A 288,358-nucleotide genomic window follows, 5' to 3' on the forward strand; every position below is an offset into this window, starting at 1 on the left:
TTTGGTTATTTCTTTTTACATAGTTAATTCATTAATTTCTCATGATTGTGTAATCAATGCTTGGTTCAGCTGGGACACAGGGACCCCTGAGTGGGGTTTCTCTCTCTCTCCATGTAGTTTCAGGGCCTCATCCTCTCTACATGGCCTTTTAATTAATTAATTAATTAATTTTTGATTTTTATTTTATATTGGAGTATAGTTGATTACATTGTATTAGTTTCAGGTGTACAGCAAAGTGATTCAGCTATACCCATACAAGTATCCATTCTCTTTCAAATTCTTTTCCCATTTAGGTTATTACAGAATATTGAGCTGAGTTGCCTGTGCTATACAGTAGGTCCTTGTTGGTTATCTATTTTAAATATATCTACATGGCCTCTTTATATGGCTTCTTTCCATGTGGTCTCTGCAGCAGAGTAGCCAGACTTCTTAACAAGGTGATTCAAGACTCCCAATAACACAAAATGGAAGCTCCTAGGCCTCTTTAAAGCTGAGGCCTGGAACTGGCATGGTGTCACTTTTGCTACATACTATCAGTTGAAGCAAGTCACAGGCTTAGTCCAGATTTAAGGGACAGGAACTATACAGGTGTGTGAACACTGAAAGATGCCATTCAGGAGGGGCCATAATGCAACAGATTAATAGGGAAAATAAGGGAAGAAAAAATAAGATAAAGCTGGGGATGTTGGGAGCAGGAATGTGTAAGGTTAGGATATAACATGCATACCACAAGGCATGTTCACTTTTCATAGGTGAACTACAAATTGGGCCCTGAGTTTCCCAGCAGCCAAGACCAGTTAGAATTAAATGAGTTAATAATGATTATTATATTACTATTAATATAATAAATCAAAATAATAGTTATTATTATTGCAATAGTCTAAGTGATAATAGAAATAGGAATAATACAGATGTGAATAAGATGCCTAAAAAAATTGGAGACAGATTTGGCTTCTAATTAGATGTGGAAAGTAAGAGAGAGGATTATCATCAATCTTATTAAGTATAGAATGGCAGTGGAATTAGGCAGAAAGCTGTCATTTTTTTTATAGATGTATACTGAAGTATTAAGGATTTGCCCTCATGATATCTATAACCTACTTGAAGTGCTTAGGAAAAAAATGTAGAACAAACAAATATGGAAAAATACTAATAATGGTTAAATCCAAAAGACTGATAATTGTTGGTTTATAATACTGTCTTTTCTGTTTTTTAATGCTTGAGATACTAATAAAAAGTAAACAAACAAATAAACCTCAAATGTATGAATTGTCTTCTATATTCTAGGTTCTGTCTTATGGGCTTGTGAACATCAGCAAACAGAATAGACCAAAATCACTGTCCTCAAGGAGCTTACACTATAGCAGAGGGAGACAGACAATAAATAATAAAGAAAATAAATAAGAGGAGCAAAGTACCATGGAAAACTGGAACAGGATTAGGAAGATGGGGAGTGCAAAAATGGTGAGCAGGGCTTCCCTGGTGGCACAGTGGTTGGGAGTCCGCCTGCCGATGCAGGGGACGCGGGTTCGTGCCCCGGTCCGGGAGGATACCGCGTGCCACGGAGTGGCTGGGCCCGTGAGCCATGGCCACTGAGCCTGCGAGTCCGGAGCCTGTGCTCCGCAACGGGAGAGGCCACAACAGTGAGAGGCCCGCGTACCAAAAAAAAAAAAAAAGGATGGAGAGCAAGTACAATTTTAAACATGGTGGCCAAGGTCAGCATCATGGAGAAGAAGACAAATGAAGAAAGACTTAAAGGATGTGAGGGAATTTTTCATATGTATAACAGAAAAGAGCATTTGAGGCTGAGGAAGCAAGTGCCAGTGCATCTGAGGTGTTCACGTTCTATGAACAGCAAGGAGGCCAGTGAGACTGAAGCAGGGTGAACCAGCAGGGGAGCAGTGAAGATAATCAGAAAAGTCCCAAAGGGGCCAGATCACATAGGACCTGGTGGGCCACTGTGAAGAATCTGGCTTTCACTGTGAATGAAATGGGGAGTTGCCAGCGTTTTCAAACAGAGGAATGACTGAGCTGAATTCTGTTTTTAAAGGGTCACTGTGGCTGCCGGCTTGAGAAGGGACCATAGGGAGAACAAGGATGGAAGCAAGGAGACAAGTTAAGCAGCAGCTGCAGTAATCCAAGGGACTGATGATGGTCTTTTGAATCAGCATTGTAAAGCTAAATATGAAAACCAATGTCCTAAGAGAAAACAGGGGAAAAACGACAGTGCCTTGGCACAGACAAAGCTTTCTTAGACAGGACACGTAAGTAATTGTCCATAAATGAAAAATCTGATAAGCTTTACTTTTTCAAAATTTAAGATTTTAGCTCATTAAAATATGTCATTAAGAAAGTAAAAAAGAAAGCCATAAACCAGGAGAAAATATTCATAGTACATATATCTTACAAAGGAGTCATATTCAGAGTCCTACAACTCAACAATAAGTTTAACAGAATTATAAATATAGGCAAAAAATTTAAACCATTATTTCATAAAGAAGATATTCGAATGGTCTTGCTCAACATCACCTGTCACCAGAAAAATTCAAATTAAAACCACAATGAGACACCACTATACACCCACCAGAATGACTAATATGTGAATGACTGGCTCCATAACTCCCTTTGAAAGTTGTCCAGTCCTTCAGTGCAGTAGTTCACAGGGAGACTGAGGGGACAAGCTGGTGGAGCAGAGGAAGGCCTGGCCCTCTCCATTAATATGCTGTGGCCAGAATGTGGAACGGCTGGAACTCCTGCACGGTGCTGGTGGGAGTGTAAAGTGGCTCAACTGCTTTGGAAAACTGTTTGGCAGTTTTTTATAAAGTTAAACATACACCTACCTTATGACCCAGCAATTCCACTTCCAGACACCCAAAAGAAAAGCATATGTCAGCAAAAAGGCAAATGTTAACAGTAGCTTTATTTATAGTAGCCCAAATCAGGAAGCAACCTACTTGTCCATCAACAGAGTGAGGAAACAACTGCAGTATGTTCATACAGTGGCATACCACTCGGCAATAAAAAAGAACACACTACTGGTACGTGCAACAACATGGACGGATCTAAAAACCATGTGGGTGAAAGAAACACATGACAAAAATAGTATACACTGCATTACTCCCTTTATATGAAATTCAAGAATAGGCAAAACTCATCTTTGATGATAGAAAGTAGAAAAATGGTTGCCTTTGGGTTGAGGTGACTGGAAAGGGGCACAAAGGAACTTTCTGAGGTGATATATCTTGATCTGAGTGTTAGTTACACTGGTATATATGCCTGTTAAAAGTCAGGTTTGTGCATCTTCCTGTTTACAAATTATACCTTAATAAAGTACTGAAAGCATAAAAGGAATGATTCCATAACTCCCTTTTAAAGTCGTCCAACACTTCAATCTGTGGTTTGCACGTACCTTTTGATCTGGCATAGTTTCCTTAAGGAAATGGAGGGGACAGAGGGATGCCACCCCTCTCTCATCTAGAAAAGAAGACCAAGAGGGTGTAGTGTCTCTGAAGCCAAGTGAAGAAAACATTTCAAGGAGCAGGGAGTAGGCAACAATGTGAAATGCTGCTGGTAGGTCAAGTAAAGGAGGACTGAGGATTGACCACTGGATTCGACAACGGAGACATCAGTTACTGGTGACCAGGACAAAACCAGAGTCAGAGGGATAGTGTAGAGAAAAGCTTTATGACAGTAGGTTTAAAAGAGAAAACGAGGAGAAGAATTAGATATGGTGAATACAGACAACTGTTTTCAATTGTCTGTTTAATGCTGTGTGCTCAGTGCCTAGCATAATGCCTGGCATATATTTAAGAGGTGTTCAAAAATATATTATTTTGAATGGTTTGATTACAGAAAAACATGAATCGGAAGTTCCCTGGCGGTCCAGTGGTTAGGACTCAGCACTTTCACTGCCATGGCCCAGGTTCAATCCCTGGTTGGGAAACAGATCCTACAAGTTGCGTGGAGCAGCAAAAAAAAAAAACAACTATGAATCCACCTTATTTATTTATTTATTTATATTTCTGGCTGTCTTGGGTCTTCATTGCTGCGCATGGGCTTTCTCTAGTTGCAGCGAGCAGGGGCTACTCCTCGTTGTGGTGGCTTCTCTTGTTGTGGAGCACGGGCTCTAGGTGTGTGGGCTTCAGTAGCTGTGGCATGTGGGCTCAGTAGTTGTGGCTTGCGGGCTCTAGTGCACTGGCTCAGTAGTTGTGGCGCACAGGCTTAGCTGCCCCACGGCATGTGGGATCTTCCCAGACCAGGGCTCGAACCTGTGTCCCCTGCATTGGCAGGCAGATTCTTAACCACTGCACCACCAGGGAAGCCCTGAGCCATCTTTTCAGAAGGCTTTAAGACCTACTCAATGGAAAGTTGGGATGGGCCTTGGTTTGTTAAATTTATGGGCAGAAGTTAGAGCCCAGGTTAGGTCTGCATTTGGGCCTCAGAGCTCCAGAGTTAGCTCCCAGTGGGCGTTGCTGCTCAGACTCTAGTCCTTTTATTTAGAGGCACTCAGACCTGCCCTGTGGAACTAAGTGGGACCAGTTTGTATAAGCCCCAATCACTCATGCTCTTAATTGAAGGTTAACTCAAGTATAGGATGATCCCTTTTAGCCTCAGAAGTTTCTGTATTGGAATGATCCTAATAACTGGACTGATGACCAAATTTTGACACATCATCAGGGTATCCTCAACAAACATTGAGAGAAAAGTTACTCAGATGCCATATTTAGGAGGCATAGTTTTGGAGTTTTTTTCCAGTTTTAAAAAATTGAAGTATAGTCAATGTGTAGTATTATATAAGTTATAGGTATACAATTTAGTGATTCACAATTTTTAAAGGTTATACTCTATTTATAGTTATAAAATATTGGCTATATTCCCCACGTTGTACAACATATCGTTGTAGCTTATTTTATACATAACAGGTTTTTGTTTTTTTTTTTACATAACAGTTTTTAACTCTTAATCCCCTACCCTTATTTTGCCCCTCCTCCCTTCCCTCTGCCCACTGGTAACCACTAGGTTTTTTTTGTTACATTCACTAGTTTGTTATATTTTTTATATTCCATATATAAGTGATAACATACAGTATTTGTCTTTCTCTGACTTATTTCACTAAGCATAATACCCTCCAAGTTCATCCATGTTCCTGGAAATGGCAAAATTTCATTCCTTTTTATAGTCAAGTAGTATTCCATTTTATGTATATACCACATCTTCTTCATCCATTCATCTGTTGATGGACACTTAGGTTACTTCCATGTCTTGGCAATTGTAAATAATGTTGCTATGAACATTGGGGTGTATGTATCTTTTTGAATTAGTATTTTGGGTTTTTTTAAAATATACACCCAGGAGCATAATTGCCGGGTCATATGTTAGTTCTATTTTTAGTTTTTTGAGAAATCTCCATACTGTTTTCCACAGTGGCTGCACCAACTTACATTCCCACCAGCAGTGTACAAGTGTTCCCTTCTCTCCATATCCTCATAGGAGGCATAGTTTTAAATGGCCACTCTGTCCATAGCTCCTGCTTATAGGCACTAGATTGCACCACCCCTTAACTCTCACTTCACCTCTGCCATTATTGATTGCACCCGGGTTAACACCGGCCCTAAGCCGGGCCCATCAGATTCCCTCTCCCTGGAATATGGAATTGGTGGCGGGGAAATCTCTGAGGACAGGGCACAAATTGAGTGCATTGTCTTTGGGGATAAGCAATTTTTTTTTTTACTGGAGTATAGTAGATTTACAATGTTGTGTTAGTTTCTGCTGTACAGCAAAGTGAATAAGTTATACATATACATATATCCACTCTTTAGATTCTTTTCCCATATAGGTCATTACAGAGTATTAAGTAGAGTTCCCTGTGCTATACAGTAGGTCCTTATTAGTTACCTATTTTATATATAGTAGTGTATATATGTCAATCCCAATCTTTCAATTTGTCCCTCCCCCTCTTTCCCCCCTGGTAACTATAAGTTTTTCTACATCTGTGACTCTATTGATAAGAAATGTTCTAAGCACTTTATGGAAGCTATCAATAATTTTCCATCTGAGATGAAATGCTTTTTTTATATCATAAAGTGACATAGATTTAGGATACTTATAGGCTATTCTTCAATTCTTCAGATAATTAGCTCAACTGTGAAATATAGTAAATGCAATTATTTGCGGTTTACTTGAGCCACAGAAGGAAGAATGAAAAAATAATCTTTCTTTGGGATAAAATTTGAGACATTCCAAAGAGGAGGATCCATTAGGATGGTCATTTCAAACTTTTTCGACCATTACTTACAGTAAGAAATATATTTTACATTGCAACAGATACAATTGAAACAAAAGTTTCACAAAACTATATTAATCCTTAATATATATGATACATCCTGATATTTTCAATTCTTTTTTGTGTTTTTAGAATGCTGGTCACAACATACCAAATTGATTTCACAACTCACTAATGAGTCGTGTCCTTGAGTTTGAATAACACTGCTCTAAGTATATGTCTTAGTCTTTTTGGGCTGCTGTAACAAAATAGCATACACTGGGTGGCTTATAAACAATAAAAATTTGTTTCTTACAGTTTTGGTGGCTGGGAAGTCCAAGATCAAGGCACTGGCAGATTCAGTGTCTGGTGAGGGGGCCACCTTCTATAGACAGTCCTCTTTTCACTGTACCCATACATGGCAGAAGGGTAAAGGGGTCGTTCTTATAAGAGCACTAACCCCATTCATGAGTGCTCTGCCCTCATGACCTCCCAAAGACCCCATCTCCTAATACCATCACCTTAGGGATTAGGATTTCAACATATGAATTGGGAGGAGGAAATAAACATTCAGTCTATTGTAGTGTAATAGGCAGGATACTAGTTCAGCAGATCTGTCCCCCCAAAATTTAAGCTACAAAAAGAGAGGCATCCAGAAGATTAAGCAAAATGAAAGAAATTAACCCAACGTCATTGAAAAAATTTTGCAACTCCAAAGAGAAGTAACAAAGCAATAAAAGCCTGGAGGAAATATCTACAACAGGGGAAATTAAGACACCCCCAAACCACAGACAGAGTAGATGGATCATGTCTAGTTTGAAAGAGGTAAATGTCATATTGAAGCTCTCAAACGCTATGATCACAAGGCTGTGGCACTCTGGTAAATGCTGAATGAGCTAAAAATAATAGTGAAAACTACCCAGTATTTAACAAGACTTACAGAATCCATGATGCCAGTAAAGCGAAAACATAGTGGAGATAAAACAGGATATTGAATACCACCACTGACACCACCACCCCACCCATGGAGCAGGAGACCTGAGACCCTGCTGGACATGTCCTGATTAGGAGTGGGGTTTTGGCTTCTGAGCCACAATCCTATGGTTATGAGCAAAGGCTTTGAAGGGAGCTGGCCCTACCACATACCAGCCATGTGACTTTCATAAACATCTCTACACTCTTTTCACTCTTTTCCTTGTGTGAAAAATGTGGATAATAACAGTCACTGCATTATGACTATGCTGTGGCTGTCACAATTAAATAAGATAATGTATTAAAAGGTTTAGCAAAGTTTCTGGCCCATAGTATTATTATGTTCTGTTGTTTCTGAATCAGTCAAAAAACAGACACTGAAGGGTCTGGTAACCACGTACAAATGTGGCGGGAAGAGAAGGGAGAGCTGAGCTAGGAAATCAAGAGGGTCCAGGACACATGGAGTCAGTGCCTAATGTTTGGCAGCTTCCATGAGAATCACAGTTTGAGGGAGCACTTCCCACAAGAATAGGGGTTGCTGTTATGGAAAAAAACAACAACAAATGTCCACAGCACCTAAGAAGCAGTGAACACAATAAATGAATCCATGTTCCTCTGGGTCTAAAGTTTGTGTCCTCAATTACTGTATTATCCTATCTTAAGATTTTAATTGGGACATTGAACACACAATAAAGTGTGTAAAGAGAACTAAAAAATAGATTTGTGAAATCATTCCATAGTTAAATACTATATGTGATTATGTTTCAAACAGTTTTCAGTCTAACAAAACTTGCCCTCTATTAGATCCTTTCTAAAAACAACAAGAAGCTCACATCCTGTTCTTTTACCTGCTCTGTTATTTCTCCTTCAAAAGAGAACTGCATCTTATTCACCTTAGAATCCACAGGCACATAGGAGAGGCTCAATAAACATTTATTTCGTAAACCCAAGATGTCTTCCAGAAAATCATATTTCAGGCTTTAATACCTCAAAATGTAGTTAGCACAGAAAGATATAAATGAATAAATATAGTGCAGTCATATAGTGAAATACTACTCAGCAATAAAAAAGAACAAACTACTGATGCATTATCAAAAACTCAAAGGGATATATACTATATTATTCCATTTTGGAAAAGACAAAACTACAGGAACAGAAAACAAATCAGTGGTAGACAAGGGATGGGGGAAGGTAATAGATTACAAAGACGCATGAGGAAAGTTTGAGATGATGGAAGTGTTCTATATCTTGATTGTGGAGGTGGTTACATGACTGTATATCATCGTCAAAATTCATAGAACTGAATTTACTATATATAAATTATTCCTCAGTAAACCTGACTGAAAAATAAAGGAAGACCTAAAGATCATAATATATGACACTCTTTGATAATTTTCTTAAAATACATTTAATAATTTTGAGGTGACTATCAGAGTATTTCACAGAAATCTTGAAAGCAACTGTCCTACAATTAAAGTCCAAAACATCATTTAACTATAGCATATCAAAGATACAAATAATCCTAACTATTCATTTGCTGTTGTTTTTTTTTTTTTTTTTTTTTTTTTTTTGCGGTACGCGGGCCTCTCACTGTTGTGGCCTCTCCCGTTGCGGAGCACAGGCTCCGGACGCGCAGGCTCAGCGGCCATGGCTCACGGGCCCAGCCGCTCGGCGGCATGTGGGATCTTCCCGGACCGGGGCACGAACCCGTATCCCCTGCATCGGCAGGCGGACTCTCAACCACTGCGCCACCAGGGAAGCCCTTGCTGTTGTTTTTGTGAAGAATATGTTGTATAAGCCTGAAAAGGGGGTGAGAAATGAGATACGAGCCTAAATTTGGAAGAATCAAATGGAGCTGAAAAGTGGAAAGGGGTGTTTTCCTGTATGAAAAGTGTTAGTTTAGCTATCTTTAAATATTCAAGATCTGAATATACAATGAAGAAAAGACAGTCTCTTCAATAAATGGTGCTGGGAAAACTGGACAGCTACTTGTACAAAAGTAAAATTAGAACATTCTCTAACACCATATACAAAAATAAACTCAAAGTGAATTAAAGACCTAAATGTAAGACCAGATACTATAAAACTCCTAGAGGAAAACATAGGTGGAACACTTTTCAATATAATCGTAGCAATTTTTTTTTTTGATCCATCTCCTAAAGCAAAGGAAACAAAAGCAAAAATAAAAATGGGACCTAATTAAACTTAAAAGCTTTTGCACAGCAAAGGAAACCATCAATAAAACAAAAAGGCAACCTACTGAATGGGGGAAGATATTTGCAAATGATATGACTGATAGGGGGTTAATATCCAACATATATAAACAGTTCATACAACTCAACATCAAAAAAACCAAACAACCCTATTTAAAAATGGGCAGAAGGATTGAATAGACATATTTCCAAAGAGGAAACACAGATGGCCAACAGGCACATGAAAATATGCTCAGCATCACTAATCATCAGGGAAATGAAAATTAAAACCACAATGAAATATCACCTCACACCTGTCAGAATGGCTATCATCAAAAAGAACACAAATAACAAATGTTGGTGAGAATGTGGAGGAAAGGGAACACTGTTGGTGGGAATGTAAATCTGGGGCAGCCACTGTAGAAAACAGTATGGAGACGTCCCAAAAAACTAAAAATAGAACTAACATATGACCCAGCAATTCCACTCCTGGGTATATATCTGAAAAAAACCCAGAAATACTAATTTGAAAAGATACATGCACCCCAAGGTTCATAGCGGTATTATTTACAATTGCCAAGGTATGGATGCAACCTAAGTGTACATCAACAGGTGAATGGATAAAGAAGATGTGAGATACACACACACACACACACACACACACACACACACAATGGAATACTACCCAGCTATAAAGAAGAATGAAATTTTGCCATTTGCAGCAACATGGATGGACTTGGAGGGCATTATACTAAGTGAAATAAGTCAGACAGAGAAAGACAAATACTATATATCACTTATATGTTGAATCTAAAAAATATGACAAACTAATGAATAAAACAAAAAAGAAGCAGACTCACAGATATAGAGAACAAATTAGATGTTTACCAGTGGGGAGAGGGAAGGGGGGAGGGGCAATAAAGGGGTCGGGGACTCAAAAAATGGGTTATTATGGGATTATATAAAATCATGTGTGAAACTTTTGAAAATTATAAAGTACTATAGAACTTGAATCTTTCATTCAATAAAAAAAGAGTTTTAAAAAAGATCTGAATAATAAAAATACAAGCTTACATTTTCAAGGTATATAAAAACTATCTAGCAATTAGATAGCTACTTATCTTCATGGATCATTTCCTTGGTTGGTCATCTCTGTCACAGTTCATATCACTGAAGGTTGTTATATGCTGGCTTTCCTGTCTTCCCATTCATTAATTCCATTTTTCGTTCACTTAATAATTGTTTATTAAGCATCTCTATATGCCAGACACTGGGGATGCAGGGGTGAGTAAAACACATGAGAGCCATTCCTTTTGCCTTACATTCTGGTGAGAAGAGAAACCAAAAATGTGGACAAATAAATACTTTCAGGTAATGGTAAGTCTTATGAAAAAATAACACAGGGTGATGGGGTATACAATAATTTTGGGGGTAGGCAGTGGGTGGGCAGAGTACTTTGGATAGAGTAGAGAGGAGACAACATTTGCATGGATAACTCTGGGAAGTGAATGGTGAGGAGTCAGCCACGGGAAGAGCTCTGTGGGAAGAGTGTTCTAGGCATAGGGAACAATAAGAGCTAAAGCTTGAGACAGAAATGCATTTGGCATTAATGAGGACTATAAAGCAAGCCCATGTGGTCAGAATGCAGTGAACAAGGTAGGAGTGTAACGGATGAGTCCAGAAAGCTCTGCAGGTCTCAGAAGCCTTGGAGAGGAACTTCCAAGGCTAGTAAGACTTGCTGATGGATTGGACATGGGGTGGTGAGAAGAAGCACTGGGTGAGTGAGGATGCTTCATCCAAGATGGAAAAGACTGTGATAGGAAAAAACTCTGAAGGGAGACCAATAATTCTGTTTTGGTCTTGTTCTAGTTCAGATACACTAAGAGACATAAATGGAGATGTAAGAAGGCAGCTGGATATTCAGGAGTGGAGATCTAGGGAGAGAACAGAGTTAGACACATAATTCTGTAATTCATCAGCATATAAATTGTGTTTAAAGCAACGAGACTAGATATAATGACTTATGGAGTGAGTTTAAATGCAGAAGAAAAGAGGCTCTAGAATTGAGACCCAGGGCACTTTAATATTTAGAGATGGAATAAAGGAAGAAGTGACCCAGAAGCAACTCCAGTGATATAGGAGGAAAACTGAGAGCATGTGGTTGAAGCTAATGGTAGAATGTGTTTCAAATAGGAGGAAATGGTCATCTCTGCCAAATCCCACAGAGAGGTCAAATTAGAGAGGATTGAGAACTGATACTGAATTTGGTAAGGCGAAGTCACTGGTGACAGATTTGACAACAGTCATTTCCACAAATGCAATGAAAATATAATTGGAGTGGGTTGAACAGAGAAAGAGAATTGAGGAAGTGGAGAGAGCAAGTACAATATAAGCAATTATTGGTAAGGTTCACTGTGAAAGGAAGGGCATAAGTTGGCAAGAATGTGGACTCTAGGGAGCGTTTAGGCATGACGCAGAACAGAGGTCAGATAATGGCAGGAGTGAATCTTCAACTAGGCAGGCATGCAATCCAGTGCCCTAGAGAGGACAGGGTATGCTTCTTCATCGTGAAAGGAGGGAGTACAAGTATTTGGTGGTGAGAAGATGTAGTAATTATTGCCTGATGGCTTCTGTTCCTTCAATGAAGTGTAAAGTGAGATCACCAGTTGAAAGTGAGGGAAGATGAAGTGCTGGAGGTTTAAGGAGAGAGGAGATGTAAAATAAACAACTTGAAGAGTCAGAGGCAATGTCATATTCATATTTGTATCCTAGCACAGTGCCTGGTACATTGTAGGCATATTGAAAAATGACTGAAGTTTAGAATCAGAAAAGAAAGGAAGAACTCTTACATGCATTAAAAACTTACATCTCAAAAATAAAAGTGATGTATTTGTAGTGTACTTTTGTTGACAAAGAGTCTGCTTGGATTTATTCTATAAATTCTAGAATATTAGACGAAGAAAGCATCCTTGCAAAAGGTGATTTAGGACAAGATTACTACTTTACACTTTATTTATTAGGGTATCTTTCTCACTATGATAATCTTTTCAAGCATGAGGGGATTCTGTCTTGTCATCTTTGTATTCTCAAGACATATATAAAACAGTGCCTGCCATGAAGTAAGTGCACAGTAATGCTTTTTTAAAATAAATAAATGACTAGTAACATAAGGAGCTTCTAATCCCAAGAGGATTTATAAACTGAAATGGAAGACTAGCCAAAAGAATTTAAATACTTCAGGGATGAACAATTGTAGTGGATTATAAAGACAAACATGCTTTAGGGACATTTTGAGGGAGTCACAATATGAAACTTTTCTACCTTCCCACAAAACTTTCTTTGTGACATTATTTCAAGCATGAAAACTGATCTAAATGGATTTTGGGTCTCACCAATGTGGCAGCTCTTATATTTGCTTGAGTTTACAGACTCTTTGATCTTTCCTCCATAATGATCATGGATTTTCTTATTTAGCTAACTCTGTGTGTTATTGTGAACCACATTCCCAGATGCTTCAGAGCCACCCATCTTGCTTACTCTTCTCCTCTATAAAGACTTGGAGAGATATCTTTTCTGTCTGGATGATGAGGTACCACATTCACCCTCGCCTGCTATGGAAGACCAGCCCCAAAGGAGGTTTATAGCAAGCAGGCAGATTCTGGTTCCACCTCATTCCTACGTTAAGGCTGTTCTTACTCCTAGAGTTTTGTATACCATGACCTTCCCATTTCTTGTAACATTGCTTTCAGGAGTAAAATATTTGAAAAATTAAAAAATAATCAGGAAAATATACTTGGGAATATATGATGGAAGGAGAGGGAAGATAGAAAAACAGAAACAGAGAAAGGTGGAAAAAGAAATTTGACCACTTTAAAGTCAATTAACATAATTACAGCCATTCAGTTGAGCAATACAAGAATATGATAAACTTCACAGCTGAGGGGGAAAAACATGGCAGAGGGGCATGCAAAGAAAAGCTGAGAAAGAAATCTAACTCTGAACTGGTCATTCTGCCCTGTAGTGAAGGGCATAGAAGCAATTTTTATGCTGGGGAGAAGTATGTGTGGCCATAACTATCTCTGCCTTCATGCTTGTATAGCAGTACAAATCACAAACGACAGAGAATATAAACATACTAACTGAGGCTTTTACCAAGAAGACTTGACTTTTCTGATTTAGAAACAGTTCAGAACAGGGAAGGAGGGGACCCGTTACTCAGTCATTGTGTAAGTGGCTGGCGCCCTCTAGTGGCTTCTTAATTCACTGCATGCGGGTCCTAAAATGCACTTTTGAGGAAAAGACCTTTTAGGAAAAAAATAACTAAACATTTTAGGAAAAAACAAAAACACCCCGTTTCAATGTCCTGACATAGAAGTTTTTCAGGGTGTTCTGTCAACAAAGCTAAAATTGGGGAAGATACAATATTTGTCTGTAAAACAATTAAATTATTGAAAATAATCTCTGGTGACCGAAATGGGAAGGAAATCAAAAAGAGGGGATATATGTATACATATAACTGATTCACTTTGCTGTACAGCAGAAACTGTTGCTTTACAATGTTGTAAAGCAACTATACTCCAATAAAAATTAATACAAAATAAAGAAATAAATTATTGAAAATAAGCTAAGTCTTTGACAAAATGAAATGCCCGTGAACAAAACAATAGCAATTAGACCTTTCCAGGGAAGGTTTCTACACATCTATAAATGAAGCCAAGAGAATGGATGAGGCATTCAGATAAGCATATCAGAAAGAAAAGAAAAGGTTCAAGGAAGTCAACAACATCTAAACCTGTTAGGGAGCCCAAGATAAGAATTATCAAAGAAATAGGAGGACCTTAGACACTGGTATTTGAAAAGATCAGAGAGGAGAGACCATCAAGCCATGGTAGTGGACAGTGTCAAATGGGGGAGAAAAGTAAAGCAGACTCTGATTAAAAACCAGCCAATATGGGGGGTGTGGCTGAAATGTCACAGTAGGATGACCCTGAACTCACCTTCTCCCATGGGCACACCAACATTACAACTACTTACAGAGTAACTATCTATGAGAACGACATGAAGACTACCAGAAGAGATTAACACAACTAAAGATATTAATAAGGAACAACAAGATGGGTAAGAGGGGCACAGACATAGTATAGTCAGGACCCACACTCCCAGGTCAGTAATTCACAAACTGGAGGAATTTCACAATCATAGAGGTTCTCCCCAAGGAGCGAGAAGTCCCAACCCCACTTCAGGCTCCCCAACATGGGGGTCAAGTACTAGGAAGATGAGCCCTCAGAATGCCTGGCTTTGAAAACCGGGCGAGGGAAACAAGAGCAAAAACAAACAAATGGAACTAAATAAAACTAAAAATCTTTTGCACAGAAAAGGAAACTATCAACAAAGCAAAAAGATATTTGCAAATGATGTATCTGATAAGGGACTATTGAAAATATATATTGAAAAAATATATATTGAAAACATACAAAGAACTCATACAACTCAACATCAAAAAAACAAACAACCTGATTTAAAAGTAGGCAGAGGACCTGAATAGACATTTTTCCAAAGAAGGTGGCCAATAGACACATAAAAAGATGCCAACATCACTAATCGTCAGAGAAATGCAAATCAAAACACAGTGAGAGGGCTTCCCTGGTGGCGCAGTGGTTAAGAATCCGCCTGCTAATGCAGGGAACACGGGTTCAAAAGCCCTGGTCCGGGAAGATCCCACATACCGCGGAGCATCTAAGCCCGCGAGCCTAGAGCCCGTGCTCCGCAGCAAGAGAAGCCACCGCAATGAGAAGCCCGCGCACCGCAACGAAGGGCAGCCCCCGCCTGCAGCAACTAGAGAAAGCCTGCGCACAGCAACGAAGACACAACACAGCCAAATATTAAATAAATTTATATATAAAAAAAAAAACACAGTGAAATATCACCTCACACCTGTCAGAATGGCTATCATCAAAAAGACAATAAATAACAAGTGTTAGCTATGATGTGGGAAAAGGGAACCCTGGGTACTGTTAGTGGGATTGTAAATTAGTGCAATCAATATGGAAAACCGTATGGAGGTTTCTCAAAAAGTAAAAAATAGAATTGCTGTATGACCCAGGAATTTCACTTCTGGATTTTTACCCAAACAAAAACACTTATTAGAAAAACATATGCACCCCAATATTCACTGCAGCACTTTTTACAATAGCCAAAATATGAAAACAACCTACGTGTCCACTGATAGATGAATGCATAAAGAATATGTGGTATATATAATATTATATACATATATCTCCTGTATACAATGAAATATAACTCAGCCAAACCAAAAAAAGAATGAAATTTTGCCATTTTCGATAACAGGGATGGATATAGAGGGTACTATGCTAAATAAAATAAGGCAGAGGAAGACAAATACCCTATGTCCTCACATATATATGTGAGAATCTAAAAAACAAAGCAGACAAACAAACAAAACAAAGTGAAAACAGACTTATAGATACAGAGAATAATGGGTGGTAGGCCAGGGGTGGGCAGGTGGGGGAAAACTGGTGAATTACAAACCTCCAGTTATAAAATAAATAAGCCACAGGAATGTAATATACAGCATAAGGAATATGGTCAATAACATTGCAATAACTTTGGTGACAGATGGTTACTAGATTTATTGTGGTGATCATTCCATATGTATGCAAGTGTCAAATCACTATGTAGTATACCTGAAACTAACATAATATTGTACATCAACTATATTTCAGTAACTTTTAAAAATCTCTATGCTCAAAAAAGATTAGAAGGATAAAAAACAACATATTAAAAGTGATCTTTTGGTGATTAAAAAACCCAGCCATTGTGCAATGGATTCAAAGGTTAAAACAGGTACCATTCAAAAACAGGCAAACAATATTGATCAGGGTAATAAAATTATAGTTAAAATGAAACCTAAAAGTGTGTCAAATTTTTCCACTGTACTAGAATTTAGATATATCAAATACTGTTTGCATGGGCTCATTATACACACACACACGCACACTTTTCTAGTAACAAAATTTGATCTGTATTCTCAGTAAACAGCTTTTATTTCAACATGAGGAAATGGCTTATTGAGCTCTCTATTCAAGGGGAAATGAGTTGAACTAAAAGCTTTCTGTCTTCCTAACTACTTTAGACAGTGTCTGTTGTAAAACGCTGAGGCTATTAACTTCTCAAATGAATCACAATATATGAAGATGTCCAAATTTAATGAGGTAAATGGAAGTATGCCCAGACTACAAAATTATTATTGAGAAATGCATTTAAAGCACTAAACATTTCCCTAATTTGGTTATTAGGCTAGAATGATTCTGCTGTTGTACCACTTCTATCTAGTCCATTTAAAGAAGAGAGAATTAGCATGTTATACAGGAAGCTCCTGAAATGCTTCCACTGCAATAATACTGTTGGTATCTAGAGATTTGGCTCAGGTTTTAGATCTCAGTTAGGTAAGTTTTGTTTTGTAGGTTTTCATCACCTTCCTCCCAAATTTACTGACGCCTTAAGACAGAAGAATTATTTTACTCACTGAAAAGAGGTTTTTTTAACTGTTCAGCTATGACTTAACTGTCATTACTGACAAGTGAATAAACCCAGTCAATGTGCTGGGTTTACTTTAAAAAATGAAATTGAACAGAATAATTTTGAAGAGTTGGCTAAACTCAGATGATACAATTGAAACAGTATTTTAAGACAAATTCTACACAAAACCTCATTCTATACAAACACTTTATATTAATAGCACACAACTAGATTATATATTCCTTGAAGCTGGTTGACTGTACATTTAAAATCTTCAGGTCCCAGCACAGTGCCATGAGAATACACTGCTCAATTATTGAAATATTTCTTGACATGGATGACAACTGTGATAGGCAGGATTCTAAAGATACCCCCTTCCATAAGATTCCTGCCCCTTGGTTATTCAGTCAAACAATACTCTAAGTACTGCAGAAATGGGACTTTGCAGATGCAATTAAGGTTATTAGTTGACCTTATGAAAGGGAAATTACCTAAGTGGATCTAACCTAATCATACAAACCCTTAAAGGCAGAGAATATTCTCCAGATGCTGCAGAAAAAAAGGTAGGCAAAAGAGGAAGTCACTTTGAAGCACCACCAGGATTTGACTCCCAGTTGCTGACCTGAAGATGGAGGGAGACACAGGTCAAGAAAACAGAGATTCAGTCCTAGACCCACAGGGAACTAAATTCTGACAACTGAAGAAGCCTGGGAAGTAAATTCTTCCCCAAAGCCTCCAGAAAGGATCATAGCCCTACCAACACCAGGATTTTGGCCTCATAAGATCCTGAGCAGAGAACCTTACCACTGCTTGTCAGACTTCTGACGTGTAGAAATGTGAGATAATAAATGGGTATGGTTTTAAACCTCTAAATTTGTGATAGTTTGTGGCAATAGAAAAGTAATGCAAAAATCAAATAAACATGAAATTTTTTGCTATGTAAAAATTTTTTACTAGGTAGGATCTTAAAATTGGGTCCTACATATAATCAGATTCACAATGGTGCCCCTTATAGTCAAACAATTCTCTTTGGGGAAAGAATCTAGAATTTAAATTTACAAGTCTGGTGCAAACCCGAGCATTGCTTCAATTCACGCAGTTCCTTTCATTGTCTTTTCAAATAGGATGCTATATTATTTGGACAGAGGATTTGGTTTTGGAATTTCTCATTTCAATTTGTAATGCTATTTCCTCCAGGAAATCCTTGATCTCTCTTTCTTCTCTGAATTACCTAGTTGTATCATGTTAATGTGTCCCTATCTTAAGCCTCCTTAAATTCTGTTTACATGCCTTATATTCCTTTAATTTGAAGACTTTTGAGAAACATAACTTTTTTTTTTTTAGTAGGCTGGGATTCATAGTGTAATGCAAAATTATATGGAAACTTTCATGTGCAGTTTAAGGGATAATAAAGTGAATAATTTGTCTACCCACCATCCAGGTCATTCTATATCCCAGAAGTTCTCTGTATGCTCCTCCTTAGTTGAATTCCCTCACTACTTCCAGAGATAACAACTATCCTGATTTTTGTGTTAAGCATTCTCTTGTTTTTCTTTATAGTTATTGCCTATGTTTACCTAAACAACATATTGTTTAGCTTTCCTTGTTTTGAACATAAAGTTTGTGAATTTCCACCAAAAGAAAAAATCCTGCTGTGATTTTGATTGGGATTGTCATCCCTTCTAATCTGGAAGCTCTTATTTTATTTTTCCCCCATATTACACTGGCTGAAACTTCCATTAAAAGTTGGAAAGAAATGGTGAGAGTGGATATCCTTACCTTGTTTCTAATCTTAGGAGGATATCATTCAGTCTTTCATCATCAAGTATGGTATCAGTTATAGGTTTTTCATAGATGTCCTTTATCAGATTAAGGAAGTTAATCTTCTATTCCTAAATTGCTGGGAGTTTGTTTTTTATTGTGATAAGATATATATAACAAAACATTTTTCCCATTTTAGCCATTTTGAAGTGTACAGCTCAGTAGCATTAGGTACATTCACATTGTTGTGCAGCCATAGCCACTATCCATCTCCAGAATTTTTCATCATCCCAAAATAAAACTCTGTAGCTATTAAACAATAAATCTCCATTCCCTTCTTCCAGCTCATGGTAACCATCATTTCTATGAATTTGCCTATTCTAAGTAACTCATATAAGTGAAATCATACAATATTTGTCCTTTCATATCTGGCTTATTTCACTTAGCATAAAGATTTCTAGGTTCATCCAAGTTGTAGCACAAATCAGAATTTCCTTCTTTATTAAGGCTGAATAATATTCCATTATTGTATGCATATACCACATTTTGTTTATCCATTCATCCATCAGTGGACACATGGGTTGCTCCCATCTTTTTTGCTATTGTGAATAATGCTGCTAGGAACATTGGTGTACAAATATCTGTTCAAATCCCTGCTTTCAGTTCTTTTCAATATATACTCACAAGTGGAATTGCTGGGTAATATAATAATTCTAGTTTTAATTTTTCGAGGAACTGCCATACTGTTTTCCATAATGGCTAAATCTTTTACATTCTCTTCAGTAATGCACAAGGGTTCTAAATTCTTCACATCCTCACTAAAACTTATTTTCTGTTGTTTGTTTTAAGTAATAACTATCCTAATGGATGTGAATTGGTATCTCATTGTGGCTTTGATTTGCATTTCTCTAATGATTAGTTAGCATCTTTTCATCTGCTTATTGGCCATCTGTATATCTTCTTTGGAGAAATAGCTATTCAAGTCCTTTGCCCATTTTTAAATTGTGTTGTTACTACTGTTGTTGCTGTTGTTGAGTTTGTTTTTTTTTTTTTTTTTTTTTTTGTGGTACGCGGGCCTCTCACTGTTGTGGCCTCTCCCGTTACGGAGCACAGGCTACAGATGCGCAGGCTCAGCGGCCATGGCTCACGGGCCCAGACGCTCCACGGCATATGGGATCTTCCCGGAACGGGCACGAACCCGTGTCCCCTGCATCGGCAGGCGGACTCTCAACCACTGAGCCACCAGGGAAGCCCTGTTGTTGAGTTTTAAGAGTTCTTTCTATATTCTGGATATTAATCTCTTGTCAAATATATGATTTGAAAATATTTTCTCCTAGAGTTTTTTTCTAATCAAGAATGGATGTTGGGGACTTCCCTGGTGGCACAGTGGTTAAGAATCTGCCTGCCAATGCAGGCGACACGGGCTCGAGCCCTGGTCCGGGAAGATCCCACATGCTACGGAGAAGCGAAGCCCGTGCACCACAACTACTGAGCCTGCGCTCTAGAGCCCACAAGCCACAACTACTGAAGCCTGCGTGCCTAGAGCCCGTGCTCCACAATGAGAAGCCACCGCAATGAGAAGCCCCCCCACCACAACAAAAAGTAGCCCCCACTCGCCGCAACTACAGAAAGTCCGCGCACAGCAACAAAGACCCAATGCAGCCCAAAAACAACAAAAAAAAGAATGGATGTTGGATTTTGTCAAAAGCTTTTTCAGCATCTATTGATGATGTTTTCAAAATTTTTACTTTGTTAATATGATGAATTTCTCTGACTGCTTTTTAAAAAACACTTTATTGAGACATAATTCATAGCCCATAAAATTCACCCATTTAAAGTATATAATTAAATGGTTTATAGCATCCACAGAATTATACGATCACCACAATCGCTTTTAGAACATTTCATTACTCCAAAAAGAAACCCTGTATCTAATAGTAGTCACTCCCATTTCCATCTGTATTATTCAGCTGTCATATTAATTAAGGCTGCCAAAAAAAAATACCACAGACTTGGTGGCTTAAACAATAGAAATTTATTTCTATTCTGGAGAACAGAATTTATTTAATTCTGGAGGCTGGAAGTCCAGATGGCTGTCTTTGTGCAGTATCCTCAGATGGCCTTTTTTCTGTTTGTGTGTACTCCTGGTATCTCTTCCTCTTCTTTTTTTAAAATAAATTTATTTATTTATTTTTGTCTGCATTGGGTCTTCGTTGCTGCATGCGGGCTTTCTCTAGTTGTGGCGAATGGGGGCTACTCTTTGTTGTGATGCGTGGGCTTCTCATTGCAGCGGCTTCTCTTGTTGTGGAGCACAGGCTCTAGGAGTGCGGGCTTCAGTAGTTGTGGCATGCAGGCTCAGTAGTTGTGGCTCGCAGGCTCTAGAGTGCAAGCTCAGTGGTTGTGGCACATGGGCTTAGCTGCTCCGCGGCATGTGGGATCTTCCCAGACCAGGGATGGAACCAGGGTCCCCTACATTGGCAGGCAGATTCTTAACCACTGTGCCACCAGGGAAGTCCCTCCTGTCCCTTTTTTATTCAATTCCCCACCCTTGAGAGACAAGCACTGTTTTGATTTCTATTATATATCAGTTTTGTTTGTTCTTAAAATTCATATAAATGGAGTCATATAGTATTTTTATGTATAGCTTTTTTCATTCAGCATATTTTTGATATGTATCCACTTATTCTGTATAACAGTTTATTCTTTTTTATAGTACTTAACTGTATGAATGTATCAAGTTGCCTATTCATTCTTATACTCATGGACATTTGAGTTTTTCTAGTTTTTGGCTATAAATGAGATATGGTACTATGAACATTAATGTACAAGTTTTTTGGTGGATGTATATTTTCATTTCTTTTGGCTAAATACCTAGGAGTGGTATTGCTGGATCATATAATAGCTGTATGTAGAAATTAAAAGGAACTGCCAAAGAATTTTCCAAAGTGATTCTAGATGTTCCACATCATTTGGTGTTACCAGTTATTTTAATATTAGCTATTCTTTTTTTTTGTTTATTTGTTAATATTAGCTATTCTCACGGGTAGCCTATTGTGGTTTTATTTTTATTTTCTTAATGACTAAAGATGTTGAACACTTTTAAATGTGCACATGACCACTCACATATATTATTCTGTGAAGTATCTGTTTAAGTCTTTTACCTTTTTTTTTGTTTTTTGGCCATGCTGTGCAGCATGCAGGATCTTAGTTCCCCAACCAGGGATTGAACCCAGGCCCCCTTCATTGGGAGCATGGAGTCTTAACCACTGGACAGCCAGGGAAGTCCCTTTACCAATTTTTAAATTGGGATTACAAATTTTTTTTAATTTATAGTGAGTTGTTTTACAAATTTTGAATGCAGGTTTTCTGTCTCATATATTTATAGCTCTCTCTCTGTAGCATGCATTTTCATTTTCTTAATGCTGAGAGATTTAAGAGAAGCTTTTCATTTTGATCAAGTCACTTATTTACTTTTATAACTAGTGCTTTTTGGGTCCTAAGAAATCTCTACATACTCCAAAGTCATGAAGTTATTCTCCTATGTTTCTTCCAGAATCTTTAAAGTTTTAGCTTTTACATTTAGGTTTATAATCCACCCTGACTTAATTTTAAAATATAATATGAGGTAGAAATTAGACTATTTTTTCCCCCTTAAGTTTCTCCAACAGTTCCATCATTATTTGTTGAGGGCTTTCCTTTCAACATTGAATTACTTTGGTGCCTTGCTGAAAATCAGTTAAATATATACCTTTACATATTATATATATATATAAATATATATTAAATCATATAAATATATAAATACATAATTCGCTATGTTCCACTGATATATTTATGAACTCTTTTTAGTTCTATTGAATTTTAACTTTATAATAATTCTTAAAATCAGGTAGTATAGTGTAAGTCCTCCAACTTTGTTCTTTTTCAAGATTATCTGTCTACTCTAGGTCCTTGACATTTCCACTTAACTGTCAGAATCAGCTTGTTGAAGTCTTTAAAAAAATCTATTGGAATTTTGTTTGGGTCTGCATTGAATCTATACATCAATTTGAGACAGAACTGACATCTTAGCAATATTGAACATCATGAATGTGTTATATATTCTCTATCTCTTTATTTTTTTATTTTATTTTTTTTTTTGCGGTACGCGGGCCTCTCACTGCTGTGGCCTCTCCCACTGTGGAGCACAGGCTCCGGATGCGCAGGCCCAGCGGCCATGGCTCACGGGCCCAGCTGCCCCGTGGCACGTGGGATCCACCCGGACCAGGGCACGAACCCGCATCAGCAGGCAGACTCCCAACCACTGTGCCACCAGGGAAGCCCTCTCTATCTCTTTAAATCTTTGTCTTGGCAGTGTTTTGAACTTTTTAATATACAGGTCTTCATGTCTTACATTAAATTTTTTCCTAGGTACTTTATGTTGCTTATTGTTGATATGAAAAAGGTTTTAGTGATTTGAATAGAAGATAAAAACAGTCACAACAGTCCCTTAAGCCAAAGCATAATCAAGGCCCTAATTCTCTTCAATTCGGTGGAGGCTGAGAGGTGAGGAAGCTGCAGAAGAAAAGTATGAAGCTAGCAGAGGCTGGTTCATGAGGTTTAAGGAAAGACACCATCTCCCAACATCAAAGTACAAGGTGAAGCAGCAAGAGCTGATGCAGAAGCTGCAAGTTATCCAGAAGATCTAGCTAAGATAATTAATGAAGGTGGCTACACTAAACAATAGACTTTCAGCGTAGACTAAACAGCCTTCTATTGGAAGAAGATGCCATCAGGACTTTCATAGCTAGAGAGGAGAAGTCAATACCTGGTTTCAAAGCTTCAAAGACAGGCTGACTTTCTTGTCAGGGGCTAACATAGCTGGTGACTTGAAGTTGAAGCCAATGCTCATTTACCATTCTGAAAATCCTATGGCACTTAAGAATTATGCTAAATCTACTCTGCCTGCACTCTGTAAATGCAACAATAAATCCTGGATGACAGTAAATCTGTCTACAACATGGTTTACTGAATATTTGAATCCCACTGTTGAGACCTACTGCTCAGAAGAAAAGATTCCTTTCAAAATATTACTGCTCATTTACAACACACCTGGTCACCAAGAGCTTGGATGGAGATGTACAATGAGATTAATGTTGTCCTCATGCCTGCTTAACACAACATCCCTTCTGCAGCCCATGGACCAAGGAGCAATTTCCACTTTCAAGTGTTATTATTTGAGAAATAAATTGTAAGGCTATAGCTGCAATAGTGAGTGATTCCTCTGATTGATCTGTGCAAAGTAAACTTAAAACCTGCTGGAAAGGATTCACCATGCTAAATACCATTAAGAACATCTGTGATTCATGGGAAGTCAAACTATTAACACTCATAGGAATTTGGAAGAAGTTAATCCCAAATCTCCTGGATGACTTGGAGGGGTTTAAGACTTTAGTGGAGGAAGCAGCAAGAGAACTAGAATCAGAAGTGGAGCCTGAAGTTTTGACTGAAGTGTCACAATCTCATGATAAAACTTGAATGAATGAGGGGTTACTTCTTATGGATGAGCAAAGAGAGTGGTTCCTTGGGATGGAATCTACTCCTCGTGAAGATGCTGTAAAGACTGTTGAAGTGACAACAAAAGATTTAGAATATTATATCAACTTAGGTGATAAAGCAGGATTTGAGAGGATTGACTCCAATTCTGAAAGAAGTCCTACTGTGGGTAAAATGCTGTCAAACAGCACTGCATGCTACAGGGAATTGTTTGTTAAAGGAAGGGTCCATCTGTGCGGCAATCTTCATTGTTGTCTTATGTTAATAAATTGCCACAGACACCCCAGCCTCAGCCACCACCAAGACAGGAAAGATCCTCCACCAGAAAAAAGAATATGAATGCTGAAGGCTCAGATAATGCTTAGTATTTGTTAGCAATAAAGCATTTTAAAATTAAGGCATGTACATTGATTTTTTTTAGACATAATGCTACACAGACTAACATACATAGTTATATAAACATAACTTTGATTATGCTTGATTTGTTTACTGTGTATTTGCTTTATTGCAGTGGTCTGGAACTGCACTAGCAATAAAGCATTTTAAAATTAAGGCATGTACAAGACTGTCATGTGGATTAAATGAGTTATCAAATATAAAATGCCTAAAATAGTGCTTGATAAATGGTAAACATTCAACAAAAGCTAGCCATTATTAGTACAATTATGAACCAGTGGCAGAATGAGCTCTAAATTCATATTACTTGTTTTAAAAATAAAGTATCACTAGAAAAATAAGCAAATAATATGGTAGTCTGAATGTACTTATTATGCATTTTAACGATTTCTACATAAAAAATAAAGAAAAGGAAAGTAGCAAGTTTAAACCAAAACAATAAATAAAGTGAATTAATTTTCACAAAAAGTATAAGTAAGCTTTAGAAGAAAGAACTTTCTTTAAAAACCTTAAAATTTATTCAAAAGCAATAAAATAACAGTTTCTATGAAGTATGAACTGTATATAATAAGTAAACACAGCACAGTACCCAAAATTCCATTTTTCATCACATCAACGTCTTCTTTTAATTACAAATTTTCTCCCTGGAATAATGCAAATTAATAGATTATTATTTGAAATACTGATTTAGCATTAAAAGTCCACTATAATAATGAGGGGCATAATTTAAAGCAAGAGTGGAAAATATTTAGTCAGTTGAAAAACATGAATCAGAATGTCAGTAATGGACCACATCGATAGAAAAAGCAAATAAATCTGGTTGGGGGATTAGGAGGGAGTGCAAAATTAAATTAAATTGATTTTAAAAGCAAAAACAGGTGACAATAAAAATAAGATATTTAGACATTGGTGTCACTTTATGGTTCAACTGAAGGCACAGTAAGATAGATGAAGGGCTACATGAAAAAAGTCAATGAAAAAGAGAGAAGAGAGAAAAAAACAGAGCAGGAAAGGAAAAAGACAAGAGAGAAATGTTGCACAAAGAAGTAGCACAACATACAAAAGTAGAAAAATAGAGGGAAAAGTCTCAGGAGATTCTAATACTATAGGTCAAATATTCTTGTCGTATTTTGGTCTTTGCTTGGGCCAGGAATTTGAAAATATTATCATGTCTCTAGGTACTTACCTGTACTCCTACTTCATCTTGGTTTTTTTTTCCACTTTTAATTGTTACCCAATCACTGATTTTATCAATTCTCATTTTTCATCTTATTGCACAGTATACAGGACCATATTTTGTAAACTACTTTTCTTTTTGAAAGTAAGAGGGATAAATAATACTCCTTTCAACTTCCTAATAAACTGTGAATTAGCTAATTAATTCACAACACTTCTACTGCTCTAATCTAAAACAGGAGTTCTTAACTTGAAGTCTGTGAACTCTTTGAAATTGTGTTCAAAATTGTGTGCATGTGTAACTTTTTGTGAGTTTTGAAGCTTTTGTCAGAGTTTGAAAGCAAAATACTACTGTGGTAGAGGCTTTACTGTGAATGGAATTGCCAACATAGTTAACCATTAAGAAAATCAGTATCGGGGCTGATCTTCTTGTTCCAAGAAAGGAAGCTAACACTTATTTAACATTTCTCACATACCAATTTCTATGTTCTTTCTGCTGCACCAGTGGACTTTAAGATTGCACTCTTTGGAGCAGGGCTAATGTACATCCTAAGCACAGTCCAATAGTGATGCCCCCAGCCCTTCCATTGCTTAAAATAAAGAGCTTTATTTTACACCTTTACACATATTAACTGATGAGTTAAATGCTATCAGGACTTAGCCTGCTGGTTTTTACTCTCTACAGAAGTGAAACTCACACCATGAATTAGAAACAAATGTAAATATCTGACAACACCTTCAAACCAAACTTTAAAACTTTAGTCATTCACCATACCAAAGAAAGATTTTTTTAACAGTGTAGATTAAATTGGAATATGGCGGATAAAGACAATAACAAAGAAGTCTACTATAGTCAAGTGTGGCAGTGAAAGGGTTAAGGGCATGATAGCTGGGGCAAAAAACTCTGTGGTGCTCCCCTTCCCTTGGTGCCCTAAGCTTGTACTTATTTTCCTTAAAAGTTAATCCAAGGCTGCTCTGTAGTTTTTGCATGAGCAGCCATGAAAGAGGTGAGCAAGTAATTGGGTAAAGCTCAGAAACAATTCACCCTCAATCAGATAAACTATCTTTGTATCTGATTGACATATTTGTGTTTCTTTATAACATTTCATTTAAACAACACTCCTTAGCATTTTAAAAGAGCTTAAAAAGTCTGCTTTTAAATCGGAGACCAATCCAATGTCTACTTTAGTGATGGGTGAAACAAGCTGAGGACCAGAACTAGCCTGTACATCAAGGTTCTACACCCCAATTTAAAATACTTCATGTCAAATTTTACAAAGTGGTACACAGTTATTAATGCAATGCACATGTAAATGACCATGAAGGTAGTTAAAGAGTAAAACCATAGCAAGTCAAAGTTTCTTTCAATAGTAGCTGTCCTAGCTCTGAATTTTCTTACTTTCCATTAGAAAAAAACAGTGAAATTAGAAAAGAAAAAAATGGAGGTCCTACAGAAAAAAGCATTGAGAAGACATCTTCAGCCACCTTTTCCTCAACATTAGGTATAATCAGTAAGTAATGACCATTAGAGAATTGAAAAAAACCCACAGATGAGCATTTATCAAGCATCAGTCCTAGCACAGGTTCCAAAGGACACCGAATATAGTTCTCAGCAACCAAAAGAGCCAGTCCTTTCTGCCCAAGACAAAATTAAGCCAACACAGAGGCTCATGAGTTATAAGAGTCCCAAGTGAGCCTCAAGTCATGATGAGTATTGACAGTGAAACCGAGCAGGACCCTGTGTGGCTCCTGGGCACAGAAGCCTTTCTGTGTTCCCCGTTTATTGTTTGTAGAAAATAGGCTTCAGCCTCCATGACCTTCCCTGAATTCCAAAGGGCAGGTTCAAACCGTTGCTAATCAGAGAAGGGAGGGGACACAGAGACAGACAAAGGAGGAACAGTCCAAAAACAATAGCGCAGGGAAGGCGGAAGATGGCGGAAGAGTAAGACGCGGAGATCACCTTCCTCCCGACAGATACACCAGAAATACATCTACACGTGGAACAACTCCTACAGAACACCTACTGAAGGCTGGCAGAAGACCTCAGACCTCCCAAAAGGCAAGAAACTCCCCACGTACCTGGGTAGGGCAAAAGAAAAAAACAGAGACAAAAGAATAGGGACGGCACCTGCACCAGTGGGAGGGAGCTGTGAAGGAGGAAAAGTTTCCACACTCTAGGAAGCCCCTTCGCGGGCGGAGACTGCGGGAGGCGGAGGGGGGAGCTTCGAAGCTGCGGAGTGCACAGCAACGGGTGCGGAGGGCAAAGCGGGGAGATTCCCGCACAGAGGATCGGTGCCGACCGGCACTCACCAGCCCGAGAGGCTTGTCTGCTCACCCGCCGGGGCGGGCGGGGCTGAGAGCTGAGGCCGGAGCGCAGGGAGAGGACTGGGGTTGGCGGCTTGAACATAGCCTGAAGGGGTTAGTGCACCACAGCTAGCCGGGAGGGAGTCCGGGGAAAAGCCTGCACCAGCAGAAGAGGCAGGAGACTTTTCCTTCCCTCTTTGTTTCCTGGGGCGTGAGGAGAGGGGTTTAAGAACGCTGCTTAAAGGAACTCCAGAGACGGGCGCGAGCCGCGGCTAAAAGCGCGAACCCCAGAGACGGGCGCGAGCCGCGGCTGAAAGCGCGGAATCCAGAGACGGGCGCGAGCCGCGGCTGAAAGCGCGGAATCCAGAGACGGGCGCGAGCCGCGGCTGAAAGCGCGGAATCCAGAGACGGGCGCGAGCCGTGGCTGAGGGCGCGGACTCCAGAGACGGGCGCAAGCCGCGGCTAAAAGCGCGGACCCCAGAGGCGGGCGGGAGACGTTAAGGCTGCTGCTGCCGCCACCAAGGGGCCTGTGTGCGAGCACAGGTCACTCTCCACACCCCTCTTCCGCGGAGCCTGTGCAGCCCGCCACTGCCGGGTTCCCGGGATCCAGGGACAACTTCCCCGGGAGAGCGCACAGCGCGCCTCAGGCTGGTGCAAAGTCACGCCGGCCTTTGCCACCGCAGGCCCGCCCCGCACTCTGTGCCCCTCCGTCCCCGCCGGCCTGAGTGCGCCAGAGCCCCCAATCAGCGGCTCTTTTAACCCCATCCTGTCTGAGCAAAAAACAGACGCCCTCCAGCGATCTACACGCAGTGGCAGGGCCAAATCCAAAGCTTAGCCCTGGGAGCTCTGAGAACAAAGAAGAGAAAGGGAAATCCCTCCCAGCAGCCTCAGAAACAGCGGATTAAAGCTCCACAATCAACTTGATGTACCCTGCATCTGTGGAATACCTGAATAGACAACCAATCGTCCCAAATTAAGGAAGTGGACTTTAGGAGCAAGATCTATGATTTTTTTTCCCCTTTCCTCTTTTTGTGAATGTGTATGTGTATGCTTCTGTGTGAGATCTTGTCTGTATAGTCTTGCTTCCACCATTTGTCCTAGGGTTCTATCCGTCCATGTTTTTTTTTTTAATTTTTTTTCTTAATAATTAATTTTAATAACCTTATTATACTTTACCTTCGTTCTTTCTTTCTTTCTTTCCGTCCTTCCTTCCCTCCTTTAGACAACGAATCATCCCAAATTGAGGAGGTGGTATCTGACAGCAAGATTTAGGATTTTTCCCCATTTACCTCTTTTAGTGAGGGTGTATGTGTATGCTTCTGTGTAAGATTTTGTCTGTATAGCTTTGCTTCCAACATTTGTCCTAGGTTCTTTCCGTCCCTTTTTTTTTTTTTTTCTTCTAAATAAGAAGTTTGTAATTCAATACTTTATTATACTGTATTTTATTTTTACTGTATCTTCTTTCTTTCTGTCTTTTTTCCTTCTTTCCCTCCTTCCTTCCTTCCTCCCTCCCTCCCTCCCTCCTTTCTTTCCTTCTTGCCTTCTTTCCTTCTTTGCTTCTTTCTTTCTTTCTTCCTTCCTTCCTACCCTCCTTTCCTTCTTTCTTTCCTCATACTTCTACTAATTCCCTCTACTTTTTCTCCCTTTTATCCTGAGCCTGTGGATGAAAAGCTTTTGGTGCTCCAGCCAGGAGGCAGGGCTCTGCCTCTGAGGTAGGACAGCCAACTGCAGGACACTGATCAACAAGAGACCTCCCAGCACCACATAATATCAAACGGCGAAAATCTCCCAGAGACCTCCATCTTAACACCAGCACCCAGCTTCACTCAACGACCAGCAAGCCACAGTGCTGGAAAACCTATGCCAAACAACTAGCAAAACAGGAACACAACCCCACCCATTAGCAGAGAGGCTGCCTAAAATCATAATAAGGCCACAGACACCCCCAAACACACCACCAGACGTGAACCTGCCCACTAGAGAGACAAGATCCAGCCTCATCCACCACAACACAGGCACTAGCCCCCTCCACCAGGAAGCCTACACAACCCACTGAACCAACCTTAGCCACTAGAGACAGACATCAAAAACAGGAGGAACCACAAACCTGCAGCCTGCAAAAAGGAGACCCCAAACACAGTAAGATAAGCAAAATGAGAAGACAGAAAAACACACAGCAGATAAAGGAGCAAGATAAAAATGCACCAGACCTAACAAATGAAGAGGAAATAGGCAGTCTACCTGAAAGAGAATTCAGAATAATGATAGTAAGGTTGATCCGAAATCTTGGAGATAGAATGGACAATAGATTGGACAAAATGCAAGAATCAGTTAACAAGGACCTAGAAGAACTAAAGATGAAACAAGCAACGATGAACAACACAATAAATGAAATTAAAAGTACTCTAGATGGGATCAATAGCAGAATAACTGAGGCAGAAGAACGGATAAGTGACCTGGAAGATAAAATAGTGGAAATAACTACTGCAGAGCAGAATAAAGAAAAAAGAATGAAAAGAACTGAGGACAGTCTCAGAGACCTCTGGGACAACATTAAACGCACCAACATTCGAATTATAGGGGTTCCAGAAGAAGAAGAGAAAAAGAAAGGGACTGAGAAGATATTTGAAGAGATTATAGTTGAAAACTTCCCTAATATGGGAAAGGAAATAGTTAATCAAGTCCAGGAAGCACAGAGAGTCCCATACAGGATAAATACAAGGAGAAATACGCCAAGACACATATTAATCAAACTGTCAAAAATTAAATACAAAGAAAGCATATTAAAAGCAGCAAGGGAAAAACAACAAATAACACATAAGGGAATCCCCATAAGGTTAACAGCTGATCTCTCAGCAGAAACCCTACAAGCCAGAAGGGAGTGGCAGGACATACTGAAAGTGATGAAGGAGAAAAACATGCAGCCAAGACTACTCTACCCAGCAAGGATCTCATTCAGATTTGATGGAGAAATTAAAACCTTTACAGACAAGCAAAAGCTGAGAGAGTTCAGCACCACCAAACCAGCTTTACAACAAATGCTAAAGGATCTTCTCTAGGCAAGAAACACAAGAGAAGGAAAAGACCTATAATAACGAACCCAAAACAATTTAGAAAATGAGAATAGGAACATACATATCGATAATTACCTTAAATGTAAATGGACTAAATGCTCCCACCAAAAGACACAGATTAGCTGAATGGATACAAAAACAAAACCCTTATATATGCTGTCTACAAGAGACCCACTTCAGACCTAGAGACACATACAGACTGAAAGTAAGGGGATGGAAAAAGATATTCCATGCAAATGGAAGCCAAAAGAAAGCTGGAGTAGCAATTCTCATATCAGACAAAATAGACTTTAAAATAAGGACTATTAAAAGAGACAAAGAAGGACACTACATAATGATCAAGGGATCGATCCAAGAAGAAGATATAACAATTGTAAATATTTATGCACCCAACATAGGAGCACCTCAATACATAAGGCAAATACTAACAGCCATAAAAGGGGAAATCGACAGTAACACATTCATAGTAGGGGACTTAAACACCCCACTTTCACCCATGGACAGATCATCTAAAATGAAAATAAATAAGGAAACACAAGCTTTAAATGATACATTAAACAAGATGGACTTAATTGATATTTATAGGACACTCCATCCAAAAACAACAGAATACACATTTTTCTCAAGTGCTCATGGAACATTCTCCAGGATAGATCATATCTTAGGTCACAAATCAAGCCTTGGTAAATTTAAGAAAATTGAAATTGTATCAAGTATCTTTTCTGACCACAACGCCATGAGACTAGATATCAATTACAGGAAAAGATCTGTAAAAAATACAAACACATGGAGGCTAAACAATACACTACTTAATAATGAAGAGATCACTGAAGAAATCAAAGAGGAAATCAAAAAATACCTAGAAACAAATGACAATGGAGACACAACGACCCAAAACCTGTGGGATGCAGCAAAAGCAGTTCTAAGGGGGAAGTTTATAGCAATACAAGCCCACCTTAAGAAGCAGGAAACATCTCGAATAAACAACCTAACCTTGCACCTCAAGCAATTAGAGAAAGAAGAACAAAAAAACCCCAAAGCTAGCAGAAGGAAAGAAATCATAAAAATCAGATCAGAAATAAATGAAAAAGAAATGAAGGAAACAATAGCAAAGATCAATAAAACTAAAAGCTGGTTCTTTGAGAAGATAAACAAAATAGATAAACCACTAGCCAGACTCATCAAGAAAAAAAGGGAGAAGACTCAAATCAATAGAATTAGAAATGAAAAAGGAGAGGTAACAACTGACACTGCAGAGATAAAAGAGATCATGAGAGATTACTACAAGCAACTCTATGCCAATAAAATGGACAATCTGGAAGAAATGGACAAATTCTTAGAAATGCACAACCTGCCAAGACTGAATCAGGAAGAAATAGAAAATATGAACAGACCAATCACAAGCACTGAAATTGAAACTGTGATTAAAAATCTTCCAACAAAGAAAAGCCCAGGACCAGATGGCTTCACAGGCGAATTCTATCAAACATTTAGAGAAGAGCTAACACCTATCCTTCTCAAACTCTTCCAAAATATAGCAGAGGGAGGACCACTCCCTAACTCCTTCTACGAGGCCACCATCACCTTGATACCAAAACCAGACAAGGATGTCACAAAGAAAGAAAACTACAGGCCAATATCACTGATGAACATAGATGCAAAAATCCTCAACAAAATACTAGCAAACAGAATCCAACAGCACATTAAAAGGATCATACACCATGATCAAGTGGGGTTCATTCCAGGAATGCAAGGATTCTTCAATATACGCAAATCTATCAATGTGATACACCATATTAACAAATTGAAGGAGAAAAACCATATGATCATCTCAATAGATGCAGAGAAAGCTTTTGACAAAATTCAACACCCATTTATGATAAAAACCCTGCAGAAAGTAGGCATAGAGGGAACTTTCCTCAACATAATAAAGGCCATATATGACAAGCCCACAGCAAACATCATCCTCAATGGTGAAAAACTGAAAGCATTTCCACTAAGATCAGGAACAAGACAAGGTTGCCCACTCTCACCACTATTATTCAACATTGTTTTGGAAGTTTTAGCCACAGCAATCAGAGAAGAAAAGGAAATAAAAGGAATCCAAATTGGAAAAGAAGAAGTAAAGCTGTCACTGTTTGCAGATGACATGATCCTATACATAGAGAACCCTAAAGATGCTACCAGAAAACTACTAGAGCTAATCAATGAATTTGGTAAAGTGGCAGGATACAAAATTAATGCACAGAAATCTCTGGCATTCCTATATACTAATGATGAAAAATCTGAAAGTGAAATCAAGAAAACACTCCCATTTACCATTGCAACAAAAAGAATAAAATATCTAGGAATAAACCTACCTAAGGAGACAAAAGACCTGTATGCAGAAAATTATAAGACACTGATGAAAGAAATTAAAGATGATATAAATAGATGGAGAGATATACCATGTTCTTGGATTGGAAGAATCAACATCGTGAAAATGACTCTACTACCCAAAGCAATCTATAGATTCAATGCAATCCCTATCAAACTACCACTGGCATTTTTCACAGAACTAGAACAAAAACTTTCACAATTTGTATGGAAACACAAAAGACCCCGAATAGCCAAAGCAATCTTGAGAACGAAAGAAGGAACTGGAGGAATCAGGCTCCCTGACTTCAGACTATACTACAAAGCTACAGTCATCAAGACGGTATGGTACTGGCACAAAAACAGAAAGATAGATCAATGGAACAGGATAGAAAGCCCAGAGATAAACCCATGCACATATGGACACCTTATCTTTGATAAAGGTGGCAGTAATGTACAATGGAGAAAGGACACCCTCTTCAATAAGTGGTGCTGGGAAAACTGGACAGGTACATGTAAAAGTATGAGATTAGATCACTCCCTAACACCATACACAAAAATAAGCTCAAAATGGATTAAAGACCTAAATGTAAGGCCAGAAACTATCAAACTCTTAGAGGAAAACATAGGCAGAACACTCTATGACATAAATCAAAGCAAGATCCTTTCTGACCCACCTCCTAGAGTAATGGAAATAAAAACAAAAATAAACAAATGGGACCTAATGAAACTTAAAAGCTTTTGCACAGCAAAGGAAACCGTAAACAAGACCAAAAGACAACCCTCAGAATGGGAGAAAATATTTGCAAATGAAGCAACCGACAAAGGATTAATCTCCAAAATTTACAAGCAGCTTATGCAGCTCAATAACAAGAAAACAAACAACCCAATCCAAAAATGGGCAGAAGATCTAAATAGACATTTCTCCAAAGAAGATATACAGACTGCCAACAAACACATGAAAGAATGCTCAACATCATTAATCATTAGAGAAATGCAAATCAAAACTACAATGAGATATCATCTCACACCAGTCAGAATGGCCATCATCAAAAAATCTAGAAACAATAAATGCTGGAGAGGGTGTGGAGAAAAGGGAACACTCTTGCACTGCTGGTGGGAATGTGAATTGGTTCAGCCACTATGGAGAACAGTATGGAGGTTCCTTAAAAAACTACAAATAGAACTACCATATGACCCAGCGGTCCCACTACTGGGCATATACCCTGAGAGAACCAAAATTCAAAAAGAGTCATGTACCAAAATGTTCATTGCAGCTCTATTTACAATAGCCCGGAGATGGAAACAACCTAAGTGCCCGTCATCGGATGAATGGATAAAGAAGATGTGGCACATATATACAATGGAATATTACTCAGCCATAAAAAGAAACGAAATTGAGCTATTTGTAATGAGGTGGATAGACCTAGAGTCTGTCATACAGAGTGAAGTAAGTCAGAAAGAAAAGGACAAATACCGTATGCTAACACATATATATGGAATTTAAGAAAAAAATGTCATGAAGAACCTAGGGGTAAAGCAGGAATAAAGACACAGACCTCTTAGAGAACGGACTTGAGGTTATGGGGAAGGGGAAGGGTGAGCTGTGACAGGGCGAGAGAGAGTCATGGGCATATACACACTAACAAACGCAGTAAGGTAGATAGCTAGTGGGAAGCAGCCGCATGGCACAGGGATATTGGCTCGGTGCTTTGTGACAGCCTGGAGGGGTGGGATGGGGAGGGTGGGAGGGAGGGAGACGCAACAGGGAAGACATATGGGAACATATGTTTATGTATGACTGATTCACTTTGTTATAAAGCAGAAACTAACACACCATTGTAAAGCAATTATACCCCAATAAAGATGTTAAAAAAAAAAAAAAAAAAAAAACAATAGCGCAGCCTTGGGGCAGGGTCCTGGTTCTGCCTCAAGGGATACACATAACAATATCTTTGAGCTCTTCTGCAGAACTAAAACTCCCAACAAATGGAAGATGTTAACTACTTGAAGCATTCTTCATTCCAGAGAGAAAGTCACAGTTTGATAACCTCAAGAACCACAGAAGCTCATCAGGAAACCACCTGAGGACAGATTAAAGGAATACAGGCCCTGCACATACCCTGATCCTTATCAGCAACCCTGCCCTTGAACCATTGCTATAAAATTCCTCACCAAACTCCCTGGGTTTTGAGGCTACGAGCCTGCTGTATCCCCCTTTGCCTGGCAAAGCAATAAAGCTCTCCTTTTCTACTTCACCCAAAACTCTGTCTCTGAAATTCAGTTCGGCACCAGTGCACAGAGGCCAAGTTTTTGGCATTAACAGTGGTTAATGCATTTAAAACTCAGCAGAGTATCACTAGTGTTAAAAAACAAAATACAACCAAGTATATTTGAAGATCTAATTGGCTTTATGAATAATGCATGAATCAGATAGCATTTCATCTAGTAAACAGGAGAGGTGCTCAGAGTGTTAGGGGAAACACTGACTGAAACCGATGCCCTAGCCAGGCACCATAGTAACCACTTGCATGAATTACCTTAAACAGGAGGTCCTGGGAAGGAATGCAGAATTAACAAGCTACCACCAACCGGAGTAATTCAGGGAAGGTCAAAAGGAGAGAGGAGACACCAGTCCATATGTCCTAGCACCCTCCCAGAATTCTCGCTGGAATCCATCTTGGCTGAGTGATGTGTGCGCCACCAGGAAGGACCCTGAGTCAAAATGATTGGCCAGAGACAACCTGGAAACTAATCCCATCACCGTCAAACCCGAGACTGAAAGCCAGTGGCAGAGCAGTCCTCCTGGGTTCCCTTACCCTCCTGCTCTCCACCCAGGTGCCCCTTCCCAATAGTCTCTTGCTTTGTCAGCACATGTGTCTCCTCGGACAATTCATTTCTGAGTGTTAGAGAAGAGTCCACTCTCAGGCCCTGGAAGGGGTCCCCCTTCCTGCAACAAAAGGAGCTGTACAATATGGAAGGCTTTAATAGGCAGAATCTGGGCAGGATAAGACAGTTATTAGCAAAAGAAAAGAAAGGATTGTTTCAGTCAAGGTCACCTTTCTTTGGGGGAAGGGTGGCAGGGGTCTTATCAGGCAGATTACCCCGCTAATGCTGATCAGAAAATTCCAATGATTGACTTAAAATTCCACTCCTAGGAGAGGCTGCAATTAGGTCTTGGTTTGCTGTCCTAGGGGCAAGTGACTCCACTTTGTGCTCCACCTTTTTGTTTTTTTAACACTAGCAATAAATAAAACTATATGTGTACAGAATTTAACTTTGGCTAGATTTTCTTAAGAACTGACTAAAGTATTTTGCACTGAGTTTCCATGATAATAGAATAGGTAAATTGATTTGAAATATTCAAATCCATCCATCTTTCCCAATGAGCTTTAGAGTGAGAAATATTCTATCAGCTGTGTAGTAATTTTAAGTCCCACAACCTTAATCTCTAATTGACTAAGTAGTTGCAAGACCAAACTATATAATTAGACAGTACTGAAGAAAAGATAAGTACAATTATGTAAATAGTATTATCAATAGTGGTTAAGAACAGAGACTCAGCTTCCTCATCTATATAGTGAGAATAATAATAATAGCCACTAAAATAGAAGATTTGGTATTATTAGGATAATAATAGTACCTATCACAAGGTTGTTAGTAAAGATTAAATGAGTTAATCTATGTAAAGCATTTAGAATAGTAAATCTATCACAAACTTATCCTGTATAAATTCTATTTTACCAGAAATAAGACTCTTGTATATCCATGACTGTAAGGGCCATTGGAATATAGCAGAGGTTCTTAAAGGGAGCAGTACTCTCCCCTAGGGAACATTCTGGAAATCTGTAAGAGTACTTGTTGGTTGTCACTATGATGGGGAAAAAGGGACATCCTGTTGCTGGCACAGAATAGACAGGGACAAAAGACACCAGATGTCTTATGGTTTGCATGGCAGTTCTACACAACAAAACTGTCTCCTTGGCAATCCTACTAGACTTCCCTAGTCCATTTATATTTTCCCACTCTACAAGATAACTGTTTCATATACCTCCCCTCTTCTTAAACCTCTAATACCCTACCCTGCCTTAGCTGATAACCCTGTTTCTTATTTCACTAAGAAAACAAAGGCAATTAATAATGGAATTCCTCCCCTCCCACCATGTGTTTCTTCCACTCCATGTATTTCTGTACCCTTATATTCTGCCTTCCTTCCCAGTACAGTGGATAAACTGCCCCTTCTTTTATTCAAGGCCAATTCTACTTCTCTTCTGGATCCTGTCCCCTTCAGCCTACCTTAAGGATTTTACTCCTTCCACTCTGTCTTGCATTATCAGTTTCCTCATCTACTGGATCATTCCTACCAACATACAAAATGCTGTTTTATCTCTTATCCTAAAAAACAAAATAAAAAACTCTCCCTTGACATCACATTCCCCTCATTTCTCTGCTCTACTGTATATCAAGAGTTGTTTATTCTTGGTGTTTGCATTTCTTCTCCTCCCATTCTTTGCTGATTCCACTCTAATCAGGCTTTTATCCTCACTATTACTCTGAAGCCATTCTTAAAAATGTCATTAACAGCTTCCACATTACCAAATATGATATCAATTATCAATCCTCACTTTATTTAGCAACATTTGACACAGTTGATCTCACCCTCCTTCTTGAAGCACATTTTTACTTGGCTTATGGAATATTATTATACTCTCCTATTTTTCTCCTATCTCACTGTTTACTTCTCAGTTAGCTTTAATTTAAATTATCAATACTCACATGCTAAAAGTAATTTAGCCTTACTAAATTAGGCTTAGTTTTTGGACTTTTTTCTTTTTTTAACCTCCATTAATTTCCTTGATTTAATCCATCATTATGGCTATAACTACCATCTATATGCTGATGATATCTAAATTTATAATTTGTCTCATAAATGCAACAATTTATCATCTTCATCTGGACATCTAATAGAACTCTCAAATTTATTATATCTAAAATCAAACCCTTGATTCTCTCCATGCCTCCAAATCTGCTCATCTCCTAGTATTCCTCATCTCAGTAAATGCTCAGTTACTCTGGCTAAACTCTTTGGAGTCTTTCATGACTTCTATGTCACTCAAAACCTACATCAAACACTGTTTGCTCTACCTGCAAAATATATCCAGAAATTGAACCATTCTCAACACCTTCACATCTATCCTCCTGCCTATCCAAAATCATATCCTGCCTGGATTTTTACAAGTAGCCTCCTATATGTTCTCTGTTCTTGTCCCTTTATCATCCATTCTTCATAAAGCAATCAGAGTGATCCTTTAAAAACATAAATCAGATCATGTCACTTTCTTAAGCATAACCCTCTGATGTCTTCCCATCACACTTCAAAAGGAGCTACAAGATCACTATGGCACCCCCACCTCCACTACCCCACCCTTGGCATTATCTCTTATCACATCTCCTCCCTCTTATTTACACCAAATCATCCATACACCTCCTAGCAGTTTTTTGAACATACCAGGCATGCTACCACCTCAGGACGATAACACTTGTTTCCATTCCTCCAATGCTCTTCCTTCAGATACTGAAGTAGTTTAATTCCTTACTTCCTATAGGACTCTGATCAAACGTCATCTTCTCATGAGACCTTCCCTGATCACCAGATCTAAAACAGTATACCTGAGTCACATCATATCCTCTTACCAGCTTTTCTTCATGACACTTATTTCCACCTGGCATTAGAGCATATGTTTATTTACTTGTTTATTGATGATCTCCCCACTAAAATGTAAGCTCTGTTTGGACAGGGTCTTGATCATTTTTGTTTTGTTTATTTCTATAATCCCAGTGCCTGGTACATAGTAGATGCTCAATAAATCCTAAATGAATTAAATGGCTAAATAAATGATATACAATAAACACAACTGTAGTTTTAAAGGCTAGATGAAAATTAATTTTATCAGGCTTTATAGAAGTTTGCCTTGTTTATTTTATCATCTTGTTTGCTATACACTTGAAATTTCATAACGTGTAAATTTTGTTTTTACCAATACCATTATTATTTCTAGTCTTCTGCTTATAAATAATAAATTAAGCTTTTTCTTTTTTTTGGCTGTGCCATGTGACTTGCAGAATCTCAGTTCCCCACCAGGGACTGAACCTGAGCCAGGGCAGTGAAAGTCCACAATCCTAACCACTAGGCTATCAGGGAACTCCCCAGATTAAGCTCTTTTTAATGTAAGGAAGGACGTGGAGAAATGAATAGAAGCTCCAACAGTCTTTGTCTTGGATCCATTCTAAAAACACTTTTTAAACTTTTTAGGCCACCAAACCTATTTTGATATGTTTGAAATGAGGCAAATGGGCATTTGAAAAAAGCTAAAATTACCTGGAAGAGATTCTTTATTTCTCTGTGCAAACTATAGATTAACTGCTTATAAACAATGTCGAGTGTCTGTAAGGTATGTGTAGCAGGGACAAAGTTGCCTCTTCAGTATGATATGCTCAGGAATAATGGGAGCAGAAAAATCATGTGAATGAGATATTCTGAGCCACTATGGAAATTCTATGACCAAAACAAAGACTACCTTAATAATCTTTACTAGAATGGTTTCCAGGAAGTCTAGGAACACAACTAATTTTGGAACTCCAAAAAACATTCTCTAATACTCTGGAGTTCAAAATACTTTCCCAGTATGAGGTAGAATTAGTCTTCAGTCAAATATAGGGATTATATTTAATCAAATATATAGGCTACTTTAACAAAAGGTAATTTTCAAAGCTTAATTTTCAACTCTACTTATCTAGGGTAAAAGCATTCTAAACTCACAATGAAGTTTTTCATACTTTCAATATTTGTGTACATCACCTAATGGCATGAGTGCTTCATTTAAACGTATGGGTTTCTTTCTTACAGAAAATAAAATGATACTAATTGGAGACAAATTATTATAACTTCTAATGTATGAAATACATACCTGAGTTGAACCAGCACCTGTTTGCATAGAAGATTTTTTTAATAGTCTCACTTCTTTGTTTATATATTTTAGCATTCCACTAAGTGTACTGAAGTCATTATTCTCAGAACTATCATCTTCTAGGTCATATGGGAGAGGTTTAAATGAGTCTGACTGGGTATAAGTCAGATCCTTCTGGCTTTCTTCTAATGTTGAAGGTTGTTTCAATTGCATTTTTTTTAAGTCCTGCAGTAATTCTTCAGAAAGATCTTCATCACTACGAGTTCTGAAACTAAGGTCACTGGCACTAATAGAGCGACGTAGTTTTCTACACTTGAAGAAAGCTGTGTGAGAATGCTTAGCAAATTTTGAATCTTGAATATCAGGCTCAATTTCTACTGGAGATGTAAATGGGGCTGGTAGAAACTTGATGTCTTCTGCCCTTTCATGTCCAGAAATTTTGGCTTGCAATCTGGTTAATTCTGATTCCTGTAGAAAAATTGGTACATAGTAGGTGCTGATTACATATTTCTTAAATGAATGAATCACTTAGAAAATCAGACTCTTAGAAGTCATCTAAGTTAAACTTCATCCTAGTACAGAAATTCTTTTTATAAGAACTCTTGAGTTTTCCAAGCTCTGTTAAAACCCTTCATTGTGGGAAAATTATCTATATTCACTAGAAATATGTTTAAACTATACTAAAGAATTCCACTGAAAATTACATTTTCCTTATAGAACTTTTTCTTTCTTAGCATTGATGACAATATGAATTTCTATTCAAGACTGAAATCTTACATCTAAAAAATTTTCTGCAAAAGTATAAAAAGGTATACAGTCATTTGTTAATCTAACATACATACATACAAAAAACAATGCCCTGCAGAGTTTTCTAATAGGAAATAAATGTCTATTAGCTACTCTGCTTTATATGTCATCATCACAAGAAATCTTTACTAGAAAATTTTCAAAGAAAAGCCTTTAAATGATTAATAATATTTAATAAATTAATCCTTATTAAATAAACTTTTCATTTCTGTTTTTCCGTGTCCTTCATTTGGGTCCTCTGACCCAACTTTGGGATCCTAAGAATAAGATTGCATACACTGAAAAGCGATAAAGCCAAAAAAAAAAAAAGGGAAGACATTTTAATTTCAAAAGTTAAACATACGTAGTAGTTTCCTGTTGAAATACATTCTCCTTTTCTTACAAGTATCCATAAGATGCATATTTCTAAACCAGTCACTTTTAAACTGATAGTTTCTATTCTTTCTAAAAATACTGTACTTAAAACTAAAACTGTCATAACCACAGTGTACATTGCAAAATGAAAGTTTAACATGCATATTTCAGTCTTTTGATGTCTTTACAGTACTTTATCTAGATAAACTTGATTTATAAGTGGCAGAAGTGCGAATTTTTTTTAGTAAGTCTTGTATTCACATTTTTATAATCATAATTAATGAAGTAATTATAAAGTTGACACATATAAGGTCGTGTGCAGTTTAAGTTTTTTTTTAAACTTCTGTGTGTTATCTAGCCAAACTGAGAAATGTGGTATCTCAGATAAGCAGGATTCCATTTAACTTACAGTTCAACACCTAACTTTTACAAAGAAATGTAGTATATTGAATATATTAAACATAATTCAACTTTTTCTTAAGACTCAGAGAAGTTCACTTCTGTGATCATTATTGTAGTGTGCAATAATACAGTGATGTCTTCAGGGCTTTCAGAAAATGGACTTAGCTTTGCTCTTACTTCCTCAAATATGAGGGTACTTGTTAGGGTACCAAAAGAGGTGAATTGGAAACAGTGCCTCAAACAGTGTTCTTCTCTTCTCCCTCACTTCTGTTTCTGTTCTCTGTCATTTACTGCTGCTGTCAATGAATTGCTTTCCATTATTTATAGTTACTTCTAATTGTTACATTTATGCCAGCTTCTGCTCTTCTATTAGCTTTTCTTCTTTCTTTCTCTCTTATCCTCCTTAACTTCTCTCCAATCTAGACTCTGGAGCCAGCTGTGGTTGCCTTACTTTCTACTGTCAGAAAACAAAGAAATTCTACCTCTGTCTGGTATACTGGCTAATCATAGTACATGTTCTAAGATCTCTGTATGTATGGTTCATTTAAGAATTGCTGCTATTTTGACAATATTTTCACAACTTCCTAAGTATTTGAACTTAAAAACTTCTGAATAATTGATAAGTGCAATACAATTTTATTTATCTCATTGGTAATATCTAACAAGTGAGCAGACATTATTACTGTGACAAGGGATATACAATGCAGAATCTTTAAAATTTTTAGTCAATTTTTTGCAATGAAGTTTTATTATTTTGCGTAAATGTTGTAAATCCCCAGAACACTAACTATATTACTATTTCATAGAGTGTTCAACTGAAACTTAATTTTAGATTCTGTCTATTCATCTTTCCTCTAGTACTATGAATATAAAGTATTTTATAAGAGGAATTTAAGTGCTCAGGTTAATAATTACAAATATTTCTAAGGTATTAATTGACTGAGTTCTTTTGGTTTTCAATAACTTCCATTTTGCTATAAAATCATTTATTGCTTCAAAACTATCAGTGAGGTTGGTCTTTTTTTAAGGTCTTAGCTGACAGTGTTAATCATACTTATTGGCAGTTTGAACTAATATTAAATTTTTTATCTCTATGCATCAATACTGAGATTAATTCAAATTCCAGAGTAAACTGTCATGATCAATAGGGGTGAATAAGTAGCAAGAGGTTATTTGAAAAATGACATATGTACTCAAAAACCAGTAAAAAAATTTTTTAACAGAATCTTGTACTTTCTACTTTATGATTTTTAGAGGAACTTGCCTGATTTCGAAAAATACTCCTATTTTTTCTTTTTTATATATATCTTTATTGGAGTATAATTGCTTTACAATGTTCTGTTAGTTTCTGCTGTACAACAAAGTGAATCAGCTATATGCATACACATATCCCCTCCTTCTTGAACCTTCCTCCCACCCTCCCTATCCCACCACTCTAGGTCGTCACAAAGCATCGAGCTGATCTCCCTGTGCTATGCGGCAGCTTCCCACTAATGCTCCTCCTTTTATTTTTTTATTATTATTATTATTATTTTTTTCTGCGGTACGCAGGCCTCTCACTGTTGTGGCCTCTCCCGTTGCGGAGCATAGGCTCTGGATGCGCAGGCTCAGCGGCCATGGCTCACAGGCCCAGCTGCTCCGCGACATGTGGGATCTTCCCGGACCGGGGCACGAACCCATGTCGCCTGCATCGGCAGGCGGACTCTCAACCACTGTGCCATCAGGGAAGCCCTGCTTCTCCTTTTAAAGTACTTCAAGTATAAAACCCTCTGAAGTAAACATTATGATTAAGTTGGTATTTGCACAAGTTCCAGGCCAAGATGGCGATATAGGCTCCTCTCATATCTCCTCCCACACACAAAACACCAAATCTACAGCTACATAAGGAACAATTCCCTTCAAAAGAAACAAGCTGAGAAAAAAACATCTACACATTGGGTGGATAAGAAAATGCCCACACCAAAACTAGTAGGAAAGCTGAGACTCACTTTTGCCATAAACCCCACGTCAAGCACAGGGCCATACAATGGGAGGGAACACCTGACTTCCAGTTTCTTCCTTAGAAGCAAACGGCTTGGATCCCACATCTAGTGCTCCAACTTTTAAGACTTCCACCTGAGTGATGGGCCCTCAAAACACTTAGCTGTGAAAGCCAACAGGGCTTGAGTCTGACACACAAGATTACAGCAGACAAAGAAGCAGTTCTTAACAGGCTTCCAAGGAGGTACTATGGCTATCCCCTTAGAACTCAGTACAGAAGGAGCAGTACAAGGGAACCCTGTAAGACTATCAGCAGAAATTGCAGGCCAGAAGGTAGTGGCATGATATATTCAAAGTGCTGAAAGAAAAGAACTGCCAACCAAGAACACTCTTCCTGGGACTTCCCTGGTGGTGCAGTGGTTAAGAATCCGCCCTGCCAATGCAGGGGACACAGGTTTGATCCCTGGTCCGGGAAGATCCCACATGCCATGGAGCAACTAAGCCTGTGCACCACAACCACTGAACCAGTGCTCTAGGGCCTACGTGCCACAACTACTGAGCCTGTGCGCTGCAACTACTGAAGTCCGCGCACCTAGAGCCCATCCGCAACAAGAGAAGCCACCACAATGAGAAGCCCCTGCTCGCTGCAGATAGAGAAAGCCCATGTGCAGCAACAAAGGCCCAACGCAGCCAAAATAAATAAATTAATTAATTAATTAAATAAATACTCTTTGAGTTAAAAAAAAAATAATACTCTTCCTGGCAGTTGTCCTTCAGATTTGAAAGAGAGATAAAGCATTTTCCAGAGAAGCAAAAGCTGAAAGAGCTCATCTCCACTAGACTAACCTTACAAGAAATGTTACAGGGACTTCTTCAAGCTGAAATAAAAGGATACTAATTATTAACAGGAAAACATGAAAATTTAAATCTCATTGATAAAGGTAAATATATAGTTAAATTCATAATACTCTAATGTTGTAATGGTGGTAAGTAAATTACTTATAACTACAGTATGAAAGTTCAAAGACAAAAGTATTAAAACTAAAACTACAATGATTTGTTAATGGGTACACTGATAAAAAGAAGTAAATTTTGACATCAAAAACAAAATAAAGGGGGGACAGAGTAAAAATGTAAAGCTTTAGTATACATTCAAAGTTAAGTTCTTATCAACTTAAAATAGACTGTTATACATGTAAGATGTTTTATGTAAGCCTCAAGAAAACTACAAAGCAAAACTTATCATAGATACACAAAGATAAGGGAAACTAAACATTCCACTATAGAAAATCATCAAATTATAAAGGCAGAGAGCAACAGAAGAAGAAAGGAACGAAGGAATTAAAAACAGCCAGAGAACAATGAACAAAATGGCAATAGTAGGTCCATACCTATCAATAATTAAATATAGATGGACTAAATTCTCTAATCAAATGACAAAGTGGTTTAATAAAAAAATAAGACCTAACTGTATACTGCCTAGAAAGACTCACTTCAGTTTTAAGGACACACATAGACTGAAAGTGAAGGGATGTAAAAATATATTCCATGTAAATGGAAACCAAAAGAAAGCTGAGATAACTACACTTATTTAAAAAAAAAAACAGACTTTAGGCCAAAAGTGTAACAAGAGACAAAGAGGGTCATTATATAATGATAAAGGGGTCAATCCAACAAAAGAATATAACATTTGTAAACATTTTGCACCTAAAAAACACAGGAGCACCTAAATATATAAAGCAAGCATTAACAGACAGCAACATATTAATGTAGGGGGCTTTAATATCCCAGTTTCATCAATGGATAGATCATCCAGACAGAAAATCAATACGAAAACATTGGACCTGAACTACAAGTTAGACCAAATGGACTTAACATTTACAGAACATTCCATCCAACACATGACAGGAGTGTACATATTCTTCTCAAGTGCATATGGAACATTCTCCAGGACAGATCATATGTTAGGTCACAAAACAAGTCTTAATAAATTTAAGAAGATTAAAATCATATCAAGCATCTTCCAACTACAGTGGTATAAAAGTAGAAATCAATTATAAGAAGAAAACTGGAAAATTCACCATTACTTGGAGATTAAACAACATGCTACATAACAACCAATGTGTCAAAGAATAAATCAACAGAGAAATTAAAATTATCTTAAGACAAATTAAAATGGAAATATAATACAACAAAGCTTATGGGATGCAGCAAAAGCAGACATAAGAGGGACGTTTATAGCGATAAACGCCTACATTAAGAAACAAGAAAGATACCAAATAAAACAACCTAAATTTCTACCTTAGGAAATAAAAAAGGAAGAACAAACTAAGCCCAAAGTTAGTAGAAGGAAGGAAATGAATATCAGAGTGGAAATAAATTAAACAGTGACTAAAAAGACATAGAAAATATCAATGAAACTAAGAGCTGAGTTTTTAAAAAGATAAACACAATAGACAAACCTTTAGCAAGGCTTAACAAGAAAAAAAGAGAGAGAACTTAAATAAATAAAATCAGAAATGAAAGAGGAAATGTTACAACTTGACACCAAAAAAATACTAAGGATCAAAAGGCACTACTATGAACAATTATACACTAACAAATTGGTCAGCAAAGAAAAAAATAGGTAAAATCCTAGAAACATACAACTCAAGACTGAATCATGAAGAAAATATAAAATGAGATCTCAATAGACCAATTACTAGTAAGGAGATTGAATCAGTAATAATAATAATAAAAAAAAAATCTCCCAACAACAAAAGTCCAGAACCAAATGGCTTTATTGGTGAATTCTAACAAACATTTAAGAATTAATACCAATCCTCCTCAAACTAGTCTAAAGAAAAGAGATGGGAACATTTCCAAACTCATTTTACCAGGCCAGCATTCCCCTGATACCAAAACCAGACAAGGATGCCACAAGAAAAGAAAATTACAGGTCAACATCACTGATGAACATAGACACGAAAATCTTCAAAAAATATTAGCAAACTGAATGGCCAGCATCAAAAAATCTACAAACAATAAATGCTGGAGATGGTGTGGAGAAAAGGGAACCCTCCTACACTGTTGGTGGGAATATAAATTGGTACAGCCACGATGGAGGTTCCTTAAAAAACTAAAAATAGAGCTACCATACAATTCAGCAATCCCACTCCTGAGCATATATCTGGAGGAAACCAAAATTTGAAAGGATGCATCCACCCTGATGTTCATTGCAGCACTATTTACATCAGCCAAGACATGGAAGCAACCTAAATGTCCATCAACAGAGGAATGCATAAAGAAGATGTGGTACATATATACAATGGACTATTACTCAGCCACAAAAAGGAACGAAATAATGCCATCTGCAGTGACATGGATGGACCTAGAGACTGTCATACAGAGTGAAGTAAGTCAGAAAGAGAAAGACAAATATCATATAATATCACTTACATGTGGAATCTAGAAAAATGGTACAGATGAACTTATTTGCAAAGCAGAAACAGAGTCACAGATATAGAAAAAAACTTATGGTTACCAAGGGGGGAAGGCAGGCAGATGGGATGAACTGGAAGATGGGGATTGACATATATACACTACTATAAATAAAATAGATGACAAATGAGAACCTACTGTCTAGCACAGGGAGCTCTACTCAGGGCTCTGTGGTGACCTAGATGGGAAGGGAATCTAAAAAAGAGTGGATGTATGTATATGTATAACTGATTCACTTTGCTGTACAGCAGAAACTAACACAACATTGTAAATCAACTATACTCCAATATCACTTAATAAAAAAAAGTATTTTAAAATAAATAAATATTTTTAAAAAATATTAGCAAACTGAATTCAACAATGCATTAAAAGAATCATATACCATGATCAAGTGGGATTAGGTCCAGGGACATAAGGATGGTTCAACATCTGCAAATCAATGAGATACCACATTAACAAAATGAAGGATAAAAGTCATATGATCATCTCAAAAGATGCAGAAAAAGCACCTGACAAAGTTCAATATCCATTCATGATGAAAATGCACAACACGTGGTTATAGGGGGAATGTACTCCAACATAATAAAGGTCATATATGACAAACCTACAGTTAACATATTACACAACTGTGAAAAACTGAAAGCATTTCCTTTAAAATCAGGAACAAGACAAGGATGCCAACTCTCACCACTTCTATTCAATACAGAATTGGGAGTCCTAGCCAGAGAAATTAGGGGGAAAAAAAAGGAATAGAAGGAATCCAAATTGGAAAGGAAGAAGTAAAACTGTAACTGTTTGTAAATGACATGATATTATATATAGAAAACCCTAAAGATGCCATCAAAAAACTGTTAGAACTAGTAAATGAATTCAGTAAACAGCAGGATACAAAATCAGTATATAAAAATCTGTTGTACATCTATATATTAATAATGAATTATCAGAAAGAGAAATTAGTAAAATAATCTCATTTATAATTTCATCAAAAAGAATAAAACGCCTAGAAATACATTTATCCAAGGAGATGAAAAACCTGTACACTGAAAACTGTAAGACACTGATGAAAGAAACTGAAGAAGATACAAATAAATGGAAAGATATTCTTTGCTCATGAACTGGAATAATTAATATTGTGAAAATGTCCTTACTATCCTAAGTGATCTACAGATTCAATTCAACCCCCATCAAAATTCCAATGGCATTTTTCACAGAAATAGAACAAGGTATCCTAAAATTTGTATGCAACCACAAAAGACCCCAAATAGCCAAAGCAATCTTGAAGAAGAACAAAGCTGGAAGCATCACACTTCCTGATTGCAAACCATGTTACAAAGCTATAGTATAGTACATATTAGCATAGAAATGGACACATAGATCAATGGAACAGAATAGATGGCCCAGAAATAAACCCATGCATGTATAGCCAATTAATTTATGACAAAGGAGCTAAGAATATACAATACAATGGAAAGAACAGTATCTTCAATGAATGGTGCTGGCAAAACTGGAGAGCCAGATGTAAAAAAATGAAACTGGACCCCGATCCTATACTATACACAAAAATCAACTCAAACTGTATTCAAAATTTAAATTTATGACCTGAAACCATAAAACTCTTATAAGAAAAAACACGGGGTAAGCACCTTGATATCAGGCGTGGTGATGATTTTTTGGATTTGACACTAAAAGCAAAGGCAACAAAAGCAAAAATAAAAAAGAGGGACTCTATAAACTAAAAAGCTTCTGCACAGCAATGGAAACCAATAAAATGAAAAGGCAACCTACAGAATGGGAAAAAATATTTGCAAATCATTTACTGATAAGGAGTTAATATCCAAAATACCTGAAGAACTCATACAACTCAAAAGCAAAGAAACAATCTAATTAAAAAATGGGCAGAGGAAATGAATATACATTTTTTTCAAAGAAGATATACAAAGAGCCAATAGGTACATGAAAAGGTACTCAATATCACTAACCATCTGGGAAATGCATATCAAAATCAAATGAGATATCACCTTATACTGTTAGAATGGCTATCATCAAAAAGACATCAAAAAGAGATGAGTGTTGGCAAGGGTGTGGAAAAAAGGGAGCCCCTGTGCACTGTTGGTGGGCATGTAAACTGGTACAGCCATTAAGGAAAACAGCATGAAGCTTCCCCCCAAAATTAAAAATAGAACTATCATTCGATCCAGCAATACCACTTCTGGGTATATATTCAAAGGGAATGAAAACAGGTTATCAGAGATATCTGTACTCCTATGTTCATTGCAGCATTATTCACAATAGCTCAGATAAGGAAAAAACCTAAGTGCCCATCAACGGATGAATGGATAAAGAAGATGTGGTACTACCAAACGTAAAATAGATAGCTAGTGGGAAGCAGCCACATAGCACAGGGAGATCAGCTCGGTGTTTTGTGACCACCTAGAGAGGTGGGATAGGGAGGGTGGGAGGGAGGGAGACACAAGAGGAAAGAGATATGGGGACATATGTATATTTATAACTGATTCACTTTGTTATAAAGCAGAAACTAACACACCATTGTAAAGCAGTTATACTCTAACAAAGATGTTAAAAAAAAAAAGATGTGGTAAATATACATACAATGGAATATACAATATGCCCTTTGGAACAACATGAATGGACCTTGAGGGCATTATGCTAAGTGAAATAAAACAGAGAAAGACAAATACTGCATGATATCACTTATATGTGGAATCTTAAAAAAAAAAAAAGTCAAACTCATAGAAACAGTGAGCAGGAAAGTGGTTGCCAGAGGCTGGGTGGTGGGGGAAATAGGAGAGGTTGCTAACAGGGTACAACCTTTCAGGTATAAGATGACTAAAGTCTGAGGGATCTAATATATAACATGATGACTACAGTTGGTAACACTAGTTGTATAATTGAAATTTGCTGAAAGATTAGAACTTGAATGTTCTCACACACACACAAAAAATTTTTTTTAAGTTCATGGTTGAACGTAAATTATTTCTCCTGTGGTAATATGATACATATCAAATTAATAATGTCCAAATTCAGTGTCTTCTAAATAAAGTGCATTTTATTCAAATAGGTCAATTTTTGGTTATTTAGTCCTCTACAAACTACAAGGATGGGAAAATAAGTCATAAATTTACTTCATTATAGTTCTGCTTTATGTACTTTTATATGTTTACTTACTTTAATAAGTAATGCTTCGTTTATAGCTTCAATTACTTTATTCCTGTCTTGGACTTGCTGATGCAAATTGCTTATAGTGTCCTGAGCTTCTTTTAATTCTAGTTTTGTTTTCTCTAACTGTTCATTTAGTTGCTGAACAGAAGTCTTTTGAGAATCAGCAGTAATCTTCCACTTTGCATGCTTCTCCTGATGTGAAATCATCTACATAGCCCCAAAATTGAAAAGGAAAGGAAGAAAGAAAACAAGGTGAAGTTGGTTTCAACAACATTCTAATACTTTCCATTTCCACTTAAATGAAAGTAAATTCTGTTTGTAGTTACAAACATGATTTCTCAACAAATAACATACTAGAGGGAAAAAGGGGAGAAGGAACCCATAGTTTTAAATTTACTTAAGAACAGTTAACGAAATACCATGGACTGCTTTTGGATCCTGATTTGAACAAATCAGCTATAAAGACATTTTTGTGATAACTGAGGAAATCTGAACAATGATTGGATGTATGATGATATTAAGGAATTAAAGTCAATTTTTAGGTGTAATAATAGCATTGTGGTTATGTTTTTTTAAAATAGCCCTCATCCGACTTCCCTGATGGCACAGTGGTTAAGAATCCACCTGCCAATGCAGGGACACGGGTTCGAACCCTGGTCCGGGAAGATCCCACATGTCTCAGAGCAACTAAGCCCGTGCACCACAACTACTGAACCTGCACTCTAGAGCCTGCGAGCCACAACTACTGAAGCCCGCGTGCCTAGAGCCTGTGCTCTGCAACAAGAGAAGCCACCGCAATGAGAAGCCTGCACACCGCAATGAAGACCCAACGCAGCCAAAAATAAAAATAAATAAATAAATTTATTAAAATAGTCCGTATCTTTTAGAAATGTTTACTGATGAAACAATCATGTTTGGGATTTGCTTCAAAACAATATGTGATATGTGGGGGAATGTGGGGAAGGGAAGAAAGGGAAGTGAGTGAGGTTAAAGATATGGTGACCATACTTCCCAGTTTGCCTACAGCTGTCTAGGTTTTTATGCCTGGTATCCTGGTGTAGTTACTAATAGCACCCTTTTTCATTCTCAAAAGTATTTCCTTTTAGATAAAAGAGATGGTCGACATACTTATAGATCAAATCAAATTGGCCATGAGTTGATAATTACTGAAGTTGAACAATATATAGGAAGAGTTATACTATTCTACTTTTGAATATGTTTAAAATTTTCCATAATAAAGTTTAAAAAAATCTCATTTTCATTGAAAAAAATCAGGAGTTTTGCAATTAAATAACTTTTCTGACAACTCTGAAACCTGTATTTTAAAAATTACAGTTAAAAATTATTGATCTCCTTTCCTATTACTTTAATGACATATCCTCTCATTTTTATATTCAACCAACATACACACTTTAAAAAAATCTTTGTTAAGAACAACAACAAAAAAACCTATATATATATTTTTTAACCTGTAAGTATTTATTTTAATTACTCCTATTTGAAGGTCCTTATTTTTGGAAAATAGCAAGGCATTTTATTATCCACTCTTTCCATTCCTTAAAGGCTTCTACAGGTTTTGGCAAATTCACATTATCCTCATGACTATGTTTTGGAGGGAGGTGTGTCAGCAGATTCATCTTCAATCCACCTCACCAGCGCTTTGTACCCTTCCACAGTGCTACAACCAATAGCATGCTGTAACTTGTGTAAACAGATAGGGTAAAAGTTTAGGGGGCACTGGTCAGCTTTTCCCAAATCTTTGGAACCTTGCATTAGATGTTCAAGCCACTGGCAGTGTTAAAGTCCAAATCTGTGTCCAACCTCATGGGTTAAAGTCTTATAGGATCAAAGTGGCAAAACACTAGTCATTTCAGGAATGTAATAGTTATCAAAAATTGAATAGTCGTTTGAAGGTGTTCTCTGCAGCTTCTTTACCTTGCCTTCATAAGATAAACTATTAAAAAAACGCCATACCTGACAAGGCTGAATATCTCCATACCATCTGTTAAAGAGGCCTGTCCAAAGGCAAAATTCCAGGGAATCTCTTGGGTAATGCTCAGTGTTATTCCCACAACACAGAAGGCATCTTTAGGCTTCTAATTTTTTAGAACTTCAGGGTATGCCCTGCATGAATTTGTAGGTTTTGGATGTTATCACTGACTCTAAAAGAACACCTTGCAGAGACAGGAACTGGTTCTAGGAGCTTTACTGTCAAGCCACAGAAAAATGCTTCACAGTAGCCCTTGAGTCATTTAATATATTCTTGACTGATAACTCTGGTGTTTCCTAGAGATCCAAAGCACTGTATATAAATACTGCATTTCTCTGGAGAGGGTGTCTTTCTGTAAGGATCACTGAAAAACTTTTCAAAAGTCTTGGGGAGCCTCAGGATGGGAGGTATCCAATCTGATCACGAATGCAAGATGGGTCCAAAGGTATCACCCTCTGGCTGGAAGTCTTCATTTATCAAAAGCTGTTCCACCAGCACCTAACTTTTACTGTGACACAAGTGCTGGGTTCTTAAGATGAGAGCTGTTTTTAGTGTCTGTTTAGAGTTCCATACTGTTTGCATAATGAAAGGTCTCTTCCATTCACATCGTGTTCCTATGTAGAGCTTTCATTTTTCTGTCTGAATGGGTTAAACAGCTGTTTCACCACGAGGCTTAAAAGGACCAGCATGTCTGGGGCCTGACTGGAAAAGCATTGTGCTGGGTGCCTTCATCCCCGACAGGCCTCCAAGACACCAGCTGCAGCCCCTGTGCGAGTATCCATATTAGGTGTTTTTATATGATGCATATAAAATATTAATACCAGATATTAAACAGCAATACTAGAACCAATTTTTACAATTCATTTTATGTACTATTGCTTATAAATAATTTCAGGATGCTTATAAAACTAAAAGTAAAAAATTGGATGATTAAAATAAAAGTAGAAATTCAGACCATGTAATAAAAGCATACTGAGTAGTTCCTGGCAAATACTTGAGATGGACCAATTATTACTGATGGTCACTAAGTTGACCAGCTAATATCAAATAATTATGCTGAACTCATCAGCATTCACATTTGTCTCTAAAGACCAAAGGTTGTAATCTCTTGGCCTGAGGACTGGATTCAGCTTGCAAATGTGTTTTGTTTGGCAGACAATGTTTTCAAAGAGATTTGACTCTAAATGCATTTAAACAAGACATGGTGACCACAAACCCAACTTATCCCTCACAAAGATGTTACCAAACTCCCTAGAAATGAGTTTAATATAAATATATTTGCAACCATTGCCATACGGAAAAATGCTTTATTAGAACTTCATAAGTAATTTATTCAGATCTTAAACATAAATTCTGGATATCTTCAAATATAGTTTTTAAAAAGACAAGAAATGCTATTCTAATGGGTGACACTGCCCATTTCTATAAAGGCTCAGGACACATGGATAGATAAAAAGTATTGTACTGCCTCTCTAACTTACTATCAGAGCAAATGTTGAAAATTACAACACATTAATAGATCTACATCACATGAAACAGCTTATATTGGTTATTAAATACCTCCAGTTAGTTTTGGCAAGCGCTATTTTATAACCAATGATACAATGATAATGATGTGCCAGGCTCTGGTGTAAGAACTTTAACTACACTAATTCATTTAATCCTCAGCACAGTTTTATGAAATAGATAGCATTATTATATCCATTTTAGTTAAAGATGTTAAGTTAGTTGCCCAAGGTTACATAAGTGTCAAGTAATGAGCTGAGATTTAGAATCAGGATGCCTGGCTAAAGAATTCAACCTCTTAACCCCACAGAATATTAGTTCACTGGATATGAAGCAAAAGTTATACGTTTAGGATACCAGAAATGGAAGACCACATGTATTACTCTATAATGAACATTTAAGAGCTAGACTTATACTTTGTTCAGATAGATCAACACACTTTAGCAGGGGGTAATAGAACAAATTAAATTTTTATTTACCTCTAGATGATAAGCTTCTTTGACAGATTCTACTTCTGCTGACAATTTCTTGATTTCTGCTTGCATTCTTACTTCTAACTGAGCTTCACGTACTTGAGAAGCCCCCAACTCTTCAGCTAAATGTTTTCCATGAGCTTCCTTAAAATGACATATTAAGTAAAGGTTACATTACTTGTTTATTTGGCTATTATAGCTAAACAACTCACCACATTTATAGAAGTATCTTAATCTTTTATAATACTATGTACTCATACACAGTTACCATATTAAATGTACACTTTAAAAAATGTATTAATCTAGATTTTAACCTAGATCTTTAAGAGAGTACTAATGGGAAAGTATCAGTATATTGTTTGTTATCATAATATAATAGAAGTTCACTAACCAATGCATTTTGTAAAATAAACTAATAACCACAGAACACTGAACTTTGGCAGATAATAGTCTGCTCTTAGGTATGGGTATGCATTTTTGCTCACCAGATGTGCTGTTTGCTTATCTACAGTCAGTTGTGTATTTATCCAGACCTATTTATGCTAGTTGTGTTTGTGACTACAATTATGTAGTTTTATTATACATTATGAACATTGATGAAATATGCATGTAAAATGAATGTTTTTATATGAAAACTAAGTTATATGCTTTGAGACAATTCAATGAGTGAGTCACAAACATTTGCTACCCAATTAGAACCAGTCAGGATAGTTGTAAAATATTGTGTGAAATCCCATAAAAAATACGAGATGCTATCCTCTGATTCACAAATGTCTTTCAATTCTTTTTCCATTTTAAGAAACTAAAATTGGAAACTATAGATGATGGAATATGAGTATGGTTTATGCAAGAAAGACTAGGTGGAATTTTAATCAAGTGACCCTACCATACACCAAAAACCAAGATTTGGTCCCACATTAAAAGATTAACGCATGAATGTAAACTTAGATTTTTGGGTTAAAATATAATACTTAAAGTGTCATTTTTTAAAAATAAATGTATTTATTTTGTTTATTTATTATTTTTGGCTGCATTGGGTCTTCGTTGCTGCACGGGCTTTCTCTAGTTGCGGCAAGCGGGGGCTACTCTTCGTTGTGGTGAGCGGGCTTCTCACTGTGGTGGCTTCTCTTGTTGCGAAGCACGGGCTCTAGTCACGCGGGCTTCAGTAGTTGAGGCACGGGGGCTCAGGAGTTGTGGCGCATGGGCCTAGTTGCTCTGCAGCACGTGGGATATTCCTGGACCAGGGCTTGAATCTGTGTCCCCTGCGTTGGCAGGTGGATTCTTAACCACTGTGCCACCAGGGAAGCCCTAAAGTGTCATTTTTTTTTAAAATGTTTATTTATTTATTTATCTTTTGCTGCGTTGGGGCTGCAGTGGGTCTTCATTTTTTCTTTTTTTTTTTATGCGGTACGCGGGCCTCTCACTGTTGTGGCCTCTCCCGTTGCGGAGCACAGGCTCCAGATGCACAGGCTCAGCGGCCATGGCTCACGGGCCCCGCCGCTCTGCAGCACGTGGGATCTTCCCGGACTGGGGCACGAACCCGTGTCCCCTGCATCGGCAGGCGGACTCTCAACCACTGTGCCACCAGGGAAGCCCTGGGTCTTCGTTTTTGCGTGCGGGCTGTCTTTAGCTGCGTCAAGCATGGGCTACTCTTGGTTGCTACTCTTGGTGTTTCTCATTGTGGTGGCTTTTCTTGTGGAGCACTGGCTCTAGGTGCGTGGGCTTCAGTAGTTATGGCACATGGGCTTCAGTAGTTGTGGCTTGTAGGCTCTAGAGAGCAGGCTCAGTAGTTGTGATGCACGCGCTTAGTTGCTCTGCAGCATGTGGGATCTTCCAGGACCAGGGCTCGAACCCATGTCACCTGCATCAGCAGGCAGATTCTTAACCACTGCGCCACCAGGGAAGGCCTAAAATGTCATTTTTAATAATTCCCCACATTCACTTACTTATTTGATTAACTGAGCTTAGTTTATCAGATAAAATCAATTATACTACATTTAGATACTATTGATAAGGACAGAAATGAGATAAAAGATAGCCTCCCTTTTCCTAGTAGACTCCCACGTGCCTGACATTCTAGTAAAAATTCCCTGTATATTTATTATTAGTCTAACCACCCAGAAATGTGAATAAAAATGTCATTAGGTTAACCAAGGCTAAATGTAAAAACATTTTCAGTCAATTCCCATACTGAATTAGTAACCATAATAGAAAGCAGAAAAATCACAAGAACTTTTCTAGAATACCAATAAATACATTTTTTTCGAAGTCTAAGTAATTAACTCACATATATCAATCTAAATATTTTTAAGCCAAGTTGTTAACTTTCTATCTAATACTAGGGAAATACAATCTATATTAGTGCTCTTGCTATTTAAAAGCTCTTTTCCTCCCCAAGGGTTCTGGACTGCAGGTTTCTAACAGTTATAAATTTAGATAGTCAGTTTTCATATATGAATGGCTACAAATGTAAAAAGTTTTTACTAAAAAAGATTTATTAGAGACTTCCCTGGTGGTCCAGTGGTAAAGAATCCGCCTTACAATGCAGGGGACGCGGGTTCGATTCCTGGTCAGGGAACTAAGAGCACACATGCTGCGGGGCAACTAAGCCAGTGTGCCACAATTACTGAGCTCGCGTGCCTCAACTAGAGCCCGCGTGCCGCAAGCTACAGAACCCATGCGCCCTGGAGCCCAAGCGCCACAACTACCGAGCCCACGCACCCTGGAGCCTGCATGCCACAACTAGAGAGAAGCCAACGTGCCACAACGAAGAGCCTGTGTGCTGCAATGAAAGATCCCACATGCCTCAATGAAGATCCCGTGTGCTGCAACTAAGACACAATGCAGCCAAAAATAAATTATATTAAATAAATAAATAATGAATAAATCTTTTAAAAAAGATTTATTAGATTTATTTTTTTTGTTTGAGTGATAGCTCAAATTCACTTGAAAGTCTGAAAGTGCTTTATAACTCATTTTATTGAAAACTAATTAGTTTGACTAATACTCAGTTCTGAGAGACTTCCAAGTTACACTACAATGCTGTGCTAAATATAACAGTTTTTTAAAAAATTTGGGTAAAATACACATAACATAAAATTTACCACCTTAATCATTTTTAAGTGTAAAATTTGGTGGTATTAAATACATTCACATTGTTGTGGAACACAATTAACTTTTGTAAGAACTATATTCTATAGTCGAAAAAGTAAAGGTTAAAAATTTTAGTATTTTCAGTAAGGTAAAATTAGAATAGGGATTACTTTCTCTTTAGAGAGTTGCTTTATTTCCTCCAGTTCACTTGACAGCCTTTCTACTTCTCTCTGTGCTTGCACTTGTTGACGATGAGCCTCCACCAATTCTGTATGAGAGTTCTGCAAATGCTCCCGAGATAGCCTCAATTCTTGCTCCAAATCTATGGCCTCCTTGTACTGAGTTGCAATGTACTGTTCCTGCTCTTTCATAACCTGAAATGCACAAGATATTTGTAGGTTTCAAAATAAAATGATACAGATAACCTATTCTTACTCTGATTTCTCTTTTAATAAATGACTTAACCCCTCCCAACTAAACCTCTATATAATTTAACATATAATGAATATCATCCACTGTGAAACTAACATTCGAAAATGTTTTCTTTTTTAATGATAAAAAAATGACAAAAGTACTGTAATAAATCTGGGACTCACTGGTATATTTTACATGACTTTAATATGCAAGCTGCATAATCCTTTAACATTATGATGCAACATCACAGAATATATAATAATATAAAGAGAAGAAAGACGTTAATATTTCATTATCCATGTCAAAGATGGAGAATATACTGGCGTGAATAATCAAAACCTACCACTAACCCACACAGCTTGGTTAAGGATGATCTTATTCACTGCAAAAGGGAAATTTGTTATTGGGACTACTACTCCTTCTGAAAACCTTTTACATTCCTCAGTTAAATCTCTAGTAAAGTATTATTTCTTAGAGAAAAAGAAATCAGTAAAAAGTAAATTAGTTCTAAATTGGCTCAGTGAGGTAGATTAGATGGTAGATAATGACGCTTGACTTTAGGGCTGATAAGAAGGAAAGAAACCAGTACAAATCACTAGGACCCTAATGTCTAGAATGGGGGCCTAAGGTCCAACAGTGTTGTATATCAGTATAAATCTCATGTAAATATTTTTAGCCAGCCCTTGTTAAGGAACATGAAATGATTGAGCCAGTAACCTTTCTTTTTTCTCACTGGGGCCCAAACTTGGTCTCAGAGACCCTGCTTAATTTATGTATTGATATATAATCCAACAAATATTTATTCATGCTTACTATGTGATATGTACTATTCTAGGTGTTGAGGATAAAGGAGTGAACAGAGGAGACAAAGTGGCTACCCTTGTGGAGTTTATATTCAACTGGAAGAGACAGATAATCAATTAATCAAACACAATAAAGAGCTATATATTGATATTAAGTTTTAAAGTTGAGTATAGTATTTAAAAACAAAAAAAAGTTACATCCATGAGAGCTCTTAGAAACAAATTCACTTTTAAAAAAAGGCAAGTGGGTGGAATGAGTTCAGTAGTCAACACACATGCAAACTGATGATATGAAGTCATCAAACTTTATCTGGCAACTCAATGTACTTGGCCTCAATAAAATACAACTATCTGTTAATTCATTCTCTGGATAGAGTCCCTCAAGGACAAAGGAGTGCATCCTATTAATATCTGATCTTCAGTTCTATCACATAGTAGGTTCTCAATTAAAACATACATATATTTATTGATCAAGTGAGCATATATCATGGATTTACTATGTGAGAGATATGCAAATACCTATAAGGAATATAAAGACAAATAAGATGATAACCTCACCTATAATCAGAACATCAGAATAAAGTAATTAATAAGATAAGGAAAATAGTAGGTATCTGGCACAAATAATTAGCCTAAAAATACTTATGGCACAGTTTCTGTGCATACTAAATACCAATCACATACTAAAACCAATCAGTTTAAAATATAAAGATTTTAGACGAGGCGAAGATGGCGGAAGAGTAAGACGCGGAGATCACCTTCCTCCCCACAGATACACCAGAAATACATCTACACGTGGAACAACTCCTACAGAACACCTACTGAACGCTGGCAGAAGACCTCGGCCCTCCCAAAAGGCAAGAAACTCCCCACGTACCTGGGTAGGGCAAAAGAAACAACAGAGACAAAAGAATAGGGACGGGACCTGCACCAGGGGGAGGGAGCTGTGAAGGAGGAAAGGTTTCCACACACTAGGAAGCCCCTACGCAGGTGGAGACTGCCGGTGGCGGAGGGGGAAAGCTTCGGAGCCGCGGAGGAGAGCGCAGCAACAGGGGTGCGGAGGGCAAAGCGGCGAGATTCCCGCACAGAGGATCCGTGCCGACCGGCACTCACCAGCCCGAGAGGCTTGTCTGCTCACCCGCCGGGGCGGGCGGGGCTGCGAGCTGTGGCTCGGGTTTCGGTCGGAGCGCAGGGAGAGGACTGGGGTTGGCGGCTTGAACATAGCCTGAAGGGGTTAGTGCACCACGGCTAGCCGGGAGGGAGTCCGGGGAAAAGTCTGGACCTACCGAAGAGGCAAGAGACTTTTTCTTCCGTCTTTGTTTCCTGGTGTGCGATGAGAGGGGATTAAGAGCGCTGCTAAAAGGAGCTCCAGAGACGGGCTCGAGCCACAGCTAAAAGCGCGGACCCCAGAGACCTGCATGAGACGCTAAGGCTGCTGCTGCCGCCACCAAGAAGGCTGTCAGCGAGCACAGGTCACTATCCACACCCTCCTTCCGAAGAGCCTGTGCAGCCTGCCACTGCCAGGGTCCCGGGATCCAGAAACAACTTCCCCGGGAGAACGCACGGCACGCCTCAGGCTGGTGCAACACCACGCCGGCCTCTGCCACCGCAGGCCCGCCCCACACTCCGTGCCCCTTCCTCCCTCTGGCCTGAGTGAGCCAGAGCCCCCGACTCAGCGGCTCCTTTAACCCTGTCCTGTCTGAGCGAAGAACAGATGCACTCTTGTGACCTACATGCGGGGGGGGGGGGGGGCGCAAATCCAAAACTGAGCCCCTGGGAGCTGTGAGAACAAAGAAGAGAAAGGGAAATCTCTCCCAGCAGCCTCAGAAGCAGCGGATTAAAGCTCCACAATCAACTTGATGTACCCTGCATCTGTGAATACATGAATAGAAAACAAATCATCCCATTTTGAGGAGGTGGACTTTGAGAGCAAGATTTATGATTTTTCCCCCTTTCCTCTTTTTGTGAATGTGTATGTGTATGCTTCTGTGTGACATTTTGTCTGTATAGCTTTGCTTCCACCATTTGTCCTAGGGTTCTATCCGTCTGTTTTTTTTCTTTTTAATTTTTTTTCTTAATAATTATTTTTTATTTTAATAACTGTATTTAATTTTATGTTATCTTCTTTCTTTCTTTCCTTCCCTCCCTCCTTTAGACAATGAATCATCCCAAATTGAGGAGATGGACTTTGAGAGCAAGATTTATGATTTTTTCCCCTTTTCCACTTTTTGTGAGTGTGTATGTGTATACTTCTGTGTGAGATTCTGTCTGTAGAGCTTTGCTTCCACCATTTGTCCTAGGGTTCTACCCATCCTTTTTTTTTTAATAATTATTTTTTATTTTAATAACTTTATTATATTTTATCTTACTTTATTTTATTTTACTTTATCTTCTTTCTTTTTCTTCTTCCTTCCCTCCTTCCTTCCTTCCTCCCTCCCTCCTTTCTTTCTTTCTTTCCTTCTTTCTTTCTACTTCTACTAATTTTTTCTTTCTACTTTTTCTCCCTTTTATTCTGAGCCGTGTGGATGAAAGGCTCTTGGTGCTGCAGCCAGGAGTCAGTGCTGTGCCTCTGAGATGGGAGAGCCAACTTTAGCACACTGGTCCACAAGAGACCTCCCAGCTCCACATAATATCAAATGGCGAAAATCTCCCAATGATCTCCATCTCAACACCAGCACCCAGCTTCACTCAACAACCAGCAAGTTACAGTGCTGGACACCCTATACCAAACAACTAGCAAGACAAGAACACAACCCCACCCATTAGCAGAGAGGCTGCCTAAAATCATAAGTCTACAGACACCCCAAAACACACCACCAGACGTGGACCTGCCCACCAGAAAGACAAGATCCAGCCTCATCCACCAGAACACAGGCACTAGTCCCCTCCACCAGGAAGCCTACACAACCCACTGAACCAACCTTAGCCATTGGGGACAGACACCAAAAACAAAGGGAACTACGAACCAGCAGCCTGCAAAAAGGAGACTCCAAACTCAGTAAGATAAGCAAAATGAGAAGACAGAAAAACACACAGCAGATGAAGGAGCAAGATAAAAACCCACCAGACCTAACAAATGAAGAGGAAATAGGCAGTCTACCTGAAAAAGAATTCAGAATAATGATAGTAAAGATGATCCAAAATCTTGGAAATAGAAGAGACAAAATGCAAGAAACATTTAACAAGGACCTTGAAGAACTAAAGATGAAACAAACAATGATGAACAACACAATAAATGAAATGAAAAATACTCTAGATGGGATCAATAGCAGAATAACTGAGGCAGAAGAACAGATAAGTGACCTGGAAGATCAAATAGTGGAAATAACTACTGCAGAGCAGAATAAAGAAAAAAGAATGAAAAGAACTGAGGACAGTCTCAGAGACCTCTGGGACAACATTAAACACACCAACATTCGAATTATAGGGGTCCCAGAAGAAGAAGAGAAAAAGAAAGGGACTGAGAAAATATTTGAAGAGATTATAGATGAAAACTTCCCTAATATGGGAAAGGAAATAGTTAATCAAGTCCAGGAAGCACAGAGAGTCCCATACAGGATAAATCCAAGGAGAAATATGCCAAGACACATATTAATCAAACTGTCAAAAATTAAATACAAAGAAAACATATTAAAAGCAACAAGGGAAAAACAACAAATAACACATAAAGGAATCCCCATAAGGTTAACAGCTGATCTTTCAGCAGAAACTCTGCAAGCCAGAAGGGACTGGCAGGACATATTTAAAGTGATGAAGGAGAAAAATCTGCAACCAAGATTACTCTACCCAGCAAGGATCTCATTCAGATTTGATGGAGAAATTAAAACCTTTACAGACAAGCAAAAGCTGAGAGAGTTCAGCACCACCAAACCAGCTTTACAACAAATGCTAAAGGAACTTCTCTAGGCAAGAAACACAAGAGAAGGAAAAGACCTACAATAATGAACCCAAAACAATTGAGAAAATGGGAATAGGAACATACATATCGATAATTACCTTAAATGTAAATGGACTAAATACTCCCACCAAAAGACACAGATTGGCTGAATGGATACAAAAACAAGACCCATATACATGCTGTCTACAAGACACCCACTTCAGACCTAGAGACACATACAGACTCAAAGTAAGGTGATGGAAAAAGATATTCCATGCAAATGGAAACCAAAAGAAACCTGGAGTAGCAATTCTCATATCAGACAAAATAGACTTTAAAATAAAGACTATTAGAAGAGACAAAGAAGGACACCACATAATGATCAAGGGATCAATCCAAGAAGAAGATATAACAATTGTAAATATTTATGCACGCAACATAGGAGCACCTCAATACATAAGGCAAATACTAACAGCCATAAAAGGGGAAATCGACCGTAACACATTCATAGTAAGGGGCTTTAATACCCCACTTTCACCAATGGACAGATCATCCAAAATGAAAATAAATAAGGAAACACAAGCTTTAAATGATACATTAAACAAGATGGACTTAATTGATATTTATAGGACATTCCATCCAAAAACAACAGAATACACATTTTTCTGAGGTGCTCATGGAACATTCTCCAGGATAGATCATATCTTGGGTCACAAATCAAGCCTTGGTAAAGTTAATAAATTTGAAATTGTATCAAGTATCTTTTCCGACCACAACGCTATGAGACTAGATATCAATTACAGGAAAAGATCTGTAAAAAATACAAACACATGGAGGCTAAACAATACACTACTTAATAACGAAGTGATCAGTGAAGAAATCAAAGAGGAAATAAAAAAATACCTAGAAACCAATGACAATGGAAACACGATGACCCACAACCTATGGGATGCAGCAAAAGCAGTTCTAAGAGGGAAGTTTATAGCAATACAATCCTACCTTAAGAAACAGGAAACATCTCAAATAAACAACCTAACCTTGCACCTAAAGCAATTAGAGAAAGAAGAACAAAAAAACCCTGAAGTTAGCAGAAGGAAAGAAATCATAAAAATGAGATCAGAAATAAATGGAAAAGAAATGAAGGAAACGATAGCAAAGATCAATAAAACTAAAAGCTGGTTCTTTGAGAAGATAAACAAAATTGATAAACCATTAGCCAGACTCATCAAGAAAAAAAGGGAGAAGACTCAAATCAATAGAATTAGAAATGAAAAAGGAGAATTAACAACTGACACTGCAGAAATACAAAAGATCATGAGAGATTACTACAAGCAACTCTATGCCAATAAAATGGACAACCTGGAAGAAATAGACAAATTCTTAGAAAGGCACAACCTGCCAAGACTGAATCAGGAAGAAATAGAAAATATGAGCAGACCAATCACAAGCACTGAAATTGAAAATGTGATTAAAAATCTTCCAACAAACAAAAGCCCAGGACCAGATGGCTTCACAGGCAAATTCTATCAAACATTTAGAGAAGAGCTAACATCTATCCTTCTCAAACTCTTCCAAAATATAGCAGAGGGAGGAACACTCCCAAACTCATTCTATGAGGCCACCATCACCTCGATACCAAAACCAGACAAGGATGTCACAAAGAAAGAAAACTACAGGCCAATATCACTGATGAACATAGATCAAAAATCCTCAACAAAATACTAGCAAACAGAATCCAATAGCACATTAAAAGGATCATACACCATGATCGAGTGGGTTTATTCCAGAAATGCAAGGATTCTTCAATATATGCAAATCAATCAATGTGATACACCATATTAACAAATTGAAGGAGAAAAACCATATGATCATCTCAATAGATGCAGAGGAAGCTTTCGACAAAATTCAACACCCATTTATGATAAAAACCCTGCAGAAAGTAGGCACAGAGGGAACTTTCCTCAACATAATAAAGGCCATATATGACAAACCCACAGCCAACATTGTCCTCAATGGTGAAAAACTGAAAGCATTTCCACTAAGATCAGGAACAAGACAAGGTTGCCCACTCTCACCATTCTTATTCAACATAGTTTTGGAAGTTTTAGCCACAGCAATCAGAGAAGAAAAGGAAATAAAAGGAATCCAAATCGGAAAAGAAGAAGTAAAGCTGTCACTGTTTGCAGATGACATGATACTATACATAGAGAATCCTAAAGATGCTACCAGAAAACTACTAGAGCTAATCAATGAATTTGGTAAAGTAGCAGGATACAAAATGCACAGAAATCTCTGGCATTTCTATACACTAATGATGAAAAATATGAAAGTGAAATCAAGAAAACACTCCCATTTACCATTGCAACAAAAAGAATAAAATATCTAGGAATAAACCTACCTAAGGAGACAAAAGACCTGTATTCAGAGAATTATAAGACGCTGATGAAAGAAATTAAAGATGATACAAATAGATGAAGAGATATACCATGTTCTTGGATTGGAAGAATCAACGTTGTGAAAATGACTCTACTACCCAAAGCAATCTACAGATTCAATGCAATCCCTATCAAACTACCACTGGCATTTTTCACAGAACTAGAACAAAAAATTTCACAATTTGTATGGAAACACAAAAGACCCTGAATAGCCAAAGCAATCTTGAGAACAAAAAACGGAGCTGCAAGAATTAGGCTCCCTAACTTCAGACTATACTACAAAGCTACAGTAATGAAGACAGTATGGTACTGGCACAAAAACAGAAAGATAGATCAATGGAACAGGACAGAAAGCCCAGAGATAAACCCATGCACATATGGTCACCTTATCTTTGATAAAGGAGGCAAGAATGTACAGTGGAGAAAGGACAGCCTCTTCAATAAGTGGTGCTGGGAAAACTGGACAGGTACATGTAAAAGTATGAGATTAGATCACTCCCTAACACCATACACAAAAATAAGCTCAAAATGGATTAAAGACCTAAATGTAAGGCCAGAAACTATCAAACTCTTAGAGGAAAACATAGGCAGAACACTCTATGACATAAATCACAGCAAGATCCTTTTTGACCCACCTCCTAGAGAAATGGAAATAAAAACAAAAATGAACAAATGGGACCAATGAAACTTCAAAGCTTTTGCACAGCAAAGGAAACCATAAACAAGACAAAAAGACAACGCTCAGAATGGAGAAAATATTTGCAAATGAAGCAACTGACGAAGGATTAATCTCCAAAATTTATAAGCAGCTCAATAACAAAAAAACAAACAACCCAATCCAAAAATGGGCAGAAGACCTAAATAGACATTTCTCCAAAGAAGATATACAGACTGCCAACAAACACATGAAAGAATGCTCAACATCATTAATCATTAGAGAAATGCAAATCAAAACTACAATGAGATATCATCTCACACCAGTCAGAATGGCCATCATCAAAAAATCTAGAAACAATAAATGCTGGAGAGGGTGTGGAGAAAAGGGAACACTCTTGCACTGCTGGTGGGAATGTGAATTGGTACAGCCACTATGGAGAACAGTATGGAGGTTCCTTAAAAAACTGCAAATAGAACTACTATATGACCCAGCAATCCCACTACTGGGCATATACCCTGAGAAAACCATCATTCAAAAAGAGTCATGTACCAAAATATTCATTGCAGCTCTATTTACAATAGCCAGGAGATGGAAACAATCTAAGTGTCCATCATCAGATGAATGGATAAAGAAGATGTGGCACATATATACAATGGAATATTACCCATAAAAAGAAATGAAATGGAGCTATTTGTAATGAGATGGATAGACCTAGAGTCTGTCATACAGAGTGAAGTAAGTTATAAAGAGAAAGACAAATTTTGCTAACATATATATATGGAATTTAAGGGAAAAAATGTCATGAAGAACCTAGGGGTAAGACAGGAATAAAGACACAGACCTACTAGAGAATGGACTTGAGGATATGGGGAGGGGGAAGGGTAAGCTGTGACAAAGCGAGAGAGAGGCATGGACATATATACACTACCAAACGTAAGGTAGATAGCTAGTGGGAAGCATCCGCATAGCACAGGGAGATCAGCTCGGTGCTTTGTGACCGCCTGGAGGGGTGGGATAGGGAGGGAGATGCAAGAGGGAAGAGATATGGGAGCATATGTATATGTATAACTGATTCACTTTGTTATAAAGCAGAAACTAACACACCATTGTAAAGCAATTATACTCTAATAAAGAGGCAGAAAAAAAAAAAAAGAAGCATAAGGACTTCCCTAGTGGCGCAGTGGTTAAGAATCCGCCTGCTAATGCAGGGGACACAGGTTCGATCCCTGGTCCGGGAAGATCCCACATGCCATGGAGCAACTAAGCCTATGCACCACAACTACTGAGCCTGTGCTCTAGAGCCTGCAAACCACAACTACTGAGCCTGCGCTCTAGAGCCCATGAGCCACGACTACTGAGCCCGCTTGTCACAACTACTGCAGCCCGTGTGCCTAGAGCCTGTGCTCTGCAACAAAGAGAAGCCACCGCAATGAGAAGCCCGCGCACCACAACGAAGACCCAACACAGCCAAAAAATAAATAAATTTATAAAAGATAAATATAAAGCATATTTAACACTAAAAAAACAAAAAAAAACAAAAACAAAACATAACGATTTATATCAATCTTGTTCCTTAGGAGGAAAATAATTTGCTTACAATTTCCATTTCTTTCATCTTTTCTTGTGTCCGTTCAGTTTCTTTTTTCAGTTGACTTATCTCCTGTTCATTTTGTAGTGTTATAAACTCTTTTTCTCGAAGTTGTTCTTTGGCATTTTGCAATTTTTCATTCAAACCTTCTATCTGAATTTTAAACAGAGCAATGTTAATGTAACTAAAGAAAAATAATTCTTCAGTCATAAATGAAATCCAAGTAAGTCAGGTTTTAAACATGTATATCTAAAATAGCAAAAATTTAAAAATGTTTTTCTTTTTCTTTTTTCTTTTAGAAGAGTGAGTTTATTAGAACAAAGATTCAAAAATATGTTTTTCTTAAAACAACCATAACTTTGACATAAGTATCAGAATTCTTGTGCCTAATAAAATGCTTATATGTATACCTAAAATATACTAAAAGAGATGACAGTCTCAACCACATTTGTATAAGAAAGGAAAATAAAGGTACGTTAAAACAACACACATTACGTGGCCTTAAAAATAATTTTACAGGTAATTATCTGCATGAGGTAAAAAATACAATTAGTGAAAACAAACTCCCCTTCTTTACTATGTTCCTTCCTTAGAGGCAACCACAGTTAATAGAATTACTTGCAAATCCTTCCAGAGATATTTTATACATATTCAGATATGCACACATTATAATAAATATGTGAACACGTTGACATACAAAAAAAATACATTTAAAATAACATTAAAAGGGTAAGCACCAGAAGCCGGGGAGTCAGAGAAAAGGAAAAATGTGGTGGAAGGGTACAAAGTTTCAGTTAGGCAGGATGAATAAATTCTGGAGATACAATGTATGGCACAGTGAATGACTGTAATTAGTAATACTATGTTGTATACTTGATAAGTGTTCTCATAAAAAAAAGTAACTATATGAGGTTGTAGATATGTTAATTAGTTTGATTACTGTAATTATGTCATAATGTATGTGTATATTAAAACTTCATGTTGTACATCTTAAATATATGCCATTTTTTGTCAATTATACCTCAATAAAGCTGGGGAAAAAATTGAGAAGAAAATGAATATAACATAGGATGTACAAGATAATTAAAATTATGCAGTATTGGGAATTCCCTGGCAGTCCTGTGGTTAGGACTCCATGCTGTCACTGCCAAGGGTCCAGGTTCAATCCCTGGTTGGGGAACTAAGATCCCACAAGCTACACAGCACAGTGAAAAAACAATAAATTAATAAATAAATAATAAAGTAAAATAATGCAGTATTTTTATTGTTTGTATTCTATTAAAAAGCTGTATTATGTGAATAACAGATGCTTACAGTTAAGGAGTTATTTTTTTTAAACAATTTAAGACGTAATTTTTAATAATTTACCTGTTTGTTGCTTTCTTTAAGTTCCAATTCTGATTTCTCCAGAGTACCCTCTAATTTAATTATTTTCTGTTCCATTTCTCCCCTGTACTCACGAATAGTCATATCCAAATGTGTAACCTAAGTACAAAAGCAACATTAAGCTGTCACTCAATTTTATTCTAACATGGAAAACTGTGTGCTTGCAATGTGATTTAGAATTGTTTATAGTGGGTATAACTAAAGAATAAATGCGTCTCCAATAAATTATTAAAAAGAATGAGATAGGGGCTTCCCTGATGGTGCAGTGGTTGACAGTCCGCCTGCCAATGCAGGGGACATGGGTTTGTGTCCCGGTCTGGGAGGATCCCACATGCCGCGGAGCGGCTGGGCCCATGGGCCATGGCTGCTGAGCCTGCACGTCCAGAGCCTGTGCTCCGCAACGAGAGAAGGCACGACAGTAAGAGGCCCGCGTACCGCAAAAAAAAAAAAAAAAAAAAAAAAAAAGAATGAGACAAATAATCATTGCTTAATAATACTGGATCTTGAGCCTGATATATGATTATGTTCACATAAGTGACAAATAAAATGATTCAAACTTCATTTTATGCTTGATAAAAGCTGCTAGGGCTTCCCTGGTGGTGCAGTGGTTAAGAATCCGCCTGCCAATACAGGCGACATGGGTTCTATCCCTGGTCCAGGAAGATCCCACATGCCGCGGAGCAACTAAGCCTGTCCACCACAACTACTGAGCCTGCACTCTAGAGCCCGTGTGCCAAAACTACTGAATCCACATGCTGCAACTACTGAAGCCCGCGCACCTAGAGCCCGTGCTCCACAACAAAGAGAAGCAACCGCAATAAGAAGCCCGCACACTGCAACCAAGAGTAGCTCCCGCTCACCGCAACTAGAGGAAGCCCACACACAGCAATAAAGACCAAATGCAGCCCCCCAAAATCAATAAAATTTAAGAAAAAAAAAGCTGCTAAATAACAATGCAACATGAAAATTGTGGGATGCAGCAAAAGCACTGCTTGGAGGAACATCTAAAAAATTGAATGCATATATTAGAAAAGAAGAAAGGGGCTTCCCTGGTGGTGCAGTGGTTGAGAGTCTGCCTGCCGATGCAGGGGACACAGGTCCGGGAAGATCCCACATGCCACGGAGCGGCTGGGCCCGTGAGCCATGGCTGCTGAGCCTGCGCGTCTGGAGCCTGTGCTCCTCAACGGGAGAGGCCACAACAGTGAGAGGCCCGCATACCGCAAAAGAAAAAAAAAAAAAAGAAGGCCTAAAATCAGTCATCTAAGCTTCCACCTTGGGTAACTAGAAAAAGAAGAGCAAATTAAATCCAAACTAAGCAGAAGAAAAAAATAATAAAAATTAGAGCAGAACTCAATGAAATTAAAATTGGGAAATCAATAGAGAAAATCAACAAAGCAAAAAGCTGGTTCTTTGAAAAGATCAATAATATAAATAAGTCTCCAGCCAGACTAACTTAAAAAAAAAAAGAGAGGATATAAATTGCTAATATGAGAAATGAAAGAGGAGATATTACTACAAATCTCAAGGACATTAAAAGGATAATAGAGAAATATTAAAAACAACTCTCTGCCCATGAATTTAATAAAACTAGATGAAATAGACGAGTTACTCGAAAGGCACAATCTGCCAAAACTCACACAAGAAGAGACAATCTGAATAAGCCTATATCTATTAAAGAAATTCAATCAATGATTAATAACTTTCCAAAACAGAAAGCACCAGACTCAGATGGATTCATTGCTGAATTCTACCAGACATTTAAGGAAGAAATTATACTAATTCTCTACACTCTCACTTAGTAGATAGAAGCAGAGGAAATACTAACTCATTCTCTGAGGCCAGCATTACCCTGATACCAAAACCAGACAGAGACATTATAAAGAAAGAAAATTACAGACCAGTATCTTTCATGGACATAGATATAAAAATTCTCAATAAAATATTATTGAATCATACCCAACGATGTATAAAAAGAACTATACACCACAACAAGCGGGATTTTTTCTAGGTATGAAAGGCTTTTTCAACATTTGAAAATTAATTAATGTAACTGATCACATCAATAGGCTAAAGAAGGAAATCACATGATCATATTAATAGATGCAGAAAAAAACATTTGACAAAATCCAACATCTATTCATGATAAAAGCTCTTGGTAAACTAGGAATAGAGAGTAACTACCTCAACTTGATAAAGAATATCTAAAAAAAACTAACAGCTAACATCACACTTAACAGTGAGAAACTCAAAGTTTTCCCATTAAGATCAGATACGAGGCAAAGATATTCCATCGTACCACTTCTTTTCAACATTGTACAGGATATCCTAGCTAATGCAGTAAGACAAGAAAAGGAAATAAAAGGTATACAGGTTGGGAACGAAGACATAAAACTGTCTTTGTTTGCAGATGACATGATGATTTAGGTAGAAAATCCAAAGGATTTGACAAAAAAATTCCTGGAACTAATAAGTGATTATAGCAGGTTGCAGGATACAAGGTTAATACACAAAAATCAATTGCTTTCCCATGTACCAGCAATGAACAAGAGAAATTTGAAGTTAAAAACAAAATTATCATTTATACTAGCATTCTCCAAAATGAAATAGTTATAAATCTAAACATATTCAAGATCTATATATGGAAAACTATAAAACTCCAATGAAAGAAATCAAAGAATTATATAAATGCAGAGAGAGTTCACGTTCATGGATAGGAAGACTTAATATTGTCAAGATGTCAGTTCTTCCCAACTTGATGTATAGATTCAAGGCAATGCCAATCAAAATCCCAGCAAGTTATTTTGTGGATATCAACAAACTGCTTCTAAAGTTTATAGGGAGAGGCAAAAAACCCAGAAGAGCCAACACAATTTTGAAAGAGAACAAAGTTGGAAAACTGACATTACTCAACTTCAAGACTTACTAAAAAGGTACAGTAATCAAGACAGTGTGGTACTGATGAAAGAATAGGTGAATAAATCAATGGAACAGAAGAGACCAGAAACAAACCCATGTAGATATAGTCGACTGATCTTTGACAAAGGAGCAAAGGCAATACAAGATATCCTTCAACAGGTGAATGGATAAATAAACCATAATATATCCAGGCAATGGAATACTATTCCATGCTAAAAAGAAATAAGCTTTGAAAAGACACGGAGGAAACTTAAATGCATATTACTAAGTGAAAGAAGCCAATCTGAAAAGGCTACAATACAATATGATTCCAACTGTATGACATTCTGGAAAAGGCAAAACTACAAAGACAGCAAAAAATCAGTGGTTGCCAGGGTTGGGATAAGAGGGAGAGGGATGAATAGGTGGGGCACAGAGGATTTTTAGGGCAGTGAAAATATTCTGAATGATACCATAATGATGGATAGCTGTCCAAACTCCTAGAATGTATAACACAAAAGTAAACTGTAATGTAAACTATGGACTTTGGGTGATTATGAAGTGTCAATGTATCAATAGGTTCATCAGCTTTAACAAATGTACCATTCTGGCAGGGAATGTTGATAATGGGGAAGGCTGCGCATCTGTGGGGGTGGGGCGTTTACAGGAAATCTCTCTACCTGCTGCTCAATTTTGCTGTGAACCTAAAACTGCTCTAAAAAATAAAGTCTTTTAAAAAAGATGTTGCTAAATAATGCCTTCTGAATATTTTTGTTCCTCTAATAAATACTAGCTGAGCAAGTAACTCCTTTAATCCCATTTTCTTCTGATATACAGTATTAAAAGAGATCAAAAGGTTCAGATACTAAGCTAAACTTCATTCCCGAAAATCCACCTGCTATAAAAATAGCAAGATAAAGAGAGACGACATATTTCTAATTTTAAAAATATTTATATGCACATAAAAAAGAAATACCTATAAAGGGACTTCCCTGGTGGCACAGTGGTTAAGAATCTGCCTGCCAATGCAGGGGACACGGGTTCGAGCCCTGGTCCAGGAAGATCCCACATGCTGCGCAGCAACTAAGCCCACGAACCACAACTACTGAGCCTGCGCTCTAGAGCCCGCGAGCCACAACTACTGAGCCCATGCACCACAACTGAAGCCCACATGCCTAGAGCCCGTGCTCTGCAACGAGAAGCCACCTCAATGAGAAGCGCACACACAGCAATGAAGAGTAGAGAAAGCCCGCTCATAGCAACAAAGACCTAACACACCAAAATAAATGAATTTTTTTAAAAAAGCTATAAAAATGTCTATTTTGCCAAAAAGAGGGGACCTCTGAAACCTTGTGCGATTGTATTTTAACAGAAAATTTCATTAAAATATAGTTAAAAAAAAATATATATATATATATAGTTAAGAAAACCAACTTGAGCTGCTCTTTGCTTTAGCTCCCAATTTCTCTCCTTAAGTGCCTGATCCATTTCAAGGAGTTCTTGCTTTTTGTCTTCAATCTCCATCTTGCATTCTCTGCAATTTAACAAAGTGAAAAAGATCTAAGCAAATAAATAGGAATATTATAGTTTCAAAAAAATTAAATCAAGTGGGTTACCTTTCCTGTAAGTTAAAAGTGACAGGATATATTCAACTATTTCAGATTGAGAGCTCACATTAAAGGAATAATGTATAAAGAAAATGACTGATATCAATGCAACTACTTTAACAGAGTGTTCTAAAAAGGCAAAAGTTAACTCAGATTCTACTATTGGAGACAATTTAAGCTAAATGTTAAAAGCACTACCAGGGAATAAGATTGAATCAGTATAAGAATTTTAAAAATATATCTATATTTTTTCATCTATAGATCAAAGGAGTGTTTGAAAGTCTTTTATATATAATAGCTGTGAGTTCACTATAACTGAACGAGGCATTTATCTCATGATTGATGTCCCTGATATCCAAAGCTCAGTAAACGACCACTGTATTTCTTATGGGAATTTTTGAAAACATCTTTATTGGAGTATAATTGCTTTACAATGGTGTGCTAGCTTCTGCTTTATAACAAAGTGACTCAGTTATACATATACATATGTTCCCATATCTCTTCACTCTTGCGTCTCCCTCCCTCCCACCCTCCCTATCCCACCCATCTAGGTGGTCACAAACCACAGAGCTGATATCCCTGTGCTATGCGGCTACTTCCCACTAGCTATCTATTTTACATTTGGTAGTGTATATATGTCCATGCCACTCTCTCACTTTGTCACAGCTTACCCTTCTCCCTCCCCATATCCTCAAGTCCATTCTGTAGTAGGTCTGTCTTTATTCCCGTCTTGCCCCTAGGTTCTTCATGACCTTTTTTTTCCCCTTAGATTCTATATATATGTGTATTTGTTTTTCTCTTTCTGACTTACTTCACTCTGCATGACAGACTCCAGGTCCATTCACCTCACTACAAATAACTCAATTTTGTTTCTTTTTATGGCTGAGTAATATTCCATTGTATATATGTGCCACATCTTCTTTATCCATTCATGTGTTGATGGACACTTAGGTTGCTTCCATGTCCTGGCTATTGTAAATAGAGCTGCAATGAACATTTTGGTACATGACTCTTTTTGAATGATGGTTTTCTCAGGGTATATGCCCAGTAGTGGGATTGCTGGGTCATATGGTAGTTCTATTTGCAGTTTTTTAAGGAACCTCCATACTCTTCTCCATAGTGGCTGTATCAATTTACATTCCCACCAACAGTGCAGGAGGGTTCCCTTTTTTCCACCCCCTCTCCAGCATTTATTGTTTACAGATTTTTTGATGATGGCCATTCTGAACCCATGTGAGATGATATTTCATTGTAATTTTGATTTGCATTTCTCTAATGATTAATGATGTTGAGCATTCTTTCATGTGTTTGCTGGCAATCTGTATATCTTCTTTGGAGAAATGTCTATTTAGGTCTTCTGCCCATTTTTGGATTGGGTTGTTTTTTTGATATTGAGCTGCATGAGCTGCTTGTAAATTTTGGAGATTAATCCTTTGTCAGTTGCTTCATTTGCAAGTATTTTCTCCCATTCTGAACGTTGTCTTTTTGTCTTGTTTATGGTTTCCTTTGCTGTGCAAAAGCTTTGAAGTTTCATTGGTCCCATTTGTTCATTTTTGTTTTTATTTCCATTTCTCTAGGAGGTGGGTCAAAAAGGATCTTGCTGTGATTTATGTCATAGAGTGTTCTGCCTATGTTTTCCTCTAAGAGTTTGATAGTGTCTGGCCTTACCATTTAGGTCTTTAATCCATTTTGAGTTTATTTTTGTGTATGGTGTTAGGGAGTGTTCTAATTTCATTCTTTTACATGTAGCTGTCCAGTTTTCCCAGCACCAGTTATTGAAGAGGCTGTCTTTTCTCCACTGTATATTCTTGCCTCCTTTATCAAAGATAAGGTGACATATATGCGTGGGTTTATCTCTGGCTTTCTCAGATTCTACTATTGGAGACAATTTAAGCTAAATGTTAAAAGCACTACCAGGGAATAAGATTGAATCAGTATAAGAATTTTTAAAATATATCTATACTTTTTCATCTATAGATCAAAGGAGTGTTTGCAAGTCTTTTTTTTTTTTTTTTTTGCGTTATGCGGGCCTCTCACAGTTGTGGCCTCTCCAATCGCGGAGCACAGGCTCCGGACGCGCAGGCCCAGCAGCCCAGCCGCTCCACATGTGGGATGCTCCCGGACCGGGGCACGAACCCGCGTCCCCTGCATTGGCAGGCGGACTCCCAACCACTGCGCCACCAGGGAAGCCCCTGCAAGTCTTTTATATATAATAGCTGTGAGTTCACTATAATTGAACGAGGCATTTATCTCATGATTGATGTCCCTGATATCCAAAGCTCAGTAAACGACCACTGTATTTCTTATGCAAATTTTACTCAAAATGACACCTTACATTTAGTGAAGTATTGAAGTCTAATATAGAAATATTTTAAATGTATTTTTTAATGTATTTTTATAAATTCTAGCCCTCTTAAAACACTAACTTATGAATAATTTTATATATAAAAATGCTTAAAATGATACAATTTTAATATTTATATCACTCTGAAGCCTCTGATCAGAGAATTTTAATTTCAAACTCTAAGTTCTGATATCACAAAGGATGAAAATGTTGTTGATCTTGAATCTTCATATGATTTTCCAATCTTAAATATGAAACAATATAATAAAGGTGCTGACTTTAAAAAGCAGATTCTGAACTTCCTTAATGAGATGTTTACTGTTCTCCTAAAAGCCTGAAGAGTTCATACAAGGCTAAACTTATGTTCTAAAAGTAATATGAAATGAATTCTAAAGATAGCTCTAATTGCTGTCTATATGAATAGCTGCGCTTCCAAAATTCAGCTACTAGCTAGAATTTTAAGTTTTGTTTTACTTCTTTTATCCATTCATTCCCTTAATCATTTAGCAAATATTTATTGGATGTTTCTTATATGTCAAGGTTCTATGTACAGTGGAATTAATAGGCAATAGGATAGATGTTGTTCATTACATAGAGCTTACATTCTACTAGGTCAAGAGATGGACTATAAATAATAAACAACTCAACATGAAAAATATAATATAAAGTGCTATGTTAGAACATTAAATACAGTGATGAGATCGTGACTGGGAGGCTATATTAGAATAGGTGGTCAGGGAAGGGCGCTTTGAGGTAATGTGAAGGGTATGAAGAAGCTGGCCACACAACCATTATTTCAGGCCGAAGAAACAGCTATGACAGAAGTTCTAAGGTGGGAAAAAACTTGGTAAACTTTAAGTACAATAAAAAAGCCAGGAGCAAGCAGAACAATATGAAATGAGGCCAGAGAAGTAGGCAGGAACCTTGGGCTTTGTATTACAGGAAAAGGAGCTTGTATTTTTTTTTCTTCGATTGTGGTAAAATACATATAACATAAGATCTACCATTTTAACCACTTTAAAGTGTACAATGCAGTTACACTAAGTACATTCACAATGTTGTGTAACCATTACCACTATTTCCAGTACTTTTTCATCATTCTGAAGGAAACCCCATATCCATTAGCAGTTTTTTCCATTCTCCCTTCCCCCAGTCCCTGGCAACAATTAATCTGCTTTCTATCTCTATGGATTTGCTAATTCTGGATATTTCATATAAATGGAATTATGCAACATATATGTGGTTTCTTTCATTTAGCATAATATTTTCAAGGTTCATCCATGTTGTAGCATGTTTCAGTACTCTATTCCTTTTCACGGCTGATTAATATTCCTTGTATGGATACACCATACTGTGTTTATCCATTTACAACTATCAGTGTACAGCTGGGTCGTTTCCACTTACTGGTTATTGGGAATAGCCGTACTATGAACATTTGTGCAAAAGTTTTGTTTGAACACCTGTTTTCAATTCTTTTGGGTACTTACCTAGGAGTGGAATTACTGAGTTATATGGTTAATGTATGTTTAAATTATTGAGGAACTGCCACACTGTTTTCCACAGAGGCTGTAACCTTTTTAGTTTACCATTTGTTATTTTCTGCTTGGATTTTTTTGTGTGTGTGTGGTATACGGGCCTCTCACTGTTGTGGCCTCTACCGTTGCGGAGCACAGGCCCTGGACGCGCAGGCTTAGCGGCCATGGCTCATGGGCCCAGCCGCTCCGTGGCATGTGGGATCTTCCCGGACCAGGGCACGGACAGGCGGACTCTCAACCACTGCGCCACCAGGGAAGCCCTTCTGCTTGGATTTTTTTTGTTTGTTTTTATTATGGCCATCTTAGTCGGATTGAAGTGGTATCTCATCGTGGTTTTGATTTACATTTCCCAAGGAGCTTGGTTATTATTCTGAATCTTTTGGGAAGCCATTAGAAGATTAAGTAGGCAAGCAATATGATCTGATTTATGTTTTGAATCATAAACTTAAATCAATTCTGTGGAGAATGAATTGTGGGGAAGGTCAAGAATTTAAGCTGGTAGACCAGGTGGGAAGCCAGAGCAACAGACCAGGTGAGAGATGATGATGGCTTGTGCTAAGGTGGTAGTAGAAAAAATAAGAAATCAATAAACTTCAGAATATGTTTTAGAAATAAAGTTGACATGACTTGCTAATAGACTGGATGAAAAAAGGGAGGGAAAGAGATAAAAATAATCTTATAGATTTCTGGTTTAAGCAACTCCATAATAATGAGATGGAGGAAGGGCAGGGTTATGAGTAAAAAAAATGAATTGTTTTAGCCACGTTTAAGATGCCTCTTTAAAATACGTCAGTGGAGATAACAAGTAGGTCATTAGATATGAGTCTGGAGTTTGGAGAAGAGGTCTTTCTAGAGATATGGGTTTGGAAGTCTCTGACACATAGTATTTAAAGCTATGTGAAATTTACCAAGAATGAATTTGTGGGTAGAAAAGAGAAGGGGTCCTGCTCTGAACCAAAGGTTACAATATCTAAGATTCTGGGTCACCTTGCTTCTCTCTATCCTGTTCTTTCATTACACATTTCACATCCTGGTCTGTTTTCCTTTTCAGAATCCATTTCCTACACTTTGGCTCCAGTCTGGCTCTCCACCCCTACTCACCACAGATGTGTACTGGAACAGCATTTTATGCTATTGCTGCTAATCTAAGAAACCAGACTTTAGAGTTGGACAGACTGTGTTTCACTCCCCTCTCTGGACCCTACTATCTGACTTTGGGCATTTTACTTAATTTTCTCAAGCCTCAGTTTTCTCAAGCATAAAAAGGTGATAATAAGCAACTCATAGGTTTGTTGTAAAGAAATGATTGAGATCATATATGAAGTCCCTGCCATAGTCCTGGCACAAAATTAGGGCTTAACACAAAGAACAACATTGTTATTGTTAATATTATTTTTCTATTAATCAGTGCTGTATGCTGGTCCAACCATTTTTTATCACTGTGGGATACAGGAGAGGGCCAATGTAAAATGGTCCAAAGAACAAGGATGGAAGTATTAGCCAACAGCAACAGCTATATTAGTGAGATGGAGCATGGGATGAACTGCCTAGGATGAGACACAGTGAGCTAAAGGCAGTTGAGAAGTTTGGACATCTAGAATTCAACAACAAACTCTATAGTATGACCCAAGGACTAAGGGTAATAAAATGAAGTACCTGTAACTGTGATATCATTTTTTAGTATTTAACTCACCTAAGTTCAGCTGTGAGATCCGTTATAGCAGTGTATTTTTCCTCTAATGATAACTGAGCCTTCTGTAGAACATCTCTCAATTCCTGGAGTTGTCTTAAAGTACTCTTTAATTCTCCATGAGCATTTTGTAGTTCAGTCTCTAGTACTTCCCGTTTCTGCAAGGCTTCTGTTAGTTCAGTTTCAGTGTGGTGCTGTAACTTTTCTAACTCCTTCACTGTTAAAAGCAGAGAATAATTTTAGAATTATATATATAAACTACTTGTTATTCAGAAATTTGTAAGCAATTATAATTAAGAATATCCAATTTTATTCATCTATAAGAGGCAAAATACCACTGATTGTCCCTTCCCCGTCATCTCAAATTCTCACTTTATTCCATTTCTTTAAATATACAAATGCAGGCAGCTAAGCTGAGCTAACCTGTTGCTTACCAGAGTTTGTTTTCTTATCTAGTTCTGTTTTTGTCTGTTCTAATATCATGTCTAACTGAGAGAGATGCATTGCTTTATTTTCTCCATCTCGTTTTAGGTGCTTTATTTCTTTTTCCATTTTATACAGTTCTTCTCTGTAGTGATCCATCTCAAGTTTTACTTGCCTAATGAAAAACAAAAAATAAAATAAATAATAATTTGGAAACTTAAAAATCAACTAACTTATCTCTGACTGAACAAAGTCTGCAAGTTATATAAAGACAAATATCAGCAAAATGTCTAGTCATCGTGGGATGAATTGGGAGATTGGGATTGGGACTGACATATATATACTATATATGACATATATATACTAATATGTATTAAATGGATAACTAATTAAAAACCTGCTGTATAAAAAAAATGTCTAGTCAAAATCTTAAATCACCTATTATATTGTTAAAAATGCTCCAACTAATAGATTGTAATTCTGTACCAATTACATGCCACTAAACACAACTATATGATGTATTTACCTAGTACACTACCTGGCACACAAAAGGTGCTCAATGTATTTGTTTTCTTTCTATTTGGAGATATTTTAATTTTTTTTTTAAGATTGTTGTTTTTGATGTGGACCATTTTTAAAGTCTTTATTGAATTTGTTACAATATTGCTTCTGTTTTATGTTTTGGCTTTTTGGCCGCGAGGCATGTGGGATCTTAGCTCCGTGACAAGGGATGAACCCGCACTCCCTGCACTGGAAGGCGAGGTCTTAACCACTGGACCACCAGGAAAATCCCTGAGATATTTTAATTTTAAAACAGATCCACAGAGATATATAACAGATATATTTTAACTCTAAACGCTTTTGGGAGAGAAAAACAGTTTTATAAATTATAGTTTCAGAAGTGAAAGAAGCAATAGTTGGAACAGAGAAAAACCCTGCTTCATGAAGAGAAGATCTTGGAACTAGATATATCTTCCTTATGAAGTTTATTCATCTAGTTCATAAGCTTCCTACTAGTAATTAAAACTTATTTTACCCACTGAATGTGCCTATTAGCTATAATTAAGAAGAGTTTTTGTCTAGAAGTCAAAGGGTGGGAGTAAGAAAAGAAAGAAGCAGTTATTTCAATTTTCTTAGTGAAACAAAAGCAAGATCATCAGTGAGAGCAAGGATTGGGGAGGGGTTGTTAGAGTTTTGAAAGAAAAGGCAAAGGTGTAAAAGAGTCCTCTACAAGAGTAAGTAACATTATGATTGCCAGACAGACAGCATTAAGAAAATGCCTAAGGTTTTGAAGTTATGGGTATAAAGTAAGACTGGTCAGTGTCATTATATTTTTCTCCAGCCTCTGTAAAGATGCAAGCATGAATTAGTCTGAGTTGGATTTTTAGTTCTGTGTACACAAAGTAAGAGAGAGGTAAAGGAGTTGTGGGTTTATGTAAATCAGTGATTTTAATGATTAATTAGAATTTAAGCTAGGTAAAGAGAGGAGAAAGGGCATTAGGGAATGAGACAGTGGTAGAACTGATAGATCAGAGGTCCTAGTTACATCAAAGAATTGTTGAATTGGGGATATTAAAGGGAATGAGGTAATAATATAGAGGTAGATGCATAGTATTCAGATTATGTTGAAATAATGGGGATATTAGAAACGATAAGATCTAGGATAAATAATGTGAGTGAGTGGCTGAGGATCAGCTAGATAGATGTATATTGAAATCCCCAAGAATAAAGACAGGAGTAGTGTTGGAAAGAGCTATGTAAGTCAGGTGGCCTGTAGCTGTCAGCAACAACGAGGGATGATATGATCTGATGACATGAGGTTCATGGTGTATGTCATACTATTTCCCATCTCAATCCTGTGGTACAAGAACTATGGGGAAAAGTTTTTACTTTAGAGAGCTGCAGGGGAAGAAGCAATGTCCTCAGGGGACAGTCACATTTCTGTTACAGCAAGAGAAAAGAAGAGATAGAGAATATAGGGAATGTCTTTCAGGATGGACTGTAAATTCCAGAGGATAAAGTGGAAATCTTTCACAAGTTCAGATGCGGTGGGAAAAGGAAAGAAAATACATGAGGAGGTTTTTGGGACTTAGTAAGAGAGATGAGGGTAAATCTAACGCCTGGAAATCTGATGCTTCTGGGGAATCTGGCACAAGCAAAGATAAAGTTACAATGTTGATTAGTTTTTGTGGAATTAAGGTACACACTGGTGGTGAGGCTGTGTTAGTGGATAGACAAATATCAATGGCAGAAAGAAGGTCTGAAGAACTGTGGTCTTAGTCTTAAACATAGGATATCTTCTTGACCCCACTGACAGAGTTGTGGATATCTGGGTAAGCAAGTTGCTACTCAAAGCACAAAGGCCCTACCTTTATTCCTGTCAGAGGCGGGGAGGGAGTCTGAGGATGTTGTGGTTTAAGTTCAAATGCATAAGTTAACTCTTATTCCTGTTGGTAGAATGGTGGGCTAATTAACAGTTTATTATTAATTATGTCAACTCTTGTCGACAAAGTAAAAGAGGTCTGGGGAAGCTAGGTATAACTTTCAGCTCATAATTCCCTTTCTTGACCAAATAACTATTGATTTCTTAGCACAGCCCAGCCACATTAAATCAGGATCTTTAGAGGTAGGACCTAGACATCAGTACTTTTTAAAGCTCCTTGGGTGATTTTAATGTTCAGTCAATGTTGAGACCACTGTTTTCTTCTATTAATTTACACCCTCCCATAAACAATTAGAATCCATGAAAAATTCCTCTATATGAGTACATCTTTGCCTGACACTTTCACAATTCAAGTTAATAAAACAGTTGCTGAGTGCCTATGAGGTACAAGGAACTATGCTGATTGTTGTGGGAGGACCCTTAAATTAAACCATATATTATCTTGGCCTTAAGGAACTACAATATAGTAGGAGAGAAAAGGATATTAACTTATAATACTAAAAGGCATGAGGGATATGAGGGAGGTGCAAACAATGCTATAGGAACACACACCGTAGAGAAATTAATTCCTCAAGCAAACACTTCACTGAACATTATCTGATAGTGAAACTCAAATATGACTGATGTTAAAGCAGGAAGACAAATATAAACTAACATATTCATTTTACCTGGCAGTACCAGTAAGTTCAATAACTTTTTGCCTTTTTAAATCTGCTTCATATGTGGCTGCTTCACATTTTTCCTCCATTTTTCTCAACTTTTCAGCTGAACTTTCCCTTTGTTTCTGAAGCTCTTGTTCAAGTTTTGATACCTTGTAAAGCAATTTTCACTTAAGTATTTTAAATTCAAACACAGTTCAACATTTTTCAGAAGAAAAATATTTATATAAATTTGTAGCCTAGCCTATCAGTTTCAAGATGTTATTACAAAAATCAAAGTATAGACCGAGAAACAACGTTTTGAAAATATGAAAGCAAAACAATTTTTAATAAGAAAGATATTTCATTCACACACATACTTATAGAAGTGACCACATCATAACACTAAAATAGGACTTAAAAGAATTGTACAGAATAATGGTAAATGTTCCTCTTTTCATCATCCTCATCTGAAATGCTCTTTCTTCTCTTGTCAAACTATGTTTCTCTCCTTCTTCACAAATTGGCTCATACCAATTCCTAGAATTCCCATCTGCCCTCAAACGTTACAACTTGCATTTGCTCCTATTCATTCCTCCTGTTTTACTACATTGCAGGAGGTATTCTTCCTCCTATGTAAGTCAAACTGCTTCATAGGCGTTCTGGATTCAACTCCAATCCACTTTTTAAGGAACCTCATACTACTACCTCTACTCTCTGCTATATCTTCAATCTCTCTTTCTTCTGGTTTCTTTATATTAGCATTTAAACATGTTCAAGACCTTCCTATCATAAAAAACTTTCCTCCACACCTCTACCTCCTTCCGACTACCACCATTTCTTTCCTCCTCTTTATAGCCCAACTTCTCAGATTTTTTCTATGCTTGTTGTATCATTTTTCTCACTTTCTCATTCATTCCTCAACCCATAGCAATCTAGACACTGTACAGAAACTACACTGTGTCACCAATGGCTTCCATGCAGCTAATTCCAATGGACATTTTTCAACTTTCAATTTACTTGACACTGATTGCAGCAGCCCATGACACCAATTATCATCCTTTAAGTCATGAAATACTTACTTTGGCTTCCAGGTACTGTATCCTTCAGAGCTCTGTCAAAGTCAGGCATCTCACCCCTCATTCTATGTTCTCTCCCTAGTTAACCTCAGTCACTTCATTTTTTTTTTTTCAATTTTTTTTTTTGGCTGCATTGGGTCTTCGTTGCTGCACGCAGGCTTTCTCTAATGGCAGCGAGCGGGGGCTACTCTTCGTTGCGGTGCACGGGCTTCTCATTGAAGTGGCTTCTCTTGTTGCGGAGCACGGGCTCTAGGCGTGCAGCCTTCAGTAGTTGCAGCATGTGGGCTCAGTAGTTGCAGCAGTGGGCCCTAGAGCACGCAAGCTTCAGTAGTTGCGGCACGTGGGCTCCTTGTTGCGGCGCGCAGGCTCTAGGGCACATAGGCATCAGCAGTTGTGGCTTGTGGGCTCTAGAGCACAGGATTGGTAGTTGTGGCGCACGGACTTAGTTGCTCTGTGGAATGTGGGATCTTCCCATACCAGGGATCGAAGCCATGTCCCCTGCATTGGCAGGTGGATTCTTAACCACTGTGCCACCAGGGAAGTCCCACTTCATATTTTCAATGAACATTTACATGACTGTGATCTCAAAGTTAATATCTGGCTAATGACTTTGATATCCTCCCTGCTCTTCTAAAACCTCTCATTGAAGAACTAAGTACAGATTATAAGTCATTAATATCCACACCCCCAACTTAAGTTCCAAATATAAAATTAAAATAGTACCCAGGTAAAAAGGAAAGGGAACTATGGAAAATCTACCCATTCTGTGTTTGATTAAATGGCACACTCATAAGCAGAAAGAATCTAAAGATAACAATCTGAATAAATCCAACACGGAACCTGTGCATAGTGGAACATGAATAAAAAGTAGAAAAAATATATGCTGGAAAATTTATTCCAAATACTGAAGGAATTTTTAGATATAAACTTTTTAGACCCTCAAATAAATTAAACAAGACATAAAAATCTCTTAAAACAAAGATCATGAAGAAATAAAATAACCAAATGAAAAATACAAAGGAATTGATAGACTTAAGGAAAAAAAAACTCAGAAGAAAACCGTAAGACCGTTATAGAAATGAAAACAATTTCAGAAAGAACAAGAATTATAATCAATCTTACAAAAACTGGAGTCACTGACAAGGGATTTAGAAAGTGGGAATCAAATAACAGATGAGATGAAGAAATGCCTCAGGATGAAGCTGTACAACAGGCATAGCAAACAGTAGGTCTAGACTTAAACAAAAGGGATGGAGAGCCACAGGACAGATGTCTCTAAAAAAGAAAATACAGAATACCTGCCTGATATATTTGAATGTGCAGAGAAGAGATTCTTTAGTTCCACTGGAGAGGCTGAGGATGAAGTTAGAATACATAGATTAAAAAGTCATACAAATGACAAAAAGTGAGGTGTAGTGAGGTTACTGGGAACTATCATTTTCTAATTTATACTTTTCTGTAAAGTGTGATGAGAGGAAAACAAAACAAAAAATGTGAAATATCTGTCAGAATAATTCAGATGAATTTGGTAATGAATGAAAGAGAAAAGATTCGATTCTAGAATAAAATTTCCTAGGATTCTTTCTTTGGAGTAATAACTTATTTTTTAAAATGAGTAGTTTCCTTTGGGATTTTTCTTTTAGTGCATTGCTTGGCATTTCTTTAGGGATTATCACACATCTCCTGATCCAAAATGAAGAAATTGAAAGCTATAATGATTCAGATAGGTATTATATTCAGGTCCAAAAAGGAAAAACTGAATAAAGAAGACTAAATTATAACTAAGTTGGATGGAGTGACAAAAATGTGCCCACGGTATTACACGATCACATTACATTGGAATAAAACTTTATACATTTTACAATGTTAATTTAGAATATTTCTTATAATATGGTATCTTTGAGGTTAAACAGCAATTTACATAACTAGCAAAAAAATCTATTATCAATTTAAAAAAATTTCTATTTCATAAAACCATTTTGCCCAATAATATATACCTGTTTTTCAAGTTTAGTTTGAATGTCTTCTAGCTCTCCATTTCTAAATGTCTCTTGTTGTAACATTTGCTGCTGTTGTTGAAGAGTATGCTGCAGAATAACATTTTGCTCAGTAGTCTCTTGAAGACTGTGATTTTTAATCTTCAGCTCTTTCTGTAAACAATATACCTAACAAATATACACATTTCTCATTATAATGACATATTTCAAATAAAAAGCAATAAAATGTCAATGTTGTCTACCTTATTAGATAATTACCCTCACTTGTCATATGGGACAATTGTATTCACAGCTATAATTTATTATGTGGAAGGGCAGGGCTCATTTTTCTGATGGGGAGGTATGTTAGAAGGGCCTGTTAATAGGGTTGGTTCTTGGATGATGTCTGGGAATGTGGCTTTTGAAATATTCCTTAAGTGATGAGACTGTTTTCCCTGGCTAGGGCACCAAATCATGCTTTCCTTCTAGGAGTTTGGAATTCTGATACTTATGGCTGTTCTTATGTGACCAGCCCCCAATAAAAAACCTTGAACTTTGAGTCATAAGCAGGCTTCCCTGGGCAGAAGTACTGCATAAATGTTGCCGCATTTCACTGCTACAAAAAGGAGCTTATTCTGCGTGACTTCTCCCAGAACGAGGGAGAAAATATAGGAAGCCATGGATTTCTTCACACTCCATTTGATGTATCTTTTTCTCTTATTGATAATAAACCATAACCATGAAAACACTGTATAAATGTTAGGTGCTATTTAGTACATCATTGTTGCTATTATTGCCATTGTTTGTAAAATAATATCCCAGCAAGCACTCTTGAATATTCACGCTCCAAAAAACATACAGGAAAACAATACCAACTAAGAAATTGCACTTATTCACTCCAAATATTTAGGACTTGAATATGCTGATCCCCCAAATTGCTTTAAATGAAACCTTTAGAGTTATCTGGGAGAACCTATTAAGAAGGAAAAAAAATGCCCTTTGTCCAAGAAATCCAAATACTAAAAAGTGCCAAATCATTTTAAAATTCTATAAATAATACAGCATAATTTCATATATATTTCATAATATTTGTTACCTGTTCCTAAAGTAAGGGGAAGGTTTACTAAATGATGATATATAAATCTGATTTTAAAAGATGCAACCATTTAGGGCTTCCCTGGTGCACAGTGATTGAGGGTCTGCCTGCCAATGTCAGGGATGCGGGTTCATGCCCCGGTCCAGGAGGATCCCACATGCCGTGGAGCAGCTTGGCCCATGAGCCATGGCCGCTAAGCCTGCACGTCCGGAGCCTGTGCTCCGCAATGGGAGAGGCCACAACAGTCAGAGGCCCGCGTACCGCAAAAAAAAAAAAAAAAGATGCAACCATTTAAGATCACAGTTTAGGGAGTTCAGTGGTGGCCTAGTGGCCCAGGTTCAATCCCTGGCTGGGGAACTGAGATCCTGCAAGCCACATGGCATGGCCAAAAAAAAAAAAAAAATCATAATTTAAAGGACAGTGACAAATAAATTTTACAAAATAAAGTGAAAAAAAAATCCCACATTTCATTAATATGAAAAACACTCAGGCAAATAGAAAAGTGAAAAGTATTAGAGAGTATTAGTATTAGAGTGAATTGTAAGTAAATCTTCTTCAAAAGATTTCTTATTGTTGCTTATGTAATAACTTTTTAAAATGAAGGAAAATAAACCCATCCCTTTAAAGCAAACAATCTTTCTAATAAATATCAACCCAGAAGAAAGTAATTTTAAACTCCTAAGAAACAGTGAAGAAGAATCCTGACTTGGTTTTTTCTAATTATACAGCAGTGGAATATTCAGCAGCATCATGAAAGGCTTAGGGGCCAAATAGCCTTTGCTTATGATAAGAAGCTCTTAAATTTCAAACTTCTTCATTATATGATGACACTGTAAACTTAGAGAACCTTACATATAAGAGGCAACTTATCCAATTTCTAATATTATTATAATTCTTTTTAATGCTAATCTATTTTACTTAATGTTGTCTGTATGAAAATAATTTATTTAGTGTAAATAGGTATCAGTGACACCTGTTTTGTTTTTCCTGCTAGCTCCTGAGAAAACTACAGATCACAGCTCTGCTGTAGTTTACTTTATATAGAACGGACTTGCCTATAAGTTTATATACTATTCTTTGTTTACTGGAACATGCTGTCTTATACTTACTTTCCTAATAAAAAAAAAAAATGGACAAAGTATTAAAATAAGACAAACTATTAGAAAAAAGATAAAGCCTAACCAAAACACTAAGAAAGTCATACCACATAAGAACAATTAAAAAATTTATTTTAGTAATCTAGTCACTAGCAAAATAATTTCCATTAAAAATACTGAAGTATCTAACATATTAGTTGTATCACAAATATTAATTCACAAAAATTAACCTACATCTATCTAATTTATACTGGCATTTCACTCTACTACCCTTTAACTTCCACTTGACTTTAAAAGTAAATATAAGACAAATAGTTTTGACATTATATTCTCTACTAAGTTATTATCATATTCAGAGAATAAACTTTTCCTAAAGAATTCATTATTTTATAATTAAAGTCAAGAAGAAAGTAGAATTTACATTATAATATCTACTTTACAATTAGCTTTATCTAATATTAATGTATATCCAAAAACGCTCTCATGATTATTACTAAAAAATAAAATATAACCCAGAAAAGTTACTGACACAATGCCAACTTTGCAAAATTTAAGTCCATCAATTTGAATAAAGGCATTTATCAATAAAATGACTGATCGTGCTGAATAAATGCTTTACGCAGAAAATGTTTTGGCTTATTCACATCTATTTTGTGTTTATTTTCTTCTGTCATGTTGACAATGTAATTCTGCATGAACACATACATTATCACTTTTTAAAGCATTTTAATACAAATTAAAATATTTTCAAAATAATTCAGGACCCCCAAGTCACTATTATTTTCATCATAAATTTATTTATTTCAACATATGGAAAAGAATATTTGCCTGAGGCAAAAACTCAGGGGCATATTTATTAGCTTTGTGTGGTGGACTATCAACATGTAGTTCTTTCAGCTGGCTTTCTATCTATATGCTCTGGGGCCATTTAATTATTCAGCTAGTATGTGATTCGGGACTGCCTACTGATTTGGTAAAATATCTTTATAACATCACGTATTACTAACAGAATGGATGCACTATGAATTAAATCATATTTTCTAAAACCTAGCTACATATGATGAAAATCTCATAACTCTGCTGTTATAAGATATTAATTTTATTAACCAGTGTTAGAAAGAGTTTTCTCTGTAAGATATTATAATTTGCTCTAAAGACAAATAAGCCAAAACTAAATAAGTGTATGGATTGGTACCTAAAAAAAAAAAAGGTAAAGAGTAATTGGATTTTTCTCCATGTTTCTTATCAACACACAAGAAGAAGTGAAAGATGATCTTTTAAGTAAGTAAGCCAATGCACATGCAGTTGAGCTAATAATTCATCAGCAATAAAAGGGCTGCAAATCTTTCTAATTTACTTACTTACTTTTTCTCTAGTATTGTTGTACAAACATGACTACCATTTCTGATTTCTAATTCAGTTCCAGCCTAGGTTTATACTTCCTGCTATTCTGAAAAAAGTTCTAAGTTCATTTTGGGTAAATGCCTCTTATTCACCCAAGTCTCTGATGCTATTTCTAAGAATACAAATTCTAAAACTCAACAAACTCTCTGATTACAAACACTGCCTGTCTCCAGATTCCATCTCTGCCAAGTCCATTTATGCTGGAGTGCAGTGAGGGCTATAGATTTTAAATGCCTAAATAGGGACTTTCCTGGCAGTCCAGTGGTTAAGACTCTGAGCTCCCACTGCAGGCGGCATCGGTTTGATCCCTGGTCAGGGAATTAAGATCCCGCATGCTGCAGGATGCGGCCAAAAAATAAGTAAATAAAAATTTAAAAATGCCTAAATAATGGTTTAAAGAAGATCCCGCTGGAAAAAAAAAATCACACTCCTATTCTAAAAAGTATAAGTATCTATAGTTTAGGTGGTTTAATTTCCATATATTGGAATACAGAAATATATGCCCACCTGTGAAAGATGCTATAAAAACCTTCATGAGGGGAAGTAGAAGGAAGAAGACAGGTCCATATAAAATACAAAGTTTTTGTTTTAACCTCTGAAGTTATATAATTATGTGATGCTTTTTTTTTTTTTTTTTTTTTGCGGTACGCGGGCCTCTCACCGTTGTGGCCTCTCCCGTTGCGGAGCACAGGCTCCGGACGCGCAGGCTCAGCGGCCATGGTTCACGGGCCTGGCCGCTCCGCGGCATGTGGGATCGTCCCAGACCAGGGCATGAACCCATGTCCCCTGCATCGGCAGGGGGACTCTCAACCACTGCGCCACCAGGGAAGCCCTGTGATGCATCTTTGATGAAGATTTGTTCACTATTTTTTTTTTTTTTAAAGAAACGTTTTTGGTTTTTTTTAAAATTTTATTTATTTTTTATCTTTGGTTGTGTTGGGTCTTTGTTGCTGTGCCCAGGCTTTCTCTAGTTCCAGCGAGCGAGGGCTACTCTTCGTTGCGGTGCACAAGCTTCTCATTGCGGTGGCTTCTCCTGTTGCGGAGCACAGGCTCTAAGTGTGTGGGCTTCAGTAGTTGTCGAACACAGGCTCAGTAGTTGTGATTCGCAGGCTCTAGAGCGCAGGCTCAGTAGTTGTGGCGCATGGGCTTAGCTGCTCTGTGGCATGTGGGATCTTCCTGGACTAGGGCTCGAACCCGTGTCCCCTGCATGGGCAGGCAGATTCTTAACCACTGTGCCACCAGGGAAGTCCGATTTGTTGATTATTTCTAAACATGAAGTGAAGGTTTAAATATATATATTATAAATTCTAACAAAGAAATAAAGGAATTCTTCATTAAGATTATTCCTTTCAGCAAATATTTAGTGACTACCTATTATGTTGAAAGCAAAGTGGTTGACAATGAGCATACAGAGATGAGTAAGATAATTCAAGAAAAGTCTTCTATCTAGTATCTGAGAAACTCTTCTCAATAAAGAAAGTTGAATTTATAAACCTAATTCTCAATCCTTCAAATAGAGGAAGAAAAAACAAAATGGAAAAATTTTGAAGAATTTTATACCTCTAAATCTAAAACAATATTCCAAGTGTTAATCATTTTATATTAGAATTACTCTGTGATCAACAATAATCTCCTGATTCCCTAAAAATAGGTAATAGAATTAGAATTTTAAGGTGTCATATTTTGTGTTTTATATGTCATATGATGTTTGTTTCTTAAAGTATATAAAATTGGGGACTTCCCTGGTGGCACAGTGGTTGGGAATCCGCCTGTGAATTCAGGGGACATGGGTTCGATCCCTGGTCTGGGAAGATCCCACATGCCGCAGAGCAGCTAAGCCCGTGCACCACAACTACTGAGCCTGCACTCTGGAGCCCGTGCACCACATCTACTGAGGCCGCATGCCACAACTGCTGAAGCCTGCACACCTAGAGCCCATGCTCTGCAACAAGAGAAGCCACTGCAATGAGAAGCCCGCGCACTGCAATGAAGAGTAGCCCCCACTCTCCTCAACTAGAGAAAGTCCATAAGCAGCAACGAAGACCCAACACAGCCATAAATAAATAAATAAATTTATTTTTTTAAAAAAGAATATAAAATTGGAGTTTACGTTTTACTGGAAAATTTTTTTTATATCAGCTATATAAAAATGTACTTTTAAAGTATCTTGAAAATAAACAATATCTCAAAAAGAAATCACTTGAAAAATATGCTATATTTAAAGGAAATGTTAATTTACTTCTTCAGATTTCTTCTTTAGCTGTTTTTCAAACTTTTCTTTATTTCCTTCCAATTGGTTCAAATGCAAAGCAAGTTCTTCCTTACAAATTTCCAATGCTGAATCTAGTTGTCTGACCTAAGCAGAAAAAAAGCAAAAAAGGAAAATCAACCAGTACTAATGAGTGCTTATTATATGCTCAATATTTTACAGCGTTATCTCCTAATGTTACCTCACTGCTTCAACCAGTGAATATACAGTCCAACTTAGAATATAAAATGCTATTAAAGAAGAGATTTATTTAGAAAACTAATTATTACTGCAAACTAGGAAACCAAAGAGGAAACCAGTGCCTGGAGTCCTGAAGAATAAATGGACATGAACAAGTGAAGAAGGGCATTCTAGGAAGAGGGGAGTACATTCAGAGACAAGGCACAGTGAAAAGGAATGGTAAGAAGTTGGCAGGAGCTTAGGGTACCAAAACCATGAATTTGTAAGAGATGGGTACTGGAAGGGTGGGATTAGCAAGATAGACTGGGGCCAATTGTCAAGGACCTGCAGGCCAGACACCCTGAAACATTTACCTAAAAAGGTAAGCAGTATTTAAACCTATTCCTTAAGTTCCCTTGATCAAGAAAAATAATAAAGTGAGTACAAACTGGAGTATTGTGTTAAAAATGCTATAGTGCGAATATTCTGAATACGCTGAAGTCACTAAGAAAATGAAATGTTTTTGTCGGCTAATGAAAAACAAACTTAGGTAAGACGGAGAAGGCTGCTTTTGCTCTGAATCAGTGAAAACATTTCCAGAAAGGCAGCAATGTAACTTGGTTCAAGTGTTCATAAAGCTGCAAATGCTTCACGCTACCTCAACATTAAAGAGCGAATGAGCAAAGAGCAACTCAAATTCAGTAAAATTTTTCAGAATTTGCACACATGCTCCACATCCCATCTGTTAATAAGATTCATTCTTGTCTTGTTCCTTTCTTTTCCTTATTGTATCTCTGAGCTTCTCGGGAGTATTTTTTTTCTTTCCTCAACGCTAATAGCATTCTAGTAAGTAGTCATGAAAGTGTGAAAGAAATTTCAACAAGATAAGGAGAAAAAGAAAAATGTTCCCTCTTCCAGATACTATTCTACATCATGAAATTATCTTTGCAACTCTTATTTCTAAAAAGAGACACAACTGAAAGACACAGTTTTCAAAGCCCGTCCCTATAGCCTGTGAATATAACCATTAACAGTTAAAAAGCTTATAATTTTGATTAATTATCTTTGTTAATAAACTGTTACCCTAATAATAATTTTTAAAGTCTTTTATGAGAGGTATAAATATTTACAGGTTTTCTTTATTAAGCATGAGAATAAGCATTGGTACTTGTATCATCTTCCACACACAGAAAAAAAAAAATCTATGACCGTCAGAACATCACATGTGATAAAAATTAACAACGTAAAAACTCAATCAGGCAAGATTCATCACTAGATGTTAAAACCATTGGTCATTAGTTTGTTGAGGGACAGGTCTTTGAACATGGCCTCAAAGAATCACCCTATGTATTGCTTATTAATTATAAAGGAAAAATTATGCCCTTAAAATAGGGAGATCTGGCAGTAACCACCTTAAATAATAGGTGTCAAGATAGGCAAAGCCAATAATGGGGTGATGTGAAATTATGTGCCTCCTGATGTGAAGCAGTGGGAAGGACACTGTATAACCCACAGTATAATCCACAGTTGTGGTGTGTGTGCTATTATGGTTGACCTAGACTTTTCCAAAGATTCAGTGTCGTGAACAATAGGAGACAGTGAGTTTAGGGGAATCTAAAAAGCCAAAAGCAAAACATGAATTATGACTGCATTCTAAATTGGGGAAAGAAAAGGAACAAGCTAAAGTAGTGTTTCTCACAATTTAATGTTCACACAGATCACCTGGACACCTTAATTCAGAACCAGAGCCAGGTCTAGGGTGAGACAAAGGAGGTTTTAGGGCTCAAAGTTTAAGGAGGTACTCACTCTCAGGATCATGCAAATGCCTACCCTTCACTTGTACAACCCGGAGAATAAATGTCTCCTTAAATTGTATGCCAGAGGCACTCCCTTGCTTCACTTTAGTCCCAGCTCTGTTCAGTAGGTCAGATATTCTGCAAGTCAAACAAGTTCCCGGGTGATAGTGATGCTGCTAGACCATGCTTTGAGTAGCAAGATTATTAAGAACATTTTTAAATAATTGGGAAATTTTCAGTATGGACAGTATGTTGAATAGTGTTACTGAATTAATGTTGACTTTCTGTGGTGTATAGAGATGGTGTAATCAGGTAGGAGAAAGTTTCTATACACATGAGACCCAAGTTTAAGTATTAAGGGTGTAAAGTATCATGACATCTGCAACCTTCTCACAGGTGGACTAGCAAAAAGGAAATGTGTGAGTGGCGGTGGGACTGGGTGGGTGCATGTGCAAGAAGGCATGTGCGTGTGTGTGCAGAGAGATGAAGTGAGTATGGTTAGAGTTTAAAAGACAGTAAATCTAAATGAAAGGACACAGCTGTTCTCTGTACTAGTCTTTCATTTTGTAGGTTTGAAAGTTTTCATAATAAAACTTAATTAAAAATAAATTAATTAAAACTAATAAATAATAAAAACCAAAACATCTACTACTCTGTTGGATTTCTCATTTGAACAAAGAGGTTGAGACTCTAAATCTCATACAAATAAACATCATTCACTGTGTACAAACCACTCATAAATATACATGTATATATATGTACATGAATGAATAGAATCAAAACAAAGACACTGCTCTGCTAAACCAAAGAACCTCCTCGGGGGCATATTCTGGAGGCAACCACATAGGGGCTCTACGCTACCTACTTTCAACAGAAGCACCTAAGCTAGTCTTTTTTATTTTTTTTTCTACTTATAACTTTAACTTTCTTTGGGGAAATAAAACACACACAAAAATCTAGAGTGGAAAATAAAACCAAAGCAAAACAAATAAAATAAACAAATGAAATTACTAATAAGTACATTCTCAATTTTCTATTTAATAGCAGCTAACATAATTGCTTTAATTTATTGGGTTTTTTGTTACCAGTTCATAAACTTCCCATCAGTCTTCCAGCTATCATTATCATACTTCTATAAGTGATATAAGTTTAAACTTATAGATCCTTATAACTCTCCTACAGATAGAAAATTTCAAAATTTTTATGCAAAGAACAAACTGAGGCATGCAAAAGGACATGGCCAAAAGTCAAGAAAGAAGGTGGTAATGACATAATCAAGAAAAGAGAAATATACTTCAAACTTCTATTTGATATGTTAGAATCATTTAGGGAATTCCCTGGCAGTCAACTGGTTAGGACTTGGTGCTTTCACTGCTGAGGGCCCAGGTTCCACCCCTGGCAGGGAACTAAGATCCCACAGACCGCACAGTGCATCTCAAAGAAAAAGAAAAAAAAAAAAAAGAAAAAGAAAGAAAGAAAAGAATCATTTAGTATAGCTTCAATGAAAGCAAATCTACTAAAGGTACCAAAGGAATAAAACCTAACATCATAATTCATTCTTTAGCTGATTTCCTTCCTGTCTCATATCTGATTATTAACAAATGAAAATAACTTACCAGATGACTGGCTAGATGTGTTAGGTAATTTAATGAAAAACAGGAGTTAAGTGGCAAGATGGATTTTTTTTAATGAAATTATATCATGCCTACAACCTTTGTACAATAATGATTTTTTAAATATTAATGATCTTAGAGGTTATTTTTACATGAGGAAATGAACTGACATGGCATTAAATGTTAAAAGTTCTGGAGAATACTATAGGAAAGTTATGGATAAACATATAATTGGGTTTACGAGGGTATACATGGTCACGAAATGGATGAAAAACAGAGTACTAGGCAAAAAGTAAATAACATTGGATTTTTTAAATATCCTTTAATTTAATCCATATATAACAGAATGAAGGTCACAGCATATTTGAAGCTATTTTTAGCACTAAAAATGCAAAGAAGAAAACACTGAATATATGGTAATTACTTAGCAAACTCGAGTAACTTAGTATGTGTTAAGTATTTTATGTACCTCATTTCATTTAATCCTCAAACCCAACCTCTTCTAGGGCATTGTGATCCCTATTTTACTGATGAAGAAATTAACGTTCAGAGTTTAAATAACCTAGCCAAGGTTACAGTTAATAAGTACACTGAAGCCAGAACTAAAACCTAAGTCAGTTTAGCTTCAAAGCCCATACTTTTAACCATAAGGTTATCCTGGCCACAAAACTGTATTTTACCCAAAAATTCTGGATTTATTCCCTATTTAATCATATAGCAGAACTAGTAAAAAGAAGCAAAACTGTATTGTTTGTAGTTTCATCTCTCTTCACTTCCTTTGTTAATTTTTTTACTGGTAATGTTAGTAAGTAGCTACAGTTTAAAAAACACATTTTTTGTTAAAAAAAATCTTTCTTAAGGTATTATAAAAAGAAAAGAAGTTAGATAATCTATAGACTAGATTATCAACTATCAATTAAGATCATAATTCACAATGAAAAATATACTACTTAAAGAAACTAAGTTCATTGACTTAGGTAAAATTTTTACCACTTTATTTTTATGTAAACTTTTTTTTACAATTTATAGAGAAAACTAAAAAGCCACAGGAATGTCTCCATTAAGAAAAAAAAAAAGAAAAAGAAAAAGAAAAAATTTTAAAGTATTAGCATACTAGCCTTGATTGTTTCTTCAGATACCTGGTTCTGTAATGTTTTCAAAGCTTCATCTTTCTTCATATTTTCCTTTTCCATTTCCTGAAAACATACAGATTGGTAGCAAAAATATACGTACGTGTATAAATATTTTAGCATTAGTAACAGGTTGTTAAACAATTGATTTGACTAGAATTAAAGGTATGTTAAAGAAACATAAACTTAAAATATTGGTCAGCTTTTAAACAGCACTTTTATAAAGATGATTTTACCCCTTTGCTTTCCGTCAAGAGTCTGTCTAGTGATTCAAGGTGATGTTGTTTACATATTATATCTTGCTGCAACATGGATATTGTCTTTTCTTGTTCTTTAAATTGTTGTTCTTTTTTCTCTAGTTGAGATTCAAGCTAAACACAGAAACAGGATTTATTAATTTTCATATTAATTTTTTAAAATTTGAAACATTTTAAATACAGTCGACCCTTGAACAAGACAGTTTTAAACTGAGTCCACTTATACATGGATTCTTTTCAATAAATATGTACTAAAGCACTACACCATCAGCGGTTGGCTGAATCCACAGATGGGAACTATGGAAAGGAAGGGTTGACTGTAAAGTTATATGTGGATTTTCAACTGCCCAGGGTTGGCACCCCTAACTCCCAAATTGTTCAAGGGTCAACTGTACACAGAAAAAACATAACACTCACAATTTAAATTACTACTGAAATTACATAGCTTATTGCATTTTGCCAAATTTCCTTCAGTTTCTCTCCTTTTAGAGAAGAAATGAAATCGCAAGTCCATATCTTATCCCTTCCCTCCCTCGCCAATACTATGTTCCCTCCCTCACCAATACTATGTTGAAATTGTTCTATATCATTCTCTGGTGTGTTTCATTCTCATACATGTTTTTTGTGCTTTTAACTATATATGTAGACCCATGAACAATATGTAACATAATTTTGTTTTGAAAATTCACACAGACAATATCAACACTTTTGCAAGTTTCAGCAACTTATTTTTTTCACTTAATATTGTTTTAAAAATTTATCCATGTATCCATGTGGATTCATATTTTTATGATAATACAGTATTCCACTGTAACAACAAACTAGTTTGTTCACTCTTCTACTCAGAAACAGTTAGATATTGCTTTTTCACTATTATGATGTTACAATAACATCCTTTGTACATGTCTCTTTATACACATGTATAGGGGTTTCTTTAGAACATACCACCTAGAAGTGGACTTCCTGGTTGTAGGATATGCACATTTCTAACTTCATTAGGTATTTCTCTTCAAAGTGCATCAAAATTTATACTTTCACTAGAAATGTGTAAGTCTCACTCCTTACAACTTCACCACTAATTGACTGGTGTTATCAAATGACCAAAAAACTTTTGTGAAGACAAAACATGAGTAAACTGATATGTTTATATGTATATTTGTGCATATTATATACACAAGTATATAAAAATTATACATATGTGATAATAGCAGCAACAGGTTAACTAGAAAATACTAAAACCAAAGAACTGTGAAATGAAAACACTCAAATGAAAATAAATTACACAGCAGAAATTAAAGGAACAGAAAGGAAAAAGATTGAAGAAAGTGAACAGAACATAAGGGACCTGTTGGACACCATCAAGCACACCAGTATGCACATCATGGAAGTCCCAGAAGGAAGGGAGAAAGAGAGAGACAATATTTGAAGAAATAATGACTGAAAATGTCCCAAATTCGATGAAATAATGATATAAACATCCAAGAATCTCAACAAAATTCAAGTAAGTTGAACTCAAAAAGACCCACAATGAGACACATTATAATCAAACTTTCAAAAGACAATGACAAGAACTTCCCTGGTGGTCTAGTGATTAAGACTCCAAGCTCCCAACATAGGGGGCACGGGTTTGATCCCTGGCCCCCTGGTCGGGGAACTAAGATCCCACATGCCACGTGGCACAGACAAAAAAAAAAGGAATAAGAAAAAGACAATGACAAAGAGAGAATCTTGAAGCAGCAAGAGATAAGCAAATCATCACATATAAGGGATCCTCAATAAGATTACATGCAGATTTCTCATCAGAAACTTTGAGGGTCAGGAGACAGTAGGCTGATAGTCAAAAGAAAAAAAATAACTGTCCATGAAGAATCCTCTATCTGGCAAAACTGTTCTGCAAAAGTGAGGGAGGAATTAAGACATTCTCAGGTAAAAGTTGAGGGAGGCTGTGACCATTAGACATGTCCCGCTAGAAATACTCAAGGGAATTCCGTAAGGTGAAATGAAAGAACACTAGATAGTAACCTGAAGTCATACGGAGAAATAAAAATCTTCATAAAAATAAATACATGGGCAATTGTAAAACCTAACATTATCGTAACAATGGATTGTAACTTCCACTTTTTGTTTTCTAAATGATTTAAGAGACTAATACAAATAAAGGAAAAAAAAGTTATTAGTCAAAAGTTAGTATTATTGTAACTTTAGTTTGTGACTCCAAATCTTGTTTTCTACAAAAGAGACTAATCCTTTTGAAGGAATTACCAGTTTGTTTTGGGGCACACAATGTACAAAGACGTAAGTTTGTGACAAAAGGTGTGGAGATAAAGCTATAAAGGAATAGAGTTTTTGTATGTTATTGAAATTAGAGTGGCATAAATTCAAATTAGAGTGTTATAACTTTAGGATGTTAAATGTAATCCCCATGGTAACCACAAAGAAAATAGCCATAAAATATAGACAAATGGAAATGCATTTTAAAATTTCAGTACAAAAAATTAACTAAATTCAAAAGAAGACAGTAATGTAGGAAAAGAGGGATAAAAAAGCTAGAAGGCATATAGAAAAAGAAAAGCAAGATGACAGAAGTCCCTCGTTATCAGTAATTACTTTAAATGTAAATGGATTAAACTCTCCAAGAGACACAGATTGGTAGAATGGAGAAAAGCACACATCCACCTATATGTTGTCTACAAGAGACTCATTTTATTTTATTTTTTTTGAATTTTATTTATTTTTTTATACAGCAGGTTCTTATTAGTCATTAATTTTATACACATCAGTGTATACATATCAATCCCAATAGCCCAATTCATCAAACCACCATCCCCATCCCCCTGCGGCTTTCCCCCCTTGATGTCCATACGTTTGTTCTCTACATTTGTGTCTCACCTTCTGTCCTGGAAACCGGTTCATCTGTACCATTTTTCTAGGTTCCACATACATGCGTTAATATACGATATTTGTTTTTCTCTTTCTGACTTCACTCTGTATGACAGTCTCTAGATCCATCCACGTCTCAACAAATGACCCAATTTCGTTCCTTTTTATGGCTGAGTAATATTCCATTGTATACATGTACCACATCTTCTTTATCCATTCGTGTGTGGATGGGCATTTAGGTTGCTTCTGTGACCTGGCTATTGTAAATAGTGCTGCAATGAACATTGGGGTGCATGTGTCTTTTTGAATTATGGTTTTCTCTGGGTATATGCGCAGTAGTGGGATTGCTGGGTCATATGGTAATTCTATTTTTAGTTTTTTAAGGAACCTCCATACTGATCTCCATAGTGGCTGTATCAATTTACATTCCCACCAACAGTGCAAAAGGGTTCCCTTTTCTCCACACCCTCTCCAGCATTTGTTGTTTGTAGATTTTCTGATGATGCCCATTCTAAATGGTGTGAGGTGATACCTCATTGTAGTTTTGATTTACATTTCTCTAATAATTAGTGATGTTGAGTAGCTTTTCATGTGCTTCTTGGCCATCTGTATGTCTTTTTTGGAGAAATGTCTATTTAGGTCTTCTGCGCATTTTTGGATTGGGTTGTTGCTTTCTTTAATGTTGAGCTGCATGAGCTGTTTATATATTTTGGAGATTCATCTTTTTTTTTTTTTTTTGCAGTATGTGGGCCTCTCACTGTTGTGGCCTCTCCCGTTGTGGAGCACAGGCTCTGGACGTGCAGGCTCAGCAGCCATGGCTCATGGGCCTAGCCGCTCCGCGGCATGTGGGATCTTCCCGGGCCGGGGCACGAACCCGTGTCCCCTGCATCGGCAGGCGGACTCTCAACCACTGCGCCACCAGGGAAGCCCTGGAGATTAATCCTTTGTCCGTTGATTCGTTTGCAAATATTTTCTCCCATTCTGAGGGTTGTCTTTTCGTCTTGTTTATGGTTTCCTTTGGTGTGAAAAAGCTTTTAAGTTTCATTAGGTCCCATTTGTTTATTTTTGTTTTTATTTCCATTACTCTAGGAGGTGGATCAAAAAGGATCTTGCTGTGATTTATGTCAAAGAGTGTTCTTCCTATGTTTTCCTCTAAGAGTTTCATAGTGTCCAGTCTTACATTTAGGTCTCGAATCCATTTTGAGTTTATTTTTGTGTATGGTGTTAGGGAGTGTTCTAATTTCATTCTTTTACATGTAGCTGTCCAGTTTTCCCAGCACCACTTATTGAAGAGACTGTCTTTTCTCCATTGTGTATCCTTGCCTCCTTTGTCATAGATTAGTTGACCACAGGTGCGCAGGTTTACCTCTGGGATTTCTATCTTGTTCCACTGATCTATGTTTCTGTTTTTGTGCCAATACCATATTGTCTTGATTACTGTAGCTTTGTAGTATAGTCTGAAGTCAGGGAGTCTGATTCCTCCAGCTCCGTTCTTTTCCCTCAAGACTGCTTTGGCTATTCGGGGTCTTTTGTGTCTCCATATAAATTTTAAGATTTTTTGTTCTAGTTCTGTAAAAAATGCCATTGGTAATTTGATAGGGATTGCATTGAACCTGTAGATTGCTTTGGATAGTATAGTCATTTTCACAATATTGATTCTTCCAATCCAAGAAAATGGTATATCTCTCCATCTGTTGGTATCATCTTTTTTTCATCAGTGTCTTATAGTTTTCTGCATACAGGTCTTTTGTCTCCCTAGGTAGGTTTATTCCTAGGTATTTTATTCTTTTTGTTGCAGTGGTAAATGGGAGTGTTTCCTTAATTTCTCTTTCAGATTTTTCATCATTAGTGTATAGGAATGCAAGAGATTTCTGTGCATTAATTTTGCATCCTGCAACTATACCAGATTCATTGATTAGCTCTAGTAGTTTTCTGGTGGCATCTTTAGGATTCTCTGTGTATAGTATCATGTCATCTGCAAACAGTGACAGTTTTACTTCTTCTTTTCCAACTTGTATCCCTTTTATTTCTTTTTCTTCTCCGATTGCCATGGCTAGGACTTCCAAAACTATGTTGAATAAGAGTGGTGAAAGTGGACATCCTTGTCCTGTTCCTGATCTTAGAGGAAATGCTTTCAGTTTTTCACCATTGAGAATGATGTTTGCTGTGAGTTTGTCATATATGGTCTTTATTATGTTGAGGTAGGTTCCCTCTATGTGCACTTTCTGGAGATAAAATAGACTTTAAAGAATGTTACAAGAGACAAGGAAGGACACTACATAATGATCAAGGGATCAATCCAAGAAGAAGATATAGCAATTATAAATATATATGCACCCAACATACGAGCACCTCAGTACATAAGGCAACTGCTAACAACTATAAAAGACGAAATTGACAGTAACACAATAATAGTGGGGGACTTTAACACCTCACTTACACCAATGGACAGATCATCCAAAATGAAAATAAGGAAACAGAAGCTTTAAAAGACACAATAGACCCGATAGATTTAATTGATATTATAGGACATTCCATCCAAAAACAGCAGATTACACTTTCTTCTCAAGTGCACATGAATGTTCTCCAGGATAGATCACATCCTGGGTCAAAAATCAAGCCTCAGTATATTTAAGAAAACTGAAATCATATCAAGCATCTGACCACAACGCTATGAGATTAGAAATGAACTACAGGGAAAGAAAATGTAAAAAATACAAATACATGGAGGCTAAACAATACGTTACTAAATAACCAAGAGATCACTGAAGAAATAAAAAAATACGTAGAGACAAATGACAATGAAAACACGACGATCCAGGACTTCCCTGGTGGCACAGTGGTTAAGAATCCGCCTGCCAATGCAGGGCACACGGGTTCGAGCCCTGGTCCGGGAAGATCCCACGTGCTGCAGAGCAACTAAGCCCGTGTGCCACAACTACTGAAGTCTGTGTGCCTAGAGCTTGTGCTCCGCAACAAGAGAAGCCCCCACATTGAGAAGCCCATGCACCAAAACAAAGAGTAGCCCCCGCTCGCCACAACTAGAGAAAGCCCACACACAGTAACGAACACCCAATGCAGCCAAAACTAAAACAAACAAACAAACAAACAAACACGACGATCCAAAACCTACGGGATGCATCAAAAGCAGTTCTAAGAGGGAAGTTTATAGCTATACAAGCCTACCTCAAGAAACAAGAAAAATCTCAAATAAACAATCTAACCTTACACCTAAAGGAACTAGAGAAAGAAGAACAAACAAAACCCAAAGTTAGCAGAAGGAAAGAACTCATAAAGATCAGAGGAGAAATAAATGGAATAGAAACAAAGAATACAATAGCAAAGATCAATAAAACTAAAAGCTGGTTCTTTGAGAAGATAAACAAAATTGATAAACCATTAGCCAGACTCATCAAGAAAAAGAGGGAGAGGACTCAAATCGAGAAAATTAGAAATGAAAAATGAGAAGTTACAACAGACAGCGGAGAAATACAAAGCATCCTAAGAGACTACTACCAGCAACTGTATGCCAATAAAATGGATAACCTGGAAGAAACGGACAAATTCTTAGAAAGGTATAACCTTCCAAGACTGAACCAGGAAGAAATAGAAAATATGAACAGACCAATCACAAGTAACGAAATTGAAACTGTGATTAAAAATCTTCCAACAAATAAAAGTCCAGGACCAGATGGCTTCAAAGGTGAATTCTATCAAACATTTAGAGATCAGCTAACACCCATCCTTCTCAAACTCTTCAAAAAAATTGCAGAGGAAGGAACACTCCCAAACTCATTCTATGAGGTCACCATCACCCTGATACCAAAAACAGAGACAAAGATACTACAAAAAAAGAAAATTACAGACACCCACCACAGGTGCATGGGTTTACCTCTGGGATTTCTATCTTGTTCCACTGATCTATGTTTCTGTTTTTGTGCCAATACCATATTGTCTTGATTATTGTAGCTTTGTAGTATAGTCTGAAGTCTAAAAATTGCAGAGGAAGGAACACTCTGCAATTTAGATACAAAAATCCTCAACAAAATACCAGCAAACAGAATCCAACAACACATTAAAAGGATCGTATACTATGATCAAGTGGGATTTATCCCAGGGATGCAAAAATTCTTCAATATACACAAATCAATCAATGTGATACACTATATTAACAAATTGAAGAATAAAAACCATATGATCATCTCAATAGATGCAGAAAAAGCTTTTGACAAAATTCAACACCGATTTATGATAAGAGACTCATTTTAGATCCAAACATACTAATAGATAAAAAATGAAAAGATGGGAAAAGATAGTCCATGCAAATGGTAACTAAAAGGGAGCAGGGATAGCTATAGTAATATCAGGCAAATCGTACTTTAAATTTAAAAAGATTATGAGACAAAGACAGATAATATATATTAATATAAGGTTATTACAATATAGCAATAAGATACAACAATTACAAACACTTATACACCAAAGACAGACTTTCAAAATATATGAAGCAAAAACAGACAGCGTTGAAGTGAAAAATAGACAGTTCTGCAACAGTACTTGAAGACTTCAATAGCCTATTCTCAATAATATGTAGAACAACCAGAGAGAATATAAGTAAGGAGAGGACTCAACACAATAAACAAATCATATTTAATAGACATACACAGCTCACTCAACCCCAAAACAATAGAATATACATTCTTCTCAAGTGCACATTGGATATTTTCCAGGATAGACAATATGTTAGGCTACAAATTTAAGTCTCAATAAATTTTACAAGACAGATATTATATAAAGTACATTCTCCAACCACAATGAGATGAAGTTAGAAATCAACAACAAAAGGAAAACTGGAAAATTCACAAAATTGTGATATTTATTAAACAATACATTTAAAAATAACCAATGAATCAAAGAAGAATTCACAAGGGAAATTAGAAACTACTTAGAAATGAATGAAAACAAAAACACAACTTACGAAAACTTACAGGACTCAGCAAAAACAATGTTTAGGGGGTAATTTATAGCTATAAATGCTTACATTAAAAAACAAGGAAGATCTCAAGTCAATAACCTAACTTTAAAACACAAGAAACAAGAAAAAGAAGAACAGAATAAACCCAAAGCTAGCAGAAGGAATAATAAAGATTACAGTAAAGATCAACAAAATAGAGAACAGAAAAACAATGAAGAATATCAATGAAATGAAAAATTGGTTCTTCAAAAACATAAACAAAATTGACAAATCTTTAGCTAGGTGGTCAAAAAAAGAGGACTCAGTATTACCAAAATCAGAAATGTAAGTGGGACTATTACTATCAATTCTACAGAAATAAAAAAAGATCATAAGAAAGTACAATGAATAATTATATACCAACAAGTTGGATAATCTAGATGAAATGGACAAATTCCTAGAAACACCTACAAAGACTCTATCATGAAGAAATAGATAATCTAAACAGACCTATAAATAGTAAGGAGATTGAATGGGAAATCAAAAATCTCCCAACTAAGAAAAGCCTTGAACCTGCTTGCTTTATTGATGAATTCTACCAAACACATAAAAAAGAACTAATACCAATCCTCCTCAAATGTTTCCAAAAAATTAAGGAGAGAATACTGCCTAATACTGTAAGACCTGCATTAACCTGATACGAAACCCAGACATTACAAGAAAAGAAAACTACAGACAAATATCTGTTATGAGCACTGATGCAAAAATCTTCAACACAATACTAACAATCCAAATTCAGCAGCATAGTAAAATGATTAAACACAGTGACCAAGGGGAATTTATTCCTGGAATGCAATGAAAATTGATCAATGTTACGTGCAATATCAACAGAATGAAAGAAAAAAATAACACATGAGCATCTCAATAGAAAAAAATAACACATGAGCATCTCAGTTGATGCAGAAAAAACATTTGACATAATTCAACACCCTATCATGATACCCTCTCAACAAATTAGGAACAGAAGGAAACTACCCTCTCAACAAATTAGGAACAGAAGGAAACTACCTTCACATAATAAAAGCCTTATATGAAAAACCTACAGCTAACATACTCAATGGTGAAAGATTGAAAGCTTTTCCTCTATGCTCAGAACAAGAAAAGGATGCCCCTCTCACCACTTCTATTCAACATAATACTGGAAGTTCAAGCCAGAGCAATTAGGCAAGAAAAAGAAATAAAAGACATCCAAGTTGGAAAGGAAGAAGTAAAATTATCTATTGGTAGATGATACGATCTTATACATAGAACACCCTAAAGATTTCACACAATAAAACTATTAGAACTGATAAATGAAATCAGAAAAGTAGAGGATGAAATTCAACACACAAAAGTCAGTTGCATTCCTATATGTGAACAATGAACAATCTGAAAAGAAAATTACAAAAACAATTTCATTTACAATAGTATCAAAAAGAATAAAATACTTAGGAATTAACCAAGGAGGTGAAAGACTTGTACAATTAAAATTACAAAACACTGATGAAAAGAATTGAAGAAAATGTAAATAAATAAAAACATATTACACGTTCATGGATTAGAAGACTTAATATTGTTAAAGTGTCAATATTACCCAATGCAATACAATCCCTAGCAAAATCCCAATGACATTTTTTGCTGAAACAGAAAAACCCACCCTAAAATTCATATGAAATCTCAAAGGACCCTGAACAGCCAAAACAATCTTGAAAATGAACAAAGTTGGAGGACCCTCATTTCCTGATTTCAAATCTATTACAAAGCTACAGTAATAAAAACTGTGATTTCGCATATGACATATAGACCAATGGAATAGAATCAAAAGCCCAGAAATAAATCCTCACATATATGGTCAAATGATTTTGACAAGGGTGCCAAGATCATTCAGTGGGGGGAAAGGACAGTCCTTTTAACAAATGGTGCTGAGAAAACTGGATATCCACATGCAAAAGAATGAAGTTGGACCCACAGCTAGCACCATATATAAAAATTAACTCAAAATGGACCAAAGACCTAAATTAAGACCTAAAAAAATAAAACTCTTAGAAGGAAACATAGAACAAAAGCTTCACAACATAGAACCAAAGCTTCACAACATTGGATTTGGTAATAATTTCTTAAATATGACACCAAATAATTTCTTAAATATGACACCAAAGGTATAGGCAACAAAAGAAAAAATAGACAAACTGGACTTCATGAAAATTCTAATAGTCTGTGCCTCCAAAGACACTCTCAACAGAGTAAAAAGGAAACCCACAGAATGGGAGAGAATATTTGCAAATCACATACCTTGATAAGGGATCAATATCCAGAATATATGGAAAAGTCCTAAAACTCAACAACTACATAAAAACAACCCTATTAAAAAATGGGTAAAGGAAATAACTAGACATTTCTCCAAAGAAGCTATATGACTAGACAACAAGCACATGAAAAGATTATCAGCATCACTGATCATTAGGGAAATGCAAATCAAAACTACAATGAGATACCACCTCATACTCATTAGGATGGCTACTGTTAAAAACCAGAAAACAAGTGTTTACAAGGATGTGGAGAAATTGGAACACTTGAGCACTGTTGGTGGGAATGTAATACGGTATAGCTGCTGTAGAAATCAGTATGGTTGGTCCTCAAAAAATTAAAAACAGAATTACCATATTATCAGCAATTCCACTTGTGCATGTATACTCAAAATAACTTAAAGCAGGGTCTCAAAGAGATATTTGTACACCCGCATGATCATAGCAGCATCATTCACAACAGCTAAAATGTGGAAACAAACCAAGTGGCCATCAACAGATGAATGGATAAGCAAAATGTGCTATGTACATACAATGGAATATTATTCAGCCTTACAAAGGAAGGAAATTCTGCAGTATGCTGCAACATGGATGAACCTTGAGGACATTATGCTAAGTGAAACAAACCAGTCATAAAAAGACAAATACTATATGATTTCACTTACATGAGGTACTTAGAGAAGGCAAATCACAGACACAGAAAGTAGAATAGTGATCGCCAAGAGTTGGGGGGAGAGGAGAATAGGGAGTTATTGTGTACTCTAATGAGTACAGAGATTCAGTTCTACAAGATGAGAAGAATTATGAGGATAAATGGTGGTGATGGTTGCACAACAATGTTAATGTATTTAATACCACTGTACACTTAAAAATAGTTAAGATAACATAAATTATAACACCAATAACACTAATACTGATAATACTAACCACAATAAAAAGTTTGAAAAATATTAAATAACTTTAGAATTTTTTCTTAAAACATGAATATATTAAAATTAATTTTATGAATAAACAAGACTAAATGATGTTATAACCATAGATTTTCATAGAAGCTGACCCATCAATTATCAAGTAGGCCCTTGGACAGACCTATCATGCCAATTCTCTGCAGCAATTCAGTATTTGAGATATCAAATATAATATCTTCCTAGAATTTCTGCCATTTTCAAATTAAACTTTGAAGGATTTATCAGGGATAAACTCATCTGAAAAATATTTTTTATCTCCTGAGTCAGTAGTTCCATTTTTGAGACTCTATTATAAAATAATATTCTAAAATAAGAAAAAAATAGCTTACAATAAAGTTTACTGAAAATTAATTATAATCCTAATAGAAAAGTCAAATAGCAATAATTCTGTAAAACGAAGCTATTAAAAATTGTTTACGTGTGTTTGTGTATATGTGTACTATAAACATGTAAGTATGCAAAGATGCAGAGAAACTGGTCTAAAAGACATAAACTAATATTGTAACAATGATTCTAGGGTGGGATACTTTTTAAAACTTCATTTACATTCATTTTTTGGGTGTATGAGTCTGAGGTTTTTTAATACATGCATAGATTCATAAAACTCCCATCACAATAAGGATACAGAATGATTCCTTCACTCTCAAGACCCCTCATGTTAATCCTTTACAGCAGCGGTCCCCAACCTTTTTGGCACCAGGGACTGGTTTCGTGGAAGACACTTTTTCCACGGATGGGGGTGGGGAGGATGGTTTCGGGATGATTCAAGCGCATTACATTTATTGTGCACTTTATTTCTATTATTATTACATTGTAATATATAATGCAATAATTATACAACTCACCATAATGCTGACAGGAGGTGCAGCTCAGGTGGTAATGCAAGCAATGGGGAGTGGCTGTAAATACAGATGAAGCTTTGCTCGCTCACCTGCCGCCCACCTCCTGCTGTGCAGCCTGGTTCCTAACAGGTACTGTTCCATGGCCCGGGGGTTGGGGACACTTGCTTTATAGTCAACTCTCCACCCTTCCCAACACCTGGCAATCAATAAAATGATCTTCATCCTATAGCTTTTGACTTTATTGAGAATGTCAAAGAAATAGAATTGTATACAACATTTTGCAATTGGCTTCTTTCCATTAGCATAAAGCCTTGTAGATTCACCCATGTTTTCTCCTGAATCAATAGATTATTCCTTGTTATTACTGAGTAGTATTCCATTGTATTGAGGTACCATAGTTTACCCATTTACTCATTGAAAGACACTGGGTAGTTTCCAGTTTTTGGCAATTATGAATAAACCTACTATAAACATTTGTAGTAGGTTTTAGTGTAAAGATAAGTTTTCATTTGTCTAGAACAAATATCTAAGACTGCTGGGTCATATGTTAAGTGTATAAGAAGATGTTAAGTTGTTTCAGTAGTTTTACTACTTTGCATTATCCCCAGCAATATATGAGAAAACCAGTTGTTTCACATCCTGGGTAGCATTTGCTATTGTCAGATCTTCCTTCCTCCCTTCCTTTCTACCTCTCTCTCTCAGTATTCTAACAAGAATGCAGTAGTATTTCACTGTGCATTTAATTTGCATTTTCCTAATGATGAATCAAGTTCAACATATTTTCATATGCTTATTTGCCATTTGTATATCTTTTCTGATGAAGTATCTATTCAAGTCTTTGTCCATTAAAAAAATGGGATTACTTTCTTATTGATGAATTTTGAGAATTCTTTATATATGCTGGGTAAAAGTTCTTTGCTGGATATGTGATTTACAATATTTTCTCCCAGTTTATAGCTTGTCTTTTCATTCTCTTAATAATGTCTTTCATTGAGCATACATTTTTAATTTTGATGAATTCCAATTTATCAATTTTTCCCTTATATTGTTTTGGTTTTATATCTAAGAACTCTTGCCTAACCTAAGGTCATGAAGATTTTCTCCCATGTTTTCTTCTGAGTTTTAATATCTTTTTATTTTATATTTAAATATATGATTCACTTTGAATTAATTTTTATATAGGTATATACTGCAGCTCCATCTTTTTGCATATGGATGTCCAATTGTTCCAGCATTACTCATTCAAAAACTATTCTTTCTCCATTCTGAATTGGTTTTGTACCTTTGTTAAAAATCAGTTGACCATATTTGCCAGGTCTATTTCTAGACCCTATATTTTGTTCCTTTCATCTATGTGTCTATTATTTTGTTAATACCTCACTGTCTTGATTACTATAGGTTTATAGTAAGTCTTAAGATACGGTAGCATAAATCCACTAACTTTGTTCTCTTTCAAACTTGTTTTGCCTATTCTAGTTTCTTTGCCTTTCTATTACAAAATTCAAAATCAGCTATCTATGCGCACAAAAAAATTTTTACTGGGATTTTGATTGGAAATGTATTAAATCGAGAGATCTGTTTAAGGTGAACTGACATCCTAAATATATTGAGACTTACAATCCACAGAAATGGTATTTCTTTCCATTTATTTAGGTCTTTCTTTAACATTTTGTAGTTTTCAGCATACAAATATTCCACATATTTTGTTTTATTTACATCTATGTCTTATCTCTTTGGAGCTTTGTAAATAGCAGTATTTTTAAAATTTTAGCTTCTAATTGTTCATTGCTAGTACAGTTGACCCTTGAACAACGTGAGGATTAGAGGCAACAACCCCTCCTTGAAGTCAAAAATCTGTGAATAACTTTGCAGTCTGCCCTTCATATCTGCAGTTCTGTATCCACCAATTCAACCAACCGCAGACTGTGTAGTATTACACAAACTAAAAAAAATGCGAGGATAAATGGACCCACACAGTTCAAACCAGTGTTGTTCAAGAGTCAACTATATATAGAAATACAACTGATGTGGATGTTAACCTTGCATCCTGTGACCTTGCTCGCTCATTAATTTTAAGATATTTTTGTAGATTCTTTGGGATTTCCTACATAGACAGGAAACAGGGATAGCTTTGTTTCCTCCTGATTGAAATGGGCTTTTTAGTATGATGTTAAATAGGAGTGATGACAGCAGATATTCTTGCTCTGTTCCCAATCTTACAGGAGAGAATTAAGTGTTTCACCATTAAGATATATTATCCATAGGATTTTTTGGGAAGATGCCCTTCATCAGGTTCATGAAGTTCCCTTCTATTTCTAGTTGGCTAAGAGTTTTCATCATGAGAAAATGTTGAATTTTATCAAAAGCTTTTTCTGCATCTATTGATATGATCATGTAGGTTTTTCTGGTTTTTGGTATGCTAATATGGTAGATTACAATGATTTTTTTTTTTCTGAATGTTGAACCAGCCTCCCATTCTCAGGATAAACCTCTCCTTTCCTTTATTAACCTTTAATATCTGTGAGGTGTCTAGTGATACACCCTTACTCACTCTTGATACAGGTTATCTGTGTTTTCTTTTTTTTTTTTACTTCATCAGACTGGCTAGAGGTTTATAAATTTTACTGATCTTTTCAAAGAACCAGATTTAGATTTCACTGATTTTCTCTACTAATATTCTCTTTTCAAATTCCAATTTCTTTCAATTATGCTTTTTATTATCTCCATCTTTCTGTTTCTTATGGGTTAATTTTGGTCTTCTTTTCCTAGTTTCTTAAGGTGGAAGTTTAGATTGCTGATTTTTTTTAAGTTTTCTTCTAATGTATGCATTTAATGCTATAAAGCTCTATGAACTGCTCTAGCTGCATTCCACAAATTCAGATATATTGTTTTCATTTTCATTGTTTAAAATATTTTAAATTTCCCTTGAGACTTACTCATTGATCCATGGATTATTTAAAAGTGTGTTGTTTACACAACATTGTAAAGCAATTATACTCCAATAAAGATATTTTTTTAAAAAGTGTGTTGTTTAACTTCCAAATATTTGGGGAATTTCCAGATATCTTTCCATTAATGGTTTCTAGTTTAATTCCATTATGGTCAGAAAACATACTACAGTTGACCCTTGAACAACATGGGTTTGAACAGTGCAGGTGCATTTATAGGCAGATTTTTTTCAATAAATACATACAGTACTAAACAATACGTGGTTGGTTAAATCCACTGATGTGGAACTGCAGTTATAGAGGGCCCACTATGGGACTTGAGCATCTGCAGATCTTCTACAGTGGGTCCTGGAACCAATCATCCATGGATACCAAGGGACAACTGTATACATGGTTTTAATTCTTTGAAATTTGATAAGGCTGATTTTATGACCTAGGGTATGGTATATCTTGGTGAATATTTCAGGTGTACTGAAGAAGAATGTATATTCTGTTGTTGGTCCAGTGGTTAAGACTCTGCAATTCCACTGCAGTGGGCAGAGGTTCCATCCCTGGTTGGGGAACTAAGATCCTACATGCCAAGTAGCACGGCCAAAATTTTTTAAAAAAGAGAAAAAAAAAAGTTCGTTGACAGTGCTGTTCAGGTGAGTTCTATATCCTTGCTGAATTTTTAATCTACTTATTCTATCAATTACAGAAAAGAGTAGTGTTGACATCTCCAACTATAATTTTGTATTAATTTCTTTCTCCTTTCAGACCTCTTCACTTTTGCTTCACATATTTTGAAATTAGTTTGTTAGGTACATATCACATTTAGGACTGTTATGTTTTCTTGGTGAATTGAGCCTTTTATCACTACACAATTTTCTATTTTATCCCTGGTAATTTTCTTTGTTCTAAAGTCTACTTTGATACTTATATTGCCACTCCAGCTTTCTTTTGATTATTGTTTACCTGGTACATCTTTTTCCATGCTTTTATACTTGACCTATCTACATCTTTATATTTAACATGGACTTCTTAAAGACAGTATATCTGCATCTTGTTTTTTTAAATTCAATCTCACAACTTCAATTTTTATTTGGTGTGTTTAGAACAGTTACATCTAAATTAATATCTGAGATGCCTGAATTTAAGCACATACCCCTTTATTAGTTTTCTCTTTGTCTCCTCTATTTTTCATTTGTTTCCCCTTTCCAGCCTTCTTTTAACTATATGAATATTTTCAGAATTCTATAATATTTTATTTGTTAGCATATTACTGTATCTGTATAGTTTTTTTAGTGGTTGTTCTAGGGATTATAATATACATACAGTAGTCCCCCCTTATCTGTAGTTTCGCTTTCCACAGTTTCAGTTACCCACACTCAACTGTAATATGAAAATATTAAATTCCACAAATAAACAATTCATAAGTTTTAAATACCATGCCATTCTGAGTAGCATGATTAAACCCTGAGGAAAACTCTTTCCTGCCCAGGATGTGAATCATCCCTTTGCCCAGCATATCCACACTGTATATGCTACCTGCCATTAGTCACTTAGCAGCCATCTCAGTTATCAGATTGACTGTCATGGTACAGCAGTGCTTGTGTACAAGTAACTCTTAATTTACTAAATAATGGCCCCAGAGTACAAGAGTAGTGAGGCTGGCCATTTGGATATTCTCTTACTGTGCCTAACTTATAAATTAAACTTCATCATAGGTATGTATGTATGTATAGAAAAAAACATAGTATTTATTGGGTTTGGTACTATCCACAGTTTCAGGAATCCAGTTGGGATCTTAGAACATATAATCTGTGGATAAAGGGGACCAACTGTTTTTAAATTTTCATAGTTTACTCAGAATTAGATTTTTCCACCTGAAGTGAAATGTACAAACTTTACAAGATTATACCATTCTTATTTTATATTGTAATCATCCAAGGTATTACATCAACATACAATGAAAACCTCACTAGACAATTCTATTCTTTCTTTCAACGGTCATAAATATTACAAAAATCTTAAAAGAATAAATATAGTCCATGGTATGTAACCAAATATTTACTGTTTTTGTTGCTCTTCATCCCTGAGGCTTAAATTTTCCCTCTTATTTCTCTTTTGCCTGAAGAACTTTATCATTTATTTTAGAACAAGTCTGCTCATGACAAGTTCTCTAAATTGCCCTTAATCTAAGAATGTCTTTATATATCCTAAAGAATATTATTGCTGGACATAAAATTCTATGTTGACAATTTTTCTCTTTCAGCACTTAAAAAAAAAACAGTTCTTCGGTCTTCTAACCTTCACAGTTTTTGATTTTCTGATGAGAAATCTGCAGTAAATTTTAATCTTTGTTCCTCTATATACAATGTGTTATTTATCTCTGGCTGCTTTCAAGATTTTATCCTCTTTAAGCTTGTTGAATTTGTAAATTTATTTCCTTCACAAATCTGCAAAGTTATCAGTCATAATTCCTTCAAATATTTTTTGTACCAGTCTCATTCTCCTCTTCTCTGGTACTCTGATGACATAAATGCTAGACTTTCTGATATTGTTCAACAGTTCTCTGAGGCTCTGTTCACTTTTTTCCAAATCTTTTTTTCTCTCTATTACTCAGACTGAATAATTTCTATTGCTCTACATTTGAAGTTTATATTTGTGTGTTAGCTACATTCTGCTATTAAACCCATCCAAACTATCTATTTTTTTATTTGGTCTTGTGCTTCTGGTCTCACAGTTTCTCCTTCACTTTTGTTTTTTGTTTTTTTTTACTCTTCACTTTTAACTCAAGATCAAGAGAGCATCTCCTCTTAACCAATCTTCAAGCAAATAATATCTCTAGTGGAAAAGAGTCTACAGAATCACTCTTAGCTTGATAATGTCAAAAAGTAATGATCAAAACTGAAATGGCAAGAGTACTAAAGGAGAGAGCATTGTAAAATGATCCAGAAGTAATGTGATTCTAATTATAGTATTTGCCACTAACTTTTCTATGTCTTTGTTTCCTCATCTATTAAAATAAAGAAAGCTGAGCTAGTAATGTTTAAGGTTCTTTTCAGCATTCATATTCTAAATATATATTATATTTACTTATAAAAACGTAATTAATATCTTACTCTTTCAATCTGCTTTTCCATTTCTTTATGCTGGTCAAGATGAATTTTCTTTGCCTTTTCAAAAGCTAAACAAATTTTCTCATGCTCTGTATTGATATTGGTTTCTAGACTTCTAACCTTTTCATTCTTTTCCTAGAAATACAAAAACACTTTAAAAGAACATAATTAAGAAAGAGTTTTACATAAAAGTACATTAGTAAAGCATAAAATTTATCATATTCTAGGCTTCAAAGAATCATAGTAGTTAATATGTCAACTTCAAAAATATTTAAATATTTATAAAAAAGAGAAAGTGTTTTTTAAAAAATTGTATCAAAATGATAGGATTGTTTAAAAATGCTACAAAGCATATCAAAGAACTACTACCATTTCCTTCAATTCTACTAAAATAAAAATGAGGAACTTTAGATAACAACTTGCCATATTAACTTAAAAATATATAACTTAAAAATATAGAAATGAAAATTGAATAATCTGAAGTTTGGTAGAATTTATATTTTCCTATATGGTACATTTTAGAATAATGATACTAAAACAAACATGCTGTTACAAATTAAGTTCCTTAAAGCCACAGTAAATCTGTATCAAAAAAAAGGTAATTTTTACCATAAGTTCCTGTTCTAGTTCCGCATTTTTTGCAGCAATAGAGGAATAAGCAACAATTTTTTCTTCTAGCTGTTTCTCTAGAGTTAAAAGTTGAGAACATTTCTTTGTCATCTGAAAACACATTGAAATAAATAAAAAATTATTTTTTAAAAATAAGTGACAATTCAGAAGAAAAACAGTGAAGGGAAGACCAGAAATATGACATAGCTTATTCCATCTGTGTAATACGTAAGTATTTATTTCAGATCCCTATGTTCAAATAGGATTGCCCCCGAACCCATTTCATAAAAGTAGCTATTAAAGACTGAAATTAGTACAATAAAATGTTAACAGTAGTAATTTCTTGTGGTAGAACTATCAATGTTTTATTTTCTTCTTTGTCCCTTTTTGTATTTTCAACGAGACTGTGCTAATATTTTAATTTTAAAAAAGTTGTTCATCTCAGTACTTGGCAATTTTCTAAGTAAGCTGATGGCTATAGTTATAGACTGACTAAATCTCCTTTCCATTACTTATTTAAGTTCCTATCCCACAGGTCTTTTCCCTAGTCTTGGCTACAGACTTTAAGATGAAAAATCAGACATTTAAAAAGTACCCTCAGATAGCTGCAGCCTCTGGTTTGAAGGGTGAGTAGAGCATATACACACGTGGACGTGGTCCACAATTACCTAATTCTGTTCTGTCCTCAGTGGAAATGACGATCAGATATTCATAAAACATACTTTATCCCCTTTTCAGAATGTAATCCATAAGATATCTGCATCAGATTCACATGTAATTGTTTAAAAATGCAGATTCCTTTGCATTACTCCATACGTACTAAATCAGAATCACTGGAATAGGACCCAAAACGTGCATGTTTAACAGGCTTTCCAGGTGGTTCTACTGTTTGCTAAAGTTTGAAATCCTCTACTACTACCCCTTTTTTCCAATTACATAATCCAAATTTTTTACTTGTAAATATGTATTTGCCATATTAACTTATACTTGGAAGAAATAATAGAATACAGTACAGTTTGTTTCACCAAATTTAGCCACTACAGTATTTTCCTGCTTTTAACATATATTAAAACCCAGAAGTTTCCAAATATAATTTTAAAAGAAGTTATAACTCATGAGGTACCATTAATTTTTTTTTAGTGTATAAATCTGGACTTTAACATACAAGTTTTACAAAAACCCTACAACACTTTTTTCTTCTCTCAAAATCCAGTACATATAAATAGCTAATTCAAGCTTACTTCACTTTCAAGTTTGCTAGAGTTTGAAGCTTTCTCTAGCAGCTCCTCTTGAATCAGCTGAAACTGACTAGTTCTGTGGGCCATGTTAACCTTCAAATCAGAATTCTCAGCTTCTATCTGCATCAACTTATCACGCAATTCTTCTATTCCAGAAGCAAGTCTTTGCCTTTCTCTTTCATATTGCTTGTTCACAGTATGTTGATTTTGATCTTTTATACGTTCTGTTAATAAACATAAAAGGAAAATTGTTCTGTATAAAACTTAAAGAATAAAAACCCATTTCAATGTTGAAAGATTTAATCATAAGTTTAGTTTCTGATCTAAAGAATACTAAAGTGGATGGAGAATAAAACATACATTAAGGAAAATATAATGAAGGAACATGGTAAGCAAGGTACTTCCTATTATTAAATACATAACAAAGTAGGAATAAGGTCTTCTGACTCACTCACTTTTCTTTTTTTCCACAAAGAGCCCGTCTCCATCTTTAAAAATCCCATTGTTTGGATATAAATAATTGTTTGAAAAAGAAAACCCAAAACACACAAACATTGTCCTGTCTCCTTAAACCAAAGTTTATCATAAATTTATTTGGATAACTTGAGATCATTAATAATATTTGCTACTGTATATAGATGTAGGTTCAAAAGCCAAAAACAGAGAATCCTTCTTATTCCAAACGAGCTGATGAGAACTCAGTAATGCTTTTTAAAAACACTGAAGGTTATCAGAGGTAGTTGTTTGAATATACCTTTTCTCCATTATAAATGTACACACCTATGCCCACTCAAAGGTAAACAAGCTTTCAGGAGTGCTTTAAAGTAGATGCATAGGGACTTCCCTGGTGGTGCAGTGGATAAGAATCCAACTGCTAATGCAGGGAACAGAGGTTCAATCCCTGGTCCAGGAAGATCCCATATGCCGTGGAGCAACTAAGCCCATGCGCCACAACTACTGAGCCTGTGCTCTAGAGCCCATGAGCCACAACTACTGAGCCCACATGCTGCAACTACTGAAGCCCATGTTCTGCAACAAGAGAAGCCACTGCAATGAGAAGCCCACGCACCGCAACGAAGACTAGACCCTGCTCAACACAACTAGAGAAAGCTCGCGCACAGCAACGAAGATCCAACAGTCATAAATAAATTAATTTAAAAAAATAAATAAAGTAGATGCATAATGTAGATGACTGCCTGAGAATACACAGATGTGGAAACAAGTACAGATGTACTATGCCTTCAAGGACTGAATAAGTAGCCATTTCCCATCAATTCTCCATATCCCTAATAATTCAATTTCTAAGTAATCTATCATTGTCTCTGTTTTTCTGTGACGTTAGAGAATATATGATATATACTATCACCACCTCTAATAACTAGAATTCCCTCTGCTGATCCCATCATTCTCTTCTGTATTCCCTCTAATTACTTAGATATCTAATTTTCTCTGCTGTCATTTCTGCTACTGGCAGCCCATTGTACTTGAAGATAGAGCATGATAAGTTAAAGATGCATATGTTAACCATTAGGGCAACCACTAAAAAAAAAGAGATATAATTAATTACTCAATTGAGGACATTAAAAAAATGGAATACTATAATTCATTCAAAAGAAGGCAAGAAAGATGAACAAAGGGCAATAGAATAGAAAGCAAACAAATACCAAGATGGTAGATTTAAACCCCAAAAGATCAATAATTACATTAAATGTAAGTAACCTAAACATTCCAGTAAAAGAGTAAAAATCACTGGTTATTAAAGCAAGAACCAATTATATGCTTTCTATTAGAAATTCCCTTATATATAAAGATACAGGTTTAAAAGGATGGAAAAAGTTTTACCAGGCAAACACTAATCAACAAAAAGCTGCAGTGATTAACTATCAGATTATGACAGTTGAAAGGAAAAAATAGCATTGTCTAGTGAGGTTTTCGGTGTATGCTGGTATAATACACTGGACAATTACAATATAAAATATGGATGGTAAAGAGACCTATAACCTTGTAAAGTTTCTACATTTCACTTCAAGTGGAAAAAATCTTAATTCTGAGTAAACTATAAACTATCAGAAAGAAATTTACTCCATCAGTCTGGAAGGACGTTGTTGTTGAGCTATCAAGAAAAACTACCCTGCCTTCCAGTTCTTTGACAAAACCTCAGATGTGTGGCCTTCTGGCCAAGCGCCTGCGATTTCATATTGTTGGAGCACTCACTGTCTCCCTAGGAGTTGCAACTTTCTGTAAGTTTGCTGTGGCTGAACCAAGAAAGAAGGCATATGCAGATTTCTATAGAAATTATGATTCCATAAAATATTTTGAAGAGATGTGAGGAAGGTTGGTATCTTTCAGAGTGCAAAGTGATTTGGGGATATAAAGAATTTCTTTGGGTTGAGTTCCATGGAAGTTTGTCACTTACCTGTGTTCCTGAACTATGAAACTATGAACTATGAATATCTGGGCTAAGGAATAGTTTCTCGTGATAAATAAACAATTAACCAATTAAAAAAAGAGAGAAATTTAGAGAACAACCCCATTTACAATTGAGTCAAAAAGAATAAAATACTTAGGAATAAATATAACCAAGTAGGTAAAAGATCTGTATACTGAAAACTACAAGATGTTGATGAAAGAAACTGAAGACACAAATAAATGGAAAGACATCTCATCCTCCTGGATTAGAAGAATTAACATTGTAAAACTGTCCATACTAACCCAAAGTGACCTACTGATTCAATTCAACCCCTATCAAAATTCCAATGGCATTTTTCACAGAAATTAACAAACAATCCTAAATATTTATATGGAACCACAAACGAGAAAGAAGAACAAAACTGGAGGCATTACACTTCCTGGTTTCAAACTATATTACAAAGTTATAGTAATCAGAAAAAGTATGGTACTGGCATAAAAACAGACACATAGATCAATGGAACAAAATAGAAAGACTATAAATAAATATATGGTCAATTAATTTACAACAAAGGAGTGAAGAGTATTCCATGGGGAAAGGATAGTCCCTTCAATAAATGGTGTCGGGAAAACTGGACAGCAACATACAAAAAAAATGAAACTGGACCATTATCTTACACCATACACAAAAATTAACTTAAAATGGATTAAAGACATGAACATAACACCTAAAGCCATAAAACTACTAGGGAAAAAAAAAACAAAAACAGACTGTAAGCTATTAGACATCAGTCTCAGCAATGATTTTTTTTTTTTTTGGATTTTACACCAAAAGCAAAAACAAATGTGTGGGACTACATCAAACTAAAAATCTCCTGTATAGCAAAAGAAACCATCAATAAAATGAAAAGTCAACCTATGGAATGGGAAAAAATATTTCTAAATCATGTATCTGATAAGAGGTTAATATTCAAAATATATTTAAAAATTCATATAACTCAACAGCAAAAAAAAAAAAAAAAAAAAGGGAAAAGGATCTGAATAGACATGTTTCCAGACAAGACACCAATGGCCAACAAGGTACATGAAAAGGTGCTTAACAACACGAATCATGGAAATCTAATCAAAACCACAATGAGATATCACCTCACACATGTTAGAAATGCTATTATCAAAAAGACAAGAAATAACAAGGGTTGACAAGAATGTGGAAAAAACGGAACCCTGGTGCCCTGCTAGCAGGAATGTAAACTGGTACAGCTACTGTGGAAAACAGTATGGGGGTTTCTCAAAAATTAAAAACAGAACTACCATATGACCCAGCAATTCCACTTCTGGTTATTTTTCTGAAGAAAACAAAATATTAATTAGAAAAGATATCTGCACTCCCATGTTCATTGCAGCATTATTTACAATAGCCAAAATATGGTAGCAACCTAAGTGCCCATCAATTGATAAATGGATAAAGAAGATGAATATGTAAACTGTATTTATACAATAGAATATTAGTCAGCCATGAAACAGAATGAAATCCTGCCATTTGAAACAACATTGATTGATCTAGATGGTATTATGCTAAGTGAAATAAGCTAAACAAAGACAAATACTGTATGATTTCATTTATATATGGAATCTAAAAAACAAAACAAATGAAGAAACGTAACAAAACAGAAACAGACATAGATACAGAGAACAAACTGGTGGTTGCAGTTGGGGAAGGGGAAGGAGGAGGAGATAAATAAAATAGGTGAGAGAGATTAAGAGGCACAAACTTTCAGTTACAAAATAAATGAGTCATGGGGATGAAAGGTACAGTATGGGGAATACAGTCAATAATATTGTAATAACATTGTATGGTGACAGATGGTAACTAGACTTATTGTGGTGATTTTGTAATGTCGAATCTTTATGTTGTGCACCTGGAACTAACAGTATTGTAGGTCAATTATACTTTAATGATAAAGAAAGAAAGAAAAAGAAAGGAAGAAAGGGAAATATTCAAATTTTTAAAAGCAACAAAGAAACAAATAAACAAAACCTAAAGAGTCTTAAAAAGACTACCTAATAACCTAGATAATCATATATAAAGTATTCAAGTGATTTGCTATTAGTACAAATACTGCAAGTTTTCTTCTACACGGTGGTTTCTTCATGTTAATTATTGGCTAAGAACTAAGTATATTAAAAGTAAAAGTGGATCCATAATGTACAACATGATGATAATAAGTTACACTGTTGTATAGTATATTTGAAATTTAAGAGAGTAGATCTTAAAACTTTTTTCCTTTTTTTTGGTATGTAAATGAGATGACAATGTTACCAAATTTACTGTGGAAATCATAACATATGTAAGTCAACTCATTACACTATACACAAACTTACATAATGCTGCATGTCAACTATATCTCAAAAGAAGTGCAAAAAAAAATTTCACCCAATAATTACAGAATACAGAATTTTTTCAAGTGAATCTGGAATATTCACCAAAATAGACCATATGCTGGCCAATAAACTGAGTCTCAAAATATTTAAAAAATTGAAATCGGGTACATTCATGAATTCATTTGTTTAATGAAACCAACCTAATGTCCACCACTAATAACACAGAGGTATCTGGAAAATGACTAAATATTTGGAAATAAACACACACAAGAGATATTATATTTTGAACTGAATAAAATAAAAGCATAACATATAAAATTAATGGGATTCAGCTAAAGCACTGACTAAAGGGAAGTTTGTACCTTTAAATACTTACATTTGAAAAGAAGAAAGATTTAAAGTCAATAATCTAAGCTTTCACTTTAAGAAAAATTTAAAAAGAAGAGAAAATTAAACCCAAAGTAACTGGGAAGGAGTATATGGATCCTGAGGGAAATGTTATACAGTAGTCCTCCCTTATCCTAGTTTTTGCATTCCATGGTTTCAGTTACCTGCTGTCAACTGAGGCTCGAAAATAATAAATGGAAAATTCCAGAAATAAACAATTCATAAGTTATAAACTGTGTGCCGTTCTGAGTAGTGTGATGAAGTCTCACACTGTCCCTTGCCGTCCAGCTCCGCCCTGCCTAGGATGTGAATAATAATCCCTTTGTCCATGTATCCCACCCGTTAGTCACTTAGTGGCCAACTAGGTTATCAAATCAACTGTTGCAGTACCGCAGTGCATGTGTTCAAGTAATCCTTATTTTACTTAATAATGGTCCCAAAGTGCAAGAGTAGTGATGCTAGCAATTCAAATATAAAAGAAGCCGTAACATGCTCCCTTTAAGCGAAAAGGTGAAAGTACTAAACTTAATAAGAAAAAAAGTTGTATGCTGAGGTTGCTAAGATCTACAGTAAGACTCTTCAATCCAGGAAATTGTAAAGAAAAAAGAAATTTGTGCTAGTTTTGTTATCACACGTCAAACTGCAAAAGTTATAGCCACAATGTGTGAAGATAGAAAAGGTATTAAATTTGTACAATAAGATATTTTGAGGGAGAGAGAGGCCACATTCACATAACTTTTATTATAGTATACTGTTATAATTGTTCTATTTTATTATTATTGTTGTTACTCTCTTACTGTGCCTAAGTTACAAATTAAACTTCATCACAGGCATGTATGTATAGGAAAAAACATAGTAGTACATAGGGTTTCATACTATCTGCAGCTTCAGGCATCCACCGGGGGTCCTGGAATGTATCCTGGGAGGATAGGCAGGGACTACTGTATGTCTTGATTGTGGTGATGGTAACAAGGGTATAACCATATGAAAAAAACCAACATCTGGACTTCCCTGGTGGTGCAGTGGTTAAGAATCCGCCTGGCAATGCAGGGGACACGGGTTCGAACCCTGGTCCGGGAAGATCCCACATGCCATGGAGCAACTAAGCCTGTGCGCCACAACTACTGAGCCTGCACTCTAGAGCCCGCGAGCCACAACTACTGAGCCTGCATGCCACAACTACTGAAGTCCATGAGCCTAGAGCCCATGCTCTGCAACAACATAAGCCACCACAATGAGAAGACCATGCACCACAACGAAGAGTAGTCCCCACTCACCGCAGCTAGAGAAAGCCCGTGTGCAGTAACAAAGACCCAAGGCAGCCAAAAATAAATAAATAAATTTATTTTTTAAAAAAATCTGACAAAAAGCATTGAACTTTTATTTTAAATGGATGCATCCTACTGTAAGTAAATTTTACTTCAAAAATATATTTTTAAAGAATGATGCAAAGTTCAAGAATTTTGAAATAATTTTTACTGTCTTAACACATAAGTAGTAATAACAGATTATCAAGTATGTTTGATAATAGTAACCAGTTGATAATCTGTTTCTTTAAAAAACTATCATAAAGAACTCTGATTACAATTTATAATAAGAATTGAATATAATATACTTACCTACTTGATTACCTCCTAGTTTTACAGGTTCTGTTTCTAAACTATTTAATTTGCCACTTTCTTGGTTGTCATTAGAAGCAATAAGATTGTGAGATAATTGATTAGCAGTCAGGTTTGCCTGAAGCTTTTGAATTTCTGCCTCTTTCATTGCAAGCTTAATCCTGGCACAAAAGAAAATAAACCAAAAATTATTAGAAAGATTCTATAAAAATACCACAAACCATTTTCCCCTTTCAAATTAATATAATTTTAATTAAAAAAAATTTTAAACTCTGATATTAGTCAACTATTGGCCAAGATACAGAAAGTCTTATATACAACTGATTACACTGTAAACTGGTTCAGCTACTTTAGAAACTTGATAGTATACAACCTATGACCCAGCAATTTTACTTCTAGAAATATCTGCTAGAGAAATTCTCGCATATTGTACAGGAAACGTGTAAGTATGGACTTTGCAGCATTATTTGTAATAGCGGAAAACTAGAAATAAGGCAACTATTGATAAAGGAACAGATAAATTGTGATGTAGTTGTAGGAGAGACTCTTATACAGCTATTAAAACTAAACTAACCACACTAGTCCATCCATTGATCAACGATTCTACCTACCTACCTCGACACGAATTTTAAAAATGATGCTGAGTGAAAAAGCAAAATTACAAAACATATAAAAACAGTATATTTATATGTGTGAGTATAAACAAACACAAATGAATTGAAGGATAGATATCCATCTCATGATGGTAGATACTTAGGAGGAGAATGGGACTAGTGTTAAGGATCAAAGGGCATTATCTATCCTGTAATGTTTTATTTTTTATTTAAAGAAACAGATTTAAAAAAATATCAAAAAATGTTAAGAATCAGCTCTTAGTTGTGGAAATATGGATATTTGTTATAATACTCTCTAGACTTTTCTGTATATTTCTCAACTTCTCAACTAAAGATCTTAATTACCAATTTTCAAAACACATTGTATGTGCTAAAACTTCAGCATCTGAAAACCGTACCTCAATTCCAAAATCACCATTTTATTTGTCTCACAGCAGCCAATGTAACTGTCTTCCTTGTTTGACAAAATACTCATCTGGTGCTTAGACAGAGATGATTTAAAACCAAACATTTCTCTTTTTAACTGCAAGTTTAAAAACAAACATATATAAACTTACAATATCTATGATACAATTTATTTATTTATTTATTTATGGCTGCGTTGGGTCTTCATTGCTGCACGCGGGCTTTCTCTAGTTGTATTGAGCAGGGGCTACTCTTTGTTGAGGTGAGGGGGCTTCTCATTTGTGGTGGCTTCCCTTGTTGCGGAGCATGGGCTCTAGGCATATGGGCTTCAGTAGTTGTGGTGTGCGGGCTCAGCAGTTGTGGCTCGCAGGCTCTAGAGCCCAGGCTCAGTAGTTGTGGCGCACAGGGTTAGTTGCTCCACGGCATGTGGGATCTTCCCGGGCCAGGGATCAAACCTGTGTCCCCTGCACTGGCAGGCAGATTCTTAACCTCTGTGCCACCAGGGAAGTCCGATACAATTATTTTTTATGTAAGTTTGAAAAACTGTGTGAATTTAATAGAAACAATCTAACAGCCATCAACAGAATGTATAAATTCATTATGAAATATTAACATAATGGGAAAACTACAATAGTTAAAATAAATCTGCATTATATAAATCATTATGGAGACATCACATGACACTGAGTGAAAAACAACAGAGGCACATATTGTACTTTCAAAAATGCACTGAACTATATATATATATTTTTCCGGATACATCTGTATGTGGCAATATTTAAAATATGGGCAAGAAGGATACATATGAATTTCAAAATAGTGGCTACCTCTGAGGAGAGAGGGAGAGAATGGGGATCTAATGAAGTACATACTGAGGCTTTATTTCCGTATAAATTTTTATTCTAAAAATGTCTGAAGTAGATATCACAATATGTTTCCCAGATTTAGCAAATGTGCTATATTGGTCTCTTTATGTATTCTGTATGTTCTGAATAATAATTTTAAAAATTAGTTGTGAAAAGGGGCAAGGTAAGCACTTAATGACTACTACCTTCAAACTATAACAAAATCACACTTTTTAGAAATAGACAAATTCACATTTCTAAACCATGTTATATGGGATCAAGCATATATTATCACACCACTTTCAGAATCACATATCAAGTAATTCTTGATACTGAGTCAAAGGAAGTATCAATTTAAAATGAATGCTACCTGCATTTGATTACTATCAAATTTCAAAAGCAAACAGTACATTAGAAATCTAAGCAAACAGGGACTTCCCTGGTGGTCCAGTGGTTAAGACTCCACATTTCCACTGTAGTGGGCACGGGTTTGATCCCTGGCCTGGGAACAAAGATCCCACGTGCCATGTGGCCAAAAAAAAAAAAAAAAAAAATTAAAAAAAACAATCTAAGCAAATAATCAGCATCCCAGGAAAGTAGATATTGCAGGGGGATGGGAACCAAGAATGGTATGTTCTGCTTTTAACTCTGCCACTAGCTAGCTGGACAAATTATTTACTTCCTTGGGTACACTTCTTCACCAATTCAATAAAATGATAATACTGAATTAGATGATTACTAAGGTCCCTTTCAGCTTCATAATTCCATGATAGTTTAAAATTGGTAAAAGTCTACCAGCCATCCATATGTGAAACCAATCATGACACATTTATCTTATCTTTATCTTATCTCCTGATTTCACCTTTACTTTGCACCTATGAATAACAAATTTCTGACACAAGTATACTTACTTTCTTCCTAATCTCACTTATAAATATGGTCATATATATAACTCATAGAGAAAAGGTGGCCAGATGCTACCATAAAAACAATTTAATATTCTGTACCATTCTAAGAGTATATGAAAAATTGCTCAACATGGTCAACAGGAAAATGGAAATTAAAACCACAATGTGATACCAGGTAATACTCATTAAGATGGCTACAATCAAAAAGACAGACAATAACAATTGTTGGCTAAGATGTAGAGAAACAGAAATCCTCACATTTTGCTGGTGAGAATGTAAAATGGTACAGCCACTTTGCAAAAGTTTGGCATAAATTTACCACATGACTCAGCAATTCTACTTCTAGGTATCTACTCAAGAGAAATGTGTGGACAGAGACTTGTAAGCAAATATTCATAACAGCATCATTCATAATAGTTCAAAAGTGGAAACAACCGAAATATACATCTACTGGTGAATGAATAAATAAAATGTGGCATATCCATACAAAGGAATAATATTAAACAATAGAAAGAAATGAAATACTGATATATATCACAATGAAAGATCCTCAAAAACATTAAGAAAACGTAAGACCATATATTGTACAATTCATTTATATGAAATGTCCAGAAAAGACAAATCTCCATAGGCAGAAAGTAGATTAGTGATTCCCTAGGAGTGGGGATGGGTACAGGGACTGATTATAAATGGGCACAAGGGACCTTTGGGGGATAGAAGTGTTTGAAAACTGGATTGTGGTGATTGTTCCAGAATCTGTAAATTTACTAAAAATCATTGAACAGTACACTTAAAATGGGTGAACGCTGTGGTATATAAATGTTCCTTTAAAACTGTTGTTTTAAAAAATTCTGTGCCATTCTTATACATGGCATCTGAGAGATTGAGAAAGGATGGAATAGTAGAAAGGTAAGTTCAGAAAAAAGGATTAGATAGAAAAGAACTGATGACTGAAAGCAGACGTGAGGAAAAAAATAGAAGGTAATAAAGCAACTATGAAATTATGATCTCTTATAAAGTACTTGGGTAAAATTTTCCTTGTCACACATACTTACTGGCAACTGGGACATAATTTTTTCCAAACTTCTCAGTTCCACCCTTGAACTTTCTATTTCTTGCTGACACAAATCCAGTCTCTCATTCTGTGTTGCAATACGAACTTTTAATTCTCGGTTTTCATTCATCAGAGAAAATTTTTCTCTAAGTATTTCGTCTTTATCCTCTAACTCACTCTCTAGCTTAAGAATACTTTGTCTAGATTCAGTTAGTTGTGCCATGACTTCTGAATTTTTCACTGCCATGATCCTTAATTTTTCTTTTCCATTATTATTTTCTTCTTTTAACTGCCTATGAAGAAAAAAGCATAAAAATGAAAATAAAACATACATTTACTTTCAATAATCATATTTAGTTAATCTCGCTTTTTAAATATTTTAAAGCTTAATTCTGAAATAATAATACTTGCTCACATTTACTGAGTGCCTACCTTCTGCATGCTAGGCACTCACAACTTTAAGTGGCTAGCACTATTGTTACTCCCTGCTTACGGATGGAGGAAAACAAGGCAACGAAAGGTTATGAAACTTGCCCAGTGTCTCACAGTAAGTAGTTGAGCAGAATAATCCCATTACCTTGGAGGTATTTCTGCTCCCTTTTAAAAAGTGTATGACAGGAGAGTTAGCTCCAAAATCCTGACACAATGTTTTGCAGCATCAAGAAAGTTTTAGATAGTATAAGGAAAAAAATCACAAACTATTTATTAGCCACAACTCTAAAAGATAAAATCTAATTAACCATTAACAGATTACTATGCAGCGTTTTTAAACCTATATGTGTATACCTATAAAAACATGTCAAACATTAGAACAATCTACTGTTTAGAACTGTTATTGTATTTCATCAGTTCCCTTTATCACATTTTTAACATCTCTGAAATGAGGTTACACTAGGTGATGCTTCATGATTTGAAGAATACATATTTTACTAGCTAATGTGGTCACACTACAAGGACACTACATCTGTGTTAATTTTTTCTAACTATATTCAAAGCAAATATGTTGATCACATTACTCTATATTTACAAGTATACTAACATCAACACATGTTTTATTCATTTAAAATCCTAAATTTACAAGTAGAAAACAATTTCAGTCATGGACGCCTATCTTTCTACATTATTTAAGCCCATAATTACAGAATTCAAAATATTCTATTTTTAAATGTTTCAGTTTTTTCTCTATTTCCACACAAAAATCCTTTTTTTACAATAGGATACTGTACCTTAATTTCTCCTTCAGAATTTCAAGTTCACTTTTATATAGACCACACTCTTCCTGTAGCCTTTTATTTTCTTTTTCACAGTTAATCAGATTTTTCTCTAATATTGCTTCTTCAGCTTGAACCTAAAACAATAATTTGTTTTCAGTGGATGCACTAATGTGGTCATAAGTTTTAGGTATTTCAAATTAAAATGTAGTGATTTCGGAAATAAGCAGGAGAGTGGAGTAAGTACTCCACAAGTTTAAGTCCCCAGCCTTGTAGTGAAAGGAGCAAAATGAACTTCCAGCAACAAAGAACAGGGAGGGGGGAATGCTACCACCTGTCCAGAAATGGTTAAGAGCCTACAAGAAAGGAACAACAGCATGATTACCTGAAAGCAGAATTGTTCTGCTCTATGTAGACAAGGCAAGCAACTCATGTAGAGATGCTGCATCAAGTTACTAAAGGCTAACTTTAGTGTAAATGTTCCAGAGAAGTAATTTTTGAAATTTTAGCCACAGAATACTCCCAAGGAAATCACAGCCCCAAATTTAAAACAGATAAAAGTCAAGCATCCAGGTTTGAGCAGTGGAAATGGAGGACTGGACAGATCTGCCCCACTTCCTTTGTTATATCTATCTAACTATAGGGCTCTGCTGAGCAGTTTGAAATTTATAATCCTAAGTTAGGAGTATGAAAAAAATCATCTCTTACATTTTCCTCTCTTTCCTCTATAAAGTCCTCCCTCTCTAGGAGGATATTCTCCCTACTAAGTATTCTACCTCCCAGTCCAGATTACCTTATTAAAAATCCCTTCTACAATATTTCTTTCTCACGGGGACCTTTACCAAGGCTTTCAAAACAGTGATCTTATTAATTCACACTTAAGACGTCAGTATCTAATGGGATCTTAAATTTTTCTTATTTTTAATATTTCTTCTATCCTTCTACCTTTCTTCGAACAGAATTTGTAAATATTAAGGATATAAAGAATTTATATTAATTAAGGATATAAAGAATTTATCTTAAGGTCCAACATGTGGCCTCCCTCCAAACAGGTTTATTATCATGTGGTATTACTTGAAGATATTCAATGAATGTAATTAAGCCACTATATTACTATGTAGAACCTATTCAAGGAACCTTCCCTCTGAAAGGCAGAAGTGAGTCTCTCTCAGGGTGTTATGTCTAAGGAGACCAATTAAAGGCTACATAATCTACTCTGCCTTCATTTTCACTGAGGTGATAGGAACAAATTTCCTGCTTTTACTTCTATAGCTCTAAACTGCTCACTCACCCCATCTTTCTCTACATTTTGTCCCTTGTCTCCACTCTTTTCCTTCTCTGGATAAGAAAGTTTCTGCTCATTATAAGAAGATGGTAAATATTATACTTAACTAATAATTATAAATTCTTTATTTCAATGATTTTATTATGAATGAGATCATAAAAATTACTCCCCACTTTAACCATATATAAAGATATTCTATTTATGTCTATATTTTCAGAATGTGAATGGTAATACAAAACACTGAATTTGCAAAACTGCCTCTTACCTTTTCCAGTTTTTCAGCCATCTTTTCTTCATAATGTTGGAAAGCTTTACTTAGCTCTTCAGCATTATATAGTGCTTCATTCCTTTGTTGTTCAGCTCTAGAATTTAACGAGATAATTAATAAAAGAATGCTCTGTACTTGTGTATGTAAGTTCCAAAATAACCTATATTTAATTATAAGGAATAACTAGAGAGAAGCAGATTTTTCGGTGTTAAAAAAGAGTATAAGCCTTAAAATGGCAAAATGAAAAATGAAGACTAGACTACAATAATTTCCTATGATATCTATATGAAAAATAATATAGAACATAAAATACTTATAAACTTTGAAACATACAGACATTCTTATGTGTTGGCAATTTTTTCTCTGTCTGGAAAAGACAGATTAGGGAAGTTGCCTGAGGCTATATGATAAATTTTCAAAGATCAGGTATTACAGAATCAATCCACTGTCTAGTATACTAAAAATACTCAGTAGGGCTTCCCTGGTGGCGCAGTGGTTGAGAGTCTGCCTGCCGATGCAGGGGACACGGGTTTGTGCCCCGGTCCGGAAAGATCCCACATGCCGCGGAGTGGCTGGGCCCGTGAGCCATGGCCGCTGAGCCTGTGCGTCCGGAGCCTGCTCCGCAATGGGAGAGGCCACAACATTGAGAGGCCCACATACTGCAAATTAAAAAAAAAAAAAAAAAAGTACTCAGTAGATCCTGTGATCTTTGAAAAGGCCAAGTAAATTTTCAAAAAAGATATAAAATCTGAACAACAAAATCCAACCACTACCAAGCAAGCCCAACCATTCTGTCTCACCTCTTAGTTCATCCTGACCTTTCTTCATACCTCTCACAGTGAATTGAGACTACTAGGCTGGAACTTGGTCAATTTCATATCCACATCTAAAAATTTTTCTATATTTAAACTTATTTTCATCACATTATTTTGAAGTTAGTGACTCTTCTCTTATCCAAGGTGAATTCCTTTATCTATACTCTGGATTTTAGTTCTTCCCTTTCAGGACTCTTCTGTATTTTCAGTCTCTTCTCTATTGGCTTACAAATTCAAGTGAAAGTATCTCTTATTTCCTGAATATATGGGGTTCTTAAATTTGGACAGCAACTGTGGATATCAGAGATGTTTGTCTGGTTCCAAGTTTCAAATAAAAAAGAGTTTAAACAATAAGGGATTTATTTGAAAATCTACGAGAATATATTCCATTCCTTAGTTGGCATAGCTGGAATTCAGAGAGCAAAGGATACCTGTTCTTTTCACTTTTTATTTTTTAAATGGTCCATACTTTTGACCAGATTTAATAGCTTTATTTATTTATTTTTATTTTTTGGCTGTGTTGGGTCTTTGTTGCTGTGTGCAGGCTTTCTCTAGATGCAGCGAGCAGGGGTTATTCCTCGTTTCAGTGCGCGGGCTTCTCATTGCGGTGGCTTCTCTTGTTGCGGAGCATGGGCTCTAGGCGCACAGTAGTTGTGGCACGTGGGCTCAGTAGTTGTGGCTTGCAGGCTCTAGAGTGCAGGCTCAGTAGTTGTGGCTTGCAGGCTCTAGAGTGCAGGCTCAGTAGTTGTGGCTCATGGGCTTAGTTGCTCCACAGCATGTGGGATCTTCCCAGACCAGGGCTCAAACCCGTGTCCCCTGCATTGGCAGGCGGATCCTTAACCGCTGTGCCACCAGGGAAGTCCTACCACCAATATTTATAAAAAGGTCATAATATTTTCAGCCACACAGAAAAGAATGGATAAATATATACATGTACTCCCAACCCAACTTTTGTGAATCTTAACTCTTTGCTATTTTTGTTTCATGTAGCCTTTTTATTTTAAGCAAACAAAACGTTATAGACATTACAGAGTTGAGGTCCCTGTTCACCTCCAAATCCTATTCCCCTGACTTCTTCCACAGAGGTAACCCTAGTGTGACTTTGTTTTATTATCATCATACATTTTGTACATTCACATGTTGACCAAAATATCCACAAACAATACATCATAGTTCATCCACTGTAAGAGGCACATTGTTTTCACATTTTTAACATCTCTAAAATTATCATGTATTTTACGATTGATGGTATACCATAGTTTCATGATATTTTTTCTTAGTGATTACTAAAATAATGGTACACCTTAAAATCTGTGGAATCTTACATTCAATGAAATATCGTAATCTTCTGTCACGGTATTCAATTCATTGGGCCCTAGAGCCACAGTGTTTGGGTTCAAATTCTACCTCTACCACTTTCTAAATGGGTGACCTTAACTTCTCTCTAATTCAGTTTCTTCATCTATAAAATGAGGATATTATCAAACTCTTATGATAGTGTGAGGAATAAATAAGTTATATACCTAAAGCACTTAGAAAAGTGTTTACACATAATAAATGCTCAGTGAGTTACTACAATACCATCAAATTTAAAACTTTTGTCAATCTAATAGTATGACATGTTTGTAGCTTTACAACCTCACTGTAGTTTTAATTTACATTTTTGATGACAGTGAGGTTAAGCAACTTTCATGTTTCATTGGATATTTGAGTTTCCTGTCCTTTACCTCTACAGATTCTTTGTCTTTTATTATTGGATATCTCCCCCCAACCCTGCCTTTTCTTATTGATTTGTGAGAGTTCTTTACAAATTCTGGATATTAATCTTTGTGAATTATATTACTTGCAAATATTTCCCCAACATTAGTCTTGTCTTTTTCACTTTTTATTTGATGAGTTTTATAAACAAAAGGGTTTTTATTTTAATGGACTTAAAATTTAGCAATCTTTTCCTGTAATATTCATGCTTTTTTGCTCTCATTTTAAAACATTCTTCCCTACCATGAGACAACACATAAACTATTCTCATATAAAACATTCTTCCCGGGGCTTCCCTGGTGGCGCAGTGGTTGAGAGTCCGCCTGCCGATGCAGGGGACGCGGGTTCGTGCCCCTGTCCGGGAGGATCCCACATGCCGCGGAGCGGCTGGGCCCGTGAGCCATGGCCGCTGAGCCTCCGCAGCCGGAGCCTGTGCTCCGCAACGGGAGAGACCACAACAGTGAGAGGCCCGCATACCGCAAAAAACAAAAAACAAAAAACAAAAAACATTCTTCCCTACCATGAGACAACACAGAAACTATTCTCATGTATTTTCTCTAAAAGTTTTACTTTTCACAATTGGGCCTTTAATCCATCTAGAATTTTTTTTTTAATGCAGGTATAGTATGAGGCAGGAATCTAATTTAATTTTTTAATCAATAATTAATTCTCCCAGAATTATTTTTTGAAGTTTTTTTTTCAATATTTATTTATTTATTTAGGCTGCACCGGGTCTTAGTTGCAGCATGTGGGATCTTCGTAGCTGCATGTGGGATCTTTCAGTTGCAGCATGCAGACTTCTTAGTTGCAGCATGCACTCTTAGTTGTGGCATGGAAACTCCTTAGTTGTAGCATGCATGCAGGATCTAGTTCCCCGACCAGGGATCGAACCTGGGCCCCCTGCATTGGGAGAGCAGAGTCTTACCCACTGGAACCCCAGGGAAGTCCTCCTGAAGTATTTGTTTTTAAAATTAAGTCAGTACACCCTTAATGTGGATTCACCACTTTTTGATATTTTGCCACCATTGCTTTATGTCTCTCACTTGAGAGATTTTTTTTGCACTGAACTATATATCCTAGAGTAACTAGTAATATAACCACAAGTAACTATCAAATTTAAGAAATCTAAAATTGATACAATATTACTAATACACAATTCATATATAAATTTTATTAATTATTCCAATAATTTCTTTATGGAATTTTCCTTCTTCTGATCCAGGGTCACTTACTGCTTTTAGTTATCATGTCTCTTTAGTCTCCTTAATCTGGAACATCTTCTCAGCTTTTCTCAGTCTTTCATGACAGTGACATTTTTGAAGAATAAACAGTTGTTTTACAGAAGACCAACCTGAGCTTGTCTGATGTTTCCTCATGATTAGTTTCAGGCTATTCATTCTCAAGAGGCATACCACATAAATGGTGTTGTACCCTTCTCACTATATCACATATGAAACACATGATGTCAGTTTGTCCAGCACCTTAATTATTGATTCTTCCATCCTTTGCCCTGATTTGTAATGCCACCTGTTACATTATGAAGATTCCACTGTATGCATGTTTGCTTAAGAGTCTCTGTTCTGTACCACTGATTTTTTTGTTTATTCCTATACCAATATCACATTGACTTAATTAGTATAACTTTAGAAGTCTTGTTATCTATAGACATGTTCTCTACCTTGGTCTACAGCTTCAAAAGTGCCTTGTTTGTTCTTGGACATTGGTTCTTCCACATGATTTTTAGGGTCAGTTCATTAAGTTCTACCAAAAATTTTGTTGGGATATCGATTGGAATTGTACTGAATGCATAAACTATTTTGGGAAAAACTGACACCTTTACGTTAGGTTCCCTTCCAGAAAAACGGTATACATCTCATTAGTTACATCTTCTCTTAAGGCTTTCAAAGAAGCTTTATTATTTTCTCCATTGTATTAAGTATGTCTTTTTAGTCTGATATTTTGACATCTGGGGCATTACTGACCCTAGGAAGACTGGCCCTTCCAGGGCTAGCCAATTCTCAGAGATTAATAAACTTTGCACATGGGAGTGTACCTTTCATACACAAATTAAGCAATCCAGAGCCCACTCCCCATTCCTCTATCTGGCTCTTACACACCGGGCTAATATTCTCCTGTCCTAATCACCCCAGGACCAGGTACTAGACCACTCAGGACAGTCTTACACTTCTGCCCATTGAGATTATTCATACTAGCCAATCCGAAGGCTGAACACCCTACCTCAACCCTTTCTTCCCACAGAAACCACAGTAAAACCTCCTGTTCATATTTTCTTCCCAACTCCCTCTGCCTTCTGAACAACCCTGATACTTCCCTGTGTGGTCCCTCTACATGACATGTCATGTCTCCTATTTCTAGTAATCTGTGAGTATAAAAACTTCTTCATTTATGACATCCATTTCCATGCCTATCTTGCCATACCTGATTAAAACAAATCCTGAGTACATTTTTAAACCTCCATTAAGATTGTACCTATCTTCTGTAGATTTTTTCAGATTTAACTTATAGTTATTTTATTTTAATTTTTTATTGAGTGAAGTGCTCACATCTTAAGTGAATGAATTTGTACATATGTATGTACCCACATAACTACTATCCAGATCAAATATAGAACATTTCCAGCACTCAAAAGGCTCCCTTGTGCACCCTCCCAGTCAATACTCTTCACCTAAAAAGGTAAACACTATTTGGACTTTTAACACCATATATTAATTTTGCTTATTCTTGATTTCTTAAGGAAATACACAGTATTCTTTTGCATCTGGCTTCCTTTGCTTAACATCTGTAGTATCTGTCCCTGTTGTTAAAGAACTATAGTTGCTTTTTCACTGATGCATACATTTCAGAATACGAATGAATATATTTATTAATTCTGTTGTTGATGAACACTTAGCAATTATTAATAAAGCTACTTTGAGCATCCTTGTACATGTCTTTTGATAGATACAGGTCTTCATTTCTGTTGGAGTAGATGCTGGATCATAGGGTGACTTACATTTAGGTTTAGTAGATACTGACAAATAGTTTTCCAAAGTGGTTCTACCAATTTATACTCCTACTATAAATATATTTGAATTCCAGTTGCTCTACAAATTCAAAACTTGATATTGTGAGTCTTTTTCATTTTAGCCACCATGTGCCATAGTGGGACTGTTCCTTTCGTCATCATCATTTTGATTATTTTATTTTTTTGTGGGGAAATTTCTAATGATTGATTCAATACCTTTAATGGCTAAACAACTATTAAGGTTTTCAATTTATTTAAAACATTCATTTATTTACTTATTTATTTGGCTGCACCGGGTCTTAGTTGTGGCACGCGGGATCTTTGTTGTCACATGTGGAATCTTTACTTGCAGCATGTGGGGGTCTTTAGTTGTGTCATGTGGGATCTTTAGTTGGGGCATGCAAACTCTTAGTTGCGGCATGTGGTATCTAGTTCCCTGACCAGGGATCAAACCGGATCCCCTGCATTGGGAGCGCAGAGTCTTAGCCACTGGACCACCAAGGAAATCCCCAAGATTTTCAATTTATGCTTAAGTTAGTTTTGTTAAACTTAACTTTGTTGGGAAATCATTTATTTAGTCTAAGTTTTCAAATGTATTATCTTAAAACGGTTCATAGTACTTAGTCTTATTTCTTAAATCATAGCTAAATCTGTAACTTAGGAGTTCCTTTTCAATTCCAATATTGGTTTTTATGCCTTTTCTCTTAGATTAATCTTGTCTGATGCCCATTACCTTGGTCACTGTGAAAAGAACCAGATTTAGGTTTGGGGGATTCTCTATTGCTTCTTTGTTTTCTATTTCACCCTTATCTTTATTATTTAATCACTTGTATATTTCTTTTGGCCCTCTCACTGTTGTGGCCTCTCCCGTTGCGGAGCACAGGCTCCAGACGCGCAGGCTCAGAGGCCATGGATCACGGGCCTAGCCGCACCGTGGCATGGGGGATCTTCCCAGACTGGGGCACAAACCCGCATCCCCTGCATTGGCAGGCGGACTCTCAACCACTGCGCCACCAGGGAAGCCCCTATTTTTCTTTTGATCAAGCTCTTTATGTCCTTTTCCTGACTACATAAATTGAATGTTTTAGCTCATTCACATACTAATTTTATTATTTTTTAAAATAAATTTATTTATTTTTATTTATTTATCTTTGGCTGTGTTGGGTCTCTGTCGCTGTGTGCAGGTTTTCTCTAGTTGCGGCGAGTGGGCTTCTCATTGTGGTGGCTTCTCTTGCTGCAGAGCACAGGCTCTAGGTGTGCGAGCTTCAGTAGTTGTGGCACGTGGGCTCGGTAGTTGTGGCTTGCGGGCTCTAGAGTGCAGGCTCAGTAGTTGTGGCACACAGGCTTAGCTGCTCTGTGGTATGTGGGATCTTCCCGGACCAGGGCTTGAACCCAGGTCCCCTGCATTGGCAGGCGGATTCTTAACCACTGTGTCACCAGGGAAGTCCCTCACATACTAATTTTAATACACGCACAGGAGACTAAAAATTTTCTTCTGAGAATATCTTTGGCTGCAGCACACAAGCTGCAATATTTTTTATATCACTCAGTTCTAAGTCTTCTAATTTTCATAATTTCTTCAACGGGCCATGAATAGCAAGAAGGTTGATTTTAAATTTTCAAACATACATGATTTGGGGGGGGGGGGCGGGGTTGTTATATATAACTTAATTATACTGTGGTCTGAGAAGGTGATATGTATGACACAAATATTTTTATCTTTGTTAAAATTCATGCTTTCTGGCAGAGTGAGGTAACAAATTATAAATGTTCTACGAGTGCCTGAAAGAATGTGAATTCTCAAATTGTTGGCTACAGGCTTCCATACATACATCCATTAGATCAAGATTATTAATCACTCAACTCTTCAGCTTCTTACTTTTTTGTTGCTTAATCTCACAATTCTAGTAAATGTGTAAAAGTGTTCCCTGTATGGTTACAGATTTGTTCATTGAAATTTTGTTTTAAGTATTTTGGGACTAAATTATTAAATAGAAGTTTAGAATCTTTATAGCTTCCTGCTTAAGTGTTACCTAAACATTATATATATGAGTTCTTTTTAACTCTAGTAATGCTTGTTGCACTTAGAACTATTCTGTGTGATATTAATATAGCTATACCTACTTTGTTTTGGTGACTATTTGCCTGAAACATTTCTTTTCATCCCTTTGAGTTCATCTTTTCTGTATCCTTATGTGGTTCTTTTTTTCTTTTTACAACATTGTGTTTAATTTCTGCTGTACAGCAAAGTGACTCAGTTATTCATATATATTTTTCATATTCTTTATCATTATGGTTTATTACAGAATATTGAATATAGTTCCCTATCCTATAGGTAGGACTGTGTTGTTTATCCTGTGTCCTTATGTTTTAAGTATGTCTCTTATAAACAGCATAAAGCTCAACAACCTCCGCCTTTATACTGGCTTTTTAATCCATTATGATTAATCATCACCCAAAGAAAAGTCTTTGCAAAGGTTTTGATCTTTCATTTTCAGAATGCCTATCTTCATTCTAGTTCCTCAAAAAGCTCCAAGAGTCTTCATGTCACATCTTTACCTAAAAATCTCAATTGCCTATTTATCCTCTCCAGGTTAAAACACAAATCTTTTGGCATAAAACACAAAGCCATTTAGTCTGGACCAAGCCTGTCTTTTTCCTCAAATCCTACTACACCTGTCCATTTATAAGTACACAAAACTCCTAGTGTTCTTCAGAAATGATGTTCTTTTTTTTTTGTTGTTTTGTTTTTTTTTGTTTTGCGGTACGCGGGCCTCTCACTGTTGTGGCCTCTCCCGTTGCGGAGCACAGGCTCCAGACGCACAGGCTCAGCGGCCATGGCTCACGGGCCCATCCACTCCGCGGCATGTGGGATCTTTCCGGACCAGGGCACGAACGCGTGTCCCCTGCAGCGGCAGGCGAACTCCCAACCACTGTGCCACCAGGGAAGCCCAGAAATGATGTTCTTTTATACTTCTATGACTTTGCACACGCTGTCCAGAACGTGTCCATCCCTACTTATTCACCTTATGACAGCGTAGTCAATACCCTACCCTAAAAATCATCTCTTGTATAAGTTCTACAGAGAGAACTAGTCACTCTTTCTCTGTACGTTTTTTTAGCTACATTGTAAGGCTTGTCTTCATGTATTATTATCTTATTATTTTAAATTATCATGTATAAAAAGCTCACCTGAGTAAGTAAAGCCTGAATTTCAGAATATTTAATCACACAGTTTACATTTACAATAGCTACATTTGTTAGTGTTTATTATTTACAAAGCACCTTACATTTCTTTTTTCATTTATTCCTCACATCAAGACAATATCATCTTGACTTAATAGATGAATAAACTGAGGTTCAAGAAGGTTAAATAGTTTTCCCAAGGTAACGAAGTCACTTAGAGGTAAAAACTGGCTGTTTGACTCCAAAACCTAAACATTTCCACTAAGTAATATTGCCTACCAAATATATATTGTAAGCTGAACTATACTAACCAAATACTGCTGAGAAAATGTTCTTCCAAACTCATTTTAATGAAAAAATGACATAGATGGGTTTTGAGCAGTTTTTAGAAGTTTAAATGCACACACAAATATTTATCTATGTATGACAACTTTTCAAAAAACACTTTCTTCATAACATTTATATAATAGAAGAAATTTTTAAAACATATTTTTGTTGCCAGAGAAGATAAAAATGCAAATTATGATTTTACCCTGTGTAAAAGCTGCTATAATTACATTATTATACTGTAAAATCTCCTTAAACTAAAAAATTTTTCATCTTTATTAGTTTAAAAGTTAACATTCAAAGTTAATGGTGATATGGTCAAAGCTAACTAGAAAACTTTATCTTAAGATATGGTTTATACAAAATAGGTATTTTTGCATTACTTATGTATTCCTAAAGGAAGAATAACCACACTTTCTCATGAATTTAATTTCAGAAATAAGTAAGTATCATTTCATTGATAATCATTATCGGGCTTTAAGGAATTAATCCCAATTCAAAATGCCAATACCATAAAGTCCACATGTGAAATTTTTAATCAAAAATTTTAAAAAGTTAACAGACAAAAAAGAACATTAAATTTTCTACTGCCAAATTTCTGAAATTTTTTCACTTCAAAAACTAAGTAGAATTTTAAACAGGTACTATATTCTTTGTTTCTCCCCTACAAAAACAATTATTTGCTTTAAAAACACATACCTCTTTCCTTGTTTACTTTGTTCAAATAAGTCTACCTTCAGCTTTATACATTCCTCTTGGGACTTCTGCAAACTCTGTTCCTTTTCAGTCACCATTTTCTGACTCTGCTGTAATTTATCTTCTGCCTCTCTATAAAATAAAGATACTTTTAAAGGCTGTTGAAGAGATTGTTTCAGGTAAGCAAGAAATAGTTCAACATCAGGAATTCTATTAGTTTAAATCACTGAGTTAAGAGAAACAAATATTTAACAAGAGAAAGACAAAAGGCATATTCATCACTTGTGAACTATTAGTTTTCATAAGGAATAAAAGGATACTTCTATCAGATGATAAATATATCTGAAATAAAAGATTATATCCTATTTAATGATCAGACACTAGAAGTATTAGATATATTTCAGAAACTAGATAAGTATGACTGTTATCACCACTATATCCAGTGATTTTTCTGACAGTTGCAAAAAGCTAAAATGAAAATGTAGTAAGTATAAATTTTGGAAAAGAAAGACAAAATTCTTTTTTTTTGCTGATAATATCATTAGCTACCTGGAAAACCCCAGGAGAATCAAAACAAAAATTAGAATTAATTAAAGGTATGACAAATAGTCCAATTACAAAATAATTATAGTATTATACAAAAAGCAGTAGCCTTCCTATATACTATCAATGAACAGAACAAGAACAAATTCACAACAACCAAAAATATAAAATACCTAGGAATAAACTTAACATGTATTACAAAGAAAATTATGAAATTCTGATGATCATGAGAGATGACTTTAGTGTGCATCAGAATCATCTGCAGGACTTGTTAAAACACAGATTGCTGGGTCCCACCTCCCAGAGTTTGTGACTCCATAAGTCTGAGACAGGAACTGAGATCTGCATTTCTTACAAGTTCCCAGATGATGCTCATACTGCTGGTCCCAGAACTACTCTTTTGAGAATCACTAAAATGGAGCAATATGCTATTTAGTATGCATATATTTCTCATTTTATTCATAGCAGAAGAGGAAGATAAATTATAAAGTGCCTGATTCCTTGTATTTTATTTCTTGAACTCCCATCGAAGTACTGAGTACATATTACTATGTAGGGCAACAAGCAAACTAATTCATATTAATGAAAACACATAAATAAGCATCTCAGCTTAGATTTAGTCTTTTTTAGCCCCTATATACTGCATGTATCCTGCAGCCAAGAGGAGTTATGATGGACTGAAAACAGAATCAACAAGTTCTAACTAAGACAGTCTATACACCAATATGGATTTATTGGGGTGGGGGACAAATTTTAACAAGATACGTCAAAAAGTAAAAGTAGAAAATAAATATTTTAAAGCTGTAAGTTTTACCTCAAAACTTTATCTTGGGCTGAAACTTCTGCTTCCAAATTTATAATCTGTTCTTCTAAGATTGGTACAATGGCTGCCTGTTGTTGAGCAGATTCAAGCATAGAAACCTAAAACAAATAACTTTTAGAGCACTTTCTTCACAAAATAAATTAATCGACTTTGTCCTTAGTTTCTTTTACCATCTGACAGGGGTTCAGTAGAACTCCCCAGTCATTGTTCATTGTTTGTGAAGCTCATCTTATCTATCAATTTATATGGGCATGTCATCATCACAAGCTAGTCTCAGCATGTAAGCTCCTGCCATTACCCTCAACTTAACATCCCAAGATAACTGGTTAGTTATTTGGCGAAAAAAAGAGAACCTCTACAGACTAATTTAAAGATAAATTTATCTAAAAAGATAAATTTCACATACATTAGAAAATTAAATTTCAAAATCACATAAAAATACTTACTGAACCTTGTTGTTATTTAAAACCTAATTTTAGAATACATGCTTACTAGAGAAAACCTAGAAAATACAGAAAAGCATAGTAATCCTACAACTTGGAATATGAAGAGTGTAGGATGGTAGAAATCCACAACCTAAATGGTATCTGGAAAAGAATACCAGTAAGAGAACTAATTATCCCCCCGAAAAGGAAGCATGAGATAATAGTACAGGGCAGGGATGAGGTCCAGGATAGAAAACTTGGGATATAGTTCTAACTCTGTTGATGAGTCCCTCCTTTTCCTACTCTCAGAACACCAAGAGTCACATGATGGCCTACCAAGAAGAGATAGAAAGTTATTATTATTATCTGGAGAATTGAACAGGAAAGGTTTGAGACTCTTGAGACATTACATGGAATGATGAGCAGGGATGAGGAAGAGTTAAAAACAAAGAGATTAATAAGGAACAGTCAGCTTCTAGCTTCCTACCCCACCTCATTTGGGACTACCCCACAGGTAAGAAATCAAAGGATTCTTTGCTGGAGAAACTCAAGAGCTCCAAAGAAAAAGACTTCACATATGGATGTTGGATGGGGGAAGGGAGATATCTCTCTACAAAAGAGCCATCTTCTCAACCATCACCAACAAATGAAGCCCAATGGACAACAAACTTCACCTTTGCACAGAGAGCTTCCAAAGAGCATTTAAGTGCCTTCTCTTAAATACAAATAGCCAAAACACCAATATCTGAAAGCTTCTATCACAAAAGTCAGAGGTCAAAACAAAAGAAAAAAGCAACTGGCAGCAGCCAGGCAAACATATACACACACACAAACACACAGAATCATTAAATCTTCAGAGAGCTATGAGAAGATACTGCATCAGGATGTTATTAAATACAAAACAATCAGAGAAAATGAAAAAGCTCCAGAAAATGAAAAATTATGAAAGCCAAAAATAAAAGATTCAATAGGATGACAATGTTGAGGAAATCACAGAAAAAGTATCACAGGAAGACAAAGAGATGGAAAATACCAGGAAAAAACTTGAAAGATTTAGAGTACCAATCCAGGTTAGGAAAGATAGAAGAAAGAAAACAGAGTGAAGAAAATTATCAAAGATTACATAAGAAAAAATTCAGGGACCAAAGGACACAAGATTTCAGCCTAAAAGGGTCTTCATGTACCCAGCGCAATAAATAACAGAGGTCTATTCCTAAAAACATAAGTGGAAAAACAAATGAAAAAATATATTACCCACTAGGAAAAGTAATTCACAATGGTATCAGATGCTTTAGAGACAAACTGGAGGATAGAAGACAAGAAAGCAATGTCCTAAACATTCTGAGGTAAAATAATTTTCAACCTAGAATTCAATCAAGTGTGGGGGAGAACTTAAGAAATTTCAGACAGACAAGGAAGCTACCAGAAACATGCTCCAACTAAAGAAAGAGCAAATCAAGAAAAATGACATGGGATCAAGGAAACAATAGACCCAACCTAGAAAAACATCAAAGAGAAGTCCCAGGAGAGCAGCTGGGCAGCAGGTCTGAAGGGCAATAAGCTCAGAGAGAACAAGATGACAGTCTCCAGAAGTGTTAACTACTGTACAGACACTGCTAAAAGGTAAATTATGAATATGTTGATCGGTACAATGGGGAATTTCAGCAAAAGGTTTCCAACAGTAGCACATATGCAAAATCAAAGCTAAGACCTGCCCTGGAAAAGGCAGCCTCCCTAAAAAATATTTCATCAGGCAATTTAGAAAAAGCTGAGATGGGAAGTAAAACACAAATATCTCTTACTGCCTAGAATAAACACTGGTGTATTTACATGCTCAAAGAAAGGAACAAAATGCTAATAGTTCAGTAATTATTAGCAAAACTCTTTTAATATCTCTTAGACTTTAAATAATTAAGCCTCTATGACTTTAAAAAGAATCTACAGTTGATTAAAAAATTAAAATACAATTAATAAACAGAAAAGGTAAACAGACACAACAAAAGAAATCTAAATGACACATTGAAAAGGTAAACTTCACAAGAAATCAAGAAAAACAAAATAATTTTCCCTCAAAGATATTTAAAAATATAGATATGTTTAAAAAAATAATAATACGGAATGTAGACAGAGTGCAATAAATGCCTGAAAAAATTATTTCCCTGTGATTTGACCATTCTGGAAATCTAACCTAGAAATAATCCCAAACAACAAAAAAGTTTTATGTTCACTGAAGCATTTTTTCTCCTTAGGCTCAATAGTACTTTGTTTTGTTTGAAAAGTACAAAATAAAGACCTCCCATAACTCTACTACTTAAAACAATACATTGAAAAAGTAAATAGTGAAAGTTTCACTATGACCCTCCAACCGTTTCCAAAGTTATCAACAATATTGTGGAGCAGTCCTTCTGTCCTTATATTGATATATGTCATATGCATATCTATATACATACACACACATAGACACGTGCTCATTTTATAAAAAACAAAACAGATTATTGTGTGTGTGCATGTATGTGTATGTGTTTTGCTCTGTAATGTTTTTCTACCACTAAATATTTTAGGTAAGTTTTTGAGTGTTGACTGTGCAGACACCATTCTAAGTGCCTCTACATATATCATTTAAACCTTACAAACTTCTATAAAAGTCAAACAACTTTGCATTTACCTTAAAAAAAAAAGCTTAGTAGCAATCCATTATATGGATATATCATAATTTACCATGTCTCTGTTATTGGACATTTTGGTTTCTTCTAATTTTTTGTATACCAATCACATAGAAAAATATAGGAAACCACATAAACAGGGGAGCTATTAATTAAATTATGGTATACTCACATAAGGAAACATAATACTACCATAAAAAATGATTGTTGGGGACTTCCTTGGTGGTCTAGTGGTAAAGAATCCGCCTTCCAACACAGGGGACACAGGTTCGATCCCTGGTTGGGGAACTAAGATCCCACATGCCGCAGGGCAACTAAGCCCGTGCACCACAACTATTGAGCTTGTGCGCCTCAACAAGAGAGCCCGTATGCCACAAACTACAGAGCCCATGCACCCTGGAGCCCCACGTGCTATAACCAGAGAGAAGCCCAAGCACCACAACTAGACAGAAACCCAAGCAGACCATGTACCGTAACAAAAAGATCCCGCATGCCTCAACAAAGATCCCGTGTGCCACAAAGACCTGATGCAGCCAAAAAAAAATAAGGAAAATAAATAAATAAATAAAATAAATATTAAAAAAAAGAAGTCATATTAAAAATGATTGTTGGAAAAGCTACGTAAATGCATCCAAAACTGCTTAGACTATGTAAGAAGTATAATACAATTCCAGGAGAAAAAAACTATTCAAACATGTAATATTTAACTATGTAATAAACCAATAAAAGCAGTTTCTAGATGGTGGAAACTGGGTTATCTTTCTCCCTTTTCTTTTCTCTATTTTTGAAGTTTTCAGCAATGAGAATGTATTATTTTAAGAAGAAAGATAAGTAAGCTATATATTTCCTTTGTACACAAAGTAAAACCACACAAATTGATAATCTTAAGATTTTAAGAAGTTCTGAATTATCTAAATGCATAGGCTATACAAGTTCCCCTAAATAATTTTCAGATATTAAATTCACATAAAATTGATTCTATAACATGTTGATACTATATCATAATAAAAATTATTATACATAACACATTAAGGCAATACAAGGAATATTTTCCAATTATAAATCTTAAGATGATTACAATTATTTTCTCTTGGCATAGTCACCACTTCAAGAAACATACTTTTGCTCTTGACTGTGTCAATTCAAAGTGGACAGACTCTATTTTAGTCATTAAAGAATGATTCTGTGAGACCAAACAAGCATTCTGTTGCCTAAGATTATTAAGTTTCTCTCGAAGACTTTTGATTTCCTGATCCACAGGGGTAGAAGATGAAAAAGACATCTGAAAAATGAAAAAGAACAATTTATTTTGAATTATTTCATTAAGCATTACATGTAATTAATGGAAATAATGAACAATTATCAATAAAATGACTAAGTAGCTCAGAAAAATGGGTTAAGATATTCAGTCAGTGTTGGTGAGGATATGAGACAATCAGCACTCTCTCCTCCACTGCTGGTGAACATGTACATAAATAAGTTCAGCCTGGAAAACAGTGGTATACTTTGGAAAAGTTCTTGGTATTATCCAGTAAAGCTGAACATGCTAAGACTCAACAATACTACTCCTGGGTATAAATCTGATAGAAACTTTTACACTTTTGCACCTGAAGATTAAAGACATAAAAATGATAAGAAATGAAATGCCCACAAACAACAAAATGGATAAATTATTATTTAACCGTTTGTATATTTCTATTATACTCTTTTGAATATATATTTTACAATAAATTATTTTAATTTTCATGGGAGTTGAGGTTTTCAAAACATTTAATTTTATTTTTTTGAATAATATATTTATGCAATTCAGAGTCAGAATTATATATTTTTAAAAAGTACATACAGAAGTATCATTCCCATCTTTAGTAGATAGGTAACCATTTTTACAAGTTTCTTGTTTATAAATTTTTATATAACATCAATCAGCAAAAAATAGGAAACTCCTTATATAGGAGAGTCATTAATTAAGTTAGGATCTTAAACCTAGTCTTCTAGTGTTTCCATACGCATATACAAGCAATACAAATTACCCACCCCGCCCCCAATAGCTCCTAATACAAAACCAGAAGAGTATGTATGTTATTCTGCACCTTGCATTTTTCACTTGAACAACATATCCTGGCAATCCCTCCACAATCAATTCACTGAGAAACTCCTATTCTTTTTTTTTTTAACCCCCTTAGCTGCAGTTTCTATTGCATGCTTATTCAACCAACTAGACAAATGAGATACTTCTAGTCTTCTGTTATGACAAACAATGCCTTGTTTTGTACTTATACAGGTACTTTTCCAGAAATGGGATTTCCAAGTTAAGGGTAAACGCATTTGTGGTTTTGGTAAATATTACCAAATGCCTCTCCACTGAGGTTGTATCACTTTGCATTTCTACCAGCAATGTATGAGAATGCCTATTTCCCCCTAATATCACCAACAAAATAGTGTCAAATATCTGGATGTTTAATATTCTGGTAGTGAATTTCTCTTATTGTGACTGAGATTGAACATCTTTTTATTTGTTTTAATTTCCTTTTCCATTCATGTCTTTTGCCCATATTTCCATTGGGTTGATGATTTTTCCTTATTTCTAGGAGCTTTTTACATATCAAAGAGATTAGCCCTTTATCTTTAATAAGCATTACCAATATTTTTCCCCCTCTGATTTGTCATGTAACCTGTGATTCTGCTTAGGGTAAAACACAATGATTTCAATGTTTTTATATATAATAAAAACAATCAGCAATTTGAATTAGGGTAGAGATCAAATTTCCCAAAATTACATAATCTTTGTAGACATGGAATTTGAATTCATTTTCTAAAATGTAGGCTCAGATAGCTTCATCAAACAGCTTCCTTACAAAAAGAAAATCTCTCAACTGCTGGCTTTCTGAGGTGGGAAGAGGAAATTTTTATCAAGAAAGAGTACGATGTACATATGCAACCATATGTATATATGCATGCTGTCAATGGGGTAATAAAAAATAGGAGGAAGAGAGTGGAAAAAGAGATAAAAGGGTTGAGTAAGGAAGAGGAGTATACATAGGGAGATAGATAATACGGCCAAATAAAAAAGAGGGAGAGTGAGTTCAAGACCAGGAAAGATGTCTAAAATCATCCACAAAATTTAGAGATAATGAATGGAACACCTGATCCAGGCTAAACAGTAAGTACACTTTAACCACTTAATAAGCCATGATTACCTATTACGTACATGGTACAGTACTAAAATCAAGGGGGTTACAATTTACTTGAGAAAACAAGATTAACTGCAAAAAGGTAATAAATATAGAAGTTTTAAAATAGAGTAATACACCAAAATAACTGCTCTCTTGTTAGGACAGAACAAGAACCATTATATTTAAATTCAAAGAGTCTGGAGTACTAAAAACTATGGAAAACATGAATAAGGTATTTGAAGAAAGAATTCAAAGAAAAAGCATTTTAAGTAGACAGGTCTAAAACTAAAACTACTTTTAAGTAGGCAGGTCTAAAAATAATAACCTTATCTCTTGGCTTTTTTTGAAAATCAGTACCACTATTGGGCATTTTACAAACTTTTTTATAAGGTGAGTAATTCAAAAGTCCAAGCTGGCTAGGCTGAGAAAGATCTTCCAGAACGAGCCTTTCAGACCTTGAGAGATTAGAGGCATAACCAGAATTTTCACGTGGGCTAACACTAGAAAAAAAAGAAAAAATACATTTTAGTTCTTAGGTACTTTAAGTATTCACTCTAAATTTCTATACATTAAATAAGAAAACCGAAAGAAAAGCACCTGAAATGTTGCTGAAAATCAGATTCCAGAAATGAACTTAAGGCATTTCAACTAAATTTTTAAATAAACCATAATTAGTTTTAAACTAGCAATCTATGTTTCTGGAGCCTCTATGCTAGGATTACTTAAGATTCAAAAAACAGCCATAATAATAAAAGATTAATTAAGCCTACACATATATTTTATACTCTGAGTCCTAATATATTCTTTAAATTTTATTTATTTATTTTTATTTTTGGCTGCGCTGGGTCTTCGTTGCTGCGCACGGGCTTTCTCTAGTTGTGGTGAGCGGGGGCTACTCTTCGTTGCGGTGCACGGGCTTCTCATTGTGGTGGCTTCTCTTGTTGCGGAGCACAGGCTCTAGGCGTGCAGGCTTCAGTAGTTGTGGCACGCAGGCTCAGTAGTTGTGGCTCGTTGGCTCTAGAGCACAGGCTCAAAATTTGTGGTGCATGGGCTTAGTTACTCCACGGCATATGGGATCTTCCCGGACCAGGGCCTGAACCCGTGTCTCCTGCATTGGCAGGCGAAGTCTTAACCACTGTGCCACCAGGGACTGAGTCCTAATATATTAAAGGTCTTAATATGTAAGTGCTTCTCTAATAGTTCTTTTTCCTAAACTGAAAGTTATACTCAAATTATTTTTTTTTAATTATAGAACATTATTCTCTACTCTGGACACATCAGAAACACATCATATAATAATGATATTCACACATTTTACATTCATAAATTAAAGTCCTACTCAGAATTGTACATGTAATTTTACTCACTCACCTAGATAACTCTTCCCCTAAACTCCGCAAACTCCATTCTGTTATCTTCAGTTCACGTCTTAAGGAAGCAACATTTGCCAGTAAACTTTCTTCTTCATTGTCTTTATTATAGTAGTCTAAGGAACTAGACTCCATTTCCTAAAAAAAGAAATGAATTTCTTATACCTTGCCTGAAAGAATCTGTGGTGTCAGTCAAAATACTCTCACACTAAGTAAATTTTAACTCATTATTTTTCTATTTCAAATGTTGTGAAATCTTTCATGGTTAATTTAAAACAAAGCAAAATGAAACAAAACACCCAGCAACAATGAATTTCTCAGCGTGTTAAGCTATAATGGAAAGTTCAACAGAATTTCAGTGAATCAATTTTTCATTATAGCCAGGGACTAGTTATTAAAGTTCCCCTTTTCTAAGCATCTTTAATCTTCTAACAATTGTGTAGACTAAGTGTTTTTATTCCATGTTAAAGATGAAGAAACTAAGAATGAGACAAATAACTTGCTCAAGGTCACACAAACTGTAAATGGTGGAACCAATATTTGAACCTAGGTCATCAGGATCCAAAGATCTTTCAATTATGTCTCACTGTAGTTTTCTTATTTATTATAGATTTTCAATATGAAGTGTTCAAACTTACATAATCATGTTACAGCTGTGAACATCTGACAAAACTGGTATCATCACAGTCATTCATATTTTCTTTTTTTTTCTATTTTTTTTTTTTTGGCTGCGTTGGGTCTTTGTTGCTGCATGGGCTTTCTCTAGTTGCAAGCGGGGGCTACCCTTCATTGCGGTGCACAGGCTTCTCATTGCAGTGGCTTCTCTTGTTGCAGAGCATGGGCTCTAGGCGCACGGGCTTTAGTAGTTGTGGCACATGGGCTCAGTAGTTGTGGCTCACGGGCTCAGTAGTTGTGGCACACAGGCTCAGTAGCTGTGGCACACGGGCTTAGCTGCTCCGTGGCATGTGGGATCTTCCCGGACCAGGGCTTGAACCCGTGTCCCCTGCATTGGCAGGCGGATTCTTAACCACTGCGCCACCAGGGAAGGCCTCATATTTTCTTAAAGGTAATTTATTATCACAGAAAGCTTATCCCCATCTCCCATTCGCCATGGTTAGAAAATTTAAAACCACACACTCACATTCACATCACAACCACAGAGATCAAAATGACATTTAGCAGGTTAACTCACAGAAATATATGAAGAAAAGCTTTTGTTTCTTCAACTGATCGGTATCTCAAGGGTTGTGAAATTCTCTACTAAGTAGCTTTGCACATAAAAAATCATGATAAAGTACCGCCTTTTACTGTTAATTAATATACATAATTATCATGAATTAATAATACATTTAAGATGAAGGCTTTATAATCTCTACTACTCCTATACATCTTCTTGCATAATCTTAAAATTACATTCCTCTTTCAGATACTATTTACCTTTGTCATTGCAGCATCTCTTTCATCACCCTTCTAGAATTCTGACCACATCTCAAGCTCCAAAAGGTTAGGAGTCCTGTGTATTATTTTCAGGACTATAAGGCACTTAGTGAAACTCAACATTTTCAATGAATAAATGATTACTAAACTGCCCTTCCTTCCCCTCACCTAGCTAAAATAATATGACAAATTCATTCCACACTCAAAATTTCTCAGATGTAGGGAGGAAGATTAAAAAGAAAACTCTCACCTTATTGGAAGAAACTGGCAGGAAATTAAATGAGACGCTATGGAATCTTAGTAGAGAAAATGTTTCTATCCTCTTTCCTCTTTTGTTTCCACAAATTTGCTTCTGCTTAAATAAGAAGACTCTCCCAAACACAAGTCAATGGTTAAGGTCCCCATTCTGCTTTCTTTGCAACATCTCTAGTTCCCTACAGGATGGTGAAAGAAAAAAGGGTTACGAACATTCAGGCAAATTCTAAAATGCCATTCGACATTGTTTCGACTAAATCAGGTTTATGTCCAACATCTTCTGTATATTTTCATGTAAGAATTCTCTAACCCTTCTGAAGTATCAATGAAAACGTTTGCTATGCAAACATATTTTCATTTTCCTAGTAGGCCATTTATTATCTTTAAAAAAAGATTCCTGGGACTTCCCCGGCAGTCCAGTGATTAAGACTCTGCGCTTCTACTGCAGGGGGCGCAGGATGGATACCTGCCAGCGATACCCGCCTGCCATGAGGTGCGGCCATTTATTTTAAATAAATAAATTAATTAATTAAATAAAGATTCCTCCTCCCTTCAACTGACACTAGTTATGAAGTCTAGCTTCATTGCCTGTACATACGTGGAAAAGCACATCCGGCTACAGACAGGTCCTGCCTTCTTTTGGCCCTAGTAACAATGCTTTTGTAGGTATGTATACACACGCACACCCATCACACCGAAAAACACGTGTTCATTATACTCCGTGTATGTAAAAAGATGGGCTGTAGTCGAAAAGTATTCCTCATTTTGGAAGGAGGTCATGGCTTTATATAGTACTGTCTTGTACCAAGAACGCTCAATTTGACAGAATTGGCCCTTCGTTCATCTGGAAGAAGTGGAGGAAAACATGACAGCTTCCTTTCCGGTTTTTCGTCAACTAAAATACAACCCTGCAGAGCAGCGTGCGCAGCGAGGGCGAGGACCAGACGAAACGCATCCAAGCATACCGACAGGGAAAGGAACAAAACTCCTTCAGGTAGGCGGGTTTCCACCCTCCAGGGGCAGTCGCTCACCACCCAAGTCATAGTTGTGAGAGAGACCCACCGACGACGGCGCACGCCGCGCTCTCCGCTGCGTTCGGAAACTTCGGACCCTCTGCCGGACCCCAAGCGTGGAACCCCAGACACACCACGCAGGAAACTAGCGAACCCCAGATGGCCCGAGGTCAAACCGCCGCGGGAGCCGTTGGGGACGCCCCGCCCCGCCGCAGCCCCGCCCCCCGCGAAGACTCTGCGTGAAGCGACGCCGGACGCGCGGGGCCTGTTGGGGATTGTGGTCTGCGAGCGCGTCCGAGCCTGCCCACCCGGAACTACATTTCCCACAATTACCGCCAAGACGCCCATTGGTGTGAGGGACGCCATGAGAAGCTGCGGCCGTCTGGGTATCGAGCGGGCGCGCTCACGCGGGGCCTGAGGGAGCCAAGACCCGGGAGGGTGTGGAAAGGGACTGCTGGCTCCGCCCTCAGTCCCTACCCTTTGTAGGCCGGTGTTTTCCCTTCTGAGAAACGCCCGTCCGCCCCGGCCTTCACCTGGAGTTTCTTCAGGTTCCAGGTTTCCCTGCCAACCACGAGGAGTCCAGGGAGGAAAAGCAGAGCATAGGCGCCTATAACCCACGCCTCCCACGCCTTTTCCAGCCCGAGATCGCCCAGGCAGGGATGGGCGACAAGATCTGGCTGCCCTTCCCGGTGGTCCTCTTGGCCTCTCAGCTGCTGCCTGGGGCGGCCGGCTTCACGCCCTCCTTAGACAGCGACTTCACTTTCACTCTTCCGGCCGGCCAGAAGGAGTGTTTCTACCAGCCCATGCCCCTGAAGGCCTCGCTGGAGATCGAGTACCAAGTAAGTGCAGAGGTTGAGCCAGCCTCCTTCCTTTAGCCTAGCTGCACGTCGTCGCCTCTCACCGGCTTAGAAACTTCTTGTGGACGACCGGGGTGCTGAAGAGGCGAGGGCTGCCCGGAAGAGGCCAGCTCCGCGCCAGCACGCGAGACGAGGCTCTCCCCGGGGTTGGGGACCGAGAAGTTAGGCGGGACCTGGAATTGACTACCCCCACCCCTCCCCTTTCCTCCGGTCGGAAAGAGGCCAGCTCTGGTGATGTCGGTGGTTTTTCTCTTTGTTTCATAATTCACCTGTGTCTTTTCTAGCCAGTACACGCTTCAATACTGGGAATTTCACAATACAGGCCTAATACACGTTCTCCTTAATCATTGGACGAGATGATGACACTTGGCGTTAATCACCCCCACCACCCTCACTCAATTCCGGTATTGTAAATCTATACTGTCATTGCTTCAGTTAAGGATTTTTGAACTGTGACCATGTGATTATCACTAAATCCTATTTCGGAATATTTTGAAAGGGGCTATTGATGTGTTTAATGGTACATTTCCTTCTCAGTTATATACCCCTTATTTAAAAACCAAATAAGATCTAACTGTATATTAAAACTTTGTCATCTTTCTTTCAGCATTCTAAGCATTTCTCCCATATCATTGTTTTCTTTTTAGTACCTGCGTAATATTATAGGGAATTGCCTTAATTTATGTGGTCATTCTGGTAGAGGGTAATTTCTTAGAAGAAGTCTTGTAAGCTCCAATACAGCAAATTTCGATGTTTCTAAGTAGCACTGGGGGAAAAAAAAAAAAAAGATGCCTTGGTGTGGTTCATCTCTCAATTTTTTCACAAGTTACCTAATTTTTAATCAGATGTTAATTTTTTATACTTGATGTAGAGAATCTTTTTCAATAACAGGTACTGTCACATATAGAGCAAAATAAAGTTATTTAGAATTTTCCTCTGAAGGAACTTTAGAATTAGATTATTTATAGATGCATAGGATAAGCATAAAGAGTAAAGTATCTAAAGTCACACAGTTAATGAGCAACACTGAGGCAGGAGCTCAGCATTTCTTGATTTCCAGTCCAGTTCAAAAGTTCATTTACTGAAGTTACCATGTGCCAGTAATGGAGAAGTAGAGACAAGGACACGGGGGAAGGGACAAACAACAGAAAGAACCCTTTTCAAGGATCTTAATATTTAAAGGTTACTGGCTCATAAACAACTAATTTCAATGAAGTATGGTTAGATGCTGTTGGAGGAGGGCTTCTTCTCTGGGGTATCAGAAAAGAATTCCTGGAGAAAATAAATTGGAATCTAGAAAGATGCTTAGGTGAAACAGGAATGCCAGGAAGAAGGGGCATTTCAGGAAAAGGATCAGAATGAATAGACAGTTCTGAAAATGCATAGTGTTAGTGTTCTAGCAGTGGGCAATATGTAGTGGACGCTAGAAGTGCTGAGTTTTCGATGGACCTTTAAGACTATAAAGTCTAGCGTGGGAGTAGAAGAAAGAGGTTGGAGAGGTCAGGAGGCTGGATCGTGGATCATGAATCTTAGCTTGTGTGCCATGCTGAGTAGCTCTGACCTTTGTCTGTATAAGGGCCATTGAAGATTAAGTAGTGTGGTAACTGTCAAAAATGTTTTACAGTGTGGAAGATGGATTTAAAGAGGGCAAAATTAGAGGTAAGGAAACCAAATGGGGTTAGAGAAATAGTCTAGATAAGAAAACAATTTTTATTGTTCAAAATTCATCAGTATTTACTGAGGTATTAGGAGAGAAATCTATTTTAAACTACTGACCTCTTATGATTGAGAGCTCCAGCTGTACGAAAAAAATGCCTGGGCTGAAATCCTGACTCTGGCACTTACTACCTGTGTGATCTTGAGCAAGTTACTTAACCCCATACTTTTAAAATAGAGAAAATAATAGTAAGAGTTGATTTGAAACAATTAGTTAATAAGTGTTCATATACCATCCCTGACACATAGTAAATGTTCAATATATGTTAGTTTTTTTACGTTTACACTTCTAGATTTATATAGGTGGTATGGCTTAGCTTTATACTTTGCATCTTTAATCACTCAAAGGGACTATTCCCCTAAAGCATTCTGCCTAAACAATTTGTTTTGATTGAGGAAAGAAGTAAAATCATTAAATGTCTGTAGTCCTAGACAATGTTAGAAGGGTTTAAAGGGTAGAAATCATCTTCAACCCTTTGTCTGCATTTTCCAGCTCTGTGATTAATTTTCCAATAACTACAAGCTACTGGGTTTTGTCTTAGTTTTTAAAATGTCAGGGAACAGACTTTCTAGACATTGCCCTTGGCTTACTGTGACATATCGAAAAATTTTAACCGTTTCACACATTTTGGGTTTAAGAGGACACTTTTAGGATAATTGACCAGCCCCACAATATATTAAGTTCTTGAAATTTTGAAGTGTCAATATATATATCTTATGAATAGATCATTCATTTAAATTTTTAAATCGTTGAGTGCTTAATTTGTGTAAGCTTTATGCTAGATACTACAGATACAATGGTGAGTAAAAATATAGTCCGTGCACTCATGCAGTCTAGTTAAGAGGATAGACATTAATCAAATTATTACACAAATAAGTGTGATATTAGAACTCTAATAAGTGCTATGAAGTGAAGTGCATAAGCTATGAGAGTGTTTAATAGAAGGACTTGATTTCACAGTGGGAATTGAGAGAAGACATCCCAGAAGAAGTGGAGTTCAGATCTGTAGAAGAATCAGGCTTACTAGGGATAAGGGGGTGGAGCAAGGTGATGGATTAAAAAGAACAGCATGTGGCAATCCAAGGCTTTGAGGAAGAAGACTGAAGAACACACCTTTGAGGGACTGGAAGACTATGACAGAAAGGTGAAAGTGGGACTCGTCCATCATGATCCATTGAAGTCACTGGGAAGTTTAGTTTTAGATTTATGGTATTGTTTTATTTTATATTTTAGATAGATATTTTGTATATTTTAAAATTAGATTCTGTATTTTTATTTATTTATTTATTTATTTTTGCGGTGCGTGGGCCTCTCAGTGTTGTGGCCTCTTCCGTTACGGAGCACAGGCTCCGGACACCCAGGCTCAGCGGCCATGGCTCACGGGCCCAGCCGCTCCGCGGCACGTGGGATCCTCCCGGACCGGGGCACGAACCCGCGTCCCCTGCAACGGCAGGCGGACTCCTAACCACTGCGCCACCAGGGAAGCCCAGCTTCTGTATTTTTAAATACCATTTTTAATGATTTCATTAAGCCTGACAGTCACTACCAATAATATCTTTTGTTTTACTGAAGTCTTTGCTTAGTTTTGTCACATTACTTACTTTTTGATTTAATGATATGGTTTTTGGTTTTTGGAGGAGAACCTTGAGTAATTCTTTCAGAACGCTTTGAGTCCTTGGATATCTGAAAATGGCTTTACCTTTTGCTTTCTCTTCAGTAAATATAATTTTTTACTTGGAAAAATTGAAGACATGGCTCCCTTGTGTATATATGCAAGAATGCTGATGCCATCCCAGTTCTTGTTATTTTGTAGTTCTCTACTACTACTCTTTGGAAGTTTCTAGGTTCTTTTTAAATCCTTTGGAAAAGTCACTAGGATTTTTGGATCTTTTTTCATTTATCCTGCTTCACATCTATTAGACTCTTGCAGTCTAAAGATTTTTATCTTTTGGAGCAGAACTTTTTATTCTCTTATTTGATAACTTCCTCTCCATTTCTCTTGGTTCTCTCTTTTTGAAATGCTTTATTAGGTGGGTATTTGAAATCTTTAGTTCTGTCCTTCATAAAGTTCTTACCATTTCCCTCATACTTTTCATCTATACTTTTTCACCTTGTTGTGAGAATTCCTTGGCTCCTTTTAGTTCTCTGATTTTTAGTCTCCATCCATGCCCATTCTGCTGTCATTACATTTGCTAAAGCTTTATTTGGGCAATCACATTTTTGGTTTTTCTAAGAACTTTTTCATATCAGCATCTTCATTTTCTGTAGATTTTTACATTCTTGAATTTCTCTGAGGATGTATATTACATTTATCTGAGAAAACATATTTTTAAGTCTGTTTACATTATTTTTTCAGAATTTGATCCTATGAGAAAAACCAATAACATGAAAGAGAGGGCATCAGTTTCAACAAATATTTGGTGTCTCTCTAGTCTGTTTTGAGAATTTTGAGATTGATAGATATTGGTAGCTAGATGTATTCTTTGCTCAGTGGAATATCTTCCAGAAATTCCTTACTCTTCAAATCCTTTAACAGCTTTCCTAGATTTCCAATCTATATAAATAGATTATTTATATCGTTATGTTTTCTTCATTTCATTGGGATTTAAAGAAGAAAAAAACTATGTATATTTAGCTAGCCATTTGAAACCAGTTCTGTTGATCAGTAAGTACAGCACAAGAATAGGTAATCTATCATTCCATTAAAGCCACCAAGAAAAATAAAATGGAGTTATACAAGAAAAAGAGTAGCCTCTGAAGGCAGATGGCTGAGTTCAAATTTTGACCATGCCAGTTATTTACCATATCACCTTAGGCAACCTTCTCTGTGCCTGTTTTCTGTGGGTTTTGTTTTTTTAGGCTAAAATGAAAATAATAGAACCTTCCTTTTAGAGTTGTTGTGAGGAATAAATCCACATAAAGCACTTAAAACAATGTGTGGCATAAAATGTAATTGTTAGCTGCCATCATCATTATCATCATTATCATCATCATCATTGGGACATTTTGAGATTGTAAAGGAACAGGTACTTTCCTGTTTCCTGTACTTATTCTTTGGCCAATAAGTAAATAGCCTGCTTGGAATATATAGTTCATATTGGGAAATAATAGGTATTGCTTGAAAAAGTCAGTTGGAATCAGATCATAGAGGCCTTGAGTTCCAGGCTAAGAAGTAGCTAGTTATTATTTTATTGAGGAGGAAACAAACTCAGAAAAGTTACATAGCAAGCCCTAAATTGCCCAAGGAAAAGGGTATACCAACTGAACTACCTTCTGTGTTTCTACTCTACAGGGCCTCTGTTTTAAGAAGATTATTTCAGTAATACCCGTAAGACCTAAATTTAAGTGATGGCAACAGGAATTAGCAAGAAAGGGACAAGTTCCAAAAATGAATGGAATTGAACCAAATGGTCTTTCTGCTCCTTTTTAGCCCTAACATGAGTCTTTTCACTTTCTTACCCCTCTAGGTTTAGAAATGAAATCTTTTCCTCATATGATCTACTTAATATAGCTTTTTATTTTTAGAATTTGTAAAATGTGCTCTTCTCTTCTATGCCTTCCTACAGGTTTTAGATGGAGCAGGATTAGATATTGATTTCCATCTTGCCTCTCCAAAAGGAAGAACCTTAGTTTTTGAACAAAGAAAATCAGATGGAGTTCACACGTAAGTAATCTCTTAGTTGGGTTCCTTGATCTGAATACCAGTGGGCACAGGAAAATTAGCACATTTGATACTAAATGTCAGCATTAAATGATTCCATATGAACATTTTAAACAGTCCTTGTTAGTGATCTATCTTAAACTAAAATGTCGTTCATTAATCTTATCTTTTTGTTTAGGCATTTTCTTTTGATCTTGACTAAGTTTTTGTTTTTTTTTGGTTTTTGCTTTGTTTAATGAGTATACCATAGGTACTGCATTCAATCTATTGTGGCATTTTAAACCTGCCCTTCTGGCTAGCACAGGCTTTTTCTATTTTAACTATAAGTTACTGTTCCAGGTATATATCTTAAAGTTTCTTGAACTACTGGCTATATCATTTTTGCCCATTGTTTTCTTAAAACAACAGTACAGTAATACATCTTTGTGTTTGTGTAAATTTTTATTTTACTCGAACCTCATTCTTTTTAGATAATTAGAAGATCTGAAAGTAAAAGATCTGACCATAGGAAACCATATAGAAATAAAATACTTTTTATAACTCTGAGTTTAGAGTTTGATAAAAGCCGATATATTGTATCTCTTATATCTCATTTCTCTTTTTTCATATCTCACTGGTAGTTCCTTATTTCATTCTATTATTTTACTGCAGCACTTTGTTTACTCAGTATTGTTATCGTGTTTAAACTGTGAGTATATAGGAATAAGATCAAATACAGAATGTTTAATATTTGCCATAAACTAGACTTTGCATTTTATATGCTTCTAAATTAATCATTCCAACCCACTGTGAGAGATAGATTCTTTGATTTCCCAATTCCCATTTTACAGACAAGGAGGCTCAGGGAAATTAAGTAAGTCTGCAGGGATACACATTTATTAAGAGGAGGAGGCAGGATGAACCCAAATTCTTGCTTTCTACCATACAATGCTTAGAACATCTCTGGCACATAGCACTATGTAAGTACTAGCTATTTATAATCATTGGCCTTTGTTAACCAAAGTACCTGCCATGTAATTGATACTCAGTAAATATTGAATACATGTATGAGTGAACAAGGTGGGGAAAATGTTTCAACCATAATTTTTTAAGTGCTTTTGAAAACGGTCTTACCTATACAGAGCTCTAAAAATAATTTGCATAAACTATTGATAAATAAAATCAGAAGTGGTAATTTAAAAAGTCAGTTAAGATTGATATACCAGAATTAACTATGCTTTCTCTTTGATAGGTGTATGAACAAGAACTAAAAATGTAGTTCACCTTTAAATTTCAGAATATAGAAAATGTATAGAATTTCTGTCAATTTTAATTTCTCTCCAATTTTCTGCTTTCATTTAGAGATAAATTAAAATTAACTGTTAGGGGAAAAAAGGTATCTTATTGCTTTCTTGCATAGAATTACCTCTCATTAAACCATTGGGAGAAAAGAAAGAGTTTATAAGAGTTCACATTTATTGAGTTCTTTTGATGTGCCAGGTCACAGTTCTAATATGCACTTTACATGTATTAATTTTTTTTTAATTCTTCCTTCCCCACAGTCCTATGAGGTACATGATATTATTATCATCTTACCAATGAAGAAATTGAGGCATAGAGCAGTTAAGTACGTTGCTGAAGGTTACACAGCTAATGAACAGCAAAGCCAGGATTTAAGACCAGTCAGTCCAATTCACTCCTAATCACTACACCAGATTTACAAATCTACTTTCTAAAAATTAGATTTAAACAAAAATTTATCTTTAGCTATATTAACTTTTTAAAGGCAACTAAAATCTCAGTTATACCACCAAAACAGTTTTTTTCTTAAATTAAATTTTAAAACAAATGCTATCCTTCCAGAAGTCAGGGTTAGTAAAAATGTCTCCAGACAGCGCCTTAAACTGCTCAATACCTATTTGTCCAGTACTGTCATATATAAAAGCATTTTTCTAGACCACTGAATTAATATTACCTTAACTCACACCATAACATTAATTTTGGACTACTTATGCTAATTCTTTTTCTACTTGAAAGGAAAATTTACTCTATATGCTTTTATTTGGATAATATTTTATATCATTTGTAGTAATAATATTCCTTTCTACTAAAGGTAGTCAACACAAATTTAGAAATTAATATAGGAATGACTACAAAGTAATAAACATCTTTTTTTTGTATACACATGTTGAAGCTCATACATCTGAGTCAGTGCTTCTCAATTTTTTTTCATTTTTACTCCTGTCCCCAGACAGCCTTTTTTAGGCATTTTTTTCCTCATCATCCGCCATGAAATTTTAATACCGAAGATATACTACATGCCCCCTTTTTTTTTTAACTCTATGTATATCTGTGCTTTATATATAAAAAGAATAGGTACAAAGCTTACCCTTTTTATCCAATTCAGGGTTAAGAATGACTAAATAAAGTTGGGTTAAATAAAATTAAGACTAAACAAAATTAAAAGTTAGATTAAAAAGTTATTAACATTAAATTTAACTTTATATTTTCTGAATAACTTTTAATATAATTTATCATACATTGTGTCCACTACACATGCAAATTAGCAATTTATACACATAATAGCAATGTAATTGAAATTTTTTAAATCATTCCAAATATTTTTCAAGAAAAGTAGAATGATTAAAAAAATTACATTAACTTCTTAAAAAGTACTTTTAGTTACCTTAACTTTTAACTTTTGCTTGATGTGGGAAAATAACTTTAGCTACTCAGTGGTCATTGAGATATTATTGACTTTTTTCCCCAGTGTTTGGCATAATTGGTGATGGGTTGAATAACCTTTGTAAAATTAAATAATAAAATATAAACTAGCTTTATTCAAATCTTCCCCCCAAAATGCAAAGATTAAGAGATAAAATGTATGAAAGCATTGTGTAAATTATGAAGGAATATACAAGTGTTGACTATTTTTATTTATAGTATATATGCTAAAAGCCAATCACATCGCTGAGTAGTTATCTCTTATGCTTAAACAAAAACAGTAAGTCACAAATAGGGGGAAGAAAAACAAGATTGGCTTTGAAGATGAAGATCACACAAGGCTATAGAAGATAATGCAAGGCACCTCAAAAATTGAAGATCAAACATACACATCCACAAGGGAGCCACCGGTATCATTAAGCATGTGTAGGCCACCTCTTGCCCTGTGACTTCTAGATCAAGCAATCAACCAATCAAACGTCCTCCAATCACAGCTATTTGCTAGCATTTTGTAGCAGTGTTCCTGGACACATTGTGTGTGTCTTCCATGAGCTCATGCTGCTTGTGATATGCCCAAGACAACCCCATGAGAGAAAATTAAATACTAAGGAATACGATGTTGTCATAGGATTTAGCTTTGGAGGGCCACGATACTATTATAGCTTTTTTTTTTTTTTGCCCATCTTGAACCAGTTTTCACCCCTAGGGGGCAGTATCCCCTCATCGAGAATGCATAGTCTAAGTGAATAGTCACATTTGGTGGTTATACGCTTACTGTATCAGTGATGCCATTCATCAGAATACATTGGAAAGTTTTCCTCAGGTGCCCCACATCTAGGTCATATTACATAATGGTCACAACATTTTATTTTGTTTTGTTGCTTTTAATATTGTTCCCCCTGTATCCATACCAGTGTTTGCTTCAGGCTCCTTTCAAAAGTTAAATGAATCCTCAAAAGACAAAGGTTTGTCATGATTGAGGAGACTGCAAAGAATACAGACAGGCTCTGAGCAGTACTGTAGAAAGATCAATTAACTTGAGAGTCAGATATCCAAGCTTCATGTATGCCTATAACAGGCTGTGTGATCATGGGCAAGTATCTTAATCTATGTGAACCTTTTACTCACCTTGAAAAGGTCGATTATGCCTACTTTCAAATATGATGATAAGGATTAAAAGAAATAAAATGTGTCAAAGCATTATGTAAATTATGAAGAGGTATACAAGTATTGGCTATTTTTATTTATCGTATATATGCTAAAATCAAATCACATTGCTGAGTAGTTATCTCTTATGCTTAAACACAACAGTTAAGTCAGAAATAAGGGGAAGAAAAGGATGGAGATTGGCTTAAAAGATGAGACTCACATGTTGTTCAGAAGGTTGTAGGAAATAATATAAGCTGCCTCCAAATTTAAGCGACCTAGCATATTGGGGATAAGCAAAGTTCAAAATCATTTAGACCAACCTTCGTGAATAGTTACAACGAAAACTAAAACACAGGTTGAACTTTGTTTTTTGTGGCCAGCAGTAGTAAATGTCATTAGCCTGTGCAATATTTTGTTTGTTAAAGTTTCTCTCCACAAAAATATCAGAAAGCTATTTTGCTAAATTAACTCGGCCCAGGTCAATTATCTTGAATGTAAAGACAAGATCATAAGTTGTTATGAGTGGCACTTATTCAGTAAAGGTAGTGCCACTGCGAGTAAAACTCTGGTTCTTGGACACTGAACTCATCCCTAATTTTTGTAAACTATTACAAAGATGTACTTAATCCAAAGGGGCCTAGAAGAAAGCATTTAGGACAGTCCATCACTGCTTTTGAAAACAAAGCAAAACTCACTTTACAGATTAATCTCAAAGGGGAGGTTTGTAGTGATAGTTCCATATGAATTGAACTCATTATAGATTACTTTTAATAATGTATAAATATTAAGGTTCATTGTGAGGTATCATGTATCTAAGTTTTTAATCCTGTTTTCTTCCGAAAGTTAGGTCAAGCTCATTTGCCCAATTTACTGAGTAAATGCCAAGCACATCTAAGTTGCAAGTACTTGAATATATATTTCCAGATTGCTGGTTTCCCAAGAAATTTTAAATTGTCTTTCAATACTAAGGAAGTCTTTCCATCAGTAACCTGTCCAATTATTATAAACCATGTTATTCCTTCTCTTTTACAGTAGTCTTTTCTTTTGATCCCAGATGGAAGTACAGATAACTGAAGACATGTCCTCTTTTTCATACAGGATAGAGACTGAAGGTGGTGACTACATGTTCTGCTTTGATAATACATTCAGCACCATTTCTGAGAAGGTGATTTTCTTTGAATTAATCCTGGATAATATGGGAGAACAGGAGCAAGAACAAGAGGACTGGAAGAAATACATTACTGGCACAGATATGTTGGATATGAAATTGGAAGACATTCTGGTCAGTATGGTTTAATAAAATAATAAAAATTACTAACATCTAGAGACCTTAGTATGGATAGGCACTGAGCTAGGCATTTTATTTGCATTATCTCACCTAATGCTTGCTTAATTCTATGAGGATTATTATCTCCATCTTTCCAATGAGGAAAATTATGGATTAGGGATATTTTGTAACGTCTCTGTCACAGAACCAGAGAGAGAGAGAACTAGAATTTGGACACAGACTCTTAACTGCAGAACTCCCTTAGAATGTTCACAAACAGAAGACTGTAATAATGATCTGCAGAACACTTGCACATATAATAAAACTGAGTAATTTGTAAACACTTAAGATGTACAGGCATTTTTTCCCACACCATAGTTTTTATAATATGAAATTTGATATTACTTAATTTGGGGAACACTGTTAGCATTACTTAGCAGAAACTAGCACTACACTTAGGAGTAAAAGCTTTTAGATTATGGCTTCTTGGCTTGAATTGCTTTATGCGCTATCTATCATAAACATGCATAATGAAACGTGCATGTATAAGAACCTACTTGCTAATAATAGTACTGCCAGTGATGGGGAGAAAGATCATTACCCTTCGGCCACAGCTAGATGTAATAAAATGATAGAATTCTCAGTGATATTTATAAATAGTGTATATACCTGTGTTATAGAACTTTCTACAGGAGAAATAATGTGATTATTCCATGTTTGAAACTATATAACCTCTAATACTCTTATAACCTGAACTTTTTTTTTATAATATATTTTGATCACTTTGAGATTTCTTAGGAAAGCAACTATCAAATTATGAGACATACTGTAGATCAGTTAGCTTAAGAAGTCAGAAAATTAAATGATCATATCATATGTGTAATTCCTTAGTGACTGAGCTCTCCGAGCCTTGGTTTCCTATTGTCCTCGGGGATAATACCTCGAGTTGTTGTGAGGATAAAATGTGATATGGCATGTATATAAATGGTTTAAACAGAGTCTGGCACACAATAAATACTAGTTTTCTTACCTTCTCCATTGGTGTCACTGTGAATACAAACAAAGGATTAAGCTTAATTGGCATGAATTTTTACCATGAAAATTTTGATCTCATCATTTCATATGTATACTAAACTTAGTTGAATTTTAGAACTAGAAGACGACTTAGTTATCATTAGTCCAGCTCCAAACTCCCTTTCCCCTTTCATTCCATTTTATAAGTAAGGAACTGGCTTAAAATGGAAATGATGTATCCATAGTTTCACAACTAGTCCAGTCTTCTTCCCACTCATTTTTTAAATCTCAATCATATTAATATATTCTCCCATTTTAAATTTATATTGCCAACAAGAGCAAACTAGAAGTAGTTGTAAATTTTGTTAGTACTTCACTGCATTCTCAAGAGATTGACTTCATTCACAATTAAACAAAATGACCAGAAAGTTCAGATTTAAATATGGCTTAAAATACTTGGTCTTTTTTGAAAAAAAATAAAATGTCTTTCAGGAGATTTTTCGTTTACTCCCCCCACCCCAAAATTTGTATCACAACAGCAAACTTGAATAAATAATTTTATACTTGACTATCATCATCATGATATTGAAAAGAACTATGGATGGTCTTTTTATTTGGGGATCTGAATCCCATATTCTTCTGGAAAATATACCATTGCTTTACAAATGTGCCCATATGATAACTATTATATTTTGTAGTTTTGTAGGTTTAGCAGAGCAGTCTGCAATTTTGAGTATTTTTTTTGCATTTAAATGAGGATTTTAAGCAAGGTGACTATCCAGGAAAATCTGTTCCTAGTATTTTCTTATTTTTGCCATCAATACTTTTTGAATTTCGAATCTCAACTTTACTTTATATTCATGTAAACCTTTTATAGTTTTTAAATCACTTCTCACCAGGACCCTACTATAAAAAGTTTTTTCAGAAGATGTGCAACTTAGAATGCATCTTGATAAGCTTGTTTTATAAATGAGATCTTGGAACATTTTTGTATTAAAAACAGATTATATTTTTTATGGTTGTTAGGGCTAAGAAGATAATGTATATAAAATTACTGGGACTATAGCACTCAAATGTATTTTCACATTATTTTCAATTCACAGTAGCTTTGTTCATTTTTAAAATAACTAATTATAAACAATAATTTAAATACATCATGAGAACTATTACATAAACTTTATATAATGAAGATCTTTAGGTAATCTAAGTAGTACCCACCCCTTAATTAAAATTGTGTTTGGATATTAAACTAGTAAGAGTACTGTGAAGCACATTTTTAAATTAACTTAAAATTACTGAGCATTCTTTCACAATAATTTTTTTTTTTTTATCTCCAGGAGTCCATCAACAGTATCAAGTCCAGACTAAGCAAAAGTGGTCATATCCAAACTCTGCTTAGAGCATTTGAAGCTCGTGATCGAAACATACAAGAAAGCAACTTTGATAGAGTAAATTTCTGGTCTATGGTTAATTTAGTGGTAATGGTGGTAGTGTCAGCCATTCAAGTATATATGCTTAAGAGTCTATTTGAAGATAAGAGGAAAAGTAGAACTTAAAACTCCAAAGTAGAGTACTTAACATTCAAAAAAAGGGGCAGAAAAATGCAATAAACTGTTACAGTCAAGACCATTAATAGTTGCTTGCAAAACGTTTTCAGGCATTACCATAAGTGTGAAATAAATATTAATTTTAACGTGAAAGGAAAGGCTTCACTTTCATCTGTGCAAGTAATCTTATTGTTCCAGTTGTACTTAAGTGTATAACAAGTATTTTGCAGGTATAAATGAATGAAGCCATATTAATAACGGCAGTTTCCTACATTTGAAAAAATTTTGCAAATGTCATAGGTGATTTAAATAAATGAACTTTGGGCCTAAATGTAACACTGAACTATGTTTTTAAAAGATTGTTACCCAGAAGTTTCTTTGTAAATGTGGCAATTACAAATTAACTGTAGAAGTTTTTCAATATATTAAGTTATAAATCATCTGAGAATTACCTAATCATGGATATCTTTAGAAGACAAAGACTCAACTTTTCTCTTTTTACATATGTATCTCCTAAATGTAAATAGAAACATAGCTGTGAAAAACAGATATGTGGGATTTTTATAACCAAATATATTTCATTTTAATAGCAAATAGTTTTATATACCTAGCTTACATTCCCAAAAGCTGACATTTTGAATAATTCTTAAAAATGCTAAGTCATACTTATTAAAATTAGGACAGATTTTCTCTTTGAAGAATAAAGATTGCTCCCAGTCTCTATAGGAATACATTCTGTCTAATCCTTAACCAAAATATAGATTTTAAAATTAAATGTGAGGGAAAATCATTTTATTTTTATATTATCAACAGTGTTATGTTAGTTTTAACGTGTTTACTGACTTGGATAATACATTAATACCAGCAGTTGTGAAGGAAATATTGCTAAAAGGATCTGGACCTAATGTAAGTAAATATCACTTTTGTGTTCTCAAAATCAGTAAGAAAAGAATAAACTCAATATAAAAGAATTTAGAGAATATCCTTTCAAAATAAATTTCACTTAAACTATAAATAAAGTATTTGGAATCTGATTGGCTCATAATGACTCAATCCTAGTATAAATTATGAGATTAATTTCCAGTTAACTGGAAGAAACTGGGTTTTATTTTTTTACAATTGTTTTATTCTGTTTTGAATTATCATTTATAAGTATTCAGGTACATTTTACAAAACATAAGCCCTACTGGGTATAAATTTTATTTTTATTACAACTTTATTACAACTTTCATAAAGTGACCTTTCTGATCACTTTATTTGACATTCAGATAAGGATTAGAAACCCACAGAAGTTTAAAAACTCAATATGTGAATAACCCTATAGTCTCTGCCATCCTGTCTTACTCAAGTACTAATAATTTAATGAATTAAATAGAATTTTTAGGTTATACCCGTTTGTAATATTGTTTATGACATATACAAGTTAGAAACAATCAACTTATAAACTTGAGTGTAGAACAACCTCTGTGGGTTAGTACTGCTGGAATTCTTAATAAGCAATAATGATATCCAGAGAGAATGCTTTCATCTATAATTTACACTCAAGAGTGGTACAAAAAGAGATATTTCCCTCCTTCTTATATATTTCCCTCTATTCTTCAGAAAAGAAGTTTAGATTTCCCAACTCTGAAGCTTTTTAAAAATGAGATAAGGTATTATTACCTTAATTGGTCAAGAAAATGCTCCTAAGTGTCCAGGAGTAGCCCCTATAACACATGCAAAACAAGGGCCAATAAGATTTTTGCCTATGAAGAGCCCTCCTTTTTCCCCTTCTGATACACTCATAATAAGAAGCAAACTTAAAGTACTATAGCTAATAAAACAGTACAGATATAAACTACTGCATCTTTTCTATAAAACTGTGATTAAGAATTCTACCTCTTACGTATAGCTGGTTACTGTACTGTACTGATTCTTTACCTAACAATAAATTTGTTACATCACCTTCTACATATGATTTGTGTCACTGATTTTAAACCATTGATTCAGTAACTTACTGTATAATAATGGCCTTATTTAGAAAACAAAGAATTTAAGAATATTGAGGACAATTTTATTTTTATAGACAAAGTGAAAAGAAGAGGTTATTTAAGAAGCATGTTACCTGTATTAACCAAAAAGTAAAATCTGTAAGCACATTTGTACTAAATTCTTTAATATTTCTAAAGGAATATTGTTTATCTGCCTCATATGGTTTTTTTAATGTCAGTATTGTTTTGACATTAAAATTATGCTAAAACTGAGTAAGCTATTTATCACTTAACAGCTTATTTTGTCTTCAGTTTTTAATCATATAAACTTTTAAAATACTACAATATTTAACTGAGGCCTAGAGTTTCACTATGATTTGCATTTGGATTATTAATGATTGCTATTCTTTCATGTGAATGTCAAGATATAGAGGATAAGTGGTTGAAATAGCACTGAAATGATAAACTGAAATGTAATTTTATGCTATGTATGTTTATCCTTCTTAAGCATTATTATGTCCTAAAATTGACAATAATTGAGTACCTATAATTCTGTGCCTTCCCAAAGAAAATTCTTTATCTGAAAATTTCAAAGATATTGGTTCAGCATGTAATGGTTTTTCAATTGAAGTGTAATAATGCACAATCAGTGTTGCTCAAATTGCTTTATAATTATGAACAGACACAGCCGTATTAAATAAGCATTGAATACTGTGCTGAGTATATATAATAAAAATTACAATCAAAGAATGTCTTATTTATCTACCAGTCATTGTAAATGCTGTCTAATCCTTAAAGCCTTCATTGATTTCATCTTAACCAAGTGTGCTCTCCCTTCCATTTGAAAACCCATACGTCTCTGCACTTTTTATTGTATATCATTCTACCCTGCATTAGACTTCTGTTTATATATGTACTTATTCTTCTGTTGCCCAAACATGCATTGTAACTAAAAGGTGCTCAAAATACAGGGGCAAAGATCATCAGTTCTGAAAGTCTGGGATGCTAAATAAGCTAAATAAGCTTGTTCCAGTCTTCTACCCCACTGAAGAAATTGATTGTTTAGGACTGGAATTTGGCTCCAGAATCTTAATTTTTCACCCACGCAATTTGGGATTCTGGTGTCCACATTATCGTTGGACCATATGCTAACTGGGTGAACTTGGGAAATCAAAACTCCTTTGAACCTATTTCTTCATTTGTATAGCTATTTTAAGTAACATCTTAAAACTCAGTTAAAAGAGCATTAAGAGAGTCTAGTGCTTGGTGAAGTTGGTATATTATTGGTGATTTCCTTCATACTATTTAGACAAGCCACTCTTCCCCCACAAGCTGGTAGAATTCCTTAGGCACCTTTCTGGTTCTGCACGCCCATCACTTTCAGGTGTCTGGGCTTCTGGAAGGCTTGTGTCATTAGACAATGGATATACAGTTAATGTGTATCTAGGAGAATGATACAATAAAGAATCCACACCTAAGATGACATCATCTGAGAACGAGCATATCATGGATGCCAGATCCCTGCATCTAGAAGAAAAGGTGAGGAAATGCAGGGCAGGGAAAAAAATCAGAGGTCTTCAATGACCATGAGTCAACAGCAAAATGAACAGTGAGAATCAGTTATCCAACAGTGAAATGAACTCCCTTATATATAAAGAAAGCAACTACTCCCCAGTCTTGGAAGTTTTCAAGTGGCAATAATGATCAGACATAAAAGGGATTACTTCTACATCTGGTGTAAAATGGAAGGATGGACTAACAAAACTACACTTTATACTCCTATTTCAATTTTAAAAGCAGTAAGTAATACTGTCTAATCCTTAAAGGATTAGGAGAAAGCTGAAAGAAAAGGCCAGGGTTTCAAAAGACACATTGTAGAGTTCTATTTTGCTGGATTCTTGCTTGGTGTTAAAAAACAAATTGCAAACAAAATTTAAAACACAATACCGTTTATAATTACTCCAAAGAAAATGACATACTTAGGTATAAATCTAACAGAACATGTACAGGATCAGTATGATAAAAATTATCAAATGGCTGGTAGAAGAAAGACCTAAATAAATGGAGAAACATACCATGTTCAAAGGTTGGAAGGCTCAACATAGTAAAAAGATCAATTCTTCCCTAAATTGTTCTATAAATTTAACATTAATTCTTATCAAAATCCAGCAAGGTTTTTTTGTAGACAAGGACAAGCTTATTCTAAAATTTATATGGAATGGAAAGGCAAAAGAATAAGGTAATTTTGAAAAAGAATAAAGTCTACCTATATTAAGGCTTACCTTATAGCTATAGTAATCAACACGGTGTGGTACTGGTGGAGGGACAGACACATAGATCAACAGAACAGACATTCTAGAATACACCAAGTCCAACTGATTTTTCACAATGGTGCAAAAGCAATTCAATAGGGAAAAGACAGCCTTTTAAACAAATGGTGCTGGAGCAACTGAGACAAACACAGGTAAAAACATGAACTTACCCAATAAAGATGTTAAAAAAAAAAAAACCCAATAAAGATGTTAAAAAAAAAAAACATGAACTTAAATGTTAAAATGATAAAGCTTTTTGAAAAAAATATGAGAAAATCTTCAGCACTTAGGGCTAGACAAAGAAGTTCCACACTTGACACCAAATACATGACCCATAAAAGGAAAAACTGATAAATTGGACCTCCTCAAAAGTAAAATCTTTGCTCCATGAAAAACCCTATTAAGTGATGAAAAATTAAACTACTGATGGGGAGAAAACAGATGCAAATCACATATCCAAAAAAGGACTAGAATATCTAAAGAATTCTCAAAGCCCAACAGTTAAAAAAAAAAAAATTCAATTAGAAAATGACATGAACAGACATTTCACTGAAGAAAATTTGTGGATGGCAAATAAGCACATGAAAATAAGTTTAACATCATTAGCCATTAGGATAATTCAAGTTAAAACCATAAGATATCAGTACACACCTACCAGAAAGGCTAAAATAAGAAAAAGTAGTTACAACACCAAATGCTGGCAAGGATACAAGAGAACTTGGATCACACTCTTACATTGCTAGTGGGATATAAAATGGTAGAGTCACTCTGGAAAATATTTTGGCAGTTTCTTATAAAACTACACATGCACTTACCATGCAACCCAGCATTTATATTCTTGGACACATCCCTGAGAAATAAAAACATGCTCAAATAAAAACCTGTACACATTATTATACAAAGCAGCTTCATTTGCAATAGCCCAAACCTGGAAATAACCCAAATGTGCTTTAAAGAGTGAATGGTTAAACTTGGTACATCCATACTATGGAATACTGAGCAGCAATAAAAAGAATAAACAATTGATACATGCAACAATTTGGATAGACCTCAAAGGAATTATGGTTAGTGGGGGGAAAAAAATCGTAAAAGGTCACACACTATACCATTTCTTTTATGTAATATTCTTGAAATAACAAAATTATAGAGATGGAAAATGGATTAGTGGTTGCCAGGTGTTAGGAATGGAGGAAAGAAAGGGAATGTGGCTAAAAAAGGCAGCCTCGGGATGGAACAATTCACTCTCATGATGGTTACACAAACCTATGTGTTACAAAATTCACAGAACTACATACACATACAAATGAGTGTTTGTAAAATTGGTGAAATCTGAAAAAACTCTGTGGTTTGTACTGACATCAATTTTCTGGATTTAATATTGTACTATACGCAAGATGTCGCCACTGGGGGAAACTGAAGAGTACACAGGAACTTCCTAAACATTTTTTTTTTTGCAATTTCTTGTGAATCTATAATTATTTCAAAATAAAAAGTTAAAACAAAAACGGGGCAGGTGAATTTTATACCTGGAACAGACATTACTGTGTTGTAAAATACATATTTCTAAATGAGCCCAGGAATAAGTAAAATAATTTAACTTCATGTTAAATAAAAACAAAATATTCTCATTGAAAAAAGAACTGTCATTTTAGGTTTTGGTTCAATTCTTAAGAATTTAATTATCAGTAGAAATGTGAAACACTGTATTCTTCAAGGCTCTTAACGAATTGAGCCTGATCGTTTTGACATGAAATACGAAAGAGGAGTCAGAAGTCAACCTTTTTCCTTTTTAGAGCGATTCCATTTTCCAAAATATCCAGAGGTTATACTACAATGAAGTGGTTATTAGAATACTGCCATGTGAAGACTACACCTACTTCTCAACTAGTGCAAAATCATCATATGAATCTCAACAGAGAAGCTATCCTTGACTTTTTCAAATGCTAACTTTTCACTGGACAATCATGACATGTAGGTATAAGGAAAATCTTAAACAGTGGATGATTGATTCCTTCACCTATAAAGGTAACAACGTCTTTTTGCTGTAAAGGATCTTAGAATTAAGGCATATATAGGACATGCAGCTGAGAAGCAACTTATTCAGTATAATATAAGCCACTGTAAACTCTTAAATGCCAAAGGGACATAAATTTAAAAACAAATGTGCTAGCAATTACTACTTCACTATCCCTTGGACCAATAGCAAAGGAATAAAGAATGAAAAAGGTCATTTTATTTAGAATGAGGAAGAGGGAAACACTAGAAAACATTATGCATTTGGCTCATTCTCTCCTTTGATAATATATTTCCTTTCTGGCACCCAAGGGAAGATCAGGATGCAATACTTTTATATCCCCATAGCCTCTAATACAAGTTACATTCATCACAATAGACCCAAGGCAAGGTTTAATACTTTAGAATATGAAAAATTTGAGCATTACTATATCCAGTACTTTGGAGAATAGAAAAGCAAAGAATATGCCTTTAAAGAGTTGATGGTTTACCTGGGGAGGAAGACTAGTTAGTATTCAGGAATTATCAGCTACTCATTTTTCCAAGTCAGCTGTCATTCATTGCTTCAAGTTTTGCCAGATTCCTCAAATTTATGTTGCATCCCTCTTATGTGCACCCTCTACACTTCCCTTTCAAATCACTCTTCACACCATATCAGAATTAACGTATAAAAACCCTATACAAGACTCTAATCTCTAAAGGCAGAGAACATGTCTATTCTATCCACTGCACCCAGCACAATGCCTAGAACACAGTAATTGCTGATGCAAAGATGAGGCACACTGTTTATTAAGTAAAAAGTGAAGTTTCAAAACAACATGAACAATCCTCGTTAAGGAAAAACAGAAAAAGATAAAATGTCTTGAAGGCTAAGGCTTATATACCATTATCTCTGGATTGTAGAATTTGGAGGAGTTTCAGAACTGTACGTTTTGTGTTATCTGAATTTTCACTGAAATATTTTTGTATCATAGTTGAAAACAGTAAACCTTTTTCACTTGGGGAAAAAAATAACAGAGTTGATAAAGACTTCCTCCTCTGTTTTTCTCATCTACTACCTCCATGCCTCCCAATCATTGCCCCTTTCTTCTAAACCACATCTTCATTTTCTTAGAACCACTTCACTAACTTTTTGTTGCCAGCTAATACACAACGTGAAAGTAAGCAGAAAAGCAATACATGATAAACAAATTAGCACTATTTCCTCCAAGTCAGATTTAGATGGAGAAAAGGAGTACTTTAAACACCAGATGTAATTTCTATTACAAGAAAATCCATAATTGGAGAATACTGCAGCTTCCTTATGAAGGGAATGAACTGCCTGTTGATTGTTATATTTAACTAGTTTTCAATTATTACTACTACTAGACTATAGCAAATGCTTGTCATTTTCTACACCTAAATTTATATTTCTCAATACCAAAACACAAGTATAATTTCTTAAAGAGGTCACTTTCAGTAACTACCTCAAATATTTTAAGGCTGCTTTGCAGAGTTAGCCAAGAAAACCATCTGACATTTTTACTCACTACTCTGAATACCTTATAAATATTTTAAGTATCAATATTACTGACTCTGTTTCCTTGCCAGAACAGAGACTTTACCTCATTCTTTTTAAAACTCAAACTACATTCACATTAGTTTTTTTTCAGTATTTCTTTGATTTTTATTACAACCTGTTTTTTGTTCAACACCATTCAGAAGTATGGACTTTTGAATCCCCAGTATAGAATATCCATCTGGAAAGCCCCAGAAAGCATTCTCTTGAAAACATTTCCAAGTGCTTTTGCTTCAGAATAAGCTTTTAAATAAAACAACACAATGGTTTCCCACTATGTAGGTATTGTTTCAAAATACCAAATACTTCCTTTGTTCAACTAATACCTTAAATCTGCTCTAATTATTATTTTTATTCTATGATAGCAGGTAAGACACATTTTTATTGAAAATTTTCAGCATACCTGCCACAGTACCATCATGAAGAAATATGAATGTTCTAGGTCTTTGCTTGAAGAATGGTGATGAGCAAATGTTTAATAATAAAGAGCAGAAGCTTCTGGGAAATGCCTGGCAGAAGCAACAACTGTTAAAAAATAGTCTTGTTCCATAATCCCATCCTACTCCACTTCTTTACTTATTCCACTACTTCCAAGCATCAACCTTTTCTCCCAATCAAGCCTATCTTCCTTACTGCTCTCTGAACAGGGCTGCTCTATTTAATGACATAACTAGCCTCCCAGGTCCTCAAAACTTAAAGACCCATGACCTGCTCAGTCAAGTACTGTCAACTAATCTCTCTAACCTCTCTCTTAAGTATTCCCAACATCCCCACTGCTTCTACTACCTCAGATTTAAGTAGATTTAGGGACTTCCTTGGTGGCACTGTCTGTGCTCCCAATGTAGGGGGCCCAGGTTGACCCCTGGTCAGGGAACTAGACCCCACATGCATGCTGCAGCTAAGAGTTTGCATGCCACAACTAAGAAGTCAGCCTGCCCCAACTAAGGAACACGCAAGCCACAACTAAGGAGCCCGCCTGCCGCAACTAAGACCCGGCGCAACCAAATAAATACAATGTTTTTTTTTTTTTTTAAGACACAGTTAAAAAAACAACAACAAAAAAGATTTACCTATATTTAGATTAGCCCTAGCTGGCTTTGTACCTCATATTTCCCTCTAATTCATCCTACATCCCAGTGCCAAATTAATTGTAAAACACAACTTAGCATAGAGGTCCCATCAGAATCCAGGTCATTTCCAGCCTCAACTATGTCACACACTACCCAAATTCTACTGTCCTTTTCTGTGTGTGGTCTTAATGCCTTTGCTTACCGTTCCTGTACTGTGGAATGCCCTAGTGTGTTCCCTTCTCTATAAATCCTGATCATTCATGGTCCAGTTTAAACTCCTTTATGAAGTCTTACCTAATAATTCCTTTCCCCAAAAGTCCTCCACAGCCAGGCCCCAGGCAAAAGTACTCTCTCCCTTCCCTTAAATGCTCTTGCCACTCTTGCCACTTTAAATAGGTAAACATATACATTCTAAGCTTCCCAGCAAAGAGAAAGAGATAATTATATTTACTTCACATTTTCCTCCTGGTAGTGTCTTAGAAAACAGTAGGCCCTCAAATATTGAGTGAAATGTTCATTCTCAACTCCAGGCCTGTTCTTACCCTGTTCCCTCATTTTGAACTTAGCTTTTCTTTCCCTTAGCCTCTATTTAACCCATCCTTCAAGGTACAACCTAAGAAATATTATACCAAATTAATCTCATTTCTCCAGCAATATAGCACATATTTGTAGATACCTGTAGTCATATGCTGTTTCCAAACGTTGCTTAATTCTCATGTTTATATCCTAAACTCCCCAAGACTGTACCATTCTCTAAAGTACGCTCATTGAACTCCCACCCCACCACCACCAAAATTCCATCTCCTTGAATTTATTTATGCTGTTTCTTATCCTACCCTATTTTCCGCCCATCAAAATCCTATCATCCTTGGAGGAGGGATGGATTGGGAGTCTGGGATTAGGAGATGCAAGCTACTATATATAGACAGAAAGGATAAACAACAAGGTCCTACTGCACAGCACAGGGAACTATATTCAGTATCCTGTAATAAACCCTAATGGAAAAGAATATGAAAAAGAATATATATGTATAACTGAATCACTTTACAGCAGAAATTAACACAACGTTGTAAACCAACTATACTTGAACAAAATAAATTTTTAAAAAATCCCATCATCCTTCAGAGCCAAGTTCAAATGAGATTCCCTTCAGTAAGTCCTTCCCTAATGCCTCTCTTAGATTTACTCTTCCTATGGAACTCTGTACCAATATTCCATAGTACCTAATCTATTTCAACTCAAATTTAGTTCTATTTATGTTTGCATCCTCCATAATTTAAGAATTCAGAGCAGGACTCCTAATATTTCATTTTTCTCTTACAAGCAACTCACAGGTATTCAAAATATAATTGCTGCATTTAAATAAACAATAATGCAAAATGGTTTGAAAAACCATTTTCAGGAACTGAGGCATACAAAAATATCCTGCAATAATACTGAAGTAGGTTGAATTGAGTCCCCCAGAAGATAGAAGTCTGAACTTCAAGTACTTATGAATGTGAACTTATTTGGAAACAGGGCTTTGTAGGTGTATTTAAGTTAAGGATCTTGAGATAAGATCATCTTGGATTTGGTGTGGGGCCTTAATCCAATTACTGGTGTCTTTATAAGAGAAAGGACAGGGAGATTTGATACAGACTAAGGTTGTATAAATTGAAGGCATTAACTGGAATGCTATGTGTACAGCCAAGGAATGTCAAGGACTGCTGCCTACCAGAAGCTAAGAGAGAGGCATAGAATAGATTCTCCATCAGAGGTTCCAGAAAGAACCAACCTTGTCACCACCTTGAGTTCAGACTTCTAACCTCTAGAACCATGAGAGATAAATGGCTTTTGTTTTATGCCAAGTTTGTGGTAATTTTTTTTTTTTTTTTTGGCGTTACGCGGGCCTCTCCCCGTTGTGGCCTCTCCCGTTGTGGAGCACAGGTTCCGGACGCACAGGCTCAGCGGCCATGGCTCACGGGCCCAGCCGCTCCGCGGCATGTGGGATCTTCCCGGACCGGGGCACGAACCCGCGTCCCCTGTACCGGCAGGCGGACTCCCAACCACTGCGCCACCAGGGAAGCCCAAGTTTGTGGTAATTTTTTATGGCAGCTCTAGGAAACCAATATATATAGTTTTTTAAACATCCAGAAAAATAAATTTTTTATCTTCAAAAATAAGCGCAATAATGAAGTTCTTAAGAAATAAACAGGTTTTGAATTTTATTTAACTAAAACTGTATTTTACCTAAACTTATGACATGGTTGATAAGCAGTGGCTTACCTTAAACTGAGTTTAGGGCAACCTCTCAAAATGAAATCTCTTATGTTAAAAGTACACAATTTTAAAAGATTTAAAACCAAAGTTATACCTACGTATACTATAATTTAAAAAATTCATCCCAATTCTCAATATAATAATCATGATGAATAGATGAAGTTTTATGAGGTTATTTTCATTACAATATAAATCTTAATGTTCTTAATGGTGAAGGTTCAAAATTTCAATGTAACAATATTAGGTATGGGTCAATATTTTAACACTTATATCATGTTTCTAAGTTATCTAACTTTTGCTTTTCTAAGTCAGAGTGTGCTTAAGTAACACAAAACTGATTTCAATAATCCTAAAACAATAACAAAGCCATCAAATTCAAAATATAAGTAATTGCATACTTTGTTAATCTGCTTATCTATGACACTGGCATTTTCAATTAGCAGATAAAATTTTATTATAACAAGGCTAACAACACACATAGTTTTTCTAGAAAGGGCCCCCAAATAAACGTAAATTATATTTTAAAACACTGAGTCTTACATTAAGTACTACTTTTTAAGTACAAACTTTTTTTTTAATATTTTCAAATTTTTAAAAATTATTTCAAAAAAATCAAGAGTTTGACCCTACTGAGACATTTTAAATTATACCTTCCACATAAAGGCAATAAACAGCATAGGTAACTTAATTTTACACATTTTCCTGACTTATTTAACCAAGAAAATAAAACAAACTAAATTTAGCTGACATACAATTACATAAATTTAGTAAAACAACTATTTTCTTAGAAATTGTGATCCTCTGAAGCTTGACATTTTAAAGTTTAATTGCGATCACACAATTTCAGCCTTTAAAGTAGTAAAAAGTTAAATTACTACTATTCAATTCTTGTATTCATTTAACCTATAAAGTCATGAGGATTAGTATGGAATTATTGCTCTGACTGAAATACTATCTCCTCTCTATTCCTTTAGACTACTTTTGTGACTATTAAATATGTTCATGTAATAACACCACCGTCAATTTGCTATTCTCTAAAATAATACTGTTCTTATATGACAAGTCCAAACTAGACAAAAAACGTATTTTCTCTTTCCCATAATGCACAGATGGCATGAGCCAACTCTTAACACCTTGTTGGAAAGGAAAAGCCTATTGGCTCATCTAATTTTATGGAGGAACAGTTTGGATTCCTGCAGCCCTTTATCACCAAATCTCCTCCAGAACCCAAGAGCATATCTATAACAATTTCACTGATTTTTTTTGGGGGGGGAGGGGTGTATGCAGTTTTTACTATCTTAAGACAAACAGATCAATCTTAAGACAAACTGAGATCAATCAGAGAGCCACAAAATAATCAACCTACTCTAGCCTATATTACAGTCTTACCTCACTTATCCAGGAGTCGAGATTTCAAACAATCTCCTAAAATAGGAAGCATGAAAAACAAAAACTTGTTCATTACTCAAAACAAGGATGTTGATTGAAAAAAAAAGTGCACAACCTAAAAGTTGAGAATTATCTTTTATTCGGTGGACCTACTGAGGACTGAAGTCCAGGATACAGCCTCTCAGCTATCTCCAAGGAACTATTGTGAAGAGTCAGATGACCAAAACAAGGATATGGAATAGGACTAAGGTGCCAGGTGAAGCCTTCATCTCAAGAACAATGACACTTCCTTTGTCTTAAAAAGACGTGATAAAATGTCTCTCTTCTCATCATAGATCAAAGTTATTTTCATCATTGCCTTGGCATTTCCTCATTCTGAAACTGCTTTTGCATCTTCAGAAGACATGTGCAAAATGCCATACTGTAATGTATACAGATAAATTACATTTTTGCACCAGAGAAATGGATCCAATCTTACAACCAATGGCCAAACTTACTCCAATAAATGCATTTTCCACAATGAAAAGCTAGAAAATAGTGGAAAATTTGAAATTTCATCATTATAGTGGTTGCTGGCTCTGCCTCAGCTACATAGGAATATATGGCTTCTATTGCAACCCTATTTTGCCATGGATTCTACAACCAATTAGAGTCTTCTCAATTAGGCCTTTAAATTCCTAGATGAACAGACAAAGCCTTGTATGTCACACAAGATGGAATACAGAATGAAGAATTTTTCCAACTCTAAGTACCTGCAAATGAAAGATTTTTATTTTCTATGTTCAATTATTCAATGACAGTTGGAAAACTATCTTCACTGTGTTTGATAATAGAAAATGTGATGCAACTTATGATCATAAACGTTTCAATCAATAAAATGTTAAATAGTAAAAAACAAAAAAAACCTCGTTTTGAGTAATGAACAAACATAAGAAAGACATTTACTTTTTCTCAAAGGAAATCACTTTTTTAATTAATTATTTTTTTTCATTGGGGTATAGTTGTTTTACAATGTTGTGTTAGTTTCTACTGTACAGTGAAGTGAAATAGAGCTCCCTGTGCTATACAGCAGGTTCTCATTAGAAAATCACTCTTGAGCCATTACTCAAGAATCTGAAGATCAGAACTGTGGGTAAGAAAAGGTAAGAGTAAGGGCTAGGGCTTCCCTGGTGGCACAGTGGTAAAGAATCCGCCTGCCAATGTAGGGGACACAGGTTCGAGCCCTGGTCCGGGAAGATCTCACATGCCGCAGAGCAAGTAAGCCCGTGCACTACAACTACTGAGCCCGAGCTCTAGAGCCCACGAGTCACAACTACTGAGCCCATGTGCTACAACTACTGAAGCCCGCGCACCTAGAGCCTATGCTCCACAACAAGAGAAGCCACCGCAATGAGAAGCCCGCGCACCGCAACGAAGAGTAGCCCCTGCTCGCCTCAACTAGAGAAAGCCCGCACGCAGCAACAAAGACCCAAACACAGCCATAAATAAATAAATAAATAAATTTTAAAAGAAAAAAAAGAGTAAGGACTAGATTCCCTTAACCACATCTGGATCCCTGAGAATAGCACCATATTACAGCAACATACAATAAATGAACGTTCACAATCTCTCAGTAATTAGGAAAAGGTTAGCATGCTAAGAATAGTGTTTTTAAAAACGTGAAGTACTTCATAACTAGAAAAATCTTCAATAAAGTTGCATTTTAAATGTTTCTGGTCTTTAATGGTTTAAAAGTCGCTTATAAAGAGGTTTAAAAAGGTTTAAAAGTGGTTTATAAAGAGGTATCAAGAATGGGTTTCTAACTAACAATAGAACCACCATACAACCCAGAAATCCCACTACTGGGCATATACCCTGAGAAAACCAGAATTCAAAAAGAGTCATGTACCACAATGTTCATTGCAGCTCTATTTACAATAGCCAGGACATGGAAGCAACCTAAGTGTCCATCGACAGATGAATGGATAAAGAAGATGTGGCACATATATACAATGGAATATTACTCAGCCATAAAAAGAAATGAAACTGAGTTATTTGTAGTGAGGTGGATGGACCTAGAGACTGTCATACAGAGTGAAGTAAGTCAGAAAGAGAAAAACGAATACTGTATGCTAACATATGTATATGGAATCTAAAAAAAAAAAAAATGGTTCTGAAGAACGTAGGGGCAGGACATGAATAAAGACACAGACGTAGAGAATGGACTTGAGGACACGGGGAGGGGGAAGGGGAAGCTGGGATGAAGTGAGAGAGTGGCAGGGACATATATACACTACCAAATGTAAAACAGATAGCTAGTGCGAAGCAGCTGCATAGCACAGGGAGATCAGCTTGGTGCTTTGTGTCCACCTAGAAGGGTGGGATAGGGAGGGTGGAAGGGAGATGCAAGAGAGAGGAGATATGGGGATATATGTATACATACAGCTGATTCACTCTGTTATAAAGCACAAACTAAAACACCATTGTAAAGCAATTATACTCCAATAAAGATGTTAAAAAAAAAAAAGAATGGGTTTCTAATGGCATAATTCTTCATTGGAAAATTTATATCCAGAGGTAAGAAAAGCATAGAAAGTCTAAGATACATGGTTATGCAAAATTGTAACACCAAAGGGAAAAAAAAGCAATGGAACCGTTACAGATATGCTCTTGGGTTCTAGAAGAGATTTGGCAATATAGGAATAACAGGAACCAAAACTGTGCCTCCATCTTAAATGAACCAATAGGCTTTCCCTCCCAAAAGTCTCTCCAAAAAGCTTCATTTCCTTAAACTTCCATGTCTACTCAAGGAAGTTTAACTTCAGGGATATCTAAGCAAGTTTTACATATTTTCAAAGGGGACCCAAATTCTCACAAAATCTTGTTTTTTTCTCAAATTCTGTACAGGAAAAATTTCCTTACATTCCACTAATTCTGTATAGGAAATTCTAATCCTTCACTAAGTATGTACAATATTATTAATACTGGATGCTGCTATTATAACTTCATTTTGAGTAACTTTCAATGTAATTTATTTACTTATATAAATTGATTCTAAAATTATATGTGCAATTTTTATAAACACATAACAGCATGTAAATATTTAAAAATTCAAACGTGGTATTTCTCCAACAAAAGTAAAACATTTGAAAAACTTAATTTCTTAAAACAATTTTTTTGGTGAGCTAACTTTGAACCTCTGCTTAATAGAAAAAAATTACTTTTAACTAGCTGCTAGATATTCATTCAGATATTGTCAACATTTTTTTCTTTTCAGTACCTAACACAGTTAGTGATGGGTTAAATAACCTTGAAAACTAAATAACAAAATATAAACTAGCTTTATTTAATTCTCCAAGCTCAGGTCACACACAAAAGCACTTAGGATCAAACATAAATGACATCACAAGGGAGTTAGTAGAAGCCAATACACATGTGCAGACCCACCTCTGACAATGTGAGTTCAAGACTGAGCAATCAAAGTCCTCCAGAACATAGCTATACATTTGCCACGGTTTCACAGCACTGATCTTAAAATTATTTTGTGTATGTTCCTTTAACTCAATGTCAGTGCTGCTCTTGTGATATTCAAGAAAAGTCAACGAAAGTAACTCAATACTAAGGAATAAGATTTTTGTCAGGTAGAGTTGAGTGAGCTCTGGAGGGCCACAAACCATTATCTCAGACTTTTTTGGCCCCCCCTCCCTATGCCATAAACCAATTTGTGCCCATATTCCCCCCCACTGGGAAAGCATGTTATAGGATAGGGGGAAGAAAAAGAATCAAAACCTTTCAGTAAATAAAAGGAACAGAAATTAAATTTATGATTTTAAACAGGATATAGTTTTACTTTATGCAGTAAGTACATCTTGTCATCTATGAAGGTTTTATTCATTTGTTTGCTTGCTTAAATCCAGTGGAAAACTTTCTTGAACGAGAAATCACATTCCTTGAAGATACTGCAAAAGTGAGGAGTTATTACTAAGCATCTATGCATCATCTCCAACAAAGAGAAAATGCAAGGGTTAAGAGCAAAAACCACCACTCCCTGGTGGTCCACTGGTTAATACTCCACCTCTGCTCCCAATTGGGGAACTAAGATCCCACATGCCACATAGCGAGACCAAATAAAAAAAGCAAAGAGGGATTTTGTTGGGTAGAAGTGAGGTAAGGGGAGAAAATAAGTGAGCTGGTTAATTTGCAGCCTTATTCTAATTTTAAATATAAAGAGAGCATAATATTTTGATCTAGTTATTGCTCCAAGATATTTTGATATTACGACTTAAAAGTTACTTGCTCCCATCTACTTGTTATTTAGTGAGCCAGTTTGCTTTCACAACGTCTCCCACCTCCAAATTTATATCAGACAGATATCTAGTTTCTTAATTGCTACTAATTATAAAAGAATCCCATGATAAAGTTCTCACTTCACATTTAACTGTCAAGTTTTTATTTCCCTGAGGAAAGAACATGACTGATCAACTGCCACAAAAGAAACTGAAGGAGACTTTTGGGAGTATATTCATAGAGGTACTCAAATATAATTAAAAAGGAAAACTTGCCCACGCAAAGAAGGCATTTTTACTATTTCCCAACGTTGTACAGACATCTTCCTTTGCCATTACATTCTCATTCAAACAACTCTAGAACCAGATTATAAAAGTCTGCTATAACTATACAAGTCAGATCAGGTTCCAACCAAAACTTAATAGTACCTAATAAAAACTCAATCAAGTAGCCCAAAACACAGAATTAGTTCTACACCAACACTAACAGAAATCTTAATACATACACAATAGAAACCAAACATACCTTGCAAAATAAAACATGGAAAAATACCCTCAACTCACATATCAGTGAACATTCACTTCTGTTAAACATTTAGTAACAAAATATATCCAGCAAGATCTGTCTTCATCACTCCCACATTAGAATCTATAGAATAACTCTGATAGCTCATATTCTGATCTAGTTTGATCACCTAAAGGCCTAAGAATCCATATTTACCCATGACTATGAGTGTATTTATAAAATATATTTGTTTTGAATAAAAATGGAATTAAAATGAATAAGGTATATTATTTTCACATCTTTTCTTTCTGTAGCCTGGGGCAAAGCTTTTCAGGGGGAAAAAAAAAAAAGGAAATCCTTTTACATGAACCCTGACACCTTGTATATCCTTAAGAAGAAAAGAAAACACAGTTGAAAAGTCTGAATTTTTTTGAAGTTTGGGGACAGGGTAGATACAGGAAGATATATTGTCTTTCAAGTATAAAGTGTACAAGCTGCTAAACATAGTTTACTTCTTTACAGGATCATTTAAGATGAACATTCAATAATTATTAATATTTATTTGGGGGACAAGTGGGAAATGAAAGCAAAGTTTTATAAAGATTAATTCAAATGAACATATTTACAATGGAACTAGAACTCCTTGTCTCCCTGGCTAAATAAAAGCCGTCATCTACTGCACCAGTGTGTATTTTCAGGCAAATACAGAAGCAAAACTCATTAGCTCTTTAAAAAATACACACATTTAATGTTGGTCTGTTTTAATCTAAGTAAAGCAATTCCAAAAATACAAACTGAACATCAGAGCCATGTGAACCACCATGATAAAATAAAACAAACATTCACAATAATTACGTCTAAAGACAGTTCAGCTTAATAAATCATCTTCCAAGTATGCTAAAGAAAGAATTACTAAAAATACTGCTGGTGTTCAGTTAGAATTAAAGGACTTTGGGAAAAATGAAATAATATGATACACGTGGAGTGAATAAGGTTACACGGGATTTACATTTTCCATTACCCCTAGATATAAACAAACATTCAAAATCAACACAAACTCTGTGTGTTATTCAAAATATTGCAGCTGCAGGAAAGGCAACTTTAAATTAATAGCTAGGGGAAAATCAAGTTTTGGTGGAGGTAAACAGAAGTGACAGTTCTTAATTTGCACTTTTGTAAAGCTCATTTATACCTGGCCAACCAGGAACCAAATGCAGGACTACGAAGTTCTCTGCTTCTTTTGGCTATAATGTGACAAGAAAAGGTCATCTTTTGAAGATGCTTAAAGAAATAAAGCAACTTTCTTATAAACAGTCAAATAATCAATCAATGGAATAAATAAGTACTAACCCACATTTTTAACCGCTCTGTAATCACTACACTTTACATATTTTTCATTTTGGTGGCAAATTCTCCAAATTTTAGGCTAAAATCCACCAATCACTTTTAAGAGTAAAATGAATAGCCACCAAAATAAGAATATTCTTCTGTTTACTCTTTGGCTAAAAAAGAAAACAAACAAACAAAACAAAACAAAAAGGAACAGAAGACAGCTCTAACACTGGTGCTAAAAGAAACTTGTTTTTCTTTTTTTTTTTTAACACATGTAAAATAAAGTTATCAATTTAAATCTTGGTATGCTGTATAAAAACAAGAGGTAATGTTGTAATAAAACAGCAGTTGTCTCTGCAGGCAACATACTGTTTGTTAACCCTGTGCAATAAAATACTTTGTTCATACTACACTTATTCAACATGACTAACAGTTACTACAGACATTTCAGGAATCTTCACGGGACTCCTATAGACTTACTGTTAAAACTGAGAGACATTTACAATCATAATGTGCCATGAAAACTTGAAAATGTTACTTCTAGTAGGAGATAATATTCATACTATTTGAATTTGTTTTAGGTACTGAACAGCTGAGTTACAAGGACTGAAAGTGAAAAGCATTCGAAAAAGCCCATGAACACTGTTGTTCACACCCTTCTTCAGAACACACTAAACTTGTCTGACACATTTCTCTTCATACATAGCAAGCAACAGCACCCAATAAAAGCCTGAGAAGAAATGCTGCTGTGTAAATACTGCAACTATTCCTGAAAAAAGAATTATGGGATATATACTCCAAAGCTGCCCATTCCCATAATTTGTATTGCATAGGTCACATAATCAATCACACACATATATATACACACGTGTGTATATATATGCACATGCAAAGAATATATTAAGACGACAATGAAGTCTAGTCACAGAGCAATTTACAGGCTCAATATATTTTTTACACTTTGAAAGAAAATTTCAATATTTTACAGTCTTTTAGTAGGCATTATATACACTGCACTTTATGAATTCTAAAAGGTATTGAAATAAATTTTTTCCAACATTTTGGTAACAAAACAGACAATGTTTCTCCAAATACTTGTGCTTCTATCTACATGATAAGTTTGCTCTGATAACCACTAACCACAAAAACTGACTCAATGGAATAATTAGAAAAATTATCTAACACCATGCATCGGTTTGAATCATTTTTAATATCCTATCCTAGAAACATTCTACAAATCTTAAGATTTAAAAAATTAAGTCTCTGTTCTGATTTTTAAAAGATATCTTTTTATGACAATATCCATAACATTGACAAGTACATGTTAAGGCTAGTATTATCTCCTTAAGTGACTTTTTTTTTACCTTTTTTTTTTTTAAGAAAGATAGTAAAAGCCAGACTCCTTTAGGGCTTTGAACTGTACCTACAGAAAATGAGAGTGCAGTGAACATAATGTTCAGTCCTACAGTCAGGATGCAGTTGCTCCTTCCCATTCCACAAGATACTGCACCTTTCCATCAAGTGTCACCCGACGAGCCAATACTCGGTATTTTTCACCACATGCTATTCTACCTGCAGCACCAAAATAACTGGTAATGGAGTTTTTTAGATGATTGAGTTGTAACTCCTGATCTGCTAAGTTATTCAAAATCTCTGTGTTGAGTTCATCAAATTGGTAATCTTCTTTGCCTTCATCATCCTTTACAATTTCTGAGTTCTGAGTCTGGAGTGCTCTTCTTGGAAGACGACCCCTTCTCCTCCGTAAATGTGGTATTGCAGCAGGCCAAGATCTTCCTGTACGAGTTCTTTTTCTGGAGTCAGATAATCTATAGAACAAACAAGGCCACAATTGTCTACACTTGCTGACATAAAAATCAGCCAAATCAAAACAACAAATGCTATATAAAATGGATTATCACTCGCCTTCATTAAATTCAATCACCTTCTTGAGGCTGACCTTTGAAGAGCTTTTCTTCCTTAACTATGTACTATTAAGCTTAAAAGAATCAGAGGAAATTTTTGATTTATGAGGCCAACGAGGCAAATTCTTACCAAGAGGATTTGTAAGTCAGGTCTTGTCAACGTTTTTATCATTAAAAAGAAGACAGTTCATTCATTCATTCATTTATTCATTCAATTCAAGAAACATTTAATAAGCACCTACTACATACAAGACACCTTTCCATGTGCTTAAACAGATGGCAGAACTAGTATAAAGATTCTCTTCGTTACTAATTCTAGGCCTACTGTTAAGTAAGAAATAAGCCTAAACTAGATGTCAGGGTACCTTGGGTCTAGCTCAATATGATATCGGCCAAATTTAAATCTCTTATCCTCTGTGTTCTCTTAAGTGAAGAGATTAAGTGAAGGGGTTGAACTAGACAATCTTTGAGTTCAGAAATATAATGATTTTATAAAATAAAGTCAAAATATAGCATAACAGGGGCTTCCCTGGTGGCACAGTGGTTGAGGGTCCGCCTGCTGATGCAGGGGATGCGGGTTCGTGCCCGGTCCGGGGGGATCCCGCATGCCGCGGAGTGGCTGAGCCCGTGAGCCATGGCCGCTGGGCCTGAGCATCTGGAGCCTGTGCTCTGTGGCGGGAGAGGCCACAGCGGTGAGAGGTCCTCGTATCGCCAAAAAAAAATTAAAAAAATAAAATAAAATAAAATAAAATATAGCATAACAGCTAAATTCAAAGATTTTATAATCATACTGCCAAAGTTAAAATCCCAGCTCTGTATACTTGCTAATAAACATGCCATCTTGGGCTTGTTACAAAAACCTCCTAAGTCTCAGTTTTCTTATCTATAAAATGGGAACAACTCAAAAGATTGTTTTAAGAATTAAATAAGACGATGTACCAAAAAAAAAACGTATGTAAGCTTAACACAATGCTTGGCAAGAGGCAAAAAAAAAAAAAAAAGCTCACATTATTATTATTCACAATTCATTTAAAAATGAGTTACGTTTTAAGCCTTTAAATACTTAGAATTTTATATGATTTACAAGAGCAGTTTTTGAATTGTGAACAAAAATTAAACAAGAGGAAGTATAAAACCTAGAAGCTCATAGCTCTGGCCCCAAGTAAACTAAACTTTTCTTACCTGATACATCAAACTTCAGGAAAATGTTGCCCTTCTGAAGAGTTAGGTTAAATAAAATATTAGAGGGGAAGTCTACTATTGATAAAAATCCTGAGTTTAAAATCCTTTTATTAATAAAAGGATCTGTGTTCCTGATTCCAACTTATTAAAAAAAATATCCACACTTGTATATTAGAAGCATAAAAAGGTCTCACAGAAAACAGCACACCTATAAACACCAGGATACCTCTTCTCTGTGTACATAGCAAAATTCCTGACAAATGTGAAAATTTTAATGTCTGTGCTCTGAAAAGCAAAAATATTCAGATGAATATCAACAACCTAAGGAATCAACATATAGATTGCTTCTCAAAAGCTGAAAGACAAACTTGTATCACTTTCAATTGCTAAAACTTTATTTAATAACCACTTTACAAAGAAAAAGTCTACAGGAAAATTAGTCAAGGATAAGAACATAAAATATCTACCCATAATGCCTGGAAATACTAGACGAGGTAGTTTCTTTTGCACTGGAAGCACCCGTGAAATCCACATCTGAGGTATTGGATGAATGTGCAGTTCCCTCAGTTCTCCTGAGACAAAAGAATTTAAATGGTATAACGACTATATTACATAACAGTAGAAATATTAATTTCCCCCCCAAAAGAAAATTCCTAAGGTAGGAGAAAATAACTTTCTATTTACCCTATAGAACAAGGTAAATCCAAAGTAGGATTCTCTGAAATTGATTCCTTATCCTGGAAAATAAAAAAACACACCTAAAGCATGGTTTCTAAAGTAAAGATATTAGTTTCTCAGTAATTTCAAGTAGACTTCCTCTCTGAGAACATATGCCAATATATCCTCTTACCAAAGGTGGCTCAGCAGTCTTCTGAATCATTTTTCTTGTATATGGGCCAGGTGGACGACCTACAGACTTTTTCTTTCCTTTTTTTTCTATGCCATTGCTTACTTCCCTGAAACATAAAACCATTTATGTATTTAACCTCTGCACAAAGAAAACAAAAAGACAATGGACAATATACACTATCATAGCTCTACTTATGTGATAATTAGATTATACTTATATTTTGACATTAATGGTAATATAAAAACAACAAAGTTAAATCTACAAGTTTAGTCAAGTTCATAGATAATACATTCTAATTTAAATACTTCTTAAGAGATATTTATATACAAAAGGTTTAAGAAAAAAGTTCTCTAATACAATTCTGAAAAATACATACCACCTAAAATTTTTTTTAAAAAACACAAAATGAAACAAAAAAATACTACCATATTAGATGGAAGATTCAAAAACTCCTTAAAGTTCAATTATTTCATTTAGGTTGTTACTATGTAGGTACTTGGGGGATGCTTCAAGAATTTACTATACTAAAAGTGATTACAAATTTAGTAGTTAACCTCATGGAGCCAGGAAGTATCTATGTTAAAACAGAGTAGGTATAAACAGGGACATCCTGTGGGTTCCTAAATGATGCTAATCAGAAAGAGAATGAAGCCCGGGGTGGGAGAATGTAAAGGAAGAAGGAATCCTTCATACTGGGCAGGGAAGTCATTCAAGGACAAAATTAGAAAGATCAAGAAAACCATTTTTGAGACACAAAGGCAAATATCAAGCAATAGGAAGGGGAAAAAAGCAATAGGTCAAGAACATCTCTAATTAATAGAAGGGAAGAATGGCAAATATCAATACACAGAACATCCATTTCATTTATGCAACAAACATCTCCATATAAAGGGGATACTAACAATAGGAATACAAAGACATTCCCTGTGCTAAGGGTTCACAATATAGTTTGAAGGTGACAAATGTGTATACAAGCAGGATAATAAAATGGTTTAAGTGCTATAAGAACATTATCCAGGAACATTCAACTTAAAAACAAGGTAAAGGAACAATATTATATAATAGGCTAGAAAGAGGTGACTGGAGAAAACTAGGAAAGACTATCCCTCCACACACCAAACTAAGGTTGGGGAAAATAAAAGTGGAAATACAAGGAAGGAGAAAGTAGAGAAGCATAACTAGAACTATAATCAAAAGTTTCAAGGATAAGATGGATGGGGTATACATTTTTTTGTTTTTGTTTTTTGGAAAGATGATCACCATTAACATTTATAAAGGACCCCTGGACTAAAGAAAGTACACTTTAGTCCAATTCATACATAGGTCCCAGAAGAAACTGAGAATACCTTTAGAGAAAGTTAAACCATTACCTGGTGGCATCAAAAGAAAACCTTATAGCTACCACAGACAAAGTGTCCTATCAAAATCATGATAGGAATGAGAAAGATTGTGGAAATCTTTTTTCTAATTCATAATATAAGCAATTGTTAGCAAAAGATTAATGATAAAATTTGAAAGTGATACATGCCGCGGAGCGGCTGGGCCTGTGAGCCATGGCCGCTGGGTCTGCGCGTCCGGAGCCTGTGCTCTGCAACGGGAGAGGCCACGACAGTGAGAGGCCCGCGTACCGCAAAAAAAAAAAAAAAAAAAATTGAAAGTGATAGGAATAAGTATTCTGTCCTTAAGAAAAAACAAACCCTTAAAGTAGTATCTACTTAATTACCAACTCAAACGGATATAAAGCACTGTCAACCCTCTGTAATTACATTTTCTTATTCTCCAAGATAATTATCTCATAGCTTGTATTTGCTCCTTAAATTTCCCTCTCAGCTATCTTTCCCTCATCATTTCACTGAGAAAACAGAAGTTACCAAGCAATAACTTTAGTCATCTTCCAAATGCTAAATCTAAAACAGAACCAGCATTTGTACCCATCTTTGCCTTTTACACCCCATTTCAACAGAAGGGTGTAAGTCCTCCTATCAAAGGCTACTCCCACATTTAGGCTCTAAATCCTGTCCCTTTTGGCTTCTCAAAGACTTTACAATATCTTCAGTTTCCTCCCCCTCTCCTATACCACTCTCTTCTCCACTGACACACAAAAACAAGTTACAATTATCTTCTATCTATTAAAAAAAAAACATCAATTGATTCAGCTTCTGTTCCCTTTACAGTACAGTAAAACTACTTCTGAGAGCTGATGATACATACCCTTTTCCACTTTCTTCCTTCTCTTTCAGAATTTTTAAAGATTATTTCCTTTTTTTCCCCTTTTCCTTTATTATCATCATCATCATCATTTTGAATCCGCCCATGTCCCTTATTGTAGGAAAAGCCCAGTTTTGACACGTAAATTGGGCAGTGCTGGATTCGATCACACTGACCCACTCCCATCTGACTTCTACCTTTACCACTCAAGCAGACTTGTTTTTGTCAAGGTCACTAATAACAGAATGTTATCTAATCCAATGAACATTTTTCTCTCATCTTAACCTGCCTCTCTGCAACAACATTCAGTAGTTTAATACACCCACATCTTTCTTGAAATACTCTCCTTCACTTGGTTTTCATGACATCAAACTTTCCTGGTTTCCTCCTATTTCACTGATTGCTTTCTGCTAGTCTCCTTCATTTACTTCACTTCTTTCAAAACTCTAAAAGATAGCAGGACATTATTCTGGGCCACATTCTCTTCTCTTCCCCTCTCTCTCTATTCTCATGGCTTTATAAATCAGCTTCAAAATTTATTATCATGTGTCCTGACCTCTCCTGAGCTCCTGATTTACACACCCAACGGCCTATATCTAACATCATCACCACTTAGATATTCCTCATAAGAATCTCAAACTCAATGAGTATGAAACAGAAGAATGCTTTATTCACCTTGCCAAAATCTGTTCTTCCAGATCTTGGTAAGTTACACCATCCACTAGTTGCTCAAGCCAGATATCTGGGCATTGTGTAACTTAATTTCTCCCTTCCTTTCAGAAATTTAATTCATTAGCAAAGCCAGCAAATTCTGCCTCCAGTGGAGATCTTGAATCTATTTTCTGTTTGACTGCTACCACCTACACCTACATAAGCAACCATTATTTATCTCTCACCTAGAAAAGTGAACGAGTCAATTTTTTCTTGCTTCTATTCTTACCTCTACTGATATCTGTTTTCCAAACAGCACCCAAAGAAGTATTTTTAAAGGATAATTCAATCTGCATACATCTTTAAATAGCTTCCCATTATTCTCAGAAAACAACCCAAACTCCTTATGAGACCTACAAAACTCTGTATGACCAAGCCCTACCCAACGTTTCTAGCACCTGATGCTATTCTCTAGCCCTCAATCACACCTCAGTAGCCTTCTGTGAGTTCCTAGAACATGCCTCACAGCTTCACACTTACTTTTGCTACCTGAAATATTCTTCCCTTTGTTCTTCACATTGTTAGGTCATGCTCATTCTTTAAGTTTCAGCTTAAATACCATCTTAAATAGGCCTTCCTTAAGCCTCCTTCTTAAAGTAGACCCCTACATCTCTATCCATCCCAGTACAGTCTAAATCTGTTTGCTATTTCCTAAATGGTACTAGCATGATCTGTAATTATTTTACTTGTTTATCACCTTTCTTCCCCACTATAATGTAAACCCCATCAGGGCAGAAAGAAAGTCTCATTTGTTATTATATCTCCAGCACTTAGACAGTAAGGTGCTTGATAAATGGAATGAATGAACAAACGAATGAGAAATGAACAAACAAATGAACAGGCCAGTACTTAAGCTGTTTGCTAACAAAATCAATAGGGCCTATTCATGGAAAGCCTTAGATCTAAACGTAAATAAATAAACATCTAGCATTAACTCTTTGTACCTTGTCCAAGCAAGAAATTATAAACAGGAAAACAAATCAGGGTCACTGCCACTTGTACTTTCAAATATACTAATGAGACTAAATAACACACATTTTTAGTTACAAATAAGCTAACGAGAAAAACTAAGCCACAGATCAACTTTTACCTTGAATCAGATATAGGTTTGGATGCCTTTCTGCCTTTAATTTTAAATTCATGGGAAGTTCCTTCAGGTTCTTTCTCTGCTTTGAAAGCCACATTTGGTGGCACAGGAGGAACACGAATTCGCAACCCAAACAAATGCTTCTTCTTCTTTATTTCTTTCCCAGACATAAACCTAAATTTTTAAAAAAAAGTAACTAAAAGTTTAAAAACTGAACACATATACATGGCAGACCCTAAGTTATAACTTTCAGATATAAAGGCTTTACACATGAAATCCACCCAATACTAGAAAAACTGACTTTTTGCCCCTTGCTTTCTTTGATTCTTATCTGCTCCAGAGCCAGTCCATAGTAGGATATGATGGGGGAGTAGGGAGAGAGGAATAGTATCAGAAGGGAGAAGAACACATGTCCATTTTTCTTTTTAAAATATGGCATCTAACTTTTTAAAGTTAGAACGAAGAATAGAGAGTGGTGTCTTTTTAGTTCCAATATGTTTCTCCATATTTTTAGTGTCATCTGTCAAAAACATCTCAAACAAGGTTTAGGAAAAGAATAATTCTATTTCAGAGTGGATCTGTGAGGAAAGAAACCCTGGCCAGAAAGTAATCAGTGAAAGCACTGATAAAGAAAATAGGAGACCAATCCTAGAGGCCCAGAAAATAAAAGGAGTGTCTGGTATGTCAGATCTGGAATTGGAAATAACCTGGAGCAGAGAAGTGACATTTCAGTGTGGGCCTGAGTTTCTGAAAAATATGCTCCTTAATCCTTTCCCAAAGTCCTTAGGGTCCTTATTCTAAAACACCCTCTTAGCTCTACTAGAGCATGCCTGGCCATAAAAACCACTACCAAGTGCTTACATTGTTCTTCCACTTTTATATAGGTTTGAGAAAGGGGAGCTCCCATTTCTACCATAACAGGAACAAATGTATTTCAAGCACACTAAGTTGGATTACAGAATTCATTGTCCCATAAAGTATTTTTACAGCACTGTAACTGCTCGTGGCTTTTTGAGCTGGCCTAAAGATCTAGCCACTTGTAATCGTAACATTTTTTAATGAGGAAATGTTGCTAAGTTCAAAAAAAGCAACTTGCTGCAAACAAAAATGTTATAATTCAATAGTTGGTTGGAACCAGCATATACATTTAAAAAATTATTTCTCTTGCATTTTGAAAATATTTTTAAGAGACATAGATATGCTGGTGTAAAAAAAAAAGAAGGGAAACATCTATACAAGAATGTATCAAACAATGTAACTTAATTATCAAAAACTTAAATCAAAAACTAATACTACTATTTATCAAAATACTACTAATTATCAAAAACTAATACTACTATTCTCTAAATGATGGCAATAACTAAACTTAAAACCACAGAAGACCTCAATCATTTAAAAACCCACATTCTCTATACTATATCCCCCTATCTTTTGCATATTCCTACCAGCTAGCAAGATTTTATTTTACTTTCAGTAGATTAAATTATAAAAACAAGTCATTATTGAGTATGCTTTTTCAACTGAACTGACCAAATTCCCCTGAGACACTGATAATGCCTCCCATCCACCATTCCCAGAGGACTGATCTTCCCTTCTCCAGCCTTTGAGAATCACTGCTTTACTCTGACTGAAAGAGAAGAGGACATTAAAAGGTTTAAAATGGTATGTACTAACTCTATAATCAATCCCACAATTCTTAATGCCATTATTCCTTATTCTTACTAAATATCTCCCTCATAGGGATACATAAAAAAAATCAACTTACATGGTCTTGTAATCATTTAATGCCTCCAGAACATGCTCATATCTTTCAGATTTTGGTGTGTCTGCCAGCTGTGAAGTATCAAGAAACAATTTAATGCACTATAATTTCATCAATTAGTATTACACAGGTGCCAGATAGAGGCAATGTGATACAGAAGAAAAGTGTACTGACTAAGTAGTCAGATCTAAATTCTAATTCCAGGTCCTCACTGACAAGCTATGTGACCTAAGGCCATTTAACCTTTCAAAGCTTGTTTTCTCACCTATAAAAAAGGGAGTATAAATCCTTCACTAGTTGCTTTACTAATACTTGTATAGCTCAAATGATATGCCTGCAAGAACTATAAACTGTAAAATACAATAAAAATGGGATTTTATTATTAGTTATCATTAAATTTATTTTAATTCTATAACCTGGGAAAGTAATAATACATTAGAATTACTTTAATATCAACCATAAAAGCTTCTAATAAATATTAACAGGAAAGAATATAAAAAGTAAGGAGAAATATGCCATTTTATTTCCCAATACTTCTAATATTAACGCAAACCAATAATTTCTATAATTTAAAAAAATAATGTAAATTTGGGGATTTTATTTTCATAACAATTATAGACTTTGGTTAGCCCTAAACCCCAGAATGGCTCAGTAATTTTTTTGTCATCACATACCACTTTAAAATCTAAACATTCAATTCTAGAAAATATTCTATTTTGTTCCAGAAAGTTTCTTTCAGAGTCATTTCTGCCTTTTCTTCAAAGTTTAAAGACTAGGGCCCAACAGAAAAACAATTAAGTTATAAAAGACCATCCTCAAAGCTACAAAAACTAAAACAAAAAAAAACTTCCAAAATATCACCACTGACTTTCAAAATTACTAGTAATTTTCTTTACCAGTTGAAACTCCCGAAGCTCAGAACTTCTTCAAGTAAAAAGAACAAACAAATCTGTCAAATAGAATATTAGAAATAGAAGAGACTCATAAAATCATCTACTTTTATTTTACAGATTAGTCAACAGATGTAAAGGTTAAATTGCTTAAATTCACACTGCTGGTTAGCTAGAGAGCTAGAACATGAACCCAAGTGACAATTAAGTACCTTCATTGAACATTCACTGAGAGCCCATTCTCAGTGTATTGGGTACTTAAAAAAAAAAAAGAGGAAAAGGCAAAGGAAAGGAAAGGAAGGAAGGAAGCTGGTTTGGTGGTCATTCCTCTTAACCCTACCACACCTTCCTATTGTAATTTCTGAAGTGTCCAGTGATAGAAAATTTCTATTAAAGGAGAAATAATGGACTCAGGTTTTACAGTTGGAAAGAGACCCACGATGTCCATCTAATTCAAGTTTTCATTAATACTTCAATCCCTTTTATAGTACTGAGTCATGCAACCTTGGTTTAAATAGTACCACTAATGAAACCTAATGAAGGAGCTCATTCCATGGGTGAACAAAACCTTCCTTCCTGGATTCCCTTTTTTATAAGACAGTTCTTCAAATATTTGACAATAGCTATCATGGCTAAGTATAAGATTAGATTAAAAATTTTAAGCAGCCCCATCACATGATTATTTCATATTAAGCTTGGCTAAATAATTCCATCCTCTTCCTGGTCCCCCACTGCCACCTCAACTCTAAAATCTTATTAGATGAACTGCTATCAAGCCAAGTATTCCCCATCATACGCTGCTTCTTCCATACTGTTGTTTGCATATTTAAGCCTAAAAGCAAAATTTAACAACTGTTGTTAATTTGATTTTGTTTTCAGCTCAGTGTTTGAGATGGTCTTTTCTCTTGATTCTGTCATCCTTCTTGAATTGAAGATAGAGAAAAAAACAGAACCCTGTGGCTCTCCGTTAGAATCTCCCTCAAGAATATTTCCAAGCCATTGACTGCTTTTGTTACTATTACTCAATTAGTTACAAATCCTTTTAATTTTTATTTTAACCAGTTCACATTTCGATATCTTATGTGAAACTGAGTTATACTATGTCTACACCATGCGCATTAGCATTTGACGTAACAGTGTTGCTAATCATATCAAAAAAGAAACCAGGGTATTTAACGTGGTTTATTCTAATAAATTAATGGCATTTTTTTCTTATTGCCTGTTTTTTTTTTTTTTTTTTTTGCGGTACGCGGGCCTCTCACTGTTGTGGCCTCTCCCGTTGCGGAGCACAGGCTCCGGACGCGCAGGCCCAGCGGCCATGGCTCACAGGCCTGGCCGCTCCGCAGCATGTGGGATCTTCCCGGACCAGGACACGAACCCGTGTCCCCTGCATCGGCAGGCGGACTCTCAACCACTGTGCCACCAGGGAAGCCCCCTTGTTGCTTTTTAAATCTTCACAAGCCATATGTATGAAAAATCTGCTCTACAATTTTGCTGACATTCAACAACAGTTTCTAATTTCTCAAATCCACTCCTTTTTACTTTTTGAAAATCACAATGAACTCTCTTTTTTCTTTTGCTACTTATTCTCTGTGGGTTCCCAGAAATTTTAACTGTAAGTTGCTTCCGCACTCCAGGACTGTTCTGCATAGGACTGTTTATTTCAACTCGCATAATGCGGTCAAGGGTTCCCTTTCTATATTTTGAAAACGAAGAGTGCAAATATTATAATGTAAATCAAATAAGCTGTATTAGAAGAGCATCATTGGGCTTCCCTGGTGGCGCAGTGGTTGAGAGTCCGCCTGCCAATACAGGGGACACGGGTTCGTGCCCCGATGCAGGAAGATCCCGCATGCTGCCGAGCGGCTTGGCCCGTGAGCCATGGCTGCTGAGCCTGCGCGTCCAGAGCCTGTGCTCCGCAGCGAGAGAAGCCACAACAGTGAGAGGCCCGCGTACCGCAAAAAAAAAAAAAAAAAGAAGAGCATCATGTTCTAGATCTTCCATCTGACCATGAGGTTTATAATATATATCTTCAACAGAATAATCATTTTTGTTCCTCCCTCTACAGACACTAATCTCACACTATGTTTTCACTTTCAGGGTTGTATATTTCTGTACAGATATACATGCTATTATGTATAGTTAAAATTCTTCCCTTCAGTAAAATACATGCCTCAATTACCAATATTTAATTCCACACCACCGAGGCTTAAGTATGCCAAAAGCTTCAGTAATTTGTTTACCAACGTATACATTGCATGCTAATATACAACGCAAGGCCCCAAGTACTGCTTTTAACTAGATTTCTTATAATTTTCACTTAAAAGTATTACATCACCTCTACTATACTACATTTTCTCTAGCCAAAACATTGTTTCTGCCATAGTATTTCACTTGAATTTTACCTATGCTTTTCTCCCTACATTCTTCAAGTGAGGCAGCACTCAACACACTGCTCTCCTATCAACCTTTACATGTTTAAAATTTAAGACCACAGTTAACAGAAAAGTGGGTTGTCCTTACAGAACTGAAATTTCAAATCACATTAGGAAGCAAAGACAAACGATAATAGGCAGATTCTAAAAAGTATTAATATCTCATTGTAACTCCCAAAAGCAATCTGATACAACCTCATTCTAAACATCTTATTGTATATAAAAACCTTAAGCAAATTTTATTTGGGATGTCAAATGTTATATTACATAGTTTTACTATCTCAAAGAAAATAATTCAAAACAGCAGTTTCTCAAATAGCTATACTCGGTCTGTGTGATAATCATTAAGGCACCAAGTCTCAAAGATGTTTAACAAGATCACATAAGGAAATGATATAAAATAATCATTGTGTTCTAATATGTTCTAACAATCCTAATAATAATCAAGAAAGAACAAAATATATGATACATAAATGTTAAATTTGCCTTTCAGTATGTAAGGATATAAAGTTGACCCCTGAACAACTGGGGTTTGAACTGCATTGTCCACTTACGTACGGATTTTTTTTCACTAAATACATACTACAGTACCATACCGCGGTTGGTCGGATCTGCAGGTGCAGAACTGCAGACAGGGCAGGGTGCAGAGGGTCAGTGCCTCTAACCCCACGTTCTTCAAGAGTCAACTGTACTCTCTAAAATGTACTCTCTAAAATACACTCTCTAAAATTCTAGAGCAAACGTCTTTGTCATATAATCTATAGTATGTATAGTAAGAACTCATGTTCAAAATGACTTGAGTGTTCCAACGTACTCAACTAACCAATACAATCATACATCCTTTCATTTACCTCACTTTACTGTGCATCACAGATACTGTGTCTTTTTACAAATTGAAGGTTTGTGGCAACCCTGCCTCAAGCAAGTCTATCAGCTCCATTTTTGCAACAGTATTATTTTTAAATTAAGGTATGCACATTGCTTTTTAAAGACAAATGCTATTGTGCACAACAGACTACAATGTAGTGTAAGTATAACTTTTGTATGCACTGGGAAACCAAAAAATTCGTGATTCTCTGTATTGTGATATTCGTTTTATTGCAGCAGCCTGGAACTGAAACCGCAATATCTCTGAGGTATGCCTGTAATATACTTAGCATACAGCAATTCTCATGTTTTGAGAGTACAGTTGGCCCTCAGTATCCCTGGGTTCCAACTGCAGAAAATCAATCAGATACTAAGGGCCAACTGTACTACAACATTTTATATAAGGGACTTGAGCATCCTCAGATTTTGGTATCTGAAGGGGGTCCTGGAACCAATTCCCTATGGATATCAAGGGATAACTGTAATTAATGTTATTTTATAAAAAGATTTTGAATATAAATATAAACAAAAAGAAAATTTTATTAACCTAATTTTGAATTTGTGACAAAATTTAATTTGCAATTCAATTTCAGGTAACCAAAGATTTACTACTTTAATAATTTGGAATAATACATTATTTGTATTATCTTTGTTTCTATTACCACAAACATTTAGAAGTAAACTAAATGAAAACACTGAAAAAATATTACTGACAAATTTTATGGTCTCTTTATCATTAAAATCTCACTCTAAAAACCATTTACAATATTAAGATGAAAATATTAATACAGAGGATTAAAACCTCAACTTCCATCTGTAAATAACTAGTCTGAGGATGAGATGACTAACCTAAGACGTCTGAAATATTTTCTTTTTTTTAAATGCAGAGAAAGAGCAATGAGAAGTGACTAGAAAGTCACTTGTTCTGATAATAAATTTTATGGCTCCCAAAAATGAAACACTCCTCAGAAAAGTAAAACTTTTCTGTTGTAAAGTTATATTAGATTGTAATCATGTTTTTACTTTTTAAATAAAAGAGATATATTTTTCCATTTTGGCAAAGAATAAGAAATTGAAATTTCTTATGTGTTAAGACATTATCTCATAGGTTACAAAAAATAAAACATGTACCTATTGCTGAAATAAACTTTTTCTGACATGTGTCAGAAGTTTAGTTGGAACTGAGATACCTGAAATTCATAAACTGAACTCATTTCTTTAAAAACATCTAATTATGGTTTTTATTATTTTCAGCCTCTTCAATAGAATCTAAATTACATTTTTATTTTAATAAAAAATGATAGCATTTGAAATAAATAAAACAACTTGAGTTTGTTTGTTTGGGGTTTTTTTTGATGTGGACCACTTTTTTAAAGTCTTTATTAAATTTGTTAGAATATTGCTTCTGTTTTTTATGTTTTGGTTTTTTGGCCACAAGGCATGTGGGATCTTAGCTCCCCCACCAGGGATCGAACGCACACTCCCTGCATTGGAAGGCAAAGTCTTAACCACTGGACCACCAGGAAAGTCCCAAAACTTGAGTTTTTATATGCATGCCCGCTATCTATGTGAGGTAACCAATGCAGAATTTAATCATGTAAAACATAAAGTGTACTAAAAGGAATATAGATGTATCTGCATATGAAGTGCTGAAAGAACCATAGCTAGAAAGAAAGCATTTCAAATTAATGTATTAGAACATTAAATATTAAGATGACTATAAAGAACACTATACTTAACAATGCCTTTCACTTTTTTCTCCCATTACTAATCAGTTTATTAAAATTTATCAAATTTACAAGTCACTCACTTTCTCTCAAAAGTCATCTGAAAAAAGCTTTTAACAGAAAACTTAATGAGTATTATATTCCAATTTCTAACACTCAAAACACCTTAGCTCAATTGATTTTAATATCTTTGATTTTAAAATCTAAGTATTCCACAGGTATTTATTTTATGCAACTGATCTACCACTAACTTTTAAATAAATGTGTATTATGCAGTCTTTGATGCCCCATAAAACCCCCAGAACAACAACAAAAAAAACTTGATATCTTACTTGATGTGGACCTTATGAACTGCCTCACGTCTAAAAGCTACAGATGCAGAAACTCTTCCTAAATTTCAAATCAGTTTAGTTTTTACCTCAAAAAGTAATGCATGACTAATTCCACATATTATAAAACAAAAAATTTAATGTCCATATTTTAATATTTAATATCTGTATTTTAATAATTCTAAATAAATGCTAAAAACAAAGTAAATATTAAAGTTACTCTAGTTATTTTCTTCTTTGTGCTATTCTGTAGTTTCAAAATCTTCAATGAATATGCATTAATTTTTACATTGCTTTTTCAAAAAAAGACTCTTTGTAAACCAGCATGAGTGGTTACACTTTGCAAACAAAAAGCAAATGAGATGTCAGAATGAGGGGGATAATCTCTAACTCAGGTAGCTTCACTCTCTAACTTAGCTAACACTACTATCGGGTCTCACTATTCCTGGAAGTTAAATATATATAAGGGAGTACCAACAAGAGAGGAAAGAAGAGTGTTGGTTATATCCCTAAGTTTTATTTATTTATTTATTTTTTGGCTGCATTGGGTCTTGGTTGCTGTGCATGAGCTTTTCTCTAGTTGTGGCTAGCTGGGGCTACTCTTCGTTGCAGTGCGTGGGATTCTCATTGTGGTGGCTTCTCTTGTTGCAGAGCACGAGCTCTAGGTGCATGGGCTTCAGCAGTCGCGGCACGCGGGCTCAGTAGTTGTGGCTCATGGGCTCTAGAGCACAGGCTCACTAGTTGCTCCATGTGGGATCTTCCCAGACCAGGGATTGAACCCATGTCCCCTGCATTGGTAGGTGGATTCTTAACCACTGCGCCACCAGGGAAGTCCCCATCTCTAAGTTTAGAGTAAACTTAGAAGAAAAGGAGGAGGAATCATAAGTAAGATACCCAATAATAAGGATTTCTCCCTCCCTTCTATCTTTATCTACAGTGATTTTCACTTCAGAAAATGGAAGAATCAAGTAATTTACTTCCTCCTACATTTTTCCTCAAGTCAAGAGGCAACAAACAGGAGAATGAGGGCTATAGCCTCACCAAAGATTATTTCTCCCTAACTAAACATAAAATGCTACTTTAGACGTATGGCTTATACATGTGCGATAGTTGCTTTTAACAAAACAAAAAAGACATTAAGTAGCTAATGAAGTTAGCTCTAAGACCACCTACCTCTCCAGGGTGCAATCTATCCCAGTTTTCATTAATGTATGTCATAAGCTCAAGTTCAGAATCAAAGTATTTCTTCTTGTGAATAACACTTAGGTTGTAAAGGCATAGGTGTGCTATATCTACCCTGGAATCCAAAAATAATCAAACTTTATGAAAACAATGTTTTTGGTTATTGTTTAAAAATCACACAATATTTTTATAAAACCAGCAATTAAAAAATCCAAAGTATTTAGGTGAACAGAGGGTTAATATCACAAGTCATATTCACAATAAGTCATTACATATGAAAATAAATGAAAAACATTAACTAAACATTTAATTTATCCTGAATAGTAAAAATTAAAAGATATTTGATTTCTTGAAATACATTCAAAGAGGACCTGACTCTAAGAAAAAATAACTTATGATCTAAAATTTCATGTTTTCACTACTACATAAGCTACAAAATGGATCACACTTTAACAAACTTTTATCTGATTCATGAATTAAATCTTATCTTTTCCTAAAATATGTAAAATATTTGACAAAAATTTCTAAGCACTTACTATATAAACATTTTCAGTAAATCTCCAAAATTCATCGTACTTCCCATGCCCAAGGATTACTTAACTGAGGCAGAAATTGGTATATTTGTTATAAGACGTTTCTCTGTTCTACTGATGCTATTCTGAAGGCCCAAAAGAACTAGAAACATGAATAAGAATTTTGAAGATCTAAAAGATATTTGAAAGTTACTTTCTATGCCATTAGAAACTGAATGGGCTTACTACTTCAGCAATAAAACTAGATAATCTTTGGGGAAGATGACATCAGGCTTGAGGATAAATACAGGAAAAGAAATAAAGCCAGGCATAAAGAAGAACAAATTTTTATTTAAGGTAAGTAAATCTATATAGAAAGTTTCATCCTGTAGATTTAAAAATATGGCTCTTTTTTGTTCCTTAACAGAAATGTCCATACTTACCATTGTAATGGTAGACGTTTGAGGTATTCTGGTCCAGAACTGCAGACAGAGCAAATAAATGTATAAAACCTAAGGAAAAAAGAAAAGTTATATACTGAGTAATCAAGAATACATATAAATTATTTAACAATTAAAATTAATATTCAGCAAGTGCAAATCCTACGATTGACATAAGGACTGATACACAAAGCAAAATATAATTTGAATCATGACACTGTGCTTTAAAGAGTTTCTTTTCCAGTAATGACAAATAATAAAATAGTTTGTATATGGGGGAAAGGGGCAATTTTTTTTTAACCATTAGAGACCTTCAGAGTTCACATACAGATTGATATACAGGCATAGTTTACTAATGGCTTGTGTGTAACGGGAATTGTGATGGCTACTCCTATACACATTGTCACTTTTCAATGCTCAAAACAACATGGTAGAAAAAGCCCAGGAGACAAGCTGACCTTCCTAAGGTCAGAAAGACAATAAATCACATAAGCTAAAATCTAAACCCAGAGTTTTTGATGTTACATTTAGTGATCTAATTTTTCTTCTAGAGCTCTCTCTGCTATTTCATGCTCTCTTAATCCAAAAAGACATTAGGTCTATCTTTGAGGTTCTTTGGATCCCCTTGAGGTTCTTTAAAAGAAGGTACCAATGAGAATAGTTTAGAGTACTGTGGGGCAATAGGTGCAAATATGTTCACTGGTCAAATACTTAAAAGCTTTCTGCAATATCCAAAAGTACAAAAATTATGTGCTTTTTAAAATTATATATAATTTAAGTATATTAAACAATATATTCCCAAGGTGAACCTTTTACAAATCATTATTAAAACTACTTTTAGAAATGTGAAAATGAAAAAACATAAATACAATTTTAAAAAGCTAAAAAAAGAAATCAGTCAAATGCCCTTCTCTCACCTGTCTCCAAATAGCATTGGCTTTTGAAGGCATTGCACACAAGCTTCATGAAACCACTGTTTACATTTGCAGCACTGTAGCATCTTTAAATACCAGCTATAAGAAAAAATTTAAAATTACTACCTTTCATGAGGTAAAGTTTAAAAAAAAAAAAAACGACAAAAGTGACATACAGAATATAGTTCTGATTACAGTATCACATTTCTGGTATATTTAGTGCTAAACTTTTTCTTCCCAAAAAGGTTATTAATACTGACCATTTCATTCCTCTTCTCTTTTATCCATGAGAATTTATAAGCTCTTGAAAGCTACATCTACTATTTCTAATCAGTAAGTGCCTGGGTCCTAATTAGTAAAGGATCTTTGTGAAGCCTGGGATTTTTTCACATCAACAGTCTCAGAGATCACTGATATGTAGAGCTATTTGTCTCATATACCAAATAGCCATAGGCAACTTTATGCCTTCACTGTGTTTCTATTATTCTTGTTCCTTATAATGAAAAGAAAAGGAGTACAGCAATTTAATAAATTTGGTTAACATAACCACAAATCTAATCTAAGACTCCACCAGGTATGAAGGCTTTGTGACAAATTTTGTTCTCTTTCAGATGGCTGAAGATGCTAAAACTGAATCTTCAGCTAAAGATATCCTCTCTTTTTAGTTAGTACATGGTTTTAATACCCTTACTTGCCACCCAAATAACGCCTTTTCTTCAAATAATTCTTTTGCTCAGTAAGTTAGCCCCACGTTAATTTTAAGCCATACACAGGCAAAGGCAAGATGCTACTAGTAAGGTCATTCATTCATCAAAAGACTAATGAATACTATGTTCTAAGTACTCTGTTAGGTGTTAAAGTGTTAGCAATATCAAACATAGTTCATAAAGTCATAGTATTTAAAGAACAATGAACAATCTGCTTCATAAAACTTAAAGAACAATGAACAATCTGCTTCATAAAATAATGTTTATAAACTAAGATGCTAGGTATAAATGAGTAAAGGAGAAAGATCAATCTCTAGGTTCACTTTAGCTCTTATAAATGATTTAAAGAAACCAGAGAGAATGCTTCTTAAACCTGCAGGCAACCAAAAACTGAGAAATGTTATAAAAATGTTAAACCACAAATAAAAATTCCATAAGACTAGAGACAAGGTAGAATGAAGAACTAAAATTTCATTCATTTACATATTCATTTATTCATGTTTTCATCACTGAACATCTTATATGTCCCAGCATTCTTCTAGAGAGCAGCCCTGTCTTAAGAGAAACATGGAGTCTGATAAGATTTAAGAAACCAATAATTATAATTTAATAGAGTTAAATGTAAAGTTATCCACTAACATTTTTTAAAATGTAGTACAAATACCTGATGCACAATTTGGTTTAATATCAGCTTGTATGAAAAAAAGAACTAAAAGCTTTAGTTTTAGTTGACCATCTACAAACCCATAATGAGCCAAAAGAATATGATGGGACGACCAAAGAGGGGTAATACAATCTTTCCTTGCAACAACAGAAGCATAATACCTAGAACTCTAATAGCTTCGTTATATTCTGTCAGACTATTCCTGGAAACACTGCATTTTGTAATCATGGCACCATTATTTCAAGAGTAAACTTTCAAAAACTGAAGAGCAACAAAGACAGAGTTTGGAAAACACATCATAAAGAATGTTTGATAGGAATGGAGATTTTAAGCCTAGAAAAGAGAACACTTGGTATGTGAGTCATGGGAGTGGGAAATACGATTACTGGATTTAAGTATTTTAAGAGCTACCTCCTAAGAAAGATAAGATGCATGTGTTTAGTTACAAAGAGCAGAACTAGAACCAGTGATCAGAAGTTAAAGGTAAATTTCTAAACATTCTTAATTAGAATTCTGACTCACTTATTTAGCAAACATTTAATGATAAAGATGAATAAAACTACAGCTTCTAATCCCTCCCAATTTTCTTTATTGATACTTTCATGCATTTACAATTCACTATCACTCCCATACCACAATCAATAACAAAAATAAAGTGGACAATATAAGCAATTAAAAATTAAGGGCATTAAATAACCATATTTACTTACTCTCCAGGGCCTCCACAATAGCAGTAACATTGCTGGACATTGGTTTTATGACCTGCATCCCATTCAAGGTCTGCCACACTATAGGGTAATGTTTGCTTCATGACTTGCAATGCTTTGGCATTTGGTCCTTTCTTAAGCGCACCACCCCTCTATATTAGAGGGAAAAAGTTATTTAAAAGAGTGAAGGATAAAATTTTAAATACAATTCTATAATTTTAAAATGCTTCTGAAACTTATGAAGAAATTTCCATTCTAAATTTCTTACCATATCACAAACTGTTTGACCAATAATAATCTTTATTTATTTTGTTGTCTTTTCTTTCAAATTATTGCCCCAATTCCAAGACCACTATCAGAAAATAAGTGCAAGAATAGTTGCAAGTCACTTAAGCATCATTAGTCAAACAATAAGCAGTACCTCTTTCTCCCCAAGATTGATTGCTCATTTCATTCAAATAAACTTTCAACGTACACAATCATTACGTTGATAGTGTCTTACAAATTCCATTTAGGGCGTTAGCCCAAAACACTTAAAAGATACCTTTGTTGTTGTTGCAAAAACACACTGTCGACAGAGCCATTTTTCATCTGAATCAATCACACTGGAATCAATATGAGGTGTGTGACACAACTGATGATATCCTTAATATCAAAAAAAGCATAAAGCAAATTCTCTTTTATTAATAAATACTGCAACACAATTTAAAGAAGGCATTTTAGTATTCTCTTTTCCTACGTTAATATATTTACAACTGATGACTAAACTTATGGTAACAGCTTCAAATTACCAATGTAAAGAATTTTTAATCATTAATCTTCAACAGGGGCATTAAGTATGTAATAAAACTTTTCCACAAGATTAAAAAAAAAATCAATGTTTACCTTGGCCACACTTATCACATATAACCATTTCATTGGGAGCTTCTGAATACTCTTCTTGACATATTGTACAGACCATTTCCCCACTTCCAGTGGCTCCTGAAATATTTAAAATATACATAAAGAATTGTTCCATGTAACAAAACCACTTTTTTTACTCAGTGAGTAGCCCATATTGGCAATGTCTGTTTCCTAGATCATAATGGTATTTTCTCAAGGCAAAGTACTATACACAAAATGCTCTCTCTCTGCTCCTTATCTGTGTTCTTCCTACCTTTAACTTAAGATGCCTCACTGTCTACATTCATAATTTAATCTGCTTTTTGGCAGAGGGCATAATTTAAACTGCTCTCAGGCAGGATCCCTTACCATTTACTTCCAATATTCCCACCCTCTTGGGAGGCGAGAGAAGGGGATGTTTTGTGAACACTAGAACTACTCTCCAGAACACACACCTACCCATGAACATTACTCATTCACCCTACACTGCGTAACATCATGAGACTAAAGAAAAGGGGCAAGGAAGATCCGCCAATGACTCCCTACTCTCAAGATTCTGAACACTTCTTTTTACTTACTAATTTATAAAAAAGGCTGAACACTAATTATTTGATCTCCAGCTTCTGAAATCTGGAACTATGGTGTCAAACAACATACCTAAACAATAACCCACTGAAACAAAAATGAGGGGTTCCAGTTATTAATTACATTTTACCTGAATAGGTAAGTTATTTCTTCCTTAAACATTTTTATTCTAAAAACAATTTTATTCTGCAAAATTTAGAATATAATTTTATCACTTTAGCACAATTATTTCCAATAATCTCTTCTCATGAATTTCAATATACATAGTTAAAATACTAATACATACACTTTATTCACATACCAACAATAATAAAAAGGTACAATTTTGTGCTATGAGCCAGCATTGTGTTAGGCTCTTGATACATATTATTTTAATTCCACAATTTATTAGATACATATCCTATTTATAGAGAAGAATTGAAGCTCAGAAAGATAAAGTATATAATCCAAGTACCCTCAGTCATGGAGTATCAAGGCTAGGATTCAAACCCAGATACACCAGAGTCCATATTCTCTCCACTGTGAGATGCTTCTTTTCATTAATACTATGTAATGTTTTTTCCATCAAAAGCATTTCTCACACTGTAGTTTTCAAATGTATAACTTCTAAAAGCTGTATAATATTCTGTCCAGTGGAAAGAACCAAGTTTACTTTATTATGACTCTATTCTTAGATATGCAGGTGACCAAATTTTTTGCTTGTTCGTTTTTTGCATTTTTCCTTTTTTGTTTTGGCTCTTGTCCTCTCTCCTCTCCTCTCCCAGGCTTTGTTTGCTTGGCTGGATGTGGCTTCCCATAGTTTCTCAGTTTATGGCTCCAGTCACGAGAGCGACCAGACTGAGCCTAGAACCTCTCAGTCCAAATCTGCAACTTCCTGGAAAAGGACCAATAGCCCAGATTGTGGCAGGTGCCTGATCTGACTCCCACTATAACCATGTGGACTGGTGTAGGAGAAGGCAGTTCCTCGTAAAAGAGGATGCTGATCCGTCAAACAATATGCGTTCACCCTCAGGAAACAATCCTGAGGAAGCAGAGAATTGCCTTTACTTGTGAAATCCAACATGTCTTTTTTATCATCAAGTTTACAAAAACTTTCTGTGTAGCTTAGTGGCCTTCTATAGTCTCCCTCACTCTAAACCCAAATGACTATAAAGCCATTTCATCTTAGATATGCCAAATTTTTTGTTGTTGTTAAAAGAAAGCTGCAGCAAATATTTTTCATCTAGATTTTTTACTTATGAATTATTTCTTTTGAATAAACTGCTACAAATGAGTCTGCTGTATAGATGATAGCATATAAAACATCTTTATGTATTTACTGCAACTATTAAATATCCAAAATAGAAATTTACATTGCCACCAGCAGTGTATCATTTTCACAGAAACCATAACAGTATTAGGTATTAAGATTAAAAATCCTTTTAAAATTATTTAATGGTTTTAATATACTATCTCCCTGTTGTAACGTACATTTCTTTGACTACCAATATGACTATACATTGTTCCTACTTATGAAAAAATTTTAAAAGAATCTTATGAGTGAAATTACTATAATTTTTAAGTTATTTTGATATATAACTACTATAAGCAGGATCCTTACAGGAAGAAAACTACTAAAGCTACACTCCACACTGACATCTGCCATATTGCAATTTTCAGGTTCACTTACTCATTCTATATCAACTGCAAGTTACATACATGTGTGCTACTTTCTGGGTGTTACAAAGAGTTAAATGGTCAAGTAGCTATCCTATCTCATTATGAGGATAGTAAAAGGAGCCAGCGAAGAAAAAACAACCACAGACCACTGAACTGATATACTGGATATGCCACATGTAGGACAAGACCCCCTCACTTTCATAACAACTTTCTATCTATGTACAACTGGTTTTCTTCTTCCCTTCTGGAAGGGAGGAAGGATGGGAGGGAGGGAAGAAAACACAAAGACAGACCTATATTTAGCCCACAGGCACCTCAAAATGGTAGAAAAGTTGAAAGGGACACATAGTTAATACAACGGGAACAGAAGCAGTATAACATGTTTCAGTTCCACCATAGAGAACCATATTTACAAACTAAGCAAAAGGGGTAATTCTGTATGCAGGGTAATAAGATCTGTTCAATATTACTACTGCTGGAGACCTCCTATCTGCCTCCTATTCCTTTCCTCACTGACCCCTCAATTTGAGATTCAAAACGTAACTTTAGACCTTTAAACTGATAAGTCCTAAAAACTGTAAAAAGTTTCTTTCACTAGAAAGACATTTTACTAGAGTAACAGCTATTGAGTTCTCCACCTAATCCCTGAGTACCATGTATAAAAATGGCAACTACAACATTCCAATTCCTTTACCAGAACTTTTTTTATTCTTTAAAAAAAAACGAAGAGTGAAATCAAGAAATTGAACACAGCAGTAACCTACCATAAAGTCGCATTTGGGATTCAAATTAAAAACCCAATTGATAAATACTTTACAGAATGTCTCCTTTCTACAGGGGGAGATATAAAAACACCTTAGTGCAGGCCCATTAACCCATTAAAAGGATACCAAAAGTAGGGCTTTAGTGTGCAGCTGAAGTACTCAGATTTTTACTATTCATAATTTTTTATAAAGCACTTTCCATGAAATAGATACCTGAAAAAAATACCTTTATTTAGCAGATTCAAAAAACATACAGTAATTATAGCTTGCAAAAATAAAAAGCATAACAAGAAACATACCTATAACCAAACCAAAGCATACCTGTATTCATTTTTACTTGTACCCAAATACAGCCTCATTTTCCCATCTAAACATAAAAAACCATAACTAAGCAGTAATTTTAAACTATTCTTATCAATGAATATTTCTAGCATTCTAAAGGTATTTAATAGTCCTAATTCCCCAAAACATCTGGCAAACAGTATGTTCTCAATAAATATTAGCTCTCTATATTACTTTGTACTAATACAGCCAAGTAACAGCAAAGGTGAAGTTGTGTTACTCATATTAGTAACTAAAATTTTTCTTCAAAGTTCTTAGAAGGGTCCTAACAATAATTTATACATGTGCGCATCAGTGATGCATCTGTCGTCTAATCTATCTCTACCCTAACAGAGCAATTCTTGTTCTTCTTATGGTCTATAAAATAGATTATAACTCCTTGAAGACTCTGAAGAATACATGGATTTTTTTAGTTATCTTAATACACTGTACTAAACAGAAAACACTAGAAAATGACAAGCTGAAGAAAATAAAATTTTAGTGTAAATCGTGTCCAAGGGAAATAGTAGCACCTGCCTGTTTGAATGTCCTTCCAGAGAACCCAGGATTTAGAACTGTCTTCAAATATGATGAAGCAGCTCTGTTTCAATATGTTTATCTGAAATACAGAGGAAAACTTATGGTGATTTCTTTTAAAATCAAAACCACGAAGTTAAATTTCAATCCAATATTATTAAAAGTTTACTACAGAAACTGCAAAAGATATTAAGGTAACTTGCCTTTTTGATAGTTCCAAGATAAAACAAGCCATCTGACCATCTAGCTAGGACATCCTGACCCTCTTCAAATTTACATGCTGGCTTTTTGACTTTATGTCCATCCTGTAAAGACAGCTTGGTCAAGGATGTTGGGGTCTTTTGGTTTCGACGTAAAGGAGACCGCTTGTGGACCAGTGAATTACCTGCCCCTGTAGAGTCTCTGTTTAGGAAATAAATAACCATATATAAGACTGACTGAAAGGGAGGGGATATCTGTATGTGTATGGCTGATTCACTCTGTTGTGCTGTGGAGGCTAACACAACATTGTAAAGCAACCATACTCCAATAAAAATTAATAAAACGAAACAGAACAGGACTGATTTACTTATAGAGCTTATTTTATAACAATCATATATTTCATGTATTAATCAAATTTTTTTTACTTACTGAAAACCTTACATTTAGGGAAAATATTAACAAGTACCTCAAATCATAAAAACTCCAGAAACAAAGAAGCTTAAAATAAAATGATAGCAGTTGTCAATATTCATTCAATGAGGCCAGGATTCAGCAACCACTCCAAAGTAACATATTCAGGGCAGCTCTCATCAAAATGACAGCTGTAAGTTGAAGTGGGTAGGCCATGGTCATAAGCAAAGGATGCCGTGAATCTCATATCTAGGTTTAGATAAACTAAAAGAAGCTGCATGGTACAATTTCATAAGCACTTGATAAAGAATAAAAATGATTAGGCCAACAGATACACACTACTATAGGTAAAACAGATAAACAACAAGGACCTACTGTATAGCACAGGAAACAATATTCAATATCTTGTAATAAGCTATAATGGGAAAGAATCGGAAAAAGAATACATATATAGGGACTTCTCTGGCAGTACAGGGTTAAGACTCCACGCTCCCAATGCAGGGGTCACTGGTCAATCCCTGGTCAGGGAACTAAGACCCCGCACGCCATGTGAACAAAAAAAAGAATACATACATATACACATATATACGTATATGTATAACTGAATCGCTTTGCTGTACACATGAAACACTGCAAATCAACTGTACTTCAGCTTAAGAAAAGATTATGCCACATGTAGTTAAAACACACTAACCAGTGACTCTGGGTAGTTGGGTATATTCAACCCACTGGAAGGGTAGTCATGACCTACCTCCAGGGAATCACTACTGAATTAAGCCTTGTTTATTGACGGGAATGTGTCACAGTCCCTCAAATATGCAGAATGGAAGTTTAAAAAAAAAAAACTAAGAGCCACCAATTTCACAAATCATACTCAACTGAGAAGCCAATTATAAGATCAGTTACATTTTTTAAGCATAAGACCCCAAAATTACATTGTAACTTATATATCAGTTATTGTATAAACAGCATAGCATACCACCAACAGCTTTCTTAAAGAAAACAAAGCCGTATTTGTTTGGTTTCACTTTCCCAATTTAGACTTTTTTTACTAACTAAACATACAACAGTATGTAAAACTAGATAGACGATAATTCAAAAACAGTATAAAAGTTAAGTAAAAACAAAACAAATAGGGAAGAAAAAAAATGTTTCCAATTGGGAATACTTATTTTCATTACCTATAAGGATAAACAAATTCTGGGAAATTCTGTCATAAACTACAACATGAACAAACCTTAAAGACATTACGCTAAAGCAAAATCAGCCAGACAAAATGGACAAATACTGTATAATTCCACTTACATAAGGTTATAAGAGCAGTCAAATTGATAGAGACAGACAGTAGAATGGGAATTACCAGTGGCTTGGAGGAGGGAAGAGAAACTCTACACACTTCTAAAGTGTACAGAGTTTCAGTTTGAAAGATACACTACATTTTAAAAATATACAAAGGAATATGGGCTTCCCTGGTGGCACAGAAATTGAGAATCCACCTTCCAATGCCCAGGACATAGGTTAGAGCCCTGGTCCAGGAAGATCCCAAATGCCACGAAGCAACTAAGCTCGTGCACCACAGCTGCTGAGCCTGTGCTCTGGAGCCCGTGAACCACAACTACTAAAGCCCGTGTGCCTAGAGCCCATGCTCCGCAACAAGAGAAGCCACCACAATGAGAAGCCCGCACACTGCAACGAAGAGTGGCCCCCACTCGCCAAAACTAGAGAGAGCCCAGGCACAGCGGCAAAGACCCAATGCAGCCAAAAATAAATAAATAAATAAATAAATAAAATTTATTAAAAAACTTAAAATTAAAAAAAATAAAAATATCCAAAAGAATAATGACTGATAGCATCCCATATCTGCTAAAAAAACATTAATCTATATAACCAAGAAGTTAAACAAACTCCAAGTAGGATAAATACAAAGAGATACACATCCAGACAAACCACAGTAAAAATGCTGAAAGACAGAGAAAATCTTGAAAGCAAGAAGAAAAATAATTCATCACATGCAAAGAAACCCCAGTAAGGTTAACTACTCATCAGAAACAATGAAGGCCAGAAGGCAGTGAAATGACATATTCAAAGCACTGAAAGAAAAAAACCTGTCAATCAAGAATCTTATATCCAGCAAAACTGTCTTTCAAAAATGAAGGTGAAATAAAGATACTCCCAGATAAACAAAACCTGAGAGAATTTGTTGCTAGCAGAGCTACCTTATAAGAAATAAAGGAGGTTCTTAAGGTTGAAATTAAGTAAACCAAGGTAGAAATTCAAATACACACACACACACACACACACACACACACACACACACAAAACAAAGAACACTAGGAAAAGTAATAAGGTAATTATAAAAGACAGTATAAATGCATATTTCCTCTAAAGGAAACATATGGAAAAATATGTACATAACTATATTGTTAGGCCTATAACATACAAGAATGAAATATATTTGACAATAAGAGCACAGAGGTGTTGGTGGGAACAAAATTGTATTTAAGTAATGACACCAGATGGCAGCTCCAACCCATAGGAACAGATCTAGGAAACTAAAAATGGTAAGTAAATATAAGTGAAATGAGTGTGTCAAGAAAGTACCCACCATATACCAAAGCAAGTCACTGTTTCAAGTAAAAAATGGTGTTCCATGGAAAAGCTACTAGCTCAGCCAGCAACTCAAACAATGGCATTAATACTTTATATATATATATATATTTCCTATTCTGTCACACATAACATTAAAAACCTGAACTCAAGATTAAGATTTAGTGAAAATAATTTCTACTGTTTCATCAAGAATGTTCTTGAATGAAATAGGGTTTTCTGCATGTGTGTGCACATGTGTGTTTTGTTTGTTTTACTGTGAGTGCTCAAAAATAAAGAATGCTAGCACAGTTTGATGCCTTGTTTCACGCTAAGGTACACAGCAGTCAGACCAAACACAGTGTTTACGCCATTGTACAAATGTCAACACAGTGGGAAAGCAAACAACATCTTAGTATTATCATGAAAATAGTTTAGACCTTGCAGACCACCTGAAAGGACCCATGGATCACATTTTAAGAGCCATGCTCTAAATAAAGGAATATATATTGTCATACATTATTGTCAGAGTCAGCTGTAAGGAAAAGGCACTTCAATACTATACTTACAAGGGTAAAAAGACTTAAAAGCCTGATAAGATGAGTCCTAGATAAGTAAAAATGGAGAATGAGTCACTACAATAAATTTTATCAGCACAAATGCTCAATGCCAGGCTGAGAACTTTCTCCAGACAGTGAAACAATACCTTCAAATCACAGTATGAAAATGACCCTGTGAGCAAGTAACTTTCTAGAAAGCTACAAATCCAGTGGTCACAGCAGCACTTTGCTTCCCTTAAGTTAAAAAAACTAACTGAAAGCCTGAGCAACCTAATTAATTATGGGTGAGAAATGACCTCAACAGAATGCCAGGGTGACTACAATGACCTACAGCCTTCCAATTCTAGAGTGGAAGATGTACAAAAATCAAAACTGCAAACATTCCCAAATAGTTTCATATGCTCTGCTATTGCTTCAACAAATTCCCTCCCTTTTTCACCTTTGATGGCAAGGTCTGTCCCCATCTTACTCTCCATTATATTACTCCCACTACACGAGGACAGGTATGTCCTTAGACCTTAAGAAATGAACCATTAAAATTTTTTTTTCCATCTCCTAGTGTTTCCACCTAGTGTTTCTGGTGTATCGTGTATCAACGGTACCTAATCTAATAACACTTGCCCTTGATTCCTTATGACCCCCTCCCACTACCACCTCCTTATTGTTTCCCTTCCATTTACAGCCAAACCTCTGGGGAAAAGTTACTTGAGTGATTACTATGTGCTCAACCACACATTAAGCTTTCTGCATATTTATTCTTTCACAGATCATTTGTTAAGCCCCCATTATGAGCCATTTACTGTGCCAGCAGAACAGAGATAATACTCAGAACAATGTTATGGAGACATTTTTCCAGATAACAATTTCACAGATCCCTTTTTACATATGAAAAAACTGTAACTCTAAGAAGACAGATTAAATAACTTGACCAAGGTTATAGAATTACAGACCAGAGCCAGCATTCAATAAATCTTTCTACTGGCACCTTCCCAGTAGCATTCAACTATTCTTAAAAACTTGCAAGGATGGAGGCGGGAAAAGAGGAGAACTAAAATTCCCTTGATTCCTTCTGCCCCTCCCACCACTTCCTATTATTTCTTCCCTCTCATTCACAGCCAAACCTTTGGGAGAAAGTTATACACATTTAACTGTCTCTGCTCTTACAGTCATTCCCATTTAGTCTGAAACCCACTGCAACAGACACCACCACTCTCCCACCCAAACATGCCACCAAAACCAGGCAATGTGTGTGTTACTCTTATTCACAGTTGTATCCTCAAAGCTCTATATAGGGCAGGGTACATAAAAGTCAGAAAGGTTATATGAAATTTATAAAGTTCAAATTCAATTCAAAAACATCTATATTTAAAGTAACATGTTTTCTAAAAATGAATCTATGCACAAATAATCTGTTTGCTCTGAGTAAACAAGAGACTCTAATTCACATTCTAAGGCAAATGCACACCAATCTTTTATCCATATAAACATGGAGAACATAAATCATGTATTATATAAAACTGCTTTAATAAACAGATATTCTGTAAAATTATTACCCTCTTTTAAAATTCCTCTGCCCCTAAATTAGACATTATGGTACTAATAAAGCTATTTCATGTGTGGATTGTAAAAAAATAAAAGAAAAAAAGAAAATTCCTCTGCCCAAAGAAATTTTAGAGAAAGCAAATAAAGGGTAAATGACTCAATGACCCATAATACCATAACTCAAACATAACTAGGATAAACAATGTACATCTTCCCCTCTAAGGAACTTCCCCCCATTTTTTAACATATTTCTTGGAGTATAATTGCTTTACAATGGTATGTTAGTTTCTGCTGTATAACAAAGTGAATCAGCTATACATATACATATATCCCGGTATCTCCTCCCTTTTGTGTCTCCCTCCCACCTTCCCATCCCACCCCTCTAGGTGGTCACAAAGCACTGAGCTGATCTCCCTGTACTATCCTCCCATTACTGTCACTGATTAGTTCCCTCCTCTCTAGAATGTATGCTTTACTAGAAGTTAAATTGATTTTTGGAATTTTAGAATTTATTATTTCCTCTCTGATTACAAAGGTAAACATGCAGCTGTTTAAATAAATAATAGAGAAATCAAAACTGAAAATTCCCCATGCTACTTCCTGAAAAGAAGTAATGATGAAAAGAAAACTGTTCATCTCCTGATTTTTCTTACATATAAAATCCATATGTAGATATAATTTACATATGTTTTAAAAGAAGTGGATTATTACATGTAGTGCTCTACAAGCTTTCTCACATAACAATGTATCTTAGCCTATGTAATGTCCATTTGTATAATAAAAGTATGTAAGATAATCTTTCCATCAGCTGTTAAGCTACTTTCCAACTATTACCCAACTGAGGAACATTGAGGATTTTCTAGTGTTTTACTATTACAGGCAATAATACAAAGTTCATCCTTTTACATTTTATTTTTAAAGTATTCCAAATACTATATAAGATAAATTCATAAAGAATAATTACTATATCAAAGAATATGCATTTTCCCTTTTATTGTAGAAAATTATAAATATATACAAAAGTAGACAAGTATAATGAACCATCAGATATTCACCGCCCAGTTTCAATTATCATCTCATGACGAATACTGTTTCACTTAAACACCCCATTTCCTCCAAACCCATATTATGTATATATTTAATGTGATACATATTGTCAAATGAACCTCAAAAGTGGTACCAATAACACTCTGACACTGGACTTCCCTGGTGGCGCAGTGGTTAAGGATCCGCCTGCCAATGCAAGGGACACAGATTTGAGCCCTGGTCAGGGAATATCCCACATGCTGCGGAGCAACTAAGCCCGGGCGCCACAACTTCTGAGCCTGAGCTCTAGAGCCCACGTACCACAACTACTGAAACCCACACACCTAGAGCCCGTGCTCTGCAACAATACAGGCCACCACACGAGAAGTCTGCGCACCGCAACAAGAGTAGCCCTACTCACCACAACTAGAAAAAGCCCGGGTGCAGCAACAAAGACCCAACACAACCAAAGATAAAATTTAATTAATTAATTAATTAATTTTTAAAAACCAACGCTCTGACACTATCAGAATAGTACCTGATGGCCCACACCTTCACCAAAATGGAGTGAGCATTATCCTTTCGCTATCTGACAACACACACAAGTACAAATTTCCATCTACATTTCTATTATTGAGAAGCTTTTTTTCCCCATAAATTTGTTAACAATTTGTATGTCTTCTGGGAACTGCAGTTGATGATCTTTGCCTGTTTTTAAAAACTGAAATGTTAATCCTTTCCATAATGATTTTCAAGATCATCTTACATACTTTGAACTTCATTATTATATAAGTTGGAAATATTTTTCCCAGTTCATATACTGTAAAATTTCCTTCATAAATAGACTTTTTGATTGGGAGAATAGTGCTTCTGGGTGCTCAGTTGACTCTGGTCTATGGCTACAAAGCAGTATCTCTCATCCTGCATCAAGGCTACGCTGCCTCTCATGTTTAAGTCAAACCTGAGAAATTTACACAGAAAACCGAAACAAATAAAGGAGCTGGCCCACCTGCCCTTTCCTTAAGCTCTGTACTCCCTACCTTTGCTGTTGGGTTATGAATGCTCTTCTCAACACCCATTAAATCTCCAGTCCGTACCTTTTCTTTTTACAGGATGTTAAGAGTGTCTAGAATACTCCTGCTTCTCCCAAATGGAGTTGATGCAAGCTAAATTTCACAGTATTGGGCAGATAATCTTTAGCATATAAATTCAATGAAATTCCAGTGAAAACCCCAGCAGAATTTTTTGAGGTCAAACACTTCAGAAAATTAATATGAAAAAGTAAAAGTCCTAGAACAACTAAGTCAACTTTTAAAAGGAAGAACAAAGAGGTGAAGACTTGCCCTACCAGATACTGTGACACATTCCAGAGAAAACTGTTCTGTACTGGTAAGAGACAATCTATAACACCAGTTGAACAAAACAGGTATTTCCAAAACAGATCTATTTATGGGTAATTGTTAATGATAAAAATGATACTACAAGTCTGTACATACAGGATGTATTATTTACTAAACAGTGTTGGAGAAAATGGCTCACTTAAAGGGAGAAACAGTTGTATCCCTAGTTCACAATACACAAAAAGGTGTACTCCACATGGACCAAAGACATAAAGGTAAAATGTAAAACTTGAAATCTAACTGGAAAATGTAAATATTGTTTTGATCTTGGAAGTGGAGCATACATTCAAAAACATGGAAAGATTCTGCGAAAGTGTTGATAAAAACAGAAACAGAACAAAATATATAGCACAATTATTTATGCAAACTGAAAAAATGCATACATAACACCACCAAATATTTTATAAGGACACCTACATATACAGGATGCATATTAAATATATTCAAGTGGGTATGGTAAGACAATTGGTAAATGAGAGCAGGGATGTGACTAAGGATTGGGGAAACTGGACAAATCCTGACCACAGACTTGGGATGATGTATCACACTCATAACATATGATACAGGTAACTGAGCAGCAGGAGTCGAATCATATTTCAACAATACTCACTACTACTATTACTATTTGCTTTTGAAATTTGATGACACACACATACAGACTATTTCTATCTATAATGCTATTATTACTAGACTAGCATTTTTTTTTTCATCACTACTACTGATACCCATCTTGAAGGAGACTGCCTGGACAAAAAAGTTTCTTCCCTTGAAATCAAGTGGAGTCCAAGGGTTTAAGCCACTTCTTCCTTCTTGTTTTACTACTCATACAGTAAATAAGACCCTGACTCAAGAACTTGAGAACTGGATACATAATTCAAACAGTATGGCTTTTTTTCTCCCCCAGCCATTCCCCAACTTATTCCCCCAGCTAACTAGGAAACTTTCTGATTGTTACTTGTGAGACCATGGACAGTTTATTTCATCTGTCTGAGAAAATCTGTGGAGACGACTACAAGGCTAATATTAAAATACATGAGGGGGCCAGACAGCCCGGGCGCTGAGGGAGCTGAGACCCCCTTGTTCCCGGGCACCGCATCTCTTGTCCAAGGGGGTCCTAGGGGTGCCAAGCAGGAGGGATCCAGGAGACACTGGGTGCCACCAGCACATCCTTCCAGCCATGAGCACCCAGCAGGATAAATCGCCCAACAAAGAAACATCCAAGACACCAGTCAGATTTTTCCCATAGTTCTCTACGGGTGTTGGTGCTCCAGCCGGGTGTCAGGCCTGAGCCTCTGAGGTGGGAGAGCCGAGTTCAGGACACTGAACCACCAGAGATCTCCTGGCCCCACGTAATATCAATCGGCGAGAGCTTTCCCAGAGATCTCCGTCTCAACGCTAAGACCCAGCTCCACTCAATGATCAACAAGCACCAGTGCTGGACACCCTGTGCCAAACAACTAGCAAGACAGGAACATAACCTCATTCATTAGGAGAGAGGCTGCCTAAAATCATACTAAGTTCACAGACACCCCAAAACACACCACCGGAAGCAGTCCTGCCCACCAGAAAGACAACATCCAGCCTCATCCACCAGAACACAGGCACCAGTCCCCTCCACCAGGAAACCTACACAAACCACTGAACCAACCGTACCCACTGGGGGCAGACACCAAAAACAATGAGAACTAAAAACCTGTAGCCAGAGAAAAGGTGACCCCAAACACACTAAGTTAAGCAAAATAGGAAGACAGAGAAATACGCAGCAGATGAAGGAGCAAGGTAAAAACTCGCCAGACCAAATAAATGAAGAGGAAATAGGCAGGCTACCTGAAAAAGCATTCAGAGTAATGACAGTAAAGATGATCCAAAATCTTGCAAGTAGAATAGGGAAAATACAAGAAACATTTAACAAGGACCTTAAAAAATTAAAGAGCAAACAAACAATGATGAACAACACGATAAATGAAATTAAAAATTCTCTGGAAAGAATCAACAGCAGAATAACTGAGGCAGGAGAACGAATAAGTGACCTGGAAGATAAAATAGTGAAAATAACTACTACAGAGAAGAAGAAAGAAGAAAGAATGAAAAAAATTGAGGACAGTCTCAGAGACCTCTGGGACAACATTAAATGCACCAACATTCGAATTATAGGGGTCCCAGAAGAAGAGAAAAACAAAGAGACTGAGAAAATATTTGAAGAGATTATAGTTGCAAACTTCCCTAATATGGGAAAGGAATAAATCCAAGAAGAAACACGTCAAGACACATATTAATCAAACTATCAAAAATTAAATACAAAGAAAAAATATTAAAAACAGAAAGGGAAAAAGCAACAAATAACATACTATGGAATCCCCATAAGGTTAACAGCTGATCTTTCAGCAGAAACTCTGCAAGCCAGAAGGGAGTGGCAGGACATATTTAAAGTGATGACACGGAAAAACCTACAACCAAGATTACTCTACCCAGCAAGGATTTCACTCAGATTCAATGGAGAAATTAAAAACTTTACAGACAAGCAAAAGCTAAGAGAATTCAGCACCACCAAACCAGCTTTACAACAAACGCTAAAGGAACTTCTCTAGGCAGGAAACACAAGAGAAGGAAAAGACCTACAATAACAAACCCAAAACAATTAAGAAAATGGTCACAGGAACATACATCTAGATAATTACCTTAAATGTAAACTGATTAAATGTTCCAACTAAAAGACACAGACTGGCTGAATGGATACAAAAACAAGCCCTGTATATATGCTGTCTACAAGAGACCCACTTCAGACCTAGGGACACGTATAGACTGACAGTGAGGGGATGGAAAAAGATATTCCATGCAAATGGGAATCAAAAGAAAGCTGGAGTAGCAACTCTCATATCAGACAAAATAGACTTTAAAATAAAGACTATTACAAGAGACAAAGAAAGACACTACATAATGATCAAGGGATCAATCCAAGAAGAAGATATAACAATTGTAAATATTTATGCACCCAACATAGGAGCACCTCAATACATAAGGCAAATGTTAACAGCCACAAAAGGGGAAATCGACAGTAACACAATCATAGTGGGGACTTTAACACCCCACTTTCACCAATAGACAGATCATCCAAAATGAAAATAAATAAGGAAACACAAGCTTTAAATGATACATTAAACAAGGTGGACTTAATTGATATTTTTCGGACATTCCATCCAAAACAACAGAATACACTTTCTTCTCAAGTGCTCACGGAACATTCTCCAGGATAGATCATATCTTGGGTCACAAATCAAGCCTTGGTAAATTTAAGAAAACTGAAATCGTATCATGTATCTTTTCCAACCACAGCACTATGAGACTAGATATCAATTACAGGAAAAAAAAATCTGTAAAAAATACAAATACATGGAGGCTAAACACTACACTACTTAATAACCAAGAGATCACTATAGAAATTGAAGAGGAAATCAAAAAATACCTAGAAACAACTTACAATGAAAACACAATGACTCAAAATTATGGGATGCAGCAAAGCAGTTCTAAGAGGGAAGTTCATAGCAATACATTCCTACCTCAAGAAACAAGAAACATCTCAAATAAACTACCTAACCTTACACCTAAAGCAATTAGAGAAAGAAGAATAAAAAACCCCCAAAGTTACCAGAAGGAAACAAATCATAAAGATCAGATCAGAAATAAATGAAAAAGAAATGAAGGGAACAATAGCAAAGATCAATAAAACTAGAAGCTGGTTCTTTGAGAAGATAAAATTGATAAAGCATTAACCAGACTATAAAGGAAAAAAGGGAGAAGACTCAAATCAATAAAATTAGAAATGAAAAAGGAGAAGTAACAACTGACACTGCAGAAATACAAAGGATCATGAGAGATTACTACAAGCAATTTTATGCCAAAAACATGGACAACCTGAAAGAAGTGGACAAATTCTTAGAAAAGCACAACCTTCCGAGACTGAACCAGAAGAAATAGAAAATATAAACAGACCAATCACAAGCACTGAAATTGAAACTGTGATTAAAAATCTTCCATCAAACAAAAGCCCAGGACCAGATGGCTTCACAGGCGAATTCTGTCAAACATTTAGAGAAGAGCTACCACCTATCCTTCTCAAACTCTTCCAAAATATAGCAGAGGAAGGAACACTCCCAAACTCATTCAATGAGGCCACCATCACCCTGATACCTCAACCGGACAAAGATGTCACAAAGAAAGAAAACTACAAGCCAATATCACTGATGAACACAGATGCAAAAATCCTCAACAAAATACTAGCAAACAGAATCCAACAGCACATTAAAAGGATCATACACCATGATCAAGTGGGGTTTATCCCAGGAATGCAAGCATTCTCCAATATATGCAAATCAATCAATGTGATATACCATATTAACAAACTGAAGAATAAAAACCAAATGATCAACTCAATAGATGCAGAAAAAGCTTTCGACAAAATTCAACACCTATTTATGATAAAAACCCTCCAGAAAGTAGGCATAGAGGGAACTTACCTCAGCATAATAAAGGTCATATATGACGAATCCACATCCAACATCGTTCTCAATGGTGAAAAACTGAAACCATTTCCACTAAGATCAGGAACAAGACAAGGTAGCCCACTCTCACCACTATTATTCAACATAGTTTTGGAAGTTTTAGCCACAGCAATCAAAGAAAAAGAAATAAAAAGAATCCAAATAGTAAAACAAGAAGTAAAGCTGTCACTGTTTACACATGACATGATACTATACATAAAGAATCCTAAAGACACTACCAGAAAACTAGAGCTAATCACTGAATTTGGTAAAGTAGCAGGATACAAAATTAATGCACAGAAATCTCTGGCATTCCTATACGCTAATGATGAAATATCTGAAAGAGAAATTAAGGAAACACTCCCATTTACCAGTGCAATAAAAAGAATAAAACACCTAGGAATAAACCTACGTAAGGAGACAAAAGATCTGTACGCAGAAAACTGTAAGACACTGATAAAAGAAATTAAAGATGATACAAACAGATGGAGAGATATACCATGTTCCTGGATTGGAAGAATCAACATCGTGAAAATGACTACACTACCCAAAGCAATCTACAGATTCAATGCAATCACTATCAAACTACCAATGAAATTTTTCACAGAACTAGAACAGAAAAATTCACAATTTGTATGGAAATACAAAATACCCTGAACAGCCAGAGCAATCTTGAGGGAGAAAAACGGAGCTGGAGGAATCAGGCTCCCGGACTTCAGACTACACTACAAAGTTACAGTAATCAAGACACTATGGTACTGGCACAAAAGCAGAAATATAGATCAATGGAACAGGATAGAAAATCCAGAGATAAAACCATGCACATGTGGTCACCTTACCTTTGATAAAGGAGGCAAGAATATACAATGGAGAAAAGATAGCCTCTTCAATAAGTGGTGCTGGGAAACCTGGACAGCTACATGTAAAGGGATGAAATTAGAACACTCCCTAACACCATACACAAAAATAAAATCAAAATGTGTTAAAGACCTAAATGTAAGGCCAGACACTATCTAACTCTTAGAGGAGAACATAGGCAGAACACTCTATGACATAAATCACAACAAGATCCTTTTTGACCCACCTCCTAGAGAAATGGAAATAATAACAAAAATAAACAAATGGGACCTAATGAAACTTCAAAGCCTTTGCACAGCAAAGGAAACCATAACAAGACAAAAAGACAACCCTCATAATGGGAGAAAGTATTTGCAAATGAAGCAACCGTCAAAGGATTAATCTCCAAAATATACAAGCAGGTCATACAGCTCAATATCCAAAAAACAAACAACCCAATCCAAAAATGGGCACAAGGCCTAAAGAGACATTTCTTCAAAGAAAATATACAGATTGCCAACAAACGCAAATCAAAACTACAATGAGGTATCACCCCACACCAGTCAGAATGGCCATCATCAACAAATCTACAAACAGTAAATGCTGGAGAGGGTGTGGAGAAAAGGGAACCCTCTTGCACTGTTGGTGTGAATGTAAATTGATACAGCCAATATGGAGACCAGTATGGAGGTTCCTCAAAAAACTACAAATAGAACTACCATATGACCCAGCAATCCCACTACTGGGCATATACCCTGAGAAAACCATAATTCAAAAAGAGTCATGTGCCACAATGTTCACTGCAGCTCTATTTACAACAGCCAGGACATGGAAGCAACCTAAGTGTCCATGGACAGATGAATGGAGAAAGAAGATGTGGCACATATATACAATGGAATATTACTCAGCCATAAAAATAAATGAAGTTGAGTTATTTGTAGTGAGGTGGATGGACCTAGAGTCTGTCATACAGAGTGAAGTAATCAGAAAGAGAAAAATGAATACCGTATGCTAACACATATATATGGAATCTTAAAAAAAAAAAACAATGGTTCTGAAGAACCTAGGGGCAGGACAGAAATTACGACGTAGATATAGAGAATGGACTTGAGGACATGGGGAGGGGGAAGGGTAAGCTGAGACAAAGTGAGAGACTGGCACTGACATATATATACTACCCACGCCCACTGCATTGCAAGCACGGAGTCTCAACCACTGGACCACCAGGGAAGTCCCAGAATACAGCCTTATTATAAACAACTAACTCATACACTTTCGTCTCCTAAGCTGCTAATAACTAAAAATTGGTATCTCAGAACAAATATACTTTTTAATTAACCAGATCATTTAAGCAACCAAAACAGGTCATTCCCCCAAAAACCATTTTGAAGAAAAGGCCAAATGAAAGTTAAGGAAAACATAATGATTTTATTTAAACTATACAGCTGTGGATGTTCAACAAGTATTTACTGAATACCTGCTATGTGCCAGGTACTATGCTAGGTGGCAAGAGAAACAAATATGAAAGAATATGTGACATAAAACCAAGGAACCACAGCCTAAGTGGAGAAACAAAAGGCCACACAAAAACTATGTAACAATTCCTATAATGAATACACTCAAAAAGAATTTCTAATCTATCCAGAAGCAAGAAAAAAGGTCAGTCAAGGCTTCATCAACACTCAGCTAATTAACCTGAAAGATGAGTAGTAGTTTCCCAGATGAACTTTATAGAGGGCTTTGTAAGCCTAGGGAACATATGCAAAGGCTCAGAGTCCCAAGACAACACACACTTTTCTAGGAACAAAACTTCAGAATTGTTACAGCTAAAATTATAACAGAGAGAAAGTGGCAAAAATAACATTGGCCAAATGAAAAAGACGCAAGTTAAATTAAATATCTTGCCTCTCTACTTCACTGCTATATATCCCCTGTACCTAGCACATAAATAGGTTCTCAATACTGGCTGAATGAATGAACATACAAATAAATTAATGCTATTAAAGGAGAGAAAAGATGGGAACCATAATAATTCTGTGAAAATCTATGAAAAAGGAAAGAATAACATGAATTAGGGCCATGAAGAAATTGGAGGAAAAAAAAGCCCTGTGTAGTAGGGCTTTGAGTAACTTAGATTATATACTTTAGGCTTTCCAAGGTTTTTATTTTAATCATAGCATGACTCATATTAAGAAATGATTTTAAAAGTGGACTGGACAGGTACTAAGAATTATCTTGATGTGGTATTAAAAGCAAAGGAGAAATTCAGAATAACTCCCAGGTTTTCAACTTGGGGAACTGGGAGGACAGTATGAGGGAAATTAGGAGGAAAACAGTAGCAACATTAAATTATCTACGTTTTGTCAAAGAACGGATGTCTATTAGATAAAATATTTATAAACACTGACCATATACTGAGACACAAAACAAGCCTCAATAAATTTCAAGCTATAAAATCATATGCGGACCTCCCTGGTGGCAACCTCGTTAAGAATCCACACTCCAATACAGGGGACACGTGTTCGAGCCCTAGTCCAGGAAGATCCCACATGTGGCGGAGCAACTAAGCCCGTGTGCCACAACTATTGAGCCTGTGCTCTAGAGCCCATGTGCCACAACTACTGAAGCCCGCATACCTAGAGTCTGTGCTCCGCAACAAAAGAAGCCACCGCAATGAGAAACCCATGCACCACAACGAAGAGTAGCTCCCACTCGCCACAACTAGAGAAAGCCCGCGCACAGCAACAAAGACCCAATGCAGCTAAAAATAAAAACAAAAAAATTAAATCTTTAAAGAAAAAGAAAAATCACATGGCCTATGTTCTCTGACTGCAACAGTATAAAGCTAAAAAGCAATAAGAAATATAAATTAAAAGTTTAAATATCTAGACGTATACTTCTAAAATAACCCATGGGCCAAAGAAGCAATCATAATAGAAATTACCAAGCATTTTTAATTTAACAATTATAGTAACACCATATATTACAACTTTTAGGATGCAGCTAATGCAGTACTTAGATAAGTCTTAAAATATCTGTCTTAGAAAAGAAAATTTAAGTCTTCTTTTGTGGCTTAACATATAATGTATCTTGAACGTTCCATGTACACTTGAAACACATGATGGAATAGAAGAAAGTATATTCTGTTCCTTTTGGATGGAATGTTCGTATATATCTGTGAAAGTCCACCTGGATCATTTAAAGCCAATGTTTCCTTTTTGATTTTCTGTCTGGATGATCTATCCATTGATGAAAATGGAGTATTAAAGTCCCTATTATTATGGTACTGCTGTGTATTTCTCCCTTTAGGTTTGTTAACATTTGCTTGAAATATTCAGGTGCTCCTATTTGGGAGCATAAATATTTACAAATATTAAAACCTCTTGTTGTATTGACCCCTTTACCATTATGTAATGCCCTTCTGCATCTCTTATTACGGTCTTTTCCCACTGTGATGGTATGAAACTAGAAATGAATTATAAGAAAAAAACTGGAAAATTCACAAATATGGAGATTAAACAACATACTACTGAACAACCAATAATAATTCAAAGAAAAATCAAAAGATAACAAAAAATATCTTGAGACAAATGAAAGTGAAAATACAACATACCAAAACTTATGAGATGCAGCAAAAGCAGTTCTAAGAGGGAAGTTCACAGTAATACAGGCCTATGTCAGGAAACCAGAAAAATCTCTAATAAACAACCTAACTTTACAGCTCAAGGAACTAGAAAAAGAAGAACAAAGGCCAGAGTTAGCACAAAGAAGAAAATAACAAAGACTGGAGCAGAAATAAATAAAATATAGACTAAAAAGCCAATAAATAAGATCAATGAAACTAAGAGCTCATTCTTTGAAAAGATAAGCAAAATAGACAAACCTTTAGCTACAGTCACCAAGAAAAAGAGAGAACTCAAATCAGTAAAATAAGAAGTGTAAGAGGAGATGTTATAACTGATACCACAGAAATACAAAGAATCATAAGAGACTACTATGAACAACTGTACATCAACAAGATGGACAACCTAGAAGAAATGAGTGAATTCCTAGAAACACACAATCTACCAAGACTGAATCATGAAGAAACAGAAAATCTGAACAGACCGATTACCAGTAAGAAGATAGAATCAGTAATTTTAAAATAAACTAACAAACGAAAAGTCCAGGACCAGATGGCTTCTGAACATTCAAAGAATTAATACCAATCCACCTCAAACTCTTTCAAAAAATAGAAGATGAGGGAACACTTCCAAATTCATTTTATGAGACCAGCATTACCCTGATACCAAAACCAGTCAAAGATGTCACAAGAGGGCTTCCCTGGTGGCGCAGTGGTTGAGAGTCCGCCTGCCAATGCAAGGGACACGGGTTCGTGTCCCAGTCCGGGAAGATCCCACATGCCGCGGAGCGGCTGGGCCCGTGAGCCATGGCCGCTGAGCCTGCGTGTCTGGAGCCTGTGCTCCGCAACGGGAGAGGCCACAGCAGTGAGAGGCCCACATACCACAAAAAAAAAAAAAAAAAGATGTCACAAGAAAATTACAGACCAATATCCCTGATTAACACAGATGCAAAAAATCCTCAACAAAATATTACCAAGCTGAATTCAACAATATATTAAAAAGATCACACACAATATATTAAAATGATCAAGTGGGATCATTCAGAGATGCAAGGATGGTGTAACATCCACAAATCAGTCAATGTGATACACATTAACAAAATGAAGAATAAAAACCATATGATCACCTCAATAGATGCAGAAAAAGCATTTGACAAAATTCAAAATCCATTTACGATAAAAACTCTCAACAAAGTGGATGTAGAGGGAATGTACCTCAACATATTAAAGGCCATATATGACAAGCCCACAGCTAACATCACACTCAGTGCTGTTCCTCTAAGATAAAGAACAAGACAAGGATGCTCACCCTTGCAACTTTTATTCAACACACTATTAGAAGTCCTAGCCTGAGCAATTAGTCAAGAAAATGAAATACAAAGAAGGCATACATGGTCAAAACACATGAAAAGATGCTCAACATCACTAATTATTAGAGAAATGCAAATCAAAACTATAATGAGGTATCACCTCACAGTGATCAGAAGGGCCATCATCAAAAAATCTACAAACAGTAAATGGTAGAGGGGTGTGGAGAAAAGGGAACCCTCCTACACCGTTGGTGGGAATGTAAATTAGTACAGCCTCTATGGAGAACAGCACAGAGGTTCCTCAAAAAAACTAAAAATAGAGTTACCATATGACCCAGCAATCCCACTCCTGAGCATATACCCAGAGAAAACCATGATCCGAAAAGATACATGCACCCCAATGTTCACTGCAGCACTATTTATTGGGTTGGCCAAAAAGTTCATTCAGTATTTTCTATAAGATGGCTATAGTAGCACTTAGCTGTCTTTAACTTCATTTGAAACAATTTTGTTATACTGTATTGTGACAGCTGTCATATCAGCGTGCATTTAAAAAAAATACCTATCAAAATTGGTGAATTTTTGTGTAGCCATTTTAATATTGAAGATGGAAGACAAAAAGCAACATTTTCGGCATATTATGCTTTATTTAAGAAAGGTAAAAATGCAACTGAAACTCAAAAAAAAAGACTTGTGCATTGTATGGAGAAGGTGCTGTGACTGATCAAACGTGTCAAAAGTAGTTTGCGGAGTTTCACACTGGAGACTTCTCACTGGACGACACTCCATGGTCGGGTAGACCAGCTGAAGATGACAGAGATCAAATCGAGAAATTAACTGAGAATAATCAACGTTATACAATGCAGGAGATAGCCAACATACTCAAAACACCCAAATCGAGCACTGAACATCATTTGCACCAGCTTGGTTATGTGAATCACTTTGATGTCTGGGTTCCACATAAGTTCGGTGAAAACAACCTTCTTGACCGTATTTCCACATGCAATTCTCTACTTAAACACAACGAAAATGTTCTGTTTTTAAAACAAATTGTGATGGGCGATGAAAAGTGGATACTGTACAATCATGTGGAATGGAAGAGATCGTGGGGCAAGTGAAATGAACCATCACCAACCACACCAAAGACCGGTCTTCATCCAGAGAAGTTGATGTTGTATATATGATGGGATTGGAAGGGAGTCCTCCATTATGAGCTCCTTCCAGAAAACCAAACAATTAATTCCAACAAGTATTACTCTTGATTAGACCAACTGAAAGCAGCACTCGACGAAAAGCATCCGGAATTAGTCAACAGAAAACGCATAATCTTCCAACAGGATAATGCAAAACCGTATGTTTCTTTGATGACCAGGCAAAAATAGTTACAGCTTGACTGGGAAGTTCTTATTCATCTGCCATATTCACCAGACATTGCACCTTTGGATTTCCATTTATTTCGGTCTTTACAAAGTTCTCTTAATGGAAAAAAATTTTAATTCCCTGTAAGACTGCAAAAGGCACCTGGAACAGTTTTTTGCTCAAAAAGATAGAGTTCTGGGAAGACGGAATTAAGAAGTTGCCTGAAAAATAGCAGAAGGTAGTGGAACAAAACATTGAATGCATTGTTCAATAAACTTCTTGGTGAAAATGAAAAATCTTTTATTTTTACTTAAAAACTGAAGGAACTTTTTGGCCAACCCAATACAACAGCCAAGATATGGAAGCAACCTAAATGTCCATCAAAAGAGGAATGGAAAAAGACGATGTGGTACATATATACAACGGATTATTACTCAGCCATAAAAAAAGGAACAAAATAGTGCCATTTGCAAAGATGTGGACAGACCTAGAGACTGTCATACAGAGTGAAGTAAGTCAGAAAGAGAAAAACAAATATCATATACTATTGATTATATGTGGAATCCAGAAAAATGGTACAGATAAACTTATTTGCAAAATAGAAATAGAGACACAGATGTAGAGAACTTATGGATACTGAGGAGGGAAGGGAGGGCTGGGATAAACTGGGAGATTGGGATTGACATATATACACTACTATGTATAAAACAGATAACTAACGAGAACCTACTGTATAGCACAGGGAACTCTACTCAATGCTCTGTGGTGACCTAAATGGGAAGGAAATCTAAAAAAGAGGGGAAATGTGTATACGTATAACGGATTAACTTTGCTGTACAGCACAAACACAACATTGTACAGCAACTATACTCGAATAAAAATTAATTTAAAAATAAAATAAAACTGATTGCAAAAAAGAAATCCAAATTGGAAAGGAAGAAATAAAACCGTTTCTATTTGAATATGACATGACATTATATATTAAAAACTGTACCAAAAACCTGCTAGAACTAGTAAACAAATTCAGTAAAGTTAGTACAGGATATAAAACCAACAAACAAAAACCTGAGTTTCTATATACTAATAACAAATTATCAAGAAGAGAAATTAAGAAAACAATCCCACTTACAATTGATTCAAAGAGAATAAAATACTTAGGAATAAACTTAACTAATGAAGAGAAAGACCTGTACTCGGAAAACTATAAGACCCTGAAGAAAGAAACTGAAGACACAAATAAATGGAAAAATATACCATGCTCATGGATTGGAAGAATGAGTATTATAAAAATGTCCATACTACCCAAAGTCACCTAGAGAGTCAATGCAATCCCTATCAAATTTCCAATGGCATTTTTCACAGAAATAGAACAAAAAATTGTACAATTTGTATGGAACCACAAAAGACCCCGAACAGCCAAAGCAATCTTGAGAAAGACAAGCAAAGCTGGAGGGATCACACTTCCTGATTTCAAACTATAATACAATTATCTCATAAAGCTACAGTAAACAAAACAGTATGGTAAAGGCATAAAAACAACAGATCAATAGAACAAAACAGACAGCCCAGAAATAAACCAATGTATATATGGTCAAACAGTTTACAACAAAGGAGCCAAGAACATACAATGGGGAAAGGACAGTCTCTTCAATAAACAGTTTTGGGAAAACTGGACAGCCACATGCAAAAGAATGAAACTGGATCACTATCTTACACCATACACAAAAATTAACTTAAAATGGAATAAGACCTGAAACTTGAACGTAAGACCTGAAACCATAAAACTCCTAGAAGAAAACACAGGATGTAAGCTCCTTTACATCAGTCTTGGCAATGATTTTTTGAATTTCACACTAAAAGCAAAGGCAACAAAAGTAAAAATAAACAAGTCGAACTATATCAAACTGAAAAGCTTCTGCAGAGCAAAGGAAACCATCATCAAAATGAAAAGGCAACCTACAGAATGGGAGAAAATATTTTCAAATTATATATTGTGTAATGGGTTAATATGCAACATATATAAGCAACTCATACAACTCAATAGCAAAATGACAAACAATCTGATTAAGAAATGGCCAGAGAATCTATATAGACACTTTTTCCAAAGAAGACATACAGATGGCCAATAGGCACATGAAAAGGAGCTCAACATCTCTAATCAGCAGGGAATGTAAATTAAAACCACAATAAGTTAACACTTGTATTTTGATAACAGAATGGCTATTATCAAAAGGACAGCAAATAAGTGTCGGTGAGGATGTGGAGAAAAGGGAACCCTTGTGCACTATTGGTGGAAAATGTAAATTGGGGCAGCTACTATGGAGAACAGTATGGAGAGGCCACAAAAAATTAAAAATAGGACTACCACATGATCCAACAATTCCACTTCTGGGCATTCATCTGAAGAAAACAAAAACACTGACTCAAAAATATATATGCACCCCCATGTTCACTGCAGCATTATTTACAATACACAAGACATGGAACCTGAGTTTCCACTTATGTATGAATGGATAAAGAAAACACAGGGTAGGGGACTTCCCTGGTGGTCCAGTAGTTAAGACTCCCCACTCCCAATGCAGGGGGCATGGGTTCAATCCCTGGTCAGGGAACTAAGATCCCACATGCTACACAGTGTGACCAGTCAGAAGGAAGGAAGGAAGGAAGGAAGGGAAGGAGGGAGAGAGGGAGGGAGAGAGAGGAAAGAAAGGGAGGGAGGGAGGGAAGGAAGGAAGGAAGGAAGGAAGGAAGGAAGGAAGGAAGGAAGAAAGAAAGAAAGAAAGAAAGAAAGAAAGAAAGAAAGAAAGAAAGAAAGAAAGAAAGAAAGAAAGAAAGAAAGAAAGAAAGGACTTCCCTGGTGGCACAGTGGTTGAGAATCCGCCTGCCAATGCAGGGGACATGGGTTCAATCCCTGGTCCAGGAAGATCCCACATAACGTGGAGCAACTAAGCCCATGCGCCACAACTACTTAGCCTGCACTCAGAGCCCATGTGCCACAACTACTGAAACCCGTGTGCCTAGAGCCCGTGCTCTGCAACAAGAGAAGCCACCACAATAAGAAGCCCACGCACCGCAACAAGAGTAGCCCCCCCCCCCGCTCACAGCAACTAGAGAAACAAGGCACCCAGCAACAAAGACCCAACTCAGCCATAAATAAATAAAATTTAATAAGAGGGAGGAAAAAGAAAACGTAGGGTGTGTGTATGTGTAAAATAGAATACTGTTCATCCACAGAAAAGAATGAAATCTTGCCATTTGCAACAACATGGATGGACCTGAAGGACATTAGACTAAATGAAATAAATCAAAGACAAATACCATATGATCTCAATTACATATGGAATCCAAAACAACAATAACAAAAAATTGAGCTCATAGATACAGAAAACAGATTGGTGGCTGCCAGCTGTGGGGAGTAGAGGTAGGAAGGGTGAGCCAAATGGGTGAAGAGGGTCAAAAGGTACAAACATCCAGTTATAAAACAAGTCATAGGAATGTAATATACAGCATAGTGACTACAATTAATAATACTATATTTCATACTTGAAAATTGCTAAGAGAAAAGCCTGAAAGTTCTCATTGTAAGAAAAAAGTTTTATAACCATGTACGATGACAGAGTTAACTAGATTATTGTGGTAATCATTTTGCAATATATACAAATATCAAATCATTATGTTGTATGCCTGAAATATAATATGTAAATCATACATCAAAAAAAAAGAAACAAAATCCCAGTAGTGGATGCAGGGTCACACCAGGGATTGAAATGAGAAAAGTTCTAGTTGTCGTTTTTACTTTGCCAGTTGGAGTAAGTTTTCAACTAATAAAAAGTGGAGCAGATCCCAGAAAACAAAACAAAACAAAAAAGCAAAGATAGAAGACAGAAAGTTAATAAGTATCCATCTCATGTTGAAGGCGAGGGGAAATAACAAAAGCAAGGAAACCAAATGAAAAACAAAAAGAACCGAAATTAATGAAAGAAAAAAACCCCACAAAACAGAACCAATGGCACCAAAAAATCAGTCCTTTGAAAAGACTGATAATACTGGCAAACATCTGCAGAAGATTAATCAGGAAATCTAGGAAGCAGCTGGATATAAAGATACATGAAATCAGAAGCTCAGAACAAAAATCAGGTTTGGAACTAAAGATCTGGAAGTCTTGAAAATACTGATGGCTGTTTGGAGCCCTGGATAGAAATGAGAAGAGAAATAGGATGAGGAGGATTTTACTGTATTAAGATGGCACAGTAAAGATTTTTCTGTCCCTTCTCTCCCTAAAACAAGGAGAAAAGAAAAAATTAAAACAGAGTCCATCTTCACTCATATGAGAGTACTTGTGAAACTCCAAACCACAATAAAGGAAAATGGAAAGCAGATGAAAGAATAAACACTGCTAAAATGAGGAAGATTCAACTTAAGTGCCCAGCAGAAAGAACAATGAGAAGCAAACCCATTTGTACCACAGAATCCCAAAAGCCTCAAGAATTGGTGGCACCAGATGGAAAAGGCAGAGGTCAGGTGGGGCACAAAGAATGGTATATGCAGAAGTCTGTATAAAAGGACAGCTGGATTCCCAAGTCACATCTCCAATCCTGCATTTCCCATCAGAAGATGGAAAGTTCATTCTTTCAAGGAACTGAATCAGGGAAAACACAAGACACAGGGAGGGGAATAGGTGAAGTGTCTACTTTATAAAGAAAATAGGGGTAAGTTTTCTTTATAAACATATCAAGCCAATAAATAAAGGAATGAATTTTTTTAAGTCACCATTTTGCATTACCTAATGAATAAATGGATCGTTGCACTGAGTATCAGTAGCTTCTAATCGTGCACAACGAACACCCAGACATTATATGCTTCTTGACAGGAGAAGACACCACACCTATGAAGTAGTCTTGCCCCCACCCTAAAAAACAAACCTCAATCTGGTAAGCCTCTAGATCTAGCCACCAATTTATAGGAAATGCAGAGAAATAAATGGTCAGCTACCCAAAAGGGATATAATGAGCAAGATCCAGGCTGGGAAATCTGCATGTTAAATGACCTGGTTTCTTTAGCAAATAACAGGAAGGGGAGGGAGGGAGGGAAGAAAAGAAGGAGAAAGGAAAAAAGCAAGGAAGGAAATGTTGAGATGCAACATGTTGAGATGTAAGTGAAAAAGATTTAAAACATTTATTTTTAATTTGGCAAAACTAAACTATAATCTTTAAGAGGCACGTTTGCATAATAAGACTAGAAAGAAAAATAAGTAATCACCACAAAAGTCAGGATGTGATTGATTACCTTTGAGGGAACAGAAGACTTGAAATTTCGGCTTCTGCGTTGGCTGGCAACATTCTATTTCTTGACCCGGGGTTGGTTACAAAGACCTTCATGTTATAATAATTTATTAACCTATAAATTTATTTTATGCAGTCTACATATGTGCTTTGTCTTACACCTCTGAAAAGGGTTTTGTTAAAAAAAAAAAAACTATAATATCCTCAGAAATCTGAGAAAACACTGCATCCACGAAGTAAGATACTATGAAAGGGAGAATAACACGCTCTAAGAAATGAAATTACAGCCAAAATAAAAAACTCAATAGAACAAAACCCAAAACTAACTGAAAATAGCTAAGAAAATCTGAGTATCAATCTAAGAAATCTAACATGTGACTAGTAAAAGTACAATAAACAGTGTAAGGTCGGATCTTAACAAACGGCACCGCAAAACAGAGGAAAGCTTCAAGTGCGCTTTATTAGGGAGCACTCCCGGGTGAGGTTCCCTGGTCCGAGAGAAAGGGGCCAGAGAAGTCGCACCCAGGGCGAGGGTTGGGCAAGATTTTATAGGGGAAGAAGGGAAAGGGGTGTGGTGAATCTGGGAGGGCTCAGGGTATTCCTTATTTGGTGGTCTTTTCGGGTATCCTGGGGGACCGTTAGTCCCGCCCCTCGAAAGGGGGGAAGGCTGGGCCGGGTTCAAAGTCCCCAGGTCAGTTCCTGGAACTGGGTGGTCCGGAAAGTCTCCAGCTCAGTTTCTGGAACTGGGTGGTCCGGAGAGTTTCGGTCTGATGCAACCTGTGAATCTGATTGTGTTCCCCTGCCTCGGGCCAGTTGGCCTTACATCCCGACATCTTTGGTGTAATGGGGCGGCGTTCTGATCTCTGGCTACTTCATGCTGAATGGGGGCGTCGAAAGGGGAGTCGGGCCACCAGAGGTCCGAGGCTTAGGGGAGACCAGTGGGGGGTTCTGTAGGAAGCAAGGTGTAAGGACCGAGGAGCATTTGGTTTGTGGCCACCCGAGAGACTTCCTCCATGCGCCTGCGAAGGAACCTAAGAAAACAGGGAGCAAACATAAGCAAGATACAGATGAGAATTAAGGGGCCTAAGATTGGTGTTAGCCAGGTATAGAGGGTGGATCGCCACCAATCGGGAATTGGGGAGGCGGACTGTTGGTGTTTGTGTTGGAGTTCTTCTCTTAAGCAATGGGAGGGCTTTTACGTTGTCTTCGAGGAGTCCTGTTTCATTGATGTAATAGCAGCATTCCTCCTGTAGGAAGAGGCAGGTACCTCCTTTGTCGGCCGTCAGGAGATCCAGCGCTCGTCGATTCTGGAGAGTGACTCGGGCTATGGAGGTGATTTGGCGCTGGAGAGAGGAGATGGAGCCAGCGGAGGCTTCAATGGCTAGCTGGAGTTTATGTTCTAAGTCGCGGGATGTTGAAACACTATGTGTTAGAGCTCCACCCCCACTCCCCACCCCGAGGCCTGCAGCGACCAGGGAGGAGGTGAGAGAGATGCCTGCGACCAGAGGAAGAAAGATAGCTCTTTTTCGTTGGGTAAAGGGCGGCGTGATTAGTGAGGAAAATTCGGCTTGGCTATACAGTGGGAGAGTAACGGGGATACATGGGAAGGGGGAGGAAGAATTGATCTCTTTTGTGAGGGAACCATTGCACCACAAAAACATGCCTGGTAGTGCTTCAACTGATGTGTTTACCGTGAGGGATGAGTTGCAAAGAAACCCAGTATCAGCTAGATTTAGGAGGCTGCCGTAACAGATGGTGAGATTTTTTGAATCAAGGAGGCAGGAGGGAAGCCGGGTTCAGGTGAGGGGAGAGATCAAGATAAATAGCTGGGTTTTCCATGCATAGTAGGTGGAACTCCTGGATGCGGGAGGGGCCCAGGAGGGAGAGAGACTTGTGGCCTAGGAGGTCGACCAGCCGATGGGAGGAAAACACGGTTAGTGGGTGGGCCAGAGTCAGCTTGAGTGTTTGTTTGGTCAGTTCGGCTGCCGCTGCTAGGGCCCGAAGGCATGGTTGCCATCCCCAAATGGTTGGGTCTAGCTGTTTGGAGAGGTAAGCCACGGGGCGGTAGGAAGGCCCTACAGGCTGGGCAAGGAGTCCAGTGGCTATTCCGGTCCGTTCATCCAGGAAAAGGTGAAAAGGTCTGTTTGGGTTGGGCAGAGAAAGGGGAGGAGAACATATCAGAGCATTACGGAGGGTGAGAAAGGCCTGTCGAACGGCGGAAGGAGAGGTGAGGGGTCCTTGGGGGGTTTCTTTAGCGGCTAGATATAAGGGTTTAGTGAGGAGAGCAAAGTTAGGGATCCAGTGTCGGAAAAATCCTATAAGGCCCAAAAAGGAGAGAATTTGTTCCGCTGTTTCCGGAGGCTGGAGTTCACGGATAATCCGGGTGCGATCGGCTGTTAGACCTTTTGTGGTAGGGGTAAGGTGGAGCCCCAGGTAGGTTACAGAAGATACAGATAACTGAGCCTTGGCTGAAGAGACCCGATAACCGCGAGAGCCAAGGTAATTGAGGAGATCTGCAGTATGTTGTCTTGAGAGGCTGAGAGATGGGCTACAAAAGGAGGAGGTCATCTACATATTGAAGGAGTGTGCTGGGGGTAAGGAAGCAAGGTCCCGTGCCTGACCCAAGAGGTGAGGACTGTCGCGGAAGCCCTAGGGAAGAACTGCCCAGGTGAGCTGACTGAAAGTATGAGTATCCGGATCCGTCCAGGTAAAGGTGAAGAGGAAATAGGAGTTGGGATGTAGGGGGATAGTGAAAAAGGCATCTTTGAGATCCAGAACTGTAAAGTGGGTTGTGGATGGGGGGATATGGGAGAGCAAGGTGTATGGGTTTGGCACTACTGGGTGGAGAGGAATTACGGCCTCATTGATTAGTCGGAGGTCCTGGACCAGGTGATAATCCCCAGAGGCCTTGCGGACAGGCAGGATGGGGGTGTTGCAGGGAGAGTCAGTGGGGATAAGGAGTCCCTGGTTTAGGAGTCTGGTGATAATAGGTTGTAGGCCCCTAAGGTGAGTCTCAGAGATGGGAAATTGGGGCCTTGATGGAAATTTGGAGGAGTCCTTTAGGCGGATGAGAACGGGGGAATGGTGTGTTGCTATTATGGGCTTAGAAGTATCCAGACTTGAGGATTGATTGGGTTCGGTGTGATTGGAAGAGGGGGATAGGAGGGGGAGGGTTCTAGAGACAGGCCGAGAAGAGGAAGCAGGAGTTGGGAGGAGGGGAACTTAGGATCAAGTTTAACCAGCTGGAGGGAGGCCCCTAAGAGGAAAAGGACATCTCGGCCTAGCAAGGGAACTGGGCAGGATGGTATGACTAAGAAGGAATGAGTAAAAGGGCGTCCTTCGATATGACATGGGAGTGGACCGGTCTGGAGTGGGAAGGATGGTTTGCCATCAATACCCATGACCGAGATCTGGGAAGGAGAAACTGGCCCGGAGTAGGTCGGCAGGACCGAACAGGTAGCCCCCGTGTCCACCAGAATTGAGATGGACTTACCCGCTACCTGTAGCGTTACCCTGGGCTCGGCGAGGGTGATGGGGGTCTTCGAGTCCAAACGCCGTCAGTCGCCAGCCAATCCCAGCAGTTCGAGTGGTAATGCCGTTGGGTCGGCCTGCCCCACGCGTGGAGACGCTGAGGGAGGGCCAGTCGTAGGGCAGTCACTCTTCCAGTGACCCGTTAGCCCGCAGCTGGGACAGGGCTTAGAGGGGTTGGGGATTGGGAGATTGGCGAGCCCAGTGGCCTTATTTTCCGCATTTGAAGCAGGCCCCCGGCGGGGTTGCCCTTTGCGGACCCCGTGGATGCTGTGATCCATGGGAGATGGCCGGCCTTAGGGCGGCTACAAGAGCTTGGGTTTGGAGGGCCACCTTCTGGTGCATCCGAGCCTGTCGACTGGATTCTGCCAAATCCTCACGGCCATTATAGACTTTAAAGGCCATTTTTACCAGATCTCGAATAGGGATTTGAAGGCCGTCTTCTGCCCGTTTTAATTTCTTTCAGATGTCCGGGGCTGACTGGGTGATAAAATAGGTGGCTAGGACCGCTGCCCCTGCCGGGGTGTTGGGATCCAGCCGGGTGTAGAGAGTTAAGGCCTCTTGTAAGGCGACTGAGAAAGATAGCTGGATTTTCGTTAGGTTCTTGGGTTATCTCTTTTTTCAAAATTGACTACCTTATGAGCTGCAGCCTGCATGCCAGCCAGGAGGCATTGGATCATGAGGTCGCGTTTACGACGGCCATCTTGGCCATCCTGGTTAAGTCCAGCCTGGATCGGTGCCAGGTACGGCAGTCGCTCCGACAGGCATGGAGTTGTTGGTAAGGTGAACCTGACCTGCATGGTTTCGGGCAGCAGTTTGAATTCTTTCCCTCTCGTCAGGGGTCAAAGTACAAGATAGGATCACAAAGACATCATGCCAGGTTAGATCGTAAGCTTGAGAGAGATAGCGAAATTCTTTGATGTAGCGGGAAGAGTCGGCAGAAAAGGAGCCTAATTGCTTTTCTATTTGAGAGAGATCTTGGAGAGAAAAGGGAACATGAACTCTAACTAATCCTTCCGCTCCTGCTACCTCCCTCAGAGGGCAGAGGAGATTTCAATCTTGGGAGACATGAGAGCGTGTATGTGCACTAATTGGCGAAGCAAGGGGCGTGGGAGGAGAAACCGTTGAGGGAGGCGGGGTAGCGGTTGGAGGGGGCCGGAGCTGGTTCAGGAGGAGGAGGGACCGCCTCAGGGTAGGGTGGAGGTTGGAGAGGAGGTCTGGAGTGGGGAGAGGCGAGTGATTCGGGTGGGTCGGCTAGTGGAGAGGGGTCATGTCAAAGGAAATTAGGGGCTTGAATGTAGAAGATGTCTGGCAAGAAGGATCTGTGAAGTGGAACAATCGACGCAGAGGGAAGGGCGGGAGCGCAAATACCAGAAGGCCCGAACATAGGGGAACTCGGACCATTTGCCCGTCCTGCGGCAGTAATTATCTAGATCACGGAAGTCCCTTCAGGAAAATAGCAAGGGCTGTAAAATTGGCTAGGCGACACCCCAGGGGCGTCTTAGGATCTGGTTTCGATTGTGAGGTTCCCATGACCCCCAGTCTGTCCCTGAGTGAATGGAGAGGGAGAGAGGCGTCCCTGGTCTCAGTCTCCAATTCACGGCAGGTCGGAGGGCGGTCAGGCGATTGGGACGTCTCCACAATCACCCGAGGCCCGATGGGTCGGAGAGCGGTCAGGCAACTGGGACGTCTCCACAGTTGCCCGAGGCCCGGAGAGAGGACGGAGGAGTCCCTGACGCGGCCGCGATTAAGGACAGGGAGTCCGCTGGGCAGGAACTCTGGGGGTCGGAGGGAACGAGGGGGACTTACCCTGTTTTCTGCCGAATCGGGTGGATGAGTAGAGGTTCCCTGGTTGTCTCCTGGGGGAGGGGAGGAGCGCCCCACGCGGTAACCTGCGGGGCTTGGTACCCCTCCCGGTTTCGGCACCAAATGTAAGGTCGGATCTTAACAAACGGCACCGCAAAACAGAGGAAAGCTTCAAGTGCGCTTTATTAGGGAGCGCTCCCAGGCGAGGTTCACTGGTCCGAGAGAAAGGGGCCAGAGAAGTCGCACCCAGGGCGAGGGTTGGGCAAGATTTTATAGGGGAAGAAGGGAAAGGGGTGTGGTGAATCTGGGAGGGCTCAGGGTATTCCTTATTTGGTGGTCTTTTCGGGTATCCTGGGGGACCGTTAGTCCCGCCCCTCGAAAGGGGGGAAGGCTGGGCCGGGTTCAAAGTCCCCAGGTCAGTTCCTGGAACTGGGTGGTCCGGAAAGTCTCCAGCTCAGTTTCTGGAACTGGGTGGTCCGGAGAGTTTCGGTCTGATGCAACCTGTGAATCTGATTGTGTTCCCCTGCCTCGGGCCACGTGGCCTTACAAACAGTAGAAGAAATAGATAGAAAATTATCAAAGGAAAAGTAGAAGAAAACATTCTAGAACTGAAGAATAAGTCACCAGATTAAAAAGGTAAATCAAATGAAAAAGACTCAGGCCAAGAAAATCAAGGACAAAGAGACTATGCTTAGAAAGGCAACTTACAAAGGACTAAGAATAGGAATGACATTATCATTACAGCAACATTAGAAGCTAAAAGACAATGAAACTACTCATTTAAAATTCTGAGCGAAAAATAAATTGGGTGAAAATCAACTTTATAACCAGCCAAATTATCAATCAAGAGTGAAGGTAGGGGGCTTCCCTGGTGGCACAACGGTTAAGAGTCCGCCTGCCGATGCAGGGGACACGGGTTCATGCCCGGGTCCGGGAGGATCCCACATGCCGCGGAGCGGCTGGGCCCGTGAGCCATGGCCGCTGAGCCTGCGCGTCCGGAGCCTGTACTCCGCAACGGGAGAGGCCACAACAGTGAGAGGCCCACGTACAGTAAAAAAAAAAAAAAAAGAAAAGAAAAGAAAAAAGAGTGAAGGTAGGGACTTCCCTGGAAGTCCAGTGGTTAAGACTCCGCCCCTCCACTGCAGTGGGCGCGGGTTAGATCCCTGGTCGGGGAACTAAGATCCCACATGCCTCATGGCCGCCCCCCCACAAAAAAGAATGAACGTAAAATAAGAGTATTTTCAGGCCTAAGAAGTCTGTAAGACTTGTCCCCAAACACACATTCTTTGGCCCTGATAGAAGATACCAAAGAGGAACTAAACCAAATAAAAGACAGACATAAGATGCAAGGGAGTCAACATAGCAAACAAGCAAAGGGATGACTGTGAAGGCAAGCCTCAAGACAACATCTTTTAGGGAGCTACTTAGAGCAGAACTCCAGAAGAACTCCAGGAGAATATCTCTAAGAAAAATAAACGCAACTGATAAATAACAGATTGACTGTGGAAAAGAACTGTAAGACATCTTACAAACAGTGGAAAGATCTGTGAAGATTTCAATGTTCAAAGAAAACTAAGCAAATTTTCATGAGACAATTTTTAAACCGCTTAGCTGTATGAGAAAGAAATAGAATCCTAGAGATAAGAGCTAAAAACAGCTATCAAATGCCTGACATTGTTCTAAGATCTTTGCATATACTAACTCACTAAAGCCTCACCATTACTTTGCCATATCATATTCTATGTGGCTCATATGTGAACTATTTTCATATAATCATACAAAGGTAAACAGGTTTTGAAATTTTTTATATAACCATATTGAAAGAATGGAGGAAGAGGCTATGAGAGAAATTCCTCATCCAACATCACAGGAAGAAAATGCCTAAAATTGGTGAATCAAGACAAAGCAATGGGGACTTCGCTGGTGGCGCAGTGGTTAAGAATCCGCCTGCCAATACAGGGGACATGGGTTCGATCCCTGGTCTGGGAAGATCCCACATGCCGTAGAGCAACTAAACCCATGCGCCACAACCACTGAGCCTGCGCTCTAGATCCCGCGAGCCACAACTACTGAAGCCCACATGCCCTAGAGCCCGTGTGTCACAACTACTGAGCCCGCGGACTGCAACTACTGAAGCCCGCATACCTAGAGCCTGTGCTCCACAAAGAGAAGCCACTGCAATGAGAAGCCCACGCACCACAACAAAGAGTAGCCCCCGCTCACCACAACTAGAGAAATCTTGGGCACAGCAAGGAAGACCCAACACAGCCAAAACTAATTAATTAAGACACAGCAATGGGACTTCCCTGGTGGTCCAGTAGCTAAGACGCCCTGCTCCCAATGCAGGGGGCCTGAGTTCAATTCCTGGGCAGGGAACTAGATCTCACATGCCTCAACTAAAAGATCCCGCATGCCACAACTAAGACCTGGCGCGGACAAATACATAAATAAATATATATTTTTAAAAAGACACAGTAATGTTTTATTTAGAAATATAAAGAAGAAATAGTTAAAAGTTTAAAACAGTTGCCTAGGGCTTCCCTGGTGGCGCAGTGGTTGAGAGTCCGCCTGCCGATGCAGGGGACACGGGTTCATGTCCCGGTCCGGGAAGATCCCACATGCCGCGGAGCGGCTAGGCCCGTGAGCCATGGCTGCTGAGCCTGCGCGTCCGGAGCCTGTGCTCCGCAAGGGGAGAGGCCACAACAGTGAGAGGCCCGCGTACCGCAAAAAAAAAAAAAAAAAAAGTTGCCTCTAAGAAGGGTAGAGGGAACAGATAAAGCAAATGCATCTTTTTGGTTAAAAGTTTTTAAATTTTACAACTATTTGATGTTTTATACTCTTAATAAGTAATACTTTGATGAATATTAGAAATTAACTTTAAAAATACAGAAAATGATAAACGTGAAGAAAAACTCTTAGTAACATCAACATCCACAGCAGTGTTTCCCAAAGGGTATCCTCTGGAATAACAGTTCCACATGAAAAAAGTAGAACTAAATGTAGTTCTACTTTTTTCATGGAGTTGCTACATGAAAAAAATAATACCATGTAAAGTGGGGGGCTTTTTCACAAAGGATTACTTTGAAGCCTTTAATATGTTATGACACACTTTACAGTTTTTCCTTAACATTAGACCACAGAACTCCCCACACTCCCTTCCCCTTGAACCAGCTCAAAAAACTACTGTTTTAAGTCGGCAGTTCTCAAATGTAATTAGGTCTATAGACCAGTGTCAATCTATAACAAAGAAAAGCAAGGACAATATATTGAGCTTTAACTGAGTTAAAATTAATCACCTTACCGACCATTCTGTATTTTGAGAGCATATCCTTCTTACATTCTTAGAGCTGAAATACCTCTTCTTTTACGAAATAATGGTGATATGTGGCAGTTTTTAAAAACATTTTTACTTCCCCAAATAAAAAGCTGGCAACCCTACGTCAGTACAATACCTTCATCCCACCAAGAAAAGCTAAAGGTTTGCGCAAGTCAAATCTGGGAATCTTCAGAAAATTCTTTTATTCAAATGATGAACAAAAGAATCCTCTGAGGCAAGGAGTCACCACAGAAATAGAAAGATAATACAGAGAGAAATATCATTAAAAAAAAAAAAGACAACTAAGAAAAAGGAAAAAGTAGCGTATCAGATGTACCTAATAGGTTAGGTAAAATAAGTAATAAAAACTGTTTATCGAAGTTAACAATTCCAGTCACATATGATCATTGAGCTTAAATGCCAGACAACATGGGGTTTAGAAGCAAAGACTAACAGGTTAAGTTTAGCTTACTCTTTCTAAAAGCTCACCTCCTCAAGGAGGTAAAAAGACGTTTTGGGGTGGGAAAAATCTGAGCATTAATACAAGCTACTGGTTGCAAGAATGAAGAGGCTGTTGAAACTAGATTATTTTTTAACCATAAATATCATATTCTAACAAACCTATTCTCTTACTTTCATACACTGATGATTACGTCTGAATCTTCTGTGTAAAACATATATTAAAAGCAGACTCAAACAATTTTCTAGAAATTTATGACCTAATAACTTCAAACAAACGGAATTTGCATTTCAAATTACAAGTGAAAGAAAATATTTCGCTTTCTAAAACTTTACACAGTGTCTGGCACCAAGTAGGTACTTAATAATTATCTCTTGAATAAATTAATGGAAGCCTATACTTACCAGTACACATACTAGTTAAAAAAAGAAAAATCCACCTATCAGGCAAATATCACTATCCTATGAATACACATATACTACACAAAAGGCCAAAAACGCTTTTAAAATTGCCCTTAATTTCACCTCACTTGAAGACGAACTAAAAGCAGAGGCAAATTCTCCACCCCAACCTCAGGTTCTGCCTGTGCCCTGTAGAGTTAAAAACAGCTTAGCCAGCTAACAGGTCAGGCAATGACAGAAGTGTTTACAATTTCAGTGAGTGTGGCTTTGGCTCTCTTCATGAAATTATAGAAAATATACTTAAAAACCTTAAAATTTAGGATAAAACATCAGTTTTATAGAACACTTCTGTATGCTCAAGCTTTTGCAACAAGTATATAATATTTTGTGATCATAAAAAGATTTTTATAAACTATTAAAAGAGATGGTTAACTTTTTTAAGAACTGTAAATGACACTTACATTAACATATCAAGTTTTTTTAGAATGGCAAAGAAATACCAAACATTTAGAGAGAGTATAAGACTTCAAGAATATACTGGATTTTTAAAAATGACAGTTGGTTAAGTCTTTTCATCACAACATCCATAGTCATCTAAACTGTGCAAATAGAAAACAGAATGTCTCCACAATGACATTTTATTATTAGCTAGTAATATTAGTTTGCAGATCTCTGATGATATATTAGTTGTGAGATGATTAGTTATCTTGCATAGAAGTTAGTTATATTGCATACAATAGATAGCAGGTAACTACAGATTTAAATCACCAAAACCAACAATACTAATAATATACATAAAAACCATAGATAACTGTGAGTTAAATATATATTCACGTTCAAGTCCAAAACTGGTAAGGTTGATTGCAATACATAAATGAAACTCAACTAAAAATTCAGCCAAAAATGAACTGAATGGAAAGTTGAGAATTTTCATTGTAATCCTGCAGAATTTGGTTCTAAGACCAAACAGAACTGTGGTATCCTTGCTGCAAGCCAAAAATGCCCTAGAGTTTAAAAGTTCCAATTCCTAAAAGAAAAATATGAACTGGATCTTGGACAGTACAACAGAACAGACATTTTAAAGGGCCTGAAAACATCTTCACCTTATTATACTGTTTAACTTTCTCAGGATCATTCACATCTCATTTTTTCCTAATAACAATGCCATAAGATAGGAAGGGGAGACTACTCTTCCCTTCAACAAATAACTCAGAAATAAAAATCACTTCCTTGACTAACACAATATTTTAAGTCAACTATACTCCAATAAAAATTTTAAAAAACAATCACTTCCTTGAGGATCTAAAGAAGTCACATAGTCTCTGAAACAGATGAAGTTATTCTAGATATTTGTCATTTTGGATCCCAAATATGAAATGAAGTCACAAAATACAGTGGGAAGGCCAAGAACATTTTCAGACTTAACAAGTGGTGAAATCAGGTCATTCATCACCACTAACAAGCCTTCTGTCCATAGTATATTTAACCACAAGGCTTCCACAAGCTTAATTTACCAATGATGAAATGTCTTTCTGGAGATGGTTCAACTTGGATGTTAAGTTTCCTGGGTAAGAACAGCTGGCTGTCCCTGATTCTGACACAATAGAAAGTTCAAAAACAACCAACTGTCTCTATTTTACTTTTTCAAACTTCTGCATATAAGAGTCTCATATAGATAAATACAAAAGGACTTTTATAAAATAGTTCCAACACTAACAAAACGGGGACATTAAGATATTTAGAGACTTCCCTGGTGATCCAGTGGTTAAGAATCCGCCTTCCAATGCAGGGTATGGGGAACCACATGCCGCAGGGCAACTAAGCCCGCACACTCTAGAGCCCGTGTGCCACAACCAGAGAGCCTGAGCACTGCAACTACTGAGCCCGCGCACTCTAGAGCCCGCGTGCCACAACTAGAGAGAAGCTCGCACGCCACCACAAAAGACCCCGCATGCTGCAAATAAGACCGAATGCAGCCAAATAAATAAATAAATGCATTTTTTTTAAAAAAAAAAAGTTATTAGGCTAGGGAACTATATCCAATCTCCTGGGATAAACCATAATGGAAAAGAATATTTTAAAAAAGAATGTATATATGTGTATAACTGCGTCACTCTGCTATACAGCAGAAATTAGCACAACATTGTAAATCAACTATACTTTAATAAATTTTTTAAAAGATATTTATTAGGCTAAAAATGCTATAAATAAAGTGTCACGTTACTTTTCTCCTCTCATAGGAGTATTACATCCTTGCATCTCAATATCTAGCCATACACTCCACCTTTCAATTCTTCAAAACCAAGACCTTTCCCACCGAAGACATTCATACATATTGTACCTACTCCCAAAACTGTCCACTGCCCACCCCAACGCCTCCATTCTTTGAATAGCTGATTCTTCTAAGTAATTATATCAAAATAGTTGCACTCTACAATACTATCAGAGAAGTCTTATTCTTTAAAGCACTTATAACGTATTTACATTTCTTTTTTCTCAATTCTTTATTTTGAAAGTTGCCAAATATAGTCAAAACGTAATAATCATCAGTATACTCTTCACCTAGATTCACCAATTAATATTTCACATTTCTCTCCCTCTCTGCAACACACACACACACATTTTTTGCTGATCCATTTGAAAGCTGCAGACACCATGACACTTCACCAGCAAATATCAGCACGTACCCCCTTAAAACAATGATCTTTCTCCTGTGTAGCCACAAGACCATTATCATTCGCAGCAAATTTAACATTAATATCATCACCTAATGTACAGTCCAAATTCTCCCATTTGACATACAAAAAAAATGTTCTTCAAAGCTTTTTTCAAAACCTAGGATCTTAGTCAAGGTTCACACATTGCATTTGTCATGTCTCTTTTGCCTCCTTTCATCTCAACTTTATCCCTGTCCTTGTTTTGTTGTTTTGTATTTTTAACACTCAACATTTTTTCATTTCAGCTATCTTGGTAGCATGCCACACGTTCTGGATTTGCCTTATCCTTTCCTCATGATTAAACAGTTTTAGAAAAAAAACACTACATAGGTGATACTGTGTGTTTACTTGCTTCCTGTGTGTATGTGTCTGTGTGTGTCTCCCTCCCCACTCCCTCCTCCAAAATACTGCATACTCCACAAAAGCAGTGAAAATGTCTATGCTGTTCCACAATATATCTCTAGCATGTAAAACTATATCCCACATTATAAGGTCCTCAATAATATTTGTTGAACAAATAAGAAAATAAATTCTCCATAGCATATAGCACTAAATTATAGTACTTTCTTCAAGATGAGCACCTAACAGATATCTGTTGATGTTAGTTCATGACTAAAAGGTAATGTAAAAGATACATGCACCCCCAATGTTCACAGCAGCACTATTTACAATAGACAAGATATGGAAGCAACCTAAATGTCCAATGACAGATGGATAAAGAAAATATGTGGGGGCTTCCCTGGTGGTGCAGTGGTTAAGAATCCACTGCCAATGCTGGGGACACGGGTTTGATCCCTGGCCCGGGAAGATCCCACATGCCATGGAGCAACTAAGCCCGTGTGCTACAACTATTGAGCCTGCACTCTAGAGCCCACGTACCACATACTACTGAAACCCGCACGCCTAGAGCCCGTGCTCCACAACAAGAGAAGCCACGACAATGAGAAGCCCGCTCACCGCAACGAAGATGCAACACAGCCAAAAATAAAACAAATAAATTAATTTTTAAAAAAAAGACGATATGGGGTGTGTGTGTGTGTGTGTGTGTGTGTGTGTGTGTGTGTGTGTAATGGAATATTACTCAGCCATAAAAAAGAAATAATAACATTTGCAGCAACATGGATGGACCTAGAGATTATCATGCTAAGTGAAGTAAGCAAGACAGAGAAAAACAAATATTGTATGGTATCACTTGTATGTGGGATCTTTAAACAAAAAAATGATATAAATGAAGAAGAAAACAAACTTGTGGTTACCAAGGGGGAAAGGGGGGAGGGCTAAATTAGGAGTTTGGGATTAACATATACACACTGCTATGTGTATAGATAACTAGCAAGGACCTAAAATAGATAACTAGCAAGGACCTACTGTATAACACATGGAACTATACTCAATATTTTGTAATAACTATAAGGTAAAAGAATCTGAAAAAGAAAAAATATGTATATAACAATCACTTTACTGTACACCTGAAACTAATACAACATTGTAAATCAACTATAATTCAATAAAAATAAAAATTAAATTAAAAAACTCACAAATCCCTGTTTAAAAAAAAAAAGGTAATGTCATTAGGATCCAAAACTACATTATGAGGAGAATATTTTGAAATTCAGTATAAATTTATTTTTAGTACTAGGTAAGTGTTCTTAACCAGAGCTGCATAAACTACTCTTCTGTCTAATAGAGAATTCATGAACTGCTATCAAAAAGTCCTCAATTGTCAATAGAGGGGTTCAAGTTTCCATAAAGAAACTTTAAACTGTGAGGAGGAAATGATCATCTCTCTTCTCATTGAAAACTGGTTTATTTTGTTTCTATATGTTTTAAAACATCTTAATATTATAAAACTATTTTTCTTAAAAAAACAAAATACTCACCTAGGAATAGTAAAGCAGTATTTGTGCCAGACAGTCCTCAAAGAGCTGAGTTCTTTTTTTGGTGTGTATTAATAACTTAGCATATGTCTAGTTATAGCACCTAAGCTTTTTGAAAAATATGTGTTTACCATTTTTCTCCTATGTACACACTTTCAGAAAGAAGAACTTGGTGGAAGATCTGCTGGGGTACTCAATTCCTTCACTCACAAGGTACAGTCTAATCAGAGAAAACAGAAGCTACAAATATTAAATACCTCAACTTTCTCCCACCCCTTTCCCCCTAATCTATCCACAAAAACAAGTACCTAATAAGCTTCTCTAAGAAAGACAAGTCTCTTCTCTCCAGTATGAGAGCGAGATCTCGTATTGAGAATCTCACTTTATCAATTATTGCCTTTCCTTTATTTTAAATCTCCAACTCTCCTTGGTGTAAATCTGCCGTAACCAAAATTAAAAACAAACAAAAACAACAAAAATCTTTACAAACTACATCTCCATTTTTCTCATTCTTTTCACCAATAAACTTTAAAAAGCACACTCCACTTAATCCATAGCAAATTGACAGTCCTAATTAACAGTTGCATCAAAGACCTCCAAATGACCCAATACCAGTCAATGCTCTAATTTCAGTTCTCATTGTACCCAAATCTTTACATAATAACTGATGATCATGACATACTTCTTAAATTCACTTCTCTTAGTTTCTAAAATACTCCTCACCCCTAGTGCAACGATTCTTCTCCCATCTATCTGACATTTCCTGTTACTGATTCTTCCTCCTTTGCCAACCCTTTAAATGGTGGAGTTGCCTAGGGTGCCCTCCTCTTGTGCTACATGTTCTGCTTGTCCTAAGTAGTCATGTTCTCCTAACGCTTCACCTAATTTTTGTCTGTTGACAATTTCTAAATCTTTCATCTCCAGCCCCATCCTATCTCAAAAGCTTCTGACCCTCATTTGACACTGCCCACTAGACACCTCAACCTGGATTATCCCAGCACCTTTAATTTAACAAAACTAACATTCTCTTCTAATTCCTCCCCTTTCTCCAGTATTCCCTATCTCAGCTAATACCATTACTATCTGACCATCTCTATCTAGAAATTTGTTATCCTTGATTCCTCCCTAATCCTCTTCCCTAACCCTCCAAATATTCACCAAATCCTGATTCTTCCTTAAAGACCACCTCACAAATGTCGCCTATAACCACAGCCTTATTTCAGATCATTATCAGCTCTCACCTGCACTATTACCATCAACTCCTAACTGATCTTTTTGCCACCAACCCCACCACTTATTTAATGCACTTTCAATTTGCTGTAAGGAAAACCTGTTTTAGCCACTCACTCCTTTGCTTAAAGAGCTCCAATGGGCCCTATGCCTAGAGAAGTCATTAACTAAAGGACACATAATTTTCACATTTTAAGTCTATGAAATGCAAATCTGTCTTACAATTGCTGGTAACTCCTAATCACTAACTAGCCAAGCAGCAGCAGCAAAGTACTCCTCACTGCCAGTGCATATGCATACAATAAGAACACCAGAATCAAAACATAGAGAATGAGTATCAGAAGCCACTGGGGAGAAAATATTAGAGAAAATACTGAGGCACCTTTTATCCCTCTGGGAAACAAATGATTATGGGTGAAGTCAGGGTACACATAGTAAATCAGACATGTTCAGCTGGTCTCCTAAAGTGAGAATCAAGAAAAGACCTGTTGTACTTCACTATAAACCTGCAATAGAGACCAGCACCAATCTTTATATAATTATTTTAATTATTACATAGATTAGTTTAAGAAATACTATCACCAATATTCATGATGGCACCAAAATTGACACTGTGAGGGAAAGCTAGGCTATAAAACTCAAGTAGTGATTCAGAATACACACACACACACACACACACACACACAAAAACTATTAGAACTAATAAATCAGTTCAGCAAGGTTGCAGAATACAAGATTAACATACAAAAATCAATACTGTTTCTATATACTAGCAATGAACAATCAGAAAATGAAATTAAGAAAAAATTCCATTTGCAATAGTACCAAAAAGAACAAAATATTTAGGAATAAATTTAACAAAAAAGTGGAAGGCTTGTACAATGAAAACTACACAACAGAGAGAGGAATTAATAAATAAGACCTACATGAATGGAAAGTTATCCCATGTTCATAGATGTTATTAACATTGTTAAGATGGCAATATTTCCCAAATTGACGTAAACATTCAATGCAATATCTATCAATATCCAGGTGCCTTTTTTGCAGAAACTGACAGACAGATCTTAAAATCCACATAAAGCAAGGAACACAGAATACCTAAATAACCTTGAAAAAGAATGACAAAACTAGTTTAAGCATGCCCCAATTTCAGAACTTAAAGCAAAAGTAATCAAGATGTTATGATACAGGCATAAGTACACATAAGTGGAGGGAATGAAATTAAGAATCCAGAAACAAACCCTTACGTTTATGGTCAACTGATCTTTGAAAAGATTGCCAAAACAATTCCATGGGGAAAGAAGAGTTTTTAAACAAATGATTCTAGGGAACTGGTATTCACATGTAAAAAGAATAAAGCTGGACACCTACCTCACACCATACACAAAAATTAACACAAAACAGATCATAGACTAAATGTAAGAGCTAAAACTATATAATTCTTAGAAAAAAAGCATAGGAGTAAATCTTTGTGATCTTGTGTTAGGCAACAGTTTCTCAGATATGACATCAAAAGCACAAGCAAAAAAAGAAAAAGGAATAAATTAAACTTCATCAAAATTAAAAACTTCTGTGCTTCAAAGGACACCATAAAGTGAAAAGACAACCCACAGGAGAAAATAATTGCACATCATACATCTGATAAGGGACTTGTATCCAAAATATACAAAGAATGCTTACAACTCTCAATAAAAAGAGAAATAATCCAATTTTTTTTAAAATAGGAAAGGACCTGAATAGACAGTTCTTCAAAGAAGTTATACAACAGGCCAATAACTACAGGGTTTAAAACATGCTCAACAACATTAGCCATCAGGGTAATGCAAATCAAAACCACAATGAGATACCACTGCACACCCACTAGGATGATTATAATCAAAAAGACAGACAAGTACAAGCAAGGATGTGGAGAAACTGCAACCCTTAGTTGCTGGTGAGGCTGTAAAAAGGTGCAGGGGGCTTCCCTGGTGGCGCAGTGGTTGAGAGTCCGCCTGCCGATGCAGGGGACACGGGTTCGTGCCCCGGTCCGGGAAGATCCCACATGCCGTGGAGCGGCTGGGCCGGTGAGCCTGCGCGTCCAGAGCCTGTGCTCTGCAATGGGAGAGGCCACAACAGTGAGAGGCCCCGCGTACAGCAAAAAAAAAAAAAAAAAAAAAAAAAAAAAAGGTGCAGGGTCTTTGGAAAATGGTTTGGCAGTTCCTCAAAACGTTAAACACAGAGGTATCGTCTGACCTAGCAATTCCACTCCTAGCTACGTATCCAAGAGAAATTGTGTCTATACAAACCCTGTACATGTCGTTTATAGCAGCATTACTCATAATAGCTAAAAAATGGGGGGGGAAAAACCCAATGTCCATCAACTGATGAATAAACAAAATATATGTCCATATAATTAAATATATTTTAGCCATAAAAAGGAAATACCGATACATGCTACAACATGGATGTACTCTGAAAACATTATGCTAGGTGAAAGAAGCCAAACACAAAAGGCCACAAAATGTATGATTTTACTTATATGAAATGTCCAGGATAGGCAAAATATAAACCCACAACGTAGATTAGTGGTTTTCAGGGGCTAGGGGGAGGCGGCGGAAATGAAGAATGAATGCTAATTGGTATGGGGCTTCCTTTTGGGGTAATAAAATGTTCTAAAATTAGATAATGGTAATGATTCTACACTCTATGAATTTTTTTTAAAAGACACTGAATTGTATACTTTAAAAGGATGAATTATAATGACATATGAAGTATCTCAATAAAAATGTTATTTTTTTAACTTTTTTTAAGTAATTCAAAACAAGCAAATTTTTAACAGAAAGTCATAGAAATACCTTAACCCAATGTCCTTTATACTTTCCTTTTTATGTTTATACAAGAATGATAGATAAAAAGCTGTCTTTCAATCGGCATAAAATAAAAATTCTACATGATAAGCTCTGTGTTCCAGCTTAATTAATAGGGCCTTTCCTTTCTTAATGATACACCGAATAATAGCACATCCTGCAATTGTTGGCATCTCATAGTTGATGATATACAGCATTTTACAGAGTTGTAATGAGTATCTTGGCAGGAAAAAACATTTTTCATTTTGTGTAATTATTTTAGTGCGTATTAAAAATATATTCATTCCCAGGGCTTCCCTGGCGGCACAGTGGTTGAGAGTCCGCCTGCCGATGCAGGGGACACGGGTTCGTGCCCCGGTCCGGGAAGACCCCACATGCCGCGGAGCGGCTGGGCTCGTGAGCCATGGCTGCTGAGCCTGCGCGTTCGGAGCCTGTGCTCCGCAACGGGAGAGGCCACAACAGTGAAAGGTCCGCGTACCGCAAAAAAAAAAAAAAAAAAAATTATATATATATATATATATAAAATTCATTCCCAAACTGATGGTTATTGCTTAGAATAAAGCTAAATGAGTTAAAGCTAATATAAAGAAAACCACTTAGTAAATAATAATAGAGATACTCAGATATGGCAAGAAATCATTTTGGCAACAAAATTAAGTTTAATTTTGACATTGGTCAAAAGAATAAAGTTTAAATCCCTACAAAATATAAAATGCTCTCGTAAGTTAACCTCTCATACAATCCTCATTCCCACTCCCCAATATTCCAATCACAACAATAATTCATTTTTCTCATTATTCCTGTGAGATGACGTTGTCAACAAGCATACCATAAAGGGCTTTATGTGTTACATTTGGACCTTATAAACATTACAGTCTCACTCAGTATTCACACGATATTGGTTCCAGGACCCTCACCCCCACCCCTTCTCCCCTGACCCCTCAGACACTAAAATCCAAGGATGCTCTAGTCCTTCATATAAAATGGTATAGTATTTGCATATAACCTATCTTCCCATATACTTTAAATCATCTCTTGGTCACTTATAATACCTAATACAATGTAAATGCTGTGTAAAGAGTTGCCAATGCAAGACAAATTCAATTTTTGCTTTTGGGAAATTTCTGGAATTTTTTTCCTGTATATTTTCCATCTAAGGTTGGTTGAATCCACGAATGCAGAACCCCACAGATATGAGGGCTGACTGTATTTCTCAATCTTTTTTTTTTCCACCTTGGCCCAATGTTCCTGAAAATCCCATTAATAACAGCAACTCACTACAGCAGGGGTCCCCAACCCCCCGGGGCCACGGACAGGTACCAGTCTGTGGCCTGTGAGGAACCAGGCCGCACAGCAGGAAGTGAGCGGCAGGTAAGCAAGCGAAGCTTCATCTGTATTTACAGCCAGTCCCCATGGCTCGCATTACCACCTGAGCTCCGCCCCTATTCAGATCAGCTATAGGAGTACTAACCCTACTGTGAAATGCACATGCGGGGGATCTAGGTTGCGCTCCCTATGAGAATCTAATCTAAAGCCTGATGATCTGAGGTGGAGCTGAGGTGGTGATGCTAGTGCTGGGGAGCAGCTGCAAATACAGATTATCATTAGCAGAGAGGTTTGACTGCACAGAGACCATAATAAATCAATTGTTTGCAGACTCATCAAAACCCTATCAGTGAGTGGCAAGTGACAATTAAGTGCATCTGGTGGCAGGCTTTATAGTGAGTCGATGTACTTCAATTGTACAGCTGCACCTGGTGGCAGGCTTTAAGTCAGAATCCGACACTTATTTTAGTCCGCACATGGCCCGCCCATTGTTTTATTTACCACTTCCGTCCGCGCCTCTTTCCTGCACTTTGCACTTGTCTCAGGCACAGTTTTGTTAAGCCCACAGGCTAACCCCAGCCAAAATTAGTAAAAAACAAACGTCGCTGGAGAGCTTCTTTGAAAAGGGGTAAGACCCGATGATGAGACAGCAAAAGACTCTAAGACTGCCAACAAAAAGAAAGCTGCATTTAAAAGAAAATACCAAGAATGCTACTAAAATTATGGGTTCATTGCAACAGGTGATTCACATTCTCCAAGTCCGCTTTGTATAAAATGTGGCAACCGGCTATCCAACGAAGCCATGAAACCTTCAAAACTGCTTTGCCACATGCAGACCAAGCACCCTGCATTAAAAGACAAGCCTTTGGAGTTTTTCAAAAGAAAAAAACGTGACCACGAAGAACAGAAGCAATTATTGAAGGCCACCACTTCATCAAATGTGTCTGCACTGTGAACATCATTCTTAGTGGCTAACTGCATTGCTAAAGCTAAGAAGCCCTTTACTATTGAAGAGTTGATCCTGCCTGCTGCTAAGGACATTTGTTGTGAACTTTTAGGAGAGGCTGCAGTTCAAAAGGTGGCACGTGTTCCTCTTTCAGCTAGCACCATAACTAGATGAATTGACAAAACAGCAGAGAACATTGAGGCACAATTGTTAGAGGATTAATGAGTCACCATGGTACACAATCCAGGTTGATGAGTCTACCGATGTTGACAACAAGGCAACAATGCGTGGTTTTGTTCGATATATTTTTCAGGAGGATGTACGTGAGGATATGTTAAGTACACTTTTGTTGTCAACCAACACCACAGCTGCAGAACTATTCAAGTCTTTGAACGATTACATATCAGGAAAACTGAACTGGTCATTTTGTGTCGGTATATGCAGGGACAGAGCAGCTGCCACGACTGGACGGCTTTCTGGTTTCACTACTTGGGTCGAAGAGGTCACTTCTGAATGTGAGTCTACGCACTGTGTCATCCAGAGAAGTGCTGGTTAGCCGAAAAATGTCACCTGAATTTAACGTTTTACAGGATCTGATTAAAATTATCAACCACTTTAAAGCACATGCCCTTAATTCACGTCTGTTCATGCAGCTCTGAGGAGATGGACGCAGAGCACACACATCTTCTCTTATACACAGAAGTGAGATGGCTTTCTAAATGTAGATGACTGGCCAGAGTTTTTGAGTTACGAGAGCCGCTCCAGAGATTTCTTTTAGAAAAACAGTCACCACTGGCAGCACATTTCAGTGACACACAGTGGGTCACAAAATTGCTTACTTGTGTGACATATTCAACCTGCTCAACGAACTCAATCTGTCATTTCAAGGGAAAACGACAACTGTGTTCAGGTTGGCAAATAAAGTGGCTGCATTCAAAGCCAAACTGTAATTATGGGGGCAACAAGTGAACACTGGGATTTTTGACGTTTCAAACATTAGCAGAGATTTTGAAAGAGACTGAACCAGGGCCTTCTTTCTCCCAGCTGGTGCATGATCACCTATCTCAGCTTTCAAAAGAATCTGAGCATTACTTCCCAACCATAAAAGACCCCCAAACTGGGAAGGAATGGATCCACGACCCATCTGTGAATAAGCCGGGTGAATCAACTTTGTCCGTGCTGAAAGAGGATTGACTGCTTGAGATCACAAATGACGGTGGCCTTAAAAGTATGTTTGAGACAACTTCAAATCTCCATATGTTCAAGGCGGGATATCCTGAGACTGCCACAAAAACACTGAAAAGCCTGCTTCCATTTCCAACATCCTATCTTTGTGAAGCAGGGTTTTCTGCAATGACAGCAACCAAAACAAGATTACAGAGTAGAATGGACAGAAGCAACACACTTCGGGTGTCACTGTCTCCCATCACCCCCACATGGGACCATCTAGTTGCAGGAAAACAAGCTCAGGGCTCCAACTCTGCATTATTGTAAGCTGTATAATTATTTCATTATATACTACAATGTAATAATAATAGAAATAAAGTGCACATTAAATATAATGCGCTTGAATCATCCACAAACCATCCCCCACCCACCCACCCACCCTGGTCCGTGGAAAAATTGTCTTCCACGAAACTGGTCCTTGGTGCCAAAAAGGTCCAGGACTGCTGCACTACAGCATTAGTTAGTTCTCTTTCCTTTCATTTCTACTCCCCTTCCCCCTTTTACTGAGGGGAGGAAGGGACTATTTTTAAATATACCTCCCCATGTTCCTGAGATGTCACCATTCTTGAGCAGCATCTCAAGAATTGGCTGCCTCCTCTACATCTAACCATCATTGGTATGACCAGCTGCTGGCTTTGGGAGCAAAGGAAGGAAAAAAAAAAAAAAGTGAGGGTTCAACTCACAAGGAGAGTGCCTGAAAAGAACTAAGAAGGGTGAATGAGTGCTGGTGTCCCAATGCCTTTCACATTCTGGAACATGGGAAGCAGAAGGGAGCTAGCTATCCACATTTCATCATGAATTAAACCCAGCCATGCCAGGTACCCAAGCATGTATTGCCTCCTGATTTAATAATATTGAAAAACTACAATATAAAAGACAAAGCCCAAGAAAACAGATTACAAAGGAAACAATCCAGGAACAGAGAACTTAAAAAATAAAGTCTATGGGGCTTCCCTGGTGGCGCAGTGGTTGAGAGTCCGCCTGCCAATGCAGGGGACACGAGTTCGTGCCCCGGTCCGGGAGGATCCCGCGTGCTGCGGAGTGGCTGGGCCCGTGAGCCATGGCCGCTGAGCCTGCGCGTCCGGAGCCTGTGCTCCGCAACGGGAGAGGCCACAACAGTGAGAGGCCCACGTACCGCAAAAAGAAACCAAAAAAACCCACCAAAAAAATAAAATAAAATAAAGTCTATGGGAATTCCCTGGCAGTCCAGTAGTTAGGACTTAGCACTTTCACTGCCAGGGCCCTGGGTTCCATCCCTGGTCAGGAAACTAAGATACTGTAAGCTGCAGCCAAAATAAACAAATAAAGTCTAATTAATATACATAGAAAAAAATTAAGGATATGTTGCATCCAAACATTGAAAACATGATGATGTAAAAAAGGAACAATCAGAATCCAAGAATGAGCTCCTGAAATTAAAAATATGATTTAAAAAAATCTTTAATTGAACCGGAAAAATAAGTCAATGAAAATATCCCCAGATTATTGGGGGGCGGGTAAATGATCAAGGAAATGGAGAATATAAAAGAAAAGAGGGCTTCCCTGGTGGCGCAGTGGTTGAGAGTCCGCCTGCTGATGCAGGGGACATGCGTTCGTGCCCCGGTCCGGGAGGATCCCACGTGCCGCGGAGCGGCTGGGCCCGTGAGCCATGGCCGCGGAGCCTGCGCGTCTGGACCCTGTGTTCCGCAACGGGAGAGGCCACAACAGTGAGAGGCCCGCGTACCGCAAAAAAAAAAAAAAAAGAAGAAGAAAAAAATAAAAGAGGCCCTCAATAAAGAGATAATGCACAGAACCAAAAAAATTTTTTTGATCTACGTGTATATTTTCATCTCTAAAAATTAGGTCTACTTTGCATACTGCTCATAACATGCCTTTTTTCTTTTTTTCTTTTACAATTTAACAGTATATTTGAAACATCTTTCCATATCTAGAAATATATTTCCACAGCACCTTTTTATTTTTACTAGTTAATATTTATTTCACATTGAGATACAATTGAAATACACTATATTAGTTTCCTGTATACAATATGATTTGATATTTATATATATTGTGAAATGACAACAAAAGTCTTATAACATCAGTTAGCAATAAGTCTAGTTAACACCAGTTACCAGTTACAATTTTTTCTCCTGTATGAAACTTTTAAGATCTACTCAACTTTCAAATACGCAATAGAGTATTACTAACTACAGTCACTATGCTGTACATTACATCCCCATAACTTTATAACTGGAAATTTGTACCTGTTGACCCCCTTCACCCATTTTGTCCAACCCACACCCACAGCCCACAACTCCGGCAACCACCAATCTGTTCTCTGTATCTGAGCTTGGGTTTTTTGGTTGTTGTCCTGTTTTAGATTCCACATATAAGTGAGATCATACAGTATTTGTCTTTCTCTGTCTGACTTATTCTACTTAGCATAATGCCCTTAAGGTCCAGTCACCATGTTGTCACAAACTGCAACATCTCATTCTTTTTTATGGCTGAATAATATTCCATGACACACACACATACACATCCCTACCTCATTTTCTTTATCCATTCATCCACCGATAGACACTCAGGTTGCTTCCAGGTCTTTGCTATTATAAATAATGCTGCAATGAACATGGAAGGTATATACAGTTGACCCTTGAACAAGTAGGAGGTTAGGGGCAACAACCAACCCCCCACCCCCACCCCAATGCAGAGTCAAAATCTGAGTGCTGCTATCTCTGCCTCAAAAACAAAGGAACTGATAAATGACTCATCCAAGGTCAGGAAACTGAAATAGTCTTGGATAGAATCATAATCAAATCCTAGTTCTTCTGATTCCACATACTGTGATCTCTAATCAAACACAAACTTTCCCCCCACACTTAGTTAATTTAAAGACCTGTAAAATGAAAATATAGGTACTATATTTGTGGGAAAAAAATCCACATAAAGGTGAATCCGCACACTTCAAACCTGTGTCATTCTAGGTCAACTGGGTATCTTTTCGAGTTAGTGTTTCCGTTTTCTTGAAATAAATACCCAGAAATGGAACTGCTGGATCATATGGTAGTCCTATTTTTAATTTTTTGAGGAACCACCATACTGTTTTTCATAGTGGCTGCACCAATTTACATTCCTACCAACAGTGCCCAAGGATTCCTTTTCTCTACATCCTCACCAACACTTGTTATTTCTTGTCTTTTTGGTAAGAGCCAATCTAACAGGTGTGAGGGAATATTATTTTTTAAATAATAATAAAATTTCCCAAGGTTGAAAGGAGACAAAAATCTTCAAAATGATAGGACTTTCAAAGTACTGATTTTCAAAAACCCTAAATTTGCATGAAATTGCATAACACTGAAAACAGAAGACTCAATAAGCTTCCCAAGAGAAAAATCAAGTTACCTAACAAAAGAATGAGAAGCAGAATTAGAGTTAAGATTCTAGAAGATAATGGACTGCCTCAAAATTGTGAAGAAAAATAAAGTTCAAACTAGAATCCCAATGAACCAAACTAAATTTGAAAAAAATGAAGGCATATAAAATAAATGTTAAGATCTTAAACCAAGATTTGAGGATTTGGCTCTAGTAAAGTGAGGAAATATCCCCCAAGAAAGAAAAAACATGGGATGCAGGAAACAGTGCACCCAACCCAAGAGAGCAACAGAGAGAATCCCCACAATGGCAGCCATGAAAAAAATCTAGAGCACAACTAGTCTGGACCAGAAAAAGAAAAAGAAAGAAAAAAAAAAAGGTTCCAAAGAGTGGTGTTTGAGGAAAAAGGAAGATTAACAAACTAGACAGTTTAAGACAGTTTAAGACACCAGAAAAATTTACAGATAAGACAAAGGCAGAGAAAACATGAAAAAGTGTTAGAAATTTTAAGGGAAAAAAGTGTTACAAGAAAGGAACTGTAATCATGGTTCTATCCAGCACAGCAGACGATAATATTTACTTGGTCAAGATCATATAAAAGCTGCTTATTAATCTTCAACCTTTAGAATCAACTATAAACAAGACAGATAATTATGGCTAAGAAGAGAATATTAAATGTTTTCAAAATTTAAAACAGAAAAGCAATGTGAAAATGACAAAAATTGAGCAGTGGAAGGAGGAAGAGAAACCAAGGCAAAGGAAGGGAGTTTAATAATACTTGCCTTACGAGGTGGAGGAATAAAGTCCAAAACTGATGGGATATGAAAAAAGGTTTAAGTTTAAAGTTAAGGAACTAACCAGTAGAAAACCCAAAAACTGGAAAGGGGAAAAGAAAAGAAATGTAGGGCATAAGTTAACTGAATCTTTATCACAGCATAATCTTTATGTCTTTATACAGCAAAATGTCTAAAGTGAGTAAATCAAATAGTAGTATAAGGGCTTCCCTGGTGGCGCAGTGGTTGAGCGTCCGCCTGCTGATGCAGGGGACACGGGTTCGTGCCCCGGTCCGGGAAGATCCCACATGCCGGGGAGCGGCTGGGCCCGTGAGCCATGGCTGCTGAGCCTGCGCGTCCGGAGCCTGTGCTCGCAACGGGAGAGGCCACAACGGTGACGAGGCCCGCGTAACGCAAAAAAAAAAAAAAAAAAATAGTAGTATAAAAGTATCACTTAGCATTATGGAGACAATGAGCAGAACAAAGGAATATAACACTTAAAAATAAAATAACTCCCTCTCAAAGCAGGACTCAGGAGGCCTGAAGACTGTAGCTGTTCATTTAAATCCTTCTGTTTCTATACTCTGATATTTTTGGTCAACTACATGCATTACCCCACTAAAGGAAATTTTTAAGTGTTTAGCATAAGTGAAAAATATGCTTAAAAAGAAGGCAATGAGACTAAAAAAGGCATTTTTGGTAGCTGAGTGATATAGATTACTTTTTAAAGTTTTTTAATATTTAAATTTTCTACAATGAGTGTATCATATATGTATCTTTATTAATAAAAGTTTAAATGAGAGCTGAAGTTGAAACTATTTTTTCAGAGCTTGGCTACATAAAGGAGAGAGGGCTACAAACATCTGGATAAGGATACAAGGTTAAGGTGAATGGCTTTTTCTGTTTTTAAGTATGAAAAGTCTTGACCATGTTTCTAATATGAAAGGAGGATATCAAAAGATAACTGAAAACACAAGTCAGAGAAATTGAATCTTTAAGGGAAAGACTAGTCTTGAATCAAAGAAGGTACATTTCTTTTCATGTCAGTTTGGATACATTTATAGTTAAGTTGGTAGATGTGAAGATAGGAAGTTGAAGCAGTTCATGGTGGGTTTTTTGTTGTTTTTTTTAACATCTTTATTGGAGTATAATTGCTTTACAATGTTGTGTTAGTTTCTGCTGCATAACAAAGTTAATCAGCTGTATGTATACATACATCACCATATCCCCTCCCTCTTGCATCTCCCTCCCACCCTCACTATCCCACCCTTCTAGGTGGTCACAAAGCATGGAGCTGATCTCCCTGTGCTGGTCTCCCTGTGTTATGCAGCTGCTTCCCACAAGCTATCTATTTTACACTTGGTAGTGTATATATGTCAATGCTACTCTCTCACTTTGTCCCAGCTTACCCTTCCCCCTCCCCGTGTCCTCAAGTCCATTCTCTACGTCTGCGTCTTTATTCCTGTCCTGAAGCAGTTCATGTTTGAGAGCCTCAAATTTTTTCCAAGAAGAGACAAAAATCTGCTTAAGGAGAGAAGCCAGGAATGCTAAACACCCTGCAATGCATAAAACCACCCTAACTCCCTAAAGAAAGAGTAGACTGAAGAAGCAGGTCTCAACGGTACCTGGGGATCTATGAGCTCTACAAAGTCCTAGCTAGTTTCAAAATAATATTAAGACATTATGTGCCTTTTTCACTCATTCTCCCAGAATTGTAGAGTGGAATTTTCCAGGGACTAAATGATATGTGATGATTTCACTCTTAAGATTAATGGGGTGTGCACATATGTATTCTCATTTTTTAATTCTTGGGGTCCTCAAGAATTAAGACTGTAAAGGGGTCCTAAGACCAAAAAATTTGAGAATCAAATTTGAGAATCACTGCACTAGTGAATTCTGTAAGGATATTCTAAATTTTTAATCTTTGCAAATAACCACTTTTTGTTTGTTCCTCTCTAATGAACAGCAATAAAACTCTTGAAACAAAAAAACTGAAAAACATCATATTCTGCAGGCTGTTTTTGAAAAAGAAAAATCTAAGAGATGAATTTAGACATAAAGTGGAAAAGACTGAAAAAATAGAAAACAGGACATTCAGGAGAAACTTGACTTGGGGAAGGATTTTATCCCCCTTGACAATTCTCATCAACCTAAAGGAAAAAGAATGCCCATTGTTTTCATTATAATCTAGAAACTTATTTTAGTTTCAGAAAGTTCCTAGAAGGTCATTTACTTCCTAGCTAATGAAAAAAAAAAAATCCCTCCTTATAATATCCCTAAATAAGATGATCATCTAGCCTCTGTTTAAACGCTTCCCTGAAAGGAGAATTCTCTATCTCACAACACCTAAATGCAATTTTATAAAACATTTAACAGGTTCACAAGGTTCCCAGACTACAAAGTTCCATTAACTACTTTATTAACCACTTATTTAAAAGATTTTAAATGAGTGTGATGGAAATACTACTAAAATATTTTTCTTTTTCATTTCAAGTATGAAAAACATGCCTATTATTAGTCTTTCCTTTGTATAGCTCTTAGTAATGTTTTAATAAGAAGTGGTAAGTTTCTAAACTTGACCCTAGAACAAAATTTAGTACTTCTTAACCCTGGCTGCAAAACAAAATCAAGTGGGAAAAAATTTTAAACACAAACGTATATAAAAGCCTGTACCAAATCTCTCAAATCAGAATCTCTAGGGTATGAGTTCTAAGAAACTGGTCTTGTTAGTTTTGGTTTGTTTTTCGGTTTTTTATTGATAGCTCTATGGGTGCTTATCTTAGATCAATTAGATCTATCAGCACTGGTCATCCCAAAACACCAAGGGCCAGTATTTTCAAATTCTAACAAAATATGGTTTTAAAAAATTCAACATCTGGTTCAATAACACTTCTAAATATACTCAACAGCGTACATGGCAGTTTACGCTGTACATGTCTGAAGTCAATAATTATGAACAGGGCAAAATAATTTATTCATTATTAGACATACTCATCATCTAGAGAGGAAAGTTGTAGAAGATGTTTTTAGTGCATAGGTTTCATTACAGGTATACCTGATTCTCTTGTTCTATACAACAACTCTTCTGGGAAAAGATTCTGGAAAATAATACTAACCAATTACACTGCACCTAGAGTTTATAAAGTGCTTTCTCCTTTATTTTCCTTCTTGACCCTCCCAACAATCCTGTGAGTAACACATGTGGGTAACATCCCCATTTTACAGGTAAAGAAACTAAAACTGCTGCGGATCTAGCAGATTAAACAAAGACCCCAATCTTCTGAGTATACATTCAGTACCTTCCAGTAGACACCTGTGTCTTTCCACTCCACCCCCCACTACAACTTAAAAAAATTGTGGGAGCTTTTCCTGCAATGTAAACTTCACTAGTAAGGGTAGAGAAAAACAAACGCGCATCTTTAGTTTGTTTTTAGAACCTGACTGACCGAAACCAAACCAATTTGACCTGTTCTTGCTACGCCTGCTTTGGTCCACTTTTGTCCCCCTAACTTTTATTTTTTAATCAAACATTTTAGTTTGTGATAATTGTAGATTTATATGCAGTTGTAAGAAATAATAAATTCCATGTAACTCTTACCAAGTGGAAGCATCTTTGATTTAGCATTTTATACTACAGAATAGTATCACAACCAAAAATATTTGATACCAATATTTCCATCATCACAAGGATCCCTCACATTGCCCTGTGCCCTTAATTTTTAAATCCTCATCTTAGGCAACATTTGGAAGTAAATACTCATTAAGTCCCTACTCAGCTTTATCCATTCAAAATAAGAGAACTGTCTTCATAAGCCATTAAAAAAAAACCTCATGTTACACGAAGTACTGGTTAGGATTGTCACCACATAATGTAAGATTCTTAAGCCATTACTACAATATCCTTTGCATAATGGGATTTTTCAAGCTAAGACTGCAGTTCTAGTTTCATGAAACAAAAATTTTAACAGATATGCATACTGAATGATTCCATTATATAAAGTTCTATTCAAAATTAAAGTGAACAGTAACTAGGGAGAGGGAAGACTGAGAAAGGCTACATGTGAGCTTCCTAGAGAGAAGTATTCTACACCATGATAGGCTTATGAGAAACACAGTTATATCCATTTTTCAGAACCGTACTGGAGGGCTTCCCTGGTGGCGCAGTGGTTGAGAGTCCACCTGCCGATGAAGGGGACACGGGTTCGTGCCCCGGTCCGGGAGGATCCCACATGCCGCGGAGTGGCTGGGCCCGTGAGCCATGGCCGCGGAGCCTGCGCTTTCGGAGCCTGTGCTCCACAACGGGAGAGGCCACAGCAGTGAGAGGCCCGCGTACCGCAAAAAAAAAAAAAAAAAAAGTACTGGAATTAGGCAATGGTTTCTTAGATACGACATCAAAAACACAAGCAAAAAAAGAAAAAGGGATAAATTAAACTTCATCAAAATTAAAAACTTCTGTGCTTCAAAGGACATCATCCGTCAAAAAAAAAAAAAAAAAAACGGGGGCTTCCCTGGTGGCGCAGTGGTTGAGAGTCCACCTGCCGATGCAGGGGACACGGGTTTGTGCCCCGGTCTGGGAGGATCCCACATGCCGCGGAGCGGCTGCGCCCATGAGCCACGGCCGCTGAGCCTGCGCGTCCGGAGCCTGTGCTCCGCAACGGGAGAGGCCACAGTGAGAGGCCCGGGTACTGCCAAAAAAAAAAAAAAAAAAAAAACAAAGGACACCATCAAGTGAAAAGACAACCCACAAGAGAAAATAATTGCACATCATACATCTGATGAGGGACTTGTATCCAAAATATACAAAGAATGCTTACAACTCTCAGTAAAAAGAGAAATAATCCAATTTTTTTTTAAATAGACAAAGGACCTGAATAGACAGTTCTTCAAAGAAGGTACACAACAGGTCAATAACTACAAAACATGCTCAACAACATTACCCATCGGGGTAATGTAAATCAAAACCACGAGGAGATACCACTGCACACCCACTAGGATGATTATGATCAAAAAGACAGACAAGTACAAGCAAGGATGTGGAGAAACTGTAACCCTCATAGTTGCTGGTGAGGCTGTAAAAGGGTGGAGGGTCTTTGGAAAATGGCTTGACATTTCCTCAAAACATTAAACACAGAGGTATCACCTGACCCAGCAATTCCACTCCTAGCTACATACCCAAGAGAAATGGAAGCACGTGTCCATACAAACCCTGTACATGTTATGTTTATAGTAGCATTATTCATAATAGCCAAAAAGTGGGGAAAAAACAATGTCAATCAACTGATGAATGAATGAACAAAATGTAGTACATACAATGAAATCTATTTTAGCCATAAAAAGGAAGTACTGATATGTGCTACAACATGGATATACTCTGAAAACATTACGCTAGGTGAAAGAAGCCAAACACAAAAGGCCACAAAAATGTATGAGTCCATTCATATGAAATGTCCAAGACAGACAAATATAAACACAAAAAGTAGATTAGTGGTTGGCCCAGGTAGGGAGGAATGGAGAGTGACTACTAATGGATACACTTTCATTCTGGAGTAATAAAATGCTCTGAAATTAGATAATGGTGACGGTTGTGCAACTCTGAATATACTAAAAATCACTGAATTATAACTTAAAAGGGTATATACATGTGAGTTATGTATATATAAATATAATACATGCATTATATCTCAATTAAACTATTATTAAAAGTGTAGAGTTAAGATCTTCAAGATGTGTAAATTTTCCCTCAAAAAACTTTAAAAAATAATAAAAACAAAGGAGTGGGGGGGTAGAAGTACAGATGAAACAAGCATGGATACAAAACAGTTCATTATACTTCTATTCACTTTGTATGTGTTTGAAATTTTTTGAGTAAAAATAACAAAATAAATTTTTTAAAATAACAAGGTAACCTAATTTTCCTAAAATCCATTTTTGTTGTTTTTGACAAAGGAAAAAGAAACTTACATCTTAAAAAGACCAGAGACATTGATACCTTCACTATTCTTTTGCAATGTTATATGAAAACAGAGAAATGACAGAAGACGTGATGCGTGGCAAAAATGAAGATTACTTCATCTTAAAAATGTACAAAGAGAACTTGACTCTCCCTAGTTCAAAGATAGTTCTGAATCTCCTTAGTTCAAAGACAGTTCCTTAGTTCCTGTGGTTTCCATGGTTGATGGGTGTGACAATGCCTAATAAATGGATGCAATACTGTGCTGTCCAATACAGCAGTCACATATGGCCATTTAAATTTTAGTTTTAATGAAATAAATTCAATTATCAGCCTCACCAGTTACATTTCTAGCGTTCAACACCACATTGGCCCATGGCTATCATACTGGATACATCAGATATAGATAACTGCCATCATTGCAGAAAGTTCTATTGGACAACACTACTCGAATACATAAAAAACATCCAAAGAGAAACTACCATATTCCAATTTAGGATTGCTATACTGTATTTTGCTGCAAGAAACAAATCTTGAAGAACACGGGAAACAAAGCATAAAAATATCAACCAAGGAGTATCATTCACGGAAGTTTAGACTAACTAAAGCTGCAATTAAATTTTACTTTCAGAACCACCAAGCTACAGATGTTGGCCATGGCAACTGCTCAGAGGCAAATTTCCCCATCTGTTAAAATAGATTATCACTATACTGCCAGTTTCCTAAAGTCAGATGTAAAGATTATGAAATACAAATAAAGCAAATTATCCTTTCAGTCAAAGATCTAATGAAAAGGTATATTTATAATCCATGACATCAAAGAACTTATGACCCACAGCAAAATACAAAGGATAAAATTCCTTTCCTAACTGAGCTTTGAGGTAACAGGCATAATTAAAAGCATAATTAAATATATTTTGTTTCATCTAGAAAAAAAGTTTAACCAGATGATTTCTATACTTCTAGTTCTAAAATTGTGTGTGCATTTCATCATGATAGGTATAGATTTCCGTTAATGCCCACTGACATGAATATGCAGTTATCAGGAAACAGGTGCACTCTTAATTCAAATACTTCAGAATATTTTTAGCACTTAAAAAAAATGAAGGCGAGCAAATTTAAAATATGAATTCAAATAGATTTTTATATTAGGAACCTAAAAAAAAAAGTTTCACCTTGTATTCCCTTTGCAAGCTATCACTACAAATGCTTGGAGTGTGAATAACATTCCAAATATCAAGAATAGAAAAGACATTTAAAATCAGCTCTTTCCTTGCCAAAACTACTGGGCACTTACAGCTGTTCGTCAAAATGGCTCCATTTAAAGCATTTCAAACCTCTGAAATGGTCACTCAATAATTTAAGTACATTTTATTTTACCCACATTAAATACTTTTAAATTCACTGTCTTTGCAATCCACTGCTCAAAAAAGAAATTCTCAAGGGAGAATGAAAACATGGAAATTGAAACCAGCCTATAGGCAAAGTGTACAGAAGGGTCACCTGGAATCAATCTGAAGGAGAAAGTTACTACTACCGGAGCATCTGGAGTCAAATTAAATCAGGCACTATTTACATATTTCTAGTTCTATACTGACCTCACATGGTGCTTTCTTACGTTATACACAGGTCTACCTAGGTTTATATATTTGAATTAGTAAATGGGTTCTATCTTTAACCAAGTTCAATGTTTTAAAGAATAGAATAGCATTCCATATCCCTTTACCCATTGTTCAGGAACCCTCACAGTTCGTCAAATCACCCCGATAAATCCATCTGTTCCCTCTAGCTGCTTCCAAAGAAAAATTCTAGCAACCAAGGACGCCAGACTGTAAAACACATAGTTAAGAGTTCTGGCACTATTAAAACATGTTAAGAAATCTTGGCAAATTAGTTAAAATCCCTTCAACCGTGAGTACCTCAGTTGTAAAAATGAATACAATACTACAAATCTACATCCAAGCAGGCATACGAGTTAGATTTAATTAAACAGAAAACTCTCAAATTTTTGGTGGGCTCCGAATATAAGGTACCTCTCCCCCATCTCACACTTTCCCTTCCACTTCTTCCCCTTAAGCTTTCAGGGTTTGCTCTCACGTTCTACTTAGTGTTCCCCTTATCCTCCTACTCCATCCTGCCCTTCTACTCTACCCCCATACTCCAATTCCATACAATTCCACCACCCTCCCGTTTCATGCTGCTACTTCCCTTTGCGGCCCCTAAGGTCCCAGGCAACCCCTGCACTCTGGTCCCCCTCATCTCCCTCAGTCCCCATTTCCTCACGGCTCCTCCCTTCGGTTCCCCACCCCCTCATCACCAGGTTCATCCTGCCCCTCCAACCGTCTCCCGCCCCCAGGTTCCTTCCTGCCCCTCCAAACACAGCTTCCCCGTCTCAACGTTTCATCTTGTTCCTCCAACCGACTTCCCCAACGCCCTGCTCGCTCCTTTAGTCCCTATTTTCTCCAACACCCAACTGACTGCCCCTTTCCATCCATTCTTTTCGACATATGCAAGGCACCCCCATACGTACACTGGAGCCCCCACCCCCACCTCGAGCCTCCATCTTTCCCTTTTATACTTGCTTCCTTTCTTCCTCCTCCCCACCCCCTCCACCTCCTCCGGAAGAGCCTGGTTCCCAGGCCAAGGTCTCTCACCTCATTCGGTCACTTCAGTGGTGCCAACCGCTTCATACAGGAAAAAACAACCAATCACGACCCCGTGGGCGCTTCCCCTGCGAGTCCGAGCACTTACCGGGCACCCGCCCCACCAGGCACCCCGCACATACACACGCACAAACCGAGGACCTGGGGACGAAGGTTGGGGGGGGAGAGAGTGAGCGTTCTTACACCGGCCTCAAACACAGCCCACTTCACTACAACCCTTCGCCATTTTGGTTTCCCGCGGACTGCCGGTGCATTCTGGGAGCTCAGAGAGACTCCGGGACCGAATGGCAGCTCTCCAGAGCCGCGAGGGGGCGGAGACTGTGTGGTAAGCGCGGAAGAACACCGTGCCCTGCGTCCGCGGCAGGGACTGAACAAAGAAGGACTCTTTAACTTTGCGGTGGGGATAAGTCCTTCCGCCGCCGGCGCTAACACAATAGTGAACGCTGAGCTTGGGACCCTAGGCTGTACTGCTGCTGTTTGTGTTGCAGAGGGAAGATAGTGTCCAACTTTCACGCTGCATGTTCTGTTCCTGAGAAATAGGACGGTGCTCGCTACGTCTTGCCTTGCCAGTATCCCTTCTGTGGAGAAAATCTCTATCTTCACCCTGAGACCTGCTGTTCGAATTTCATTCAGCGCGGAAAAGACCCTGGATGTCAGAATTATATTTTGTTCGGCGATTATTGTCCAGCCCCAAATTCCTTCCTATCAGAAGCTGCTTATATAGAAGATTTTCGGACTTTTTTTCCCTGACGATGAAAGGTTTCTCTGTTTATTTGCTTTGCAAATCCTTACTAATTGTGATGAAATCTGAGAATAATTTCGTGCAAAGTGGTTTATTTTAGGAATACAGAACTTTTTCGTACTAGGGCAGACCCTTAGCTGCCGACAGAGGTTCCAAGTGACAGACAGAGAGTGCATGCTTGTCTCTGTGACTTCTACTTAGATAAAACCCAGCTCCTCTTAGTAGCCACATGAGGGACCTTTGTTTATAACTTTGTCAAAATATTTTAAAAATCATTTTATATTTTGTGTCATATTACATCACAGGGATAATTAGTACCATGTTTTTCAATCTGTTTAAGAAGACAGCTTCAGTCTATCTGCTACCCTTCAAGTTTCATTTTGAACTCTGTGATAACATAGTTTCTCAAAAATATATCTTCAATGCCCTTCACACTTTTTGGTTGAGTAGAGTTTAACTTTAAAAAAAGTAGATGCAGTCCAAAAATGGATAAAGATATTACACAAACAGGTATATTTGCTGTGCATCTAAGCCTAGTCACAGAATATCAGTTTTAGAGAACATTTGGTCTAAATTCTCCTCAACATTTCTCTCAAGTGGTCAGCAACCCTCAGCTTCAACATCTTCAGTGGTTCAGTACCTCAGAGGCAGTCATTTCAATTTCACAAACACTAATAACTAGAAAGTTATTCCTTGTATAGATGTACAATCTGCCTTCCTATAATTTCCACTTACTAGTATAACTTTTGGCTTCTTTAGCCACACGAAAGTGTTCTAATTTCTTATACATTAGAGAAGTCAATGATGCCTGTCTTTTTGAAATTTAAAAAAAAAAAGCTTGCTATTTGCCTATGTAAACATATAAGTACAAGAGGGCAATCATTTAATTTGAGGAAGCCAGGTGCTCAGGGAATAAAGGGCACTGAGGGAGGCATAGTAAAAAAAATTCCTGTAACTGTGGTCGTAGGAATTTCTGGGGACTTCCCTGGTGACACAGTGGTTAAGAATCTGCCTGCCAATGCAGGGGACACGGGTTCGAGCCCTGGTCCGGGAAGATCCCACATGCCACGGAGCAACTAAGCCTGTGCGCCGCAACTACTGAGCCTGCACTCTAGAGCCCGCGAGCCACAACTACTGAAGCCCTTGTACCTAGAGCCCGTGCTCCACAACGAAGAGTAGCCCCGCTCACCACAACTAGAGAAAACCCACGTGCAGCAATGAAGACCCAAAGCAGCCAAAAATAAGTTAAAAATTTTTTAATATATATATTTTTACAGAGTGAAGTAAGTCAGAAAGAGAAAAACAAATACCGTGTATTAACGCACATATGTGGAACCTAGAAAAATAGTACAGATGAACCAGTTTGCAAGGCAGAAATAGAGACACAGATGTAGAGACCAAACGTATGGACACCAAGGGGGGAAATTGGGGGTGGGGGGACTAATTGGGAGATTGGAATTGACATATATACACTAATATGTATAAACTAGATAACTAATAAGAACCTGCTGTATAAAAAATAAATAATTTTTTTCATCTTTATTGGAGTATAATTGCTTTACAATGGTGTGTTCGTTTCTGCTTTACAACAAAATGAATCAGTTATATATATACATATGTTCCCATATCTCTTCCCTCTTGCGTCTCCCTCCCTCCCACCCTCCCTATCCCACCCCTCCAGGTGGTCACAAAGCACCGAGCTGATCTCCCTGTGCTATGCGGCTGCTTCCCACTAGCTATCTACCTTAAGTTTGGTAGTGTATATATGTCCATGCCTCTGTCTCCCTTTGTCACAGCTTACCCTTCCCCCTCCCCATATCCTCAAGTCCATTCTCTAGTAAGTCTGTGTCTTTATTCCTGTTTTACCCCTAGGTTCTTCATGACATTTTTTTTTCTTAAATTCCATATATACGTGTTAGCATACGGTATTTGTGTCTCTCTTTCTGACTTACTTCACTCTGTATGACAGACTCTAGGTCTATCCACCTCATCACAAATAGCTCAATTTCGTTTCTTTTTATGGCCGAGTAATATTCCATTGTATATATGTGCCACATCTTCTTTATCCACTCATCTGATGATGGACACTTAGGTTGTTTCCATCTCCGGGCTATTGTAAATAGAACTGCAATGAACATTTTGGTACATGACTCTTTTCGAATGTTGGTTTTCTCAGGGTATATGCCCAGTAGTGGGATTGCTGGGTCATATGGTAGTTCTATTTGTAGTTTTTTAAGGAACCTCCATACTGTTCTCCACAGTGGCTGCATCAATTTACATTCCCACCAACAGTGCAAGAGGGTTCCCTTTTCTCCACACCCTCTCCAGCATTTATTGTTTCTAGATTTTTTGATGATGGCCATTCTGACTGGTGTGAGATGATATCTCATTGTAGTTTTGATTTGCATTTCTCTAGTGATTAGTGATGTTGAGCATCCTTTCATGTGTTTATTGGCAGTCTGTATATCTTCTTTGGAGAAATGTCTATTTAGGTCTTCTGCCCATTTTTGGATTGGATTGTTTGTTTTTCTGTTATTAAGCTGCATGAGCTGCTTGTAAATTTTGGAGATTAATCCTTTGTCAGTTGCTTCATTTGTAAATATTTTCTCCCATTCTGAGGGTTGTCTTTTGGTCTTCTTTATGGTTTCCTTTGCTGTGCAAAAGCTTTGAAATTTCATTAGGTCCCATTGGTTTATTTTTGTTTTTATTTCCATTTCTCTAGGAGGTGGGTCAAAAAGGATCTTGCTGTGATTTATGTCATAGTGTCCTGCCTATGTTTTCCTCTAAGAGTTTGATAGTTTCTGGCCTTACATTTAGGTCTGTAATCCATTTTGAGCTTATTTTTGTGTATGGTGTTAGGGAGTGATCTAATCTCATAGTTTTACATGTACCTGTCCAGTTTTCCCAGCACCACTTATTGAAGAGGCTGTCCTTTCTCCACTGTACATTCCTGCCTCCTTTATCAAAGATAAGGTGACCATATGTGCGTGGGTTTATCTCTGGGCTTTCTATCCTGTTCCATTGATCTATCTTTCTGTTTTTGTGCCAGTACCATACTGTCTTGATTACTGTAGCTTTGTAGTATAGTCTGAAGTGAGGGAGCCTGATTCCTCCAGCTCTGTTTTTCGTTCTCAAGATTGCTTTGGCTATTCGGGGTCTTTTGTGTTTCCATACAAATAGTGAAATTTTTTGTTCCAGTTCTGTGAAAAATGCCACAAGCAGAGACTAAAGTTGTGCAACCATCACCACAATCCAGTTTTAGGATGTTTCCATCACCCTAAAAGAATTCATTATGCCTGTTTGCAATCAATCCTTGTTCTGACTTCCAAACTCAGGCAATCTGTTATCTGTCTCCATAGAAATGCCTTTTCTGGCCATTTCATAAATGGACTCACACAGTATGTCGTCTTTTGGTCTGACTTCTTTCACTCAGCACAATGTTTTTGAGGTTCATCCACATTGTACCATGTGTCTCTAGTTCTTTCCTTTTCATTGCTGAATAGTACTCCATTGTATGAATGTGCCATATTTTGTTTATTCATTCACCAGTTGATGCACATTTGAATTGTTTCCAGTTTGGGGCTATTATGAATAATGATGCTATGAATATTTGTGTACAAGTCTTGTGTAGATACTTGTTTTTACTTTTCTTGGATCGATTCCTAGAAGTGGAATTGCTGCATTGTATGGTAAGTTTATGTTTAAGCTTTTGAGATACTGCCAAAGTGTTTTCCAAAGTGTAAGCAATGAGAGAGAGTTCTGATTTCTCCACATCCTCACCAATACTTGTTATTGTCTATCTTTTTTATTTTACTGACTCCAGTGGGAGTGAAGTCGTTTCCTTTCATGGTTTCAATCTGTATTTCCCTAATGGCTAATGATGTTGAGCATCTTTTCATGTGCTTATTAGCCATTCTTATATCTTGTTTGGTGAAACATATATTCAAATCTTTTAACCACTTTTTTTTAACACCTTTATTAGAGTATAATTGCTTTACAATGGTGTGTTCGTTTCTGCTTTATAACAGAGTGAATCAGCTATATGTATACATATATCCCCATATCTCCTTCCTCTTGCGACTCCCTCCCACCCTCCCTATCCCACCCCTCTAGGTGGTCACAAGGCATGGAGCTGATCTCCCTGTGCTGATCTCCCTGTGCTATGCATCTGCTTCCCACTAGCTATCTATTGTACATTTGGTAGTGTATATATGTCCATGCCACTCTCTCACTTCGTCCCAGCTTACCCTTCCCCCTCCCCGTGTCCTCAAGTCCATTCTCTATGTCTGCGTCTTTATCCCTGTCCTGCCCCTAGGTTCTTCAGAACCATTAAAAAAATTTTTTGGATTCCATAAATATGTGTTAGCATACAGTATTTGCTTTTCTCTTTCTGACATATTTCACTCTGTATGACAGACTCTAGGTCCATCCACTTCACTACAAATAACTCAATTTAGTTTCTTTTGATGGCTGAGTAATATTCTAATGGTGTCTTTTGAAGCACAAAAGTTTCTTAATTTTGATAAAGTTCAATGGATCTTTTTTCAATGCCATATGCTTTTGATGTTATAGCTAAGAACTCTTTGCCTGACCCAAGATCACAAAGATTTTCTATTATGTTTTCTCATGGAAGTTTTATAGGTTTAGCTCTTACATTTAAGTCTATGATCCATTTGAGTTAATTTTTGTGTATACTGTGAGGTATGGGCCTGTATTCATCTTTTTGCATGTAAATTTTTAATTAGAGAAACAAACTCTTGTTGTGTTAAACCACTGCAATTTGGAGTTGTCTGCCACCCAGCATATTTTAATTTACGCTGACTGAAACAATCTAGATATGTTAATATGTAACAGAACTCAATAATAGCATTGAGCTCTCTACCATATTCAAAGCCAAAAATGAAAAATACAAAAATTTGAGAATATTCAAAATATTAGGTAATTCTCAAAATTTATAAAAATTTATATAATTGAAAAATCACAGAGAATGTTATAAAATACTGTGTTTATAAACGTACAAGCTCTCAATTATTAGCTATTATTCTCTGTGGAGAAAGACTAGAAGATCTTTTACATTATTCATTGTGCAGAGATAGAAATATGAATAACTAGACAAGTCAGAGACATCAAAGAAACACATTCTGTAAAAAAAAAACAAAAAAAAACCAACAATGGTTCTGATGAACCTAGGGGCAGGACAGGAATAAAGATGCAGACATAGAGAGTGGACTTGAGGACATGGAGAGGGGGAAGGGTAAGCTGGGACGAAGTGAGAGAGTGGCATGGACATATATACACTACCAAATGTAAAATAGATAGCTAGTGGGAAGCAGCCACATAGCACAGGAAGATCAGCTTGGTGCTTTGTGACCACCTAGAGGGGTGGGATATGTAGGGTGGGAGGGAGAAGTAAGAGGGAGGATGTATGGATATGTATGTATATGTATAGCTGATTCACTTTGTTATACAGCAGAAATTAACACACCATTGTAAAGCAATTATACTCCAATGAAGATGTTAAAAAAAAAAAAAAGGAAACACATTCTGTGTCCTTATAGTGTTTGCTTTCATTGGTCTGAAAAGGGAAATGGATCTGAAATATATATAAAAAAATAAAGAATGTTTTCATAATAATCAAATCAAAAGGATTTGTTAAAATTCCTTTCCTTTTTATCCAAAACTGAAACGTCCATATGTAACATGAACATTGTTTTTAAACCCAGTTATTTGTTGTAAAAATATATATAGCAAATTTAAACCCCTCATATAATACATCTTAAAATATAGCATGCCCATTATCAATTTATTACCTACCATTTCCAAATTCACCCTTCATTACTTGTTTTGTGAAAATGGATGTGGACCCTTTAAATATTTTTCCCTCACCAGCTGGCAGAATGTTAAGCTTTGTCAGAGGAGAGTGCTGGAGAGACCGTGCCATGTAAAATGGTTTTCCTACCACAGTAAAGTATCACATCACACGGGTCAGAATGGCCATCATCAAAAATCTACAAACAATAAATGGTGGAGAGGGTGTGGAGAAAAGGGGACCCTCTTGCGCTGTTGATGGGAATGTAAATTGATAGAACCATTATGGAGAACAGTGTGGAAGTTCCTTAAAAAACTGAAAGTAGAGCTACCATATGACCCAGCAATCCCACTACTGGGCATATACCCTGAGAAAACCATAATTCAAAAAGACACATGTACCACAATTTTCATTGCAGCACTATTTACAATAGCCAGGACATGGAAGCAACCTAAGTGTCCATCGACAGATGAATGGATAAAGAAGATGTGGCACATATATACAATGGAATATTACTCAGCCATAAAAAAATGAAATCGAGTTATTTGTAGTGAGGTGGATGGACCTAGAGTCTGTCATACAGAGTGAAGTATGTCAGAAAGAGAAAAACAAATACTGTATGTTAACACATATATATGGAATCTAAAAACAAAAAGTGGTTCTGATGAACCTAGGGGCAGGACAGGAATAAAGACGCAGACATAGAGAATGGACTTGAGGACACAGGGAGGGGGAAGGGTAAGCTGGGACGAAGTGAGAGAGTGGCATGGACATATATACACTACCAAATGTAAAATAGATAGCTAGTGGGAAGCAGCTGCATAGCACAGGGAGATCAGCTCGGTGCTTTGTGACCACCTAGAGGGGTGGGATAGTGAGGGTGGGAAGGAGACGCAAGAGGGAAGAGATATGGGGATATATGTATATGTATAGCTGATTCACTTTGTGATACAGCAGAAACTAACACAACATTGTAACACAATTATACTCCAATAAAGATATTAAAAAAATAAGAATAAAGTGGTTTTCCTTCCTGGTTCCAAAGTGTACTCTCAGCAGCCTCCCACAGTGTGCAAAGCTTCCCCAGAGCTGGGACCCTGTAGCATGTGCACATTCCTCAGGCTTGTCAAATCATCTTTCCCCTACCCTAATCCCAGAATAATTTACATGTGCTTCCATCAAATGATATTTGTGCTGTCTTGGCAGTCAAAAATTTAAGGCAAGTGAAAACTGTGTGTGCAGTCAAAACAAATCACTCAATTAAGAGTCATAAGGGACTTCCCTGGCGGTCCAGTGGTTAAGACTCCATGCCTCCATTGCAGGGTGCACAGGTTCGATCCCTGGTTGGGTAAAGTCCTGCATGTCACACAGCACGGCCCAAAAAAAAAAGAGTCATAAGAACTAGGTTCCAATTCATGCTTGTGACATATCCTGCCTATGACAGAAGCTTTTGAAGATTAAATCAGCAAAAGCTAGGAGGAAGGGGATGAGAGAGAGAATTATCCAGTGGTAAGAAAAAGTAAAACATCTTATCTGCTTTGCTCTGCTATTTTGTCCACTGAGTGTTCAAAGATGTAGACAAGAAAAGACAGAAAGCATGATGTGAGAGACAGAATAACAGAAGCAGGAACGCTGGAAGACAAAGGACCTGAGTTGCTGGCCAGCCTCTCTCACTTTATTAGCTGAGTGATCTTGGGCAAGTTTCCTAAACTCTCACAGCCTGAGCTTCTTTGCTGAATTCAATGGGGAGGATAAGAATATCAACATTAAAGCTTTATCATTTGGATTAAATGAAATAATATGTGTAAAAGTATTTTTTTCTCTTACAGCAGTTATTACATGTCTGACTCCCCTGATTCAACTGTGAGCTTCTTGAGGGTAGGAAGCCATTACTATTCTTTATATCCCTATTCCTGGAAACACATTTGGACCACAGATCTGCCTTTATATAAATAAAATTTTAAATGGGTATTCATTTAACAATAAATAACAGAAAAACTGTGCTACACAGTGTTCAGGACAGGGTACAAGCATTGATAATATATATCCACAAAGTGAGCTGGAGGGCTTAGAGTGTGGAGATAGTGCCATTAATAAGTAATTGAGATACACAAATGTACAGAGGTGTGAAGGGTGTGATGCATGTTAGGAATAAGAACAAATTTAGTGAAACCTACTGTGAAAGATAGAAATAGGATTGAAAGGTGGTTGGGTCTTATCGTGAGAGACCTCGTATGACAAGTGGTATCAGTCAAGACTTTTTTCATTGCAAGGGTCATGACTGTAACCAGAACAAGCCTTGGAAAGGTGAAAACCCTTGCCTTGGTGTTGCCTAGAAACAGAAACTAAAGAGATATAAGGATCCTCCGTCTCTCTCCCTCTCTCTCTCTCTCATCTCTTCTCTCTGAATGGTGTTTCATCTCTTCCTCTGCAGATGGCGTTCTCTGTTTAGTGGGAAACAGGGCTTTTAGGAAGGTTATATCTTCTAGAGGAACCAATTAAGAAAAGGGAATTTTCTACCTCTACCTCCTTCCCCCATCCCTACCCCCCACCTTTAGTGTACCAGCCAAAAAAATCCCAGTGAAGTATTCTGTTGGGCTAGGCTCGGGTCACATGCTTATCCTGAACCAGATGTTATAGGCAAGAAGATGAGATAGTCAACAAAAATTGAACCAATGCCCATCCCTGTAGCCAAAAAAGTGGAGTCTTATTAGCTGTCACCGCAAGAGGCAGAGTACTGGACTGGACTGGGAGATAAGATGTTTTCCCAAAGAAGGATTTGCTATTCTGGGCTATCAAAATATTTTAAATCTACTAACATGCAGTGAAGTTTGAACTTCCATTATTATAATAATAGTAATAATAATAATATTTATTGAATGTTTACCCTCTGCTAAGATGTGTGAAAAAGTACTTTACATATGCTACTTTATTTAATATTCCCAATATTATCAATTCCTGTTTTACAGGTAAAGCATCTGAGGTACAGAGAAGATAAGCAAATTGTCCAGGGTCACAGAACAGTAAGTGCAGATCTGAATCCGATTTTTGTTTGTTTGTTTTGGCAGCACTACGCAGCTTGCAGGATCTTAGTTGTCTGACCAGGGATTGAACCTGGGCCACCCCAGTGAAAGCGCCATGTCCTAACCATTGGACCATCAGGGAATTCCCTGAATCCAGTTTTGTTTGACTCTGGAGATGATTTTTTAATCACTATCCTATAGAGAAATAGGAGAATCATCAGAGGATTTTTAAATAAATCCATCCTTTAGAAATATCGCTCTGGTGGTAGTGTGGAAATTGGATTCAAGATGGGAAATACTGCAAATAAAGAGGCCGCTGCAACTGTCTAGGTGAGTAATGGCTGAAGGTCTGAACAGCAAGGAAAGAAGAGACATCAGAGACAGAAGGAGATGCCAACAAAACTTGGCAGTCACTGGAAGAGATAGGTGACAGAATGAATTGATTTGAGGATAATCTTTGAGGTCTGTGGCTTGAGTGAGGTGAGAGATGATGACTGTATTTCTTCGTATCTTCTTCCCTCTTTCCTTTCTTTCTTCCCTTCTTCATTTTTGCAAAGACTGGATAAGGTGGCTGATATTAAAATTAACCAAGATAGATAATAAAAGATATGGAACAATTTGAGGGAAAAGCTAATTAACTAAGTTCTGAACAATTTGAGTTTAAGGTGCCCATGGGATATTAAAATAAGATGTCAAGTATGCAGCAGGAAGTTCAGCTAGAGCTCAATAAAGGAGAGGGCTGGTATTAGATGGAAAGCTACACACCTAATCAAGCCTTGGTACTCCAGTCCAGTTTGCTTCACTAGTGTTCTTCCCTGTCTCTCCTATGCCAGGAACAAGGGTTTGGCAAAAATAGTAATTAAAAATGAATCAGAATATATTTAATTACATAATCTTGGCTATTCAAATTTAATTTCACAAAATGTACAAATTAAACTGGAGTATTTGAAGGATTGCTGACAAAAGAAAACAGGAATGAATAAATAGGGTCAATTTGTGGATCTTGTTTCACCGCTGTCATTAGTTAATCATTATCTCTGTGGTAAGATTTTTTTTTCCTTCTTTATGTTCCTCTCTATTTCCTAATTTGTCCACTCTTGTAATAGTTAAAAGGATATTTAAAACTCATGCAGTACAGTGATATAGGTTTCTGGTCATGTAACCTGTGAGAAAATGTAAATGCTGTCATCTAGGAGCGTTTGAAAGCTCCCAGGCTGTCAAAACGTGGGGAGCTCTCCAGGGTACTGGACTCCCTCTCTTGAAATTCTGACTGGTGAACCAGATCTTCATGTCTCTTCTGACTTATCTGTCCTTGGTCTACCCTGAATCCTGCCCTCTGATCAACTGGCTGTCTCAACTATGTCTTAACCTGCAACTTAGTTCTCTGGATGAGTTCCCAACAGGCTTTAACTGTTCATTTTATGCTGATGCCTTCAAAATCGGTAGAACCAGTAACTTTCTTCCCACCCAAACTCATCTGTTCCATTTCTGTTGACATTAACCTTCCTTAATTTATCTAACAAATGCTACTGAGTATACAAAGAAATGTAAAATGCAAAACTATAAAACTTACAGAAGATAATATAGGAGAAAGTCTTTGCGATTTGGGTTTGGCAATTTGCTTTTAGACGCACCACTAAAACCATGCTCCATGAATTAAAAAATCGATAAGTTGAACTTTATGAAAATTAACTTCACTCTGCAAAAGACACCATTAAGAAAAGGAAATCAAGGAATGGGAGAAAATATTTGCAAAACACATCCAGTAAAGAACATGTCCAAAAAATACAAAGAACTTCTAAAGCTCAACAATAAGAAAACAAAGAACCCAATTAAAAATGGGCAAAAAACCTGAACAGACAACTTACCAAAGAAGACATAAAGATGGCAAATAAAGCATATGAAAAGATGCTCAACATCATACGTCATTAAGGAACTGCGAATTAAAACGATGAGATACTATTACACACCTATTAGAATGGCTAAAATCCAAAATGCTGATAAAACCAAATGCTGGTGAAGATGTAGAGCAGTAGGAACTCTTATCATTGCTGGAGAATGGTACAGGCACTTTGGAAGACAGTTTGGCAGTTTCTTACAAAACTAGGTACAGTCTTACCATATGATCTGGGAATCACAATCTTAGGTGTTTACCCAAATAAATATAAATATGTCCACACAAAAACTTGCACATGAATGGTTACATATGTTTGTAGCAAAACTAGAAGCAACCAACATGTCCTTCAACAGTTGAATGGATAAACAAACTATGGTACATCCTTACAGTAGGATATCATTCAATGATAAAAAGAAATGAGCTATGAAGCAATGAAAGGACATGGAGGAAACAAATGCATATTGCTAAGTGAAAGACGCCAGTCTGAAAAGGCTACACACTGTATGAGTTCAACACTGTGATATTCTGGAAAAGGCAAAACTATAGAGACAGTAAAAAGATCAATAGTTGCCAGAGGTTAGGGAGGAGAGAGAGGGAGGGATAAATAGGAAGAACACAGGAGATTTTTAGCGTCATGAAACTATTATGTATTACACTATAATGGTGGATCATGACATTATGCAGTTGTCAAAACCCATAGAACTATACAACACAAAGAATGAACCTTAATGTAAACTATGGACTTCAGTTAATGTTTCAATATTGTCTCTTTAATTCTAACAAAAATACCACGCTAAAGATATAATATGGGAAACCAGGGTGGGGGAGGGAACATTATATGGTAACTCTGTATATCTGCTCGATTTTTCTATAAACCTAAAACTTCTAAAAATTAAAATCTATTAATAAAAATATTATCTAATGTTTACTATATGTCAGCCATTGCACTGAAAACTGGGATTATTGGCCCTCTTGGCATTTCAATGTAGCATGTGGGTTGTAGGGGGGACATATACTAATGAAATATTGTCACAAGTGCGTAATTACATGCTGCTGTGAATGAAAGCTTTGTGGGACTATGAGACCTTATACCTAGTGTGGAGGTCTAGGGAAGTCTTCCCTAAGGAACAGATGTTAAAACTATTATCTCAAGGATGAATAAGAGTTAATTAGTTGTGTGATTTTGTTTGTTTTTTGTTTGCTTATTTGTTTGTTTACAGTATGGAGAGTCACCCCTTTTATTTATTTTTTTAAAATTTTTTTTCAGGAAAATACTGGTCTTAGAGCAGATTAGTTATTTGGTCTTTTTACATATGCACTTTTTTTTTTTTTTTGCGGTACGCGGGCCTCTCACTGCTGTGGCCTCTCCCGTTGCGCAGCACAGGCTCCGGATGCGCAGGCTCAGAGGCCATGGCTCACGGGCCCAGCCTCTCCGCGGCATGTGGGATCTTCCTGGACCGGGGCACGAACCCATGTCCCCTGCATCGGCAGGTGGACTCTCAACCACTGCGCCACCAGGGAAGCCCTGCTCTTTCTTTTGAATACACACAGTCAGGGGTTCTAATAGAGAATCTCTCTGTTTACTTTAAGCCTTCAGAGGATCTCACTGGATTGCTTTGTGTTTTGATCAAGTGTTATAGTGTATAGGCTGTTGTCCATGTTGAATTGTTACTTGCACTTCAGGTACAAAAATTAGTTAAAAATTAAAGACTTTAAAAGATAAAACTATAAAACTCTTAGAAGAAAACATACCTGTGACCTTGGATTAGATAATGGTTTCTTAGATATGATACCAATAGCACAAGTAAAGAAAAAATAGATAAATTGGACATCAAAATGAAAAAAAATTGTATTTCAAAGGACACTAACAAGAAAGTAAACAGGGGGACTTCTCTGGTGGCACAGTGGTTAAGAATACGCCTGCCAATGCAGGGGACACAGGTTCAATCCCTCGTCCAGGAAGATCCCACATGCCGCAGAGCAACTAAGCCCATGCACCACAACTACTGAGGATGCCTTCTAGAGCCCGCGAGCCACAGCTACTGAGCCCACGCACCTAGAGCCCACGCTCCACAAGAGACGCTACTGCAATGAGAAGCCCGCGCAACACAACAAAGAGTAGACCCCACTCACTGCAACCAGAGAAAGCCCGCACGCAGCAACGAAGACCCAACACAGCCAAAAATAAATAAATAAATATATTAAAATAAGTAAATAAATTTATCTTAAAAAAATAATAAAGTAAATGGGAAAAAATATTTGGAAATCATATCTGATAAGGACATTTAATCAGAATATATAAAGAACTCAAATCTCTTATGAAAAGACCAACAATTTAATTGAAAATGGGCAAAGGATATGAATAGAAATTTCTCCAGAAACACAGGCAGTATGCTCTTTGACATTGGCCTTGGCAATATTTTTTTTTAATATGTCTCCTCGGGCAAGGGAAAAAAAGGCAAAAATAAACAAATGAGACTAGATCAAACTAAAAAGCTTTTGCACAGTGAAGGAAACTATCAACAAAATGAAAAGGCTGCCTACTGAATGGGAGAAGATATTTGCAAATGATATATCCGATAAGGGGTTAATATCCAAAATATACAAAGAACTCATACAACTCAATATAAAAAAAACAGCCAACTCAATTAAAAAATGGGCAGGGCTTCCCTGGTGGCGCAGTGGTTGAGAGTCTGCCTGCCGATGCAGGGGACACAGGTTCGTGCCCTGGTCCGGGAGGATCCCACACGCCGCAGAGCGGCTGGGCCCTTGAGCCGTGGCCGCTGAGCCTGCGCGTCCGGAGCCTGTGCTCCGCAACGGGAGAGGCCGCAACAGTGAGAGGCCCGCATACCACAAAAAAAAAAAAAAAAAAAAAAAAAGGGCAGAAGACCTGAATAAACATTTTTCCGAAGAAGACATACAGGTGGCCAACAGGCACATGAAAAGACGTTCAACAACACTAATCATCACGGAAATGCAAACAATCAAAACCACAATAAGATATCATCTGTCAGAATGGATATTATCAAAAGGAAAACAAGTGTTGGTAAGGATGTGGAGAAAAGGGATCCCTTGTGCACTGTTGGTGGGAATGTAAACTGGTGCAGCCACTATGGAAAATAGTATGGAGGATCCTCAAAAAATTAAAAATAGAACTACCATACAATCCAACAATTCCACACCTGGGTATATTTCTGAAGAAAACGAAAACACTATTTCAAAATGATATATGCATCCCTATGTTCATTGCAGCATTATTTGCAATAGCCAAGATATGAAGGCAACCTAAGTGGACATCAATAGATGAATGGACGAAGATGTGGTATATATACACAATGGAATATTACTGAGCCATAAAAAAGAATAAAATCTTGCCATTTGCAACATTTGGATCTAGAAGATATTATGTTAAATGAAATAAATCAGACAGAGAAGACAAATACTGTATGATTTTACTTAGATGTAAAATCTAAAAAACAAAACAAGTGAACAAACAAAATGAAACAGAAACCAAGTCATAGATACAAAGAACAAACAGGTAGTTGCCAGAGGGGAAGTGGGTAAGGGGATAAAAGAGATTAAGAGGTACAAACTTCCAGTTACAAAATGTCACGGGAATGAAATGTACAGTGTGCAGAATATAGTCATATTTTTGTATAGTATCAGATGGTAACTAGACTTATTGTGATGATCATTTAAAATGTATAGAAATATCAAATCACTGTGTTGTGTGCCAGGAACTAACATAGTGTTATAGATCAATTATACTTCAAAAACAAACAGACAAACTTATAGAAAAGAGATAAGATTTGTGGTCATCAGAGACAGACAGTGGTGGGAGGAGGAACTGGATGAGGGTGGTCAAAAGTTACAAACTTCTAGTTATAAGATAAGTAAGTACTACGGACACAATGTACAACATGATTAATATAAGTAACACTGCTCTATCTTATATATGGAAGTTGTTAAGAGAGTAAACCCTAAGAGTTCTCATCGCAAGGAGAAAAAACTGTTTTTTCTTTTATTTTTTATCTATATGAGATGATGGATGTTCACTACACTTATTTTGGTCATCATTTCATGATGTATGTAAGTCAAATCATTATGCTGTTTACCTTAAATTTATACGGTGCTATATGTCATTATAGCTCAATAAAACTGGAAGGAAGAAATTAATTTTTTTTTTTTTTTGGCGGTACGCGGGCCTCTCACTGCTGTGGCTCCGAACGCGCAGGCTCAGCAGCCATGGCTCACGGGCCTAGCTGCTCCGCGGCATGTGGGATCTTCCCGGACCGGGGCACGAATCCGTGTCCCCTGCATCGGCAGGCGGACTCTCAACCACTGTGCCACCAGGGAAACCCAGAAATTAATTTTTTTAAAGAGCCTTAAAAAAACTATAATTTAGTTCTTTTAAAATTACTTATTCACTTTCTAGCATAGGGCAAATATTGTGGTAAACCAAGAAACATATTTAATCATGATAATCCCTTGTATTTCCTTTGTCATACATTATCTCATTTGATCCTTTAACAGCTTAATTTTGTTCTTCTGCTTAAAATTCACAAAGGTTGGGGACTTCCGTGGTGGCATGGTGGTTAAGAACCCGCCTGCCAACGCAGGGACACCGGTTTGAGCCCTGGTCTGAGAAGATCCCACATGCCGTGAAGCAACTAAGCCGGTGTGCCTCAACTACTGAGCCCGCGCGCCTGGAGCCCGTGAGCCACAACAAGTGAAGCCACCACAATGAGAAGCCCACACACCGCAACGGAGAGTAGCCCCCGCTCGCCACAACTAGAGAAAGCCCGCAACAAAGACCCAATGCAGCCAAAAATAAATAAATAAATTTATTTAAAAAAAAATTCACAAAGGTTAATTGTGAAACCTAGTCATTTTGAGAAAGGACTCTTAAGAATCCCCTGAGAATAGTTTGCTTGAAAAAATATATATGAGTTCATTTTTAATAGAATCAAACTTTTAAGTCCCTGCTTGACTTTTAAGTCTAATTCTTTAGACTCTGGAATGGCTTATGGCAAGGCCTTGTGATGCTTGGTTGCGTCAATGGTCCAGGGTCATTCAAGAAAGAAGGTGGAAGGACTTCCCTGGTGGTCCAGTGGGTAGGACTCTGTGGTCCCAAGGCAGGGACCACATGTATGCTGTATGCCCTGCTCGGATTTTATTTGGGCAATCTTGTTAAAATAACTCTACGTTCCTTTATTTCCTCTTCTGTATAACAAATAGATTAAACAACATTACTGATTTTAAAAAGAGAGAAATTTCTCCAAAGATAATCAACAAATGGCCAACGAGCACAGCAAAAGATGTTCAACATTATTGGCCGTCAGGTTCCTTTACTTCAGCAGGAGACAGCTCAAGGATCATCTTAACTTCAGACCTTCCCATGGAGTCAGCTAAGACCTTGTTGTGGCTACATTGCAGCCAAATTCTCCCTCTGCCCACTCTTTCTTTCTTCCCTTCCCCTATAAGTGTTGATTTTAAGAGATTCCTAAATAAACTTCCCATGTGCTACTTTCCATCTCAGGGTCTGCTTCCCAGAGAACCCAACCTGTAACAAACTGCTTTTAGCAAAAGCTCATGTACTGGGCTTCCCTGGTGGCGCAGCGGTTGAGAGTCTGCCTGCCGATGCAGGGGACACGTATTCGTGTCCCGGTCCGGGAAGATCCCACGTGCCGCAGAGCGGCTGGGCCCGTGAGCCATGGCCGCTGAGCCTGCATGTCCGCAGCCTGTGCTCCGCAATGGGAGAGGCCACAACAGTGAGAGGCCCGCGTACAGCAAAAAAAAAAAAAAAAAAAAAAAAGCTCATGTACCTAGTAGGGGCAGATGTATGAGAGGTATTCCGGGCCAGAAAAATTGATTATGATAACTATATGGATAAAATGATGGCCAAACCAGGGACTTTGGCTCAGTGGATTTGTAATCTAAGCCAGTCAGAAAATGCATGGTGCTTGGGCTTTAACTCTTCTCCTGTGCCCAGTGCAGGGCTGACCTTGGGAAGGGAGGGGCCCAACCCTTTGGGATTTTCTGCTACCACTAGGCTAGCTCTAATCTCCACTTCAATTGTAGTTACTATATTTATGTTTAATTTCACAGGTCCCTGTATTTCCCATTATGAACTTGTTAATATTAATGGAGTTTATATTCATTAAACTGACCATACTTTATCAAATAAATATTTTAGAAATTGTACTGTAGATTTATTGTCTTCATGTGCTGTCTTGTTTGTACTAAGGCCTGATTAAAATATTTTACTCTACATAAATAACAAGGGCTAGGAACAATGATAGATTTTGTCACTTTCATTTCTGCAAGGTTTTGAAGTTGACACAGGGACTTTGATCCTAGGCTTCAACACATATGAGACATCTTCCCCAATGAAGCCCAGGCCAGCTGGAGGGAGAAATTAGGACAACAAACTGTTTTAAAATATTTATTTATTTATTTGGTTGCGCCAGGTTAGTTGCGGTGGGCTGGCTCCTTGGTTGCGGCATGCAAACTCTTACTTGTGGCATGCATGTGGGATCTATTTCTCCGGTCAGGGATTGAGCCTGGGCCCACTGCATTGGGAGCACAGAGTCTTAACCACTGCCCCACCAGGGAAGTCCCTAAACTTTTTTAACTAGCCTTCCCCTAAAGGATGGGAGGATGATATAGGACCAGGGTTGGGGTAGGTCAGGGGTTGAGGAAAACAAATGCAACAGTATGGAATTGCTTTTCCAGGCCCAAGGGGATAGGTAGAGCCTGGCACAGGTCTGCATTTATATCCCAGGTCACAGTAAAATGGCAGGGATGTCTAGACAGGTGACTAAAAGATATCATTGTCATTTTGATTTCTAGCATCTGGACAGTATCTGATGTTTGTCACATGAGTTACTGGAAAAGAGATGAGTGAGCATGTTCATCCTTCTTACCATCATACTCCAGAGTCTAGACCAACATTTCACATAAAGTGCTCTGAGGATGGAAGAATCTATATTTTTAACCTAGAAAACTTTGTGTCATTTTCCCTTAAATAAGTCAGTCAATTTCATCTGGGCCTTTTTTGATTCCATTATTTATTTCTAGAGATGAAGTAGGCAGAATAGAATAGAATGGATCTGGATATATTGTAGTTTGAAGAAGAGTAGAGCAGTGTTTTCCATTTAGTTTTACATTTAGTGTTTGGTAATGCTCAATCCTTTATTGGTGTGTTGCCTGTAACAGCTTGGATTAGTATCTTATTAACTACAGGAGTAGTTAATAATGACTTACCATTATTCTCTGAATATATTTTAAAGAAATGTCACCTTGCATTTGTTCATGCTGAAACCTATCTGACATGTTTTTTGCCCAGCCTCACTGTCTTACAACAGCTTCCTCTAATTTATCCTCATGAGTTTGGGTTTTCATCACAAAGAAGAACTAAGTGTCACCTACATATCACTTTCTCCCTTTAAGTCTTATTTTTCTTCATCTGTGAAGTAGGATAATACTACAATATATCACTCACAGGATTGTTGGAAATATTAAGTAAGTAACCCATGTAAAGTGCCTAGCATGATGTCTGATATATAGTGACATTCTAGGAATGTAAATTTCTCTTCCCTCTCTTATTAGGTCCCTTAACAATTGAACACTCCCATTAATTCCTTTTTTGCTGTGGTTGTTAGAACAGGTCAAAACTCCTCAATGAATTACAAACATATTCAAGGGTTATTAGAGCCAACCATATGTGTATGAACTTTCAGAATTAGATAATTACAGCAATACTGACCTAATAGTTTCAGATTATATTAGTCAGGTCAGTATGCATTACAACTCAGGTTAGGAATTAATCAATACAGCAATCTCTCAGGATATTTTCTCTCTCCAACTTTAGACAGATTTTGATTAAACGACTCAACACAAAACTTCAATTATTCTGATATTTAGCAATACATACTTGTAAATAAATAACTTCAATTATGTCTAACAATAATCCTCTGTCTCATCCATGTGCTTTCCCACCCTCCTTTTTTTAATTGGTGGGAAGTGTTATGGTTATGAGAAGCTGTTTATACAACTTTTAAAATGAGTCTTAAAACAGTCCTTTGTAGCTGGAATTTGATTGTTTGGTACCTATTATGCCTTGGCTGCTATTAAAATGTCTAAAAGGCTATAAACTATAAAGAT

At 36.7% G+C, this 288,358-nt stretch overlaps 4 protein-coding genes and 1 pseudogene across 8 annotated transcripts; 2 read left to right on the top strand and 3 right to left on the bottom strand.

Moving 5' to 3' along the window:
- Positions 1-10,678: 10,678 nt before the first annotated feature.
- On the bottom strand, positions 10,679-151,375 carry CCDC18 (coiled-coil domain containing 18). The gene is made up of 31 exons (XM_030868681.3): positions 151,242-151,375; positions 150,175-150,358; positions 148,489-148,625; positions 147,443-147,617; positions 145,065-145,226; positions 140,848-140,954; positions 139,494-139,622; positions 129,681-129,777; positions 128,146-128,267; positions 126,921-127,212; positions 124,106-124,230; positions 123,094-123,254; positions 116,300-116,520; positions 115,059-115,169; positions 114,453-114,584; positions 96,391-96,525; positions 96,143-96,220; positions 91,427-91,543; positions 85,612-85,779; positions 82,566-82,708; positions 79,466-79,629; positions 79,035-79,248; positions 73,290-73,389; positions 68,943-69,059; positions 67,584-67,727; positions 57,970-58,173; positions 54,713-54,850; positions 50,744-50,944; positions 40,535-41,002; positions 25,247-25,301; positions 10,679-10,751 (listed from the first exon to the last, which is right to left on the bottom strand). Exons 3-30 carry the CDS (start codon positions 148,620-148,622, stop codon positions 25,287-25,289), a joined length of 4,374 nt encoding a protein of 1,457 aa, XP_030724541.3. The 5' UTR covers positions 148,623-148,625; positions 150,175-150,358; positions 151,242-151,375; the 3' UTR covers positions 10,679-10,751; positions 25,247-25,286.
- LOC115859590 (archaemetzincin-2 pseudogene) lies at positions 52,246-53,200 on the bottom strand (annotated as a pseudogene).
- LOC138842406 (cytochrome c oxidase subunit 6C-like) lies at positions 112,970-118,625 on the top strand. The gene is made up of 2 exons (XM_070044066.1): positions 112,970-112,980; positions 118,439-118,625. The coding sequence occupies exons 1-2, from the start codon at positions 112,970-112,972 to the stop codon at positions 118,623-118,625; spliced, it is 198 nt and encodes a 65-aa protein (XP_069900167.1).
- Positions 151,376-151,558: 183 nt separating the features above from the next.
- Positions 151,559-167,834, top strand: TMED5 (transmembrane p24 trafficking protein 5). The gene is made up of 4 exons (XM_030868691.3): positions 151,559-152,031; positions 157,333-157,430; positions 162,378-162,561; positions 164,898-167,834. Exons 1-4 carry the CDS (start codon positions 151,852-151,854, stop codon positions 165,114-165,116), a joined length of 681 nt encoding a protein of 226 aa, XP_030724551.1. The 5' UTR covers positions 151,559-151,851; the 3' UTR covers positions 165,117-167,834.
- Positions 167,835-184,015: 16,181 nt separating this feature from the next.
- MTF2 (metal response element binding transcription factor 2) lies at positions 184,016-268,994 on the bottom strand. Of its 5 annotated transcripts, none has more exons than XM_060302700.2 (17): positions 268,713-268,994; positions 210,010-210,026; positions 209,828-209,929; positions 209,621-209,706; positions 205,762-205,857; positions 205,421-205,521; positions 204,880-205,028; positions 202,802-202,897; positions 201,888-201,956; positions 200,924-201,047; positions 193,506-193,573; positions 191,744-191,914; positions 189,263-189,322; positions 187,735-187,840; positions 187,569-187,621; positions 187,352-187,456; positions 184,016-185,606 (listed from the first exon to the last, which is right to left on the bottom strand). In XM_060302700.2, exons 5-17 carry the CDS (start codon positions 205,835-205,837, stop codon positions 185,249-185,251), a joined length of 1,536 nt encoding a protein of 511 aa, XP_060158683.1. In that variant the 5' UTR covers positions 205,838-205,857; positions 209,621-209,706; positions 209,828-209,929; positions 210,010-210,026; positions 268,713-268,994; the 3' UTR covers positions 184,016-185,248. The 5 variants fall into 5 exon arrangements, with proteins under 5 accessions (XP_060158683.1, XP_060158678.1, XP_060158673.1 ...); XM_060302695.2 differs by having other exon boundaries at positions 209,625-209,706; positions 268,713-268,993; XM_060302690.2 differs by having other exon boundaries at positions 209,625-209,706; positions 209,828-210,026; positions 268,713-268,993.
- Positions 268,995-288,358: the final 19,364 nt, after the last annotated feature.

The sequence above is a fragment of the Globicephala melas genome, chromosome 1 (assembly GCF_963455315.2).
Source record: "Globicephala melas chromosome 1, mGloMel1.2, whole genome shotgun sequence".
NCBI classification, from domain to species: Eukaryota; Metazoa; Chordata; class Mammalia; order Artiodactyla; family Delphinidae; genus Globicephala; species Globicephala melas.

What these genes read in the sequence shown, in the direction of transcription:
- TMED5 (XM_030868691.3), top strand. Translation starts at nt 151,852, where the DNA reads ATGGGCGACAAGATCTGGCTGCCCTTCCCGGTGGTCCTCTTGGCCTCT. An exon ending in AAATCAGATGGAGTTCACAC is followed by an intron (nt 157,431 to 162,377) that starts GTAAGTAATCTC and finishes TTTTTCATACAG; the next exon opens with GATAGAGACTGAAGGTGGTG. An exon ending in TGAAATTGGAAGACATTCTG is followed by an intron (nt 162,562 to 164,897) that starts GTCAGTATGGTT and finishes TTTTATCTCCAG; the next exon opens with GAGTCCATCAACAGTATCAA.
- MTF2 (XM_060302690.2), bottom strand. An exon ending in ATCTTGGAACTATCAAAAAG is followed by an intron (nt 209,707 to 209,827) that starts GCAAGTTACCTT and finishes TCTGTATTTCAG; the next exon opens with ATAAACATATTGAAACAGAG. An exon ending in AGACTGCTGAGCCACCTTTG is followed by an intron (nt 187,622 to 187,734) that starts GTAAGAGGATAT and finishes TTTATTTTCCAG; the next exon opens with GATAAGGAATCAATTTCAGA.
- CCDC18 (XM_030868681.3), bottom strand. Translation starts at nt 148,622, where the DNA reads ATGGAGTCTAGTTCCTTAGACTACTATAATAAAGACAATGAAGAAGAA. An exon ending in ATGGTGATTTTGGAATTGAG is followed by an intron (nt 123,255 to 124,105) that starts GTACGGTTTTCA and finishes CTTTTGTGCCAG; the next exon opens with GATTAAGCTTGCAATGAAAG. An exon ending in CTAGCAAACTTGAAAGTGAA is followed by an intron (nt 115,170 to 116,299) that starts GTAAGCTTGAAT and finishes ATGTGTTTTCAG; the next exon opens with ATGACAAAGAAATGTTCTCA.